Below are 288,358 nucleotides of genomic sequence, written 5' to 3'. Positions count from 1 at the left end.
GAATACCAGAATTGGCAAAAACTTAAATTACAAAAATTAAAGCCCACCTAAGCAATTCCTCCATCTCCTAACGAAGTCCCTCCACCAGCTTACTCATACTTACTCACTTGCCTTATGCGGACAGTGCTCTTCGCTCCGGAGGAGGCAGCAGGCTTCAAAACACTAGAGGCGTCACCTAGTACGACTGCCCCCCCAGGTCCCTGCCCCGGCTTTTAGATGGTTTGACATCTAAGGGTTCCGGGTCTCAATGTGTCTTCCATGAGCAAAGAGGAGCGACAACAAAAGAGCGCATGACTGAGTACATTCGGTTGTTACAAGAAAAACAGGACCCACCTCAGAGACCCTGTCATTCTCCCCAAGTCCACGTGCACCTGCACCCAGAAAATACACACTCAGTAGCTCAAACAAATGTGGCTGATGGCTAAGGAGGCTCCTGCAAATATTACTAGTGATATTCCATTGCTATCATTTAAATCACACGCATGAAGCTGTTGGCATTTACCATGTTAATTCTGGCCTTTCACAAGGATTATCTCATTTATTCTTCACCTTCACTCCATGAAGTCGCTATCACTGGCCCTGTCTTGGAAACAAAAACAAGCCACAACAAAACCCTCATTCCTGAGAATGGTGCTGCTGGGCATGGGGGCTACTGACAGCTCCCAGCTGCCCCTCTTCGGGAACTGGCCTCTGAAGAAGGGAGCCGCTTCACCCAAGGCTCCCTTCCTGGGGGCAACCTTTATGTATTAACCAGTACATGGAGGGGAGTACCAAGGTCTGGCCCTCCTGTCTCCAAAAAGGACCCCTCTGACAATCCCAGGGATTGGCTGAAGTCTCTCCCACAATTGTGTGGCAGTCCAACGTCTCCTTCTGCTCCATCCTGCTTCCCTCATTCCTTAAAGGTGATGTTCCCTTTCCCAGGGAGCCCAATCTAAGACAACAGTTTTCATAAAAAAATAATTTGATGCTTGGATTCTTCCTCTTCTGTCTAGAGTGCAGCAAGGTTCTACATGCAAGGAGATTTAGATTTACAATGCTGTGGTATGTGGAACCATTCCCTGCTTGATGACTCACCTAAGAGGCCAACATCAATCCTGGGATAGATCCTGGGTGGAAGTTCAAGCTTCCAGATCCCCACATTCATTCCAAGCCACTCTGAAAGCAGTCCTGACTTGATCTTGCAAACATGTAATGGGAAGACTTGGCATCAAAGTCAGTGAAAGCTCCTAACCACATTTCCTGATCTTGTTGTAACATGATCATTTTATTACACCTTAAAACCCTCAATTTGATTAAGTATCAGTAGAAAATCTACAGCCTAATTTGAAGCCCTTATCCTGATGGTAAAGGGAAAGACCACACAATCTTTCAAGTTTTTATTTTGTTTTTGCCAATTAGGAATGTTACCTCTCTTCTCATCCAAAAGGAATAAAATGTGTGAGCAGTTTAACGAGAAAAATCTAAGTGAAATTCCAATGACCCACCAATACTCTCCTTCTCGCTGGTAAAGCAGAAATAAGCAAGAGATGAATGGTCAGTGAAGGAGGATACATTTACTTACACGACACTGAATCACTAAAAAGTACTCATCAGTCCCCCCCACACACCCCCAATAACCCGATGTGCCTGGAGGGGCAACTGCCAAGACAAGATCTAAGACAACTCGTTGTGTATCAAACTCATCTCTTCTCCCTAAAACCTGTGAAGGATTCTTTAAATGTGTTTTTATCATGGATGTTTTCCTTACTTTTTTCTTTCCTTACTCCTTCTTTTTATCTTCCTTTCATTCTTTTAAAAAGAATATTCTCTCAGGAAGGAAAGCAAACTCTCATTTTTCTGCTGACTGGCTTGTGCACAACTGGAAATTGTAAAAGAAATTGCTGTATCATTGATGTAGTAAGAAAACAGGAAGACAATTTTCATCCCAAAATGAGCCCTCTCAGCTGAAGCTCCCTTTGTAGTTGATGACCACACACTTTCCATCTCGGCATGAGGCCAGTTTTATTAAAATCCTATAGCAACAGCTTATTTTTCAAACAACACTCAAAAAAGGCACTTTATGATGAATTTCCCCTAAAACTGCTCATGGTCATGTGTTTGGCACCTTCAAGGACTCCAATGGGAAAGGGATCTTACTTCATACGGGCAAAGTCTGAATGTTATTCTTTGATGAAAAGCATTTGTTGGGTCCTCAGGTAATGCTCAAGCAAAGAGGCAGATGGGCACAAAAGCACAGAAAAACTAGGGATCCAGCTCTTCGTACATCACTTCACTAAACAAAAAGGGTAAACTCTGAGACCTAAAGAGCCTGCCAGAAAACTGAGCTATTATGCTGGAGAATGATGGGAAAACCTAAAAGATGCCTATTTTTGAGAAACTGGATCAGAGACTCCTATTGATGAGTTAAAGGAAAAAAGGAGAGGAGAGAAGAGGGTAGCAAAGGAGAAATACTGTACTGCAAAAAGAAGATGAAGGCCAAAGAAAAAGGAAAGGTAGAGTGAAGAGAGGAGAGAGATGGACCCTGATCTCTTATTTACTCTGTAATTTGGAGATCAGTTCCATTAATCCCAAGAGACAGCCTTGATCTAGAAAACCACCAGGAATAGAAGAACCAATGAAGAAGAACCAACAAATAAGATGGTCTTAAACAACTTGACTGCTTTAGCACCAAGTAACTAGAGAACTTTAGGGCACAAATGATCAAAATTAACCTGCCTCCATCCACCCACTGACTTATCTACTTATTAATCTGTGACCGAATGCCCCCCTCACACACATACACGCTGAAAAAGAGTACAAGATAAAATCTGCAATTGAGAACAAAAAAGTAGTGACAGCTTTGGAAAATAAATGATGGAGTTATTTTATAAAAAGTAATAATAATAATAAATAATAAAGTGATTAAACTTCCCCAAACATATTTAAGGAGCACAGAAGTCAAACACAAATTTTGGAGTAGAAATTCCACATACTGCAGTAGCAACAGTCCTGTCCCACAGATGTTTCCTAGTGTCTGAGCTGTTAGCACTGGAAGGCACCTTAGCAGTCAGCTTCTGCAACACTGTTCAATCCAGACTAGATTCTTTCCACCTCTGTCACATCCTTGACAAATAGGTACTCAGCAACATTTCCAAGTATACTGGGTTTTTTTCTGTATCGTGGCTTTACCCATAGGAAGTTCACTTAATTCTTCTGCTCTAAGAACACAAACATACAAACATGCTACTAGTTGATCAACCCTCTGTACCAGCTAAAACAATCTCACAAGGGCTGGATGGCTGGTGAGGTTAATAAACTAGGTTACAATAGCCTGTGGCAATCTGCACGCGAGGCTCCAACAGTGTTAGCAGGTACAAGGAAGCAGAGCAAGACCCCCAGTCCAATATTACAAGAGGTTTCTGTAGTCCCCAAACCTTTGCTTAAATTCCCCTTTAGTAACTCTGGTTCGACAGCAGTCCGGATAGAATTCCTATAGAGACCTGCATATTAAATATTGGAAACATATATAGTTGACACAAAATACAGGGTCAAGTCATAAAATCTGCCCTCCCAGGTTGAACCCCGGCTAAAAATTGAATGGAATTCCCAGGCCTCTCTTTGTGAGAGTGGTAAATCTTAAGATATCCTTGGGTTTACTGGAGAACTAGTACCAAACAGGACAGTCAATCCCTCTCCAAACCTCTGCAGGCCTTTGGTCTCTCTCTGAAGTGAATTATGAAACTCTAGATGAAACTGAGGACCACGGTATTTTTAGTTAACATAACCTCTAAAAGGGTAAACCTCAGGTGGGGTATTCGGCCATTTTTAAGTGTGAAATTCCATTAATGGGAGCTTGGTTACATTGCTTAAGTAAATGACGGTACTTTCAGGCAAAAGAATTGTGTGCTTCCAATTGAAATGATGGTATAAAAGGTGCTCACAATACATAATCAAGTGAATAAAATCAGGTTAAAAACTAATAACCATAATACAACCTCACTCATTTCTGTTTGAAAAATGTCTGTATATGCACAGAAAAATAACGGAAAGTTCCAAATATTCCAAAATGCTAATAGTTTAACAGTGATTATTCCCTAAAAATGAGATCATGCTTTTCTTTTTTATTTTCTTTACATTTTCTATCACACTTTATATTTTATATCTTTATGTTGTCATCATGTATTGCTTCCAAAATATGAAAACTATAATGTTTTGGGATGAAAAGAAGTGAGATGTTCTTAACTTGCAAAAAAGGTCCCTGTCCTTCCAAGATGATTTCTTTATAAAAGAGAAATTTCCCCTCTTTGTTAGACTGTTTCTGTGCAGGTCCTTCTCAGACACTACCATCAAACAGTAGTTCTGGTTTCCAAAGGCAGGCTGCGGAGTGCCGTGCACGGGGCAGGGGAGGCAGTTAAAAGAGAGATGGTTTAAGCATGTACAGAAGCCCATAATCACATGTAATGAAAACCTGTGTGGTCTCTCATCACCCTGACTTGTTCACGTGGAGGGACAAAAGCTGAGATGCCAAAAACAGCATCGAAGGTAGACAACTAACCCACCCGCAGTGCTGAGTCCTGCTCCAGCTCACCCCACTCCAACTGCCAAAGTATTTCTTTTCCAGAATACAGGGGGAAAATCACTCCATGCTTCTTTTTTTGAATAATTAAAATGCCACCACCGCGTATTCATTTGAGTTATCAAAATCTTCATCTAGTATGCCACCCCCAACCCCCTCCACCAGGGTCAAGGAGCTAGAAAGTGCTGGGTGCTCCCACATTGACACATTAGAGTCTATTACAATCTCACAGTAAGTCAGTTTAATCAAATTTCTTTGTTTCAAACTCAGAAGCTTTCAGGTTTCATTCAAAAGCATAGGAGAGAAAACTAGCAGGCAGGAGAGGTCCTAGGAGAGTCTGATCTTGGGTCTAAGAGTCCTGGGCACCCCAAAGACAAGAAAAAATAGGCCAAAAGGGCACCTGAGAACATAGAAAGGGTGATGAGTGCAGTTAAAGATAAACTTCACAATTTCCAGAGGCTCTGTCCTATCTTTATGTGGTATTTAGCCAACCAAAGAAAATCAGACCACTTGAATCTTTTAGATGCATTACTCTGATCATATACCCAGCCCAAGTCATTATCTTCCAATAATTTAAAATAGAAAAAAGAAATACTGAATTTCTCCTACTGGTTGCCCAAACCTGAATACTCTCAAGTGAATCCAATGCAACAAGTCGAAAAGTGAGAAAAACTTACAACCTTTTCTTGGGATGGGAGGGAAAGGGGTCTATACCATGCCAAATAATTGGTTTGACTAGATTTTTCCTGCCTGAGATGACCCATAGTTTGGGTGTCATGAAGACACAGCCCCTCTGTTTCTTTCCTGTACTCGGAGAAGGAACGTTCCATTCCACGCAATTCATGAATTTTAAAAACCATGAACCTTCCTTCACATTCCGGAGGAACACAAACGTTTTCCTGTCAGAGAGCTGTTTTGAGCATAAATGCTCAAGTGATTGCGATGGTGACAGGGAGAGGCCTTTTCAGACTAAGTCTTTGTTCTGAGCTGGCTGGAAGCTCCAGCAGTAGGACTGCCAGTAGGGTTTGGACATATGGTTGAGCACAGAGAGCAGGGACTGAATTTACCAACCACCAACTGCCATAACGGCCCTGTGTCTGGAAAATGGCCAACTGTTGAACCAACTGCCAGGGCTACCATGTTGTCATTAGACAGTGAGCCAACAGAAAATTACACGACCATGGAAGACCACTAGCTCCCTCTTGTGGTAGAGCACAATGGCTAAGTCCCGCCACTTCTCCAGTAGAAGGACATCCCTGAATTCCATGAACAAAGGATGAAGGCAGTTTCTGGAGCAACCTTATCAGCCCATTTGAACAGTGGCCTTTATGTACACCTTTCCAAAAAGCTAATACCTACAGCCTTCTAATTTTGATGACAAAAATCATATCACTCCAAATTCAAAACTCTCCAATGATTCTCCTTTGCCCTTAAAATTAACTTCCAAAATCATGACCATGGCTTGTAAACCCCTGAAGATCTCCTGCCCACATCTCAACTGTCACTCTCCACCTCACTTTGCATTTCTTGAACTCTCCCCCTTCAGTATTTTCACCCTTGATCGCTGCTCCTATTAGAAATAACTGTGACTTCCCTCTCCACCTTCATTCCATCTCATCTAGCTCAATCTAATACATCTGTTCAGATTCAACTTAAATACCACCTCCTCCTGGAGGCCTTTCTTTATCCCCTAGACTAGATCTCTCTGTTCAGTCTGAACTGAGCACCCTGAATGTCCTTCCCTAAGCACTCATCACACTCAATCATAACTACTATCTTCCCCACTAAAAGATGTTCTCTACGAGGGCAGATACTGTGCCTACTTTTCACCCCTTTACCCTCCACACCCAACAAAGAGACTATAGACATTCAACGGAGAGAATATGTTTGAAGTAGTAAATTCTAAAATGGAAGAAAGAAGTCACATATTAATACACCAAGGAAAATACTATTATCTTAAGTTTACAGTGAGGAAAGTGAAGCTCAGAGAGGTCTGTGTGGCGTGGCCATTGCTACAAAGGAGAATGTGTCAAACCCAGAAATTACACCCCAGTGTAATTCCAAAGCCAATGAACTTTCTACTGCCTGATGCTTCCTCTTAGGGAGCTCAAGTCAACCACAGTCAATTCTTGTTTATTCATGTCGTTGAAAGCATCACATGGCATGATTACTCTCAAATAGTGAATAATCCTAAAATCATTTCTATCCGGCTTTAGGTGGTATTTCTTTTAGGTCGTGCTTTTTTTCTTCCATTTTAAAAGGGATTTCTTTTGATGGTCTCAATATCTCCAAAGAAAATATCTAAGTCATCCTGAGAAGCCCGAACTAGTGAGAGTTCCCAACCAGGAGGCAACAGAGCATCACGAGTCAGAGAACAGAAAGAACATTAGGTTAGGTGTCCACAAGACCCCAATTCTAAGGCAAGCGCTGGTCCAAGCCTGAAGGATGATCTGGACTAAGCTACTTCGTGTTTCTGAAATGTGGCTCCTCATCTTTAGAAAGAAAAAGATGGAAGCATGTACTAGAACAGGTTTTTAGGGACTCCTCTGTTCTCAAATTCTACTCTAATTTAAAGTGGAGGTGATCTCTACAAACTTGCTGATTTATACTTGCATAAGGCAGTTAATTTTGTTTGGTGTTAAGAGACCTCCTCAAACACTTCAGTTAAAAATATCAGAATCTGGGCGCCTGGGTGGCTCAGTCAGTTAAGCGACTGCCTTCGACTCAGGTCATGATCCTGGAGTCCCAGGATCGAGTCCCGCATCGGGCTCTCTGCTTGGCAGGGAGTCTGCTTCTCCCTCTGACCCTCCCCCTCTCATGCTCTCTCTTTCTCATTCTCTCTCTCAAATAAATAAATAAAAAATCTTTGGGAAAAAAAAAATCAGAATCTTGTTTATGTTAACAAAGTCTTAATTAAACAGAGCAAACAATGCCCAAAAGAATATTATCTTTTTTTCCTGAAAATTCTCTCCAACCTCTCTATTTCTAAATGTAAAGGACTAGACTTGGAATTCTAATCAGATCCCAAATGGTGCTTACCTCCTTGCCATGCATCTCTTTGTAAATTGGTTTCAACTTTGAATTTTTGTACATTTCTCTAGTACCATGAAGCAGACCTTGAGGTCCTCCCACTTCAACAATTCCTGATGGGTTGTTCAGCTACTCTTCTAGGTCTTCTAAAGAAGTATTCCCAAAGGTGTTTTAAGAATCTCAGGAAGAAAAGACATCTATCAAACTTAACTGTTCTCTGCAGTAAGTGATACACAGAGCCCAGTTTACTCTCTGATCTTAAGTAAAAATAACCTTCCTGGGCCTCTCCTCCATAAAATGAGAGCAACAATACCAACTCTAGGGTTACTAGACGAACTGTTTGCAATCTCCTTGTGTAAGCATTACTCAAAGGGCAAATCTCTGTTACATTTTGTCTAGGGCTTCTAACCCTACATTCTACCATAAATTCAAAATTGTCTTGAGAGGGTATGGTGCCATGAAAAAAAACACTGGCCTCAGAATCAGAAGACCCAGATGTAGTCCAGGCTCTGATACACCCTAGCTATAAGGTCTTGGGCAAGTAGTTATCCCTCTTAAGGCTCTTATTTCTCATCCTTACATAGAGGATTATAATATAATGGTATGCTGATCAAGTGTGCATATACCTGGAAGAGTTGGCTTAGATGCTCAATGAACAAATCAGAATCCCAAAAGATTGGGATTGACAAATTGGAAACATGAACCAGATCTAAAGAGAGTTTATCTAATAAAGACCTATGTTCATGGCCAAAAAGCAAACAACTGAAAAGGAAGCATGTAGTTATAGGAGAAGATGAAGGGAGAGAGAGTGAAAAGAATTGGAGACAGGAAGTAAAATACAAATCAACAAACCACATTGTAGTTATCCTAAAGTTAGTATCTTCATGGGCTTCTATCAGAGAAAAGCCTCCTTTTTTCCACAAGCCTTCAGACAAGTAAGCAGCATCACCCCCTCACACTCTTCCATGATGAACACCCTGTTCTTCCAACCATTCCCCTTAAGCCGTGGTTTGCCATTTCATCACCACTCCAGAGTCATGTGCTTCTTCTGTGGTTCTTGTTAGATTTTGACTTTATCTCTCTTGGATAAATATCTCTTTAGATTTGATTCATGAAGTTCATTATCCCAGACTGTCAAAATCTTTGGGGATTCTGAATTGCTCATAGTCTCTTCTGTCTGGATGGTGAGAGGATCTCAAACTGTGGCTCATATAGAAGGACTGAAGGAGTGAGTGGGGGCTGCATAATGTCAGGTTTTCCAGACATAAAATATACTATATATTTTTTTTTTTTAAAGATTTTTATTTATTTATTTATTTGACAGAGAGAGACACAGCGAGAGAGTGAACACAAGCAGGGGGAGTGGGAGAGGGAGAAGCAGGCTCCCCGCAGAGCAGGGAGCCCGATGCGGGACTCGATCCCAGGACCCTGGGATCATGACCTGAGCTGAAGGCAGTTGCTTAACCAACTGAGCCACCCAGGCGCCCTAAAATATACTATATTTAATGTGTATTCTGTATGTAATAAACACATATGGAATTATTTTATAGAACATAAATATATAAACAGAAATATTTTATATTTAACTTATTTAATTATGCTATCTTTCTTTAAACTAAGGAATAGAGATCAACCATACTCCATGCACATTTCCTGAGGTAATTAGTCCTCAAGTCAACAAGCCTTATTATTTCACCAAGACGCTGGAGAAGGAATCAGAATGCTGTGGGGAATTGAAAAATAAACAGTAGACCTGGTCCTGCTTCCAGAAAGGGGGACTTGAAATAAATATATATGAATATTTAGGAATCACAAGTAAGTGAAACTCCAGGGGCCCCTGGGTGGCTCAGTCGTTAAGCGTCTGCCTTCGGCTCAGGTCATGATCCCAGGGTCCTGGGATCAAGCCCCACGTCGGGCTCCCTGCTCCACAGGAAGCCTGCTTCTCCCTCTCCCACTCCCCCTGCTTGTGTTCCCTCTCGCTGTGTCTCTCTCTGTCAAATAAATAAAATCTTTAAAAAAAAAAAAAAAGTGAAACTCCAACAGGTAAAACATACAACTCCTCCCAACTAGATGCAGCATAAAAGACACGCATTTTTGTAAATTAAGGGAAGAAACTGCAAAGACGAATTACCGAAGGGACATATCCCCAAATGTTAACAGTGACCCAGGACAGGTGAAATTATACTTTGCATCGACTTTTCATTTCATTTGTCCATATTGTTGAAAATTCTGATTTTTGTGATAAGAAAAAATGTAATTTTTTGGTTCTTAGAAAGATTTATATATAAACTGTGGTTGGGCCTGGTTCCCAGGCTTGGCATCTCCTCTGTTCCTTATGAGAGGAAACACAGTATTTCCACCTGGTGACTCAGTGCATGCCCAAGTCCTGATGGATTGGGATAAAAGGCATTTAAGTAGCCCCAGCATACTGTCTGGAACTGCTGAGTGACTCCTTCTCATGGGCTGTCCTCCCAGTCACACCCCACACTTCTACTGAACACCACTTTAGTCTGAAGCCCCAGGCTCTCCTCCCTATATCAGTTAATTCTTTCCTTCGGGGTTCTGCCTGTGGCCTGCGTTTCTCCAGGCACCCCCCGACCCAAAGGATAGTGTCCTGCCCACAAAGTCCCAACCCAGGGAAAGCGGTTCTGGTGTTTTTCCCTGCCTACACTTGCTCTTAGGACACCCCACCCCCACCCCAGTATGTGGCCCTCCCTGCTGACCTCTCATCAGGATCTACTCAGTATTGGACTATTGTTACAGCTTTCCAAATGGCCCCACCCTTGCCTTGTCTCTGCCACACCCACTAATGCCCTGTGGCCAAAGTCATCTTTACAAAAATAGAAAGCACCCCATGTTACCTCTATTAATGCTTTTCAGTGGTTCCCCATTCCCAAAACGAAGTTCAAATCTGTTCCCTGGTCCAAGTCCCCCTGAAGACCTGACCCTCTGCTTTGAAGGGAGAGGCTACCTTTCAGTCCTTCTGTATCTTGCACAATAAATGTGGATGGAACTGACCTGTGCTTTTTTTGGATGCTCAACTATGCCTGTCTGCACCTTTTTAAAAACCATATCTGCACGTGGTCTGTTTCAGTCCCAATTTCGCCCAGCACCCATGGGTAGTTCTGGTGCTGGGTCCTGTCCCACACCCGCTCCTGTAGGATCCCTGCTATTCTGAACACGTAGTTACATAACTTCCATTCAGCCTACTCTGCTTATGCCATGAAGGGTGGCTGGAGTATCAGCCAACACAAAAGGAACTTGTCTACAAGGAATTCATTAAGCTCAAGCTTCGTGGGTATACTGCATGTGCAGTTTCACAAGGCCTCTGCTTCACGGGGCCCTGTGCTTGGTTTAATGCTCTGCTGCTGCCACCTTCAAACTGTGTAAAGTTTCTTTTTTTGTTACTGAAGTGCAGTTGACACACAATATTACATCAGCTTCGGGTGTACAGCTTGGTGATTTGACAACTATGCTCACCACGAGTGTAGCTACCATCCACCACCATGCAACGCTATTCTAATGCCACTGACTACACTCCCTATGCTGTACCTTCCATCTCCGTGATTTATTCCTTCCATAACTGGAAGCCTAACTTCCACCCTACCTCAGCCATTTTGCCCATCTCCTCCTCTCCTCCCGTCAGGCAAACACCAGTTTATTCTCTGTATTTATGGGTCTGATTCTGCTTTTTTTGCTTGTTTTGCTTTTTAGATTGCACATAAAGTGAAATCATATGGTATTTGTCTTTCTCTGACTTATTTCACTTAGCATAATATCCTCTAGGTCCATCCACGTTGTCACAAATGACAAAATGTCATTCTTTTCTATGTTTGAGTAATACTCCAGTGTGTGTGTGTGTCTGTGTGTGTGGACACACACATCCATTCATCTGTTGATACTTGAGCCGCTTTCATAGTTGGGCTACTGTAAATAATGTGGCAATAAACATAGGGTGCATGTATCTTCCTGAATCAGTGTTTTCATTTTCTTTGGGTAAATACCCAGTAGTAGAATTCCTAGATTATACAGTACGTCTTTAATTTTTTGAGGCACCTCTATACTGTTTTCCACAGTAGCTGTACCAATTTACATTCTCACCAACAGAGCACAAGGATTCCTTTTTCTCCAAATCCCTGTCAGCACTTACTACTTCTTGCTTTTTTAATGCTAGCCATTCTAACAAGTGTAAGGTGATACCTCCACTGTGGTTTTGATATCCATCTCCCTAATGATTAGTGAAGTTGAGCATTGTTTCATGTGTGTTTGTTGGCCATCTGTATGTCTCCTTTGGAAAAATATCTATTCAGATCCTCTGCCCATTTTTTTAGTTGTTTCTTTGGTGTTGAGTTATATAAGTTCTTTATATATTTTAGATATTAATACTAATCCCTTACTGGATATATCATTTGCAAATATCTTATCTCATTCATAGTTTGTCTCTTCCTTTTGTTGATGGTTTCCTTCATTGTACAAAAGCTCTTATTTTGGTGAAGTGTAAATAGTTTATCTTAGTTTTTGTTTCCCTTGCCCAAGGAGACAGATCTATAAATATGCCTGTAAGACCAATGTCAAAGAGACTTCTGCCTCTGTTTTCTTCTAGAAGTTTCATGCTTTAGGTCTCACATTTAGTTCTTTGGTTCATAATAATTTTATCTTTGAACTTCAGTTATGTAAGTGAAATCTGGTGGACCAATGGCGCGAAAGCATGAGTGGAGGATACACATGCAACACGCACGTCTCCTGCTGTTTCCTGCTGCTGTGTTTGCATATAGCATTTGTGATGCCCTGTGAGCACAGAATTCTGGTAAATCTATATGCATGGAAGTTCAGGAAGACTCGAAGTGAGTACAAAGTGAGCATGTTACATCTCCTGACACCTCTTAGAGAAGCCACTCTTTCCACTTGAACCAGAATTTGCTTTGAATGTAGAAAGAAGACAGAAATACAAATGACGCAAGGACCCTGTCGTATTCTTTCTTAATCATATTACTTCCCAGGATTAGCCAACCACTTATGCTGAAAATGATGTCATAGAAGGAAAGGGAAAAGTAGGGCAACCCTTGGCTCCCTTTCCTTTAAGTTCTTCCTTACTGATCAGGAGACAATGTTGGTAGAATGTACACATATCAGGAAGTGAGATTAGGGGCACCTGGGTGGCTCAGTCGGTTAAGCATCAGCCTTCGGCTCAGGTCATGATCCCAGGGTCCTGGGATCGAGCCCCACATCAGGCTCCTGGGATCGAGCCCCACATCAGGCTCCCTGCTCAGCGGGAAGCCTGCTTCTCCCTCTCCCACTCCCCCTGCTTGTGTTCCTGATCTCGCTCTCTCTCTGTCAAATAAATAAATAAAATCTTAAAAAAAAAAAAAAAGAAGTGAAATTAAAAAGCTGCATTAGCTTTATGAAGTGATTCCACTATTCTAGTAATAACAAACTACATGTGCATGTATGAGCTATGAAATACAAATTGTATATAACTACATTGATTCTGCATACAAGTTTTACATTTACATTTAAAACTGGCATTATACAATGGAATAATAAATGGTAAAATTCATGCTAATAATTTAGGGTTTTAATTTTTCATTGCTTAGAATGTCATTAAATAGCAAATTTAAATTTAAAACACCAAACCCAGAGAAACTACAGAAGAAGGAAAAGAGTGTTATACTTTAGTAACTTTCATGGCACTTTTTTCCTGCTTTTTAAACCAAGCGGCCCTATTCTTTTATTTTGCACTGAGCCTGCAAATTATGTAGCTGACACTTCATAGGCAAAAAGGAACCAGTTACTATCCTGATTACCACTAAACCTCAAATTACACTTACAAAGAAGTGAAGGCTTATTAAGTGCCTACTATAAGTTGTGTTTTGGTCTGACTGAAGACTAAATTGTCATTTCCAGTGGTGGAATTCAGAATAAGATCTTTCCTCTCCAATCCAGGGCCTCTCACACAAGGAACAGAGCCTTGACAGAAATGAACCAACACCACCCAGAGAGAGGGACATGTCCCAGCCCAGGAGAAATAAGGGCTGCAGACTTCATCACTCCAGGCAGTGCATGCTGATGAAGGTGGGGAGGATAAGCACATTTTGGGGGATGGGTCCAGCCATCTGTAGTTAGGAAAGAGGCAGCAAGTCTACCAGTGGCTTTTAGCAGGTGTACCACCAACCACAAGAGCCACTGGATACATCCTGCTGTTGTAGGCTGACTCAGAGAGAGGATGAGAGATTGTAGTCAGGATACAATGGAATATAGCTGGGCATTCATGGACTAGGCCACCCACGTACAGTCATCTTCCCATTAAAAAAAAATCACACAGCATTTGCACTTATTACTAGACTTTAGGAAGTTGCTTCGAGGAAGCCTCCTAGTTTTAACTAATTTAGCAGACTGTCTGATAATTGAAAGGAGAAAATCTTTTTACAAGCAGTATTTGCTTGGAGGGGCCTACACCTGCTAAAATAATGATTTTCCTAGAGAACCTTAAAAATGGAGTCAAGAATTGGGGAAGGTGCTAAAATTAAGACAGCTCATCTAACGCCTGAAGGAGTCCTGTGTTATTATTCCACTCATATTCTTCTCACCCCCCACACCATGGCAGATGTCACTCCATGTAGTACAGGACTTCACCATCCTTCCCCAGGCTCTGATGGGCAGTGGATTCTCAGGGCCACCTGAGAATTTCTATCTCCCTCAGTGCTTCACACAGAGACACATACTAGTAGGACTGCATAAATGCTTGCAGAAGGCAAAAAAATGTGTCATCAAGAAAAACGCAAGTTGGATTATTAAATGCCACATCTCAGGACTAGGCGCCACCCCCAGGACAGTGGTTTTTATGTTCCCTAAATTCCAAGCATTTGAACACATGGAGTCCTGTGATTTACAAGTTTTTAAAAGCTACTTAGTTCCATGAAACTGGACTTGCTGGCACCACGACGGTGCATGGGGAGGGCAGGACACGGTTCTCAGACATCACAGACTACCCGCTGCATTAAGCACGGAAGAGGAGCAGTTAGCAGCTCCCTTGCCCTCTTGGTCTGGGTCATCCCAACCTCAGAGTTACCGCCAAGATTGGGGTTCTTGGGGTCCACTGAAGACCTCCTGAGCCAGAATGTGGAAGTGGCCTGGGGGAGAGGGGATGGTTAAAACTCTTCCATGTGATTCTGACAGAGTTGATCCACAAACTAGCTTTGGGAACCCCTGCTCTAGGATGACAAACTGTTGAAGCTGCATGTTCCTGAGGCCCATCTCAATTCAGAAGAAGACTCGATCTGAACCATGTAAGTGTTACATACAAGCCCAGGACAAATTCTCTTTCTGCGGTCTATAAAAAACTTCCTAACACTCAGTGTGAAATCAATGACTTTTCCTTATCTGGGGGAATACATGGATTTCCAAACAGTAACTACGGAACAATTTACACTACATGTGTACACCTTTCTGACAGACACATTTCACATCTTGCGATGAATGAACAGGTAGCGGGGATGCTTTCAGGTAATATACGAAATCTCGGTCTAAATACATACCTCTGTTATTTAATCTTCTACTGATGTCCAGAGAAGGACCTGCCAGTCACAACTGCTTCAGTGGTACTGCTTTCCGATTAGATGCTGCAACTGCCAAGTATTTCTGCCCAAGAGCAGTTACACAATGAGCTAGAACTCCCCTCCTCCGAAGCAATAGCTGTTATGGGCAAAATCCTCCATAACCCACTTTCTACTCCACCCACCCCTCCACAGGAAAAAGAGAGAAGGTGCTTGTAGTCAACTTGGCTATCCTGAAACTTCCACCTCCTAGCATATTTTAAAAGAACCAACACTGGGGCCAGCACAGACAGGCCTTCCAACCAATTAGTGACCATTGCCTAAAAAAAAAATCTCATACAGGCCCAGCCTGAGGCCCTCAAGACAGCTAGGCCTGTTCAAGCTAAGCTGACACACGGCATCCCTTTCTTGGGGAATGACCCCCCTCCCTCCTTCTGATGAGGCCGTCAATCCAGGCATCACATCTACCCCACATGAGGATAGAAATGAGAGCTCTGTTGGCAGCAGAGCCTTCCCATCTCCTAGATGAGTGATCGCATACACAAAGCAGGCTTATTATAGAAAGTGTAGAGATCACTCAAAGGTCAAAAAAAAATAAGTTAGCTACATTTTTCAGAGAACCACTGTTATTTATTGTGCAACTATGCATCCTTCTTGACACACACATACATACACATGCATACACAACTGAATACACTGTTTTGAAATCCAGTTTTCAACTGAATCCATCCTGAACATTCTCCCATGGGTTGGAACATTCTTCTGCTACTTGCTGTTTATCACGTGCAACTGATGCCTCTAGATGGTTGTTCCATCCCACTCCTACGCTGGACATGTGCATTGCTCTAACTCTTCATTATTGTAAGTAATGCTCTGATTGCTCTCTCTGCTTGATCTTCAAGGCAAATCCCATCTTCTCCCGACAAGAAACACTATTCTTAGTCATTTACCATTTTGCAAAAGTGAATTTCAAATCCCTTCGACCCCTTCAGTCAGCACTCTCCAAAGGAGAAGGAATGCTCCCAGGTTTGAAGGGAACGGGGGTTTCAATCAAGCCTACTCGATTCCCACATTTCTCCTTCAGTAGAAGTGAAGGAGGTCCAAATATTCTTGTAGAACAAACAGAACCTTGGCTTTTTTTTTTTAGGGTGAGAGCATGGGTATAAAGAAAAGGGGTATATCAAATTATAGGATATACAAATTTCCTTTTTACCTGTAATGAAGAAAAACAACTTTGATCTATTTTAGAACACAGAACATAAAGGCAAGACTTGTGTGCTCGTGCTACAATTTAACCTACGATGAATCTCCTTTCTACTGGATTCTCTGAATTCTCCCACGTCTGACCCATGCTCTCTCTAGGCTGTGCAAGGGTACCATCTTGTGGCTGACACAAAAGATAATAAGACACTTAGCTTTCTAGTAGAGGGTATGAGAAATACCAACTAAGTACAACTGCAAGCCCCCCTTTAAGAAAAGGTATGCTTCTACCGTAACAGAAAATACACATCATTGTTTATTGGCTTTTTTAAAAACGTGTGCACATAAAGCAAATGCTCAGAGAGCTTCCAGTCCCCAACTGATAACATTCTGATATGAGTGGAACATTTCAGAACCTTCTAAATACTAATACTTGTGAGGAAAATGACATTGTGAGTATTTAGCTTGCTTGTTTTAACAATAAGTTGTTTATAAAAACAAACAAAACAACTTTGGAGTAGTGAAAAGATCACAAGAGCTGGTGTTACAATAACCAGGTTGCCATCTGAGCTACATGAGTTTCAGTGTGACCTTGGGTCACTTAACTCCTTAGACCCTGATCCTTCATCTGGAAAAGGGAGAGTGTACCTGAGCTGTGGGCCTCACAGAGATGCTGAGGTCACATATGGGAGAAGTGCTGAAGTCTGCTAAAACACCATACACAATATAAAGCCTTATTACTGTCATTCAGAAAAGCTGGATTAGCAATCTGGATTTTTTTAAAGAAATAATTTAGCCTTGCTCCTTAAATATTCTCAGACATGATCCTACTGGAGAGACTGTCCCTGAAGGAGGGGCAAAGGGTCCTCTTAGGGGAAGTCAGGAGGGAAAAGCGTCAGCAGGGAAAGGTTCAGAAAGAAAAACTGACCATCTTTTAGGTGTCAAGCATCTCGAGTGTTAGGAGAATCTGAGGAGAACTTTCAGAGGCTGAAGACTGTTTTTCTAAATAAAGCCTTTGAAAAAGCAGTGGCTTACAATGTCCAGTTTAAAATGCTGGACCTATAAGCTCTCTAACCACAAGAGCAACAGAAGTCACAGAAAACAAGACTGACAGTTAAACTTCATAAGCCGAAGATCCAAACACAAAACTGAAAGACAAGCCAATTTGATTTTTTAAGTCATTTGCAACAAATGACAACAGGACTCATGCAATTGTTTTAGCACTAATATGCCAAAGGGTATGGATATAAATATATACCTTATAAGAGAAAAAATAGAATTTATTAAACCATATGAGAAAAAAGCTCAACCTTTTGTAGTCAAATAAATACAATTTAAAAACAATTAGATACTATTTCATGCCTATCAGATATGAAAAAAAGTTTTAATGAGAATACTCAATGCTGAAAAAGCTGTGTTGAGACATTCATGAATTCCTGGTAGAAAAGTATACAGGGTGCAATCTTTCTGGAAAGTATTTTAGCAATGTGCATCAAGATGCTTACAAATGTGCATGCTCAGGGCCCCTGGATGGCTCAGTCATTAAGCGACTGCCTTCGGCTCAGGTCATGATCCCAGGGTCCTGGGATCGAGTCCCGCATCGGGCTCCCTGCTCGGTGGGAAGCCTGCTTCTCCCTCTCCAACTCCCCCTGTTTGTGTTCCCTCTCTCGCTGTGTCTCTCTCTGTCAACTAAATAAATAAAATCTTAAAAAAACAAAAAACAAATGTGCATGGTCTTAGAGTCACTGATTCCACTGCTGGAGGCTGAACAGTGCAATGGACAAGAATGCAGGTCATCTGATACTGTCTCCCAGCTCCACTGCTTACTAGCCAAACAACCGGGTGAGAAAACGCCTGACTTCTTTGTGCCTCAATTCTCACCCATAAAGTGGGGTAATAATGTTACCTATTTCACCAAGTAGTAGGAAGATTATACCAGTAAATTTAAGCCACCTAGAATATGGCAGGTGCATCATAAGATGGTATTAATATTATTGCTATTTTCATCATTGGAAGAATCTAGCAATAATCTGGAAGTTGCATTTGTTGAGGAAATATGTACTGAGCAGTATTTTTGGTTGTGAGATGGAGAACACAACAGTTTTGGTCTCTGACCTAAAAAGCTCATAACCACACAGTTGGGGGGAAAAAAAAAGTTACACTCTTAGATGTTCATTTCAATAATATTTATAGTAGCAGTGACCGGAAATGGCACCAATATTCAAAACTATATGTCTATGAAGCAAAAGACTAAACAGCATACTGTGGATTAGTCTACAGTCAGTAAAACTTAATGTTTATGAGGCTTAATTTCTTCATCTGGTAAATGGACATACCACAGAGTCATTAAGAGGATCAGAATAGTCATGAATACAAAGCAGCTTTGGAAATAGTAAAGTAATATGCAAAATCTATTATTATTTGTTAGGGCCTGCAGAAGCTCAATTAATGAAAATAATTTTAATGTATCTTTACTGAACATTTACTATGTGCCAGATATTATACACATATTATCTCATAAAATTCCTAATCCAAATAGCTGCCAGGTTTAGAAAATAAAAGTACACAATGCCAATTAAATTAGAATTTCAGATAAATATTGAATTATTTTTTAGTATAAACATGTCTGAAATGCAATTATTCAGTGATTATCTGAACTATCTGGAGCATACTTGTGCTAAAACTATTCATTATTGGGACACCTGGGTGGCTCAGTCAGCTGAGCGTCTGCCTTCGGCTCAGGTCATGATCCCACAGTCCTGGGATGGAGTCCCACATTGGGCTCCTTGCTCAGCGGGGAGCCTGCTTCTCCCTCTGCCTCTCCCCCTGCTTGTGCTCTCTCTCACACAAATAAATAAAATCTAAAAAAAAAAAAAAAAACTTATTATTTATCTGAAACATATGAAATGTACTTACACTAAAACTTTATGTTGTTTATCTGAAATTAAATGTACTTATACTAAAACTTTATGTTGTTTATCTGAAATTAAAATTTACCTGGGCATCTTGAATTTTATCTAGCAACCCCACAACAATCCTATGAAATAAATACAATAATTATATATGTGAGAGAGAGTCAGAAACAAAAACAGAGATTCAATTTTAGTTGGTGCAATGACAGATCACCCACCACTCCTACTATGGACCAGAAAGAGGAAGAAGCGTTAAATCAAAAGGCAGGATGAGAAAGCCAGAAATTATTTCCTGGTTCTCACTGCTGTGTTCTCGTTATTTAAAATGTTATAATTTCTCAGAATACATTAAGCCCAAATTCAAATACTAAACATAAAAACATGCTGCAAAGCCAAATCTAAATGACTTTGGAATTATCAGGCATGTTGTAAGATTGATAACATCAGTCCCTTCTTTTAGGGCAAATTATCTAGAGATGGGACAATAAACACATAAATGCTTATAAGCTGTTCTGAGTTGATGAGATTTCAGGTTCTGGGAGCTAAACCTCGGGTTGTTTCATTTCTACTGGATGGTAGCAGCTGACTTGTTTTCTGCTATTTCAGTGGACCTTGCAATTATCATAACTGTTTCACATCAGTGTGTGTCATCCCTCCCCATTTGCAATCAGCACCACTAGGGGATAAACTGTGTTAATTCACAGTGGCCTTGATGATGACAGAGGCATTTTTAAGCATCTTTTTGCTCTTGGAGAAAAGATGTCACCTTACTTTTGCAAAAGGTAGGCACGAAAAAGGGGCCAATATTCACTATATGTCACAGTACGCTGCAAAGGGTGAATGCAAGTGTGTGTGTGTGTGTGACTTATAGCACTAATACCAATAAAAAAAAAAAGAGAGAGAGAGATGTGAATTGAGGGAAGATACAGTTAAAAGGTCCCAGGAGGCCTGGGTTCCAATCTCAGCCCTAGAATTAACTAGCTGTGTGACCTTTAACTAGTCCCTGACTCTTTCTGAGCCCCACTTCCACCATCCATAACCTGACATCAGTATATGCTCTACTCCACAGGAGTATTTTGGGACAAGACTGCAAATCTAGAAAGCATTTTGGCTGCATGCTGCTGAACCTATAACTGGTTCAAAGCAAAATGATTTCAGGAATAAGGGGGCAAACTTCAAATTACTACTGCCCATCTCTGAAGTCTGATAAGACGGTATTCTGTTAAAGATAACAATATTTTCAAAAGCAGCAAAGGAGGTGAGAAGAAAAATGTCAGGGCCGAAGGCAACTGTCTCTATCAGTGCATCTTTTTTTTTTTAAAGATTTTATTTATTTATTTGACAGAGAGAGAGCGTGCACACACGACCAGGGGTGGGGGGATGGCAGGAGGGGGAGAGGGACAAGCAGATCCCCGCTGACCAGGGATCCCAATGCAGGACTCCATCCCAGGACCCCAGATCATGACCTGAGCCAAAGGCAGACGCTTAACCGACTGAACAACCCAGGCACTCCCAGTGCATCTCTCTTTAATGTGACACAGTTTTCCAGGGAATTTGTTAAACATGTGTATTTCTGGGCCACACACCAGAGACTACAAATCAGTAGGACTGGAGCTGGCCAAAGAGTCTGCATATTTAATAAGTTCCCTAGGTGATTCAGAACCAAGTGGTCCATTTAAAACACTTTGAGAAACACTGATCATTATTACTCAAATACAAGTATATAGTTAAGATTTTTTTAAAAGACAATGATGTAAAATGAAACTCGTAAAAGCATAAAGTAGACTTGATTCAATATAAAGTTCTGGGACAGGAAAGCAAGACCTTCCCAAGAGTAGGGCAGGAGAGAAGGACTCACAGCAATGTCTGATCTCTCAAAATATCTCAGGTTGATCGACAAGAGCCAGTTGGTGAAGATGATGGAAGAAAATAGACAAACCCAAAAGTGAAAGAGACCACACAAATTGGAAGAAAAACATGGAAAGATAGAAATTGCCACAGGATAAACAGTCTTTGGAATGGTAGCACTGTTGAGTCCTACAAATATGGGAGAGATTCAGGATAGTCACTGGTCAGAGAAGAAAACCAGTTCAGGGGCGCCTGGGTGGCTCAGCTGGTTAAGCGACTGCCTTCGGCTCAGGTCATGATCCTGGAGTCCCAGGATCAAGTCCCACATCGGGCTCCCTGCTCAACGGGGAGTCTGCTTCTCCCTCTGACCCTCCTCCCTCTCATGCTCTCTGTCTCTCATTCTCTCTCTCTCAAATAAATAAATAAATAAATCTTTTAAAAAAAAAAAAAGAAAAGAAAACCAGTTCATCAGAAAGGAACTTAACAGTAAATATGTCAGTGTCCTTATAAGAAAATGATATACAATGTTCATGGAAAGTTTGTAGGTGGGAAATACATAAAAATATGTTGAACATGAAATTTTTTTAAAATACCCTATGAGAATTTTAGGAGATGAAAAACTACTTTGAAAAACATAAAGAATTAAAGATATGGTTATTATTTATAGTATTTTTGTGACTATCAAATTCATTCACTTCCTGTCAGGCTTGGAAACTAGTTAAGGAGGGCTGTATGGCTTTATTTTTGGATCCCCAATGCCTACCACGGTATCTAGCATATAATAGGTGCTAACCAGATGGATTGATGAGTAGATGGGTGGATGGATGGATGGGTGGGTGAATCAGGTTAACACAAGAAAAGCCAAGGGAAGAGTTGCAAGTTCATATAGTATTCACCAAACCTCACAAGCTTCCTTCTCTATTTAGACTGAGCTGCCATGTGATTGTCACAAGACTTAGGCATATTTTAGTACTAATACCTGCTGGCAATCATGCATGAACCTCTGACTGAGGCATGTTTATCTGTCTTCCTGATTCATTTAACTTGGTATGCCAGTTATTTAACTGTTGCTCCTCAGCTGCACCCCTACCTTCCTTCCATCGATTCTGTATTGCCAGGAGTTGGTATCTACAAACTACATTCCCCAGACTCCACTGGTTGCTGGTTTTCTGTTCAATTCTGGCAAAAGAAAGAAACATTCTTTCCTTCTCATATTCTTTTGCTTCTGCTGGTGTTTCTGGAAACAGCTGCAGACTGTCAGTGATCGAAGCTTCTGCTGTAACTGCCCTTCTCTGGTGGTCCCTGCACTGGCCAGGGAGACCATTTTCTGCAGTCCTAGCAATTGCTAGATGGAAGCCCTAGAAACCCACTCTTGGGTTTTTATAACAACCCGTTTCCTTTTATTCCCCCAGTCCCTAGAATTGATAGCTGCTTCCTACAGATACACACTTATCTCTAGATATTCCCAAGAGTAGGGCAGGAGAGAGGGACTCACAGCAATGTCTGATCTCTCAAAATGTCTCATGTTGATCGACAAGAGCCAGCTGGTGAAGATGATGGAAGAAAACAAACCTTTTTGCTTCTCAAGCCCCCTTGCTTTTTCTCTTTAGTTCTTCCATCCCTTCAAACACCCATAAAACTAATATTGGTATTAAATTCCTTATTTGAGACTTCTATTTGAAACAGAACTGGTTTCTGTTTTTCTGACCATACTCTGATAACACTTGGTAAAATCAGGGAAAATACGATGACACTATTTATTGAAAGCACAGGTTAGAGAACATTTCATTTGTTCCCTAAGAATCCAGAATAGAAACTGAAATTCAATTGTAGAATTAGATTATTAAACAGCCTATATAGGGGATAAAATGCCTTTCCTCTCTCCTGGAATATCTCCTTGCTTTTATTACCTTATTATTGTTGTTATTTTTTAACCTCTCTGCTCTTCTACACACACCTACAATAATCTCCTCTTCATGGAAGTCTGATTACCCCAGTTAACCCTGACTCACTTGATCTGAATTCTTCCAGTCTTTTGGTTCTCTCATTTCTCAAGTACTTCTCCAGGTATGTTATCAGTAGTCTTGCCCTGATTCACTCCCACACCCAAGTGATAATCGCAATTCTCAGAAAAAAGTATGTACAGATGCCAGGACACCACTCCCACCCCTAACCTCTAAAATCAGAATTTCTGGAGGGAGGGGCAGAGGAGGTAGGGGTAGAGTGAGTGAGTGAGTGAGTGAGTGAGTGTGTGTGTGTGTGTTTTATATTCCTCAGATAATAAACCCCTCAAGATCAGGGCCCTTCCATTTCTTATGTGGTGGTTACCGTGCCTGACACAGTTTAAGCACATGCAATAAAAATGTGTCCGTTTTTCCAATGAATTGATTGAGTGAAAATTCCCAGGAAGACCAGGTGGTGTCACTACCGCCTAATTAATATTTCTGCCCCAATGAAAAGCACCTGACGTAGCAAAAATCTGACCTTCCCTGGACTCCTTGATTCTGTACTTTCCATCAGTTATCTTTCCTAAGAGAGCACTGTATAAACCTCACCAAGAAAACAGGCAGCAACACCTAGATGCAGACAACTTGGGTCCTCTGAAAAGAAGTGGTGGCATGTTCTGAGAATGCCGGACTTCCTGTGAGGAAGCAAGCCTCTCCCTGCCCCCCAGGCCTCAGATCTCATTGCATTAAAATCCTGGCATTAGCATTCTGAAGAGCAAGCTTAAGAAACAAATGCTTAACGAACATGCAAGAAACACTCAACACCAAACAGATTGCATTTTTATTCACCTCTTGCAACCCCATTAGTTTTTAATGACATTTGGAGCTGTTACTTGAAATTTAATTTTCATTTTATGTCTTCTACTTTCATGTTATTGACTTAAATTATTCTTCATTCCTAGGTGAGCAAACCAACCTAGGTTTACCATGAGCCATTTATTATGTGACTTCTAAGGCAATACAGAACCCTCACCTATGACAGAAGCTGTTTAGTAATTACTTCTAATTACTAACAGGCTGAGAATAGCATGTTTTCCAAAAGCAGTTTCCATAAAGCTCAGACCTGGCTATATTTTAACATTTCTGAATTCTAATACTCCGATTGTATTAAAAATCCATTAAGATGGTTGAAAGGAAATGAATCTAGATTTACGGGTCCAAAGGGGGCCTTGAAATGTCCCCTAGAACCCTTCTTAGGTTACACCCTGATCTTCCCCATTTGAGCATCTACCTCCAGAAAAATAGATTTCCTGGATAATCAGCCCTTTCTTCACATTATTTGTTCAGAGGCTTAAATTTCTTTTTTTTTTTTTTAAGATTTTATTTATTTATTTGACAGAGAGAGAGAGACAGCAAGAGAGGGAACACAAGCAGGGGGAGTGGGAGAGGGAGAAGCAGGCTTCCCGCCAAGCAGGGAGACTGATGCAGGGCTCGATCCCAGAACCCTGGGATCATGACCTGAGCCGAAGGCAGATGCTTAACAACTGAGCCACCCAGGCGCCCCTGGAGGCTTAAATATCAATGAAAAGAGAGGTATTGAATGGTAAAGAGATCTCCAGTAGTAGAAATGGGCCCCCCTTTATGAGTCAGGAAAGAATTAAGGTATAGGCAGGGAGAGACAGGAGGCCGCTGACTCCCCTGACTAGGCTCATGCAAAGGGCTACCTGACCGGGCTCACAGAAATACCAAATGTGGAGAAATGCGGTGGTGTACAAAACCAGAGACAAGGGAACAAACCAGACCACCTGTCCCTGGATGTTAGGGAGTATATTTTTTTGGCAGCTACATTGTAATCACAGAAAATGACCAGACCTCAAAGAAGCTATTAAGGATGTTATCAATAGTCCTTTCTCAAACCAAGACAACGCCAGAATCGCAAGGCCACAAGCTTCCTGGTCAGTTCTCAATGAAAGACTGCCAGTAAAAGCCCACGGTGGCAACCCATTCGGGACCCCTCTCACTCTAGTGAGCTTCTTTCCTTTCTATTCTCACCTTCACTTAATAAACTTTCACTTCACTTCACCCTTTTGTGTCCATGAGATCCATTCTTCGACTCAGTGAGACAAGAACCCTGCTATCCTGTAACACTTATACTCTTCATTAGCTGGGTGGTCCTTGAATCCCTAATCATCTAGATCCCTAATCACCCCAGATCCCCCTCCTTCAAGATTTGCCCCCTAAATATCCCCTAAACTGCCTCCATTTTCCGTGAACAACCAGCTTCTATTAACATTTTACAATAATCTGCTGGAGGAATGTGCGTGTCCTTGGCTGCCAATCAATCATTTCACCTCAGGGTATCAAGCTTGTCCCCTCTGTTCCCCACTTAGTACTGAAGAAGTTGTGCACCTTTGAGTTAACCAGTTATTGCCCAGCACTCTGTTCAGAGACTATCAGTGACGTTTAGATGTTTTCCTCCCACTTTGTGGAACCCATACGTGTGGTGAACCCAGGTTGCTGGACCTTGATGACTTTTGGGTTTCAGTAACTCTTAGAAGCAACAGCAATGCTGCCAGGGAACAAAAATGAAGGAGCTTTTGAGACAATACTCTTCATTTAGCCAGGACGCAACATCACAGGAAAAGAACCTTCTAGAGACTCCATATGATGATAAAAGTTAATTTTCTAAATTGTCAATATTAGCTTTGTGTTCTTTAACAAGGACTATTGCCCATGGTCAAGTGTTTGCCAATAGCATTGTAATTCATTCCTCTTTCCCCACCATCCTATTTGTTTCCTTTCCTTCCTTCCTTCCTTCCCTCCTTCCTTCCTTCCTCCTTCCTTCTTTTCCAGGTCTTATAAACTTCTTTCCTAGTCTTTATAAACTTCCTTTGGAGAAGTTTACAACACCAGCTGGCTAATATTTACAAACTCACTCACACCCACTCAACCTCTACCCACCGACACAACCCTGGTGTCCAAAACATTTTATATAAAAGCCTTTCTATTCCTTGATATCCACACTGGGACACTGAGCCTCAGTGGAAATGCTGTTTCACAACACTGGGTTATAATGGTCATCATCACAATTTCAAGTCACCTGTCAACATTCAGCTGCTCCAATTTCATGGTATCACTCTGCAGAGAGTCAGAAACCAAGGGGAAATGCCTCCACCTTTTAGGAAACACCTGAGGAACTGACTCCTTCCTTACATGTTTTATCATTATTGATCTCTTTATTATAATAATACATAGCCACAGAGGAAAGTTTAGAGAGGAAAAAAGAGACAGAATAAAAATAAAACCTAAATTTTATTACCCATTTATATATATATATCTGTAATTTGATTATCCATAATCACCACAGTAAGAAGGAACTTTGGTTATCAGTCGTTGAGTATTATCCCAATATAATAATAAAAATTACGTGTATAAATATATATATAATGAACATTTTTATGGCTAAATTTTTATGAGCAGCCATGAATATTTTTAAAAGAAATTCTTAGAAACTGATCGAAATTTTAAACTAACAATAGTAACCACAACAATACCATTAACGTTAATGACAAGTATTCCTGCAGAAGAATGTATGTCAGGTACTCTGTCTAGTACTTTATACTCACGATGATCTTAGCAGGTTAATATGGTAGCACCCTTATTTTAAAAATGAAGAAACGGAGGCTTGGGATTTACCTCAGTTCTCTCAGAAAGTGTGCTAGAAAATGACAGATCAGGGATTCAAACCCAGGTGTATTTCTATAAGCCATGCTCTTTCCCTTACACACAGAAAGGGGGATTCCCTCACCATACCACAATGAATAAATGACTAGGGTTTTCACTAAAACAACGGGAGCTCAGTGAATCAAAGAATGCCATATTGAGAGGAGCCACAAAAGTTCTAAAACTCAGTCCTCATCTGATACTGGAGTCATCCCTTCAACATTTCCTAGAAGGATCATTTAACTTTTATTTAGTTACCTTTAAAGATAATAAACTCCCTCTTCCTAGACATTTTACCTTTAGACTACTCTAACAATAAAAAAAAATAATTTTTTATTCTGAACTGAAAATTGTGTCCTTGAAGTCACCAACCACCAATGCCACATTTAACCCCCAAGGCCACAAAGACATTAGCCCCCTCCCTATCATGTGACAGCCCCTGCTATGTGTCAGCTACTCCCCTTGCCCTACTGAGGTCTTTTTCAAGCCCAGGGTTCCTTTAACTATTCTTCCTACCCTAGACCACTGAGTGTCCTCACCACTGGGGAGACTTCTGCTGACCAGACTCCAAGCTGTGTATCTTTCAACAAAGCAGGGCCCCAGCTGCGACACCAGAAGGGCCATGCCTTGAGACTAAGGAACATGATCCAGAGCAACGCTTATTCTAGACCTACCCTAACAGTGCCCAAAATCAAGTTCTGGCAAGATCCTCAGAGGACACAGAGTTTAAAAGTTGAGTCCTATGGGATTAAAAAGCAGAGCATAAAGAATACAATCAATGAAATTGCTGTGTAATGGGACAGATGGTAGCTACACGTGTGGTGAACACAGCGCAACATAAACTTGTCAAGTCACTGAGTGGTACACCTGAAACTAATATAACACTATGTGTCAGCTATACTCAAAAAAAAAAAAAAAAAATTTTTTAAGTTGAGTCCTGCCCCTGAAGCCATGAAAGTACTAGAAGAAAACAGGAGCTATAATCTCCTTCACATAGGTCTTGGCAACAATTTTTTAAATCTGACTCCAAAAGCAAAGACAATAAAAGCAAAAATAAACAAGTGAGACAAGATCAATCTAAAAAGCTGCTGCATGCCAAAGAAAACCATCAACAAAATGAAAAGGCAACCTGGTGAATGGGAGAAAATATTTACAAATCATACATCTGATAAGCAGCTAATACCCAAACTACACCAAAAAATCATACAACTTTATAGCAAAAAAACAAACAAACCAATTAAAAATGGGCAGAGGACCTAAATAGACATTTTTCCAAAGAAGACATACAGATGGCAAACAGACACGTGAAAAGATGCTCAGTATCACTAATCATCTGGGAAATGCAAATCAAAACTACATGAGATATCACTTTACACCAGTCGGAATGGCTAGTATCAAAGACAAGAAATGACAAGTGCTGGAGAGGATGTGGATAAAAGGGAACCCCGTGCACTGTTAGTGGAATGTAAATAAGTACAAGCAGCATGGAAAACAGTATGCAGATTCCTCAAAAAATTAAAAATAGAACTACCATGTGATCCAGCAATTCTACTTCTGGGTATTTATCCCAAGAAAACAAAAAAAAACGAATTCCGAAAGATACATCTGCACCCCCATGTTCACTGCAGCATTACTGACTATAGCCAAGATGCAGAAGCAACCTAAGTGTCTACTGGTGAATGAACGGATCAAGAAATTGTTGTATATACATATATACACAATGGAATATTATTCAGCCATAAAAAAAAGAATGGAATCTGCTATTTACGACAATATGGATGGATCTTAAGGGCGTTATGCTAAGTGAAGTAAGTCAGAAGACAAATACTGTATGATTTCACTTATATGTGGAATCTAAAAAAACAACAACAAAACAACAACAACAAAAAAAACCAAGCTGATAGATACAGAGCACAGATTGGTGATTATCAGAGGGGTGGGAGTGAGGGGGTGGGTGAAATGGGTGATGGGGGTCAAAAGGTACAAATTTCCAGTTATAAAATAAGTAAGTCATGGGGATGTAATATACAGCATGGTGACTACTGTTAATAACAATGTATTGTAAAAAATAATAACATATTGTATATTTGAAAGTTGCAAAGAAAGTAAATCTTAAAAGCACTCATCACATGAAAAAAAATTTTTTAAGTATGAATGGTGACAGATAATAACTAGACTTATTTTGCAATGTATACAAATATTGAATCGTTATGTTGTACAACATCGTTATGTTGTACAATCGTTATGTTGTAATGTAATGTTATATGTCAATTATACCTGAGTAAAAAAGAAATTTAAAAAAAGAAATTGAGCCTTGCCAAGGTAAAGGCACTTGGGAAACACCCCCGGCTTTCCACCAATCTTCTCTAACGAGGCATAAGGACAACAAATAAAAAACTCACTGGAAGGACTTAAGGGCAGATTGAAGATGGCAAAAGAATCAGCTGGAGATAAAGATCAATAAAACTTATCTTAAGATCTGAGAGAAAAAAAAAAAAGATTAACCAATGACTCCAAAATCTATTCTCCTAATGACTGTGCTATCCTCCCTCTGGGTTAACTATTCCTCCCTCTGGGTTGCTCGCTGGCGATCCCTCTTCCCTTTCAAGGAAGCCGCAGATGCCCCGTCACCTACAAAACTGTGGGCGGCATGGCCCGTATTCCAGAATCCGCAGGCCGTGGGGGTTAGAGGACTTACCGTGTCTGGAGATCCCACGGTGCACAGGGCCAGTTCAGGGCTTTCCTAAGGCTGCTGAACCTCATGTGAAATGTGGGCCTTTAGAGTCCGTATTCCCAAAGGCTCTTTGGATCTTGAACTAATGAAAAAATGTAGAGTTCAAGACAAGGATCTGAAGGAAAAATAACCAGCTGCGTATACTCCTTGGTCCTGGACACTGACGGTATGCTGACTTCCACGCAGGTGAATCACATCATGCGAAGCCACAAAACCACACCACGAAGACGCCTGCACTTGAGAACTGTGTACAGACTTGCACTGACGCCCAAGTGCGGTGGATACGCAGATGCCCCAGAGCGAACAAAGGTTCAGAGCAATTCAAATTTGTCGAGCACCTACTCCATGTCAGGCACTGTTCTACTGATCCTGCGAGGACAGACATCAATAGCGCCAGCCATCAAAAATCTGTCTAGGCTCACAAAGAGCCCACCAAGAACGTGCCTTTGCGGAAACTCCGTGGCCTGGTGGGCATGGACCAGTCCCGGTGAAAACAGGCACCATCTCCACCTTCGAGCGCCTTCAAGCATGCCGGTGAGGAAGTTCAGCGTTAAGTCCCGTCATCGGGGTCGCCGTGGAGGCCAAGAAGTGGGCCACCCCGCCCAAGCTGGAGGGGCTGAAGCGGCTGGCCCCACCCCGCACCCCGTGCAGAACATCATCAAGGAGTCAGGGGTGCCCACCGTGGCGGGAGCGGATGAGCCGCACCTGGATAACCCCGGAAGAAGCCCACATCTGCATCCCTATCAAGAAATCCAACCGGGTCGTCTCGTGCCTCGAGATGGTCAGCAAGGCACCAAGCGCGCAGTGCCTGCCCCGGTCAGTCGCACAACGAGCAAGCGACTGCACGGGAAGGCCCAGCCCACCCCCCACTGGGGTCGAGGACACCAAGCTTGAGGTGTCCGCCCGCGAGGAGCTCAAGCAGCGGGCCGCTACGGACCGCTACGGGCACTGGCTGAGGCCTGCAAGACGGGACACTCGGCCCCGGCCACCGCTCCGGCTTCAGCAGGCGCACGCCCCACCTCCCCCGGGTCGCAGGCAGCGCGCTGGCTGCCCCCAGTGGGCCTGCGCAGAGGGGACGTGCGCTTCGACGTCGGCGAGGGGACGCTGCACGCAGACGTCGTCCTCCGGGCCAGCCTCACGCCGCGCTGCCTCTACGCCAGCGTGCTGATGGCGCCGCCCCTTCCGGGGGAGCTGGGCTGCCTCGTGGAGGCCACGCGTGCGAAACCAGCAGGTGGCGGCGTGTGTGGCACACCAAGCAGGGAGCCAAGTGCCCGGAGGCCGGCACCTCCCCGCTCGCCGACCGGTCCTTCGGCTTCACCGCCGACCTGAGGTCCCAGATGGCGGCCGGGCCTTCCCCGCTGCGGGTTCGATCATTGGCAGATCCCGCCCGGACACACCGCCCGCGGCCCAGAGCCGCCCCAGCCCTTGGTGGCGGAACGCGCAGGTGCACAGGCCTGGCGGAAGGCGTCCTAGCCCCGGGGCCGTGGGCGGGACGCAGCGCGGCACCGGCCTGCCAGTCACCCGCAGCAGCAGCCCCACCACGCCTGCCGAGACTGTCCGGTCGCAGGGACGCCCCGCCCGACAGTTTTCTGGGGCGCACTCCGTGCCATCACTCAACACGAACGCTTGATGTCATTTCCTTGACTATTTCAAGATTTCAAAGGCAGCAGAAATGCCCTCGCCGGTGGGCGTAGGGGAAGGGAGGCGACACCCAACAATTTTTTTTTTTTTTTCATTTCTTCAGAGGGAAACTCAAATGTCAAATACATATATACCTACATACATTAACAGGTTTATTTGGGTAAATGGCCCCTAATGGATTTTTCCCCCAGGAAGAGAGAAGGAACAAGCAGATAGGTATTTCTCTTTGAACAGAAACTAGAAGGCCGGAGATCTTGTGCAGTGTCCCCATGAGCACCTCCAGCTGTGTTGGTGCTGTTGGAATAATCAGTTTGATATGCGGTGACCAAACACTCTGTCTAGGGCGCCTGGGTGGCTCAGTCGGTTAAGCGACTGCCTTCGGCTCAGGTCATGATCCTGGAGTCCCGGGATCGAGTCCCGCATCGGGCTCCCTGCTCGGCGGGGAGTCTGCTTCTCCCTCTGACCCTCTTCCCTCTCGTGCTCTCTGTCTCTCATTCTCTCTCTCAAATAAATAAATAAAATCTTTAAAAAAAAAAAAAAAACAATCTGTCTAGGGCAGTGAGATAGGTAAACAGGCAACAACACAGAGTGTAAGTGAAACAAATGACAGAAGGTTCTAAGTTAGCACAGAGAAAGGAGTGATTAACTCAGTGCTGGGACACAGTATCTCATTCATTCTGTAAGCCTTTCCTGGACACATAGGAGCTGCAATGGACCAAAACCTGGAGAAACACATTTTGCAACAGAGAGGAAAAGAGACATTTCAAGCAGAGGAAACCACATACATGCATAGATGTCTGAAAGATTTGGTGTCTGAAGAACTGTAAGACATTCCAAATCGTGGAGAATAAAATCTGAAGGAGAAGAGCAGCAGATGTGGCTGAAGTATACAATAACTCATACTATGTATTGAATGCAATAATTCGTAATATGTATAGGGTTTGATCATTCATAGTATGTGCAGGAGACAACATAAGTAAGCTTTGTGGAGGCTCAAACCCCAGACAGTGTTTGTATATATTAGGTGTTTGATTAAAGTCTTAATCTTCTAGTAGAGTTTATGTGCTTTACCATGAGAATACTTAACATTTCTGGCCTCAGCCTGCAACCTTCTTGCAGGTCAGGGTTTGGGGAAGGTGTGAAGGGGCGTCAGGGAATCACCTTACTCTCCCTCAGGCTGGAAGACCCTCAGTGGGTGGTGGCTCTTCCCCACCCAGAAGTCCACCAAGGGGCAGGACCAGTGCCATCAGATAACAGAGCATGGCTACTTCTCCTTATACTAACTTTCCCACCTTCTCTGAACTCCACTGGGAGACTTATTCTTTTCCTGAAAGATTCATGTGTGACCCAAAGCAGTAGGGAGTTGGGGACAGAAACAGAAATTATGCCTTTCAGAAGGAGAACAAGTTCATGTTTGGGGCTTCTAGAAAGTATCTCCATGAAGGCTCATTCCCTTCCTAACTTTTCCTCTGTCTCCTTATCTTCCTGTCTTCCCCTCTATTTGGGCCCCCCTCCTCCCTGTCTACCTCCCCTTCCCTTTCTCTCACTCCCTACTATTCCTGCCAGGATGTAGATAGAGCCCTGTTTCCAGCCATTTCTTAAGTCTGGAATATTCTGCAACCTCAGGTTTCAGCTGGATGCCAGTAGAAACTTTTTCTGACCACCCCCTTCCCATAAACCCTCTTCTGGTAGGGTGCATTCTCTTCTGGAAGAGACATGCCAGGATGGTGCTTCACCTCCAATGGGCCTGACTCCAGTTTGCCTTCTGATGTTCCTTAAAGTCAAACTTTGTGAGAGAAGTAGTTTCTTCCAAAGGTTACCCTGTCTAACCTATATAAGTGTGTTCTCTTATTAATATAGCTTTAACCTTGCTCCTTTGTGAATTAGTAACACTAGATCTCTTTCCTCGCCTGGTTTTCATTAAGGCTTTCCAGATTAACTGAAAAAGCACACTGCCTGGATCACCTGAGACAATGGGACCCTACTCCAATAGTGTCTTCCTCATCACCAGGTTTCTTCCTGATAAATGTGTAAGAGAGTTTGTGTGTGTGTGTGTGTTGGGATAGGTAGGGTGTGACATTCAGTTTGTTGCACCAGATATGTAAATATTTACTTGAAATTTGTAAAACAATCCCATTTCTCCATCTCCATTGAAAACAGGAAAACCAGAGAGAGGCTTGCATAGTCAAAACGGGTTTCAGTAAACCACTTAGCACAAGAAAAGACACATCCAAATACCGAGAGACTAATCATTCTTACAAAAGGTGCATCCCCAGGGGGCCTTAGGATGGTCAGGTCTGAGTAGAACCTACCTCTTCCCTGGCTTAGCTGGGGTTTTGTGGCCCCTCTTGGGGAACGGGGGCTAAAGTCAGTTCCCTCTCAGTACAGCCTCTAGCTGATTCTAATAGAAAACACAGTTGCAGCTTTTTTTTCCCTATCTGCTCCAAGATTTAAATTTATGTTTTCTTCTCCCACGCAGATTACCACACAAATGCAACATCCTCTGGGAATACTGAAGCAAAGGCAGGAAGGACACACTGTTTATGATTTCCTTTTGTTTCTGGCTGAATTAATCATTTATTTCTGCTGTCATTGGTGGGAGCACCTCAAAGCAGCCCCATTCTCTGAGTCAGTACTCCTGATGCTTAAAGTGATAAATGGAAATGCACCAGAATACACAGAGATGTCATTTGCCAGAGTGAAATAACTGGAATAACTGGAAAAAAAACAGAACTATTTTAGGTCACTCTTCTTCCTGAATTACTGCTTCTGATGTATTCCCTACAGAGCTTGATTTGTTTTTTTAAGGTGAGTTTTTCCTAATCCAGCAATCACACTTTGGGGAATTTGATAGCAATAAAATCACCTTAACATTATGGAGCATGTGAAAATTGTTTAATGCAGCATTATTTATAGGATCAAAGAGTAAATTCTTCTTTCTTTTATATTACTGTGCTGCTTGCTAGATTTCGAAAGGAAAGGTAACAGAGAACATGGTTTGTTTTAATAATGAGACTAGCAGGGATGACAAGGAAAAAAAAAAAAAGCTTCAAGATGACATTATGACTCAGTGGACTAGTTATCATTTATTGTCTAACTTGGCCGTTCAACAAGAGGCTAATATATACCAGAACTGACATCAGGAAATACCTGAAACGATGCAAGTCTTTGTTTTCCTTTGGACGAGGAAGAAGTCTTTAGTCAATAATTCAGAACCTGAGAAAAGCAATCTCAAAACCAAACTGTCATGCTACCAGCTCCCAGTGTATTTATGCTCCCAAGCATATTCAGTTCAGGTGGCAGAAATTTGTTAAGCAACTATTATGTGTCAGGCAGGGTGCTAGGTAAGATGAGTAAGAGATGGCTCAGCTCTCAAGATAGTCTAGTTGGGGGGAGATGGGGTTGGTGGCAGACATACATGAAGAGGAGGATGTTGATGATGTGCAAATGTACTTTTATGGAGAAAAGAGCATCACTGGTCACTGGACTTTCAGGAATAAAGGCGGGGGGATGTATGGGTGAGCCTGTGGACATATGGTATTATTAGGGTAAGAAGTGCAAGATAAGGAGGGGTAGTAGATGCAACTGGGAAGACTAGTCTTTGCCAGACCATAGAAGATCATGCATGGTATTCTATGGGATTTGGGGGTTTTTTCTTGTAGGCAATGAGGAGCCCAAAAGATTTTCCAAAGGAGAATGATATAGTCAGATCTGCATTTCAAATAGATCACTCAAGACTCAGATAGGCACATGACCAAAGGCAGGCCCAGGTAGGTAACAAAGGAAGAGTCTCATTGAGAAATGGTGAGGCCTGCTTATGGGCAGTGGAAACAGGGATGGAGAGGAAGGATGGCTGCCAGAGAGATTTAGACTTAAATAGATAGGATGATGTGATTGATTGGATATAGAGATGAAAGAGTTCCTAAGATGACTCACAGGGTTTTGGTTTGGTTGTCTAGGTGGATAAAGGTAAGTAATAGAGCAAGACAGGTGCATTAATTAAGGGCCAGGCCCCGCACTTGACTCTGGATATATAGTGATGCACAAGATATTCATGGCTCCTGTCCTCATAGAGTTAACCATCTAGAGGGGGGGACAGACATTAACCAAAAAAGTCACATAAAAAATGTCATTGCGAATTGTGCTTGTGCCAGGGACTATAATGGAAAAGTGAAGCTATTCCAAGACAGAATAAGAGGAGTACCTGGTGTGCAACAGGGAGTCATGGACGTTCTCTCTAAGGAAATAATACATAGGGGGTAAAGTCAGGACCCAAGAAAAGCAGTAGGCCAGACATGAAACCCTAGGTAACACCAAATGGGAAAGGAGGACTGAAAAGGCAGTAAAAGGCAGAAAGGTAGGTGGGAAAAAAATAGAAGGAAATTTGTCATGGAAGACAAGTAGAAAATTTCAAGGGATAATATTCCAACGTTAAATTTAGCACAGAGGAAAAGCAACATAAGGGCTAAAAAAGACCCATTGCTTTTAAGTATGGAGGTGACTGGTAATCCTGGCAAGGAGTTCATGTAGAATGAGAAGCCAGATCTTAGTGAGTCGAAGAGTGAATGAGAGGTGAGAAACTGTTGAAGGGAAAAAAGACCTAACACAGTAGTTAGAGGGGCTTTGAAGCAAAGGAGGGGTTGATTTTAGGATCAGAAAAACTTACCAGGTGGAAATTACAGGGAGGAAGAACAAGGAAAATTGTTCCCTATTTTTAAAAAATCTCTTCCATAATCTGCATTTATTTTTATCTGCACTAACTTCTGAATTTATTGTGACTGCCCTTGGCTGCTGACCCTGAACACTCAGGATTCTTCTCAGGGAATGCATAAAACATGAGGTTTGCAACTTTCCTATCTTTTGGGAAAGCTCAATTCAATTACATTTTTTTATCATTATCATTATTTCAGAGCCCCTAACTCAGACTAAATGAGCAATCTGGGGCTGTTCTGAGGCTTCGGCTCAGAAAACACGGAGTCAGGCTTTGGTATCTATGCTTCAAATACAGAAGAAGTCTTTACGGTTATAGTGCTTGAACAATAAGCAAAGGAAAACCATAACCTTCAAGCTTTAATTTGATGGCATTGTGTGTATCATTGAGTGGGTGGAAGGAAGAAGACTTACCTTTAATTCAGATGAAATACATCTGAGAAATAATTCCTATCCACTCAAAAGGTCAGCTTTGTAACTCATACCAAAGTTTTTCAGAAAAAGTAGCCCACTGAATTCGTCTGATTTTCCCGAAGAGAACCTGATTTTGCACATCTGACTCTACATTTGTTTTTAGAGAGTACAGACTAATGCAAGCACACTTTTCATTCCATTCACCATTAATGAGAAAAGATTATAACTCTAATAACTCTTCCTATCTTACAGCAATAGCAAAACACTACCAAATATAGCCATGTCTAACTATTATGAATATCTTTAAGCTTGGGGACCATAGCCACAATAGCTAGCATTATAATTAGCTGCTTCGGGGCGCCTGGGTGCCTCAGTCGTTGGGCATCTGCCTTCAGCTCGGGTCATGAGCCCAAGGTCCTGGGATCGAGCCCCGCATCAGGCTCTTTGCTCAGCGGGAAGCCTGCTTCTCCCTCTCCCACTCCCCCTGCTTGTGTTCCCTCTCTCGCTGTGTCTCTCTCTGTCAAATAAATAAATAAAATCTAAAAAAAAAATAAAAATAAAAATAAAAAATAATTAGCTGCTTCATCAGCCTGGCTTGGGAAAACACATTGTGAGTCGTATTCTTGCACTGCATATCCAGTAGATGACTAATTGCTGATTTAAAAATTCAGACCCACGACTCTGGAGAATGTCTGTAACAGTGTAAAAACGCTTTCTAATTATTCATTAAGAATAAAATGGGCATCTATTGCATGCCTCCAACCTACTAAAGGTTAATGTTGAGGGTTTTATGCAGGCCGTGTTCATAAATTTACAAATTGTGCCCATGAATTTAAATCCTAGTAATTCAGCTTATTAAACTCCAGTCACATCTTCTCCCTTAAAAGGCAGAATTTTACAAGTAGAATATAAATGTATTCATTGACTTGTCATTACTTATATGACTTCCAAAACAAGGTGAATTGCACGTGTAGTCTATTTTGTTAGGTTCTGACATGATTTTCTACTTCCCCTTTCTCACTCACTACAATATTTCAATGTGAACACATGACTGTTACAAAGATTCTAATCTGCATTCCTTCTTATGCATCTGAAAGGCAGCCTGAGATACATTGTCCTTGTGGTGGTGTCCCCTACCCAAGCCTAGCTCAGATGCTCTAGCCAAAATGAAAGGATCCCACACAACCCATGAGTCACTTTGGGACCTGTGCCTGGGAAGGTGATACTTCCCTTTCCAAAAGGGGCTGAGCCCACTCCAAACTGGTTCTTGGACAGGCTTATATGGAGGATATCTTCATAGAGATTGCTGTGAGTTTCCACCAGCCAGGCTAAATCCCACACCAGGCGATTGCCGTCCTATCTAAATTTCCCTATAATTTCAGTTTCATAAAATATGATTATCCTTCCTACAGAGAAAGACATTTGACCCTAGAGGCAGTTGAATTCTTGGCAGGTCATTTGTAGTAGGAAGATCCACAGAGGTTTTTATTCATTCTGCAAACACTTACTAAGTGCTTACCTGCACACCAAGAGCTGGGAGGGCATGAAACTGAAAAAGAGCTAGCTTCATCTCCACAGACTGCACCATCACCTCTGCAGAAAACAATGGTGCTTTGCCAGGTAGGGATGAAGTTCTTAATCATTGAAAACTTCACAGAAAGACATTTCACAGTCCCTAAGTTACCTGTTTCGATTATTTGTACTTTTCATAGCTAGGATATTTTCATTTATTCCACCTCCTGGTTTCTCAACCTCAGCCCTTTTAACATTTTGGACTGGATAAAATTCTTCATTGTGGGGGGCTGTTCTGTGCATTGCAGGATATTTAGCAGCTTCTACCCACCAGATGCCAGCAGCACCCCACCCCTGCCAGTGGAGACAATCAAAAATAGCTCCACGCATTGCCAAATATTCCCCGGGGGACAAACCTTGGGATCGAACTTGAATTTGGTCTTCTACAAGTCACTGTCATGTTTTTGTTGTTGTTTTTGTTTATTATGGAGACAGAGAATAACTGGCCACCATTCCCTACGGAATAATATCAAGGGAAGCCATTTTTACTTTTCTAAACAAATACAAAAGTTTCATCATCCTCGGACTGGATTTCACTGTTTTTAAGTGAATGACAGTGCAACACTGAACCGACTGTTGCGATTTCTTATTGACAACATTCCTAGTTTTCCTTCTTTCCTCATTTTTTATTATTTTCATAGGCAGGCGTATCAAAGAGAGATTTCTAGCTGGCTTTCATTTGAAGTCAGTGATTCTTTTTTTTTTTAAAGATTTTATTTATTTATTTGACAGAGAAAGACACAGTGAGAGAGGGAACACAAGCAGGGGGAGTAAGAGAGGGAGAAGCAGACTCCCTGCCGAGCAGGAAGCCCGATGCGGGACTCGATCCAGGGACTCCAGGATCATGACCTGAGCCGAAGGCAGCCGCCCAACCAACTGAGCCACCCAGGCGCCCTGAAGTCAGTGATTCTTAACCATTTTTATATGACCCTTCGATATTCAATTCCATGAAAGCTAGGTGGCCACTCCTTAGAAAGATAGGCATGTGCACACACATATAATTTTTGCACATAATTTTAGCAGATTCAAGGCTACCACCTCTCCAAGCCCTTACCTGGACCCTAGGTTAAAATTCTGTTTTAAAAGTAGTGCCAGTTCTTTGAGTTATGATACTGTGAGGTTATGAAATAAAGCAAGTCGGAAAATGGCTGATAAAGTTTGATCATCACAAAGGCTTTGCTCTTTTCTAGGTAAACCTTCTAAGTGCTGTTAGCCTTTTCCAAAGCATCTAAGCATCCTATTTCTTATCAGCCCTGTCATTGTTCCTTCTGTGTTTGCCAAGTCATCATTGCTCTTTGCTTTAATTACTGATTTTGAGAGCAGAGAGCCGTATCACCCAACAACAGAAGGTGGGATGTGTCCCACCCTCGCTCCTGCCTACCCGCCACCCAGTAGCTGCTGAGGAGAATCTAGCGGGGCCGTGGAGGCCTGTGTGACCCTTCTATGAATGGTCTCCTCATCCACTTCTTCAAGCCCACTCCCCTGCAAAGAAAGAAAGAAATCACATGCATAAAAGCCTTGGCAAGCAATCCAAATGATCTCTTGAAAGGGATGAAAGAAAATGAGTATTGTCAAGCAAATAACTCCTAAATACCTATATAGACATTTCTCCAGTGTGGCTCCCTATTTCTCCAATTCTCCGATTCAGCCTCTGTCCTCCCCCTGGCTCCCCTCTCATTCTATGCAGAGCAATTACACCCTGCCCTCAAACCCACGTACCACTCCATCCTGGCACAGAGACAAAAAGGCCTTGAGGTTAATGAGAACCCCTTCCGGAGAAGACAGTTTAAGATCATCAATTATTACTTCAACATGTGCTTTGGTGAGTCACCACCCCCCAACCCCAAACCCCAGTGATTTATCAGAGTATTTCTTCCAGACACACAGAGTATTCTTCCCCAAAGGAATTCTCATGCCACCTGCTAAGAAGCTAATAGTTTTTCCATGTCATTACACCAGTACGAGCTAGCGTAGTGATTATTTTCTACATCCTTGCTACTCTAAGCAAGCTCCCAGGGAGGAGTAACATTAGCATTACCTGGCAGTTTGTTAGAAATGAAGAATCTCGGGCTCCTCTCCAAAACTACTGCATCTGAATCTGCATTTTAACAACATCCCCAGGCGATCTGTGTGCACACCCAAGTGCCCTCCATCACCATGTTTACACGCCTATGCTGGAGTTGCTTTGGGGTCCCGGGCGTTGCACTGGGGAGAGTGCTAGCTCCTTCCTCCTACACCCTGAGCCCAGACTGCAGAGTGGCTCCACCTAAGGGACATGTCTGTAGATTTCCCTCTAGAAGAAGTGGCTCCTCACCCACGCCTTTGCCCCACCCCACTACCATCCTCCGGACTTTGAAATGTTTGTTCAAGCTCTGATTCCTTTGACTGTTTTCTATCCCCTCATCCATGTATCTCATCCTTTGTAGGAAAGGAGAGATCAGGACATTTTACAACAGCAACCCCCTGTTCTAAGTAGTCTAACATGTACCAGGCATTGTGCTAAGCTCTCTTATGTGCATCATTTCACTGAACTTCTTACAACCCCCCTGAAACTGGATAATCTTATCCCCATTTACAAATAAAGAAACTAAGGCTCAGGAAGATCAAATAACTCGTCCAAGTTCTCATAGCTGGTCAGGAGGCAGAGGCAGGGTCAAGCTCTTGTCTGTCCTTTCCCCAGGACCATGATACCAGGTGTAATTAGTTACTTGGTACTCAGGACCCATAAAGATGTCTAATATATAAATATATTTACATATATATCATCTCTTTCCTCAAGCAACCCACATTTGGAAGCTGTCACTGATGAGTAAATTGGTAATACAGTGTGATATGTGGTATCATGGTGCTAAGTGTAGGGTGTTATGAGCCCCCACAGGAGGAGCATCTAACTCAGCATTGGGTATGAAGTTCAGTTTACTGTGAGGCATGACACTCTAGCCAAAACCTGAAGGAAAAGATGGGAAGAAGAATATTTGGGCAGAGGAAACAAAGAGAGCGAAGGTAAGAAGCAAGAGATGGTGTGGCCAGTTCAACGAATGAACGGAAAGAAATACAGTATGGCTGGAGCAGAATGGGGGAAGCTGGAGTCAGGTAGGGAGGAGGGAGGATGGGCAATGGGATGAGAAAAGGCCCAGAAGCAAGCAGGAATCCTATCATGAACAACCTTGGGAGCCACATAAGGAGTTTGCTCCAAATCCTGAGAACAAGGAGCGTCACTGAAGTTTTTAAGTACAGGGAGGAACGTGACCACATTTGTTTTAGAAAGATTGCTCTTCCGAGGGGTGATGGATTGAAGGGAGAACCTGAGAAGATGATGGAGAAGAGTGAGATGAGAAGGCAGTTGAAATGATATGGATGACAGATGATGGTGGCCTGAACTCAGGTAAAAGCAGGAAGAATCAGAGAAGCAAAGGGTAGAGCTACTTAGGACCCCAGTAGGACCTGATGGATCCGATATGAAAGTGACAGGGATAGGGACAACGGGATAATGTCCTCCATGTTTTGGTTAGGCAGGGTGTGGCTATTAATACCATGTATTTGGATATGTTATCAAAAATATCCCTACAAGGGCACCTGGGTGGCTCAGTCGGTTGGGCATCTGGCTCTTGATCTTGGCTCAGGTCTTGGTCTCGGAGTTGTGGGTTCAGGCCCCACATTGAACTCCATGCCCAGCGTGGAGCCTACTTAAAAAATAATCCCTACAAATCATCTCTAAATTAAGATATGAATACCACTTTATCTACTAATATACTTACAGCTAAATGTCCCCTTGTGGTTAGGAGAAACCCTCTCAATCATTTATTATCAGATGAACATACTTACGGGTATAACCAGTCATTATGGGACATACACAGTGAAGATTATTGTCACAGCATGATTTTCTAAACAAAGATCATTGGATGGGGGAAACATTGAAGATTCTAGTAATTTCCAGTAAGTTATGCATATCACTGCAAATAGTCATTTGGTTGGAGGATTATCAAAGACAGGTTAAAACTAAAGAGGAAGAAATAATAAGCCACACACTATAGAAAAAAGGGGATCAGTCATAAAACATAAAGATTGTCAAGGAAAAAAAATATTGGCCACAAACCTAGAAGCCTACATAAGAAACAGGCTTATTACTGACTAGTTCTATTTTTCTGTTTATTTCAAGCTTTTATTTAAATTCTAGTTAGTTAACATACAGTGTAATATTGTTTACTGGAGTAGAATTTAGTGATTCATCACTTCCATACAATACCCACTGCTCATCATAACAAGTGCCCTCCTTAATGCCCATCACCCATCTAGCACATCCTCCACCCTCTTCCCTCCATCAACTTTCAGTTTGTTTGCCATAGTTAAAAGTCTCTTAATGGTTTGCCTCCCTTTTTTTTTCCTTCCTTCCCCTATGTTCATCTGTTTTGTTTCTTAAATCCCACATATGAGTGAAATCATATGATAGGTGTCTTTCTCTAACTGACTTATTTCACTTAGCATAATACACTCTAGCTCTAGCCATGTCACACAAATGGCAAGATTTCATTCTTTTTTATGACTAATATTCCTCTGTGTGTGTGTGTGTGAGAGAGAGAGAGAGAGAGAGAGAGATGCCACATCTTCTTTATCCATTCATCAGTCAATGGACATTTGGGCTCTCTCCATGATTTGGCTATTGTGGACATTGCTGCTATAAACATCAGGGTGCATGTGCCCTTCTGAATCAGTATTTTTGTATCCTTTGGGTAAATATCCAGCAGTGCCACTGCTGGGTCATAGGGTAGCTCTATTTTTAACTTTTTGAGGAACCCCCATAGTATTTTCCAGAGTGGCTGCACCAGCTTGCATTCCCACCAACAGTGGAGGAGGGTTCCCCTTTCTCCGCATCCTTGCCAACACCTGTTGTTTCGTGTGTTGTTAATTTGAGCCATTCTGACAGGTGTGAGGTGGCATCTCATCTTGGTTTTGAATTGTATTTTTTGATGATGAGTGACGTTGAGCATCTTTTCATGGGTCTGTTAGCCGCTCGTGTGTCTTCTTTGGAAAAACATTACTGACTAGTTCTAATTTCAGACATGACTACTAAAAGTTTCTCCATCCCCAGATGCCTATAAATGATTTTCAGTATCTCTCTTGACAGCACGCATATTAAAAATAGGAATAATTTCTTGAAAACCCTACGTATTTTAAATCTGAAGGACTAGATTCTGTGCAAGTTTTTTTCCAGATACTAAGAGGAAGGTAGGATGCCAGAGAAGCAATTGCTTTTTCTCTTTAGTACAGAGACAGGTAGAAAAGGCAACCTTATTTTTTTAGTTACAGTTGTAGGCCAAAAGGCAAAAATGAATGATGAAGATAATATTAGGATTTCCTATTTGTGTAAGGAATGTATGCATATATTGAAACTAGGATTGAGAAACATTCATAAGGATTGCACATATAACACTTGTATACTTGCTTTGGCCCATCACGGATGCCTTTTAATCGGCATGTATCCTCCCTTGTCTTGCATCAAAGGATGCTACGGAAGTGTCAGTGGTAAACATCCCACTGCTAAGTATCACTTTTAGAGGTACCCCCAGTGAAAATCTGCGCATGTTCAACTGTCAGCAAAACTTCATCCCTTGAGCAAATGCAGTCATTTCTTAAGATGAATCTTTTGCTGATCAAGTTTCTTTTTCTTTTCATTTTAGCTAACACCAGGAAGATCAGAATGCAGAATTTGGAACCCAACTTTAGTCTTTATATGGGACATAATCCTCACAAACCCATGGGTTTTTCCTTTAATTGTGGATGAGACTAAAAAGAGTTCTAAATTCTTAATATTTATAGCCCTTCCACAATTGTAAGAACCAAAACAAGTATACAAAATTTAATGTAAACAAAACAGTAAAACTACAGTTCATTTCACTGGCATTAGTAAACATGACAGGTGAAGCTATGTTGTCAAAACTGATCATCGTTCACAGGGTTCTCCTGAACCCCGTCTATGTAGTCCCGTGTGTGGCATGCTGACTCAATGCTCTCACTCCATTTCTCTGTTAAAATTATTGTGAAACTGTCAATTGCATGATGTGTTGTAGTGAGATTCGGGCTTTGGTGCAAACAGATCGTTTAGATTTTAGGTCTATCTTTGTGCTTTTCTCATTAGTCCCCATGACCATCCAACTATAGACATAAACTCAGTCCCAAAGATGAGGTACTGAGTGCTCATACAGACAGCCTAGAGTGTTCTTATATTATTTTCTAAATTACCATAAAAATAAAAAAGCAAAAGCATTAAGTGCGCCTAGAAAACTGACATTCCCTGAGAATATATCTGGTATATTCCTGCTGAGAACCACTGATTTAGGGGTTAGTGGCCTATCAGTTTCCCCTCTGGTAACATCTTTCTGTTCTGCTTTTATTTTCTACTTGACCTCATTTTCAGAAAATCCATATTTTTGATATATGGTGCTGTATGCTCTTTTGTAAACTGTCTAAACTTTTCTGAGGCAGAACAGAATAAAAACCCACAGCTAATGCTGCCAAAGAAATCACTGGTAGGCAATTGGGTAAAACACCATCAGCCACAGTTTATGCTGAAATTTTTGCTTTTTTTATCTACAATCCTTCTCTCCTATCAGCTTTTTTTTTTTTTAAGATTTTATTTATTTATTTGACAGAGAGAGAGCGAGAGCAGGAACACAAGCAGGGGGCGTGGGAGAGGGAGAAGCAGGCTTCCCGCGGAGCAGGGAGCCCGATGCGGGGCTCGATCCCAGGACCCTGGGACCATGACCTGAGCCGAAGGCAGACGCGTAACGACTGAGCCACCCAGGCGCCCCTCTCCTATCGCTTTTGATGTGCATTCTCAAAGCCATAGAAAGCTAGTGAAATAATTTCTAAAATTGTTTTCTGTTTAAAAAAAAATGCCACTTAATATCGTGGCTCATTGTGGTCCTAACTAGTGTAGATGAAATAAGTTGGCCTCTATGAGCTTTAAACAGAAAAAATAATTATTTTAAGAGGTGGCCCAAAATCTTAATATGGGTAGCGAGAAAGATTGTCAAATCCTCTAACAAAATTGCCTCAGTCTCTAAACAGCACCCCTGTCCTCAGTGACTTTCTGAGACTATCCTGCTCCTCCTACCACCCACACAGCCTGGTGGCTGGCCTAAAGGTTAGGTGGCACTCTTCCAAGAGACACACCTTCAGGCCTGGAGAGGTAGAATGTTTATCCTGCAGACAGCTTGATAACATGAGTGGGGATTGTGGGCAGTGAACAGTGTGGCTTTTGTGTTGGGAGAGCCTACAGATGGGTTCCTTTAATCGAAGATTTTTAAGAGGGGAAAACCTGCACTAGACAGGAACCTCAGTTCAGATCCTGCAGCAGACATTTCTAGGAACTCAAAAGGAGCTACATCAGTCATTCTGAACTTGAGCATATTCCCACATTCACAAATGCAACCTCAGAGCCAAATGGTGATGATTTAAAAGACTGAATCCACATTCCCAAGTGCACACCAAGAGTGATCATTCTTATAATCTTGTAAGATTCAGTCTTATTCACTTTTAAATCCTCAGAATCTGGCACAGTATTTGGCACTTAGTAGGTGACAACATTTCTTTATTATACTTAAATTCTGGTAACTACAGGAAAACACAACTGTAGCAGATACAGGCTGGCTATTCACCAAGTATTTTTTTCCTTTCCTCCAGTGCCTAAAATTAGTGTACATTTCCAGCAGACTCCCCTGGAGGTAAAGGTAGCCACACAACTGAACTTAATCAGTAAATTAGGGACAAAAATGGATGTGCCATTTCCAGGTCTGGCCACTCATCATCTGATCTCCCGCTACCTCTCTTTCCCCATTTGCCTCTGAATGCCACCAGAGTGACCTCCAGAGTGACCCTGGAAGCCAGGGTCAGAGATGACAGTCTATGTCAGCTTGGATCCCTGAATGATTGTGCACAGCACAGCCTCCTTTGCTGGTCCCTTGCTGCCAAATAGACTTAACGTGAGTATGAAATAAAATTTTGTGTTGGCAAGGCACTGAGATTTAGAGCTTGTCTGTTTCAGCAGCTAGAACCATACTAACTAATATAACACATCAAAGAGAAGACGCTTTATTGGCATTTTTAAAGGCAAGGTATCATGATGTTAAGCATGCTATTTGGAGTCCGATCTGGGCTTGAGTTCTGGATTTGACGCCCACTCACTCAGAAGCCTTGGGAACACATTTAACACCCCAACCCCAGAGCAAGGTTGCTGCGAGGACTGAATGAGATCTAGTATGGTTATCCCTAGCATAGCTCCTGGCTCATTGGACCACACCATTGGTGTGACTGCATGGCTATGGGAAATGTAATCCTGTCTGTTGGACTCCTTCTTGATCTCTTCCAATATCATGGTCTCATTCTTAATCCCTTTTCTAATCAGGAAATTCAAAGGAACTTCCACTAGACTTGGACTTGCCTTTTGAGCCTGCACATTTTATGCTCTGGTGATTTTTCAGGTATGTATTACCTCCAAGGCTATGCAAGTTCCAGTTTCTGCCCCTAAAGAATCACCCTTTTCGACATGTTCTGCTTGTGAATACTTGATAGATTGTCAAACTCTTCAATGATCTGACAAGCAAAGTTCCATAAAGGGGCCAGATATGATGCTCTTATTTAGGAAGGAACACCAATAGCATCCTGGGCATTGCCCCCAGACCTAGCATGACCTTAAGTAAAGGAGGAGGCTCCGTGTTCCCTGAGTCTTCTAACAGATAGGGAATGTTTTCCACTGCCCACTTTAGTCACTACTTCAGTACCCCAAAAGAATACAATTTCGTTTTTCCAATGATTAATTGAGACTCTGTAAGTTTAATCCAACTGAAAACTTGGATTTTGCTAAATGAAGTTCTGGCTTTCAAGTGCTCAGCATTACTTGGCATCAAGGAAATACAAATCAATACTTCAATGAGCTTGAGGTGACCTCACACCAGTCAGAATGGCTAAAATTAACAAGTCAGGAAACGACAGATGTTGGCGAGGATGTGGAGAAAGGGGAACCCTCCTACACTGTTGGTGGGAATGCAAGCTGGTGCAGCCACTCTGGAAAACAGTACGGAGATTCCTCAAAAAGTCGAAAATAGAGCCTACAACCCTACAATCCAGCAATTGCACTACTGGGTATTTACTCCAAAGATACAAATCTAGTGATCCAAAGGGGCACCTGCACCCCAATGTTTATAGCAGCAATGTCCACAATAGCCAAACTATGGAAAAGAGCCCAGATGTCCATCAACAGATAAATGGATAAAGAAGATGTGGTATACATATACAGTGGAATACTATGCAGCCATCAAAAAATGAAAACTGGGGGCACCTGGGTGACTCAGTCATTAAGCATCTGCCTTCAGCTCAGGTCATAATCCCAGGGTCTTGGGATCGAGCACTGCATTGGGCTCCCTGCTCAGCAGGAAGGCTGCTTCTCCCTCTCCCACTCCCCCTGCTTGTGTTCCTGCTCTCGCTAACTCTCTCTCTGTCAAATAAATAAATAAAATCCTTAAAAAAAAAAAGAAATCTTGCCATTTGCAATGACATGGATGCAACTAGAGGGTATTATGCTAAGCGAAATAAGTCAATCAGAGAAAGACAATTATCATATGATCTCACTGATATGAGGAATTTGAGAAACAAGACAGAGGATCATAGAGGAAGGGAGGGAAAAATGAAACAAGACAAAACCAGAGAGGGAGACAAACCATAAGAGACTCTTAATCTCAGGAAACAAACTGAGGGTTGCTGGAGTGGAGGGGGGTGGGAGGGATGGGGTGGCTGGGTGATGGACACTGGGGAGGGTATGTGCTATGGTGAGCACTGTGAATCGTGTAAGACTGTTGAATCACAGACCTGTACCCCTGAAACAAATAATATCTTATATGTTAATAGAAAGAAAGGAAGAAAGGAAGGAAGGAAGGAAGGAGGGAAGGAAGGAAGGAAGAAAGAAAGAAAGAAAGAAAGAAAGAAAGAAAGAAAGAAAGAAAGAAAGAAAGAAAGAAAGAAAGAAAGAAAGAAAGAAAGAAAGGAAGGAAGGAAGGAAGGAAGGAAGGAAGGAAGGAAGGAAGGAAGGAAGGAAGGAAGAAAGAAAGAAAGGAAGGAAGGAAGGAAGGAAGGAAGGAAGGAAGGAAGGAAGGAAGGAAGGAAGGAAGGAAGGGGTTCTGGCTTTCCAAACAGGGCTCCATATTGTCAGGTTACAGAATTCCACTCTGGCACGAGCCAAGCTACTCATGCTGTTTGACAAAGTCCAAGTATGAAGACGATCCTGAAAACAGGAGACTCCACAGCTGGCTCCTGCTACTCTCTTTCATTTTGTTTATGGCAATCTTTATAATTGTGGGAATATTTCTGGGCTGACTCCTGCTATTCTTTCATTTTGTTTATGGCAATCTTTATAATTGTGGGAATATTTCTGGGGTTTCATGATAAAGTGACTACTCATCTTAGTTACGCCTATCTAAGCAATCATAATGAAACTAATTCCACGAAGAATTAGTTTCCATAGAACAAAATAACAAGACGGTCTCGCTCTGTCTAGCACCTTTCTCTTTGCGTACTGTTTTTTAGCTTTAGCGAAAGCCAATAAGCAGAAATCAATAAAGGTCATGTTAATCATTACAAAGGAAAAATGAAAGGCGGCTATGGCTGTAATCCAGAAAATGATCTAAGATTTGGAAAAACAAAAATACCCTAACATATAAATAAAGTTCCTCCGAGCCTGTCAGGAGGAGATGCTTGCAACCTGATCCTGTGTCTGTGTCTCCTCATTCGCCGACGCCGTCCTTTCCTACGAGAGACCCACCCGGCTGGAGCTGGACTCCGGCACCACTCTGCCCCACTTGCCATCACTTTATAGACCTGTGGCCAGACGTGTCTTATTTGTAGACATAGAAGCCCTTGCCAAGTCAGAAAGAGCCAGAACCATACCATCCTTTAAGGGGAAACGCTAATGCTCACGTACATTTCCTCTGAACCGGTTGGAACGTGAAGTTGGCAAAAGCAAGATGATCTCCAGCCAACAAGGCCATATGTGAGAAATTCAACAGGGTAAAAAGCAATGTCAAAAAACTTAAATGCCCAGAATAATGATCACCAGGTCTGTAGGGTTCAGAGCAATAGAATAGGGCTGGGCAGATTTGAGATTAGATAATCTGGGGTTAGCAAGATTTCTGGTAAAAGGAAGATGCAACAAAACATGTACAGCCTGCGGGTATTTCCAAGTAATTGGGAATGCGTAGTTCAGTGGGTATGTACACAGCTTCGGGAATTAGACTTCAACTCCTAGTCTACCACTGACCCCCACATGGTAATGGGAAAGGTGTTTAATCCCCTCGAACCCGGTTGAACCTCAGTGTTCTCATGAGGGATACCGGGGTGGTAAAAGCAATCATAGGATGGTTTTAATGGTTAAATGAGATAATGCACATGAGATGCTGATTGATGGCTTATATCCTGTGTACTTCAGGATTGTCTGGTCATTCCTGCCCACTCCCTAGACCTCCAAGAGCCTTTTCTTTCTTTCTTTTTTTTTAAATTTAAATTCAATTTAATTAACACATACTGTATTATTAGTTTCAGAGGAAGAATTCAGTGAATCATCAGTTTTATATAACACCCAGTTCTCATTACATCAAGTGCCCTCCTTAACGCCCATCACCCAGTTACCCCATACCCCCACCCCTCTCCCCTCCAGCAACCCTCAGTTTATTCCCTAGAGTTAAGAGTCTCTTACAGTTTGCCTCCCTCTCTGTTTTCCTCTTATTTTATTTTTCTTTCCCTTCCTCTATGTTCATCTGTTTTGTTTCTTAAATCTCACATATGAGTGTAATCATATGGTATTTGTCTTTTTCTGACTGACTTACTTTGCTTAACATAATACCCTCTAGTTCCATCCATGTCGTTGCAAATGGCAAGATTTCACCCAAGAGCCTTTTCTGAGCATAAGCTTACATCTTCTGATGGACCTCCCCATCCATCCAGGAGGCCTCAGGGAATGCAACAGAAGATGGAAATCTATTGTTTAAGTGGATTTAGGGAATCTGTCAGGATCCTTCCACCCAGTGGACTCCCTCAAACCAAATCCTGGGGGCCCATCTTACATCAGGGGGCAAGTCCTCAGCCCACTCATGGTGGGACTCTTCCTTCTCTGAGTACCTAGTTCCTGACAAGCTAAATCACCTCAACATTATTTCTGCAAGCACTCCTTGCCATGTATTTGGCATTTTGTTTGCTAGCCAGTAGACTTTCAAGGTTGCGCACAAGGTCACACTTTGCTGCCTTCTAAACAGATGCGTGTTCAGTCACCAGACACGGCAGAAGCCTTTTGTTTAGGGCATCTGTCTGCAAACTGCACTTGAACATCACCATCAGCTGGACTCATTTCCAGGCCAATTCTCCCCACAGACAAATGAAATCAATAACTCACATCATATTCATGTCTGAAGAAACTGCATATTTTGCAATCTTTCTGCTTGGGACCAGGGTGCCTTTAGCAATGGATTTAAACCTTTTTGATGTCATGAATTCTTTTGAAATTCCACATGAAAGCTTTGGATTATCTCCCTAGCAAGGGGAAAAAACCAAAAGCACAAATCATATACATAAAACATTTTTAATGTCTTATCAAATTATCTTTGTCTTTATATTTATTTTTAGTAATTAGGTTTTATATCAAAAAGCAATACATTCTTGGGGCGCCTGGGTGGCTTAGATGGTTAAGCGTCTGCCATCGGCTCAGGTCATGATCCCAGGGTCCTGGGATCGAGTCCCACATCAGGCTCCCTGCTAGGTGGGGAGCCTGCTTCTCCCTCTGCCTCTGCCTCTGCCTCTGCCTCCTCTCTCTCTCTCTGACTCTCATGAATAAATAAATAAAACATTAAAAAAAAAAGTAATACATTCTTAAGGAAAAATAGCCAACCAGTTCAGAAGGGTAGAAAATGAAAATAAAATTTCCCTTTGCTACCAATCTCCCTCAGCCCCACTCCTCAAAAGTAACAACCATTAACAATTCTTTGTGTATATACTTCTATTTAAAAATACATATATACAGGTGGTCTTTGATTTGCACAGTAGTCTTGGACCATAAAAATAACTGTGCAAACTGAAACCATGCCAAGTGGTATTAGTAATAATGAGGAAAATTCCAACTGTTTCATTATCCTTGAAGCTTTTTGTCAAAACATTAAAAATTCTCTGTTGATTATAAATGTAGAAGAAAAACAAAAAGTAGTAAAACTACTATTTATTTAGAGTACCATCAGAAGCACTGAGGATTAAAGTATTGTACTTCTTCGTAAAATATTTGGCAATAATGTTTGCCTTCTTTTTGTTATATAACTTGATGATATAGAGGGCATCTTCTCTGTGCCTTATCAAATTGTCACACCCCTTTCCAAATCTGGGTCAGTTTCTAACATTCATCCTTTGCAATTTCAACGTCATGAAATAATTCCAACAATTCCTTTAATGTGAAATGTTTCGCCGGTGTCACTGCCCCCAAGACACCTTCATGTTTCTTCCCACAACGTCTTCCGCTGTTTACACTGCTGAGTGTGGGCCTTCTTCCCGAAGTTTCCCTGCTGCCAATCCCGAGTCTCTCAAGTGGCGGCAGTGTTAACATTCCCATGGTCAGCTATTTCTCCTACACTCCCATTTCATGAGATTCGAATTTATCTTCCAATGTTATCACTAGTCTTTGTTGCACCCAATTCCCTCATTTGATCATTTGCTGTTGCTAAACGTCATGTGGGTCTATAACTTGCTTTGCCGTGGGTTTGTGGACCGAGTAACAAATGTGCAGAGCCTATTCACAGACATGGAATGAAGTCTTGGTGAATATTCACTGAGTGTGGTGTGTATCTATTATTTACGTAGTGATCTGTGGGCTGAAGAGTTAGCAGCAAAATTTGTACTTTATCCAATGACTCACAGGTGATACATCTGGTAACTGAAATTGGAACCAAGTTGTTGTGGGACTGGTGTTATTTAACCAACCCATGGCAACTGAAATCTGTTCGTATGAGAACCATGCAAAAAGGGCTGCCTGTGTGTATATGTACGTATATATGTACATTTATACACTCTAAAGAAAAATGGATCTTTTCACACATACCATGCTTCACTTTTTTCTATTCAATGTATCCTGGCTCTCATCCCCTTGGTCACATACCATCATATGGATGTACCAGTGTTTATCTAACCATTCTCCAATTGATGGGCATATCTCACTCTTTTTGTGATGGCAACCAACATTGTAATGAATGTTCCTGGTCATGCAAATTTGCTTCTTTGTGTAAAAAAATCACAGGATAAATTTCTGGCAGTGAAATTGCTAGGTCAAAAGGAATATGCATTTTAAATATTGATAAGGATTGTCTTCCTCAAAAGGTTGTGTCTGGGGCACCTGGGTGACTCAGTCGGTTAAGAGTCTGACTCTTGATTTCCGCTCAGGTCTTGATCTCAGGGCTGTGACATAGGGCTCTTTGCTCAGCATGGAGTCTCATTGTCCCTCTCCCTTTGCTCTTCCTCCACTCATGCACTCTCTCTCAAATAAATGAACAAATATTTTTTTTAAAAAAAGTTGCATCATGGGGATGCCTGGGTGGCTCAGTCAGTTAAGCGTCTGCCTTCAGCTCAGGTCACGATCCCAGGGTCCTGGGATCGAGTCCCGCATCGGGCTCCTTGCTCAGCAGGGAGCCTGCTTCTCCCTCTGCCTGCCACTCCCCCTGCTTGTGTGCTTTCTCTCTCTCTCTCTCTGACAAATAAATAAATAAAATCTTAAAAAAAAAAAGGTTGCATCATGTAACATTCTCACCTATATAATGTGAAAATTCCTGTTTCACCAGCCAGGTATTATCCAATTTTGTCATCTCTGTATCTGTTAACATGCCCAGGACATTTTGTACGTGATTTCACAGTGAGTTTTAGGAGCTTCTCTCTTTTCTCCAAACCAAGTTGTTTTTTTTTTTGGTTTTCTGTTTAAGTCTTTTGTGATGTAGATTGGTTAGCATTTGCCAGGATGGGTGTGGGAGGTGGGGAACAATTGGTATTTTGTAGGGGTTTTCCTACACATTGCAAAGCATCTGGCATTCCCTGCTAGTGCCCACTAAATGCCCAGTAACACCTCTAGTCTTTGTGATACCCACATATCTCCAAAGCCCTCTTATGAGTGGGCTGCCTAGCTGAAAACCATTGGCTTACGTATCTCAGTCTTTTCACCAAGACTTCCTCATGAGCCATCCTGAACAAATGGACTGGATACAGCCAGACGTCCTTTGAATAAGCCACTCTGAACCTTAGACTGGGCTAGAGCACACCGGGGCAATTTTTTTATTCCACAAATAGTTATCATAAGAAAGGAAGTGGGTTGTTTTGGGTTTTTTTTAAGATTTTATTTATTTATCTGACAGAGAGAGAGATAGCGAGATCAGGAACACAAGCAGGGAGAATGGGAGAGGGAGAAGCAGGCTTCCTGCCAAGCAGGGAGCCCAATGCGGGGCTCGATCCCAGGACCCTGGGATCATGACCTGAGCTCAAGGCAGATGCCTAATCATCTGAGCCACCCAGGTGCACCAAGGAACTGGGTCTTAACTATTGAGTTCATCCTACTCACGTGGGAGAATTAGACATGTAGACAGTAACCTTGTGAAAGTCACAACACTGCCCAAATGAGAGAGTTAAAATGAGGATGTTACAGGGTTTGCTCTATCTGCAAAATCTTCCAAACTAATTATTGGAAAGGACTATATAAGAATTTGGAAAAGACTAAAATAGAAACACAAAGTGGTATAAAAACAAAATGGCAAAATGTGCTGATTCAGACATTAGAGAGAGAAAGGACTTCATGGGTAATATTTGAGTTGGACCTTGAAGGATGAGTAGGATTTACTTGAGTTTGACCTTGAAGGGTGAGTAGGATTTACTTGAGGTGGGTATTCATTTATTTTTTTTAAATTTATTTATTCATTTGAGACACAGAGATACAGAGAGAGAGAGAGAGCACAAGCAGGGGGAGAGGCAGAGAGGGAGAGGGAGAGGGAGAAGCAGACTCCCCGCTGAGCCAGGAGCCGGACGTGGGGCTTCATCCCAGGACCCTGGGATCATGACCCGAGCCGAAGGCAGACGCTTAACCATCTGAGCCACCCAGGCCCCCCTTGAGTTGGATCTTTAAAGATGAGTTGGATTTCAAATGGTGGAGAGGAGAAAGACCCTACAAGTAGGAGGAGAAATGTGAGCCAGGACAAGGGGTGGAAACATTCAGGACTTCTTCAGGGAACAGGTCGCTGCCCCATATGGTTGAAGTCAGGGTGCAGAGTACAATCAACTCAAGACAAAGCTAGGGAGGGAGGTGAAGAACAAATGGCTGAAATTTTTTGGGAATACAACATAGGCCGTGCAATCCGTAATTAAGCAATTTGGCTATAATCCAGTAAATTGCAAAACATCCTCGCCATTGCTGAGGGGTAGGATTTTTAAATTTCTTAGAAAGAATTACTTCATGAGTATTGCTTTCTGGCCTCAAGTATGGGAGACTTATGCTCACCGTCTCTCCCAAAACTTTCATCTTTCTGATGTAATCAGAAAGACTCCGGTGCTCATCTGGTTTGAACAGCTGCTAATCTCTTTTGAACAAGGAGAGTGGGCTGAGAACCATCTATGGGATCTGAACAGAGGTCACCCAGGGTAGTTGGTGGGGATTTAGAGTAGTGGTCCCAAACCCTGGCTGCTCAATACAATCACCTGGGGAGGTTTTATAAATTCCCAGAGTGAGGCCCAGGCATGTGTGGTTAAAATAAATAAATAAATAAATAAATAAAACCACTCCAAGGATTCTAATGGGCAACCAAGATAGAAAACCACAGATTTAGGGAAATCATTGAACAGGAGGCCACTGACCCCCACATGGAAGGGAAGAAGCAATGTGAGAATCCTGTATCCACAAGTCCACTGAATACCACATCTGTAGAATAGACCAGGAATGTTATGGAGTTCAAGAAAAGGAGACATCATTTTCTTCCATTGCTTGATCCATATTCTATTACTGTGACTACCTTATCTGATAAAGCACAGAGCCCACAAACCTCAAGAGAGGAAAGATTATTAGATGATTATATAGTTGGACAAGCATCTCTAGCCCCAAACTATTGCTTGTAAGGTGTTGTGACCAGAAAGGTGTGATTAGTCAGTCACCACTTAGTATCATGTGAAACAAGTCAATCAGCTTGGGGAGTAAGGTGGGTGGGGACCAGTGGAGCGTGTTTACTATTTGATCTGCATGATAACACACAAAGATGGATTCCACCGTGCAATTACAATAATGCAAGTCCATGAAGAATATCTAGTTTTTACAGCCACAAAATTGCTGTTTATTTCCCCAAGCTCTTTGTCTTTCCCCTATTAAGAAATAGATTTTTCATTTTTATCGCACTTTCATGAATATTCATTTATCCTTAACTGTCTTAGAAAGCATTCCAAAATTTTTAAGAAGTGCCTGCTACCAAGAGATGCATGTTGGCATCTGCACTGCTGATATATTAGGAATTTTTCTGAAGCACTGAATAATGAATTCAATTTTGCCTCTGCCAGCCCTGAGTTTTCATGTAAGTCCTGCCGGTAACTGCTGACTTGTAAGGCACCATGAGAGCAAAAAATTCACATAGTGCTGATCCTTCCAGTTGATATTCATGAGAGACTGAAATAATCTGTCAGATGATAGAGCCAAATTCCTAGGGAGCCTGCTGTCCCACGGGCCTTCTCTTCCCACTGAGCAGGAAAAGAGATTCATCACCAAGGGCAGGTGTGATGATGGGGCTGGTTGGAACTGAGAGGTGCCGTCATGGTAAAAGGCAGGGCCCCACAAATGCTGTGTTCTTGAGAGTCCAAAAGAGCCCAAGGAGTCAGCTGATTGGTCTGATAGAAGTCTCAAAGCACTGATCCATTTTACCTGATAAATTACAGTGTAGGGTTGTCTCTTTCAGCCCAAGAGGCATCCCATCACCCAAGTTCATGTTTTGTGTCAGCTATGGGTGAGGCACTCAGTGGGTTTCAATAGTACACAAAGGACCTCACGTAAGATGCAATCATTATTGGAACTGGTGGAGGAAGACGGTACTCTCATTCATTAATGAGTAGCTCACCACCTTGCTTGCAGGATTCATTCATTCATTCATTCATTCATTCATTCAGCAATCTTGTTCTGAGAACAGTGTTAGACCCAAAGAAGAATGTTTTTTCCTTCCTTCCTTCCCTTCTTCTTTCCCTCCCTCTCTCTCTCTTCCTTCCTTCCTTTTTTCCTTTGTTCCTTTGTTCTTTCCACAAATAAGTAAAATTACTGTCTTGGGTGCTAGGATGAAAATGGTGAACCAAACTTAAGTGATATATTCTAGCTCAGGAATTCTTAACCTGGGGTCCATGGACTGCCCTAGAATCTGTAGATAGGCTTGAGGGAGTCAGGGAACTCGGATGGGAAAAAAAAATTACATCTTTATTTTCACTAATCTCTAACTGAAATTGAGTGTTTGACTCCATCATGCATGCATCCAACAAACCACAGCAGTATTAAAAGTATCCATGCTTCTGTCATCAACATGAATGAGACGTTTTTTACCTCACATTACATTTTTTGCAGACATCTCAAAAAACCAATTATGCTCATCACTACTTAGAAAATTATGGTAGGTTTTGTTATTTAATGTGTTAATGAAGACATGCATGTAACTATATCACAAATGTACATTTGGACCCTTTGATGATTCTACTTCAATATAGTCAGTTTCCTTTATAATCCTATGTAGTTTACTTTATGCATTCAAACACATTATTCTGAGACGGGGTCCAAAGTCTTCACCAGGCACCAAAGCAAACCTTGGCACAAAGGCCCAAAAAGGCCACGAATCCTTGTCCTACTAAGAGAGATAGGCCTGAAGGAAATAATCCCACCAATATGCCATTACCAAGTGTTAAGAGCTCTCAAGAAAAAGTCCAGATGTGGGGCGCCTGGGTGGCTCAGTTGGTTAAGCGACTGCCTTCGGCTCAGGTCATGATCCTGGAGTCCCTGGATCAAGTCCCGCATCGGGCTCCCTGCTCAGCAGGGAGTCTGCCTCTCCCTCTGACCCTCCCCCCTCTCATGTGCTCTCTCTCATTCTCTCTCTCTCAAATAAATAAATAAATAATAAAATCTTTAAAAAAAAAAGAAAGAAAAAGTCCAGATGTGTAAGATTCCAAAAAGAAGAAGACATGATGCCCCAGTATCTAGTCTAATTCGATCTTCCAAGACTCTGCTCCCATATGTCCTGTGCCAGGCCTTGGTGAGCACTGGGGACCCCGTGGCTATGCCTGCCAGTCCAGTGGGAGAAGTCAGAGCCAACACACGTAAGGAAATACATAACCAAGATGACTTCAGTTAGAGATCAGAGCCTGAGAAAGATAACCCAGGGTAATGAGCTAAAGGATGAATGCCAGAAGGTGCTATGGGACATTTAGGGGGATGGGAGGCTCTCTCTGAGGTGGTGACATTCATGCCGAGACCTGGAGGAAGAGTCTGACAACAGATAGGACAAAGGCCCCGAGACAGAGACAGGCAAAACCCTCAGTTCCTTGAATCCAAAGACCCAGCCCTCAATTAGAGGAATTGTTCCCCCACCATGCCCTACTTTTGAGATTTGAAACAAATCATGGGAGTCAGGAGAGGAAATTGGAGGCCGTCTAAGGGTCAGATGGTCATAAGTGGCCAGAGGCAGCAGGGGGGATGTGGGACCCTCGTATCTGCCATGTACAGACCCTCCACATGGGCTGCATCCTGAAATAGGCAATACCTCTGGGCAACCCTGAGCGTTTCCTAGACCAGCTCACCGCTGTCTGCCTTTCAGACAATAAGCGGCTATTATCAGAGGTCCCTCCTCGTTCCTGGAGAGGATCCATAAATATTTAACACCTGATATCACAGACCACAGACCCCTGATCTTGGAGGTGGACAGCTGTGAAATGACCTCTCCACCAGAGGGATGAAGGAATGGTAGCTACTGGCCTCGCAGCTGCATCTCATTCTTACCTTCCATGGCCCTGTCATGAGCATACAAGTCCTAGTCAACCCACCTTTTCCCAGCTGGACCCAAGACCCCCACACCGTCGACCCTCAAGGGAATCACACTTTCCTAACAAAAAATGACACCAAAGCTCTGATCTGACAGCAGCCTCTAAGACATCACTTAATAGCTTCTTAAAATCTACAAAAATTCTACGCAGTGGCTATTAAACAAGCTTGTATGAAGGATTTACTTTTAAAAACCAATCATTTCTACAGCATATCACAAATCACTGAACATCCAGCGCCATGCCCTATAATGCTCATTGGCTGAATTATTGCATTCATGCCATAAAGGGCACATGGAACCATTTTTATGGAAAAGTGGACCAATTGCTTCTATCAGACTATCTTTGCTGATACCTCTGAACTTTCAGTTGCCGTATTCTTGTTCATAGCATTATCCTACCACACATACTAAAAATGTCAGAAGGAGATCAGTGAAGGTTTAACATCTCTTATAAAATGTTACTAATCTCGGGGCGCCTGGGTGGCTCAGTTGGTTAAGCGACAGCCTTCGGCTCAGGTCATGATCCTGGAGTCCCTGGATCGAGTCCCACATCGGGCTCCCTGCTCAGCGGGGAGTCTGCTTCTCCCTCTGACCCTCCACCCTCTCATGCTCTCTCTATCTCATTCTCTCTCTTAAATAAATAAATAAATAAATAAATAAATAAATAAATAAATAAATAAATATTTTACTAATCTCTTTCCTGTTCAGTCTATACCCATCTACACTTAGTCCATGGTCAGACGTGAGACAGGGGCTAATGGTCAGACAACAGACTTCAGCCACTTCAAAATGATGCATAATTAAGGAAAAATTAAATTCTGTCTATTGCACTCCACTTGAATGAAGACAGGTAAGTGGATTAGCAAATGTTGGAAATAATTTCCAAAATCAATAGTTGAGGCAAAAAGGCTTTGGCAGAATGTTCAGTAATAAGAAAATCCCCAATATCCTTGGATTTCTAGTGAATCATCCATAGAGTAGTTTTTCCTTCTAAAGTGATATTTAAAATGAAGCCTGGGGTAGCAAAGCCTTGAACTTGGAATCAGTTGGCGAAGGCTCCAGAACCAGCTCTACCACTGGCTGTCTATGTGATTTTGAACAGGTGATACTGTGTACTATTTTATCTTTCTGGGACTCTATTTCCATATTCCTGGGTTAGAAAAGATATTTTTAAGACCTCTTGCAGCTCTAAAACTCTGTGAATCTCTGCCTTTCTAACTAGAGTAGGTCCACGTGCACTAGGCAGTCGATTCCTAACAGGCAGGTGATCCTAGCAAATATCTTCAAACTTCCAACAGGGCCTACTAGGGGAGGCACCATAATGGTGGCAATCGAATAGGATATTTAGGCAGTTGGTGGATTTTTTTTTTTAATTAGAGATTTACTGATGAAAAGAATAGGTCAGGCATTATATTTTTGTATCTTTTCCATGCCACTTGACTTTAGCCTCTTTGGGGTGATTTGTCCTGATGGAACATCTCTTAAGAATGGAGTCCCTCCTGACCCTGAGGAAAAGAAGAGAAAGAGAGGAGCAACACTTCCCACCTGTATTCTAGGCAGGCTCATCCTTAGAGAGCTCCATTGTTCTTCACTAATTCCTTTTTAAAGGATTTCCAGGTCAAAGGAATTTGGGCAGTGCTCCATATTTTTTCTGCACATGAAGATTTACAATGTATACTAGCATATTAAAGAGTCTGAGAAGTCCTGTGGTAGAAAATTCCCGCCTAGCTTTGTTCAACTCAGAGTTTCCCAAACTCATTTACCTGCAACCCTCTTTTCCATAACACAGATAAGTGTTATGTGGACACACTGGGAAGGCTGGAGTACAGGGACCCAGGAAGAAAGAGCTCAATCAGAAGACATTCTCATGGGGGTATCCACGTGTATGGCCTGAGTGGTGGCCTCCCAAAGATGTGTCCACCCAAACCCTAGACTGTGATCTTATTTGGAAGAAGGGTCTTTGCAGATGAATTAAGTTTAGGATCTTGAGATGAAATCATCCTGGATTCGTGTGGGCTCTAAATCCCCTGAAGACTGTCCTTATAAGAGACAAAAAAAGGACACGCAGAGACACAGGGGAGAAGGCCATGTGAACACAGGCAGTGATCGGAGCCATGCTGTCATAGCCAAGGGAGCCTAGAGCCTCCAGGAGCTCGGAAGGGTGGCAAGAATGTTCCCTAGAGCCTTGGTTCTGTTGACACCTCAATTCAGACTTCCTGCCTCCAGGATGATTCGAATATAAGTTTCTGGGACACCTGGGTGGTTCAGTTGGTTAGGCATCTGCCTTCAGCTCAGGTCATGATCTCAAGGTCCTGGGATCAAACCCCACATTGGGCTCCCTGCTCAGTGAGCCTGCTTCTCCCTCTCCCTCTCCCTCTGTTCCTCCCCCCACTCACGTTATCTCTTTCTCAAATAAATAAATAAAATATTTTTTTTAAAAAAGAATATAAGTTTCTGTTGCTTTAACCCACCTAGTTTGTGGTGATTTGTTACAGTCCTAGAAAAATAATACATCACCTTACCTTCCTTTGTCACAACCTCCTAGCTGAGTCATTTGGCACAAATCGATACCTCTGATCAACGTTTTCTTCATCTAAGTGAGGAAAGAATACTTACTCTGTACTCTAGGGTATTTTTAAGTCTTGAAAGAAAAAATGGACACAAAGATGCCATTTAACTAAATAGTTCAAGGATGTGAACCCAGCTGCTAGCGTTAGGACCTCAAGGAGAGATAGGACGTGAAATCAGAGAACACTCATGGTCATTCCTTCTAATGTTCATTCAATATATACTGATCCAGGCCCTGTCATAGGCACTAAGGTTGCAGAAGTGAACAAGATAGAGCAAATCCCTGCCCTTGTAGAACTCACATAGTCATTGAAGGAGTTAGACAATGAACACACAGGTTAACCCCGTTTACTATGTCAGAGGGTGACGGGAGGCGTCTTGGGTTCCGACGCAGCCTATAGCCCTTAATTCCAGGCCACCACTGATTTCGTGCACCTGATAGTTTCCACCACAAAGACGGCAAGGGATAACAGGCTGGATAGCAGCAATGTGGTGCTGGAATCAGCACCTTCCACACACATTTTCCACCTGGAGAAGATCCTAAAAATGAATAATTTAATGGCATGGGAGGCATTTATCTTTGATAACAAAATAAGCAGGTATCCAAAGCCAGGGTGACCCAGACTGCCAGGAATATACCTAGAGATATGAAAACACAGGTCCCTGCAGAACTGAAAAGAGGTCTTCAAACAAAACTCACACACAGGGCGCCTGGGTGGCTCAGTCAGTTAAGCAGCTGCCTTTGGCTCAGGTCATGATCCCAGGGTCCTGGGATTGAGTCCCGCGTCAGGCTCCTTGCTCAGCAGGGAGCCTGCTTCTCCCTCTCCCTCTGCCTGCCCCTCCCCCTGCTTGTGCATGCTCGCTCTCTCTCTGTCAAATAAATAAATAAAATCTTAAAAAAAAAAAACCCTTACACACAGATGTTCAGAGGAGTATTATTCACAATAGCCAAAAGGGGAAGTGACCCAAGTATCCATTGACAGATGAATGGATAAACAAAATGTGGTTAGCTTTATGATGGAATATTATTCATCCCTGAAAAGGATTTGAAGTATTAATACATTCTACAATTTGGATGAACCTTGAAAACCTTACACTAAGTCAAAAAAGCCAAACACAAGGCCATATATCATATTAATTTATATGAAATGTCCAGAATAAGTAAATCCATAGAGACAGAAAGCAAATGGCGGTTGTCAGGGCCGGAGAGAAAGGGCAAATGGGGAGTGACTACTTGATGGGAACAGCTTCTCCTTTGGGGTGAAGAAAATGTTTTGGAACTAGGTAGAGCTTACACAACATTACAAATTACTGAATGCCATTAAATGATATACTTTAAAATGGTTAATTTTATGTAGTGTGAATTTCAACTAAAAAAAGCAAAAAAGCCAGTGTGGCCCTTTTAAGTTGCTGTCTAGAAGGCACGGGAGGGCCCAGAACATCCCAGGGCTTGCATCACAAGTATGGAATCCAGTGTTGCTCAAGTTCAAAGCCAGAGCCCTGCCAACAGGGAAATAGGAGACATCCTCTTACTTAAAGGTCACTGACTGTAGGATTAGGCAGGCTCACAGCTTGCAGTAATGGGGCCTGGGCAGGGGTGGGCCATGAAGTATCCAAGACACAAAACAAAGATGGGAAGTCTGGCCAGGAGCTGAGGAGCATCCATGGAGGGGGTGGGGTCACCTCCCTGGTGAAGCCCCAGGTCTTGAGGGGCTTTCCTTGTGCAGTGCAGGGAGAGCTCCCGTTAGCCAGTGACTCCACCTGTCTTGTCCTGGCACCGTGGTTCCTTTCTGAGATCTTCCCTCCCACGTCCGTAGAGAGCTTCCCATGCACATTACAACACAGCATGTTGGGGATAGGGTGGGATCTGACTTCAAATTACCACAACTTAATGATAAACAATATAAATTTATTACTTACAGTTCTGTAGGAGAGAAATCTGACGTGGGTCTCGCTGGGCTGGAACCAAGGCTTTGGCAGGGCTGTGCTCCCTGTAAAGGCTCTAGGAGGGAGTCCATTTTTTGCCTTTTCCAGCTCTAGAGGCCTCCTGCACCCCTTGGCTTATGGTCTTCTTTGTCTTCCAAGCCAGCAATCACAGCACTCCAGCACCTGTCTGTCATCTTATCTCCTTCTCTGATTCTCTGTCTCCCTCTCCCATCTTTAAAGACCCTCGTGATTACATTGGGCCCACGATAACCCATGATTATCTCCCCATCTAGAGGTCCTTAACCTAATCACATCTGCAGAATTCCTTTTGCCATGTAACGTAGCATCTTGACAGTCTCCGGGGATTAGGACAGGGACATCTTCAGACGCCATTATTCTACCTGCCACCCAAGTGGTGGGGAAGGAGGGACACCTGGGTGGCTCAGTCGTTAAGCGTCTGCCTTCAGCTCAGGTCATGATTCCAGGGTCCTGGGATCGAGCCCCGTGTCAGGCTCCTTGCTCAGCGGGGAGTCTTCTTCTCCCTCTCCCTCTGCCTGCCGCTCCCCCTGCTTGTGCTCTCTGACAAATAAATAAAACCGTTATTAAAAAAAAGTGGTGGGGAAGGAGACATCTGCTATACAGAATCACCGATGACCATGAGCAGAGAGTCCCACAACCTGAGAGGGCACAAGAGAAGAACTAAGTGAATAAGCCAAAACTTACTGATTGTTCCCTAAATTAGCAAAAGCTACCCTACTGAACAGAAAAGGAGGAACCCAACAGTATGTGATTATAAGAATAAGAAGTAACGTGTTTCAAGCATTTACTAGGTGCCATCACACACACACATATCCTACGTGGTATATAAGTGAAGTTAAGCCACATTTTATAAATGAGGAAAGAGAGGTTATTATCAGAGATCAAGAGAAATGACCTGCAATCTCACTCTCAGAACTAGTAAGTACTGCACAACGTCACATTCTAATGTGGATATTTGGTGGGCAGCTTTCCCTGGGGTGATTCTAGAGCCCAAGATCCCTCCACGTGGGTCTCGGCCGTCTGATAGGCCTCGGGGTCTCCAGAAAATAGGGGTTGGAGACTGCATGTCTGTTTTTCAAGCACCCCCCTCCCAGAAGGGACGCGTCTCCTCTCTTCACATCCCACTGGCAGAAGCTGGTCAGATGGGCCCACCTCGAGGCTGGAGGCTGAGGCACCTCGCCTCTGGCAGGACAGCCACTTCCCAGAAATAACTCTACACTTTGAACAGGAAGCATAAACGCGGTGGACAGCCGACCCTCTCCGATGTGACAGTGCTGACAGCTGAGTGAATGAATGAGTAAATGAAGACATCTTGCTTCTCACACTCCTACTAACAAAGATTAAGGACACTCTCCCTATAAAGGTGCTCTCCATTGGCAGGTTGAGGAATGACTAAATCACCTAAATGAATCAAGGCGGCTCCAGGTTTGCTAAGGTCTCTGGAGTTACCAAAACGACCTCAAAACAGTCCATCTTTGGGCGCCTGGGTGGCTCAGTTGGTTAAGCGACAGCCTTCGGCTCAGGTCATGATCCTGGAGTCCCTGGATCGAGTCCCGCATCGGGCTCCCTGCTCGGCAGGGAGTCTGCTTCTCCCTCTGACCCTCCTCCCTTTCATGCTGTCTCTCATTCTCTCTGTCTCAAATAAATAAATAAAATCTTTAAAAAAAAAAAAACAGTCCATCTTTTCTGAGGACACAGTGCAGAGAGACATCCAGTGGTCCACATGTCGGTGGAACAGGACCCCTGCTGTTGCCCAACCAGTCCTGGATTGTCGACTCCAGATTGGCTCTACACGCGAGAGAGAATTTTCTATCATCTGTAAGCCACAGTTGTCGGCACTATCATGTGCAAACAGTCCCAGTGCTGACTAAGATGCCCAGGACTCCGTCTCTCTTTATCAAAGAGTACCATTATGCAAAACACGCCACGACTGACCACACCAGCCTCCACCACAGCTATTTCTGTGGATCAAAGGATCCATCTGGAAACCTCGCTTTCGTCACTGGCATTTCTGCCTTCCCACGCTAGTCACCTCAGCCGGCGTCCGTGATGGCAGGGCCTGCTGGGCGAGACTCGACAAACAGGAGGAAATGAAGGGTTTTCTCACAGGCCTTGCCCACAGGTTGCCTTGCTGTCAAGCCTGTTTTACGCTGAGTGACTCTGGTAGGTTGGGTTAAAAGTGCAGTGGTAGAAATCCTTCCAGACAGCTGTCATCTTCCTGGAAACTGTAGCTTCCTGTTACCCTTGTAAACCTCTAGGGACAGGAACTCAAGAGTGATCCACTTCCTTCTGACACTTTTTTTTTTTTAAAGATTTTATTTATTTATTTGACAGAGAGAGAGAGAGAGAGAGGAATCACAAGCAGGCAGAGTGGCAGGGAGTGGCAGAGGGAGAAGCAGAGGGAGAAGCAGGCTCCCCGCTGAGCAAGGAGCCCGATGTGGGACTCGATCCCAGGACCCTGGGATCATGACCTGAGCCGAAGGCAGTCGCTTAACGACTGAGCCACCCAGGTGCCCCTTCCTTCTGACACTTTTACAGTGAGATGTGCCTTCCTTAACCCCTCCCCATTGGGCCTGCTAACCCAGATCACCTGCAGTCCGGGGCAGAGGCTGACCGAGGTAGGCCTCTGTGGACGCGCGGGGCTGATATTTCTGTGGAAAGCTCTGCTTGTCAGTGCGGAACTCAAACTCTCAGTTTTGAATCCCAAAGCTTCAGGACGCACAGTGGGGCATTGCTTCCAGTCTCTGGCTCCAAGGAAGGCCCCACTGAGATTGTTGCTGGATTTTCCTCCTTGGCGCTGTGGTTTGCAGTATTTCTTCGACCATGAACGCTCAGAGCAAGGGATGAATCTTTTTTGTTTGTTTGTTTTTAGATTTTATTTATTTATTTATTTATTTATTAGAGAGCGAGCGAGAGAGAAACAGCATGAGAGAGGAGAGGGTCAGAGGGAGAAGCAGGCTCCCTGCTGAGCAGGGAGCCCGATGTGGGACTCCATCCCGGGACTCCAGGATCATGACCCGAGCCGAAGGCAGTCGCTTAACGACTGAGCCACCCAGGCGCCCAGCAAGAGATGAAACTTGAGAACCACCTCCTCCTAGACAAGAAGTACACATGTTCATGCAACGCACAACTTTGCCCGTAATTCCCTAAGGCTCTAGGATCCCTGACACCTATCCCTGAGTCTAGAACCCCCAGGTTAAGAAGTCTTGCCTTCGAACTCCAGGACAGATTTAGAAATCTGGGAAGTCATCTAGTTTCCTCTTTGAGGTAGAGTCCTCACTACCACTCCAAAACAGAGTTGTCTAAATTGATTCTAGAGACTTCAATTGCTTACATGCTTTACTGTAACTTATGACCAACAGTGAGAAAAATGCAGCACACTCCCTCCCCACTTCCTGCTCCAAGGTCCTTTATCTGAAATTTAAGTCCCAACTAACTCTCCTTTACTGATTTATACAAATAACCCACCCCCGGCCACATTGGACTGTCTATGTGCAGTTTCCCAAACACACTGAGGTGCCTTCTTCTCAACTCTGCCTTTGCTCAGTTTCCTACCCCTAGATACCTCTTTGTCCATCACTATCTGTCAGAATGCCACGACTTTGCCATAAAGCTTTTCTTGAACCCTTTCTTTGTGCTGTCCAGCCTGAGCTTGAATATCTCTTATGGGACATATCAGCTTCCATAGTGGATTATCTGGGCCTCTGTAAGGCAGAATATTTGAATTCTTGAGGTCTGGGATCTGAATGATTGGGTTTCAATTCTGGCTCTGGTTCTTTCTTGGCTGTGTGACCTGCATACATTTCTTAACCTCTCTGTGCTTCAGTTCCCTCTTCCCTCATTGACAAAATGGACACAATAATAGTTCCCACTTCATAGGTTTAAACGAACTAACCCATGTAAAATTCGTAGCACAGTGCCTGGCACATGGAAAGCATTTGATAAAGAGTATTTTTATTTTAGTTGATTGTATACTTTTGTCCCCATACCCTATCATTAAGCTGTTAAGTAGTTGAAGGGAGAGCCTGGGTCTCAGTCATCACTTTATACCTCCTAGAACCCTAGCAAGAAAGACTTTGGACATAGTAAATAATCAATAGATGATATTTGAATGAAAATGAATCATCCACAAAGATGTTATCTAAGGACTTCAAACAGCATTGTTGTCATCTATATTTCATGAATAAATGAGAGGTGGGGAACAGTACAATGGATGCTAATTTGAGACTACACCTCATTCTGGGTCTTGAAAAAACATCCTGACTGCAACTATCTGTCCTAACCCCAGAATTTTTATTCCATCATGAAGGAATGCCAACAGTTCCCATATTCTCTAGGTATGACTTTTTTTTCAACTCTCATTTAATTAATTAATAGCAACTATTAGGTGCCAGGCCCTGTGGTGAGGGCTGGAGATCAAAGAGGTCCTTCTTGGGCTCCTGAGAACCAGCTGCCCCAGCGCTGGAACTCAAGCCCAGGACCCAGGTCACATGCACATTTTTATATTCCGTGAGCTTGAAGCCTAATAGCAAGGTCAGATGGCAACTGGCCTGCAGGATTTACCTGTCTTATGACAAGAGGTGTGTTTTTATGTCAAATGACAGAACAATACATCATAGGTCATTATAATTCTAGTAATTCTGTAATCATCCTAATAATATGTATAGAAAATTTACTACATCACTTCTGACCACCCAGCCCACTGAGCTGACCCAAAGAGGCCCCTCGCCACACAGAAATACTAGACACAATGTAACAAATTTATATTCCATATAGCCAAGTTTGATAAGAAAAAAATGAATCCTCAGGTGCCAAGAATGGCATGAAATCAAGTCAGAGGAATAAATATGAGCTCATGCCAGGAGGAGGCCACAGGAGCCTCAGATGAAGTTATAGGCCCCTAGGGCAAGGGAGATAGATTTCTAATGCCTACCAAAAAAAAAAAAAAAATGTGGGTTTAGGCCTAAAGGAGAAAAAGAAACTGAATTCCTTCCATAAACATACCATCTGCCTAGGGTTCTTTTTTTTTTTTTTTTAAGATTTTATTTATTTATTTGACAGAGAGAGACACAGCGAGAGAGGGAACACAAGCAGGGGGAGTGGGAGAGGGAGAAGCAGGCTCCCCCCAGAGCAGGGAGCCCGATGCGGGACTCGATCCCAGGACCCCGGGATCATGACCTGAGCCGAAGGCAGTCGCTTAACCAACTGAGCCACCCAGGCGCTCATCTGCCTAGGGTTCTGAGAGGAGTATGAAAAGTCACCTATGAAAATCAAAACTCTGAGTCTACACCACACATAGGTTTGGGTCTTAACTTATAAAGTTTCCATGATGTGGAACCTCTAGCTGGTACTTTAACATAGTCTAGGGTTACTCGGTGTCCCCTGGAATTCAGCGAAAGCCAAGGCAAGATATATCTGTAGAGACACTTTCAAAGATGATCTCCTCTTGGTTGTTGCAAAAGCACTTCGAACCCTAGGTGGAATCATCCCTCCTCACCAAGCCTGGCCACGTGCCAATCCACCCTACTCAAGCATGACACCACTTCCTATGAAGGTACATGAGTCCAGGAATTGTCCTTGACACCCTACACCAATCCATCACCAAGGCTCATCGATTTTACCTTGTAAATATCTATCAGACCTGTCCCCTTCTCTCCATTTCCAATACCCCATCCTAGTCCAAACCACTGCCATCTCTCCCCAGTCCCCTAACTGGTTTACCCTGCATCCACTCTATCAGGTGGAACCATAGGAAATGGCCATCTTCTAGGACAAAAAGAAGCTAGACATGAAACTTCCATAGGATTCAACCTGATATTTGTTCCCATCTGATTTCCACATTACAGAGTGAGTTACCTTTCCATAAAGCTCCCTGCTGAAACCTTCCATGGCTTTACTACTGCTTTTGAGCTAAAGATAAAACTTCTAAGCATGGCCTACAAAGCCGTGTGACCTTACCTTTCTCTCCAGCCACACCTCCCCACTCTTCCTCATTCCCTCTGCACCTGACCCACTGGACTTCTTCAAGCGCCGCACCCTCTCCGCATTTCCTGTTCCAAAGAACTTTTACACATGCTGTTTTCATGGCCTAGAATATTCTTCAAACCCCTCTTCAATCATACAACTCCTTATCCTGCAGATCTTGAGAGCCTTATCTGACCTTTCTGCCTTCACCAAAGGCCCCATCACGTGGTCTCTTAATGCAAAGGTCATCTCCTTCATGGCACTTGTCCCAGTGACAATTTTACATTAGAACTGCAAGTCTCATGATAATAGGGGCTGGGTCTGTTCTCACTGACCCCTGAATCTCCAACCCAATACCAGGCATAGGGTAGGTGCTAGTGTTTTGGGGGTAAATACAACATTTTAAAACTATGGAATGGAGGAGTGAAAAGACTGGATGCAAGGTGACCAAGGTGGAAACAGATGTAAGGGTCCTGCAAGGGAAGGTGAAGACCTAAAACTAAGACCTATTCTTCATGCATTACCTTGGCTAGTCTTCAGAACAGCCCATGTTTTGCTTTAGGCATTTTATAAACAAGGAACCTAGAGATATCAAATGACTTGTCCCGCGTTCACATAATGGTAGACCTAAGATGACTATCTAGGTTATCCCCATCCAGTCTTCTCATTTCAAAAAAAAAAAAAATTGACGGGGCACCTGGGTGGCTCAGTCGGTTAAGCGTCTGCCTTCAACTCAGCTCATGATCCCGGGGTCCTAGAATTGAGTCCCGCATCGGGCTGCCTACTCAGCAGGGAGCCTGCTTCTCCCTCTCCCACTCCCCCCCTGCTTGTGTTCCCTCTCTCGCTGTGTCTCTCTCTGTCAAATAAAAAAATAAAATCTTTAAAAAAAAATTGAGATAAGCAGAGGAGATAGCAAGGAGCTCTGGAGTGAGAGCCGGGAACTCCAACACCTATAGGAGCCAGGCAGGTAATGTAAAGACTGAGGTACACCAGAGCTAAGAGAGTGTTGGGAACTGCATCCAGCTGGAAGGTGCATGCCCATTTAATTCCAGGTCTGAACTCTTGTTGGTGGACGGGAATGCGGGCCCAGTATTTTTAGGCTGCCCTAATTTTAAGAGCAATTTAAACCTGGACGTTTGTATGAAATCACTCTGATTTTAAGACGCTATGCAGATCAAACAGAACTTGTCTGTAGGAGGAACGTGGGCTGCTGATGCCAGTTTGCAATCCTCAGTCTAGCTGGATGGGGGAGCAGGAGGAAAGATGCAGTGCACAGACTGAGCTTGCACCTTGCATAGAAAACATTTGGGTAGGGCCCTCATAAATAATCTTAGCAATAGCTATCCAACTTGGACTTTGATGGTTCCATGAAACTGAGACGTCAGGCTCAGTTAATCTGTAACTGGCTTTATTGTTCCCGGATTACTGTGTTCTGCTAAAGCAAAGAAACAAAACCTGTGGGAGGATAAACATCTTCATTCTCCCCGAGGAAGGCAATGAGGCAAGGAACCCAAATGGCCACTGGGGGGGAATGTATAGATCACTGACTAGGTTGTTCCCCGTCCAAACAAAATACAGTCCAAAGAAAAGCTGCGAATGGCCCTCAGCTTAATTCAAATTCCCACTGAGACACTGAAGTCACTTTCAGTATCCCAGAGATCCTGGGAAGGTTTATCTTGATCTCATTCTGAGTTCCTTTTTCCCTAGCGTTTTTCACTGAAGGAATAAAAGGATGTCACACACTGCTCTTCCAAGAAAGAAGCTGTGATCGAATCAGTGCTTCATTCAGTTCCTCTAGCTCTGGAGGGGCCGGGCACATAGAAGAGCTTCCCAGATTTTCCCAGTTTGACCTCCCCCGCCTGACCACCAACTAAGTACATGCCTCAGCAATCACTGGGATCTTTTTTCCTATGCTGTTCATTTACTCAGTTAAATCACTAGCTACTCAGCCGCCATCATGAGCGTTATCTTCTGGAGCATGTTGCTGACTTGAGATCCTAGAATGTCTCTCATACTTACCAGTAATTTTTAAAAGGCATCAGAAGCCAGTAAGAGAGCTCAGCAACAACATTCCCGCATTCCTGGGTCATGGGAAGAGAAACCATTTGATTGTTGTCCGGGATAGTCAGCGTGTTTATGTCGCTCTTGCATTAGTGAGACTAGGACAACTACTGGGACAAATAACCCAGAAGTTTTGATGCATTAAGAGAATAAAAATTTGTTTCTGACTTCCATTACAGGTCAGTTCACATTGGCAGGGCTGAACAGTTCTGCTCCATGTAGTCAATCGGGGACTCAGGGTCCTTCCGTCATGTGGTCCCACCATCCTCTTAGCCCAGGGGATGGCAATATTTTTTTGCAAAGGGCCATAGAGCAAATATTTTAGGCTTGGTTGGCCATATGGTCTCTGTTGCAAGGATTCAACTCTACCGTTGTAGCACAAAGCAGCCATGGACAATACGTAAATGAATGGGCACAGCTATGTCACCGTAAAACTCCACCGTAAAAACTGAGGTACAAAGCAGGGAGTGGACTGCAGTTTGCTAGTGTTACTCTAGGACCTCATCTCTCTCTCTCTCTCTCTCTCTCTCTGCATTCAGACAATGGGCAGAGAAAGAGCAAGCTCCAGGAAAGAAGCACATGTAAAATTAATGTCTATCTCCATGTAACTGTCATGAGGATTACATTACACAGTGCGTACAAAATGCATAGCGTAAAGGCTACTATTTAGGAGTTGCTTGATAAATGTCATCATTTTTAAAATCCAGAATAAACTACCTCTGATATTTACAGGAGTAAGTGGTCATATTTAATTGAGGGAACGCAGGGAAGGTTACAGTTGAATCTCAAAGGTAGGGTGGGATTTTAACAAACAGAAGTGGGGAAGCAACTTGAGCAAAGGTGAAACCATTGGAAAGCAATGGGGGGTTAGTAAGTGCATTTGGCTCAGCTGGCTGGAATGCAGGGTCATGAGGAGGAATGGTAAGACATAAATCTGGAGAGGTAAATAGGCTTTGAATACCAGGTTTAAAGATCAAATGTTCAGTGGCAATAGGGAGCCATTGAAAGTTGTTAGGAAGTATACACCTAAGTCTTGTGTCTTAATATCTGTTTGTAAATTTGTTATTTGAAACAGACTATGTTTTCTAACATAGCAAAAGCAATGTCCCTTTGCCTTCTCTGGGTCTCCTGACTCTTGTCACAAGAACCTCAAAAAGCATCCTCTTAAAGTCCTTTTTTTTTTTTTAAGATTTTATTTGAGAGTGTGTGTGTGCACAAGCAGGGTGGGGGTAGGGAGGCAGAAGGAGAGGGAGAAGCAGAGTCCCCGCTGAGCAGGAAGCCTGATATGGGTCGATCCCAGGACCCCAGGATCATGACCTGAGCCAAAGGCAGACGCTTGCTCAACTGAATGATCCACCCAGGCACCCCTAAAAAAGTCCTTTGATATTAGTTTTATATGACCCTGCATCTACCTAGTATTTAAAGACAGATTTGCATGACACTGAAAAGGTTCTTTTTTTTTAAATCTCAGCAAAGAAGGCTGACACAATAGCCTGTAACAAAAATCTCCCCCCAGATTCTCTGTGGATTGTAGCTATCTTAAGGATATTCAGTGCAAATGTGAATGCTTGCAAAAAAAAAAAAAAAGGCCATTTGTGACTCACAACACTAGTGCTGAATTTTTTTTTACTACAGAAAAAGCTTTAGGTATCCTCATATATGCTTTTTTTTTTTTTAAAGATTTTATTTATTTATTCATGAGAGACAGAGAGAGAGAGGCAGAGGGAGAAGCAGGCTCCCAAGGAGCAGAGAGCCCGATGCGGGACTCGATCCCAGGACCCTGGGATCATGACCTGAGCCGAAGGCAGACGCCCAACCATGTGAGCCACCCAGGCGCCCTATCCTCATATATTCTTGAACTCAACAATGGTCCTTCTAGGAATTAAGGTATAAACATACATACAGCTATGAGGAGGCTCATCAAAGCTTTGTTTATAGTAACAAAAACTTAGAAATGTTTAATCTATATTACGGAAAACTATGCAAGGAAAATGGTGTTATAAGAAAATACTAAAGATAAGGGAAATATTTGTAATATATTAAGTTTAGAATTTGGTTTCAAATTAATATAAACAGTATGATGTCATGTTAATTGGAAATATGATAAAAATTGTACCAGCATAATATTCACATTCTTCCTCCCTACACCTCCAGGGCAAATTCAGTCTTTGCTGCCCGGGTTCCCAGCACCACCACTGCCCAAGATACCTTTACGGTCCCCATCAATGACATCTTACCTTAAGCAAACGGTTCTGTTTTTCTCAGATAAATTCTTTGAGTTTCGTGATATGTAATCAGAATAATGAAGAGAGATGAGCTATTATTGCAGAAGCAGTAATAAAGAATTTGAGTTCTGTGAATGCTGATTTTGCTTGCTGGAGACCCAAAACTGCAGGAGGGACTTGAATTTATTAGGATTATATTTATATGCATATCCACAGGGAAAAAGACCGCAGGTATACCTACGAAGATATTACTGTGATTTGGATGAGGCTGTTTTATTCTTCCTATATATGTGTATCTCCCAAGTCTTCTAGCTCTGGGTGTCTGTGTATAATCTTTTTATGTGTATAAATCTCTGTGTATAATCTTTTCATGTGTATAAATCTGTGTATAATCCTCAAGTACCTCTATGAACTAGGTTCCATGACGACACCTAGTTTACAGGTGAGGAAGCTGGGGCACAGAGAGAGATGAACATGCACGCTGCTAATATTTGAGGTGTGAGGGACGGACCCAAGCAATCTGACTCCAGAACCAGTGCCCCAAACACTGACAGTAACTACACAGCTTCTTATTCTTGTTTATTTTATAAATTTATTTTCAAATGAAGTATTTTCATCCTATAATGCAGTATAATAATGAAACTAAAATAACAGATGCTCAGGTACCCAGCACGCCACCCTAATAAATCTTAATGTTTCGCCATATTTTCTTTAGATAATGTTTAAAGAGAAAAATTATAGATATAACTAGTATGCCTCTTTTTTTTTTAGGATTTATTTATTTAAGAGAGAGAGAGGACACACATAGGGGTGGGCTGGGAGGGGCAGAGCAAGAGGGAGAATCTCAAGCAGACTCACCGCTGAGCACAGAGCCCATGCTGGGGTCGAACTCATGACCCTGAGATCATGACCTGAGCCAAAACCAAGAGTCAGACGCTCAACCGACTAAGCCACCCAGCTGCCCCCAGTATGCTCCTTTAGTAATGAAGATTATATTACTAAAAGCAACGAAAGGCTGAATAACAGACTGTAGTTGTCCATGTCCCAGAGAAGTCCCCCTCCCCATAATCAACAAGAGGAAGCTCTGAGAATATGAAGACTGATGCTCATTTTCCTAAGGAGGGAGCAATGAGCCAAAGAGATTGTGAGATGGTGGTAATGTGAAGCACTTTTTACCCTGACCCTGGTCCTATTTCCGAAGCAACAGCTTATCTGAAATTTGGTGTTTATCATTTCAAATTTTATATAATCCTGTATATGTAGGTTTTCATTAAATATGTAGCATTGTCTGGTCTGCTTTTAAGAATTATATACATGGGGTCATAACACGCCATCAAAATGTACACAATGGTCAAAGCCGGTCCCTGTCAAGTTCAATCTATCATCCCTTCCATACGCTTTGATTTTTTTATCCTTTGTCTCTCTGTGTTGCATTGCGAGTGAATTCTTCAGTACTGCCTTCCAATTCCTTAATTCTCCCTACAAGTATGAAATGTTATATTGCAAAGACTTTCATTGTTTCTGTTTCCAGGATTTCTATCTAATGCATCGTTTTACATTTCAGATTTTCTTACTTGTGTTCTGTAATTTCCTTTTTCTTTTTTTTTAAATTTTTTAATTAACATATAATGTATTATTTGTTTCAGGGGTATAGGTCTGTGATTCATCAGTCTTACACAATTCACAGCACTCACCATAGTAGATACCCTCCCCAGTGCCCATCACCAGCCACCCCATCCCTCCCACCCCCCTCCACTCCAGCAACCCTCAGTTTGTTTCCTGAGATTAAGAGTCTCTTATGGTTTGTCTCCCTCTCTGGTTTCGTCTTGTTTCATTTTTCCCTCCCTTCCCCTATGATCCTCTGTCTTGTTTCTCAAATTCCTCATATCAGTGAGATCATATGTAATTTATTTTTTCAATGAATTTTATGCCTTCCTTTTTCTCCTTGAATACCTTAAACGTGCATAGTTCATAGTCTTTGTCAAATAAATTAATATATTAAATAAATTAGTTTCATCCCTAGTGAATTTATGTCTTTCTTACTATTAGATTCCTTCACATGTTTGTAGTCATTAATTTACAGGTTTGTTTTAAGATTTTATTTTTAAATAATCTCTACACCCAACATGGGGCTTGAGCCCACAACCCTGAGATCTAGAGTCATATGCTCTACCGACTGAGCCAGCCAGGCACCCCTGTAGGTTTGTTTTAAATTGAAAAGAGGGTGTTTTCATTTTCCTTTTATCTTTCTCTGCTGTCTGTCCCTCATTCCAGGAGCTTTGAAGCTGCTCCACCTGGTGCCCCAGATCCCAATCCAGAGCACAGCCTCTTAAGGACAGGTTAGAGAAGCCCTGGGGATGACAACTGGGATGTCACCAATCAAGCCGTTGAGTCAGCAGGCAGTTTGGCTCAGTTGCTGCTCAAACCGTAGAGCCTGTGTCCTCCTTCCTCCCAAATCACGTGTGTGCCAGGATGCACGGGGTCCAAGCATTCGTTGGTAGTAGTGTTTCCCCAATCTTCTTTTATGAGACATTGAGTCCCATTCCAAGACCTGGCTTCAAGTAACAGTCCTGTGTCCAGTCCTCCAACTCTCGTGACACATTTTCAAGTCCCTGTTACCCAACAGAGCCAAGCTCCTGATGCTACTGCTGCTTCCAGATCAAGCAAACCTATAACTCCAGTCCCACTCACCACTTACATTGTTTGTCCATTTCCGATACACGGGGATATTTCTCTTGTGTTTTCAGTCCATGTATATTTTAAGATGAACCACATAAAAGTTCTAAAATCGGATGATTTTACTCTATAAGAACTGTAATCCCAGAAGGTTCAATTTAATATTTTTTATTTCTTTTTTCATACCTTAGCTGTTTTGTCAGCATTTTGGAGCAGAGGAGGTATGTCAAAATATGAATTTACTCTTCTGATTTGACCAGAAGTCTCTTCTCTCCCTTAAAAGGAATTTCCCATTCCTGAGTTAGAAATTGACTGCCAGGAAAAAAACAATGAAGGTGCAGGGTTCTTAAGGTCAGAGCAAGGAATCAGAAAAAACAAAAAAAGAAGTGTCAGGGCACCTGGCTGGCTCAGTCAGTAGAGCATGTGATTTTTTTTTTTTTTAAGATTTTATTTATTTATTTGAGAGAGAGAAAGAACATGAATTGGGGGGAGGGGCAGAGAGAGAGGGAAAAGCAGATGCTTAACTGACTGAGCCACCCAGGTGCCCTGAGCATGTGACTCTTGATCTCAGGGTCATGAGCTGGAGCCCCACATTGGGCATGGAGCCTACTTAAAAATATATATATATATAAAAATTAAAAAAAAAAGTGCTACCCAATTAAGGACACTAAAATTAGGGGAGTCAATGATGGAGAAGAAAATAACCAGGGTTGAAAAGGGGGCTAAGATGGGATTAGAGGAATTAAGAGGACACTCTTAGAGAAAACACTTGTGAAACATCTTTCTGAAGGCCCATTCAGGAAGTGAATGTGAGGTCCAGGAAAAGGAATTATATGCTTATATGCCAAGTGATTGCAGAGAAAGCAGATTTGACCTAAACTCTGGATTGCCCTGGGAACTCCATCAGAAACTGGTCCCTGTTTTTCCCAGGGAAAGGGAAATAGCTTAGCGGGGCTGGGTTCAAAGAGGTAGACTCAATGAAAACAAAATCATGTCACTCCATCTGAGATAGATGTTACAATTCCACTGTGTGTGCCCCTGTCTAGTGTCTGGCTGCAAAGCGTTCTATACCAAACTTCTCCACAAGACAATCAAGGAGACTTGACTCCCTACAGCCATGTGAGGCACTAGTGATTCACCACAGAGGAGGAGCCCTGGGAAGGATTAAGGGAAAGGACTGTGGCTGAAAGAAGAGAAATCTTTGATCTGGTGGTTGATCACTGGAGCAATGAACAGGAGAAGTGATGGGAGCTGATTGTTTGAGATGCAATCTTGGGTTCTTTCGTTCAGCTCAGGATGCCCCCTTCCCCAATCAGCATCTCAAGCCTACAAAGGTTTTTCTGCAAAATAATACACACCACCTAATTCACAAGAGCATTATAATTACTATGCTTCACATACACAATAATAAAGACACCTAAGCAATGTTCTTCCATCAGAAGCGATATGGGATCACATGCTAAGTTTTCCCCTAGCCTTTCCATCTGGGTTAGCATTGTGATCTTAATTGTCTTCCAGTTCATACACTTTTCTTGAATGCATAGGAATAATGAGCTCTGGGCTCTGGTCTGTCTGTCACATGTGAATCATTAAGCCAGATTCCTAGACATTCCACTGTACAGCAGTCTTGTTTCCAGCAACTTCACATTCACCTGTATGAAGTAAAACATCTGGTTGCTGGACATGACTTCACAAGTGTGGTATTCCCATTACCTTGCAGGTTATCATGAAGACAGCAAGTCATTGCATCACAAGAAGTCCAGCTTCCTCTCCAGAGGACCACGTAAAAAGAGCCAAAGCCCCTGGCATATATGGAACCAGTGACATCTGCATTCCTGCAGATATACCCTTTTACTCTAACTAGTCCCGGCTTTACTGCCTCCAAGGATTGTAAACTGTTTTCAGACTTGATTACAAAATTTCTTCAAAGATTTTGTGCTTGAATAAATTGTCTCAAAAGAAGTGAGTAAAAATCTTCTCATGAGCTCAGTTTTAGCTCCTTCTTCCCCGGGATGCCAAAACATCTTATAAGAAACATGGAAGTCTAAAAAAAAAAGGCTACTCTTTTTTGTTTATTATATGGAAACTGCCCCATTGTCTTGGAATTACACCTCATATATTTTATCTCATACCTGCTAGTTGGTCGCATTCCATTATTTTATTCACGATGCACCAACTTTGGGGAATATCAGAAAAGAGAAATCCAAGCACAGCACTGCTGTATAGCAAAGGGAGAAGGGGCACAGGATTTGTTTCTTGGCCTCTCTGGACCTTAGTTTGCTCATCTCTTTAATTAAGAACACAGTACTTATCTCATAGGGGCCATTAAAAAAAAGCATATGAAATCTTTGAAAACTATACAGTATTGGAGGATTTTTATCACTGTTTTAATGATAAAAGAATCATAGCATGATGAAGCAGGAAGGGGCCTTGGAAATTAACTAGTCTGGACTTAGAAAATGAAGAAACTGAGCACCAGAAAGACTAAATGATCTACTACTAATGGGCGTACACCATGCTGGGGGCAACTTAAACTCTGGATGCAGGTAACTGAATCCTTTTGCAGATACTCTCTTCAATACAAGGGCCACACAGATAAAAAGAGAGAGAGGAATGGTGAGCGCTGTGAATTGTGTAAGACTGATGAATCACAGACCTGTACCCCTGAAACAAATAATACATTATATGTTAATAAAAAATAAAAATAAAAATAAAATGAATGGAGGGGCGCCTGGGTGGCTCAGTCGTTAAGCATCTGCCTTCAGCTCGGGTCATGATCCCAGGGTCCTGGGATAGAGCCCTACATCGGCCTCCCTGCTCAGCAGGAAGCCTGCTTCTCCCTCTCCCACTCCCCCTGCTTGTGTGCCCTCTCTCGCTGTGTGTGTCTCTCTCTCTGTCAAATACATAAATAAAATCTTTAAGAAAATAAAAAATAAAATAAATAAAATAAATGGGAAAAAAATAAATAAATAAATAATTTAAAAAAAGAGAGAGAGAGAGAGGAGCCAGGTGCCAGCTGAGGAATCGGTGGAGAGCACTGGGGATTGTAATGAGCTGGAAATGCATATCCAGCTCATCCAGGAAGAACATCTATTATTTATCTCCAGGTAATTTTCACCATATCAGAGCATAGGCCCAGGATTGCTAGATCTTCTCATTTTTTCTAGAGAGACCAGAAATCTAGATTTTTGATACATGAAGACTCCCAATTTTTAAATCTGCAAGCAGCAAAATGAAAAATAAACAAGTATGACTACATCAAACTCAAATGCTTCTGCACAGCAAAGGAAACCATCAACAAAGTGAAAATCTTAAAAATTTTAAATATTTCCATTTTTAAAATATTATATAGGCCAAATACGTCAAACAACACACCTGAGGGTAAAAATTAGCCTATGGTTTACCAGTGTGTTACTCCGATCTACAGAGAAATGTCCAGTTTCTTTCTCATGGTAGCAAAGGCCCTGTATGATCTGTCCCCTGCTTCTATCTCCAGCTCACTCTCCTACCTGTCCTTGCCTTGTACTTAGGTTCCAGCTGCAGTAAACACCTTATTTACTACAACAAACACAACTACTGACTCTCGCAAATGTGCCCACTGATTGTCACTCTACTGCCCCTTGCCCTTGCCCCTTGTGCCTTATGCCTGCAATTCACCTCTGTCCCCTAACTCGTATATTTCTTTTATGATGGTTCAGCTCTTATTTCCACCAGGAAATTATCCTTGGGCAGTCTCCCCCCAATACCACCACCACTCAACATGTTCATCCATTATGTTCTTATAATATCTTGCACATCTGATTGCATTTACCTCATAGTACTGTAAGTACTTGTTTTATGTCTATTGTTCCAACCAGAATCTCAACAAATGTTTAATTGAAATTAGACTCTTCATTCTTACTCAAACGTGACCATTGATCTCCCTTCCTGAACCTTACTCTGCTTCTATCCTGGTGTTTGACTCTAAGTACTACTGATCTGCTGGAAGAGATGAGGAAATTTTCTCAACAACGGATGACCTCATGGAGGACACCCTCCTCAGGAACTCAGATGACTCTACCTCTTCTTTGGATGGGAGGTTGTGGGATGCAGTCAATCTCCCGAACACAGCCCTCTCTTCAGCACCCGAGACAAGACTATCCCATGTCTTGGTCCTTCTTTATTTGTCTCCCCCTTGTGTTATTTTCCACTGTTTGTTTCTGTCCTATTCATGCTCCAAAAGGAGCTAAACTTTCCCTGACTGGTACTGGCCACTAAGCCACTAAATCTCCTTAGAGCTCCCACCTGATTCAGCCCCACTTGGGATCTTGTATATAACTACAATTCCTCACTGTGACAAAGTGGGCTAACTGGACGTGGGGGGTGAAGTTGGCTCTACCTGAATTGTATGGACTGACAGCAGAAGACTGACTGACCAAAGGAAAATCATGGTGCTCTTAATTAAAGAAGAATAAATGAACGCCAGAGAGACAAAAGCATAGATGAGCATTGTACTACATCTCTTAATTCCCAGTCCAGGACTTCTTCCACCACCCCCTTCCACCCCAATCTGGGTGGCTACTTGAGTCCACACCATCAGAATTTGATGTTTAACCAGAATAAACTCTAATTGGGGTTATTTATCATAATAAAACCTTGAAGTACAGTTACAAAGATTTCACTTTAACTTTGCAGAACCGTGGACAGCGCCCTAGCTTGGGTCATAAATTCTTAACCATGTGAAGCAGGAAGAAATCTTTGCAACAACACATTAAAGCTCTCTAATTTTACAGATGAGAAAACCAAGGCCCCGAAAGGTTATATAATGACTTGTCTAACGTTATACAGAGATGAAGGTCAAATTCAAGTCCTAGAATCCAAGTCCAGATCTCTTTGCCCTAAACCTTGCTGTTTCCCCAAACATTATGACAATGTGGGGGAAATGGCAAAGGGACAGATCCAGGGAACTTTAGCGGAGACCTCTTATTTCTCATTTTCAGCATAAATTTCTTCTTACTTCTGTTTTGGGGAACTACAACTCCCCTATTGCAGGAAATATATCCTGCTCTCCTCTGGCCAGTGGGTGTGATGTGTTCCAGACTGGGGCAATTTACGTTCTCTCTCCCATGATTTCAATACGAGTAGGGTTACTTAAAAAAAGGACATATAGTTGAAGGTGATGTATTCCCTTGCTGGCATACTGAAGGGAATCTTTCAAATTTGAAGAAACTTGATTTCATATAACCTAGAACCATGAATGTATAAAGATATATATATTTTTTAATTCTCCCAAATATTTGCTCTAGCTCTTCCTTATTCTTACATCACTCACCTCTCTAAAACTATCAAGAATTAAAAACCATTTAGTATTTTTCCACTTCATTATGTAATTTATACCTTTTTCCAGCCTGTTGGACAGATTGTACAAGGTAGAATTTAGCTCTGAGATAATAATCAATTTTTCACTCTAAAATAGAAATATAAAAAAGTCTACTCATGATGACCCTTAAACTTGCCTTTGGGACATATTCTAAAGTTATTATTCTTTCACATGGGTGAGTCCATAAATTGCTGAGTTTGGATTGATTCATATTTCATTCACAGATTGTGTGAGATTGCCTTCCATCTTATAGTCTTTGGTTTTACCCTGAGTTCATTTAAAATGTGTCACCACACTCTCTGGAGACACCTAGATAGCATGATCCACAGTTTACTGATGGAGAGATTATTAATAGAGTTTACACAGCTGTATATAAACTCAGAGAACAGGGTGGGAGTGAAAGGACAAGGGGAAAAGAAAAAATTAGGCATCTTGTGTAGTAAAAAGAGCCTGAGTTGAGGGGCGCCTGGGTGGCTCGGTCGGTTAAGTGTCTGCCTTCGGCTCAGGTCATGATCCCAGGGCCCAGGGATCAAGCCCCACATCGGGCTCCCTGCTCTGCAGGAAGCCTGCTTCTCCCTCTCCCACTCCCCCTGCTTGTGTTCCCTCTCTCGCTATCTCTCTCTGTCAAATAAATAAATCTTTTTTTAAAAAAAAGAGCCTGAGTTGAAAGTGAAACAGCCTTGGGATTTTGGGGTTCTAGATCTAGCTTTGTCACTAACCAAGTTATCTTGAGTCTATCATATCACTTCTCAAGATGGATGAAGTCACCTCTAACATTCCTCCCAATGTAACACTGTAAGATTTCTCCAGTCATTTGTGCAATTCATAGTTCTATTCTTAATATCACCATGAATTGATCGATAATGGGACACTCCACGATGATGTGTTGTTTTTTTCCAGATCCTGAAAATATATGTTTATATAAGAAATTGATTGCACCCTCCGGCAGGGGGCAAACAGATATTCAGCAAGTTTAGCAGGATCTCATCATTTTTGACACCCTCTAGGGCCCTGTTTTAAGTGGATTTGGGCACAAATATCTTTGGATCCTATAATTACATAAGGGCTTTAAACTGCAGAAACACCTGGTATGATGCTAGATTGAAAATCCAAGACCTGAGTTCTGGCCCTGCTTATAGCTCCTTCTGTATATATGACTTCGGTGCATTCATTAGGACCCTGGTAGGTGCAGAAACCCAACTCAAGACCACTTAAACGCAAAGAACCATGGACTCTATGGAAGGATTGAACCACCAAGCTGCAGGGGATCAGAAATGCATCTGAGCATCTGGAACAATCAGGAAATCAAGCTCAAGCAGGACTCACCCTTCACCTGGTCTCTGCTCCTCCCAGCAGGCTGGCTTTGTTCTCCTTATTTTACACTGGCTTTCTCTACTTGCTGGGAAATGCAGTCTCCCACAGCTCTAGACTTACTTATTTATTCACTCAATCAGCTATTGCTTTAGAGCCTGACTGCATGACAGGCACTATTCTGGCACAAGGGGCATGGTAATGACAAGGAAAGTGTCTGCCCTCAGGGATCTTATATTCTAGTGGAATAGAGAAAGTTGCACACTAAACAAATGTACAAATGATATACCAGGTAGTCGTAACTGCTGTGGAGAAAAATAACCAGCATAAGGGCTTAGAGAGTGCCAAGTGGTGGTGGTGATGGAGGTGCCATGTTATTTTATAAACATGGCCAGGGAAAGTCTCCTAATGTTTGGTATTATTTGAACAAAAAAGGAGTGAGGGAGAAAGTAATAAGAATATTTGGTGGAACAGTAAACACAAAGACTCTGAAGTGAGAACATGCTCTTGACATGTTCAAAGATAAACAAGGGGGCCAGTGTGCTAGAGCAGATGGTGGGGAAAGGAAAAGTGCTGAGATAAAAGATCAGGAAGATAGCAATGGCCAGACCACATAGATCCAAGATAACTGTAAGGTTTTGGGCTTTTACTCTGGGATGGAAAGTCACTGGAAAATACTGAGCTGAGAAGTGACAGGATCTGATTCATGTTTTAGTAGAACCACCCTGGCTATGGTGTGGAGATTAAAGGGTAGGAGGGCAAAGTAGAGGAGGGGAGACTATTTCAAAAAGCTAGGTCAGAGAATATGTGGCTGGGTAAGAAATTATGTGGTAGAGTTTGTGAGAAATAATCATATACTAAATATATTTTGAAGGCAGTCAGCATGAGATGCTGAGATATTGGATTTGGAGGTAAAAAAGAAGAGAAGCCAAGATAGCTCAAGGTAGAGAATAAAAGAGATCTGAAGATTGAGCCCCAGAGCTCTCCAACCTTTAAAGATTGGGAGCTGGGAACAAACCCGCAAAGAAGACTGAGAAGGAATAGCCAGCAAGGTAGGAGGAGAAGCAAGAGAGTGGTATCCAGATGCCACCTGTAGAAACTGCAGGAGAGAAAAGGGATCAGAACGCTCACATGTTGTGAATAATGGAGAAAAATGAGGGCTGAGAATTGGCCAATGGTTATGACCATAGAAGGTTCACAGGTGACCTTGACAAGAGCTGTTTTTAGTAGAATGGCAGAGACAAACGTTCTAAAACCTTGTGTCATTGAAAAGGTGCTGAAGCCTCAGTTCCAGTGTTTAAAATCCTAGAGATACTCCATGATTAACCTGTTCAAGTAAAGTACCCATCTTTAGATGAATAAACTATGATCATAGGGAAAGGTAATTTCATGGATCAGTGGTGGACCAGTCAACAGTGGGGGATCTCAGGCTGTCATGTAAAAACATGGGCACTCTGAGATGTATGTGTGGATTGAGAAAGGGGGCAGGAAGGAGGAGGAGGACAAGATCACCATGAATCTCCCAAACACCAGGTCTGCCATTTAATCCTCAATTACAAAGTGGCATTGGAAGTTCCAGTTTCACAGAACTGGTTTTAAAATTGGATCAAATAAGAGAATGTGGTGACTGAACTCTGCATATACTGTAACTTCTTTTTTTTTTTTTTTAAAGATTTTATTTATTTATTTGAGAGAGAGAGAGTGAGAGAGAGCGCAAGAGGGGGTAGGGTTAGAGGGAGAAGCAGACTCCCTGCCGAGCAGGGAGCCCGTTGTGGGACTCGATCCCGGGACTCTGGGATCATGACCTGAGCCGAAGGCAGTCGCTTAACCAACTGAGCCACCCAGGCGCCCCTGTAACTTCTTTATAAACTTGATGGATGGTCATCATTTTGCCAAAGTGAAAGTGCACAATTACATGGCATTTCTCCAGGCCACACTGCCTGGCCACACTAGCCCCATGAAGAAGATGCAGGAATATATATTTAAAATAAGTGGATATTCTGGCTACAACAACACAATTCTTTTTCCCAAGTTTAAAAATTGGGAGCTCTGGGCGCCTGGGTGGCTCAGTCGTTAGGCGTCTGCCTTCGGCTCGGGTCATGATCCCAGGGTCCTGGGATCGAGTCCCACATCCGGCTCCCTGCTCAGTGGGAAGCCTGCTTCTCCCTCTCCCACTCCCCCTGCTTGTGTTCCTGCTCTCACTCTCTCTCTGTCAAATAAATAAATAAAATCTTTAAAAAAAATAAAAATAAAAAATAAAAATAAATTAAAAAAAAATTGGGAGCTCTTAGGAAAATGTACTCTTAATATCTCTCAAAACAGAAAGTAGAAAAAAACCACCCCAAGAGGAGCTTAAAGGGGTAGCATAATAAAAATAAGAAATTGGGCACCTGGGTGGCTCAGTCATTAGGTGTCTGCCTTCGGCTCAGGTCATGATCCCAGGGTACTGGGGTTGAGTCCCGTGTCCAGCTCCCCGCTCCGCAGGCAGTCTGCTTCTCCTTCTGCCCCTCCTTCCACTCGTTTTCTCAATCTCTCTCTCTCAAATAAATAAATAAAATCTTTTTAAAAAAATAAGAAATAAATAGCAAGAAGGAAAGAAGCAAATAAAGAAGTTTTCTTTTTTTCTCCCTCCCCCTCTCTCTCTCTACTTATCTGCATGCAGTGGGGATTTGTCCTTGTTCTTTCTTCTAATTCTGACAAGGCATTTCAAATCTGAAGTGTTTTAAAAATAAAAGAGATCTTGAAGAGCCCTAACCCCAGATGAGCCTAATTACTCCATGGCTCTATGTTAGGGGCTTAAGGAGCCTTGTTAATTCTTTGATATGGAAAGAGCCCTATTTGAAGAAAGATTTGAGGAAGTTTTTTTCCTATCCTCAGAGAATTAAGAATTTTTAAGAAGTGCTAAGACCTGTCAGACTTCTTCTCTGGGAATTGTAGATGTCCTAACTTATTTTATCAAATCAGAAATTTTCTCACAAGGCTCAGTACACGAATATGTGACTCTTTTTCTGTGATATGCTCATCTTCTAAAACGAACCACAAAAATCAAGATAAAAGACAATGAAGTTCTGAAACCTCAGAAATTAGTTGAGTGAGTTTCCTATTGCATTTCATCTTCCTTTGTGTTTACTTTATAATCATGCTTACGTATATGTCATCCATATATACTCCAGAGAGATGCATAAATTCCCATGATATTTCCCTTTTTAATATAAAATATCTATAATTCTTACATAGGGGATGAATTTTCCACTTGTAACACTTAAAGAACTAATCTCACAGAGCCTTTAAGACAGAGTAGAATGAAGAATTAATATTGTTAAAATGTCCATTTTACCCAAAGCCATCTATAGATTCAATGCATTCCTATCAAGATTCCAACGGCAAATTTTTTACAGAACTAAAAAAATGATCCTAAAATTGATGTGAAACCACAAAAGACTCTGAAGAGTCAAAACAATCATGAGAAGAATGAAGCTGGAGGCATGACACTTCCTGGTTTAAAACTATATTACAAAATCAGAGTAATCAAAACTATATGGCACTGGCAGAAAACACACACAGAGATCAGTGAAACAGAACTGAGAGACCAAAAATGAACCCACATATATATAGCTATCTAATATTTTATAAAATAGCCAAGAATATTGAATGGAAAAAGACAGTTTCTTCAATAAATGGTGTTGAGAAAACTGCATATTTACATGCAAAAGAATGGAAGTGGAGCCTTATCTTATGCCACTCACAGAAATTAATTTGAAATGTATTAAAGACTTCAATGTAAGACCTGAAACCGTAGAATTCCTACAAGATGTTTAAACATAGGGGGGAAATTCCGACATTGGTCTTGGCAATGATTTTATGGATGTGACAAGCACAAAAGCAAAAATAAGCTTAACATAGACTGCTATATGCATAAGATGTTATATATAAATCTAATGGTAACCACAAATCAAAAACTGGTAATAGATACACAAAAAATCGAGAAAGGAATCCACATATATCAACAAAGAAAACCAGCAAACTATGAGAGAACAAGAGAAGGAACAGAGAAGAACTACAAAAACACCCATAAAACAAGTAACAAAATGGCAATAAGTACATACTTATCAATAATTACTTCAAATGTAAATGGACTAAACACTCCAATCAAAAGACAGGGCAACAGAATGGATAAAAAAATAAGACCCATCTTTACACTGCCCAGAAGAGACTCATTTCAGACCTAGACACATGCAGATTGAAAGTGAAGGGATGAGAGTCACCTGGGTGGCTCAGTCATTAAGCATCTGCCTTCGGCTCAGGCCATGATCCCAGGGTCCTGGGATCAAGCCCCACATCGGGCTCCCTGCTCGGCGGGAAGTCTGCTTCTCCCTCTCCCACTCCCCCTGCTGTGTTCCCTCTCTCGCTATGTCTCTCTCTGTCAAATAAATAAAAATCTTAAAAAAAAAAGAAAGTGAAGGGATGAAAAGGAATTTATCGTGCAAATAGAAGTGAAAAGAAAGCCTGGGTAGCAATACTTATACTGGACAAAATAGACTTTAAAAACAGACTGTAACAAGAGACAAAGAAGCACACTACATAAAAGGGATAATCCAACAAGAAGATATAACAACTGTAAATATTTATGCACCCAACATGCGAGCACCCAAATACATAAAGCAGCCAATAATAAATACAAAGGAAGAAATCAATAGTAATACAGTAAGAGTAGGGGACTTTAACATCCCACCTATAACAATGGATAGCTCATCCAAACAGAAAATCAACATGTGAATGACACATTGGGCCAGATAGATCCAACAGATATATTCAGAACATTCCATTCTAAAACAACAGAATGTTGGGGCGCCTGGGTGGCTCAGTCAGTTAAGCGGCTGCCTTCGGCTCAGGTCATGATCCCAGGGTCCTGGGATCGAGCTCCGCGTCGGGCTCCCTGCTCCACGGGAAGCCTGCTTCTCCCTCTCCCACTCCTCCTGCTTGTGTTCCCTCTCTCGCTGTATCTCTCTCTGTCAAATAGATAAATAAAATATTTAAAAAGAAAAAAAGTACCTGCCCATAAAATATTTTAAAAAATAAATAAATAAATAAAACAACAGAATGCACATTCTTGTCAAGTGCAAATAGAACATTCTCCAGAATAGATCACATAAATCACATATTATGTCACAAAACAAGTCCCCAAAAATTCAAAAATTCTTTTCCAACGATGAAACTAGAAGTCAACCACAAGAAAAAATCTGGAAAGAGCACAAATACATGGCGGTTAAATAACATGCTACTAAACAATGAATGGGTCAACCAGGAAATAAAAGAAGAAATCAAAAGACACATGGAGACAAATGAAAATGAAATGAAAATCCCAAAATCTTTGGGATACAGAAAAGCTGTTCTAAGAGGGAAGATTATAGCAATACAGGCCTACCTCAAGAAGCAAGAAAAATCTCAAATAAACAACCTGACCTACATCTAAAGGAGTTAGAAAAAGAAGCCTAAACAAAACCTAAAACCAGTAGAAGGAAGGAAATAATAAAGATTAGAGCTAAATAAAAATGGGGAAAAAAAAGAGAAACTCATACAACTCAATAAAACAACAACAAACCCATAAGTAATCCAGTTTAAAATGGGCCAAGACCCTGAAAAGACATTTTTCCAAAGAAGATACTCAAATGGCCAACAGGTACATGAAAAAGTACAAAATATCATGAATCATCAGTGAAATAAAAATCAAAAGCACAGAGAGAAATCACCTCACCCCTGTTAAATGATTATTATCTAAAAGACAAGAGGTAACAAACACTGGTGAGGATGTGGAGGAATGGGAACCCTTGTGTACTCTTACTGGGAATGTAAACTGATGCAGCCACCCTGGAAAACCATATGGAGTTTCCTCAAAAAAAGTAATTGAACTACCCTATGATCCAGCAATTCCACTTCTGGGTATAGATGTGAAGAAAAAGAAATCACTAACAGAAAGAGATAATGGGTACCCCCATGTTCATTGCCGCCTTATTCACAATAGCCCAAACATGGAAACAACCCATGTGTCCACTGACAGATGAACAAATAAAGAAAAGGAGATATATATATATATATATAAAATGGAATATTACTCAGCCATGAGGAAGAAGGAAATGCTGCCATTTGCAACAACATGGATGAAACTTAAGGGCATTATGCTAAGTAACATAAGTCAGACAGAGAAAGACAAATACTATATTATCTCATTTACATGTGGAATAAAAAAAACAAAACAAAACTGAACTCATAGAAAGAGAGCGCAGAAGCAGATAGGTGGTTGCCAGGTGTGGTGGGGTGAGGGATGTGGGGGGGAAGGTAGTCAAAGGGTACAGACTTCCGATTTTAACATGAACAAGTTCTGGGGATGTAATGTACAGCATGGTGATGGTGATTAACAATATGATATTGTATATTTGAAAGTTGTTCAGAGAGTAGATCCTAAAAGTATTCACCACACACACAAAAACTGTAAATATGTAATGTAATAGAGATATAAACTAATCTTATTGTGGTAATCATTTTGCAATATATACATATACCAAATCATTATGTTATATACCTTAAATTTTTACAATGTGATATGTCAACCACATCTCAAATAAAGCCAGGGGAAAAAAGACAGTAAAATGTTTTCAAATTGGTATTGAAATCAGTACAAATAGTTTTATCTTTTTCATTTATGGAATAGATCCCTCACACTTTGAAATGCCTCTCCACTCTTTCCCCACCTCTCACTCAAATCTTAACAGTGAGTGTGGTAGGAATTACTAGTGTTTGAATTCTTTGCTGCTCCTTCTTCCAGGCCCCTCCTTCTGGGAGGTTATCCATCCCTGACTCACTGAAGTCAGGTTTGGTCACATGACTTAATTAAGCCATTGATATATCAGCGAAAGTAATGTGTCCATCTTTGAGTAGAGCTTTAGGAACCATCACATGGCTCCATATTCACTTATCCTGACAAGATCAGCAGTGTCACGATTAAGGGCTACTCTCTCAGCATGGGTCCTAAAATTAATAAGCTAGAGCCAAGCTGAACCTGCTCATGATGGACAGATAGCAAGAACAAGAAATAAATGTCCACTGGTATAAAGTTCTGAGATTCCAGAGATCATTTCTTACTGCAGCATAACTTAAACTGACAGAAAGTACTTTAGAAATTATTTTATATATTATGTTTATATTATATAAATATAATAATTGTTTAAGAATTATATAATATGATCTCCAAATTTTCTGGGCCCCTAATTTTCTGGTAGAGTTCAAAAGAAAATAGCAATAAGAGTATTCCAAGAGAGTAGGAAAATTTACGTTACAAACCAGTAATTCTCAGATTATTTTTGTCTGTGAACCACACTGTCAGATTGCACTTATTTTAGATCAATAAAAGGACTCCCCAGAACTAGAAGGGTCTTGTCATTTCATAAAAGGAACTCTCAGAGAATACCTATTGGACCAGTCGACTCAAAGTAGAGTCTGTGAACTTTTTCTCACCAGTCTTCAATGAGATAAGCCGATATTAGGAATAAATATTTAGAAGCTCTTATAGCAACTTGACATTGCGAGAATATCCAAGCTCAAGGCTGGTCGAATTGCCTTGCTGAGAGAGGTAACAGGCCAGTGTGTGTCTTGTCAGACTAGTGTGGTGAGTCACATGTGGCATGAGCTGCATACTAGGATTAGTCTGCCACAGATCAGAGATAGAGAGATAGAGAGATAGAGAGATAGAGAGATAGAGAGATAGATAGATAGATAGATAGATAGATAGATAGAGGAAAGAAGGAAGGAAGGAAGACCCATCCTGGTCCTTCACCACAGATAGTTTGAAAAGCACTGACCTAGAACCTGCTTGAAAATCATCACTTTAAAGTGATGGGACACCTAATAGAGGACCTGAAAAGCACAGTAATGTTATATGTAAAATTGAACTGTTCTCTTGGGAAAATCCATGTCCACACTAACAGTCTTCCTAATATTTTCTGTCCCACTGGAGATTTACAAAGGCAGAAGGAAGTAATAACATTTCTTAATTACCTATTGTGTGTGGAGCCCTATATGTACAGTCCTCAGGTTACCAAATATATGTCACCAAACACAGAAGACATCTTCCCTTAGGAACAATTTTACTCATGGTGGGGAAATCTTACTTAGTCTTTAAAGGTTGACTTAATCTAAGAAGTAGCTGAACTGTACAATATTCTATACTAATCTGATTTCTGGGTCTCTAAAACAGAAACTAAGGTGACAGAGTAAGGAGAGGAATGAGAGAAAAATGTTAAACTATGCTAAACTTTTCTTTGAGACGCTCTGGTCTTCCTTTCCTTCCCTTCTCCCTCTGCATGCCTTCCCAGGCAACCCTCTTTCCTTTTATGCTCCCCTAGTCTCCCCAAATAAACTACTCATCAAAACTATTTCATTCCCTCCCCTTCATTATCGGTAACCTCAGGTATTAAGGAAATAAACTGATTGGATTAATTTATACTCAGGTGTGGATGACTAATGACCTCTTAATCCTCCTGGAGGCATCTGTCTTTTTAACTTATTTTAACTCAGATAAATATACTTATTTTCCTTATTTTTAAATCAAATAAACTTCAGAGGGGAAGTGCAAGAAAATGAAAAGAAAATACTTGGAAAAATAGGTAAAATTACGCTAGGTCAAGGAGGCAAGATGACTTCGGTCTGAGTCACCTTCTCCCATAAACTTCCTGATTTTCACCTTTTTTGATTTTTTTTTTTTACATAAAAATTTTCAAGTTTTTTCATAGTGACCCTCAACACTAAGAACAGGGGTAGTCATTGGCAGAAAGGAATCATTTGTACATGAGGTATAAGTTAGGGAGAGTTTCCATGAATGAGAACTGAAGGAAGAAATATACAAATATTTGGAAGAGAAAATATTTGAAACATCATAGATATTGAAAGTGGAAAGACACCTTGCAGATGATCTAACCCAGTGTATTCCTAAGTGTGGGACATAAAATGTCTTTAGGTGGTAGGCTTGCAAATCATTAAAATGAAATGGAATCACATAGTAAATAAATCACTGATTTTTCAATTATTTTTCAGGTCTTGTATTATAACAAGGATAACAATTCAGCTGGGGTAGCCCTTAACAGTCCTCTCACTGTTGGTTATTTTAATAAGAAGAGGAGGCCTAGGGCTAAGAGTCTTCAATAGGCAATGGTATCTTTGTAGCATTCAATAAAATTGTTTTGTTTTCATTATTTTTTATTTTTATCAAGATCTTGGAAAAGTGGTATTGATTTTCAATTTGTAATAATGATACTAAGTTTCTTTTAAAATACATTCATTTAGGAAAAATAAAATGAGCTCAAAGAAAATCTTAGGTAAATAGTGTAAGTGGTACGTAAATATGGAAAAGAATTATGAAGGCGGTATATAGAACATTAAGCCAGGAAAACACTAATCTAACCTAATGAACTTCGTACTTGAATTTAAAACTGATGAGAGAGATATGCATACAAGTGGGGGGAGAAAACCCCACCAGAAATAGTGTTAAGGTAAAACACAAACCTGTCGCTTGTAGGTAGTTAATTCCTCTGAATACACCCATTTGCACAAACTGTAAAGAGATGCGGCCACAAGGTTAGAGCTTACAAGCTTCAGTGACACATGTCTTAGGAACCTCTGTGTATATCTGCACACTCAACCTACAGCATTACCAGAATCAGGATTTTTTCACCTCTTCCTCCTATGAGACAATCCTTGGGGATTTCCTACCATTTATAGATCTTTCAGCACATCTTTTTGTTTGTGACCAGAAAGAGGATAATCCTATAAAAATAATACATGAAATTTACATATAGCATTGTATTTATTTTTAGACTAAATAATGATAATAAACAACAATTCAGCATGATCTGGATTAATTCAGATGTCGTCAATAACTATGGCACACAGTATGCATTTCCTCTGAGTCAGTATGTGAGAATTTTAACTATTAAGGTGAAATAGCTTTGGTTGAGCTCAACAAATGTTTATTAAACACCAAAATATATTCCAGGAACTGTGCTATGTGTTGAGGAATCATGATCAAAAAGAGATTCCAGTCCCTGCCTTCAAGGCATCCACAGTTGTACAAATTAAATATGAGCCATACTATATTTATGAAATTTGTCATAGTTAATATAAACAGTTTTACCTGGAATTACTTTACTTAATGCAGAAACATTTTGATGTAAGACATTATTGCTATCTCCATTTTATAGACAAGGAAACTTATGCTTAGTCAAGTTGACTTGCCCAAGGTCATTATTAGCAATATTAGTAAGCAACAGAGAAAAGTCTTCAACCCGGGAATCCTGCCTCCAAATCAGTGCTTTTCCTGCAATACCAGCATTCAAAATTATTCCTCTTACATTTCTGCTTCTGGCTGTAATGAAGTAACATGTGGTCTTGCTGAGAACAACTTGAAAAGCCCGAAAAAATACAAAAATTAAATCTATTTGAAGGCATTTAGTCTATTTGACATCATTAGAAAATTGCCTTAGCAACCACGATTTTAGAGTACAAGATGACAGAGGTGAGGGAACCTCAAAAATGAGGCCTACCAAACAGAAAAACAATGCAGAAAATAAATGAACCCAAAAACTGGTTCTGTGGGAGTGGAGGATGTTAAAATTCACAAGCTCCAACTCAGGCTGATCCAGAAAAATATGAAGAGAAGACAAATTACAAGTATCAGGAATGAAAGAGAGGACATCACTACAGGCCCCAAATATATTAAGGCTATAAGGGTATATTATGAACAACTTTATGCCAATTAATTTGACAACTGAGATGAGATGGACACATTCACTGAAAGACACAAATTATAAAATTGACACAAGAAGAAATAGAAAACTTGAATAACCCAGTATCAATCAAAGTAACTTAATTCACAGTTAACAACTTCCAAAAAGAAACTCCAGGCCCAGAACATTTCATTTGTGAATTCTATCTGACATCTAAGGAAGAAAATTACCAAACCTACACATACTTTTTCAGAAAATAGACAAGGGAGAAACACCAAATCATTTTATAAGGTCAGTATTATTCTGATTCCAAAACCAGACAAAGACATTAAAACTAAACAGAATTATAGAACATTATCTCTCACGACATAGATGTAAAACTTAACAAAATATTGGCAAGTTTAATCCAATAATATATATCTGGCATATTGGATAACATATATTCAATAAGCATAATGCATCATGATCAATGGGGTTTTTCCTGGGGATGCAGATTGGCATAGCATTCAAGTCCCAATCAGTAGAGAGAAATCACACAGTAACTAAAACAGCGAAAGTTTGATATGAAGAACTACTGATTCCACGGGTGCCTGGGTGGCTCAGTTGGTTAAGCGTCCAACACTTGGTTATGACTCAGGTCATGATCCCAGGGTCCATGAGATTGAGCCCTGCATCTGCATGAGATCTCATGCACGTGCATGAGATCGAGCCCTCCACACTCAACATGGAGTCTGCTTGAGATTCCCTGACTCTCCCTCTGCCCCTCTCCCCGCTCACACACACTCATGTATGCTCTCTCTCACTAAAATTGGAAATGTCTTTGTCTCACTTACAGTTTTATTTACTAAAATTAGTAAATAAATAAAATAAATAAAATCTTAAAAAAAAAAGAACTACTGATTCCAACAGAGGAGTAAATCTAAAGACATAAAGACAATGCTACAGAATACACTAGCCCTGAGGAAAGTATCCAAGGATGAACAAACGTAGAAGAGGGCCCTCATCCCAAAGCTGGGATGCATACCTAGTTGGAAAGATGTGGTTATAGCCCATTGGATGGTGAAAAGGTCCTCTGGCTTGCCCAAGTAATCACTTGTCCATAGTTACCAGACAAGAGAGAAACGCCCTTCCAAGGTTTGGGTGGGCCAAAGCTGGTGTGTGGGCATGAAGAAAAAGTCAGGCACCAGGAGCCCAGTCAGAAGCAGAGCAGCGCAAGGCCTGGGGCGTGAAGTGTCTGCACTGGGCCAGAGTAGGGCCTGAGATAAGCACAAATGCATTCTTCAAAATTGTAAGTGAGAAAAAGACATTTCCAGACAAAGAAAAAGATAACTGATTGCCATAAGACCAACATTACAAGAACTACTAAAGGGAATTCTTCAGGAAAAAGAAAAATGATCCCAAACAGAAATACAGAATTTAGGAAGGAATTAAGAGCACCAGAAAAGGTAAATATATAAGTAAACCTAACTGAATGTTGACTGTATGAAGAAAACGCTAATATTACCACTACTAATTCTGTCTTGTAGAGTTTTATACTTGTGTAAAATTAAAATGCATGATGGGGGTGCCTGGGTGGCTCAGTCGTTAAGCGTCTGCCTTCGGCTCAGGTCATGATCCCAGGGTCCTGGGAGCGAGCCCTGCATAGGGCTCCCTGCTCAGCAGGAAGCCTGCTTTTCCCTCTCCCACTCCCCCTGTTTGTGTTCCCTCTCTTGCTGTGTCTCTCTCTGTCAAATAAATAAATAAAATATTTTTTAAAAATAATAAAATAAATAAAATGCATGACGAAATAAACATCAAAGGTAGAGTTCATCTGTTCCAAGGTCCTGTCATCATGTGGAAGTACCAATTTATATTAGACACTAATAATTCAAGAATGAATGTAGTAATAATCTCCAGAAATAAAGAATGTATAACAAACAAGTTGATTGGAATGATGAAAAAAATATTTAAGTCAAAAAGAAGCAAGTAATAAAAGAAAAAAAGGAGCATAAAGCAGGTGCAACAAATACTAAGTTGATAGAATTCAAAATATATTAGTAACTGAATTAAGCACAAATGAATACTCAACGTAAGAACTAAGGTTTTCAGACTGAAAATAAAATCAAACCCAAATGTTTCCTACTTTCAAAAGACACACTTTAAATAATAAGGACATAGAAGTTTTAAAAATTAGGAAAATTATATATCATGAAGACACTTAGAAAAGGAGACCAGTATTAGCAAGACTTTTAGATATAAACCATTACTAAAGATTAAGCGTAATATTTCATAAAAGAAAAGTGTTCTCTTCACCTTTCTGTAATAGTCTGTAAGGCTGAGCATATTTAAGGACTCTCTAGCCTGGCATCCTCTAAAAATTTCTCAATCCCTGCATACTCCTTTTAACAATGCTAAACTTGTCAACTATCCAGAATTATTCCTAAATCTGTACAGCCAGTTTTTCTGTGAGCTGCTTTAAAATCATGTCTTACATAAAGTTGACTTCCAACAGATTGAACAAGTCTGGATATACATAAGAAACTCACCAATATCAGATGACAGGTGGACACACCACTGTCTCCCACTGGAGGCTGTGGGAAGTAAGTTGCAGACTCAGGTCACTGAGCAACAGCACCACTCCCCCCTCACCCAGCTTCCCAGGGATCAGCCCAGAGCCAAGCTCTATAGAGGATCATAGGAGCCCCTCCACAGTACTGATCTGCCCAGTGACCATGGATCTATCAGCTATCACAAACCCTGGGGAATACCTCAATATTCCACATGGAACCCCACTAGCAATGGGCAGTCTGGATTGGTCAGTGACATCAGTTATGGTGGAAGGGATTTGTACATAAAATGTGTTTCCTTACAAAAAAAAAGTATCATAAAAAGAGTAATTAAAATAAAGGTGGCATAACTATACTAGTATTAGAAAAGAAGACGACTTTCAGATAGTAAGCATTACTAAGGGTTAAGAGTGATACTTCATAAAAATAAGTGTCAATACATCAAAAAATGATCTATTCTAAAGCTGTATGTATCTAATAATACAACTCTCATATAGAGAGAGCAAACACTGACAGCACTAAAGAATAGACAAATCTAATTACAACAGACTTTAACTTATATCTCTTTAACTACATAAAGAATAAGGAAGAGGGGCGCCTGGGTGGCTCAGTCGTTAAGCGTCTGCCTGCGGCTCGGGTCATGGTCCCAGGGTCCTGGGATCGAGCCCCGCACTGGGCCCCCTGCTCAGCGGGGAGCCTGCTTCTCCCTCTCCCACTCCTCCTGCTTGTGTTCCCTCTCTCGCTGTGTCTCTCTCTGTCAAATAAATAAATAAAATCTTTAAAAAAAAAAAAAAGAATAAGGAAGAAAAAATCTGTAAATATATAGAAGATCTAGATAATCTGATTAAGAAACTCAATATAATTAACATATATAAAACACAGAACCAAACAATGGCAGAATACTTATGATTTTCAAGGCATAAGGAACATTTACTAAAATTAAGTACACGGTAGGCCATAAAGTATGTATCAACAAATTTCAAATATTAGAATCATTCAGAATGCTTTATGAATTCAGTGGAATTGAGCTAGAAAATAACAAAACAGATTAGCTAGTGAATTCCTCCAAACTTTTAAAGGGGGAAAAAAAAAAGAACAAATATTACATAAATTCCTATAGAGAAAGAAAAAGAATGCATAATTTTTAGCTAAATCCTGAAGCCTACAAAACCTTTATACCCTTTATACCCTATATAAATCTGACAAGGGCTTTGTAAGAGAGTGAAGTATTATGCTAGTATATGGCTCATGGAACTAGAAGCAAAATTTATTTTTAAAATTAGCAGGGGTGCCTGGATGGCTCAGTGGGTTAAGCACTGACTCCTGGTTTAGGCTCAGGTCCTGATCTCAGGGCTGAGAAATGGAGACCTTCATAGGCTCCACACTCATCGCAGAGACTGCTTGAGATTCTGTCCCCTCCTCCCTCTCCCTCCTCCTCTGTTTCTCCCCCTCTCCTGCTCTGCTCATGCTCTCTCTCTAAAATAAATAAATAAATAAAATCTTAAAAATATAAAATAAAATTAGCAAATTTAATCCAGAAAGAAAACATAAAAAGGATAATACATCATGATCAAGTTGGGCTTATTCCAGGAATGCAAATATTTAACATTCAATTATAATTACCATAATTCACCACGTTGACAGAAAAAGAGGGGAAAATCATATAATTATCTCTATAGACACAAAAAAAGCATAGTTGATATAATTCAACACCTGTTTATTAAGAAAACTCTTAGCTAACTAGAAGGAACTCTCATAACCTGACAAGGAATAGGGCACATTTTATTTAAGGTGAATTACTGAAAGCTTTCCTCCTAAGACTGGGAAGAAGACACGATGTCTATTATCACCACATCTATTCAATGTTCTAACCAGGACAAGAAAAGGAAGGGAACAGAAGGGATAAAAAGGGAAGGATTAAAATTGTCATTGTTTACAAATAACATATTTGTATATCTAAAAAATCAAAAATAATATATAGACACTTACTAGAATTGAAAAATGAATTTAGCAAGATTGCTGGAAAGAAAATTAATATAACAAAAATCAATTGTGGGGGCACCTGAGTGGCTCAGTCGATTAAGCATCTGCCTTCGGCTCAGGTCATGACCCCAGGGTCCTAGGATTGAGTCCCGCATTGGGCTCCCTGCTGAGCAGGAAGCCTGCTTCTCCCTCTGCCGCTCCCCCTGCTTGTGCTCTCTCTCTCTCTCTCTCAAATAAATAAATTTAAAAATCTTTTAAAAATCAATTGTGGGGGCACCTGGGTGGCTCAGTCGCTAAGCGTCTGCCTTCGGCTCAGGTCATGATCCCAGGGTCCTAGGATCGAGCCCCGCATCGGGCTCCCTGCTCGGCGGGAAGCCTGCTTCTCCCTCCTCCCCTCCCCCTGCTTGTGTTCCCTCTCTTGCTGTCTCTCTCTCTGTCAAATAAATAAACAAAATCTTTAAAAAAAATAAAAAATAAAAATAAAAATCACTTGTGTTTTCTAGATATCATTAATAAACAATTGGAAAATAAAAAATTTTAAAGATATCACTTACAATCATAAAAACCTAGATGTTTTTGTGAAACATCTTGTGAAAGATGCACAAGACTGCTACACATAAAATTATAACATTTTAAAAAAAAACTAAGGAAGACCTAAATAATGAAGGCATATGCCAGGTTCATGTATTAAAAGACTCAAAATCCATAAACCTGGTATATCATAAAGATGTCAACTCTCCCCAAAACTGATCTACAAACAAGACCCCAGAAAATTTTTCATGTACATTCACAAACTATCTAAACTTTGAAAATCCAAAGGATCATGAATAGGCAAGATCATTCTCTTTTTTTTCCTTAAAGAGAAAAAGAGGCTGTATATCAAGTATCCAAGCTAATTATAAAGCTACAGTAATTTAGATGGAGTGGGGATTGGTGGAAAGATAGACAAATAGACAAATGGAACAAAATAGAGAATCCAGAAACAGATCCACACATACACACATACAAAAGGGACAGTGCTGTGAACTGGAGAAAGGATGAGAGTTTCAATCAATTGTGCAGGATTACCTGGATATCCATACAGAGAAAAGCGGATCTTGACCTCTACCTCACACCATTCAAAGTAATGCATTCCAGGAAGACTTTAGATCAAATGAGAGAAGTAAAACCATAAAGCTTTAAGAACAGAACATATAATATCTTCATGCTCTTGGGGTGCACACGTATTTCCTCAACAAAATTGGTATTCACCAAACTTAACAGAAAATTTTGCTAAACCGGATTACGTTAAAATTTTAGAATTCAGGAAATCAGAAGAAATCATTAAGGGAGGAAAAAAGCAAGCCATAGTGAGAAAAGATACTTGAAATATATCTATCCAGCAAAGGATTCATATCAAGCAAAGAATACAATGCATAACCTGATAGAAGAGTGAGCGAAGACTTGAACAGACACTTCACGAAAGAGGAGATATTCAAATTCCCATGAAATATATGGAAAGGTGCTCCTTCTTGTTAGCCATTGCAGAAATGGATAGTAAAGCCACAATCACATGCCCACCAGAATGGCCAAAACTAAAATTTTAAAAAGTCTAACAATACCATCACAGATCACTGTCCCAGGGAAACATAATCCGGCACTTCCAAATTTGTACACAAAGAGGTTTACTGGGCAATGCTCTTGAAAACATCTATAAGGTGTGAAGGAAGTAGGACTGGGCAGAGGGAGAAATCCTGTAATACAGGCCTCAATTAGTCTTGCAAGAAACCCTCAAGTTGGGATGGCCCTTGGAAATTGTCTCCACTCCACCAGCACCACCAAGCACTATCACCACCCCACAGACCATTATATGGTCTACTCCCAGCCGAAGGCACATGACTTTGGATGTGGAATCACTCTTTGCCTGAGGGAAATTCACAGAAGCGGCCTCAGTAGAGGGCTCTCAACCACCAACACTACCAGCAGTGAAGTGAATGAGCACTTTGGTCCCAAAGAAGAGTCCAGGTGGAATATTCCTTATATCAAGTATTGGTAAAGATGAGGAACAAATGAACTCTCACACAGGGCTGATGGGAGGATAGTTTGGTGCAGTCCCTTTGGAAACGATCTGGAAACATCTAATAAAGCTGAACAAATGCATACCCCATGAGGCAGCACTTCCATAATGAGCTATATGCCCAACACATACATATTGTACCAAAAGACAGGCACAAAAATGTTCACAGCAGCATTATTTATAATAGTCAAAAACCGGACATAACCCAATGTCTGTCAACAACATAATGGATAAATAATTGTGACACAGTCATGCAAAGAAACCGACTGCTGTAACAAGACAGCATGGATGAATTTCACAAATGTCATGTGGATTGAAAGAAGCCCGACCCAATAAAGCTTGAGGTGTGATTTTATAATTACAAAGTTCAAAGACAGGGAAAATGAATATATGTTAATAGTAAGTAGGATGATAGCTGTGTACTTAAAGAGTCATTCTCGTGATATGCCCAGAACAGAGGAAACTGGACCCAACTTAAGTGGATGTCTCCAATTCCAGGTCCTGAAAGCTACCAGTAATTTGTACGTGGCATTCCCCCAGCCGAGATAAAATATTTACATTCCATCTTCCCTAGGCTTCCCTTTATATTTAACCAGAGGAAAGAAGGAATAATAGAAAAGAGGGAGGAAGAGAAGGAGAGAGGGAGGGACATGTATATAACACTGTATGTTTTAGTCTTTCACATGTATTGTTTCTTTGTTTCTTCCAATAAAACTGCAGATATCAGTAACTTCATTTTACACCTTAAAAATATTTTTTAAGCTGTAAGAGAAAAAAAAGAAATGCGAAATACAGACTTTGCCCATATGAATTTATAATTGCATATAATCATTAGTGGATTAGGAACTGGGAGGCTGACATACACATAAAACACCAAAACAATGATACCAGAAGCTATGTGTATCTAAAATGAGCACTGGAGTTCAGAGAAGAGAGGGAGATAAGACATAGTCAAAAGCAGCTTTTTGAAGGGGCTGAGCTTAAAAGATTTCATTAGATAGAGGGGGTGCAGACTGCTAGTTGCCTAGCCAATATTTTCCATTTCTTACTTAGTAAATTAAAAGAGAAAAAAACTGATTTTATTGGAGGCAGCAATCTGCACAATTGTCCCCATTTTCCAGCTTTTCTCACAACTAGATATGACCAGGTAGCCAAGTGTGTACAGCAAATTGTAAGCAGAGGGCTAGATGGGGCCTTTCCGCACTTCCTTCCTCCTGCTGTCTGGCATATGGACATGATACCCAGCACTCCATCAGCCACTTCGTACCATGGGGCTAAGAGAGCAGAGCAGAGAGGAAGGAGCATGGGACACCAACGACCATGGAGCTCCAACATAAGCTCCAGGCTGCCTATCTTTGAACTTGTCTTCCTCAGAGAAAAACAGATGATCTCTAGCTTAGGCATAGAGAACTTTCTATTCAGGTATTAAAATGAGGTGTGGATTTAATGGTGTGATGGTTCATACTGGCTCACAAGAGCCGATTGTTTAACTTTCAGGAATATCTGTGAGCTGGCTGTTAAACATTTCCATTTATTTTAAAGATTTATTTATTTTATTTTATTTATTTATTTACTTATTTGAGAGAGAGAGAGCATGAGGTGGGGGGGTGCAGAGGGAGAGGGAGAAGGAGAAGCAGACTCCCTGCTGAGCCCAAAGCCCAATGTGGGTCTCAATCCCAGGACCCTGGGATCATAACCTGACCTGAAGGCAGACACTTAACCAACTGAGCCAGCCAGGTGCCCCTAAACACTTCCATTTTTTAAAAATAAAATTAGGGGCACCTGGCTGGCTCAGTCAGAGTGTCCAACTCTTGGTTTTGGCTCAGGTCATGAGTCGTGAGATCCAGCCCCAACCAGGGCTCTGCACTCAGCATGGAGTCTGCTTAAGACTCTCTCTCCCCCTCTCCCTCTGCCCCTCCCCCCCCACTCGCGCTCTCTCCCTCTCTCTCTCTCTCTCTCAAAACTAAATAAAATGAAATTTTACAGATGTAAAGCTAAAGAAATTATATCAAAAACAAAGGTAATAAATACTCAAAAACTCACTATTTCATAATTATTTTTATGGCCTTTTACTATTTTTTTTTTTTTTTTAGATTTTATTTATTTATTTGACAGAGAGAGATATAGCGAGAGCAGGAACACAAGCAGGGGGAGCGGGACAGGGAGAAGCAGGCTTCCCGCAGAGCAGGGAGCCCGATGTGGGACTCGATCCCAGGACCCTGGGATCATGACCTGAGCCGAAGGCAGACGCTTAACGACTGAGCCACCCAGGCGCCCTGGCCTTTTACTATTAACTATGCCCTTGAGGTTATTTACATCTGTTCCATCTGTATGGTAGAAGTATTTCATAATACTGTTACTATACATCTCTTCCTAACTCTACATTCCATGATTTCATGTTGGTAGCTGGAAATTGGCCAGGATGGAAGTCCTTCACCATGGAATTCAGCAAATGTTAAAAATCAATGCTTCGGGCGCCTGGGTGGCTCAGTTGGTTAAGCGACTGCCTTCGGCTCAGGTCATGATCCTGGAGTCCCGGGATCGAGTCCCGCATCAGGCTCCCTGCTCAGCAGGGGGTCTGCTTCTCCCTCTGCCCTCTTCCCTCTCGTGCTCTCTGTCTCTCATTCTCTCTCTCTCAAATAAATAAATAAATAATAATAAAAAAAATCAATGCTTCTTCTTTTTTCTTTTTCTTTTCTTTTTTTTTCCTGAAGAGCTTGCTGGTAAACACTTGCCAGCATACTGCTGAGTGAGGTCAATGCTATCCCTTGTGATATTAATTGTAATAGCAAAATACTGGAACCAAACCAAATGTCTATTAGTAGGAAGCTTATTAAAAAAAACTATGGGTCTATCCACACAATATAGTATTCTGTAGCAGTTCAAAGAAATGAGGAAGACTTCTTCGTACTCATAGCTACACAAAGGAATATTGAACAGAAAAAGGAATGAGCAAGAGCTCTGTATCAGAGTATTGAGTGAGCACCAGGATAAATGAAAAAAGTGAGGCATAGAACAGGGCTTGGAAAATGTTACCTTTGTGTTATAAAGGGCGGGAGAATAGAAATGTAAATATTCTATTTATGTTTTCTAAAAAGAACCAACTGAAGGACAAACCGCACAATAGATAGCTATGAAGTATTACATATGGTGAGAGGGAGAGGAAATGAAGAGTAGTGAGAATTCTCCGTGCTGTTTTAGTTTTGACTGAACTATGTAAATGTTTTACATGCTTTAAATCAAATTGATAGCATAACCACACAGGGAAAATAATTACTTCAAGTGACCACTGAACACAGTAATTTGAATGTATATGCCTTGAGGGATATATTCTGGGGCCAAAAGAACCACAAAGAAATCTTAAGCTGTATTCAGTGGTCTTACAATTAGACGTAATTTTTATATATGTATATATATAAATATATATATATATTTTTTAAGATTTTATTTATTTATCTATGTGACAAAGAGACAGCGAGAGAGAGAATACAAGCAGGGGGAGTGGGAGAGGGAGAAGCAGGCTTCCCGCTGAGCAGGGAGCCCAATGTGGGGTTTGATCCCAGGACCCTGGGATCATGACCTGAGCCGAAGGCAGACGCTTAACAACTGAGACACCCAGGCACCCCTATATTTTTTTTTTTTTTGAGAGAGGTGGGTGGGGAGAGAGAATCTCAAGCAGGCTCCATGCTCAGCACAGAGCCCCATGTGGGGTTCCGTCTCACAACCCTGAGATCATGACTTGAGCTGAAATCAAGAGTTGGACGTTTAACCAACTGAGCCACCCAGGCACCCCTGTTGATATATTACTATTACGTGTATATTATAGAACCAAGATTTTCAAAGTAAAGAAAAAAGTGATGAGTAAAATCAAAGAAATTTAATCAAAACTCTGCAGTGTTAAATTTGAATTGACTCACACATATTGGGATGGCTACTATTAAAGAGAAAAGAACCAGTGTTGGTGAGGATGTGGAGAAACTGGAACCCTCATGCTTTGCTGGTGGGAATGTAAAATGGTGCAGCCACTGTGGAAAACAGTATGGCAGTTCCTCAAAGTATTACACATAGATGGACGCCTGGGTGCCTCAGTCGGTTAAGCATCTGCCTTCAGCTCAGGTCATGTTCCCAGGGTCCTGGATCAAGCTCCAGGTAGGGCTCCCTACTCAGTAGGGAGCCTGCTTCTCCCTCTGCCTGCCACTCTTCCTGCTTGTGCTTTCTCTCTCTGTCTCTCTGACAAATAAATAAATAAAATCTTTAAAAAATATTACACAGAGAATTACCACATAGAATTCCACTTCGGTATATACACAAAAGAATTGAAAGCAGGGACTCAAACAGATACTGATACACCCATTTTCACAGCCTCATTATTCACAACCCAGGTGTTCATCAGTGGATGAATGGATAAACAAATGGATATTATTCAGCTGTGAAAAAGAAGGAATTCTGACTCATGTCAACACAGATGACCCGTGAGGACGTTATGCTAAGTGAAACAAACGAGTCACAAAAGCACAAATATCCACAGATACAGAACATAGAAAGGGGGTTGTTGGGAGCTGGAGGTAAAAGGGAGTGGGTGGGAAGTTAGCATTCAATGGGTAGAGTTTCAGTTTAGGAAGATGAAAAAGCCCTGGGGATGGATGGTGGTAATGGTTGCAGAACATTGTAAATGCACTTAATGCCACAAAACTATACATTTAAAAATGGTTAAAACTGGTAAAATGTATTATGGATATTTTACCATAAGAAAATTTGAATAGGAAACATTAGTATGAACTCATTATTTGTCCCTTTCTATGAACTATGTATTTCTGAGTGCTGTCCACTAAAATGCCTAGAAATATTGACAACCTGGTAGTGATGAGCATCCCCATCACCAAGACTATAGTTTCTAAATACTATTCTCCACGATAAGGAACCCAGAGCCTTTGGAGAAATGGCTGATTCCAGGGCAAGAAATGTGTAAGAGGGTCCTGGGACATCTTGTTGACCCAGAAAATAAGAACACTATTTGAAGACAAACGGTTTGGCCAAAAGACACGGGAGCCAAAATGAAGGGACTCCCGTTAGCTAACGATGGGACAATTTGAGCAAGGGAAAGAATCATGATTGTAACTGATGTGCACATTGATTTATATGTTTTGGATGGATTTATGTGTTTCAAAACAACACTAATGAAAGTATTCATAATAACACTAGTGAACATAATAACACTAATACAGTGTCCATCAGTGTTCAACAGTAGTATTCATAATAATACTAATAAAAAACCAAGGAAACGAATCATCAGTCACCATTGGAGGTTGCTCGTGCACCAGTTCATGATTGAGAAAACCAATAAAGGGAAAAAGTTGATCGTGGATCCTGCCTTTTTTGTACAAATTCTATTTCAGGGTAACCAAATAGCTGATGAGGTAAAAATTCTTTTTATAGAAGAATCCCAGCAAATATATTCAGAGGAATGATAGAATTAGAACAAATTAAATAAAATGATCTTAAGCAACCATCACTAACAGATGCCAAAACCATATTCAAAAAGTTGATGGTGAATTTATCCCAGATGAATCAGGCTGACATCAGAATCCACTGTTCGTTCAATCTTGGCTAACTATCAAACCTCTAGATCTAACCACCAGCTTAGAGGAAACAGTGGGGGAGGGAAACAAATTAATTACCACCATGAAAAAGCAATCAGCCAAATCCAGTATGTGGGGAATCTTGTAGGACAAATGACCCAGTCCCTTCAAAAAACAAATGAGATTGGGGGGGGGGGGGGTGTCTGTTGTAGAATAAAAGAGACTTTAAAACATAAACAACCCAATGTAATGTGTGGACTCGTTTGGATCCTAGTGTCCAGAACATTGTCCCTGGTTGCAACTTGCCTTGCGGGCCTTCATGGTTAAAACCTGCAGTTGAGAAGATATATTCTGCTTTTTCTCTTGGCTTCATTAGAGCTGAGGACATCTAGAATAGCCTCAGTCTGACCTCAGCTACTGATAGTAATAAACAACTGAGTCTCTGCATCAGGCCAGTTCACATGGAACCCCCTGCCCCCAAAACTCTGAGAGTCGCCTTGTCCTGCAAAGCCCATCCCGTGGCTCTCCGTTCAGCATTCCTGCCACGAGGAGCCATGGGCGGCTGGGAAGTGAAATCTCAGATCCTCTCACTGCCTGACGACACTTCTGCCACATTTGTGTTGATGTGGTTGCACCTCAGGTTGGTAAGGGACAGCCTGGGAGGCAGCCCCCTAATGGGTGGTCAGAGACAGAGCTGTCACCCTCTTTTCTCTAACATATACCGCCTTCCTGGACAAAGCCTGGAGAGAGACAACAGGACCAGCCTCTCTTTTACTCTCCCTTTGGTCTTCCCACCAACCCTTGACCAGAAAGTGCTAAGTCCTTCATCGGATTCCCTGTGTCTTCACCTCCTACTGCAAGAGTGATGCCTATAGGTAATGGGGTGGCTTTCCTCCACTACAGAGAATTCTATGAGATGGATTTTTCCTGCTGGGATTTTGATATTCTAATGAGGAGGTGAAGGAATATGAAACATTCTTTCTCAGGATAATAGCCTTTCCTGCTACATAATCCTACACTTCATGTAGAAGTGGAATGTTAGTACATTTTGTTCTTTAAATTCCTTCTGTAACAAACCCTAATCTTCCAAGCATATGAACACCTTGGCCTAACAGAGCAAAGAACACGAGCTCACACATTAATAACATTCAGATTACCGGGCGCCTGGGTGGCTCAGTCGGTTAAGCATCCGCCTTCAGCTCAGGTCATGAGCCCAACGTCCTGGGATAGAGCCCTGTATTGGGCTCCCTGCTCAGCGGGGGTCTGCTTCTCCCTCTGCTGTTCCCCCTTGCTTGTGCTCTTTCTCTGTGTCAAATAAATAAGTCTTAAAAAAAAAAAAGAAATAAAGAAACATTCAGATTACCACCCTCACACACACACACACACACACACACACACTTCATTGTAATTACAATATGCATATTTTAAGTTTTATATTTTCAGGTATACAAATAATAAATGACTACAGCCTCATAAAAAGAACAACTCACCCACTGTTTTGTAACTTACTTTTGCCATTTCAAAACATAGTTGTGTGTCCTTACCATTTTCCCATGTAATTCAACATTCTGCTGAAATACGCTTTTCAATACCTGAACAGTGTTCCATTGTCCAGTGTATCTTTACACATTTAACCAATCTTTAGCCAATCCACTTTATTAGATAGTGAAATTGTTTCCAACTGAACTGGAATGGACAGCCCTCCCCCCACCACCGGTTTGTTTGTTTGTTTGTTTGTTTGGAATAAAGTTGTAGAGGTAGAATGATTGAGCTAAAGAATACAAAAACTTTTGATGAAAGATGTTACAAATTGCCTAACTAGCCTCAGAGAAGTCATAGCATTTTTTAGGTCTACTAGGAGTTTGTGACGCTGCCCATTTCCACATACTTTCTCTAAGTTTACCAATTTATAATGTTAAAATTACACATTTTAAAATACTTTATCTTAAAATATCTTTGTTTAACTGGTAAACAAATACTGGTTTAAGTTTTCATTTCCTTGAGTCCCTGTGAGATTGAAAATGTGTTCATGTTAAAAAAAAAAAGGGGGGGGGGCACCTGAGTGGCTCAGTCGGTTAAGCGGCTGCCTTCAGCTCGGGTCATGATCCCAGGGTCCTGGGATCGAGCCCCGCATTGGGCTCCCTGCTCGGCGGAGAGCCTGCTTCTCCTTCTCCCTCTGTCTGCCGCTCTGCCTACTTGTGCTCTCTCTCTATCTCTGTTAAATAAATAAATAAAAATCTTTAAAAAAAAAAAAAAGAAAATGTGTTCATGTTTCAAATACATATCGGCCATTTGTATTTATTACTTCACATGGTATCTTCAGATGAGGAAATGAGGTTCAGAGAGGTCAAATGATTCTCTCAAGGACAAGCTTCTATGAAGCAGATAACTATATATATATAGTATATATATACACACTATATATATATTCTAAGATGAAATAGAATTGTTCTTCAGTTTGTCAAAGCAAGCAATAAAGCCTGTGGGCAAAGTTCTGTTGAATTCAGAGTTCAAGGACATCTAAATAATATATAAGTCTCTTCTGGCCAAATCATCTTTATAAAATATTGCTTGGAAAATTATTGTGAAGATTTAATGAATTATAGTTCTTTTACCTTTTAAATTATAATTGCGAGATGAATTAAATAAGGAAGAGATTGCTAAAAAGAGTGAATATGCTGACAGCATCCTTCTTACCATCCATCGGTCATGGATGACTGCACAGCCGTAGATGCTGAAGGAGACTCTGGTACCCCATGACCTCCTTCTCCCCATTACCACAGCATGAGGACAAAGCAACCAACTGCATATGTTTTATGATGGTAGAATGCAACCAGCATACTGTTTCTGGAGGTGATCAGAAGCTGATGCCTTACTTTTTGTCTCTGAATGCCTTTCATTTCTGTCCCAAGTAATATATAAGCCCACGCTGTCACCTGATGATGTAACCTTGTATGGCAAAGTCAAAGTCTCTTTTCTTTAATAACAAGAGTGTCCATGAGTCAATAATTGAGGACAAAGAAAAGAAAGAAACAATAACAGTAAAAGAAATACCAGAGTTGCTTAAATGTTAAAAAAAAAAAAAAAGCACACTGGCAAAATGTAATATATTAAGAAATGGCCGAAGATATCAGCAGGGTGAAGGAGTTTGAGGGGTCTGGAAAAAAGGAGATGTTAACACCTATTGGAGGGGGAAAACCCTAACAATTCTTTCTACTTGGCTTTAAGGTCTTACTCTGGGAGAGTGAAGTTTTTGTTCCAAGACCTAGTGGTCAAGTTCCCCTCGGGGAGAGCTTACAAGGGAAATGCCTCTTAACTTTTGTTCAATTTGAGATCATTTGCATCCATGACTATCACAGGCAATGAAAATTAAAAAAATAAAACTGAAATCCTAGGTCTTCCATCTCCCCCCGCAAAGTGATGCTTCCTGTACCCATAAGTAATGCTTATCTCAGGCAAAGAAATCATAGAATGTAGGCAGCTTCCACGTGAGCACAGCACTTCAAGACACCCTAATGTCCCCTGGATTCGGACAGATGGACTCCTGAAGATCTTACATAAAGTAACTCAAGTAATTTCCCCGTAACAATTCTGTATTTGTTCCTCACAGAAGAGGCGCTGGTTTCATGCACAGAGTTGGTGCATTCACCTTGAGCCAGACCACCTAGCTCACCTTGATGGTCCTCTTACCAACAGAGGGAACTGAAGGAAGTTACTTACCTTCTGTGTGCCCCAGATTCTTCAGCTGTAAGAGGAAGATGATGATGACACACAATATCTCATCTGATTCTTCCAACAGTCCCATGAGGTATAACAACAGTCCCTACCGCATTCAGTTGTTGGGAGGATCAAAGGAGGTAATGTGTGCAAAGTGGTTAGAAAGCTTCCTGGCACATGGCAGGTGCATTATGTCTGCTTATTAATTATTTTTTATTGCCAGCTAAAGTGGAACTGCCATGGAGCAATCGCATAAATGAAGTTTATAATTCCCTTGGCCCACCTGCTTTGAACTTTTGAGATTCTTGACTCATATAATTTAGGAGATTTTTATTATTTCAAAATTAGTGTATACATGCTGGCTTTATTCATCTTTTTATATTGCACTATTTTAAAATTGCATGATTTAAATAAGCTTAAAGCAAGTATGTACTCTATGAGCGTTAGTTGTGAAAATACGGTAGATTTAGATAATGGCACTTTAAAGGGTAATTACTCTCGATAAATATGCAAGGGTTCCTGTGGGTCTGACGTAGTTCAGGGGACATTCCTGACAGGCAGGCCACAGGAGAGAGGGAGTAAAAGATGCTTGCTCACGTTAATTCCAAGTAAAACTAGCCAGAGTGCTTGCTGTGTGCCAGGCACTGTCTTTTAAAAACACTGTATTCAATTCTTACAATACCCCCGTGAGATAAACAATATTAACGCCTCCATTTTACAGATTTGGAAACTGAGACACACACACACAAAAAACTTAAGTAACTTGCCCAAAGTTACCCAGCGGGTAAGTGGTGGTACTGGGATTTAAACCTAAATATCCTACCCACAAAACCCAGGCGTAGTTGTTCTATTATACCCCAAAAAGTTGTGATGTACAAAGTTCTCCTTAGTTCTTCCACTTTTTTCTCTCTTTAGGGCCTGTTTCTCGCTTAAATACAGCCCTACCCACAACTGTAATGGGCATGAGGATGCTTACGGGAAACACTTGGGAAAATACAGAAAGAAAGCAGAAAGATTCGAACATGCTATATCACCCAAAGACGACCGTGGTTAAAAATTTGGCGTATTTCCTTCCAGACTTTTTTTCTAAGTATATGATTTTGTTTTCTATGTTTGCTTTACACAGTTGTGACCAAATTATATACACAATTTAATCTTCCTTTTTTCCCCTCATAATATAACATATGCTATCTCATGCAATTAAAATTTTTATAAACTTCCTTTCTATAAGCTGCATAATGCACTACTGCGTGACAGTTTCATAATATATTTGCCTTCCTTTTATGTTGGACACCTGAGTATTTCCAGCTTTTTGTGTGTGTGTGTGTGGGATGGCTATCTCTATCTCCTCTTTCTCGGTAGTTTCCCTTCTGACATTTCCTCAGATCCTGCTCAGGTACAGAGTGACATTGATACCCCTCTATCCTTCCTTCTCTCAAAATTTAGTTTCTGGAAAGGAGCTGACAAAGTCATTCATACTAAAGTGTACGTGGTTCATAAAGCTGAATTACAATCTTTTCAAGAAGGTTTGCATCAATTTCAGCCAAAGGAATGAAGCTCTAATTGTGGGGTTTTAGTCATCAGATAATCCAGTTGGGGAGTTCCCCCACCCTCCCCATTCACAGAGTAGCCTCCACAATAGCAAAAAGAGGTGCAGAGCTTACTTAATGTTAGGAAAGCTGACATCAAGGCCGCCTAGAGCTGGGGAGGTGGTGATGTGGGAAAGGAAAGGAAAGAGTTTGTCTAAGTGACGGTGAAATAACGGGGTAGAAGAATGGACGAGAACTCGAAAGGTCACTTAGACTCGCGGAATACATTTGGCACCACTTACCTAGTTTCTCCAACTCCTCTGTTTGCCTTTCCAGTGCATTTGGCCTTAGGGATGGGCCCGCCCACCATCACCCAACCCTGCTGCGCCGGGCGCTCAGACCTCATTACTCGGCCAAGTCTCCCAGTTTGGGGGCCTTTGGCGGCCACAGAGCCAGTCAGTTCCTAAGAGGGCCCATTGCAAGCCCTGTGTCCACAGACCATCCTAGTGGTGCCTCACCTCCCGCTACTCCGAGAGAGGAGTTAATAATACGGGCGGGGATTAGAGGTGAGCGCTCACAAAGTCCTGTTCTGCTCCCCCCACCCCAGCACTCTCTCTTCCCCTCCCGCTAGGGGCTTCAGGTTTTCTAGACGGCTGGCAAAGCCGAGGCTACGGCGGGGAGCAAAGGGCCCCCACGACGAGCTGTTTCCCTCACCCCTCCCCACTGGCAAGGGCTTCGCGGTGCCCAGGGGCTGGCGTGGAGAAAGCGGAGGGAGGGGGTGTGCAGGGAGAGGTCCCAACCATAGTGGCTCCGCCCCCCTGGGCCCGCCGAGGAAAACCTAAATCCGAAAAGCTGGGCAGCAGGACGGAGGGGGAAAAAGAGCAGGGAGTCCCGGTGACGGCTGGGCTGGCGCGGGGCTGCGGGCTCCCCGGCACCCCGCGCGCACCGCGCACGCCCCCACCCGCCCGCGCGGCCGTCCGCCCCTCCCTCCTTCCTTGCTGGTTGGCCCGCGCGCCGCAGAGCGCGGCGGCGGCGGCGGCAGGAGGAGCCGGGCGCGCCCAGCGCGCGCTGCTGGCGAGGTGGCCCGGGCGGCCGGCGCGGCGCGCGGTCTCAGGTGGCGGCGGCGGCGGCTGTGACAGCGGCGGCGACAGCGACAGCGGCGGCCGCAGCCGCCGGCACGCACCCTCTCCCCCGCGCGCCCGCCTGCCGCCCCCGCTGCGCCGCGGAGCCTCCGCCGGTCCCCGCGCGCACGGCCGAGCGCCGCGCACAATAGCGGCGGCCGCGGCGGCCGCGGCGCCCGGCGCCCGCCATGGGGAAGCCGGCGAGGAAGGGATGCGACTGCAAGCGCTTCCTGAAGAACAACTGGCTGCTGCTGTCCACCGTGGCCGCGGTGGTGCTAGGTGAGCGGCGTGGCGGGTGGGCGAGGCGCGCGCCCTCACGCGCTCCCGGCGCCCAGGCCGCGTGCGGGGCTGGCGGGGGGAGGGTGGGCGAGGCGCCGCGGCTGCACCTCGGCGCCCCCTCGGCCTCGGAGCCGCGCGGGGGCTTCTCCGCGAGGGTGCCGGTGTCTGCGTGCGAAGAACAGAGCTCCTCGGGGGCTCCCATTTGGGTGCTCCACGAGCTGCGGGCTCCTGCTTCACTCAGAATGATCAAAGGGGCTTGGGAGGGGAAAGGGAAGCTCTCGGTCCTTCCCGTTGGGAAGCAAACATGGCTTATTACTAGGTTTTCAATCCTATGTGCGCCCCCCTTTTTTTCCGGAACCGTGCTGCCGGGACGGGGATCGAGTGCGGATTACGGTCCTCGGTCCTCCGTCGGACTGGAAGAGGCACCTTAGCCTCAGGGATGGCCGGGGCCCCCAGGGAAGGGAGATAGAGGGTGTTGCCACTCACCCTGGGCCAAATTCTTGCCCAAACTCAGGGGTGTGCAGTTTTGGCCTGCAGGAGGTCACTGGGGGAAAGAGAGCTAAGAGAACTCACGTTTCTTCCTTTCCCACCCTGGTAATCTGCCAAAATAGCCTCCTTGAGCTTCGTTGCTCTCCACATTGTTTTTCTGAAAATAATTTTTAAGTCCTATTTGCGTGTTTTTAAACAAGGGTGTATTTAAATGATTCACTCCTGACAGATTACTGTTCTAAGCAGATGTCTGAGCCATTGCTCAGAGGTATGGAGTTGTTCCTATTTAGATTATGAATTTCTGCCAATTTGTCTGTCTTAAAAGTTAGGCTCTGGGATGCACCCCTTTGGGGTTGGAGTCTCTCTCCTTTCCTCTGTGAGCTCACACAGGTGGGGATACCCAGCAGGTGAGATTCCTTTCAAGTCCCCACCTTCGCTTTGGAAACGGGATCTGGGTTTGTTGAAAAGGGGATGGGGTGGCAGCCTCCAGACCTCATGCACCTTCTCCAGGGATGCTTCTGACTCTCAGAATATTTGGCATTGCCTACTCCCACGCTTGATGCCCTACCCCCCAAAAACCTGTGGGAGTTAATGGAATCCTCAGAGTCAGATTTGCTTCTCCAGAACCTTGTGCAAAATAAAGTCAGGTTTCTAGTAAAGAAATAACATCTTGGAATTGCTTTTGCAGAGGCCGTTTGTGGGAGGAAAGAAGTAGAGAAGCAAGTCTTTCTTATCTGCTTAATTCCATTTCCCCCAAGGGCCAAGTGGCTTAGGGGTCTTTAGGGAAGGTTTATCCTGCCCCCACTACATTTAAATAATATACCACAGAGAGAGTGATTTGATTTCCCTGCATCCAAACAGATGAGATGGCCTTGTTTGTTTTCCCTAGTGGTAAGAGTCCAGAATTGTTAGACCCTTTTTAAGGATGGTTACTGGGTAACTCAGGGCCAGCATTTCCCTCCCAATTCCTGGTGAAAGTGAAATAATGCTGCATTTTTAGCTTTAGAGTTCTCCTATTAACCAAGTGTTGCATACCACACTTCAGTGTACCCATTCACTGGAGGCTGGTTTGGGAAGCATTTTGAGCAGTTGTTCCCTGGCCTTTGGAACCTGTTGAAAAATACAGCTTCAGGGTCAAGAGGAATTACATGCCCATTTTGCAGATCTGGCCTTTGGCAGCAGGGCACTTTCCAACAGTTTTTAATCTGGGTGAAGCACAGGAGCTTGATTCAGACACTCTTCTCAAGAAAGAGAAACCACCATATAAAAATGTCAAGTGCCCCCACTGAAGTCTTTCTGGACATTTGCTCCTCCAGGAGCAACACAGGGCTATCCTGAGGGTTTCCGCTCCTGGTCCGAAAAGTGTCAAGCCTGAGCCATCCCCAGTGTGCTCATCACAGGCACAGGTGCACAGATATCTGGGGAGCATCCTGGCTTGTTTGAGAAAGAACAAGGGGTGCAGGGAGTGGGGGGAGGCAGGAGGCCAGGAGGGGACAGAGCAGTGGGAGAGTGTGGGCTCCTCTAAGGACTTTGACTTTTACTGGGAGATGGGAAACCACTGGAAGGTTCTGAGCAGAGCAGCGTGGTCTGGTTGTATTTTAATCAGCTCCCCTGGCTGCTGTTTTGACCACAGACTGGGGGAGGCAGGGGGTGGAAGCAGAGCCAGGTTGAGGAGGCTGTGGTGCGCTTAACCTGTGATGCATTTGACTTCTTAAACTGTAATCTCATTTCCATCGTGCCTAGTGAAATATCAGGAAATGCTTATGAAAAAAGGCAATGAAAATGTTTCGCAGCTATGTAGTAGGCGTTGCCTATATATGTATATATAAATGCCCACCTAGGGATGAGGGAACTGAGACTCCATGTCATGGTCACTCAGATGAAAACTGGTCCTCCTGTTCCTTTCCTTCCCCTCCTTTGGGCGGCTTCTCTCTGTCTTGCTCCCCAGCTCCCTGTCATACCTGGTCCTCGCCGACCCTCTTGGGAATCACAGTGCCGTACTGGGGTGGCGTACTTTGGTCTGTATTGTTCTTTTCTCCCCTGAGACTGGAAAGGGGCAGAAACATGCCTCCAGGACTCTGCGAATCCCCGTGTGGGCCTTTGGAGGAATCCTGCTCCAGTGAGACTTGGCAGATTCATCGGCCAGGCTGGCCTCCACTCTGGGCTCAGACCCACTCTTATGCCTCTGTTCATGAGGCTGCCCAGCTCTTCCTTCCACCTTCAAAGTCTGCCTTTCCTACCTTCTAACAGAGGGGCTGGGCATGACTGCGGCGGAGGGTATGATTGAGGGACATGGAAAAACCAAATGAGCAAGGCTGCTGAAGAGGCAGAGGCAGCTCCCGGAGGGCCTGGAATGCCATGCTGATGAGTTCGGACAAGGTCTGAGGGTTAGGTTGGCAAGGACACTGTCAGAGCTGTGCTTGGAAAAGATCACTGAAGCAGGTGCATGTGGCAAATGGATCCTGGGAGGGTGGTCTTGCAGGTAGGCAGACAGGGAGAGCTAGGGGCCTCGGCTGCACAGCTGCAGGGGAAGTGGAAAAGAAGTGACAGTTAACTCGAGGGGCTCAGCAGGTTAAACTGATGGGGTATGGCCGGATTTGGTCCTCTAGGGGAAGGAAGTAGCCATCTCTAACAGGAGAGGGCGTCTGGAAGTGGCACAGACTTGGAAAAGAACTATTGTGCACTCCCACTCTGCAGAAGCAATATCTACTTGTATGCATTACTCTGCAGTTAGAATATATTCTCTTTTTTTTGCCTCCCCCACCAATCCATGAGCCTCCCTGAACCCACAGCATCTGTCACAATGCATGGTGGGCTCAATACATTTGTTGATTTGTTGGTGAGACATTTATGACCCAGAAAGTAAGACATTTTCCTTGTTTATTGAGTGAATAAATGAGCCCTAACCTTAGCTTGAACTCCATTTCCTCCATAAATTCTCTTCTGCCTACTTCAGCATTCTCCAATCTGCAATGATAACCCAGATTAACACTTAGTCTACATATATATATCAAGCACAGTCATCTTTTCTTCCTTAGAACTAGATTACAGACCCCTTGAGGGCCAAAGCACCCTAATACTCCTGGCAGATCCTGGAAAATGAAATGAGACCTTAGAGTAATGAGACTGACTCTTCAGAGCTCTTTAAGAGAGTGTATCTGATATTTAAACTCTCTGGGCCTTTGTTTTCTTATCAGAAAGAAGAGGAATTTGGATGAGCTGGAAGAGAAAGGATTTCATTCACGTGCCACCTCCCCTTTATAGATAGTGGACTGTTTGGTGGAATATGTTTGTTGAGAAAGAATTGGAAACGGAAGTTCTGGAATTGATTACTGATGTCTGCCAAGGGCTTAGGAGCAGAGAGTATGGGCATGTGTCCTCCATACTTGTTGACCCTGGGTTAGAAAGTCTCTGTAGTTCCTTCTAGCTTTAATCCTTTTGCTCAGTGATTGTATCATCATCGTTCCTCAGTTTATTGCTGGAAGCTCTTCCATAGGACAGTAAGCAAGTGATAAAGGTCATTATGGGAGGATGAAATGATCTTGATGTTGAGTCACTTGTAAACCCTCTGTGACTTGAGTTTAATAATGTAAATTGGAAAAATAAGTAAATAAATAAGTAACGTAATTTGTGTATGGAACTATTACCAGGGCAGTGTTCCATGTCAACATTAGATTATTCAGGAATATGAGGTCTAATAAACTTATGTTGTTCCTGTATATGTATACATATGTTGCATGTATCTGCTTAATTAAGTACTTTAGAGAAGAGGTCCTTTAACTGGCTTGGCCCAAGTTCTACGTATTAAAGAATTAGGAAAAGAATTTTGGGCTTTGAATGTCCATGCCTGATGCTTTCATTTTTGAAACCAAATCAGAACCAAGCAGACTTGCGGACTCACTAAAGAGATTCTGATTTTTGGTTGCCTCTGCATGGTATATATACCTCAAGTCTATCAAACCAAAACCCCACACAAAGCTATATGAACAGGAAATTGTAAAATGAATCATTCAAAAATTATCACAGGTGTTGGCCTCTGCTCCATACCTTATGTTGTATACACATTCTTAATGCCATCTATTGGGAGGACTTTGAAGGTCAATCGCTAAAGTACAGAGAAGGGCAAAAGAAGGTGTGTGTGTGTGTGTGTGTGTATGAGTCTGTGTCTGTCTTTCAGTTTAATAGTCAGAAAAGAGAAGATTAGGGGCACCTGGGTGGCGCAGTTAGTTAAGCATCTGACTCTCGATTTCAGCTCAGGTCATGATCTCAGGGTCCTGGGATCGAGCCCCACATAGGACCTGCGTTGGGCTTCACACTCAGCAGAGAGTCTGCTTGAGATTCTCTCTCTCCCTCTCCCTCTCCCCACTTGGTGCACGTACTCACACTCTCTCTCTCTCTCTCTCTCAAATAAATAAATCTTATAAAAAAAGAGGGACAAGATTGTTCATAGATAGTCAATATCTTGTTAGATGTCGCTTAATGTGAGACATTGGTTTTTTTAGTGCAAAGAAAAAAAAAACCCAAATCCTGTAGAATCAAAGTTACCCACCTGTCAAAAATGTGAGCAGCAAGCATAAGCAATAAAGGAAACTTCAAATGAAGACACTCGATGTAGAAAATTACCATGTGCCAGATCAGGATATGGTAGAGCTCACAAAGTAGCTCAGATGGCTAAAACCCTGGCTAGGTCAGACAAGGGGTACAAACCTGGGATGAGGAATTCGCTCTTGGAGAGCATATGCCTGCTCGTGTGAGCGCTTGCTTGTTAAGAGAGAAAGCTTTCCACATTAATTACTTGTGAGAAATTGTGATTACCTGTAACAGAGCTGAGCCTCCAAGTAACTGTCCTGTGGGGAGTCAGCGACACCCTGGCCTGGTGCCAGGGAAGCCCGGTTCGCCGGAAGAGCTGCAGATCTCCCCCGAGTCAGTGCTGGAGACCGGGAGTCACGTATGCTGTGAGGACTGGAGCACTCTCGAAGAAAATGAATTCATTTTTGATGACATCAAACACCCCTGCAGCATTGTTTAAGGTAGCAAGTGTTTTCAGTGGCCTTTCCTATTTAGAATGTTAAACATGCATCTAATAGCAGAGAATATTGGAGACAGTGACTATTAAGCCAATAATTCACTTTGGAGCTATAGTTTGGCTCAGTGGATAGATTTAGAAGGAGCTAATTCATTATACTTGCTGAGGAAACAGCCCAAATTGCAACAAAGAGCGCTCTGTTGTAATTAGTACACTCCACAGTAACACCTCTGTTGATGGAAAGAAAGTGGTCCAGTGGCTCACTCGTTGCCAGAAATGTTACTACCCTGCGTTCGAAAAATATCTGCCAACTGCCTGTTCCATTACCAGAGATAGAATATTTCCTTTCCAGCAAATACTCCTGCACTTTCCGGGATGGGAGGACCTTGTCCCAGCCCACAGACGCTTCACACTGTGTGTTCTGGGCTGTTCCTTCCCCGGCCCCGGTCGTGCGAGTTCTGGGCAGCAGCTCCCCCTCAGCCAGGACGAGGAGGACGCTGTGCCTCGTTCTCCAGCACAAGACCCAGAGCCAGCACTGAGGAGATGAGACCCTCCCACCGGTTCCTCACGTGCAGCCTGAGGTCTTTGTTACCCAGGCCCTTCTTGGTCTCGAGGTCCCTAACTGTGTCCACAGATGGGACAACTGTCACAGCATATTTTCATGTGTCCAGGAAGGGTCCTGACATGAGCATCATGTGACTCTGTGAGGTCTGCATGTTGATGCAAAGGGGTGGCCTTTGGGGCCGGAACTTCCATTCAGAAATGACCAGAGAGGGTCCACTCTGTGTGTTTATTCTTATAACTGCCCTGAGACAATTACTTGGGTTCAGTGCCCTTGGGTTTTTAAAGCTACATTTACTTACTCAACTAAGAAGGAAACCCTTCGGGAAGAGAGCTCAAGTGAGATTATATAATCAAATTATCTTTCTACCACTGTTCTGTTGCTCGAGAGTTATCTGGTTACTTATAATTCAGTAAAGAATTAAGTCTACAACAACAAAAAATGCATCGTCACCAGAAATACCTAACCACAGAAAGCCTAATCTCCAAGCCTCTTCCCACTTCTGGACGATAAACTGATTTTGCTCAGTTTCTGTGGGCATTTCATATACTTCATTGTCTTCTGATTCCATTAACCACTTTACAGGTTTCATACAAGATTCCCCAGATTATGGGACAATGAGGAAGACACATTTTCTACTTTGAAAAGTTATTTCTCTTGTAGTTCACCAAGCCTAGGATTTGCTAACATTTGTTGAGGGAGGGCTCCTGCGTGGCTCAGTTGGTTAAGCGACTGCCTTCGGCTCAGGTCATGATCCTGGAGTCCCGGGATCGAGTCCCGCATTGGGCTCCCTGCTCAGCGGGGAGTCTCCTTCTCCCTCTGACCCTCCCCCCTCTCATGTGCTCTCTCTCTCAAATAAATAAATAAAATCTTTAAAAAAAAAAAAAAAAAAAACATTTGTTGAGGGCTTACTGTGAGTTTTATGCACGTTTATTTCCCATTTGACCCTGAGTACAATGAGGTAGGAAGTTTGCCCTTCTGCGCAGATGAGGAGAAGGAAACATAAAAGGCTGAAGTCCTGTGGCTGAGGTCCCAGTCAAAGCTGGGATTTGTACCCAGGACTGTCTGACCCCAAAACTGAGGTTCTTAACCATTAAGCAAGTCTCCTTCCTTCCTAACAGACCTTGATACACCTAAAGCATAGTTCAAATGATTCTTATAGACTCAGTCTTGTACAGTGACTAAATAAAGCCTATTCTCCACCTTCTCACTCCATCCCTTGCCTGTCTCTTGGTGCCATTTTATCCTATCCTTAACGTGGGGAGGTCCCCAGTGGTTAGCCTTCCCCCATGCTCCCCCTTGTAAGCCCTCTATTTGAATGGGTATTCTGGTCGAGCTTGTCTAGTGGTTGCTTTCCTGGAGTATGTTGTACTTTGCTGCCCTAATGCTTTTGCTCATTGTTTCACCCACTGTTATCCTACTCATCCTTGAAGATGGATCACCTAATTCCCACTCTTGCTGTATAGACTTCTCTGGCTGGTCAGATGATCTGCCTTCTCTGTGCTCTCGTCACCGTCCACTTACATCTGCACGTTACACTGCATTTGCACCACCTCCCCAAACCCTGCCCTGTGGCAGACATCACTAATCGATGACTGCAGTCTTAACCACGGAGCTCAGTTATGGCCTCAAAATCCCCAAAACTATCCTCCAGGCAACCACTGTCAATCAAAGGGAATTGGCGTGTAAGAGGAAAGGTGTTGTCTCTCTGATTGGGAAGATCTGTTCATTTAGCAATAAGTTAAGAGCTCGGCTCAAAAGGAGCAAATATTAATGTTCCTGGCAGAAGACGCAGGGTGAAAGTCCGTGTTTCTTCCCAGTGTGTTAGAGCTGGTGCACGGGTAGATACCACTAAAAATAGCCCAAGTGTGGTAAATGCCGCAAGAAAGCTGCATCTTGCCTTGGGCCTTCAAAGAAGACAGTTGAGAAAGAGTTCCTGGAGAAGGCCAGGAATGGCCTTGAGCAGGTGTGGTAGGATTCCTGAGCTGGATGATTGGAAATATTACAAGAGCCCAGGTTGAGGTAACGATAGGAGGACAAAGGCCCATATTCTGTCTTACGTCCCGTTTTGGTATCATGTGCAGCTACTATGCAGTCTGTGCGTTGCCGTGTTTTCACAACCTCTCTGTCTCACCTCAGTTTCCTGAGGATAGAAAAAAATGCTGTCTGATTTGGGTCTGTCATACTCACGGCATCTAGCACTGCAGCTGCTTTGTAGAAGATGCCCCCAAAATCTTTTTTCACCGGTTACAAAACTTTTCTCGTTAAAGAAGAGGTAAACCATTGGTGAACCTCTCCCATTAGTCCCCGGGCTAACCACTTAGTTGTATCGTTTTGTTTTGTTTTTTTTTAAAAGATTTTATTTATTTATTTGACAGAGAGAGAGAGAGCACAAGTAGGCAGAGTGGCAGGCAGAGGGGGAGGGAGAAGCAGGCTCTCCGCTGAGCAGGGAGCCCCACGTGGGGCTTGATGCCAGGACCCCAGGATCATGACCTGAGAAGCTGCTTAACTGACTGAGCCACCCAGGCGCCCCACGTTTTGTTTCTTTTTTTTCTTTTTAAGATTTTATTTATCTATTTGAGAGAGAGAGCACAGAGGGAGAGGGAAAAACACTCCCCACTGAGCAGGGAGCCTGATGTGGGACCCGATCCAGGACCCTGAGATCACGACCTGAGCCGAAGGCAGACGCTTAGCCCACTGAACACCCACGTTCTCCTGTTGTATGGGTTTTTGAGTGAAGACCCTGGGGAACTCTTATCAAGCTGGAGTCATCCCAAATGTACTTTACTTCTACTTTGGGGATCCCGGAAGAAGAGCAAGCCTGGCCAACAACAGTTCTGAAGCCATTTTAGTGTGAGCTCCACATGGCCTCAAAGCTCCCAGACTGGAGGGCATCTCCCCACTCCAAGGAAGGCGTGACCTTCTCAGGAAACCAGCACCAGAACCACACTGATCTCCAGAGAATTCTATGGACTGATTAGAGAAGATCCATCTGGTCTCCCGAATTTGGGCCATGGCATAAAGCTGAATCAGCCTTGAATGATAGAGCTTTTTTGAATGTGGTAATTAGCAATTCCTATGTCTGTTTGTGAATTTATTTCTAGGTTTCTGCCCACCCCCCCCAACACACACACATCTTTTTACATCCTTGTCCAAATTCTGCCCATTTCTTTCCCTGTCTGGAGATTATTTCTCTGATAAAGAATTAATTAGGCTGTCTGTGCTGCCTGTTCCAGGAGACCTTGAGCTTGAACTGCTTGGATAAACACTAGATTTGGTCATTAAAGAGTCTGAAGATGGGTTTTTACTTTTTTTATTGGCAAAAGTTAATTGTCAACCAGGAGACGTAACAGGTCGACTCCGTTTCTGCTTCCTCTTCATCAATTCCTTTCTTACATCTGGAGAATTTGCTGTGGTTGCATCACCTGGAGGAGCTTCTGAGTTCCCTGGAGGGATGGAGATGGAGATGTTGCCAAATCAGAAGCCACAGACCCTGAGAAACAAAGTTTACATCTACTACTGCTTAAATGGGAACGACTGAATAAAGTTTGGTTGCTTTTTTAACCTCACAGGTAACCGTAGAAGACAGGACTTACGGAATCTAAGATCTAGAACTCTAAATTTCCCTGGACTTTGGGGCTCATCCCAGAGCTTCCATAGGCTTTGTGAATCCTGCTCGGTGCTCTGGGCTCGGAAAGGGTTAGTGGATCACAGCAGGTGGGTTTGCAGCTGTGGCTTTTTACTTAGATTTTCTCTTTCTCCCCCTTTACAGCCTTCTGCCACTCCCCAGGCAACATCTGTTGTCCGTGTGGGCAACACCGAGAAGGGGAGCTGAAGAGCCTCGCAAACATTAAACATTCCAAGGTTCCAAAAGTAAACAAAACCCTTAAGTATTAATGTGAAAAGATTACACTCACCATGTTTGATTTTGGAGGGATCTCTGGTGGTCATCTTAAATGCATTTATGGTTATTTCTAGAACTTCTGTTTAATACATTGTTCTCAAACAAGCTAATCCATGGACAGGGACTTTATAAACCTGGGAAGTGTCTTATAAACGTTTCTTATTGTTGGGGGGAGGTGCAAATGGGGAAATTTGGATCCTGGGTACAATGGTATGCACTGTATACGTCATTTTTGTGTGTTTTTCTGGGGCCCTCCTCTCATCCTGTATGAAAAGGCATCTGGGCTCCTTTTAGTGGCTCTCTGGTAAATTTAACATTCTAAACAGGACTGTTCTTTCACAAATAATAATCAAACAAGTTGGCTCTCTCTTTGCCTTTTTTCTTCCGGTGAGGATTAAGAGAAGTATCCAGGGTATTTACAGACAGATTCTTGACCCAACCTTTCAACCCTGGAGACCACTTTCATTTTAATTTTTAAAAATACCATAAAATTCTTCAAATACATCTTAACTCACTTGAAGATAAGAGTAAATATTTCTGTGGTCCTTGTGGGGGTGGTGAAGGTTAGTTCAGAGTTACAGCTCCGCAGAAGTTGAGGCAGGTACATAAACAGTCAGTAGCCAGGTGGCATAGTTGGGAATCATTAGAGACCCCCTTAGCCTTCTGGGTGCAAGTTTCCTCAGACTGGGAATTCCAGGCTTGGGACAGGTCTAGAAAATCGAATGTAGCTGGCTGCCTTCTTTTTGCCAGAGGCCCATCTCTTTCTCTGCTCTCAAATTTCTCCTGACTAAAACCAGCTTGGGGGGAGATGGTCGGATTTTGTTTACTCATAGGGAGAAGGCTTCCTGAGATTGTGTAATGAACCCAGAAGGAGTTTATGACAGTCGTTAAACTGGTTATGATAGGTAGTGTTTCCAGACATCTAGTGTTAAAGCTGAGGAAAAGGTGTGTCCTCCAACCAGAGGATCCCAGGGCCTCTCCAAACCGTACGCAAGTGTGGGTGAGGGGACTTATACAGTTCCTTCAGTGACTTGGAGGCCAAATATTTGCCCAGGTACCAAGGAGGGGGGAGAATAGAGTGAAACCACAAGGTAGATGAAGGTCTTTCAGAGGCATGCATAGAACAAGCTGAGAGGTGGCATCGTCCATGAGATTATCAGATACGGTAGGAAATGGGAGATTTTAGAACCCACAAGTCAAGTCATAGATACATATCTCAGAAATAGCCCAACCACACAAGTGTGGGACTGACACACCTTTGAGAGAGAGAGAGTCTGCTTGCTCCTGGATTGAAAGGTTCACTCACAACTGGCCTCTAAGCCAGTCAATGCTTTCTGTCGAGATTAGAGTCCTATGGGGTAGTCCTACAACCGAGCTCATCCTCATGTGACCCCAAGGGGCTCTTTGGACTCCAGAGGCCCCAGAAGCCTGGGAGAAGTCCAGAGGCTTAAGAACCAGGCTCCCAACTTCTCATGGATACATTACCATAGCCATTGTCAAAGGGAGACAATCCCACGAGTCAGGAGACACTGGAGAGGCCGTATTTATGATGCCCCTCTGGGTTGGATGGCCCTGGAACAATGTGGCAGAATTCACGCCCACATTCCTGTGGCCCAGTTTTCACGCTCAGCCAGTGACATCCTCTCTCCGCGGTTTTCCTCTTGCCTTTTGTAATTAGGTGTGTTGAGTAAAGAGTAGAAAATGCAGTGACCTCCTGGGCCCACACAATGCATGGCAATTATGCATCCCGGGTTCAGTTCGGTGCAGCAGATAGCAATCAAGTAGCTGTGGAGGGTCAGGCTTGGTTCCCCGGGGCAGGGGGAGTGCAGACATGAGCATGCAGCGGTTGTGCATCAGGAGCTCGAGATGAGGGGATGGGCCGAGACAGAGGTCTGAGAGGGGGTAACAGATGCAGATGAAGCTCAGCAGGGCCAAAGAATAGACTCATCCGCCTGGGGAGAGAGCCCAGGAAATGCTTTTTGGAGGACGTGACATTTTAGCTAGGTTTTTAGGGGTGAGTAGGAGTTCACTAGGCAAAGAGAGTGACAAAAGGGTTTTTTGGTTTTTTTTTTAGAAGGGGATCTATACAAAAAAGGGCACAAAAGCAAGGAGCATCTTTAAGAAATAGCAAGGAGTTTGTTGAGACTGTATATGATGAGACAGGGTGGCGAGGACATGCAGTCCTGTATCAGTTAGGGACCTGTCCAAAAACACAGGGCCCACTCACTCAAAAGTGTTTAACTGGGGCGCCTGGGTGGCTCAGTTAAGCGTCTGCCTTCAGCTCAGGTCTTGATCTCAAGGTCCTGAGATCGAGCCCCTCATAGTGCTCCTTGCTCAGCGGGGAGCCTGCTTCTCCCTCTGCTTGCCGCTCCCCCTGCTTGTGCGTGCACGTGCTCTCTCTCTCTGACAAATAAGTAAATAAAATCTTTTTTTAAAAAATCTTAAAGAAAAAAGACACCCCGGGCTAATAACTGTGGCAGCTCTTAGCTCCCCTATACCTAGACGGGCAGGGGGAGAGGGCGGCGTCAGCATAGTCCAGGGAGGGTTGGGGCCCCGTGACGGGACCTGCGTGGCCACAGGAACACAGCTCCTCTGAGAACCATGGCAAGGCAGGGAGGGAGTACAGGTGATAAGTACCCCAAGCTCGCGCGCTCTCTCTGTCTCTCTGTTTCTCTCTCTCTCTCTCTCTTTGAGATCTACAGCTGGTGCCTCTCCTTCGCTAAACTCAGCCGAAGCCAGAGGACAAGGAACCCTTGGTTACACACTTCATAGAGATCGACCTCCTGGGACATAGAGCAGGGCAAGAAAGGACAAGTTCAGTCTGAAAGGCAAGTAGAGAAGAACCAGCATAGAGCCATATGGCATTGAGTGCTAGGTGGTTTTCCGAGGACACTATTATACAGAACAAGTGTTGAAAAGATAACCAAGTCCATGAATGATGCAGAGAAGTAGGTTGATGACATCTGGCGATACGGTGCTGCTTATGGGCATTATAGGAAGGGAGCCTCTATAACTGTTACCAGCATGACCATTCGCCGGCCTTGCCTTGCCCATCCCCTTGGCCTCCACATCAACCAGCCTTTTCTCCATGCAAAGAGGGCAAATGCGGTTGATGGTGGAAGCAGCCAGAATACCAGGGACCTTCTCTCCCCACCTATAATTTAGGACTCTTCAATTTGGAAGTGACAGAAAATCCAGGTCAAACAGGCTTAGGCAGGGGGGCGGGGGTAAGGCGTAGAATTTATGGCCCAGATAATTTAAGAGCTCCGAAATAGTAATGGCTTCAGGTACAGCTGGATGCAGGGGTTCAAACAACACCACCCCAGCCCCTTCTGTGTTTACGTACAGTTTCTGCACGCCTGGGTCGTTGTTTTCACCCTCGGGCAAGACTCCCATTGGTGGTGAGATAGCGGCCAGCACCGCTGCGGGTTTCTGTGTCCCTGTTGCACACCCAGCAGGAGAGAGAAAGTTTCTCATCCTGTAGTTCCAACAAGACTCATGTGCCGGCCGGAGCCTCAGGCAGCCCTAATTGGGTCATATGGGCCCATTCCTCAATCAGTCCTGGGACGAAGGGAATGTGGTTGTCTGGTTGCCGGGGCCGGAGTCACTCCCTCATCCCACACCGCTTCCCCGGCTCTGAGCTGGGCAGAGGTGCCGCTGCCCTGGGCGGATGGGGAGCTGGGAGGTGTGCTGGCAACAGCAGGGACAGTGGGTCTCTATCAGGTGGCAGTTACAACAAATGCCCTGCCTTTTACCTTTTGTGTTCTACACTCTTTCCTGAGTGCAATTAGTACCTGATCATAGGCCAAGTTTTATTGAATTCATAGTGTTACAGAAACGTTTGAAGTTGTTTAGATATTCACCATCTGCCTTGAAATGGATTAATTTTAGACAGAAACCACCTTAAGATCTGAGAGAGGGAAAGAACAATTAAGCAAGAATGACAATTGAATGTTTGCTTTAAACTCTTAAGAATTCTATTTTTGAAGAGTTTACAGCTAATATCGTATTTAATGATGAAAGTCTGAGTGCTTTCCCCCTAACATCAGGAAGAAGGCAAGGAAGTTCATTCTTACCACTTGTATTCAGTATCTCACCGGGCGCTGAACCAGTCCCATGGAGCAAGAAAAAAAAATAAAAGGCACAGATTGAGAAGAAAGAAAACTGCCCCTAGTCACAGATGACATGATTTTCTACCTACGAAATCCCAAGGAATCTGCAAAATAACTCCTAAAACTGATAAGTGATTTAGCACATTTGCAAGATACAAAGTTAACACACAAAAATCGTTTTTTTCTGTGTACTAATAATGTATAGCTGGAAATAGAAATTTTAAAACTATTATTTGTAATAGCTCCAAAATTACAAGATTAAGTGTGTATCTGACAAAATATATGTAGAATCTGTAGGCTGGAAATTATAAAACACTGACAAGAATTTATAGACCTAAGTAAATGGAGAGACACACCTGTTCATGGATTAGGAGATTCATCACAATAATCATGTGCATTCCCCCCAAGCTGATTTATAAATTTAATGTAATTTTTTTTTAAGATTTTATTTATTTAGAGAGAGAGTGAGCCTGAGCAGGGGGGAGAGGGAGTGGGAGAAGCAGACTCCCCTGCTGAGCAGGGAGCCCGACTCGGGGCTCCATCCCAGGACCCCAGGATCATGACCTGAGCTGAAGGCAGATGCTTAACCGACTGAGCCACTCAGGCACTCCAGATTTAATGTAATTCTGATCAAAATCCCAGCAGTATTTTTGTAGATCCATCAGAGAAGATAATTCTAAGCTCTATGTGGAAAAGCTAAAGGAACTAGGAACTCCTAAAACAATTTTAAAAAGAAGAAGGAAATAAATAAAAATAAAAAATAAAAAGAAGAAGGCAGTTGCAAAAATCACATTATCACATTTTAAGACAGTGATCAAGGCCCTGTAGTATTGGTGAAGGGACAGACACATAGATCAATGAAACAGAATAGAGATCCTGGAAATAGACCCATGCAGAAATGCCCGATGGATTTTTGACAGAAGTGCAAACACCATTTGAAGAAGAAATGATAGTCTTTTCAACAAGTGGAGCAACTGGGCAGCCATATGCCAAAATTAAAAATGAACATCCATCTAAACATCACATTTTTTGAAGGTTTATTTATTAGAGAGAGAGAGTGCATGAGTGGTGGTGAGGGAAGCAGGGGGAGAAGGGGCAGAGGGAAAGGAAGAAGCAGAGTCCCCGCTGAGCAGGGAGCCCCATGTGGGGCTCCATCCCAGGACCCCGAGATCAGGACCTGAGCTGCTCCACCAAATGAGCCACCCAGGTGCCCCTAAACATCACATTTTATACAAAGATGAACTCAGAGTCTATCATAGATTTAAAAGAAAAGGGGACAAATATAAAACTTTTAGAAAAAAAAGAAAAATCTCGGTGACCTAGAGTTAGATAAGACTTCTCAGATATCCAAAGCACAGGTCATAAAAGAAAAAAAAAATTGATAAAGTTGGACTTTATAAAAAATAAAAGCTTTTGTTTTATGGAAGATAACCTTTTTTTTTTTTTTAAAGGATTTTATTTATTTATTTGAGAGAGAGAGAATGAGAGACAGAGAGCACGAGAGGGAAGAGGGTCAGAGGGAGAAGCAGACTCCCCGCCAAGCAGGGAGCCCGATGCGGGACTCGATCCCGGGACTCCAGGATCATGACCCGAGCCAAAGGCAGTCGTTTAACCAGCTGAGCCACCCAGGCGCCCTGTTTTATGGAAGATAACCTTTAAGAAAATGAACACGTATCAAATCATCAAGTCGTATATCTTAAGTTATATGCAATTTTTAATTGTCAGTTATACCTCAACAAAGCTGGAAAATAAGTATTGAACAGTCTACAGACTAGGAGGAAATGGTTGCACATCACCTATCCAACAGATCTGAACTTGCATCCAGGATATATAAAGAATTTTCAAAACTCAAAATAGTAAGAAAGCAACTCAACTTTAAAAATGGGCAAAAGAGCACTGGGTGTTATATGCAAACAATGACTCATGGAACAGTACATCAAAAACTAATGATGTACTACTGTATGGTGACTAACATAACATAATAAAAAAAATAAAAAATAAAAATAAATGGGCAAAAGCTTTGAGCAGAACTTCACCAGAGAGGGTACATGGATGGCAAATAAACACACCAAGATCCGTTCAGCACTATTAGCCTTTGGGGAAATGCAAATTAAAACCATGATGAGATGCCACTCCATACATATTACAACGGCTAAAATGCAAAATACAACATCCAGTGCTGCTGAGTGAACGAAGCCGCTGGTACTCATACATTGCTGGTGGGACTGGGAAAAACCATTTGGTGGTCTCTTAATAAAAGTTAAACACACTCTTACCATGTGACCCAGCAATCCCTCTTCTGGGTAGAAACCTAGAAGAAAAACTTACATTCACGCAAAGACTGGTACATAAATGTTTATAGCAGCTCTAATCATAGTCACCCCAAACGGGAAACAACCCACATATTCTTTGGGGAGGGAATGGATAAACACACTAGTGTGATCTATTGGGCAAGAAAAAGGAACATACTATTGATATGCACAAAACTGGGATGAATCTCGAAGGCCTTATGCTCAGTGAAAGAAGCCAGTCTCAGAAGGCTACCTCAAGTATGATTCTATTTATATGACCCTCTCAAAAAGACAAAACCATAGTGTGTAGAACAAATTAGTGGCGGCCAGATATTGCGGGGGGTGGCTGTCTTTAAAGGTATCGCTTGAGGGAGTTCTTTGGGGTGATGGAACTGTTCTATGATCCACAGCCTAATCTTGATTATGGTTGTAAGAATTTTCGCACAGGGGCGTCTGGGTGGCTCAGTTGTTGAGCGTCTGCCTTCGGCTCAGATCATGATCCTGGGGTCCTAGGATCGAGCCCCGCATCGGGCTCCCTGCTCGGCGGGAAGCCTGCTTCTCCCTCTCCCACTCCCCCTGCTTGTGTTCCCTCTCTCACTGTCTCTCTCTCTGTCAAATAAATAAATAAAATCTTTAAAAAAAAAAAAAAAGAATTTTCGCACATGTTCAAAATCATAGGACTAAACACTAAAAAAGTCAGTGTTACCATATGATAAATACACTTACGTACACACACAGACCTCAAGACTTAGGTTGGTGCAGACAAGTCCAGTGTTTGCAAAAGGAGGTCTGTGTTTAATGGTGAGGAATTTCTGCTTTCTGGTGTGTGATTCCTGTGAAGAGCAAAGCCTCCCGTGGCCTGATGCTGCCCTCGTTCCCACCAGGGCTATCTGATCTCATTGTTCTGAGTGCTATAGGGCATGGACAGAAAGGGAACTTCTTAACTCTGTATCTTCAGGGCAAGCCAGGGCCAGCTGCTCATTTGGCCCGGGGACACACATGTCACATGGATCGCAGAGGAGGTTGGGAAGGCTTGGCAAACACCCTTGAGCTATGTTTTGAAATTTCCAATGTGGGGGCACCTGGGGGACTCAGTTAAGCGTCTGCCTTGGGCTCAGGTCATGATCCCAGGGTCGTGGGATGGAGCCCTGTGTCGGGCTCCCTGCTCAGCGGGGAGTCAGCTTCTCTCTCTCCCTCCACCCCTTCCCCAACTCATGCTCTCTCGCGCTCTTCTCTCAAATAAATAAATAAAATCTTTTAAAAAATAAATAAATGAAATTTCCAAAATGGCAAACAGGTGAAGTGAGAAAGCAGAGGCAGGAAGGAGACAAGTCTTGGAGACTGGGCCACAGGGCAGAACTGAAATGCTGGGTCTGGGGCTGGGCTCTCCCCCATCCACCGTGGGAGAGTGATCCTCTTCATGAAGAAGAGGGTAGAAGACAAACTCCTCGGGAAACACCAACACCAGTGTGAAAGGGGGTGTCCAGAGGTGGGGGAGATGGAGGCCCACTCATCCTGGCTGGATTCCTCCACACATCCATCTGGTTTTGCCCTAGGACGGTGTAGTCTGAGAATTCTTTCTTGGCACCCCAGCATCCTCTTGGCAGAGTTTCCTTCCCAGCCAGACTGGACCCTTGTTTGGCCACATCAAGCATCCCCTCCAGCCAGATTGCTGATTGTCACAATCCCCTATCCTCCCCCATGAGGCCGGGCAGTCATGCAGGGAGCGTGGGGTTCTGATTGCTTCTGTCCTCTCTGTTTCCAGCGTGGCACAAGGAATCAGACCCTCCGCACTCCTCCCAGTCACGTGTCTTCCCTCAAGTAAAACAGTACTTGGCAAGTCATTAGGGAAGGTCCTTCCCTCCGTCCACCTCAGAGTCTCCTTCTGAATTCCAGCCACGTCCCTGTAATTGGCCTTCAGCTCCAGACCCGTTTAGAGAACCACACTGGCCCAAGGGCCAGCCCGGCTCCTCTCCTGTGCGTTGCCACCAGGAAAGAGGAAGTGACCTGCAGCTCCATGAAAGGACCAGGCTCCAGATCAGGTCTGTGTGACTTCAGAGCCGAGCGCTTCACGCCCCACATGCCTTCCGAAGATGCAGGCGTGACTCTTCCCTCAACGGCCCGGACGTGTAGACCGTTGAATACAGTACACTCCAGCTGATTCCCCCCAGATGAGCCCGAGGCTGGTGGGTTGAGTTTGCGTGAGCAGGTTAAAATAAGAGGAGGCTCACAGCGAGGACATGGCAGAGTCAGGTGGCTTCCCTTGACCTCTTCTCCATGGGAAACAAATGAATTAACGATGTGATTCACACTCCCCCTCAACCCACGCTCTGAAGTGAACCACCCTTCCCATCTTGCCAAATCTTCCCCTGCCCAAACCGTGGATGTGGGATTCTCACTCTCCTCCTGTCTTTGCTGTCTTTTTCCCTGACCCCTTGGTTTTGGGGTGTTTCTCCCACCGTCCTTCTTCCTCAGAGGCAACCCCTGCCTGTTGAATTCCTATTCTCAAAGATGCATCTGAACTTCTGCCTTTCTTAATCCAGCCTCATCCTTATCTCAAGGTAGCCTTGCACTCCAACAGCTTTGGGGCGGCTCCCCTGCAGAGTAGCAAGGTCTCTTGTCTATGATCGCTGGGCACGTCGCACCTGCCTGCTGGGAGGTGCGTTCTCAGGGGCAGGGGCGGCACCCCCTTGTTGGCCTCACCCCGCTGCACTGCCCATGGTGCCCACAGACGTCACTCAGCACTTGCAGGACTCGCTCAGGGCTGCACGAGGTCCTGGTGATCATTTCCCAGTCGCCGTGGTATTTGCTGTCCTGTGAGCATGGTGGCTGTCCTCCATCGGATCTGTCCTGCTCCCAGACCATCTTCCGTGGGAACACTGGGAGGAGAGTCCTCATCAGTCTCAATGCACAACTTAATATCTAACTTATGGCATCTCAAGAAGACATTGGCTTGTGGAGGTATTTGGTGTGACCTCAAGTTTAACAATTGTCTTTAAGCTTCACATTTAAAAATGAAGTGGTTTCACACCAAGACTCAGATTCTTAGTTTCTCTTTTAAAAATGCCGGAGATGAGGCCACCATAGACCCTCATCTCCATGTGACAGCGCTTGGCTGGAGTTGTGGGGGCCACCACAGACCCCGGGGCGTGCTTCTCACTACCGCTCTGACCCCCTGGCCTTGGACGGTTGCAATCCTTGGTGTAAACTGAAAAATCATTAGCATCTATTTAAACGCCCTGTTTAAGAATGGTTCCTCGTTTTCAGTTTAGGACAGGTGACCAAGTTGCTGTTATTTCCCCAAGGGGTAGAAAGGTTCTTCTGTTTTATGTGTATTTTCAACGTCTGTGCCCTCTGTCTGCAGACATCTTTCAGTTGTCTGGAATCTGTGGCCCCAGCCCAGCTCCAGTGCCAACCGCTTGTCCATGCAGCCACTGCAGCTTCTTAGACATGTTGGAGGAGCTCTTAGCCCCGTTTTGTCTGTCCATCAGGGAGGAGGGACAGGTCAGATCACTGCTTCCACAGTCACCTTTCCACAGTCGTCCCTACCCTCCCCAAGGGGAAAGGTCGATGTGACAGGGAAGGCCCACCTTCCCTGAAGGGAGAAGAAAGAAGAGGAAGAGAATTTTCTTCATTTTACACTTCATCGCATTGAATCCCTCCCCTAAGACCCTGAGTCAGGTATCATTCCTTCTAGACTGATGCTAGAACTAAGGCACCGAGAGGCTGTTGTTGACCCTCTGTCCCAAGGCAAGGACATAAATAGTGAGCAGAGCTTGGGCGACTTCGTATCTAACTTATGGCGTGTCCCCCGTGTCCGTCTGCCTTAGGGTCTTCAACCCCGTCCCACCAGGTTTCCAAGACTGGTGTTTGTGGAAGTGTTTACTAGTTGGAAGACACTTAAGAGCGAAGCTAAAATCAACAAAACTTGAGCGTCTGCCAACTCTAAATAGAAGCTTCTGTTCAGCTCTGCCCCGGGATTGGGTGGCTAGGCCTCCCCCCTCAATATCTCTGTACGTGGATGGTCTTGGAGGAAATAGGACCAAGTCAGATAAGATAAATGCATTGTAAACTAAGAATACATGTCCTTGGTTTTAGATCAACGTGCTTCCTGCATACATTTTCTCACTTGGTTCTCACAACATTTCTCAGGTACCTTCTTTGAAGTTTTTAGGTGAAGCAACCCCCCAAAAAAGTCACGACAGCTACATATGTGGTAGAAATGGCAAGTCCAGATTCCTGACTCTTCGTTCTGTTACGTGCTCCTGCTTGGTTTTTCCTTTATTTCTACAGGGTAGAAGTTAATTCTGAAAGCTCTGTTCTGGATACTTTTTGCTGTTGCTGTTATCACCTGTTGTTCATCCTTGCTCACACTTCCCGAGCCTTCTGCCAGGGGCGGGGCTGAGTTCTCCGCATTCCTTAGCCCTCCCCACCCTCACCACAGTGCTGGGAAATGCCAACTGTCCATTCTTCCTCTTCGATAAGGATACTGCATTGTCATAAGGGGTTTATGTAGGTGGCTTCCTCGGGTCCCACAGCTAGCAACTCTTAGAGCCAACTCAACTCCAGACCTGGTGACATAGACACATTTCTGATGTGACCCGTAACTTCACCTAGACTCAAAAACGCATGAGGATCAGGCCCCTGAGTGTGTGGTCCACAGAGCTTAGCGAAGTGGTTGGATGCAGCCGGGTTGCAAGTCATTAATTAATGACAGCTGATTTGTTTTTTTTTTTTAGGCTGTTAGTTTGATTTTTCTTTTCCCAAAGGGATTTTCAGGTCATCCTGTTCTCAGAATAATCCTGGTTTTCTGTTGGTTGTTTTGATTGATTTTTTCTACCCTGTAATTGAAAATTAAGCTCCCAAACATCTCCTTTGTGGGCTATGAACTGCAATATGTAATCACAACTTTTCTTTAAATTGATCATCTTCTTTTGAGCTGTTAATAAACATGTATGGCTTCATTGGAGTTTTCAAATTGTTATTTCCAGATGGTGAGGCCTTCAGATTTGATAAGTTCATGCATATCCTACTAAGTGGAAGTTTGAACAAAATGCCACATTTTTGGCAGTCTTTGTGCTATTAATATGGTAATTAAAAGAAGTTTCCCTATATTTTTGTCTTCTGTCCCACCCTATGAAAAAGCCCATCAACTTGTCAACTGATCAAAATGGAAATGAATCACATTTAATATTATTACTTGCCTTTCTCTTTTTCCGTTTTTTTTAATCAATTTAGCTTTCTGAATGTGTGTATATGTTTCTTTTTAATTGAGATGTAATCCACATAACCTAAAATTTAAAAACGATTCCATGGTTTTTAGTATATTCACTGTGTTGTGCAACTATCACCACAAACTAATTTCAGGGCATTTCCTTTTTTAATTTTTATTTATTTATTTTTAAAGATTTTATTTATTTGAGAGAGAGTGAGCGAGAGAGAGCACATGAGCGGGGGCAGAGGGAGAGGGAGAAGCAGGCTGGGATCATGACCTAAGCCTAAGGCAGACGTTTAACTGACTGAGCCACCCAGGAGCCCCAATTTCTGATCACACACCCCCAAAAGGAACCCCATACCTCTCCTTCACCCCATCCTGTGGCAACCACTAATCTGCTTCCTGTCTCTATGGATTTACCTATTCTGGACATTTCATATAAATGGGATCCTATAACTATAGGTACGTAACAGAACGAAGAGTCAGGAATCTGGACTTGCCGTTTCTACCATATAGTTATCAATGAGCATAAAATTTTCAAGACGTATCCACGCTCTGCCGCGTGTCCGTGCTTCGTTCCTTTCCATGGCTGAATAGTGTTCCATCATATGGATATACCACAGTTTCTCTACCCAGTAATAAGTGGATAGACATTTATTATTTTCACTTTATGGCTATTATAAATAATGTTGCTATGAACATTTGGGTACAAGCTTTCATGTGAAGGCATGTTTTAAATTTCCTTGAGTATATGGTTCAGAGCAGGATTGTTGGGTCATAGGCTGTGTTTAACTTCTTGAAGAACTATAGTTTTCCAAGGGATTATACTGTTTGAACATGCCCACCAACAACGTAGGAGTGTTCCAGTGTTTCTCCACCTCTTCACCGACCTGTCATTTTTTGTTTTGTTTGTTCTTTGAAGAGCCACCCTAATGAGTGTGAGTGATATCTCATTGTGACTTAAACTTTACATTTGTGTGATGACTAATGATACTGAACTTCTTCCGTGTGATTATCAGCCATTTATGTATCTTCTTTGGAGAAAGGTCTATTCAGATCCTTTGCCCGTTTGTTAATTGTTGAGTTGTAAGAGTTGTGTATATATTCTGGGTACTAGACCCTTATCAGATATATGATTTGTATATCTACCTTTCCTGAGTCGATTGCAAAGCAAAACTTTCATAAGATTTGTATTTTGCTGCTATATTGTGGCCTTTACCAGGCCCTACCTCATATTTAATTATTAGTGTCTGGAAAGTCACCAGAATTTACATTCAAAAGTGGGGTTTGGGGTTAAAGGGAAGCATTCTGTGGGCCCAGGGTTTTGATAGTGAGGTCATGTATGAGTCTCCCTGCCACCTTGAGAAAGTCATGGTCCCCATCTCCTTCAGTGGTAGAAGTCATGAAGCTTGAGGGTTTATGGCATTTTTATCCATGGTGGGATGGAAACTGTGTTTTTGCTTCAAAGTTAGATTTTTATCTTTTGCTCTCAGAGAAAAATTCTAGGGCAGATGAGCTGCCCCCGCCCTCAGTCACCCATCATTCCAGCGCATTCCTTCTGGTGAGGATGAGTTTGCATGTTCGAGGCGGCTTGGTTGGAAGCTTCCTGGTGGCTGGGGGAAGGCCCGTTCTTTCTCATCCGGGCTCCACTATGACTTGATCACTGCACACCTTATAGAAGCCATTGCTCCCCAGAACTGAGGCAGAATGGGGAGGGGAGAAGTGCAGCTGAAGAAGGTGGCTCTAAGTGATAGACTACGAGTCAGTGAGGACAGTTGTGTGTTCGGGAGTCTCTGCGAAGGGAGCAGCTCCACTTGCTCGCACGTTGACTGTCCCCATTCCTCACTGTGCTGGGACTTCGGGCTGGCCGCAGCTCTTTCTGCTGAGTCGAGGTGGGTTCACCATGACTGGCAAGGTCTTGGGGTGCCCTTGCCAGGCTCATTTATCCCTTCACTACTCAAAACACGATTCCACTGACTGAATCTACCTTTTAACAAAATCCCCAGTGGGGCATCTGGGTGGCTCCATCAGTTAAGGAGTCCAGCTCTTGATCTCAGCTCAGGTCTTGATCTTAGGATTGTGAGTTCAAGCCCCACATTGGGCTCCACGCTGGGTGTGGAGCCTACTTTAAAAAATAATAATAATAATAACAACAACCAAAAAAAAAACAACAACAAAACCCCCAAAAATCCCCAGGTGATTGATATGCACATCAAAGTTTGGGAAGCCTGTGTTCACGTCAGTCTCCCTGTTGCTGCACGCCTCACATGGTCATTCAATCTGTGTCTGAACAGTCTTCCTCTTTCTTCTCTTGGCTTCCATGGGCTTAGCCTGATGTGATGTTGGTGCCATCTGAGTCCTGGCTGCAGGACTCGGCATATTTTATTATGTCTGTGGTTACAGTGAGAAAATGGAGGCATAGACAGCAAGATAAATGTTTTTTTTTTTTTTAAAGATTTTATTTATTTGAGAGAGAGAATGAGAGAGAGCATGAGAGGGAAGAGGGTCAGAGGGTCAGAGGGAGAAGCAGACTCCCCGCTGAGCAGGGAGCCCGATGTGGGACTCGATCCCGGGACTCCAGGATCATGACCTGAGCCGAAGGCAGTCGCTTAACCAACTGAGCCACCCAGGCGCCCAGCAAGATAAATGTTTTGCCCGAGAGTACACAGCTAATAAAATGGTGAGGCCAGTGTTTAAACACAGATCATCTGACTACAGAGCCTGTCTCCTAAAGAGTTGGTGCTGAATTCGTTTCTTCCCTCAAGATGTCCCACGTGATTTAATATGCCTCATTTCATCATGTAGATTAAAGGTCCCTTGATTATGCATTACTCTCATCTCTATTTCCCTATTGGGCAATGTGTTGCAGGAATTAGGTGGCCTGTAAATGATTGTTGGCTTAATTGATCCCACGAGGGTACATGGGACTACTTGGAACAGCAATGGATGTTTTAATATAGCAAGATCTTTCCTATGTACTGTGGAACTCTCAACTTTAATCTTCATGGGCTCCCTTATCCATCTTAAAGAGGACATATTGGAAAGAAAAGAAATAATTGGAGATGTTGTAACAGCTAGTGGTATGATGGTTGAGCTCATGTGGATTGGTCCCTACCATCTCAGACACAGAAATATAACACCCATCTCCAAATAGCCAAACCCAGACTCAAAAGAAATAAAGGAAAATCCTGGGGCATCTGGCTGGCTCAGTTGGTTACACATGTGACTCTTTTTTTTTTTTTTTTTAAGATTTTACTTATTTGGGGAGGGAGAAGCAGGCCTCCCGCCGAGCAGGGACCCCAATGCGGGGCTCGATCCCAGGACCCTGGGATCATGACCTGAGCCGAAGGCAGACGCTTAACAACTGAGCCACCCAGGCATCCCACACATGCAGTTCTTGATATTGGGGTTTTGAGTTCAAGCCCCATATTGGGTGTAGAAATTACTTAAAAATATATATATCTAAAAAAGAAGAGAGGGAGGGAGGGAGGGAAGGAAAGAAGGAAGGAAGGAAGATAGGAAGATAGGTCCTCATGTGCCAGAAATAAAAAAGGAACTCAAAACTGGAAGTGTAAAAAAAAAAAAAGGTGATGCTAAGGTCTAGACCCAATTATAGGCCTTACAGAGGTTTTAATATCCATTCGGGGAAGAGATGTGAGTTTGGACTATGTGAGTGAAGGAGCTAGAATCAGACCTCTGCATAAAGCCTGGACTCTCAAAATTTGGCCCTATTCTTGAAAAGAATACCAGAAAAATTCTAACCCAATGACTCAGGAAAACCTCAAGAAAGCTTGCCATCTGCCCATCGCTACAAGTAACAGGGAAGAGGGCCACCTATGAAAAATTAAAAAGAGGACTTAACTGGGTATATGATCTAAATTTACACCACCACAGAATGCTGGCCTCCACTATACAGAACAAGCTGAGGATTGCTGGAGGGGAGGGGGTGGGGGGATAGGCTAGGTTGGGGATGGGCATTAAGAGGGCATCCGCTGTGATGAGCACTGGGTGTTGTATGTAAGTGATGAATCACTAAATTCTATTCCTGAAACTGCTACTACACTGTATGTTAACTAACTTGAATTTAAATAAAAACTTAGGGGGGTGGGTAGAATGCTGACTTCCTACACTGAAAAACTAATAGGAAGACAGTCCTGGTGACCTTGAAACTCCTAAATCCCAAAGAGAAATGGGTTTCCTACTCTGAGAAAGCCACCCCCGTCCCCAAAAGAGAAATCTACAGCCAAAAATTACAAAGCACACAAGGAAATGACACAAGTTAATATATACACTATAAGCAAGAGAATGTATATTCCAAAAACTGGAGATGATACAGCAATCAGAAAGAATACAAAGTATGTTTAAAATGATTAGAGAGAGGCGCCTGGGTGGTGCAGTCGGTTAAGCGTCGGACTCTTGGTTTCAGCGCAGGTCATGATCTCAGGGTCGTGAGATTGAGCCCCATGTCTGTGCTCAGTGTGGAGTCTGCTTGAGATTCTCTCCCTCTCCCCTGACCCCCCCCCCACACACACACATGGGCACTCTGTCTCTAAAATAAATAAGTAAATCTTTAAGAAAAATGACTAAAGAGAAACAGATGAATAGAAACTAGGAAATAGAAGAAGGATACTCTGAAAAGGATACAGTAACTTCCAGAGATGAATCTTAGAGATACTGGAATAAAAAACTCAGTGAATGAATGAAATACCCAATAGGTGCAACTGAAGGAAAGATGGATAAACTGAAGTGGAGACTAAAAAATCCATAAGAATGCATCACAGAGATAAAGAGAAGGAATATTAAAAGCCCCCAAATCCTCATGTATCTAGATACTTATAAGCATATTTTTAGAGAGTTTACAGTTTGAAGAAATCACAATAGCAATAGGAAGACATTTAGAACTAAACAACAATGAAAATACTATGTAATAACTTAGGGAACACAAACACATAATTTAGAAGGAAATGTATACCCTTACATGCCTATATTGAAACAAACAAGCTAATGTGCTAAGCCGTCAACTCCAAAATTAGAGAAAGAAGAACAATCGATCATTCGATAAGAGAAGAATTTAGTAATACAGAAAACAAAACAAAATAAGGAGTGTGGTATGGAATACTGAACATACTTAGAGTGGATCTTCCTGTATTAATATGAATAAGTCTCAAACACATAGTGAAAAAAATTTCAAAGGGAAAAGGCAGGCAACAAAATACTGTATCCAGACTGATATTGTGGAAGTCAAGTTTTCAAACACATACAAACGACATGATACATTTTTCATGGCTTGAGACATATACATTCTAGATCCTCATCAAAACAACTTTCTTCCTGAGCCAGACTGAATTCTTAATTGTAGGAGAGAGTGATTGTTAAGTGTCAACAGTCAACAGTATAGACAAAGCAGTGCGGACCATATTTCCTGTTGACAGGGGACAGATCCATCCATGAAGGAAAATGTTTATTATTGCAGTAATAACAAAATTGTATTCTTTTTTCAACTCCTCCCCCTCAGATCCTCCAGCATTCAATACAAGACTTGGCATATAGTTGGATTTTAATAAATGTGCACTTGTTTTTGCTTTTTCTTGAATTTAGATACTACAAAGAATGCATTTAAGGTACTTTCTTCCCTTGAGCCTGAAAATGCACAATAAACTCAAGCCTTTGTATCATATTTAAAGCTTGTCTCCTTTGATCATTAGGAAAAGTCCGTGACGTTCAACAAAATTGTCAAGAATTGAAATGTTTAACAGTGGGGTGGTGGTCAAGAAACTTGTCCATCCAAAGTAGTAGTATCCAGCACTTAAAAAAGATGAAGATGCGTAACATGAGGAAATGCTTATAATATAACGTTAAATGAGAAATACCAAAAACAAAACAAAACCCTTACAATATTCACAGATGAACTTTGGAAACATACTAAGTGAAAGAATCCAGACACACAAGGCACAGTATCAGTCAGGATTCTCCTGAGAAAGAGAATCTCCTGTGTAAATCTACATGAGATTTATTTTAAGGAATTGGCTCACACAGTTGTGGGTTCTGTTTAAGTCCAAAATCCATAGGGCAGGTGGACAACTCAGGCAGGGAGTTGGAGCTGCTGTCTTGAGGCAGAATTCCTTCTTCTGCGTGCAACCTTGGTTTTTGCTCCTCAGACCTTCAACTGATGGGATGGGCCCACCGAGATTATCAAGGGTGGTCTTTAAAGTGAACTAATTGTAGATGTTAGTCACATTTACAGAATACCTTCACCCACACCTGGATCCGCGTTTTATTGAATAACTGGTACCATAGCCTAGGCAAGCTGTCACGTAAGACCAACTAATCATGACAGGCTCGTGTTGTATGACTCTGTTTATATGAAATGTCCAGATTCAACAGATCAAAAGAAAGCAGATTAGTAGTTGCCAGGGGGCTGGGGCAAGGGAGGGTTGGGGAGTGGCTGCTAATGGGTGTGGGTTTCTTTATCGGTGATGAGAATATTCTGGAATTAGATAGTGGTGATGGTTGCACAACATTGTGAATATACTAAAAACCCCTGAGTTGTACATTTTAAAAATGATAAATTTGATGTAAATTTTATCTCAGTGAAAAACTGCCCCCAAACCCTATAATTATACAGCCATTAAAAATGACAAGAGATAACTCTGGACTCCGAGAAACGAACTGAGGGTTGTGGAAAGGGAGGTGGGTGGGGGGATGGGGTAACTGGGTGATGGGCATTAAGGAGGGCACGTGATGTGATAAGCACTGGGTGTTATATGCAACTAATGAATCATTGAACATTATATCAAAAACTAATGTCCTGTACGTTGGCTAATTGAATTTAAATTAAAAATTACAAGAGATAATATATAAGAGAGAATCCATTTGAAGGGCTTAGCATACTCTGATCTAAAGTATGTACCCGGTAATTTTTAACCATTATATTACTTTTTTTTCAATTTTTCATTTAAATCACGTTATGATTAACCACAATTGTATGTGAAAAAAATGAAAACAGTTTCTCTTTGCATATATTTGAGTTGGTGAGGTTGGGATTGGATTTTTGAACTTGTTATTTCCAGTAGAACTCTGATAATATTGCTTGTGCCGTAAATACATTTTTTAAGGGTTTAAAAATAAAGCTTTACAGGGGCATCTGTTTGGAGCCAAAATGCATGCAAAGAGCTCTCACTTGTAGAAGAAAACAAGAGAGGGGAACAGATCTATTTCGGTGGAAGGACAGGTTAGAGTCTATGCAGCGTATGCATGCAGTCATTTGTTAATAACTATTCATTCTACACTTTTTATTTTCTGGTTATCAATGTTCATCTTCGATGAGCTCCCAAAGGGCAAGAAGTCATATTGCTAATTCTCCTAATATGGTGCCCAGCAAGATGGCATGATTAGGTAACTAGTCCAGGGATAATTAAAAAATATTTCTTCCTTTGCCAGTAGTTCTTATTCAATCAAGCCAAAATCAGTCTGTGTACCAGAGAACCATTCTGGGGCTTTGATTAAAAAAAACCACAGAAGATTTTAATCTCTTTTCTGAAAATACCCTAAAAGGAACAATGCTGTTTTCATAAATCTGCTTTCTCAAATGCAGTTCAGCTACTATCCCCGGATTAATTTCTATAACTATAAAAAAAACACATGTACATAAGAACAAAGGCTGGATAGAACCTGAAAAGTGGGGGAGAGGGGGAGGATAGGTCAGTATAAATTATTTTACGTGACTTTTTCTTTTATTTTGATTTCTAAAATTATTTCTTTTATTTTTAAGTAATTTCTACACCCATTGTGACTCCACTGACTGAGCCAGCTGGGCGCCCCTCCAGAATTATTTCTTGAACAACAATTTTTTATGAGTTTAGAGTGAAAAAAAATCACCCCATTTCTTCCAAGATAGGGCTACTGGACTGGCAATTGTTTGAGACAACATGAACTTGAAGAAGAAATCTCCAGCTGAGGTCTTCATTGTTTTCCTTGAGGTCTTAATTGTTTTCCTCCTGAGTTTCTTCCTTCCCTATTTTATTTTATTTTTTTCTTTTATTTTTTTTCTTTCCTTCCCTATTTTACTGATACACTTAGCATGAACAGTGGGGAAGGCCCAGCCAGCTCTCTAGGAGCCAATGAACCCATTTTATTTTATTTTATTTTATTTTTAAGATTTTGTTTATTTATTTGACAGGGAGAGAGTGAGCACAAGCAAGGGGAATGGCAGAGGGAGAGGGAGAAGCAGGCCCCCCACTGAGCAGGGAGCCTGACATGGGGCTCGATCTCAGGACCCCGGGATCATGACCTGAGGGGAAGGCAGATGCTTAACTGACTGAGCCACCCACATGCCCCCTATGAGCCCATTTTAAAGCTGAGGACACCAACGCTCAGAGATTATCACAGCATCTTGGGCCTTAGAATGGACCTTGAGGGCATCTCATCCAAGCCTTTTGCCCCATACCTTCAATCCCATCACTCAGTGATGGAAGAGGTTAAAATTATGGCCCAAGTTACAAACCTTGTAAATGGCAGAGCCAGAACTTGAGCCAGTGGTGCTAACATGGAGCTCTTCCCAAGGTGCCTTCATACCTGCTTGGGATCTTCTTGCCTGAGTGAGAGAAAGCCGCCCGAGAATGAGTTCCTGGTAGTTTCTGCGGCTACAGAGGTCTGCATAGCAATTCTGCCTTTGGGCTTCCTTGTTGGCCCTGCCCAAGGCCTCCGGAGAGCTATACCATTCAGAGGCATCTGTTTGGAGGCATCTTTACCTTCCCTAGTTCTAGGAGTGGTCTTGCCAGGTGGGTCTGACCTGTGTACCTTCAGGCAGGTTCGTATTCCCAGCAGCCTTTGACTCTGGACACCGCTCTATGTTCTTAACTCTAGTCCAACGTTCTGGCCCTGGAAGAGGGTAGAGAGGCACTGTGCCCAGTGAAATCCTGACTTCATCTTGGGACCTGGAAAATCTTCCATTGATTTTTCTTATCAGGCATCCAATTTCTCCAAACTGCTTTGAGACCAAGATAAAACACATGCATTTACAAGGTGTAACTCCTGGCTGAAGTTCTTTACCAGGTACTTCTTAACACTTGAGGGTTCTGGGATGACATTTCTGGCCCAGGGTAAATCTTTCAGCTGTTTTTCCAGGTCTTGGTTGGTATTTATATTTTCAGAAAAAAAAGGAAGGGAGGGAGGGAGAAATTACAACTTGTGATATTCAACTTCAAGAACACGCTTGATGGAAAGTTTTCGTACTAAATAGAGTAACCTATTCGTGGTGATTGTCCCTCTGATAGCTTTGAAATGGCTCTTTGTGGTGACTCTTTTATGTCTCCCATAAAAACCCATTATCTGGATAAAGGCTGAAAAATAGCAAGTACACTTCTTTCTAATTTCCCTGCATTTATTTGGGGTGGAGATGATTAGAGACACAGTTAAACGCTAGTAATATAAACCCTAACATTGGAGCACCTGGGGTTCTTTTGCTACTCAACAGAGTGCTTTTGTGGTGGGTTTTTGAGCACAGACACATCTCTTTTCTTTTTACACAGAGCTTGCTTTGACATACAAGCCAAAAATTTACTTGAGGCAACCTAAAGAGTATGAGAGAGAATGTCTGTCTGTTTGTTTTTTTTAAACACTGAACACTACAGAATATCCTTACAGCATAAAGTAGGTATGTTCCATATAGGACAGCTGAACACATTTATTAAGTAGGAAGTGAGCACAATGTGCTTTTTAAATTCACTGAAAATATTTTGAATCCTTGCCGTTCTGAACCGTTCAGGAATCTTTAACCCTAGGTTTTGAAATATGAATCAAGCAGGATTGATATTGAGCTTTTTTTTTTTTTTTTTTTGGTCTTGGCTACAATTTGAGAAATGTTTTTGTATGTGTTTGTTCCAAAAATAATTAAAAATGGCTGATCAGAAATACATATAGAAATGCATGCCCAAAATAAAGAGATCAGGACAACGGTGGAACAGGTAGGAAAATAAAATTAAACCAATGATAAGGTCACTACACAGAGGTATCTTGTGGGGTTCCTTTATTTGGCCCTACTAACGGACATGGGAAGTATACCTGGATTTAAATGAAAAGTCTAGTATTGATTATAATTCACATCTCTCTTTGTTGCCCTAGAGTTCTTAACTGAGCCCCAGCAACTGTAAATTTTCACAGACTAATTATTTGAGTTTGTAAAGGAGCAGATTCAGTGAGGTCCTCCTTGAGTCTTTCTGCTGTTTAGCTATTTTATCTCCCATTAGCATATCATCCTCAGAGGTTGATGAAGGAAAAAGATGTGCAAGTCATCCCGGCCCATCTTGTGTCTTGGTTTAAAAAACGTGGGTGGTGGGGGGGTGCCTGGGTGGCTCAGTTGGTTAAGCGACTGCCTTCGGCTCAGGTCATGGTCCTGGAGTCCTGGGATCGAGTCCCGCATCGGGCTCCCGGCTCGGCGGGGAGCCTGCTTCTCCCTCTGACCCTCTCCCCTCTCATGCTGTTTCTCTCTCTCTCGCTCTCAAATAAATAAATAAATAAAATCTTTTAAAAAAAAACGTGGGGGGTGTGATGGGGTGCCTGGCTGGCTCATTTGGAAGAGCATGTGACTCTTGATCTTGGGGTTGTGAGTTTGAGCCCCTGGTAGGAGGGAAAGATTGCTTAAAAGAAATAAATGAATTTAAAAAACAAAAGAGAATTATATAAAAGGGGGTACCTGGTTAGCTCTATTGTTAAGCGTCTGCCTTCAGCTCAGGTCATGATCCCAGGGTCCTGGGATGGAGCCTCACATCCGGCTCCCTGCTCAGCGGGGAGCCTGCTTCTCCCTCTCACACTCCCCCTGCTTGTGTTCCCTCTCTTGCTGTGTCTCTCTCTGTCAAATAAATAAATAAAATCTTTAAAAATATAAAAGGGGGTGTTGCAAAGGGGCAGTGTGTGGGGGTCAGAAGTAAGGCAGTTAGACGTTGGGACCATTCGGAAGAGGATAAGTAAGAAATCCTTAAAGTTTGTGGTTTGTAGTTACCAAAACCAGCACAAGAAAGAATTCATGTAGACGTCTTGTGAAGGCAAGCTTTCAGAGCTTGAACAACTCGGGTTTAACCTATGCAAGTCCCTGTACACACAGATTTTTTTCTCAATAAATGCAGTCCAGCACTGTAAATGTCTTTTCCTTATGACTTTCTTAATAACATTTTCTTTTCTCTAGCTGAGTTTATTGTAAGAATCCAGTTGACAGTACATATAACATACAAAATACACGTTAATTGTTTATGTTCTGGGTAAGGCTCTCAGTTAACAACAGGCTGTTAGTAATTATGGTTTTTGTGGAGACAGAAGTTATACGTGGATTTTCAACTGTGTGGGGATTGGTGCCCTGAACGCCAGCATTGTTCAGGGCTCCACTGTGTAACATTTCTTGATTTTGAACATTTCCCTACACTCACAGAAATATAAGCTTCAATGTCCAAGGTACTCAGGTTCAGTAGCTTCATAAAAAGCCTCTTGATCAGACCAGTTTGGACACATCATCATCTAGAAATAGCCAACACAGAATAGAGAGCATTAGACAGCATAGTTGTTCAACAACATGTAAATATATCAAACCAAGAGAACCTTATTTTGCTATTAAAATCACAAAAGTTACATAAACAGAGAGTGTCGTAAAAACTATCATGAAAAGAGTATTTATGAGAAAAATGAACACTGATATGTAAACTATAAAATGTAAAACACCTGGCTGGCTGAGCTGGAAGAGCATGTGAGTCTTGATCTCAGGGTGGTGAGTTCGAGCCCTATGTTGGGTAGAGATTACTTAAAATAAAATAAAAATAAAATGTAAAATACTTAAGGTAGATAAAGACTAAGGGGAGTGTGTAAAAACAAAAGTAATTATTTTGGGTTGACAAAGATGATGAATTTCTTTTCCTTCTCACAGTTTTTTTTTTTTTTTGATGTTTTGTCATAATAAATATAATTGGAGGAGAAAAATGAAAACAAAAATTTTCACGTGAAGAATATTTTTTTATAAACTCACTGAATAATGTGTACTTTGTGTTCATTCAAATGTGATTTGTTTTTTAAGTCTAAAATTTACAGAATCGTGGAAGACCATCTAAACTGTTTTTCTTGCCAATAAAATGTGGGGGGTGGCGTGGGGGGAAATGTAGACAGAAGAACTCAATGCTGGTTTTCTTTTCTTCTTTCCAATCTTTCTTAGGGATCACCATAGGAGTCTTGGTTCGAGAATACAGCAAGCTCTCTAGTCTGGAGAAATTCTACTTTGCTTTTCCTGGGGAAATCCTAATGAGGATGCTGAAACTCATCATTTTGCCATTAATTATATCCAGCATGATTACAGGTACCTTGAGAAAACTGATGGTTCTCTGTGATTATTTAAGGAGCTGTCTTTTAAGTTCTTTTCTAATTATGGAAAAAATTGAAATGCATTGGATGCATCTCACACACACACACACACACACACACTCCTTACTTGGAAAGTGTATATTTACTTGAGTGGAATATTTCATTATTCACAAAGTGACATGGCTCTGCCTAAGGCCTTGTCCACCACTGCTTGAATCTTCATCTGGCCAGCCATGTGATATCTTGGGAGGAAGATGCCATTTTCAAACATATTATAAATAAAACTCTATCCAGGGCACAGGACGTAAAAAAAAAAAAGTCCACATATTTGATCACTGAAATGTCAGCCAGTGTCCCCGGGGGAAATGTGGGTGTCAGTTTTGATGTTGTTTTGAGTAGCTCACTCATCTGTTTCCCAACTGCCGCCATGCTGCCCCCCCCCCCCCCCAAATGAGGCTGTCCTCCAAGTCTCTCTGCCTTCTTCACTCCGCTTCCACGCCTCCACATACCTGCCCTGAAAACTCACAGCCACATGCTGTGGGGAACGTTTAAGGATGGGTTTGCACCACATTTTAAAAGCCTAGTATTTTAAAATCCGAACTTGTGACACAGTTGGATTTGGAAATGCTTTTTCCCTTCTTGGTCACTCTATTGCAGGATCCCTTTAAAGAGCAAGCTCGCCTCTGGGGGTAGAGATTAATTTGGCTTACAAAAATGTCATTTGTCTGGGTGTGGTAAGCTGCTCAGTGCATTCCATAGTTTCTTGTACTTACCTTAATTCTGGCATTAAGTAAAATGTGGACTGACAGTCGCTAGTGTTGTCAACTTGAAAAAATCAAGGTTTTCTATAATCATACAAGTAGGATTCTTGACATGTCCTCTTCTAGAATGTTTTTCCCTGTTGCCACTTCAAAGACCTGGGGCTGATCTATGTAGAGTACTGGGTGTTGGCTCAGGGGAGGGAGGGTGGGTATCAGGATCTGCTGCACTTAGCAGCTGCATTGCTGGAAGAACTATAGATTTGGCTATTGAACTTTCCAAGTGCCAAACTCCAGTCAGGCTAGAATCCCCCGGGAGCCTTGTCCTTAAATGGTCTTTATGTTCTTGGCTTATTACAAGCCTGAAAAGAGCATTTAATTATTTTTATGTATGTATTTAATTATGTTTTGGAAATGCCTGGCTTCTTTTAGGCCCTGCAACCTGGGGGCCAAATCAGTAGGCCAGTGGTTTATACCACATATGAGTTGTTTATCTGTTCAACTTTAAATTATCAGAAGCATTTAAAATTTGGAAGATTTCGTGTAACCGCCCAGGTTTCTGGGTTCCTCTGAAAAGAATTAAGATCAGGAAACACTGGACCGATGTCCCCCCACAGACCAACAGTGATCTGGAGCTGAGAGACGACTCTTCTGTTTAGTTGAAGCAAATACATTTGAGGATAACACGGCCCCTACCTCTCCCTATCATCTGATACCTCGTCCACTGCACTCATTTACATTACCTGCTGGCCCCATTGGTGTTGCCTTTATAACCCCTGAGCATTTTCTCCAAATCAAGATTCTAAACCTTTTCTTAGGCTCCTTTGAGAACATGATGAAAGCTTTGGACTCTCTCCCAAGAAAAATGTTCATGGTTGTACATACAATAATACTATATTTTGTATGCAACTGTATAAGGTACATAAATCACTTGATGATCAATACCATTTAAAACTTGGGTCTATGGAGGGGGGCACCTGGGTGGCTCAGACAGTTGAGCGTCCAACTCTTGATTTTGGCTCAGGTTATGATCTCGGTGTCGTGCGACTGAGCCCCACATCGGGCTCCGTGCTGCTGAACATGGAGCCTGCTTGGGATGCTCTCTCTGCCCCTCCCCTGCTCTCTCACACACTCTCTCTCTCTTAAAGATAGATAGATAGATAGATAGATAGATAGATAGATAGATAGATAGATAAAATAAATAAATAAAACTTGGGTCTATGGAGGAATGTATGGAAAGTTGATCCAAATTAGGCAGCGAATCCAAAACTCGTGCATTAAACTGGGTTTTAGAACAAAAGGTAAAAATACATGTATGAATATGCTCGTATAATATCAGATGTTGAAATATGTACCACTCTTGGCAGTCAATGACTGGTGGTATTTTTGCAGTCTGGCTGTTTTGTGTGCTAGCTCAGCCTTGCAGATAATCTAGGAGAATAATTTGCAACCCTCAGCACTCTGCTCACATAGCCCAGCTGGTTTCTAGAACGGGAGCACAGATCTGGACATTTCTACATTCTACATTTTTCCTAAAGGAAAACCCCCAGGAGTGAAACAGGAGTAAGAGAGAGACCAGAACTGCTACCCAAAGGGACGTGAATAAAGCAGTCTGGGAACAGTGATGCCATGTACGTGATTTAAATTGTCAGATTAAAAGGGGGAACATAATATTACTAGTGTTGGCAAGGTTGTGGGAAAACGGGCTCCTTCATACATTTTTGATTATTGTATTAATTGGAACAAACTTTTGGGGGGTGCAGCTTGGAACATGTCCCGATCTCTCTCCACTTTGTAATTCTACTTCTCAGAATTTCTCGTAAATAATTAGAGATCTGTTCAAAGATTTAGGTACAAGAATGTTCATGGTAGCATTTTTTTTTATAATGGTGGTGAATTATAAGCAATCTAAATGTAAATTATACCCCTAAGTTATGATTCTCTGCAATTGTTGAAAACCTTGTTTTGGAAACATTTAATGGCATGTGGATATGTTCCTCACATGGCATAAAATAGGAAGATAAAAACAAATTGCACAACAGGATGTTGTATACAATCTGAAATTTATTAAAATTTATGTGCATTTTTAAATGTTGGGAAGCAAACCAGTTAATGATGGTTAGATCAAGGTAGTAAGAAAACATGACTCATTGCGCTTTCTTTACATTTTCAAGGCGAACACATGTTTGTTATTTTTGTTTGGTTTTGTATTTTCTTTCTCTCTTCCTCCCTCTCTCTCTTTTTCCCCCCTCTCTCTCTTTCTCTCTTTCTTTTTTAAGGAAAAAAAGGCGGGGCGCCTGGGAGACTCAGTCGGTTAAGAATCTGCTTTCGGCTCAGGTCATGGTCCCAGGGTCCTGGGATCAAGTCCCGCATCAGAATCCCTGTTCAGTGGGGAGCCTGCTTCTCCCTCTCCCTCTGCCTGTCTCCCCACTCATGCTCTCTCTTTCTCTCTCTCTCACTCGCTCCCTTTCTCTCTCAAATAAAAAAAAAAGGAAGAAAGAAAAAAGAGAGAGTGGGATGGGTTCTACTTTGTGCTCCTCGGGCTCAGCCTCTGGCAGGTTCCCCGCTCCCCTCCTCCCCAGCCGTGCTCCCAGCCCCCCACAGCTCTGCACCACCTTTTCCCTGGTGCTCCATCCTCCCCCAAACCCTGCAGGGGTCCTCAGCGCCCCCGCCCAGCAGGGGAGAGTAGCAGGACAGCTGTAGAAATACACTAGAGCAGCCTTCATAAACCCAGCAGATCAATAACACATCTTATACACTTATTAGGACAAAGGAAGATGGATGTTGGAAGCTGGGGAGAGTGAGATGAAAGCCCTCAGGATACACAAATTAGAGGTAGAAATAAAAATTGAGACCTACGACTAGTAACCTGTGCTTCTGCATAAAGGAAACTCTCTTGATGAATTAACAAGTAGGAAAAAAAAAAACCCTCTGCCATCAAAGCCTGTGCTGACATAAAAATACTTACTTTATAGCCTTTTTTTTTTTTTTTTTTTTTAAACAGAAGGAGCCTTCTTCATGGGACGAGCAGGGTAAGATGTCACATCAGTCGGGGAAATTTGAATATAGGCTGGCTGTTAGATGGTATCAAACATTGATAATTTTCTTAGCGGGGATAATGGCATTTAGTTATGTAAGAAAATGTCCTTTTTAATGCATATGGAATGATGTAGGGGTAAGATGACAGAATGTCTAGAATTTAGTTAAAACGGAAAAAAAAAGAAGGCAGAGTTGACAAAATCTCAGGGCGTTTTCAGACACAGGCACTGTAGGCACCAGCAGAATCCTTCCCATAGTTTACAGCCCGAGGGACAGACTCGGGAGGTGCCGACTATCTGTTTGGGCCCCGTTAACATTTAGGTTTCTAAGCTGTATTTGTAACCAGACCACCAGGGGAATAGCAGGGGAAGTGGCTTATGCACATGCCTGAGAACTGTGGCTCTGGAAAATCCTGGTCCAGGTTTCCCCAGCCAGTGAGTTTCAATTCAGAGCACGTTTTCCTTAATACACAAATGATGATGACTTGAGCCTCCTAGGACCAGCACGGAAAGGGAATGGCCCCTCAACGGCCGCTCCCCGAGGTTCTTTGAGCGGCTTTCCAAGATGGTGCCCCAGCTGTGCTCAGGAAGAGGTCCCCAACTCTTCCACTCCAGCCTCTCTGCCCCCACCACCTGGGCCAGAAGTGCTCTGCCAGGCACAGCTGCACCTCTCCCCCGACTGTCTCCTGTGCCTGCCGCCACCCTCTGACCCCGAGGAGCTCCCCCTTTGCTCCTCTATCCTAAGATAGGAATGAGAACGTAATTCTTCAAAGCATAGCTGAGCCCAGGCTGTGCCCTGGGACAAAGCTTTATGAAAGGTTGGGGAGTGAAAGTAGGGGAAGCACCCACAGTGACATCCACCTGCTCCCTGATGGGGGTCTTCTGAGAGTCCCGGGGCATCTTAAGAGGGCTGCCCCTTCGTTTAGCTGTCAGCCTATTCCTTCCTCCACATGAAGATGTTCCAGGCATTGCCACACCCCTGGCCCCACCACCTACACTAGGTTTTGAAAAGGAAGAATTTCACTGTCACACAGGTCTTCCTGTCCTGACCCAGAGGCGACCTCTTCCTGGGAGGACCAACATCAAGGAATATCCATTTTGGGGGAACCCTCCTCCGAGCTGCAAAGGGATGGTTTGCCTTGGGGGCCCCATCAGGAGACTCACACTAGAATGGGTACCACTGGTGCCTGCCAGGTTGAGGCCTAGGCACCTAACCTGCAGGACATGGGAGTCTGTCCAGGTTGGGCTGTGCTGAGTCCATGCCACCTCCTGTGCATAGTTGCTCCTGGGAGCTAGGTGCTTATTCCTACCCCTTCCCATGGCCCTCCGCTCTGGATTTCCTACACGTGTCGGCCCCTCAGGAAGCCACAGCGGTGTGCCCCGCAGTACATTCCAAATTCATTCCATTCCAAGCCAAGGAAACGCCCTCCTTTCCCTGCGCCCCAAGCCACTGAGTCCCTGGATCCTAGTACTGATTTCACCTCCTGAACAAATCACGTACCAAACATAAGACTTTGGTAGAAAACACTTGCATTCTGTTTATTGATGACCTTCCTATTTTGACAAGAGCACTAGTTGGGTTGGATTTACATCTTCAAGGATAAATGTAAGATTCCACCCTTCAATGGTTTAAAAAAAACTTGTTTCAAACTTTAAATGGTTGTCACTTCGGCCTCTACATCAGGATTTTCAGATTTGGGGGGCTTGATCTCAACTCTAAGGCCAGAGGTTTTCCACTACATTTTAACCAAGAAAAAAAAATTAAGTCTTATAGAGGCTTAGACAGAAACAATATTTATGAAACAACAGCCAGATGTAGAATACCTACGGAAGTTGGTTTCCTAGCAAGCAGGGGTCTGCAAACTTTTTTTTGTAAAGGACCAGATAGTGAATGTTTTAAGCTTTTCAAGCCAGATGTGCCTTCCCAACTGGCTGTCACCAGAAAGCCGCCATGAGCAATATGTAAGTGATGGGCATAGCTGTGTGCCAATAAAGCATTTATTTGCAATAACAGGAGGCCAGCCAGCAGCTGGTCAAGATGAAGGACAAGACTAGATTCAAACTCTCAAGATACAGGTTCGTTAAGGTGGAATCATGTGGCAAAATAAATGAACACAACAAGCAACGATGACTCATATCAAGCAATGAGTGTAAATGTCCCTAAGAGGCACTGAGGAATGGAGAAGTCAGTCAAGGTTTTTGGAGATGCCTATTTTTTCAATTCAGGGTTTGCAAGCGATGACACACTTGGATCGTGTGGGCTGGGGAAGGCATTTTTTTTTTCAGCTGTGTATTCATTTACTCATAAACAGCTGTGTACCTGGGTACTATCCGTCATCCTCCAGTGGAAAGAACTGTCCCCTGTGCCCCCCTGAAACAGGGTTCGGTGGAACTCAACATTTGTTAACCCCAACGGTATGACAGCAGATGAAGAGAAAATCGCCTGTGGGAGGGTGGGGTGCCTGCCACTCACCTGTTCATGGACCCCAGGACTTGTGCTAGTCGGGTCCACGAGTTCCCTCATGGGTAAGAAAGTAGGAGGGAAGACACACGTATCATTTGGTTGTACCTCTCCCTGTAGGGAGCTAAGAATATTCATATACAAAGTAATTTTTTGTGCATTTTTGATCAAGAAGTTAAAAATATACAATGCAGTGAAACTCAAGTACATATACAAAGTGATTTTTTGTGCATTTTTGATCAAGAAGTTAAAAATATACAATGCAGTGGAACTCAAGTACATGTACAAAGTGATTTTTTGTGCATTTTTGATCAAGAAGTTAAAAATACACAGTGCAGTGAAACTCAAATACATATACAAAGTGATTTTTTTGTGCATTTTTGATCAAGAAGTTAAAATATATAATGCAGTGAAACTGGAGCTAAGAGTGTGCAATGTCAACTTCAGCTGGTAGGGGAGGGGGTGGAGTATGCGTGCTTTTTTGGAAACATTGGTTTTTTGTGGTTTCATCTCTAGAAAACTGCCATTCCCAGGTGGCCTGTAAACCTAAAACTCCATGCTGGGGAAGGCAGGGTTGTAGCCAAAAACCATACAGACCAAGAAGGAACTTCTTGCCTCAATTGCAACATCTGTAACCACTGGACTTTGCCTTTTTTTGTGCTTTTTTTTAACTTTTAAGCCTTAATGGGGAACCGAGAAAATAAGATGAACTAAACAGCTTTGCACACATGAGTTAAACATTTTCCTAAGATCATCCGGAAGTTCATGTTGAATTAGAACACAGCTATTGAAGCCAGAGGACTTATTCTATTAATTGGATGTCTACGATGCCTTTTCTGCAAAGCAGAAAGGAGCACCTAATGTATAAAGAGTAGAGCTCCCACAGTGAACATGCCACTTGCCACAGTAATCAAATGAAAAGTGGCAAGAGATAAATATGCCCTGCTTCAGTCTCATTCTGAGATAGTGAAGCCCCAAGAATCAACCATGGATGAGCTTTAACTTGTGCTTATACTCAGGACACTGGCTCACAGCTCTGCTCGACTGTAAGTTAACCTGATTTTGTTTCTTTAAAAAAAGGAGTGATAAACCATGCAGGGACTCTAAGAAACCTCCTCTGTGTTGACTGCATGGACCTGGGATACCACTCATTCATTCATTCACTCACTCACTCATTCATTGCATCTTCAATGTCCCAGGCTCTGTGCTAGGCATACATGACATAAAGATAAGTCCTGGTCCAGCAAGAAAGATGAACTGTGATAAGTGTTTTGTGGGAATGAGGACGGTGGAGGGGACGCTGGGGTGGAGTTTTCAAGAAAAGATCAGGATCAGATGAAGAGGGCAGGGACTCCGGGCAGAAGAAAACAGCAGATGGCTTGGCACCTCTCGAGGAGGACAGTGAGACTTCGAGCAGAAAGAACGCTGGAGACACGGGGAAGAGGAGTGGGGATGGAAGGGTGAGCATGTGCCTTCATCAGGGGTCTGTCTAGGCATGGGAAAGCAAGTGACAGAGGTGACTGCCGCCTGCACCGTTCTCTGCAAAGGAACACGGCGAATGAGCTGCAGGTGGGGAAGTACTGTTTTGTTTTGTTTTATTAATTTTTAAATTTTAATTCAATTAACATATAAAGTATTACTGGTTTCAGAGGTACAGGTCTGTGATTCATCAGTCTTATATAACACCCAGTGCTCGTTACATCACATGCCCTCCCCAGTGCCCATCACCCAGTTACCCCATCCCCCCAGCCGCCTCCCCTCCAGCAACCCTCAGTTTGTTTCCTATGATTAAGAGTCTCTTCTGGTTTGTCTCCCTCTCTGGTTTTGTCTTGTTTTATTTTTTTCCTCTCTTCCCCTATGTTCCTCTGTTTTGTTTCTTAAATTCCACATATCAGTGAGATCATAGGTGGGGAAGTATTGTTAAAGACAAAAAAAATTCAGTGACACTTGTTAAAGTCGGTAAGGCAGACTTTATCCCAGACCATCATGATAGGTGTGGGGACCACTGCAGTGGGATTTTACAGTGGGGGGTGGCGGCGATGGGGCTCTACTCTGAATACAGCATCAGCAAGTGAGAATTGATCTCCAAGGAGCAGGGGAGGGGGGATCAGTAGGTGGAAAATCACTAAGAGAAACCATCAGGGGAAAGGGGGATTCTGGCTAAACCAACCTAGTAGGATTCTTGCTGAAGGCAGGCCAGGGTGGCCAGATATCACCTGGGAGATGGTGGAGGATGGGGAGCCTAATTAGGTATGCAGAGTGATCAGATACTGGGTTCTGGTTAAACCAACTTAGCAAAGTTCTTAGGAAAACTAGATTTTGCATGAAAATACACAGATGGGTTTAGGAGGAGGTCCAGGAGCCTGACAAGGTGTGGTTAAACAAAAACCTTTGTTGGTATCAATCACAGAGGGACAGGAGAGTCTAGTGGTGAAGCATGCGGACCAAGGGGCCAGACTGCCCAGGTTTGAATCCCGGCTCTGCCATTTGCTAGCTGTGAAACCCTGACAAGTTACTTAACTTGTCCTCAGCTGTGAAATAGGGAAACAGTAATGCTGTGTTGTGGTATGTCTGATACTGTCAGAAGTTTCTAGAAAGTCCCTGCATTGGCATCAGAAGCTACAGAGCCAATATTCGAATTGAGCCATACAGGTGCAAGTACACTCAATGCATGCATTCTGGAAAGGAAAACGTTACAAAAGGACTTACTCTTTGTAAGACACTAGGTTGTAAAATTCACCAGCATACAAGTGGCTTCTACCCAGAATCCTGAGCTACTGATTTTATAGGATAAGGAGAAGCAAAAAGAGAGAAAAGAGAGCTCAATAATAATTAGGTTGTGGTAAAGAGAAAAAAAGAGAAGTTTCACTGAGCTGTTGGCTGTCCTGATGTCAAAGCATTCGTATGGACTTTGAAGAGAACGGCTGAGTCCCTCAGATCGTCTGAGGTGTGTTTAATACTCCTACTGAATCATAAGCTTCCTATAAAAGCTCATGGGGTCTTCTGAAAAGTTGGTCCCAACTACAAATACCGCCAAGGTCCGTAGTATTAAAAAAAAAAAAAAAAAAAAAAAAGTTGCAAACAGCTCCCTGAATGGCTGAAGACCAGGAGACCAGCCGGCTCCTTCTTGACACACGTTTTGAACATCAAATGTAGAGGCTGCAAAGTGACCTTTAGTTGGTTCTGCCTAAGGACCGGTTTATTTTGTTAACTTCACAGAATAGTCTAAGGTGGTGATATAACCTATTTTCAGGGAGTTCTTTGTATTGATGCCTCTAAGAAAAGTAGATGTCATGGGCAAGCATGCACAGAAATATATTTTGCATGCTCCTGTCTGCCTCCTCTCTCCCCTGTCACACCCAGGGGTATTAATCAGGCAGCGGAGATGTCCCCGTGTTCTGGAATAGCAAGGTGAGGTCATAGCCAGCCTTGTTTTCCCTGGGGAATGAACTTGTTCATTTAACCCTCATAGCAACCCAAGGAAGTTGTAAGGTAGGGGGGACCCTATCTCCATCATCAGAGATGAGGACAGTTCCAAGGACTGTTCAAGATCACACAGATCATAAGAGCAGCACCTGGGACTAGTGCAGAGTCTCGAGTTCTGTTCTGGAACATTCCACCGTCCAGGGACCAAAGACCAAGGGAGGGGGCTGCAGCAGGCAACCATATATAACTAAGTGACTCATTCAACCACCACACGTTAATCAAGCTCTTCCTACGTGTTGGGCACTAGGTGTTCATTGATGACCATGCAGGCATCTGGGTCTCCAGGGACTTCGTGCTGCTCACTACAGTCTAGTGCTAAAGACAGACGATAAATAATGAGCCCATTGATACAACTTGTGAAATGTGATATGAGCAGGGTGCCAGGTGAAGAAAACAGAGGAGCCTGGTTTAACCTGGTGCCTCAGGAAAGGAGCCACAGGAAAAGACGTGAACGTAGACAAATGAAGAGTAGGGAGAAGGCCGTTCGTTGGACAGAGAAAGGAGTCCCTGCAAAGTGAGAGGGAGCTGGGTCTGTCCGGGTGAAGGCTGGGGGGATGCCCAAGCTGGAAGGTGGCGCAGGCTGGGTTGGGGCGGCAGGCAGGCCCCCTTCCCTCGGGGTCTCTTCAGCCGGGGTGAGGATTCTCTAGCTTATCATCCATGCCATTGAAGGTCATACCAGAGTGTGAAACGGCCTTACCGATGTTCTTAAAGGATCTCTTTGGTGCCCATGTGATGAAGGAATACAGAAGGATTCTGGAGAAAGAGTGAGGGAATGAATGAGCTAATAGTTGCTGAGTGGCTTCCATTCGATTATTTCATTCAGTAATGATGGAGGCTATTTACCGCACAGTTAAGTCCTAGGCACTGTATATACTAGGTGTGTTATAGATACTGTTTCTAATCTCTGCAGCAGCTGTGCAAGATGAGGTTACTCGCTTTGCTCCTCACAGTTACCGTGGAGGAGGTAGAGGCATTGAAAACCTGCATTTTTACAGATGGGGAAACTGAGTCTGGAGGCAAAGGCTGGGATTTGAGTCCATGCTTGTTTTCCTCCATGACGGTGATAGAGGGACCGGAGTCCTCTGGGTGGGACGGTTTGAACTCCTTGCAACAAGGAGTTTCTTGGGTCTTGTGTCCATTCCCAATTGTGAAGCACCATCAAATACCAGACCAAAAAAAAACCAAAAAACAAAACCTTCCAGTAATGGAGTTAATTTTGACACCTTAATGACAAGGTGGAGGGAGACCGTCACGAAAATTTTGTTCTCCAGTGGGTGGTAGCTTAATCAGAGAGCTCTCAGGGGAGTCTTTTGCCCTCAGGTGTTTATTTTTAAAACATGCTGTTGTTTATCCCATAGCAACTGCTTCCTTTGTAGTGTTTTTATAAAAAGTTCTAATAGATTATCACTGCTCTGGCCAGGGGCCAGCACCCCAGCTCATCAGAGCTTCCTCCCAAGGTAAAAAAGCAAGTGTGCTGTCTTAAAATAAAGAGCTAGCAGGTGCCTCTGACTTCCAAGGACAACCTTGGATGGTATCCCTGTTTCTAGGCCACAGCCCAGCCTCGAAACTCTCCCTGGTTTTAGAGGATAATCCTGGGCTCACTGGAAACTGGACTTGTTAAGGAAATGAAAATTCAGTGACACTTGTTGAAGGTGGTAAGGCAGACTTTATTCTGGACCATCACAATAGGCGTGGGGATCGCTGTGGTGGGATTTCGCAGTTGGGGGAAAGAGATTGGGCTCAACTCTGAATACAGCATCGCATGTGGGAATTGCTCTCCAAGGAGCAGGGTGGGGGTCAGTGGGTGGAGAAGCACTAAGAGCTGGGGGTCCTGGGGGATTCCGGCCACTCTGAGCTAACAGGGTTCTTTCTGGAGACAGGCAAGGGTGGCCAGACATCACCCCGGGGGATGGTGGAGGACAGAGAACCAGACCAGATATCAAGGGTGGGGGTTCTAGTCGAACTAACTTAGCAGAGTTCTTGCTAAACCTGGATTTTGCAGGAAGTAGACAGATGGGCCTAGGAGAAGGTTCAGGAGCCTATGGGCAAGCAAAGAATCTTTGTCAGAATCCTGCTCATCCTTTTCTGCCCAGTTCAGATGCTGTCTGCCACATTACCTCAGACTGGCGACATCTCTGGCCCCTCCAAAAGCCCACAGGACCCACCCTCTGTGCCAGGGCTTTGCGAAGCATCCAGTTTTTTAGATGGATGGGAGAGATCCAGGTTTTTTTTGTTTGTTTGTTTTTTCATTTCCAGTCTGTCACAGATCGGTAATCTTTGTAAACTAGGATAAAAATGAATTATGAGGTAAAGATCTAAAAAAAGCAAAGACATACAAAGTGCTAGCCCTACTTTTTGTGTTTCTATTGAACAAACATAAAATCCTTGTCCAATCGCTATAAACTGTTTTAAACCCTGACCTCTGGTTTCTGGGCTTGTAATGTGCCCTGCCTTGTAATGTGTTAGTGTGCAGTCTCCTCTCATCTGTCCGTTCCCAGAGGGCAGGTGGCCGCTCCCAGAGGAAGTGGGTTCTGGGAATGGACTGCAAAGAGGGGTGACCAGGCTTCACCAGGCGTGAGGCATGGCCTGAAATCCAGGTGGCTGTGGACAGTAAAACCCCAGGATAAAGCACAGTGATGTCCCACCTGTTTGGCATAAAGGTGAGCGTGCTGTTTAGCCTTTCCCCCCAGTAAGAGATGGGGGTCATATTCTTAACCACTATGTCATGTTGGTTCTATCCATGCACCACCAAATTCTAGACCAGCGCTGCCTTATGGGACTTCGGTGGTGGTGGAAACAGTCTCTATTTGTGCTGATGTTGTAGCCACGAGCTACACGTGGCTGGGTGTGACTGAGGAAGTGATGGAGAGGTGCTTTCTCCAGGGTGGATTAAGGTACCACTCGCATGACACCCACTGAGCCAGACCACACGTTCTCAACAGGAGCGATATCACCTCCAAGGCAGCAGAGACTGATTCCGTAGGGTTAGGGGAACAAAGGTACTCTTTATGTAAAAAGCACATGTATACATCTAGTACATGCACAGATGTACAGTTTTCTGTAGTATTAAGATTTCATGGGGAAAAGTGTCTAAAAGGGTGGGAGGAGGGCAGGGAGAGCACACGATGATGGGGGGGAAAAGTAGGTAGAGAAACACTAAGATACGGAATATGTTCTCACATGAAGGTCTAGCGTGTATGAAGGGTGTTTTGGTTGTTCACTCTGGGAACTGAACGAAACTGCCTTGCCTGAGTGGTTTCTCAGGAACCTACCCACCAAGTTCCTAACTGCTGACACATGAGTGGATCTTTGAAATGGGCTCATGTTATAAGAAGGGGACTACCTGTAAAAAAAAAAAAAAAAAAGCAGCTTTTTTCTGTCACAGGGAAAGGATCAAGTACAAAATTCATAAAGCACTTTATTTAATGCCCTGGGGATGCAGAGAAGAATAAGCCTCAGGCCTTGTGGTCAGTGTCTTGATGGAAATGCATCCCAGGAAATGATGGTTCATCATCGGGTCCCCCCTGGCCCCGTGCTGGCAAGGTCAAGAGGTTGTACTGAATTCTGTAACAGAGTTAAGCTTGAGTTTGTTCGTTCAGTATTACTGAGCACCCACTAAATGCTGGACACTCTGGAAAGGTCTCAAGATTGTGCTGTCCAGCATGGCGGCCGTTACCCCACGCGCGAGATTCATGACAATTAAGCAAGATGAAAATTCCCAGTCCCACTAGCCCATTTCCGGTGATCGTTAGCTACACGTAGCTTGTGGCTACGTCAGACGGTACAAATAGCATTTCCACCATCCCAGAAGTTGCACGAGGCAGCGCTGGTCTAGAATTTGGTAGCGCATGGATAGAGCCAGCCGGACGTAGTGGTTAAGAATTTGGCCTTTGGGGTCGAATCTGGGTTTGGGATTCGGGGATGAACCTGAATATTGAGCATAAAAGAAGGCGATGCACTTAACCTGCACTCGTCACCCGCTACACGGTGTGTATGCCGTCATCATTTTTATTATAATTATCATCAGCATCGTCGCTGTGATTGGCAGGTGGGATGAGTAGGACATCCAGACAGGCATTTTATCTTCAAATCAGGTTCAGGCATGTTCCTGTTACTTATGGAGGTTTTCAAAGATGAGGCTGTTTTCCTGCTTAGGTTCCCAATCTCTGCGGTGGTCCCCACCTCTATGCTCAGCACCACGTTGTAAATCCAAGAGCCTGGACTTGGGGGCCAGCTCTGCCCCCAATCGGTGATGACTGGAGAGGTAGAAGGGGAACTCTAGAGGTAAAATGTAGAGAAGGACGATGGTTGGTTCGAATACGTTTCTGATCTATCCAGGAGAATTGTAGGACTGAAGTAGATTTGAGGAATAAAGCCCTTTCCGAAAGTCACTACAAGACAGGTGCTGTACTCCAGCAGAGAGGAGCTGGCTGGCTGCTCTGGGGGATGTATTTGCTTAAGATATTTCCACCAAGAATCTCATTATTATGAAGCCTTTTATTACCAGCTGGGTCCTGGAATAGAAGCAGAGGCACCAGCCCCATGGCCAGATCATTAAGACAAATTAAGACATATTAACATATGCTGGAAACAATTACCTACATAGATGTAATTTGTTTCCCTGCTGGAGGAAAACTCCAAGAGGGCACAAAACACGTACCTGAGAACAGTTCTGCGGCTACCCTGTGAGCCTGTCACTTGTCAGCCCCTTAGGGGCTGGGAGCCGCTGAAATTAGACATCTACCCAAGGACAGTACGTCTGAAAATACATCCTCTCTTGGACCAGGATTATGTGTGCTGATACAGGTTACCTGGAGTTTTGTTGAATTGGTGATTTTCTTTTTCCTTTTAATCACCTTATTGATATAAATAATTATTTTGATTGTTTATGAAAATAATGCCCAGAGCTCTGAAATAGAATATTAGAGCACATTTTATATTCATACAATATACTTAGCAAACTTAAATATTTGCATTATTGTTTGCTCTTTTTTTTTAAGATTTTATTTATCTGAGAGAGGGGGAGAGAGTGAGTGGGAGGGCACAGGCGGGGGGGCGGGGGGCAGAGGGAGAAGCAGGCTCCCTGCTGAGCAAGGAGCCCGATGTGGGGCTCGATCCCATGTCCCTGAGATCATGACCTGAGCCGAAGGCAGATGCTTAACCGACTGAGCCACCCAGGCGCCCGTTTGCTCTTTGTTTAAGAGACCAAAGTGAAATAGGAGATCATTCATTTCTGAGAGATGATTTGTCTTGTCATCATGATGACAGCTTCCCTTACAGATTTGTCCCATTCATTGAATATGTACAATTATGTGTGAGAAGCGTAGTCCCCCATTCACTTTAAAAAGAAATAGATGGGCCTTTTATAGTGTCAGGAGTGAATATACAAACCACCTGTGCGTGCTGCTAGCCTATAGGTTTATGGCCTTTCCTTGGGGCCGCCCTGCACTTCAGGCTTTGCTCACGGTTATGGGACAACTCACGCAGGCCAGGGATTCAAGCAGTGATTTTCTGTGATGATCGTTTGGCTCAACATGAGGTTCTCATTTTGGAAATCGGGCAGGATAGGGTCTGAAACCTTCACATAACAGTTTGCTGAAAGGTGGTTTGCTTGCTTCTCCACGTGCCGTCTTCCAACATAGACGCTATCCAGATAGCTGCATCACTTGGCTCACTTTAGAGAAGCATCTTTACTGGAGGGCAAGGGTTTCTAGCAAGAAGGGATGTGTGTCTCCCACCTCTACAGCTCTTCCCGACACTCTAGACAACCCTTCCAGTTCCAGGCGACGTTCAGTCATTTTAGAGGCCACCAAAGACCATTTGAGCCTACAGCGAACAGTGTGGCCATAAATCTCTTAAACTGGAAATTTACAAGTTGGAAATCTCTATTTATATCCTACCTCTTGAAGATGGGTATTTTAAGTTGTCTCACCGAGCCAGCCACGATAAGGTTGTTAACGTAGAAGCGATTTGAAAATCATAAAAAGAAGAAAATGTGCTAGCCAGGATAAATAATGAAATTGCTGTGATTTATTATGAAAGTTGGCTCTGAGACTCTCCAAAACTCCGGCAATAAGTGGATGATTAAATACATTACGGTACGGTCGCATGACAAGATTATGTAGCTATTAAAATTACCCTCAGGGGGAATTTGTAACAAGAAAATTCTTATAATACAGTATGAATAAGAGAGGATTAAAAACTGTAGAATTAGCTATGTATGTTTACCAAAAAAATCAAGAAAAAATATTGACAGGAAATTCACTACGGCTGATGAGATGGAGTGATTTTTATTTTCCTCCTTTCAGATTATTATCACGAACACATATTACTTTCATAATCACACACCAAAGTTTTCTTTTTGGTTGACTCCGAGCTTCCTGACAGAAAAAGGCAGAAGGGGAAACAATCATGAGTTTTACAACGTTCATTATGTGAGGGAAGAACCATCTCTGTCCTTCCAAGATCAACTTTTTCTGGATCCTGAATTCCAGAAGGGGTTTATCCGAAAGGCTGTGGGGTGATGTGACGTACAAATCTTGACGAAGTTCTTAAAGCAGCTGCTGACCAGGCAGCTGACCAGGCAGCGGGGTGAGCGGGGGAGGCGAGCCTGCCCCTCGCCCGTCTTCCATCTCCATTCCCTGTCCGCAGTTTTGAAGAGCTTCTTTTGCCCGTTGCATCTTAGCCAGACAAAATGTGTGAGATAGGCCTAGCAGGTGCGGAGGACAGCTCTCGGCGCTTTCTTTCACACCTTGAGAATTGAATGGCCTCCAGTCCTAGAAATGGCTTCTTTTAAAAACTAATGGGGGTGCCTGGGTGGCTCAGTTGTTAAGCGGCTGCCTTCGGCTCAGGTCATGATCCCAGGGTCCTGGGATCGAGCCCTGCGTCGGGCTCCCTGCTCTGCGGGAAGCCTGCTTCTCCCTCTCCTGCTTCTCCCTCTCCCACTCCCCCTGCTTGTGTTCCCTCTCTCGCTGTCTCTCTCTCTGTCAAATAAATAAAATCTTAAAAAATAAAAAAAATTAAAATAAAAAATAAAATTTAACTGGTGCCCTGGGGCACCTGGGTGGCTCAGTCGTTAAGCGGCTGCCTTCGGCTCAGGTCATGATCCCAGGGTCCTGGGATCCAGCCCCACATTGGGCTCCCTGCTCCGCGGGAAGCCTGCTTCTCCCTCTCCTGCTTCTCCCTCTCCCATTCCCCCTGCTTGTGTTCCCTCTCTCACTGTGTCTCTCTCTGTCAAATAAATAAATAAAAATCTTAAAAAAAAAAAAAAAAAAACGGGCGCCTGGGTGGCTCAGTTGGTTGGGCGACTGCCTTCGGCTCAGGTCATGATCCTGGAGTCCCTGGATCGAGTCCCGCATCGGGCTCCCTGCTCGGCAGGGAGTCTGCTTTGCCCTCTGACCCTATCCCCTCTCATGTGTTCTCTCTCATTCTCTCTCTCTCAAAATAAATAAATAAAATCTTAAAAAAAAAAGACAAAAAACAAAAAACAACTAATGTAACTTGACTCTCCCCTCTCCCCCCCACCCCCCCGCAGGTGTAGCTGCGCTGGATTCCAGTGTATCCGGGAAAATTGGTCTGCGTGCCGTCATATATTATTTCTGTACTACTGTCATCGCTGTAATTCTAGGTAAATTCTATTTCTGATTCCTTATTCCTCTGTATAGTGGTGACTTTTCCTTTAAAAGTAGCTGGGCTTTTTTTAAGGCACCTTTTTTTTTTTAATTCAAAAAGTAGTTTTGTCAAACCACCGTGAAGCCTTTGGGCTTAAAGTCTACCCAGCACCTTTTCCAAGAAGAAAATACAATACTGACTGAAGTTCAGCCGTGATGCTGCTTATTCATGTCCCTAGTAAGAAACAGAAAGAGGGTGAGAGTTCTGTGCTTTACCAGGTTCACTGGGTAGAAGGAGGTGAAGCCAAGAGCTTATATAATCTGTAAACTGAGTAATTAGTCTATAATAGTGGAGTTGAGTGTAATTGTGAAATATTTCCAAAATGATGGCATTTGGGTGCATTTCAGATTTCACATGGTACCGAGAGCTCGCAGTGTCTTGCCAAGTATAAATTCCGCTTGAAAAACGGAGAAGGTTCTAATACGGGACTATCGCTGATCTTGTACCTTTGGCATTCTTTTGTGAAGAAAATGCAGTCCGTCCTCTGTGACCTAATGTTTCAAGAAGGGTGCCCCGAGTGGGAAGAGAGGCTGGGATGTAGTCAGATGTTGCAGCCAGCGTGACCCCGCTGCTGTTTTAATGGATTGTTAGGATGTGGTGAGGTTGGAGTGGTGTAAGGCAGGGCACCTAGGAGGGCCTGAACCCTGCCTTAAACCAAAGCCACCTCTCCTCATGAGGTTCCTGAGGGAGGGAGACATGAAGGGAAAAGCCAATGTATGTCTCTCTCCAGCAACCCTGAGAGGGAAGAGGGAACCACACCCACCATGGTCCTTGCATCGCCCACTGACTCTTCTCACTTGGCAAAACTGACCTGCTCAGCATCCTGACGTCCTGCCCCTGTGGATTGGCATCCCCCCCACCCCCAGTCAGGCAGTCTCTGATGCCTTGATCTGTTCTCCAGCCTCCCACCTCTGCTTGGACACCTCAAAGGACAGGAACCCATTACCTCCAGGGCCAAAGTGGCGCTCTCAGATCTGATACTCCCTGTTTAGACAGTTCCTTTTGGCAAGAACTCTCTCTCCCTGTAATGCCTATTTGTCCTCATTCCATCCCCTCAGAGTCACAGGGAATACTACTTTTCCTAACCCTGACCCTTTTTTGGATTAGACAACAGCTTTCCAGATTTTTTAAGGCTTGGGGTATGGAAGGAAGAGAAGGCTTGTTCTGTAGGAGCCTCAGGAAAATAACCAGCATCTGTGGGTAAAAGTTACATAAAGACATTGAATGGGTGCCCTGAGCTGGAAAAGGAATCACCCTCACCCCAACCCCTGCCTAGGCTGACCTCATAAGCTAAAGCAAAGAAAATAGATAATTCTCATCAGCAGGTGTTTCCAGAAGCAATTCTGGAATGCAACCTCTTCATTTAAAAAAAAAAAAAGGGAAAGTTCCTTCTGCTTCATTTAAATGGAAAAGTCATTAAGGCCACCGCTGAGGTCCCAGCTGAGGCTCAGCATCTTGGCTGGACCTGAGAGTCCTCATTCCAGTATTGTCTGGTGCCACCGTGCCTACTGGTTCTAAGAAGGATGCCGGCGGGGGGTGCGTGGGGGGGGGGGCTCAGGTGTTCCGGAAGGTTCTTAATGCTCTGTGGTACTCTCCTTGGCCATAGGCATCGTGCTGGTGGTGAGCATCAAGCCTGGTGTGTCCCAGAAAGTGGATGAGATTGACAGAACAGGCAGCAACCCAGAAGTCAGTACGGTGGACGCCATGTTAGATCTGATCAGGTGAGTGTCTTGCCAGCCGGGCAGCATCGTGGGCTCGTGATGCTACGATCACCCGGGCCCCGTGCTTGCTCCGAGGCTCTGCTCTCGCTGGTTTGAAACTTCTGATAGTTTTTGAATCATTGCGCGTGTTCGGTGAGCCCTGTGCCCCGAAATTACATAGCCAGGCCTGCTTGCCAGAGTGTGATTCCAAGAGGGGATGGAGGAACGGGCTCTTCTGTCTGGATTCCTGTCCGGATTCAGGATGGACAGAGAGGCAGAAAGTATATACTTGTTGCATTAAGATGCTGGACTGGGTGGGGGGTCAGTTCTAAAGCACACTTAAAGAAATACACTTTTTAATTGTACAGGAGAAACCCTTTTATCAGAAGCAATCAGGGCTGGAAATTGGTCAGTTAATTTTAAGGGAGCCGTTAAAGCAGAGAATGGTAAAAAAAAAAAATGACACAGATATGCATGACATATTTTGTTGACACTTTAAATGGCATTTATTTGCCGATTTCTGACGTAGGGCCAAGGTCTTCCCTTCGAGTGTGTCAGTTGATTATAATTTGGTATCACTTCTCTTGCACCCACTGCCCTTACAAAGGCATCATGTGCAGTTTCCAGGTTCAGTTTCCATGAAGGAGAGCAACAAAACCCTCAGAAACTGCAAAGAAAGCTGAGTGCCAGTTTTTCTTTCCATTTTAGTGGCCCTCCCAAACCTAATTGAACCACAGAAATTTTAGTCACTTGCTTTGGTTGAGTTTCCAGGCGTTGAGTTTAGCGTTTACAAAAACCACACCTTCCGTTTCATAGTCCTGTTCCATCGCTTCACATCATTTGTAATTCAGTAATTATGCTGATATTCGCAATTGGCATAAAGACCTTGGGAACAATTGCCGTGACTCTCGGTGAGCATACATTCTCATCGATGAACACAGAAGGGGAGAGAAGATTAAAGACGTCCCTTGACTGTGAGCGTCCCCCTGCCCACGCGGTGTGACACCAAGGACGACGAGCCTGTTGGTTACTCAGTGAATCAGCTAAGTGACGGTTGTTTAAGAGCACTTTCTAGACTTGGTTGAAGCTCAGCATGGGGGGAAAATATCTTAATCCAAGGAAATATTTGCAAAGGAGAAGCCACAAGAGAAACCAGAGGACTGATTCTGTGTGCTCCTCATGTTCACCAATGTATTGGGTATGACAGAAACCAAAACCAAAACACTTTTGCCTTAATGTGACACTGCTTTTCATGTCTCCAACAGGAATATGTTCCCTGAGAATCTTGTCCAAGCCTGTTTTCAGCAGGTAATCATAATGACTTTTGCCTCCAGGTTCCTCCCCTCTTCGCTTTACCCATTCAGATTTTTATGTCCTGCTATGACTGAGGAACTGGAATGAGCCTGTCCCAGATGGCAGGAAATGTACCTATGAATACGCACACGGAGCCATCGTAGGTGACTTCTCTGCTTCATACCTCTGGTCTCTCGGGCCCTGGAAAGTCCCTGTTGGAACTGACCCAGGCTCCCTTTCCCGGTTTTTGGAGAACCCCGTGGTATTTGCAAAGAATCTTAGATTGTGTGCAGAGAAGCACCCTGCAAAAACAACCCCATCTCCTCTCTCCTTTCTCCCTCATGTTGGGAGAGCAGTATCTAACCCACATGGGGGCTTCGTGTTCCTGGCGTTTGGTCTTTTCCTTAATCCTCGCGTGCCCATTGCCAGCATGCCCCCCGCCCCCCTGGCCATGTAACAAAGCCCTGATTTTTTTCTCTAGGAGAGCTTCACGGTCTCTTCACTCCGTTTCCCTGCTGCTCTTCTCTCTATTTATGTGTGCACTTGAAGACAGCGGAGTCTATCCCAAACTGCTGAATTCATTTACATAAATTACACGAACAGAGCCCTCTGTGTATACCAACAGAAATGGCCATGAGCTTGCTCCCTGCCGACCTCCAGGAGGCACAGAACTACCTGTATTTCAAGGTTCAGCCTCAGTGGTCATTTGTAAGGTTCTCCAGGTTGGCAGAGCCTCGGAGAAGTGACGTTGATGCCTGGTGTAATAGTGTACGAGCCCTTTCTTCAACCTCTCTGCTGAAGCTCAGAGGAACCCAGCAGAGCTGAAGGAAGGAAATTCAACAGAAATCTCACTCATGGACTGGCCCTAAAGGGGCTGTTGATTTTGGAACAACCATATAGTTCTTGACATGTACTAAAGTCGTGACTGCATTTATCAAAGCAATGAGGTGTTTTGCCCAGATTAAAAATAATAAATGAATAAACAAATAGAAACAAAATGATTGGCAGGATCCCTGTAGCATCTGTTAAAGCTCTTCCAGATAAAACCTATACTTTCTTTCCCGTTATCGCTCTGCTAATTTGTCCCTTATTATGAAAGAGAACATTCTGACATCATTGAACGGTGGCTGTGGGAATCAGGGTTTGGATTTCACGGTCTCGCTTTTTGCTTCCAAAGCCTCGCGGGAGCCAAGAGAGGCGACAGAGGCAGAAGCCTTCCGTGGTACTCATTTAGCCAAAGTAACATATTCCTGTGGTTTAGGCTCAGATGCTTGAAAAACTCTTACTTTGTTTGTTTGGTCTTCTTTTTCCCTTTTTCCCTCCAACATGCAGTACAAAACCAAGCGTGAAGAAGTGAATACTCCCAGTGAGCCAGGGACGAACATGACAGATGCACCTGTCACAGCCATCATGACAACTGCCGTTTCCAAGGTACCTTGTCGCCCATGCCCCTTCCCCAGTAGGCAGGGGCTGAGTTGTGAGGAGCAAGCAGGAGACGGAAAGAGTCAGTCCTCACTACTTGTGAATTCGTCTACCCACTAAAATGTATTTGTAACCCCCAAAATCGACACGATGCTCCCACGTCATTTGCAGGCAGACAAGGAGTGGTGAGAAGTTTAAGTCACCCAACACACTCATTCCCAGCTGAGGATGTACAAGCCGAGCTCTGCCTTTTTTTTAAGTAGGCTCCATGCCCAATGGGGGGCTTGAACTCATGACCCTGAGATCAGGAGTCGCATGCTCTACCAACTGAGCCAGCCAGGCGCCCCAGGCTCTGCCTTCTTGTTTCAGCTCTCTTGTAAACAATTGTTCTTTTTTCACATTTTTGTGCTTTTTCATGATGATTTCACTGTTTAAAACATCCCCCAAGCATAGTGCTGTAGCGCTGTGTGTGGTTCTCAGGGCAAGAAGGCTATGATGTGCCAGATAGAAAATACATGTGCCTTAGATCAGCCTCACTCAGGCGTGACAGTGTTGGCTGAGTTCAGTGTCCATAACTGCACAATATATATTAAACATTTATGTGTTCTTTAACAGAAACACACGTAAAGGAAGGTTATAGACCAATTATTGGATGAAAATGTTGTGAACATTGGTCCCCAGGCACCTGACCTTGTTGTATGTCCCCTGGGAACGAGGATTCAGCATTTGCTAACTCAGTGTTGGTGGGTGACCACTTTGTAGAATGAGACCACCAAACATTACGAGAAGCAAGTGAACTGCACAGAGAAAAGAATGCGGCTTTTTGTCTCTGCTACCCCGTCACTCCTTTGAGTTGAGTTGGGCACCTCCAGGAACTGTGTTAGATTTGCAAGACCATGTAACTACGGAACACGGGGCCACATCCCTTATCTGAAACTCTGCCCAGATGTGATTCAGAGTCCAGAGTTTCCTTTTTTTTTTTTTAAGATTTTATTTATTTATTTGACAGAGAGAGACACAGCGAGAGAGGGAACACAAGCAGGGGGAGTGGGAGAGGGAGAAGCAGGCTTCCTGCTGGGCAGAGAGCCCGATGCAGGACTCGATCCCAGGACCCTGGGGTCATAACCCGAGCCAAATGCAGACACTTAACAACTGAGCCCCCCAGGCGCCCCCAGAGTCCGGAGTTTCTCACTCTTAATGGGCCATGTGGTGTAGGCACTGTAGGTCATGCAACGTGCTGAAACAGGAAATAGGATCAAGGACATCAGTAGTTCTGCAGCAGACTCTCGAATATCCTGCCAGATAAGAGAAATAAACCATAAGTAGCCTCAGCTCAGCTCAGGGTAGGTTCTGCCACCAAGAGTTGGCTGTCCTCCTGTCAATAAAATCCCTGGGTTTTGAGAGCTGTTGGAGTTTCAGCATTAGAGCCGAGACCGTATGGGCCTGAGCTAGTACCTCTGTAGTCCTATGGTAGATTTCTGCTAAAGTTCTCTGGCACCACACAGAAAGAGAAGATTTAAGGAACAAATGTTTGGGAGACTTAGGAATTCAAACTAGAGAGCCTGCGGTTGGCTCCTACTTCCTACTGCAGAAGCCTTAAGTCCTCCTGCTGGCTCAGGGTCCCTCCACGTCTGGACGCCTCCCTGGTTTCCCAGCTCCCCTCCCGGTGGCCCTCTCTATCCCATCCAGACCCACCTCCTCCGTTTCTCCTTATTCCCACCTTTGCATGTGATTCCACAAAGATTTTTGCTAGCGCCTTGCCATGAGCTAGGCCCTGCTGGGCATTGGGATGCCAACGGAGCAGGTAGGGGTGGCCTCTGCCCTCATGTGACGGGCATGACAATAGGGAAGGACAGGGTACTCGGGGGCGTTCAACAACAGAGGCTTAAATTAGTTTGGGGGCCATAAAGGAGGAGTAGGAGCTCTTCAGGCAGGGTAGGGCAGCCCAGTGCATGATGACTTTTGCCTCTGCTATGCCATTTTTCTGGAATCTGGTTCCATCTCCTGGCCGTCTGCCACTCAGGCTGAGCTCTCCCCAACCCCACGGCCTCCATTCGGTCTCCGCCTGATGCCAGCAACCTGTGGCTTGGCCGTGCAGTTAGTTACGCATCGTCTTGCTGTCACAGGCTTGTTTTTCTTACCCTTAATCTTATCTAGCTGTATTTTAAGACTTACCCTGTAGTCAATGTTGTTAGCACACTCACGATGCTCGATAAGTAAGTGAGCATATCACATTATAAGTAAAAAAATGACGGGCACGCCAGGAGCTTCAACCATTTATAATACTTTGTAAAGCTGGCTTGTACGACTCCGGTTCCATTATCTCCTATGATACCTACCAAAGCCCTTGATCAGCTTACACCCAACTGGCATTTATCTGTCCCTATGAAATCTCTCAGTAAATCTCGCGCTGCCCCCCTCAGATGAAGTTTTTTTCAGCATCACTCATGCTGTTCTTACCCAGGATAAGGTGAAGAAATGGTTCACGGTAGCAGCTATTTGGTTAATATTTACATCTCTAAAGTCTTTTTGGTCATCCAAGGTTAGGCAGTAAGGAATGTTTCTGTGCTTCACTATCAGGATAAAACAGATAGATAACATAAAAATGTTCACTGTGGTAAATATTTTGCGCTTCCTGCATTATCTAATGCCTGTCTTTTTCACGCAGACTCCAAACGTAGCTAGTAGTTAAAATCACCCCAAAAAGTGCCTTGATTCTAAAGTTATTAAAAATGTAAGACATCCCAGAATAAGAACTCTTCAAAAGAAACCTTCAAGTTTGGGTTTTTTGAGAAAGAGAAAAAAAAAAAATCACTTTAAACTTCCATGGCAGGGGGCAGGGGCGGGGGGGGGGGGGGAGTACAAATTTGATACATGTGTAGGTGGTTTGTTGTTGTTGTTGTTGTTTTTCTCCCCAAGTACTGTTGACTCCGACTGGTAGATTTACTAGCTTATTATGTTTGGCTATTGTATCTTCTCATTTCGGGGCCTCTGCCTTCCAACAAAATTATAATCATGCATCAATATATTCTCTTGGTTTTGATCCGCAGAACAAAACAAAGGAATACAAAATCGTAGGCATGTATTCGGACGGCATAAATGTCCTGGGCTTGATTGTCTTCTGCCTCGTCTTTGGACTTGTCATTGGAAAAATGGGAGAAAAAGGACAGATTCTGGTGGATTTCTTCAATGCTCTGAGTGATGCAACCATGAAAATTGTTCAGATCATTATGTGGTGAGCAGATGCCAGTGAATGCCATCTTGTCCCCTCAAAATTAGAATAAAGGGACCTGTTTCTCCACTGACCTCACCCTAGGAAGGATGAACACGGAATGTTGAGACACTAGAGTGTTCAGTAATTCTACATATTCTACATATTCCTTAGGAGTTAGTTCACAAACAAGAATCTGAGTATCAGCCGTTGTCTGTTCTACCAAAGCCCTTAATCAGCTTGCACCCAACTGGCATTTATCTAAGAAATAACTCTGAAAATAGTGACTTGAAGGGGTTCCTGGCACATCAAAACTAAGTGCTTTCCTTGTTAGGCCCAGTGCAGAAGTGATATTCAAAATGCTTGCAACTGTATTTCGTTTCCATCCAAATGAAAGCTGCCGTTTGGATGAGAACACAGCAGAAGCACCACCTGAGTCTCTGCCCTGTCCCTGGAGGTGCCAACAAGTCCGCCTTTTCGAGGTGATCTCTGCCCCCACTTACCTCATATTGAGTTGACTCGACATTTTTTACTCCGAAGTGTAGACATTGACAGTGGTTTCGGCCACTTACTCCCGCTGAACCTCAGCTTCATCATGTGTAAAAAAAGGATAATAAAATCTACCCCTCGAGTTGGGAAAAGTACATTAAGGGAAATGATGCATGTCAAATACTTAACCCGATACAAGGCAGGCAATAAGAGCTCCACAAAAAGAGCTGTTATGACCACTTCCATGACTAATTGTATTGCTCTGTGGCTGATATTACTACCTGGGAGACAAGACGACCCAGGCTAGAAGGAGCGTAGTGGCCGTATAGGGAGGGTCAGACAAAAATGAGATCTGCACATGGGACCATCGGCAGGACGTACGTGCCTCGGGAGCATGGCATGGGATAGGCCCCTGTTTAACCACACGTTCTTGCCAAGCTCGCTCACCCAAGGTAGCTTAGGTGGGTAGAACTGAACGTGCATGCACAGGCACTAAATCCTGGCTCCACTGTGGTCCACCAGGGCCTGAGGCTGAAACCTTCGCCTCATTGTGGACCAGGTGCTCCTCCCAGCTGAGTGCATGTGCCACAAGCCGAAGTGCACGCCCTGGCTTGTTTCCTCCCCAGCAATCCCACCTCGAGGAGACACCTGATGACGGAACTGTCTTTGCTGTGCTTACATCCTAGTTACATGCCACTCGGCATTTTGTTCCTGATTGCCGGGAAGATCATAGAAGTCGAAGACTGGGAAATATTCCGCAAGCTGGGCCTTTACATGGCCACCGTCCTGAGTGGGTATGGCAGACTTGAGAGAGGAAGCAGGAACTGCGTTTGAGCCACTGGATCGCTGCTGAGAAGCTGTGTTTCAGTTATAATTGGCTTCTCCCACGTGCCGAGGAAGATGGGGTTCAGAAATAAGAGAGCGGGTTGGGGGGGCTGCCCTTTAACAGCTGTACTGGGGGAGGATCACACTGTGCTAATTGCCAGATCTTGGCAGAACAGCCTGGACCATGGTTTATTGCTGCCTTTATTAGTTGTGTTAAGATCCTTTATTGAAATGAGCAAAACCCACTGGAACCCTCTCTTGGCATTCACTTCTTCAAGGATGGAAACTCACCAAACTTGTAAGAATAGCCCACAAGGACCACAGCCCCAAGAAAGAAATCAGGCAGGGCCTGAATGAAATGAGACTCAAGCAAGTAGGAGCGGGTGGCTGGTTGGTTCCAACCCCGTTGGTGGGGCTGGGCAGTGCTACCAAGCCCAGCACCATCGAGTGTCAGAGAGGATGCTGGTAAAATCTTCAGGCTGGGACGAATTGGGTAAAGCAGGGAGGCAGCAGGGGACAGGTCATTTGCATATTTATTGCAGCCCAGTTATTGGTTCCTTGAGGGGAGGTAGGGTGAGATAAGTTAGGAATGGTGCCCCTGGATACCTAGCAGGGGCAGGATACATCACATGTGCTAAGAAATATGGACCAAGGGAATGAATAAACATCATCAACACTCCCACAGGTCAGTGCCTCCAAACACCCACCTTGAGCAGTGAGCTCACCTGTTGGAACTTGAGTTCCGTGGGGAGTCCATCTGTGTTTACCTAACGCATGGCCCTTCCAGCCAACGAGAAGAAGCCTGGGTGTCCACAATGGGAGGGCCAGCGTCCGATCCCAGGGCCCTAGCCGTATGGGAAGCAGGGCTGTCTACCCTTCTACAGGCCATGGCCTGTGTCCAGGGAGTGATTTGGCTGAGGTTTATTATGCTGAGCCATTTTAAAACACATTTCTGCTGGTTTCTGTTCAGTTGTCCTACCTGGGTTTCTAACAGAAAACTAAATTTCTCCTAGTTCTTAGCCACATGCCTGCTATCTAGAAGACCCTCACGATGGACCTTCAGGATCTGTATTTTCAATGGCCATTTCTTATTTCAGCTTTAAATAACTGATCTGTAAACTCTTACATGGCACCTGCTGGATCGATCTCATTTTTTAAGCCCCCTGTTTTGCGTAACCTATATATTCCTACATGAAACAAGGAGTCGTTTCGGAAGGCAGGAATAACAAAGAGGGTCAATCCTGAAGTATGACTGTAGGAGAGCAGGGACTCGCTCCTTCCTGCAACCTGCCTGCCCTCTTGGAGGGTGGACACCATCCAGCAGGACAGCAGTGCGGTCCAGGGAACCGGGGGGCTGGGTGTAGGATGAGGGTTTCTGGTAGCACTGTGTGTGGAGCCACAGAGCTGCCGAGAAGGAAAGGTCCACTCGACCTAGGGAGGTGAGGGAAGGCTTCCTGGAGGAGGGGGACCTTTTGCTGAGTCTTAGAAGAGGGGTAAGAACTCAGCAGCAGAAGGAAGTGAAAGTACGTTAGCACTTCCTGCAGGAATAGCACACAGGGCTTGTGACATACGTGTTCTGTGAGCTCTGAAATGTGGATTCAGCTACTGCCTGCATCACTTGGACAAGACACTTCGTTTGCTCAGTGAGTCTCCTCATCCTCATTGGTGGAATGGAGACATATATCCCTGCCCCACTTCTCATTTTCTTTTGGGTCATTATGGAAATCAAGTGATCTATCATGAATTTCTTAAAAAGCTGTTTGGAAAAAAGGATTAATATGAAGAGGTGTGCCCTCCATGCACCCGCTCCTCTCTCTTGTTTTCAGACTCGCGATCCACTCCATCGTCATCCTCCCACTGATCTACTTCATAGTCGTACGGAAGAACCCTTTCCAGTTCGCCATGGGAATGGCTCAGGCTCTCCTGACGGCTCTCATGATCTCTTCCAGGTGAACAGGGAGGGGTGTCTGGAGTCGTCTCTGGGCCACACCTTGTCAGCTCTCACCAGCCGCACTTGAGAGCTGTCCCGGCCACATGTGAAGCTGACGACTTAGTAGCTGCCTTTAACTCAAGGAATGACCTCTATATTCTCTGCCCATGTCCTTGAACATTTTTGCCCCCCGCTGGGCATTTCCTGCCCTCATGGCACGGCCTGCAGCCCAAGAATGGGTTACACCGTAACTTGGAGCAATAGCAGACCCAGCACATTCTCATTCCTGGACCTGCCGAAAGTCCCGGCATGCCTTGGGCTCTGGGTTTGGTTTCTGGCATAGAAGTGTCTCTTCAGACAGGGATTGAGCTCCAGCGTTAGACCATAGGTTCCTTTCTCTTTCTGTCCCACAGTTCAGCCACACTGCCGGTCACTTTCCGCTGTGCTGAAGAAAAGAACCAGGTGGACAAGAGGATCACCAGGTTCGTGCTGCCCGTGGGAGCTACGATCAACATGGACGGGACAGCTCTCTACGAGGCAGTGGCAGCCGTGTTCATTGCACAGTTGAACGGCCTGGACTTGGGCATCGGGCAGATCATCACGATCAGGTAGGGCACGAGGTTGCACTTGTGCTCATTTCTGTTACTGGAATTGTCTCAAGGAAAAATCGCCTGTGGGGGAAAGAAAATAAATCGCCTGTGAAGGGAGATCAGGAATGGTCCACTGGTGGATTGATTTTCTTGGTCTACAAAGCCCCTTCCCAAGATTACACACAACTTTATTTTTACAGGAAGTGGAGTTGTGGTCTGTAGGATTTCTGCTTCAGGGTCTGGAGAGCCAAAGGCATCACTGTTCTCGGTTCAGCATACCCACTGGGTGCTAGGCACACAGCGGATACCACGGATTCAAGATAGAATAAGGGCCTGCTTTCAGGGGGTCCCCAGTATGTAGGGGGATCCGGATATCTAAATAAATGGTGGGGGGTGTGATAAGAGCTATCATGGAGGTTTGAGGGGGCACGGAGGGCACCAAAGAAGGAAGGGAAGGTGAGGAGAGGCTTCCTGGAGAAGGGGAAGGTTTAGTTAAGGTTCAGAAGAAGAATAAGAATTTAGTAAGAAAAGAAGGAACCTAAGAGCATCTGGGATAAAAGGACTAGCTTGTACACGGGATCGTGATATAACCACGGCCTCGTTACAGTGGACAGATTATTGGATGTGGCTGCATAGAGTACAATGTGGAGAACATAGAGAAGAGGGCAAGGATCATCTCATGAAACCTTCATGGGATGTGCTCATGGAAGGGGCTCAGACAGTCATAACATGGAAGATTCAAATCAAAACAGATTTGAATTTTTAAAGGATAACTTGGCAATACGGTGGATGGACTGGATGGGAACAGGAACATAAGCTGGAAGACTAGTTAGGAGATTACTGCAGAAGTCCAAGTAAGGAATTAAAAGGCCTACATCAGGGGTGCCTGAGTGGCTCAGTCGGTTAAGCGTCTGCCTTTGGCTCAGGTCATGATCCCAGGGTCCTGGGATCAAGTCCCTCATCAGGCTCCCTGCTCAGCGGGGAGTCGCTTCTCTCTCTGTTCCTCTGCCCCTCCACCCCACTGGTGCTTGCTCTCTCAAATAAATAAAATCTTTAAAAAAAAAAAAAAAGCCTACATCAAGGCACTGTCACTGAGGATGGAGAAGAGCTAACGAATTCAAGAGGCATCAGTTGGATTCAGAGTGAGGGATGGGAAGGGGGGCGGTTAGGATGACCTCCAGGATTGGCAGATGGTTCTGGACTGGTGAATGGTGGTTACCAGAACGAGACTAGTGGAAGAGAAGCAAGCACAGGTGGGAAAATAAAGAGCTTATGCTTTTTGCCACATTGAATTTGAAATGCTTTCAGGACATCAGGTGGGAACTCTGCAGTGAGAAATGTGCAGATATGGATGTCAGAGGCATCAGGGGGAGGGCGGTCATCAAGCACGTGATTACGAGTCAGTCGTCCATGTTTGAGTCTTAGCTTCACCATGATTAACAGTGACCTTGGCCAAGGTACTTGAATTCTATAACCTTCTGTTTTCTCACCTGTAAAATATGGATAATAATAGTACCTACATTCTATGCAAGTAGTGATAGTTAAGTCCGTGCACGTAAAATGCTTCAAACAGTGTGTACATAGCACTCAGGGGATGCTGAGAATGTTGGGATGACGTTACATAGAGAGGGTTTGTGCCAAATAGAAGAGGACTAAGAACTGAGCCCTAGAAAATCCTAGTATTAGAGGCAGGCAGAGGAGGGGAGAACCAAGAGGAAGACCAAGAAGGAACAGAAAGGTAGGAGGAGAGCCATCACATCATGGAAGCCCAGAGAAGAGAGATCTCCAAGGATGAAACACTCAACAGAGCCCGATACTGCAGAGAATTCTACTCAAATGAAGACTGAAATTGTCTACTCAAGTAGATGCTGAAAATGTCATTAATGAATTTTGCCAGCATTGTTGCTCTAAAACAGTCCTGTTCAAGATGGTAGCCACCAGTCACACAGGTTGGACAGAGCAGACACAGGAGGTTCCATCATTGTAGAATTAGGTTCTGTCATGGAAAATTCTACTGGACAGCGCTGCTTTGCAGGGATGGGTTGGGTTTAGAGCTAATCCGGAGACTTTCATTCAGTTTAGAGCGGAAGTTTACAAGTAAACTTGGTCCCTTGGCCTACACAAGGCTGGATCTGGCCTTTCCGAGTTAACTCACTCTTGCATTCCTGGTCCTTGGGACAGGCATAAACTGCAGGCGTAAAGTAAGTTCTAACAGTATTCTAATACAGTATATTTTTAAGTCTTCCCCAACCCTAAATCATGAAGTAAGTACTTAGTGCCGTTGGCTTGAAGCTAACTGAAGACAAATGCCAACTAGACCATTGGCACATCAGCTGGGAAACTGTCTCTGTACTTCGTGGTCTATAAAGTGTCCGTGGCTTAAGAGCTGAAAGAGCTTGAGGAAAGTCCTGTAGTTTGAACAGCAGTGTGTTAAAATCGAAACCTTGCATCGTGCCTGAGAAAGCTCCGCAACCACCTGGGGTCCAGTGCTTGTCACTTTGGTCCTTCCAAGTGCCCTTGGCCACCTCCCTCACCATGGCTGTGGGAGCCAGTCTGCCCTGGACTGATTTCCGAGAGGTGCCCGTTGGTTTGGGTATTTGCCACTTTGTGGTGAAGCCCCTCCCCCTCCCTCAGTCATGAGTTCCCTAGATCTTTCTAACCTTGTTTTTTTGTTAACCTGACTGCTAGACAAATAAACTTTGGGCAGAGAGGCTAAATAATTCACATCAAAACCTGTCCCACTTACCCCCCTCCCCCCTCCCCCCGCTCTGGTGTATTTTTTTTTTTAAGATTTTATTTTTAATTAATCTCGACACCCAACATGGGACTCAAACTCATGACCCCGAAGATCAAGAGTCACACGCTCTCCCGACTGTGCCCGCCAGGCACCCCTGTATCCTTAAATCAGACTTGCTGATAAATAACCACTGGCCCAGAGCCAACAACCACAACTGTGAGACCCAGAGTAATCACTGACCTAAAATTTAAAATCCTCTCTGGCTCTGCCTGGGACAGAATGAAGTAATAAACATGGTTTTTCCCTTCACAAGTTACAGTTGCGGCTCATGCGGCTGATGGTTAGAGACCCATAGTTCTCCTTCTGTGGCCCGTTTGGCCCGACATCAAAGAAACGTAGGCGCCATCCACCCAAGACAAACCCTTTTGTGGTTTTATCATAATATTCAGTAATCAAAGGTTATGACTGATTGAAAATAGGATAAATATGCTTAAAATGAAAGATGATGACTGGATTTGAGGCCTGGAGGAGGAAAGGAGCAAGTTGTGGGGTTTTGTAGCAATGAAGGGTGATCCCAGGGGCAGCACGGGTGGGACCAGCGGCTGCTGACGTAGCAGAAGTGGCCTCAGTGTGGAAGGATCTGATGCGGCCAGGTGCTGTCCTGGATGGATGCCCTCCACATCCTACCTCAGTTCATCTTCATGACGCCCCGCAACATGGTCTCCCCATCCCCCAGGCAAGAACGGAGATCCAGAGGGAACTTGCCTAAGGATGTGCTGCTACTGAAAACAGGTCTTTCTGACGCTCAAACCTCTGCAGGCTTCAGTTCACACCCCAGGCCCAGCCTGGATGGGACCTGAGCTAAGTGTCCTGTCCGAAAACTAGATCTCAACGCCAGGAAAGAACTTTCTACCGGTGACTATTGTGTGTTCGTCTGTGAAAACCCTCTGAAGACAAAGTCGAATATATTCAAGCCGAAGGAATAGGTTTTTATATTTTTCCCCGTTCTGAAGATTTATAGTTCCCAGTCTCAGACCAAAGCCAGTCAAATGGCTGAAGTTTAGGAAGCAAGGTCAAGGCTCCAGGGCAGAGTTTTCTTTGACGAAATGGGTTTTGAGTTTTGAGCCCAGCCACAGGCCAGAGGGACGTGGTTAACCATGATGTGTTGGGACTTCCAAAAGGGATCCGTGGTCACGGGCACAAATCACTTCTGGCAGAGAAAACCCCCTGTTGCATTCAGTTTAAATTTTTTGTTCAACCAGCATTGAAATAAACTTAGGTTTTCCAAAGAGTACTTAAGTCAGAACAGATCTAAAGGATTCTGTAGGCCTGAAACGTTTCGAGGAATTGGGACAGCCCAGAAATCTTTAATTTACTGTAAATTGGTGGCCGCAGCAGCTGAAGGAAAACACACTTGTCGAAGAATGCTGGCCTGTGTTTGACCGTACCCTCCAACACCATCTGTAGCACACGGAGAGGCAGATGAATGAGTCATGGAATCAGCTTCGTTCGAACTCTGAGGCTTTTGAGCCCACAAGAATATAGATTTGTGGACAGAATCAGGGATTCTTCCAGTTTAAATGGACAGTTTCTACATCTTCACCTTTCAACCCAGTGGCCTCTTTGGACTAAGGATGAGAATAGGTGTCCAAAACGTAGAGTGGGTGTCCTTTCAAGTTCATTCAAAATTCAGGGGCTTCTCCGGGCATGGTGAGCCCTTGTTTCCTCCAAAATGACCAGATCTATTTTTTTCCTTTTTTTAATTTAAATTAATTAGCATATAATGTATTATTAGTTTTTGAGGCAGAGTTCAGGGATTCATCAGTTGCATACAACACCCAGTTCTCATCACATCACATGCCGTCCTTAATGCCCATCCCCCAGTTACCCCCCCTCCCAACCCACCTCCCCTCCAGCAACCCTGTTTGTTTCCCTGGAGTTAAGAGTCTCTTATGGTTTGTCTCCCTCTCTGATTTTGTCCTATTTGATTTTTCCTCTCTTCTCCTATGATCCTCTGTTTTGTTTCTTAAATTCCACATATCAGTGAGATCATATGATACATGTCTTTCTCTGATTGACTTATTTCGCTTAGCATAATACTCTCTAGTTCCATCCACATCGTTGCAAATGGTAAGATTTCCCTTTTTGATGGCTGCATAATATTTCATTGTATATATATACCACATCTTCTTTATCCATTCATCTGTCGATGGACATCTTGGCTCTTTCCACAGTTTGGCTATTGTGGACATTGCTGCTATAAACATTGGGGTGCACATACCCCTTCAAATCACTACATCTGTATCTTTGGGGTAAATACCTAGTAGTGCAGTTGCTGGGTCGTAGGGTAGCTCTATTTTCAACTTTTTGAGGAACCTCCATACTGTTTTCCAGAGTGGCTGCACCAGCTTGCATTCCCACCAACAGTATGAGAGGGTTCCCCTTTCTCTGCATCCTCGCCAACATCTGCAAAATTACCAGATTTAAATAAGGATGATATTTTCGATGAAAACCAGCACATTCCAAAGACAAGAATCCCTAGCGCCACATTTTATCTGCCCAGGAGGGATCTTTTTAAATACACAGTAATGAGGTTCATCTGACTGCCTCTCTCGGTTCCAGACCTCACTTCCATTTGCAGAAAGTGCATCCACTGGCAGAATGGAGCAGTCAGGAACAAACGCTTGTACCTCGAGCAGGAGGCATGGCTGCCCCTCAGTTCAGGGCCGTGGAGGGCAGCTCCCAGAGGCCAGGAGTCTTGTGATGTCAGGAAAGTGCATAAAACCTGCTTGATCGCTGCCCCTTCCTTCGCCTTCACCTGAAATACACTGCCCATCTACATGTACACCCTCCCTCTGACAGGCCTTCAAGGCAACATCAACTCCGGGCACATATGAGATGCCGATGAGTGATTGGCCTGGTGAGTAGGTGGACGCAAGGAGAAGGGAATCAGGGAGAGAGGTCACTGGCACTGAAGATGACGGATGCCTGCAGGGGTCCCTAATGCCTTTTGCGCACACCCCGGTTGGTGGACTCCTGCCTTCCTCTTGAATATCCCTCTTGCCCATTCTTTGCCCCTCGGGCAGTTCTTCCCTTCCTGGCGTTAGACAGATTTGCCGTATCTCCCCCCACTGGAAGGAGATCGACACCCCCCCCCCCCCGGTCCCCCACAGCTCTCCAGGGAGGCCGAGCTGATGCTCAGCAGAGGATAGATTCTACCCGGCCCATCTGGGGACACAGCGGTAACAGCCTGCGGGACTAACGGTTTCGGGAGACGGGGTCTAACTCCTTCTGCACCGCTGTGTTTTGGCTGCAGCATAACAGCCACGGCCGCCAGCATCGGAGCTGCCGGGGTGCCCCAGGCCGGCTTGGTGACCATGGTGATCGTGCTGAGTGCCGTGGGGCTGCCCGCAGAGGATGTGACCCTAATCATCGCCGTCGACTGGCTCCTGTGAGTTTGGGGTAGACGCAGTGCCTCGGCCGGCTGGGGAGGCGGACCCCCCGCCCTGCGGGATCTGCAGTCTGTCACCATCCTGTCCTCACTTGGCCTAATGAGCCATCTGTTGATGCTTTAATGTCCCTCTGACCAGGCCATCTGATAACGTGCTTAAAAATTAACTCCTCGTCAACTCTGGTGGTGACTTTAAAGGGCCGGTGCTCTCCATTAGAGCATTCATACCTGCTAATGCTCAAGGATAGGAGGTGGGTGTGGGGGGGACACGCATACAATACTAGGGTGAGGAAGCTGGACAAGGTCCCAGACTGTCCAGACCCCAGAGGCTCCCCTCGCCTCTCCGGGCCCTGGGTCAGCCTCACTGGTTTAGAACTGCCTGCTTCGAAGGCAGCCCATCTCCCGGAGACCTTCAGCATCGTCAGGGGCGGGGGCATGAGCAAAGGCTTTGGGGTGAGACGGGCTTGAGTGTGAATCCCTGTTCCGTGTCTCAGGGGCTGTTTGGCCTGGAGCAAGTTCCCTAGCTTCTCCGAGGCCCAGTTGCCTCATCTGTGAGATGGGAAAGATTCTGCGTATTTCATTAGGTGGGTGCAAGGACTGAGCTAATGTGAGCAGAGTGTCTAGAACAGTGTCTGGCGGCTAATATGTGCTCACTAAATGGCAGGTTTTATTGTTACGATTAGAATGGACAGTTCACGTCTCAATCGACAGTTCTCTCTCACACACACACACACAGAGGGCTGAGGAACATAGCGGAACATCTGGGCAGGAATATGCCTTGTGTGACCCCCCCCCAAGGTTCAAGTTAGAATGAACTTGGGGTCCCCAGCTTTATCCTTAATACCCACTCTGTGCACTGGTCTTCCCGCAGCTCAGTCTGGCTCTGTCCCCCGGCCATCGGGGGCACACATGGCTCCATGTGGAGCCTTTACTCAGAACCAGCCCGGGGTTCCCGGGGAGTATGGTGCTGGGTGGTTTGCAAGTAGTAGTTGACGTGATGAAGATACAGTCACCCCCCAGAAGGCAAAAGCTCCGGAAGGCAGGCCGTGTAAGGCCCCCCAGCAGCTGGCTGGTTCTGCAGGCCCCCAGCTGAGGTGGCCCCTTTCTTGCCAAGACACCCTATCACTGAGGCAAGTGCTTTGAGTTTTCTTTCTAGTGATGAGGGTGGGTTTGCACTCGTCTCCTTTCCCTGATTCTTCCTGGAACCGGTGACCTTCAGTTCCAAGATACCGAGAGAAGTCAAAGGTCCGGTCTGGTCCGTGGGATGAAAAGGCACTGGTTGGTTCATACCAGGGTCTAGTTCAGTCCATGGCCTCGTTCTAGATCACAGCAGGGCATCCAGAATGGGGCTAGATAAACACTGTTGGCCTCTTCTGTCCTGCAGAGGTCGTTCTCACGAGAAAGTGTTCATGTTCATGTTCCCGGCAGTGCCCCACGGTCCTCTCACCAGGATGCCTTCCTGCCTTAGCATCTCCTCCAAGCCATGTGGGGCTCAGGCTGGCCCAGGGTGCCACAAGGAGGAAGCCGCTCCTCAGCTGGTCCGAGCTTTCTGGGCCTGTGCTCTGTGGTGTCCCTGCTGGCTTGCTTGTAGAGTGATGCAGTGTGGCAGAGAAATGACTGTACCAGGGACACTCAAACACACAGGGACACTCGGCTGCACCCCCAGACACACACTCCCCCTCGGCATGTACACCACCCACAGGATCCCCTCTACTTAGCCGAGAGCGAGCCTGGAAATGCCCCAAGGCAGAGGGTAGGCGTTGAAAGGCTTGTTCAATTCTGACCCTTCCTCAGCTCCCCCAAAATAGCTGCGAAGACTTCACATTTGTTTGGGAGGGGAGGATGGAATTTTGGGAGACTGGTGCTGGATGTAGGAGGGTCATTGTGACTTCCTGAGGGCACACACCCGGGGAGCCCATTTGCTCATTCTCTACTTGTGTGAGCCCCCTTCTGCCCCAGGCCTGTGACGAGAGCAGCCTCTGATCCAGCCACGAGGACGGCACTTTCTCCGTTTGCTTAATTCATACCTGAATGCTTCAGATCCTTTTCTCTCTCCAGTGGCAACTGGAACTGAACTGCAGGCCTCCTGTCTCTCTGTTCCCCAGGGACCGGTTCAGGACCATGGTGAACGTCCTCGGTGACGCGTTTGGGACAGGCATTGTGGAGAAGCTGTCTAAGAAGGAGTTAGAGCAGATGGATGTTTCATCGGAAGTCAACATCGTGAACCCCTTTGCCTTGGAATCCACAATCCTGGATAACGAAGACTCAGATACCAAGAAGTCCTACATCAACGGAGGCTTCGCCGTAGACAAGTCTGACACCATCTCGTTCACCCAGACCTCACAGTTCTAGGATCCCTGGCTTCACAGGACCAGGAATGATGAAGGACAGCTCCATGAGAGTCATCTCTTAGCAAATTCAAACATTAAATAAGAGAAGAACACTAATGGCCAACTGTACATTTGACTTGATATATAGACTTCCAGATTATTTTCTATATTTGGATTCACAGCTTTCACTCTCCGGGTTCTGGGATTTGGGGGTGGGGTAACATGAAAGAAAATAGATTAAAAGGAAAGCTGGATCCATGTCTGGATTGTAAAAATTCTATGAGAGACGAAGTTTGGAAGTAGATGGAGTAGTAACTGTTGGATTAGGACATGGATATGAAAGAAAAATTGCTTTCTCATACACAGTCCAGTGTTTTAGGTTTTTTTAAAAAAAATACTCTTATTGATTACAAATTTTTACTCAAGCTTTCTATTGGCATGGATTTCCTTTGACCTCTCACATTTTTCTAGATTATAATGCATATAAACACCTCTCCCCCATCAACGTGCCAAATTGTCCATTTTTAACTCATCTCCAGCCAATTTCAAAGTAACTGCTTTGAAAGAAAACAGACCAGCACAGTTCTGCAATCAGAGTTTTAAGATGGGTGTGGGGTTTTGTGGGAAGGGTTCTTTTTTCAATGTACTGTATTGGGACACTGGTAACTAGTAACCCAGTGTTCAGTATAGACCTAGATAGATAGATATATGTGTATATATTATTTTCATATAAGTTGCCAGACAGAGATCAGAATTGAACTGTCAATGTGAAATAAAGAGCTCTCCTTGTACTTGAATAATAACTACGATCTCAATCCAGATCTGCTTTGGGGCTTATCCATACTCCTGCCTCATGAGCACGAGAATGAAAAATCATGTTGTCTGATTGTTCCGCGTCTGTGTGTCAGCCTCAAAGCAGACATGTCTTATACTCCAAGGTGGCTTTGCCATTCATCTCCAACTCCCAGGCTCTACTGCTGGGAGGGAATCCATATCAGCTCTGTGTAAGATGGTATACAAAGGTGTCACGCACATAAGGCTGGATATGTTTTTATCCAACTGGAAGGCTTCATTCTTCCAAGGTCAATTATACCCACTTAAAAATGACAGGACTTCGCCCTTTTGTACCTCTCAGGGCCCAAACCACAGTGGCAAGCTACCAGCTAAGTTGTATTTGAACATGGGTTTGATGGATTGAACAAGTCACATTGGCCAGAAGAAGCACGGTCCCTACCCTGGATTCTTGCAGAGTTAAGTCCCACAATATGAGACATTGGTTATCAGTGGTTCAGGGAAATTCTTCCATTGTACGAAACTCGTCTCCTCAAGGGGGGATTGTTCCAACTAGTAGTCTAGTCATCTCGGCCCTGCTCCTTACCATCCATTTCCTGTCATTCTTCTGCTAATTTATGAAGGTAGTTTATTAAAAATCTGTGCTTCAGCTCTCTTGTAAATAACACAACATAAAAACTTGTATTTACACCGAGATCCAAAATAGTCCCGTTTCTGCAGTATTGAGTAGCCAATTTCAGCCTGTGCTTTAATATTTAAGAAACCAGACACTGTGCCAAAGATCATGCGGAAGTAAATAAATGTTCACTATTGACCACCCATACCTGAAATCTAGAAGAGAATGGTACTGGATTGTCGTGCAAACACCATAAATATGGACCAGTGATTGAATGTGAGTTTTAAAATGCAGATATCGATGGTGTGCATTGGAAGTCCATCTAAATGTCGACGCAGTTGAATCCATCATTTGTCATGGGCTGAAATGTCTTACCCCCTTGGCCTTGGCTCAGATCTGAGGCACGAGAGTTGGCAGAGCTGTCCGTGAGCTGCAGGTCATCCTTCTTTTGGAGCGAGTTTGTAACCAGCATCTTAACACACTGTGCTGTTAACTCATAAAAGAGAAGTGTTCCATTTCAGTCTCAATAAATACTTCCAGCCTTCCTCCTTGCCAGCCTTGTTCTTCCTTTATCTATTCTTTCATCTCATTTACTCAGAAGGGGTGTGGGAAGGTGGAGACGTGGTCAGTTGACTCAGATGGGAAACGGATTATTGTTTTCAAAACTGTTTACACTCAAGGATAATAAAGCAGGGCTTGAGGAAAAGTAATCTGATTTTCCACGTGAATCCATGGGGATGATAAGACTGAAATACAGTGCCCTAAATGATGAACAGTTCGTCCATATTTTATCACTGAGAGGAAAGGGAAGGTATAATTTGGCTAGAAATTCCTATACTGGGAGGGAGTCCTAACTCCATATGATGGTGCCCTGGTTTCCTGGGAGGACAAGTCCTGCCCTCCGAGATGTGCCTGCGAACGACCAGTCCTGTATTAAGGGATGCCACAGTCCTGCCCGGAACCTGAGTCATGAGGGGGGTCCTGCTGGTGGACTCACTTGTCTATGACGGACAACAAACAAATGGACAACTCCCTACCCTACTGAGAGAGGAGAGTGTCACGGAAATGCTTATCACTACCTGGCCAGACTAATTCAGGATAGCTACCTCTTCAGGTGGCACGGGATAAAACACCCAGCACCACAGCTACTCAGAGACTTGTTTGGAAGAGTTAATACCCCTGAGCAGGGCCCCCCTATGACTTTGATCTTGCCCAGAGTATACTCATGTACAGAGGAACAGTGATATCGGCTCTAATAAATGACTATTCCTCGACAAATCTTTGTGAGCCCACTGGGTACAAGGCCCTTTATTAAAAACACACCCCGTTGTTTGGAGAGCTTGAGAAAACTGTGCTTGGCTTGTAGTCAGGCAGTGAGCCAGCAACGTGTTGGCTTTGCAGGTGGTAAGAATCTTCCCTCCTGGAACAGAAAGAGGAAACGGTCCTGCAGAGCTCTGGTAGAATGCCAAGACGACTCTATGCAACAGGATCGATACTCTGTATTCTCTAACTGCCCAGCAGGGCAGCAAAGAAACCAGTGAGTGGGCACACAGCCCTGATACCTAATCAGCCCTGGGACTCTTGCCAATGATCTAAGCCTTGGTTCTTACCCTGCGAAATGAGGATAACAAATCTCGTCTCGTGAGACTAAGTATTCGATGAGAAAATGGATGTGATGCATTTAGCGCATAATATGTTCAGTAAATGCTAGTACCTCTTGCCCCAAAAAACCACCATACACCCTCACCCCCCATTTGCATGGGTAATCCACAGACATGCAGCTTCACGAGTTCAGGTAAGTTTTAGGGCCCTTGCCACTGACATGGCTGAGGACTATAGCTCACACCGCTTGGCCTTATTACCTGGGTTATTAGAGCAAACAATAAATCCAACCTAGTGAGACTTAGTAAGCAACCCCCATTCAATAAAGGGGAAAGCCCTTTCTGAAAATGGGACATTTTCAACTAAACAGTCTAAGACCTAGAATGTTTCCTCCTGTAGAAGATCATGTGGGGATTAAGCAAAGGTAAGTGTTCACAATCCTTTTTTTTTTTTTAAGATTTTTATTTATTTGAGAGAGAGAGCACATGAGAGGGGGGAGGGTCGGGAGGGTCAGAGGGAGAAGCAGACCCCCTGCCGAGCAGGGAGCCCAATGCGGGACTCGATCCTGGGACTCCAGGATCATGACCTGAGCCGAAGGCAGTTGCTTAACCAACTGAGCCACCCAGGCGCCCTCACAATCCTTTTTCACACGGAGGGATTTGAGGTGCTCGGGCTGCATGCGTGAGGCTGAGATGCCCATTCATGGAGCAGCTGAAATCACAGTAGGACATGAAGTTCACCTTTGTCATCTTGGTCCCTAAATCTCACATAACCATCCCCACCTGCTGGAAGCAGCAGACTTTGTTCTGGGCCCCACACGGGGCTCCGTAATACCCCCTACGCCGGGAAACGTGCCTCCCTCCCCTGCAATCTTAGACTTTTTAAGTGAAAGCAATATAATATAAACAACCAGAAGTAGGCCTTGTTAAATTAGCTTTGGGAACAACATATTGATCTGTATATATTGAATTAGGTGACTGCACCTCACACTATGAGGTTACTGACCATGGATGGGAGACCGCTGGGGACATTTCTCAGTGGCCTAGGCTAAATAGGGCCACAAAACTCCTAAGCAAGCTGTAAGATCTAACCACACAATTGATGTCTCATTTCCTCCTCACTAGGAAAATCCAGTGCCGTTCATGATTTGGAGGAGGTCTCTGTGGGATTGCGGAGACGTTTCTGGTTTCATCTACAAATCTCCACTTTGCCCAACTGTAAGGTATCACAAGGTTCAGTACAGTTATTGGTAAACCCCCAAAGCCTAGATAAAGTCAATAGCCCTTTTGTTGTTCTTGTTGGAGGAAAGGAGAAAAAAAAGCAGTAGCCTCATTTAGAGATGGTTCACTGATCTCTGGAGGGCCTCGCTCACCTGGAGCTGGGAAGCTTTGGCCTCAGGAAAGCAAAATCAGGATATTACCTAGAAAGAAGCTGCCCCACAAGAATACGGTTTATCAAAAGATGGAGGCAAAGAAATCCAGAAACTAATATACAGAATCAACCAAACTCCTGAGTGGTAGCATTTGGAACCCAACCCCAAGCCCATTCCCACCCATCCCCATTTTCCCTCCCAGAAGATGCCTTTCCTGACCGACTGGAGGCTTCTGTAGCTGCCCTTCCTCCATGACTCAGGAAAGCTATTCCCTAGGTTATGTGAGGACATCACATCCTCTTTCGTCACTTCAGGGCATTTGAGGGAATGCAAAGCAAGGTTGCATCAACTGGGCATTTCAGAGTAAAAGGTCTGGCTGCTAGGGGAAAAAAATGAGGAGTTTGAAGATCCGCTAGTAGTCTGCTTTATCTTGTCTGGGCCCTGTAGGAAAATGTAGGTTTCCCAAGGTGAAGATAAGAGCAGTTGAAATTAATTGAGTGAGGGGCACCTGGGTGGCTCAGTCGTTAAGCATCTGCCTTTGGCTCAGGTCATGATCCCGGGGTCCTGGGAGGGTCCTGGGATCGAGCCCCGCATCGGGCTCCCTGCTCAGCGGGAAGCCTGCTTCTCCCTCTCCCGCTCCCCCTGCTTGTGTTCCCGCTCTCGCTGTCTCTCTCTCTGTCAAATAAATAAATAAAATCTTAAAAAAAAAAAAAAAAAGAAAGAAATGAATTGAGTGGTTGGTCCCAGGAGGGCAGTTGCAGGAGAAAAAGCACCACTCCATCACTGCAAGGGTGCTTCATCTTCTGGACATGCCTCCAGAAAGTGCTGAAGGCATGCACATTTTAAAGATGACTTTGATCTTCCTCTAAGCATTCAAATGTAATTTTCATTTAAGAAGTCCTTGTGTTTCCAAGGCCCTCCGCTTAACTTGGCAAGAATTAGAGGCCGGCAGAAAGATCTGTCTGAGCTGAGGACTTTGCTGGGGGTTGGAGAGGGGGCGAGGGGAGTTTTTCCAGAATCTGTGGATAACGAAATATCCTGGTCTTTAGGAAACTGCGTGGGCTCCACAAGGGTCAGAGAAGTGCTACTGTGTAACTCATACTTATGTTATTTATTAAAAACAAAACAACAACAACAAAAACACCAGCAGTTATCAAGGGGAACCCTGGCTGATCCTTCCCCAACACTTGGTTTTGTCTCCCCAGCACCCCAAACTGGCTTTAATGCCCAGGGCTGATACACTAAGCCTCTGTTTTCTAATTTAGCCAGAAAGGGTAAGACAGACAACAATGGGTCAACTTTCCATTAAGCACACACACACTCAAAGCTCTTTGTTGGGTCAGGCGGGGCCAGTTAGGAAAACATGCTCCCTGTAGTTGATGAGAAATCGGAAGAGCAAACAAGGCAGCCTCAGGTTGCAAGGCTACCAAGCCTGCCTTTCTGGCACAAAGGAAAAGTTTGCTCCAATACCTTCCAGGCAGACAGCCACCTACCCCATTCTTGGGCAACATCACCTTTCTTAAAGATGACACTCTAGGGCGCCTGGGTGGCTCAGTTGGTTAAGCATCGGCCTTCAGCTCAGGTCATGATCTCCAGGTCCTGGGATCGAGCCCCACATCGGCCTTCCTGCTCAGCGGGGAATCTGCTTCTCCTTCTGCCCCTCCCCCTCCCCTGTTCGTGTGTATTTGTGCTCTCTCTTTCTCTCGCTCTCTCTCTCTCAAGTAAATAAATAAAATCTTTAAAAAAATAGAAGCAGAGGTAACACTTTCAAATTCATTTTCCAAGGCCAGAATTACCCTGACATCAGAGGCAGACAAGGACATTACAAGGAAAGAAGACTATAGGCCAATATCCCTGATGAACATAGAGGCAAAAATCCTCAACAAAATATTAGCAAACCAAATTCAACAGCACATTTATTAAAAGGATCATACACCAAGATCAAGTGGGATTTATTCCTGAAATACAAGGATGAGTCAACATCCACAAATCAGTAAGTGTGATACACCACGGTAATGACAAGAAGCATAAAAATCACATGGCCATTTCAGTAGATGCAGAAAAAACATTCAACAAAGTTCAGCATCCTTTCATGATAAACTCTCATCATATAGAAGGAACATACCACAACATAGTAACAGCCGTATATGACAAGCCCACAGCTGACGTCATACTCAATGGTGAAAAGCTAAAAGCCTTTCCTCTAAGATCAGGAACAAGACAAGGATGTTCTCTCACCACTTTTATTCAACATAGTACAAGAAGTCCTAGTCAGAGCAATTAGGCAAGGAAAAGAAAAGAGGCATCCAAATCAGAAAGGAAGAAGTAAAATTGTCTATTTGCAGATGACATGATATTATATATAGAAATCCCAAAAGATACCACCAAAAAACTGTTAGAATAAACAAATTCAGTAAAGTGACAGGACATAAAATCAATACACAAAAATCAGTTGAGTTTCTACACACTAACAACAAATTATTAGAAAAAGAAATTAAGAAAACAATTCTATTTACATTAGCATCAAAAAGAATAAAATACTTAGGAACAAATTTAACCAAAAAGGTGTAAGATCTGTACTCTGAAAACTAAAACATTGATGAAAAAAATTACCCTGGCTGCTAGGGGAAAAAATGAGGAGTTTGAAGATCCGCTAGTAGTCTGCTTTATCTTGTCTGGGCCCTGTAGGAAAATGTAGGTTTTCCAAGGTGAAGATAAGAGCAGTTGAAATTAATTGAGTGAGGGGCACCTGGGTGGCTCAGTCGTTAAGCGTCTGCCTTTGGCTCAGGTCATGATCCCGGGGTCCTGGGAGGGTCCTGAGATCGAGCCCCTCATCGGGCTCCCTGCTAAGCAGGAAGCCTGCTTCTCCCTCTCCCTCTCCCCCTGCTTGTGTTCCCTCTCTCGCTGTCTCTCTCTTTGTCAAATAAATAAATAAAATCTTAAAAAAAAAAAAAAAAGAAATGAATTGAGTGGTTGAGTGGTTGAGTGGTCAGAGGGAGAAGAAGACTCCCCGCCGAGCAGGGAGCCCGATGCGGGACTCGATCCCGGGACTCCAGGATCACGACCTGAGCCGAAGGCAGTCGCTTAACCAACTGAGCCACCCAGGCGCCCTCCAATGGTATTTTTTAGAAATAGAAATAACAATCTTCGCTTTCTGTATGGAACCACAAAAGACCCCCAAACAGTCAAAGCAATCTTGAAAAAGAAAAACAAAGATGGAGTCATCATGCTTCCTGATTTCAAACAATATTACAAAGCTATAGTAATCAAAACAGTATGGTATTGGCAAAAACAGACACAGAGATCAATGAAACCAAATAGGGAGACCAGAAATAAACCCATGTATATATATTCAATTAATTTTTGACAAAGGAACAAAGAATTTACAGTGAGGAAAAAATAGTCTCCTCAATAAGTAGTGTTGGAAAAATGGGATGTCCACACACTAAAGAATGAAACTGGACCCCTATGTTACACCACACACAAAAATCAACTCAAGATGGGTTAGAGACCTGAAGTAAGACCTGCAACTGTCAAACTTCTAGAAGTAAACATAGGGAAAAAGCCCCCGGACATCCATCCTCACAATTATTTTTTTGGATTTGACACCAAAAGCAAAGGCTAAAGCAAAAATAAATAAGTGGGGGGGCACCTGGGTGGCACAGTCAGTTAAGCATCTGACTCTTGGTTTCAGCTTAGGTCAGATCTCAGGGTCCTGAGATCAAGCCCCATGTCAGACTGCACACTCCGTGGGGGGGGTTCTGCTCGAGTTTCTCTCTCTCTTCCTCTGCCCCTCCCCACTGCCCTCTCTAAAATAAATAAATAAATCTTTTTAAAAAATAACAAGTGGGACTACGTCAAACTAAAAATCTTCACAGCAAAAGAAATCAACAAAATGAAAAGGCAAACTATGGAATGGGAGAAAATATTTACAAACCATCCATCTGTAATCATAATCACAATACACAGGAACTCATACAACTCAATAGCAGAAAGCAACCCAGTTTAAAAATGGGCAAAGGAGGGGCACCTGGGTGGCTCAGGTCACAATCCCGGGATCCTGGGATCGAGCCCCACATCGGGCTCCCTGCTCGGTGGGAAGCCTGCTTCTCCCTCTCCCACTCCCCCTGCTTGTGTTCCCTCTCTTCCTGTGTCTATGTCAAATAAATAAATAAAAATCTTTTTTAAAAAAATGGGCAAAGGATCTGAACAGACATTTTTCCAAAGAAGCTATCCAAATGGTCAGTAGATACATGAAAAGGTACTTGACATCACTAATCATCAAGGAAACGAAAATCAAAACCACACAGAGAAACCATCTCACAACTGTTAGTATGTCTATTATCAGAAAAGGTAAGAGAGAACAATTACGTGAGGATGTGGACAGAAGGAAACCTTCATGCACTGTTGGTGGGAATGCAAACTGGTGCAGCCACTGTGGAGAACAGCGTGGAGGTTCCGCAGTGATCCAGCAATCCCACTTCAGGGTACATATCCAAAGGAAATGAAATCACCACCTCAAAAAGATACCTGCACTCCCGTGTTCACTGCAGCACTATCCACGACAGCCAAGATGTGAAAACAACCTAAATGTCCGTGGATGGATGAACAGGTAAAATGAAGGCGATATATACACACAGTGGAATAGTATTCAATCTTAAAAACAAAAAGAAGGAAATCCTGCCATTTGCAACCACACAGATGAACCTGGAGGGCATTATGCTGTGAAATAAGACAGAGAAAGAAAAATAAATGTACTGCATGGTATCACTTATATGTGGAATCTGAAAAATAGCAACAGTCCACTTCATAGAAACAGAGTAGCATGGTGGTTTGTCAGGGGCTGGGGGGTGGGGGAAACAGGGAAGGGTTGGTAAACGGGTACAAACTTGCATCTAATGTACAACGTGATGACTCCACTTGATAGCCCTGTACTGCCTAATTCACATTTACTAAGAGAGAACTTACGAATTCTCACCGAGAAAAAAAAAGTGAATACGTGCGGTGATGGATGTGTTAACTCGGTGATGCAAATCCGTTCCTGATGTATATACATCTATCAAATGATCACACTGTACACTTTAAATACATTACAATTTTGTCAATTACATCTCAATAAAGCTGAAAAAAGTGCCTACAAAGTAAAAAGGGAGAGCATGAAAGCATCCACGTCACCTCTTGAAAAGTTATTCATTTTCTTTAAAGCATCTGTCATTTCATTCGTTGGGATCATTTTTACTCAAACTGCCCGCTCCTCGTTCTCCCTTTCTAGCAAAGATCTGAGTGCATCTGTAGCATCTCCTACATGCCCTGCTCACCCCGCCTGACCTCCCTTAGAGTCGAGACAGTGTTATCAGACCCGTGCTTCAGATCGCTTTCGAATCTTTCATTCAAAACCGATTCCTGCCAAGGGTTCCTCTCTGTCCTGAAACCAGAGGTGGGAAGGCAGCCAAATAAAACCAGGCCCGCTATTTCTCCTTCCCTTTCTTGCTGACCTTCGGGGGCTGCACAGCAGTCCTCGGGCTTGGCCTCCTCTTCCTCCCACTCACCAGCACCTTAATCCCCCCTGCAGTCTGGCTTCACCCCCACAGCTCTCCTGAAACTCCAAGGTAAACCCAACGGGCATTTTCTCAGTGGCCAACTTTTACTCTTTTGCATTACTTATCACTGTTCATTGGCTTGTTTTCCACTAAGCTCTCTTCCCTTGACTACTAAGATGTTACGAGTGCGCTCCGATGCTCTCCCATCATCTTCAATCACCTCTGCAACCTTCTCTGGCTTCTCCCTTCCTGTGGGCCTCACCTCTGCCCACTGCCAAATACACAGGGGCCCCTCAAATATTTGTGGTTTGAATGAACAAACTCCATTTCCTCCTGGTCTCTCTCTCTCCACGTTCTCCACCAGAAATTCATTCATTATTAGGACTTCAAGTACCACAGCTATGCAGATAATTACCAAAATGTGGATCCACAAAATCTATGGCCATTCTTGGCGGCTTCCCTGACCTCCGGCCAAATTTTAGATTTGCATCCCCAACTTCTCCTGGGCATTTTCCTTTGACCTCTCCAGCATCTTTTTTAAACTGAGGTTGTCCAAAAACAACCTTGTAAATTTCTTTTGTAGTCTCTCTTTTCACAATTGGCGACCGTGTTTTCAAAATCCCCTTTATTTCCAAGGAAGCCTGGCATCATAAAATGTCTTCCCTCTTTGACCTCAAAAGGTTTGAAGCTGCATGTTCATGCGTGTATTTAAATCTCTCCACTTTGGCGAGAGCAGCAGGTGGGAGCCCCTGAGCGACAGGGCTGTCTCTATGTGGAGTGGCCCAAGACTTAGCGTCTGTTCCGACATGATAACGCGGCGTGGTGCATCCCTGCGTCTTCCCTTCCCATGGACTTCTTGAAGAAGCAACACGTATCTTGATAAGTCTCTAAATTCTACTGACAACAATGAGACCTTCACAGGAAGAAGAATTCTTCACAACAATAAGAACCCCCGCCTAAATCCAAGAGAAGGCCCCCACTGCCTCTGAGCACCTCACCCCTCAGTAATCCTGAATGTTCCCTGCTCTGGCCCTATTGTCAAAATTCACCATGAAAAAAAAAATCCCTCCCCGAAAGTTTTGACTCAGCCGCCTCTTTTATTCTCAGTCCTGAGTTCCTCTCACTCAGGTCACGGAGAACGCAAATCTGTAAAATAAAGGACACTGTGTCCTGATGTTGACAGAGTAATTATTCTCTCAATCAATACTTCATTCCTGATGATTAAATAATTCACCTTCACTTTGCAACTCAGCCCCGGCCAGCTGACTTAAAGGCGCCAGTCTCCCCCTCCCTGCACCCCATGCACCATCAGAGCACCGTTAAAATAAGTTGCCTGAGGGGTGCCTGGGTGGCTCGATGGTTAAGCGTCTGCCTTCCGCTCAGGTCATGATCCTGGGGTCCTGGGATTGAGCCCTGCATCAGGCTCCCTACTCTGCGGGGAGTCTGCTTCTCCCCCTGCTCATGCTTTCTCTCTCTCTCTCTCTCTCTCTGTCTCAAATGAATAAATGAAAAAATCTTTAAAAAAAAAAAGTTGCCTGATCATTTCTTCCCGCCCCTGAGGTTTAATGGCCCCTTTCTTCTCTGTGATGCTCTGACCCAGTCCAGACTCGATTGTCCTCATTTCCAAACTTCTTGAAGGACTTTGTCCTAGCCTCCCTGCCACCGGCCTCTCCCAAACCACCCTGAATAAGGATCATCAGATGAATAGCCTGCCTTCCCATCCCAACCTCTAATGGCTTTTTTTTTTTAAAGATTTTATTTATTTATTTGACAGAGAGATAGAGCCAGAGAGCACAAGTGGAGAGAATGGCAGAGGGAGAGGGAGAAGCAGGCTCCCCACTTGAGCAGGGAGCCCGATGCGGGGCTCGATCCCAGGACCCTGGGATCATGACCTGAGCCAAAGGCAGACGCTCAACCATCTGAGCCACCCAGGCGCCCCCCTCTAATGGCTTCTTACTGTCTACAGCACAAAGTCTAAAATCCCGGGCCTAATATTTAAGCCACTTCAGAAGATATCCCTAGAGGGTATTTCCTCCTCCATACACAGACTTTCATTAGATTCCAGGTTCCTCACTTTTCCCAAACCTCTTCTCCACCTGGTCTTCCTATTCATTAGTGTCAAAAATTCTTGGCCGTCAGCCCCAAGATCTCATCATTTCTAACCCATTATTTCTTACCTCGTGGAACCCACAGAAGTAATGGTATCTTGGTCCATAATCAGATACTGCCTTATTAATTTGAGACTTGATTATAATAAAATTGAGTTCCACAAACTACTGATAATAATTCAGTATCATTATTTGATATTCTTTTTTTAAGATTTTATTTATTTAGAGAGAGCGAGCAAGGGGAGGGGCAGAGAGAGAGAATCCCAAGCAGACTCCACATTGAGCACACACCCCGACATGGGGCTCCATCTCACAACCCCAAGATCATCACCACCTGAGCGGAAACCAAGAGTCGGAATGCTTAACCGACTAAGCCACTCAGGTGCCCCTTGTTATTCGATATCCTTAAATACGAGTCAAAACACGTGGCTGTGAACAAGCTTCAGCTTCAGACCAGCTTTATGTTACCATAGAGGCTTTTGTTGTTTTAGATTTGAACTTGAATAATTTGAACACCTTGCGGGAGTTGGAGGGGGGTGGACTTGGACTCTCCCTTTCACCCAGTCCCCGTTACTCACGGCTTCTGGCAGTCACGCATCCTGCCTGGTCCTGAAGACATCGGAGTTCGCAACAGCTTCTGAGAGTCCCATCTCAGTGGCCTAGCGAGTCCAGGGACTCCAGGAAGGCACAGGCTGTATCTTCCACTCCTTACAGAGCTCATCCGCTACCCCCACCCCCCAGGGCACGATAGAGTACTGAGCACATAGTAGGAGCTTAATAAATACAAATCGAGTGATTCCATACGAGACTGTGGAATCAATCTGGTGAACTGTCAGGGCTGGGAGACCTCAGGACTCAACACGGGATGGTATCCTTCACCCATGTTGAACTCCCCTTATGCAAGGATGCGTGAACTTTCACGATGGCGCGTTTTCTCACCGTGAACCCAGCACTTCCAGCAATGACACCTATTACACGGTCTGTCCCTGCAAGTCATCCCACTGAAACAGGTGTGATATTTATCTCAGTTCAAGATACCAATTTAAGTAAGTGTCAGTTCCCAGAGGACAAAGAAGAGGGATTTCTAATTGGGGGCAGGGGAAGGGAGCTGGCTTCCTAAACACGCTATTTACAAACATAATATCCCAGTGACAGGAAATCAGGGCAGAAAGCATCTCTTGCCCAAACAAGAAGCGGTTAGCCTCGTTCCAGCTCCTGTCAGGAGACCTTAGTTGCCCTGTCACTGTACTGGAATGTTCTGAGTTCATTTTTTGCAAACCCCTTAGGTTGAATTATCCAGTATGCACAAGCCTCGGGGATAATCAGGTGACAAGCAAGGGGGTGGCAGAAAGTGGTAGAAAGAATGAGGTTGAGAGACAAAACAGACCAGGGTTTGGAAATTGAATCTGACACTCATTAGCTTTTCTGAGCCTCGGTGTCCTTAGCAAAAAAAAGAAAAAGTGGGCAGGAGGCCAAATGCCTTCCTCAAATAATGAAATGAGATGCAGATAATAACAGCCGGTACTCACCGAGACTTCCTTTGTGCCAGGCACTGACATAAAGTGCTTGCAATGTGCTAACTTCCCTCCGCTCAGGACAGTAACGTTACAAAGCAGATACTGTTCTGCCTCCGATACACAGACGGACAGACACACAAAGGGGCTCTAAGTCGTTTTGTCCCAGTCACTCACCCACTAGATGGCAGAACCAGGATTCAAATCCAGGTGTTCTCACTCCAGAGCCCTCACTATGGTGCCCTGGGAGGCACCTGATGCAGTGCTGGCAAACTGAGCACTCAACAAAGGAATGAAAAAATGAGGGAGCCCAGGCAGCAAGGAGGAAAAAATGCTTTATTCCACTTCTCTACTGGGATCCCAAGTCTCCTAAAGTTAGATGGTAAGGTCTTTACAAGGCTGTAGCTCTCCCTCAATGTTGCCCTTGTCCTGGCCTCCTCTGTGGAAGAACCTAGAATAAATCACCCGCCACACCCGCTCACGCTAAGCAGGACCGGCAGAAACACAGCCCCGCTGGTTCAGAAGCTTCCCAACCAATCACAACCCAACACGTGTCCTTCAACTCTTAACCTTAGCGCAAACACTCTACCTTGCCGGAGGTCTCTCGTCTCCCTCTTCCCTTTAAAGTCCTAATTCTGGCGGCGTCTGGGTGGTGCAGTGGGTTAAGCGTCCAACTCTTGGTTTCGGCTCAGGTCGTGATATCAGGGTTGTGAGATCGAGCCCTGCGTCAGGCTCCACGCTGAGCACTGAGTCCACTTGAGATTCTCTCTCTCCCTCTCTCTGCCCCTCCCACTCATGCTCTTTCTCTCTCAAATAAATCTTTTAAAAAATAATAAGTCCTAATTCTGGTAACTCGGCAGTCTGGCAGCCCCCAAGTCCCCTTCGCCCTGGTGGCCTTGAGCGCTCTCACCCTGGAGCTCCTGGTGTTGAAATGAAGGTTCCCTGACCCCCCGGCTCACGTGGCCCTCCCACACAGACAAAGCAAATCCAGCCCATACATTATGTTTATTGCCTATCTCATGAGAGGCAAAGCTGTGGTCCCCCCAGAGCCACAGAGAGCAGCAAACAAACCCCAGCAGGTGGTGCTTACAGGTAGATGAGGAGGACTGATAGTAAACCATGGGCAACAGGGCACTTTTAAAGTAAAGCTAAGAAAAATACATACTTAGGGGAGTGCTGGAGGATCACTCTAAAAGATACAGAATCCCCAGGGGGAAATTTCAGACTGGGACCTCCTTACTCTGCTCAAGAAGCTTGGACAACCCACCCACCCTGAGAGTGACCCATCTGCACCAAGGAAAAGCTCTAGTCCTAGGCATGACGCTGTTTATGCCAAGTTTCCTAGCTCTGAAGGTGAAACTTAGCATAGGCTCTTCGCTCTAACGAACAAATCAGCTCCAGCTGCCCTGGACCCCGCGTGCAGGGGCCGGCGGGAGCAGACCCAAGCAGCCGCGGGGCGACGCACTTCTCCTTGCCCACCAGGTTCCCAGTACCTGGGAGCTCCAAACCTGCACTGTCCCTACTCAGAGGACAGCCGCACCAGCGGGACCACTGGCCACCCATGGACAGGAAGGCGTGCCCTTTCCTCAGGCTGCCCCCCGAACAGGCCAGAGGGCTGGAACTGATGGAGTAGTCGTGGCCATTATTAAGAGCAGCCGGGCACTCGGGAGCTGGGCTGAGCTTGCACACGTAACTCGTCAATCCTCTCAGTTACGCATTTAAAATCAACCACCTGCTTTTATGTTAAAAGTATTGTGTGCACTCTCATTTTTTAAATCTAATTTAGAATCCGGGGTCTGTAGGTTTCAGCAAACTTTGGGTCAGTCAAGCGACTTCAGGAAAACGGCCTTTTTGTACAGTGGCTTTTGCGTGGAGGGCCCAGGAGATTTTCCCAGAGCCTCTGCAAACCCAGACCCCTATCACACCTGCTTGGAAAATATGCTCCAGGCTTTGACAGATCTGCAACTGTGCAAGTCAAAAAAGGATAATAAACCAAAGCCAGACAGGTGGGAATATTTTATCATGTTTAAAGACACAGATCTTCCCAAAGAAATCCCAATCCATCACAAAATTATTCACATTCTTATATACCCCCAAAGCAAAATACCTCAACTGCAATCCTGGCCCCAAGGTGATTCCTCAAAATGGAAATAATTCCTTGAGACATAAAAAGGTAAAATAAGAATAAACAATAGCATTAGCGGATCAGAAAGTGAAAAAAAGACTGATTTGCAAAACAGAAACAAAAAAACAGAAAAGACTTTAAATAAGAATGGGCATTTAAGATCTTACACCTCAACTGAATCAAGGAGTTATGTTCAAACCATTTCAGAAAAACTGAACAGCGACTGTCCCGGCGTATATTTGAGCGGGAACTGACATGACATGAGATACCAATCCACTAGAACGGGATTCCTCGAGCGGCTTACATCCTTTGTAAGTGGTTCTTTTCTGAGCCTTGTGTCACAGCCTTCATGTAACACAGGATTTTTTATTTTTAATGAGTACTCAACATCAAAATAACTGGCTATAGTCTCAGACACACCGGAAAGAGATAAGCAGGTGTAATCAAACATTTGTCTGTTTTCCGAATTGGATGAAATGCTTGTTGTAACATGCACACCTTTACTTGGCTGAAAGTCTGAGAAGAGAATAAATGAACTTTGTTTTATTGTTTTTGTAAGGTTTTTCTTCTCCTTTATTAATGTTGTTTTCCTAATTTACCTCACCAATTCCTGGGGTCATAATGAGAGAAGGAAATTTAACTCTCACTGAATCCTTTAAACACTAAAAGGGATTTAGGGCATGGTAGTGGAAGATGCCAACTGAAGGAAAGACCAAGGCTCTCGTTTTCAGGCCCCTTGCTCTGGGCCTGTCCCCGCGAAGACAAATGCGCTTCCAGCCCCACATCATCCAGGCCCATCCTCCCCCTCCTCCTGCTCCCTCAGTCTGTGCAAGCATTTCACCAGGGTGCCCTTCTAACTCATTTTAAATCTGGTTTTGGCAGTCATATTTGCAGAGTGTATTTACTTAAAGTAGCTCTTTCAGAGAAATATTTGAGGAAGGTTTTGTTCCTCGTATAAATTTATTAAGCACTGCTGGAAAAAAGGTGGGGGGCGGGTAGGTGACAGAGGAGTGGTTTTAAACTGTAGTCCAAAGAAACTAATCTCCTCTTACAAATGTATCCTAGAAAGTAAGCCTTTGGAGCAAGATCTGAATTCTCCAGACGTAAGGCTCCCTCTTCCTAAGTTTCCAGTGGACTTCGTGTAAATCAAGCCTAACACTAAAAAACAAACAACAAAAAACAGATTTACCAAAAAAAATCAGGTTGACAGTCTTTTTCTGGAGGATTTATCAGGTTATTCCTCTAAATAGCAGCTTCCTCTAGTTCCTGTAAAATCTCAGTTGAGGAAGGAAGGATGGAAGGAGGGAGGGAGGGAGGAGTGGGGCGAGGGAGGGCAGGAGGAGGGGGAAAGGAGAGAAGGCAGGGGACAGGGGGAGGGAAAGAGGGCAGGGGAAGGGGGGAGGGAGAGGAGGATGGAAGGAAAAATTTTAAAACTTTTCAAGAACACACCCAGTGGGGCGCCTGGGTGGCTCAGTTGGTTATGCGTTTGCCTTCAGCTCAGGTCATGATCTCGGGGTCCTGGGATCGAGCCCCGCATCGGGTTCCCTGCTCAGCGGAGATTCTGCTTCTCCCTCTGCCCCTCCACCCACTTGTGCTTCCTCTCTATCTCTCAAATAAAGTAAAATCCTAAAAAAAAAAATCACCCAGTGTCACAAATGGGGAAGCACCTGAAAAGGCGTCCTGACACTTTCATTAGAATTCTAAAAAGTGCTTTCTAAATGAAAAAGCACCTGCCACCCAACTATGGTTATTTTCTAGTTGGAGCTCAAAACAAACACATCAACCAACTATAACACAAATTCTCCGACTTGACAAGAAAATATGAGCCCCACACAGGAAACACTTTAATCAACGACTCTTACCTGGGCACAAAAGACTGAGTACAGGGTTTGATTTGACAAAACAACAAAAACTGTTGTTCATTTCTCTAAGGACATGTCAGTTGGCTCCATGAGTGAGTTCTCCATGACGTTCCTCCAGCTTTCCTTCAGTTCCCCTTGTGAAATTGGAAATTTCACACACTACACGTGGTACAAAGAAAAAGGCAAGCCATCAGCACCCAGGAGAAGGTGATGTCACTCTAGCTACTTGGCACGTAGCCCTACCTGGGGTCTCCCGGGGTCTGAGCCCGCTCTACAGCCCCAGGGCAGGAGGAGGCGACCTTGGGGAGCAGGACAGAGCAGCTCTGTGACCTTGGGCAAGTTACCAGCCTCTTTGCATCATATCAGGATGAGGATAAGCCAAGTATCTACCTCTTAGTGTCCTGAGGACTTCACACAGTCCTCGGGTCGGGTCGTAGTGAATGCACAGAAACTGCGCTGAGCTGTTAAGCATGCCCCCATCCTATTCTATGGAACAGGAACATATTTTTGAGCACAGAGAGAGTCAGTATAGGATTGGGGGGCTGTTCCAAGTCCCCCATCTCAAGGTGCTTGCAGCCGTCTGCAAGATTCTCAATCCTAAATGTGTATCGGAATCTTCCGAAGAACATCTATAAAAATACCCTTTCCAGGCACCACCCAAAGAGATTCCAATTAAATTGGTCCAGAGTGAGGCCCAGGATGAGAATTTTGCAGAGCCCCCCAGGTGATTCTAATATTCACTGAGGCCCGCTGACCCCGGAATGTGCCTCGTGTCTGGGTGCACGGCCACCACCTGTGTGGTCTGTCGGCCTGGCGAGACCAGAGGTCCTGGGATGAAGGGAGGTGTGTCATTATCCACTGTATCCATCCCCCTAAGCCACCAAATAACAGGCCCCTCAGAAGCTGTGACTGAATCAGAGAGCCAGGGTCCCTGAGGTCGGAGCTGGGCATCTGTAGGCTGGTTTGCTTTTTGCTTTGGTTGTAACACAGATGAAGGGACCCCTGGGAGACGGGGTACCATGGCTCTTGCCTGCCCACTGGGGACAAGTGAGGGTGGAAGCCATACCAGCCACTGTCTTAGGACCTGGAGGCCTTAATGAACTGTGACAGAGCAGAAACCAACATTCTAATTAATTTTTATCCTTTTCTGGTTTCTTTCTTGGTTTATTTCCATTTTGCTCCTCGTTGATTTGAGAGAGGTTTCTGTGCTACAATTCTTGTCTGCGTCTGAGGACATGAGGCCTGACTGAGTTCCTTGGCCACCCTCCAGCTGGGGACATGCCCAGGGGAGCGGCTCCTGCTGCAGGCCAGCCACGGTGGTGGGACACTCAGTGGGTCAGAGCTGGGGCCATCTGGTCAGTCTCTGTCCCCTTCTTGGGAGGGTTATCATAAGGAAAACCAACTACAATACAATGCTGGAGGAATAAGGTGCTAAGTGGAGGCAGGTTTGGGAGCAGAGGCCAGAAGGCCTGGGTCTGCCTGAGGGACCAGGAGGTGTCACAGAGGGGGGCCCTGTAAGCCCGTCCTTGAAAGCAGAGTCTCAGTGAGCTCATGCCAGACATGGGCAGTCAGCCCCCACCCTTGGTAAGGACCGTGACACAGAGACAATCCTTCCTTCCTTCCAGAACTAGGAATAATTCCGGTGGGGGGGGGGGGGCAGGTAGGAAGTGGTTTATGGGATTTTTTTTTTTTTGGTGGCAAAATTCACCTAACACAAAATTTTGTTTATGTTTATAAAATTTTAACCATTTTAAAGTATACAAGGGATCATCTATTTTATACCAAAAGTACCAAGTCCCAAATCATCCAGAATAAAGAGAAATAGATGTATTCCAAAGCCCCCTCCCCCCATTCTTCACCCATTCCCTTGTGAGACAATTAGATTCACTGTTTTGGGCTCAAGAATCACTGGCCCTTCTGGGGTAAGAATCTACTGTTTCATTTCCCCCAGTCTTGAGATCACTAGGAATCCAGGAGAGGGATGCCTGCTCAACAGCAAAAGAGCAGAAGTGGAAAAGGCAAGAGATAAGAACTAGAGCTGCAAGCAGGAGGGAGTCTTTGAGAAAAGCAGGGCCGGGGACAAGTAGTGGGAGCCCACTGGGTCTTCTGCAGATGCTCCTCTCCAGGGCTGTCTTCCTGACCTGTGGGGGGACTCTAGCCGTCCCATTTTGGCAGCCTGATCTTGCTTGTTTGGATCCTCCCTGGATTCACTAAGATACTCAGCATCCTTCTAATAAATGCCCTGTTTGCTTAAGATGAACCAAAGTCACCTGTGTTTCTTTTTATTTTATTTTTTTTAAGATTTTATTTATTTGACAGAGAGAGACACAGCGAGAGAGGGAACACAAGCAGGGGGAGTGGGAGAGGGAGAAGCAGGCTCTCCGCTGAGCAGGGAGCCCGACATGGGGCTCCATCCCAGGACCCTGGGATCATGCCCTGAGGCTGAAGGCAGACACTTAACGACTGAGCCACCCAGGCGCACCCCACCTGTGTTTCTTTACAACCACCAACACTTCCACTAACACGGCCCTCTAGCACCCCTGCCTCACCATGAATGCATGACCCAAAATGTGAGGGGGGTGGGGGTGGTATGGAGAGCTTCCAGAGAAGGCCTACGAGCACATTCCAAACCACCGGGTGGGAACTAGTGTCATGAAGGAAACCCATTTTCTTTTTTTGCTTTGTTTTTTTTAAGTAAACTCCACCCCCAACATGGGGCTTGAACTCATGACTCTGAGATCAAGAGTTGCACGCTCCACTGACTGAGCCTATCAGGAGCCCCAAGGAAACCCACTTTCTTTTTTTTTTTTTTAATTTTTTCTTTCTTTCTTTTTTTTTTATTCTTATGTTAATCCCCATACATGGAAACCCACTTTCTAAGACAGAAGTTACTCATTTTTTTCCTTCCCTTCTCTCTGTCCCCTCCCATCAGCATCCACGTATCAGCTGGTTTAATGTAACTTGATGTCCCCCATGCTGAAAGTCAACACAATTTGGCATTTGGTCATTATGTTGGCCATGTTCCCATTGTGGTCATTATGTGGGCTATGTTCCGTAAAACCGCCTAATAAATACCTAGATTACTGTTTTGGCAACTGGAGATTAAGTGGCCCAGAATCCATCCTTTCATCAACCAAGCAGAACGTTCTGAGGTAGAAGCCTACAGAATGGGCTGTTACGGAGCTGTCCTCCACATTCCTCGGTGCTGATGGTGGGGAGTCCTGGCCAGCCTGGGGGCAAGGCGGCTTGTGCCCTGAGGCATGAACAGCCCTTGAGCCAGACTTTCAGGAGCCTGACTGCATGAACACCTAGCATATCATCCCACACTCCTTCATGGCTTAAAAAGATTCGTGATGGTTGTGATGTTGCTAGGATGATGTTGCTGCATATACAACAGCATGGGATCCTCACGGGAGATGATCAAGGTCCACAGACCCTGCTCGGATCCAAAGGGCTCTGCTCTTTCTCCCCAGGGCTCCCCTATCACACCCTCTAGGTTTGGGGAGGCAACGGGATGTAATCGTTTAATAGCATGGTTGCTGGGGCGCCTGGGTGGCTCAGCCAGTTAAGCGGCTGCCTTCGGCTCAGGCCATGATCCCAGGGTCCTGGGATCGAATCCTGCATCGGGGCTCCATGCTCAGCGGGGAGCCTGCTTCTCCCTCTCCCTCTGCCTTTTCCCCCTGCTTGTGCTCTTGCTTGCGCATGCGCTCTCTCTCTCTCTCTCAAATAAATATAAATAAATATAAATCCTTAAAAAAATTTTTTAAGGGGCGCCTGGGTGGCTCCGTTGGTTAAGCAACTGCCTTCGGCTCAGGTCATGATCCTGGAGTCCCGGGATCGAGTCCCGCATCGGGCTCCCTGCTTGGCAGGGAGTCTGCTTCTCCCTCTGACCCTCCTCCCTCTCATGCTCTCTGTCTCTCATTCTCTCTGTCTCAAATAAATAAATAAAAATCTTTAAAAAAAAATTTTTTTTTAATAAACAAAAAATAAAAGCATGGTTGCTGAAGCCAGACCACCCAGATTCATATTCCTAGACATGCCATTCACTGGCCATGTGACCTTGAGCAAGGCACCTAAACCTCCCCATGCCTCAGTTTCCCTATCTGTGAAACGGAACTAATGATAGAACCTACTTCATAGGGGTGTTGTGAGAATTAGATATGAACTCATCTAATGCATGTGAAGTGTTTGCACCAGTTCCTGGCGCTCCGGAAGCACTTCATAAGGAAGAGCTATCATAATTCCAGGCCTGGGTAGAAAGGGACAAGAAGAGAACACCTCAGGAGTGACGTCACCCCACAGTATGGCCGACTGCTGACAACAGACCCGAATTCTACAGCTGCCTCGTCACCCCATTCCACACTCACTCACGAAAAAATATTCACTCGGCGCCAACCACAGTGGCAGGTCACGTGCTACAAGGGTGGTTGCAGGGTGGCAGGAGGGGGAGTTCGGTTCTCGCTCAGGGCACACTCCTGGCATATGGAGTTGACTTCATCTACGTTAAATGGGATTCCACTGCTGGGTGCCAAAGCTGGCTATAAACTAGTGAGCACGAGAGAGTCCCTGACCTTGAGAAGGTTTCATTAGTAGAAGGGGCAATCAACCCCTTATAAAATCATCAACCCTGGGTGGGAGGATGGGTTGGCCTGGTGGTGGGTATTGAGGAGGGCACATTCTGCATGGAGCACTAGGTGTTATGCACAAACAATGAATCATGGAACACTTCATCTAAAACTAATGATGTAATGTATGGGGATTAACATAAGAATAAAAAAAAAAACCATCAACCCATATACAAATATAAAAACAAATGGTGTCGGGCGCCTGGGTGGCTCAGTTGGTTAAGTGACTGCCTTCGGCTCAGATCATGATCCTGGACTCCCCGGATCGAATCCTGCATCGGGCTCCCTGCTCAGCGGGGAGTCTGCTTCTCCCTCTGACCCTCCCCCCTCTCATGTGCTCTCTCTCATTCTCTCTCTCTCAAATAAATAAATAAAATCTTAAAAAAAAAAAATGGTGTCAGCTTTAGGAAAGAAAAGGGCAGGGCGCTAAAAAGGTATACCATGGAGGGGAAGGAAGTGTCCTGCAAAGTCATGAGACCAGAGGATAAAGAGAAGTGATCCAAGTAGGACCAGGAAGCAGTATTCCAGATAGAGAGCGTAACAGGTGCAAAGGCCTTGTGGCAGGAAAAAGCCTGTGTTCCAGGAGCTAGAAGAGGTATCATGAAAGAAGAGGGGAGGCAAAGAGGGGAGAGACAGAGAGACAGAGACTGGCCTGGCAGACCACAGACACATGTGCTATCGTTCTCCTGTGTGGTTTTTGGGGTCTCCGCCCCATCTCCTGTCCACCACATTTTCTAGTTACTTCATCCTGACAGCAGGAAATTATTTAAGCAAATCAACATAAGAAGCAGCACTTAAGCTGCTTACTTACATAAGACAGCAGCTTAAAAATATCTCTGTTCATGCACTGGGTATTCCTTCAGCAGGTAGCTTGGTCTTTCAGTGATATACTTTGCTTCAGAGACAGAATATTCCTATAACAAAAGCCAAGCCAGCAACTGTGTTACTCATAGTGTCACATAAATCAATGCTACTCAGATGAGTGGTTTTGCATTTAAAAGGCCCATGGACCCCATGCGTGCCGTACACGGGGTGTTTACTATACGCGTGTGCATGCAGATACTTTCTTCTTTCTTGTTCTTCTCCCTCCCTCCCTTCTTTTCCTTCTTTTTACATTTTAAAGGGATTCCCTTACTTGAAAAGATTGGAAATTAACAAAGCAAAGCCAAGACTTTGCCAAGAGGAAGCAGAGTAATTTACAACCCCGCCCTGTGAAAATCAATATTCATTCATAAGTGTCATCCTATAAATCTGGGCTGTGCCTGTGTTTAAATAAGTCAAGACCAAGACGACCCCTTTGACCATGACACAGTATCCTTAAACCCAACCTAACCTTTGTTAACCTTTCATGGAATTCTTTTGAAATGATGACCAGTCCCTTGGCTAATGGCTACACATCCACAGTAGACAAAGTACTGGGTGTATCTGTCTATGGGTTAGAAACCACACCCCACACGTCAAACAGCCAAAACACCTTATCCACTTTTAACATTTTCTTCCACATTGTAGCCTCACACAGACGACAACTTCCAGGGACCGGGATTCCTGTGCACAGTGCAAGGGGTTGGGCTTCGGGCCAGGGAGACTGTCTTCTCTCCTTGAAAGGATGGAGCTCCCTCTTGCTGCAGGACCTCTGCCTAAACTCGCTAGGACTCATCGCTCAGACGGAAGCTCCCTTGTATCTTCCTCAGGGAAGCTTGCCCTGATCCCCCACCAAGTCAAATACCCCCTTCTCAGACACTCTCAGGACACCAGGCACCCTCCTTGGGAAGTGTCACAATTTTACATTTATCTCTGTGGTTACTTGATTAATGTCTGTCTCCTCACCCCACCCCCCAGCCCCAGACCGGACGTCCCAGTTCCCCTATGATTTTGTCAGCAGAGATTCCGTCATCTCAGAAGCCCTACCTTGTGTAGGTGTTGCTGAGCTCTGTGGGGTGTCAGGAGACTGCACACCCTTTCGTGGGTCTTCCTCCACGAGGACTGAGAGCAAGGGTGGAACCTGCCCAACACAGGAAACCAGGGTGGAGTATTATGCAGCTGCTAAAAAGGATCCTTCAAGTACACTGTGGGTTGATATTTATAACTTAATAGCAAGAAGCAGCAGTAACATGCAAAATAGGATACATAGTGCACTGTCAGGGTCTTCATTAACCCTACGCATAAGATACACACTGACAATAAAAGCAACCACAATGTGAAGAATGGCTTGTGTTTGCCTGTGTGGCTGTGAGTGATTCTTCTTTGTACTTTACTGAGCATTTCAGATACTTCTCTCAAGAATCAATCCTGCTTTTATGCTTAGAAATTTAATCCACAAATGTTTAACACAAAACGTAACCCTGACTGTTTTCCACTGCAAGCATTGTATGTTTCATCTCATTTACTTCAGGCTGCTCAGACCCAAACTTAACCACAGATCATACCAGTGCCCTCTGGTTCCTCAGACGGGAGGCATCTACTCCCTTCCACAGCTCCCCCTGCCTGGAATGCTGCCACCCCAACCCCGACTCCCCACTCGTGTGAACCCCTACCCACCTTCAGAGCTCAGTCCAATCACTGACTGCTCACCAAAGTCCTTCCCAAGCCCCCTCCGGAAGAGGAAGTTGGCTACCCTGCTACCTGCACTTGGAGTCCATTTCCCCCTCGTTCACGGCACTTCACCAGTGACCCCTGGTCAGTATTTGCTTAATGTCTGTGGATGCCCCTAGACTGAAGCTGGCATGGGGAATCCTAGGTGAACGGCTCATCCCAGGGCCTCGTAGGTACTGAATACCACTGTAGGTATTTAATATTTCTTGAGTGACTGGATTCATCCCTTCATTCATTCATCTTTGGGAGGGGAGTGGGTACCAAGGCCTAAACTTTGAGACAGAATTGGCCATTTGATTATGAAAAACACAAATACCATTTTCCAAAGATTCCTAAAGAATTTTAGCAATGTGGATACAATCATTCTCTTTAGTTAATGTGCGATAAACACTGGACAGTCCTGGGCAAGCCAGATGGCCTTTCTGTGACTGTGTTTTCCCTTGTCACAGTTGATCATGGCCTTATTTACAAATTCATGGTCAAATTAGTTCCAAAGCTCTCCATTTAGAGTGACTTTGGGCACGCAGAATTTGCTGATTCATCAGAGGTAGAGGATACAAATCTGCTCTGCAGCCAGAGTTACCATCCTCCAGTCAAATGTGCTAACTCCTGAGAATGAACTTGCAAAAGCTCCCCACTGCCTTCCAACAAAACCCAAACTCCTTAGCTTGGCTTCCACAGTCCCTCAGACCCTCAGCCTTGGCACTCACTATTCCCCAAGCTGGTCTAACTTCTAGAAGCTGCCAGTGCCCCGTGCCTTCTCACTTCCCATCCCTCCCCTCCATTAACTCTATCAAAATCCAATCCACATCCCTCAGGGCCCACATGGAAATACCATCTCCTCCACGATGCATTCCAGAAGTGCCTTCCTTCCTCCTCCTTTCTACTCTGATAACATTTGGTCCATACTATTCTCAAAGTTCCGCCTGGTAGAAAGCTCTCTATGCACATGTTTTTACATCCTCTGCTAAGTTGCAAGTTCCCAGAGATCAGGAGAAATGCCTTCAATGTTAGGGTTTCCATTCCAGGCTAGCGGCCTGGCTATCAATCCTGTTCTCCTCCGAGGCACTCTTCTACCCACAGAGATGCTACACGCCCACCACACACCCAGTTCCAACCCCAGGGATTCTGACTAAGTGGAGAGCAGGCGAGTCCTTAGTGGGCCACAGCTGAGAATCACTGGCCGGCTGCATAAAGACACTCAAGAAAGGCTGGCCGAAGGAATGCGTAAGCCGTCGCAGAAACTTATTTTAGAAAAAAAAATGAGGCCTTCTTTGATCTCCCTCTTGAGGAAGGGCCCCACCTCCTGCTCTGTCTCTCACCCACTTTTGGACCGTACTCCTGTGACCTGCATCTCACCAGCTGCCTCACATTCAGTGGCATGAGGGTGTGCCAGCCTCCTGGTCTAGTGCGCGAACCTCTGGCAAGCTGGGATGCGTCATGACCATGCACATTCCACCTAATAGGTGCTCAAGAGATGCAGCCCCAATTCAGTCCCTCAGAAATGCTCGCTAGGCTGATTATAAGGAGGAGTTTGGGTGATGTATAAAAACAAGGCACGTGGACAAAAGCCACGAGCTACCTCTGCTTCTGGCAGCAGAGAACCATTTTGTACCTGTAAGAGAATGGCTATTTGATCATCACACCCATTTTACAGATGGGGAGACTAAGGTCTACAAGGCTGAGTATTTCTGTGAGATCACAGAGTAGTTAGAGACAGATGAGCACTAGAGCCCAAGTCCCCTGACTACCACCAGCTGAAGGTCCTTTCCCGTCTCTGTTTAAAATCTTTACATCCAGAGGATAAGCCAGGAGGAGATGAAGACCAGGTAGAGAGAGGGATGTAAATGTCTTTAACCTCCCGACTTAGAGTGACAGGGCTGATTTTTAAAAATCTATTTCATGTTATTTTCCTCTAAAAAAGTAACTAATCAGGAATTCTCCATTCTTTAATAGATTTTACTAAAATATTTGATTTGGTTTCCTCAAGTCCATGATACAACATTTTAATATAAAGGTATTCTATCATTTCTACAAAACACTAAGAATTCACTGCCACTTTCTTAGTCTTAGTCAAACTTAATATAATTTGTATTAAAACTGCAGGGCTTTCATTGCATTCTGACTTTCATTCTGGGATATTTACTACCTAGTCCCTTTGTGAGCAATCACGTCACTCTGACACGGGGCTTTCTCTTATTCTCATCACTAAGTGCAGAGAAGAGCAGACTGGCATATCCTTCATTCAGAACAACTGTCTTAAGGAAGACAAAAACCGTATGATCTCACTTATATGTGGAACCTAAGGAAGAACACAAACGAACAAGCTCACAGATACAGAGACCAGACTGGTGGTTGCCGGACTCAGGGGGTGAGGGGAGTCAAAGTGTACAAGCTTCCTATTATAAAAGAAATAACGGGGACATAATGGGCAGCATGGAGACTACGGTTAACACCATAATGCACATTTAAAAGCTGCTGAGAGAATAAATCTTAAGAGTTCTCATCACAAGAAAAAAATTTCTGTAGCTATGCATGGTGACCCGATGTAAACTGGATTTACTGTGATGATCATTTTGCAATATACACAAATATTGAATCATTATGTTGTATGCCTGAAACTAGTATGTCAACTATCCATTTTTAACAACTGTCTTAAAAATATTATCTTCAGTGCCATTCTCCTGGAGTTAAGGCGACCAAGAAACCAAGAAAACATGTCTAGAAAAAGAGAAAATACACCTACATGTTAATAATCTTTGGCTTTGGGTGGCAGGACTATGGGTGATTTCTTTTTCACTCCATTTGTTTTTTATGAAAGACAAAATGGATAGATAAATAGCATCTATGCCAAGTGAGCTGACTGTCCCACTTTCAACAAACATTCTGAGATACGCTTTCCACAGGCAAGAGAAAAGGCTCAACTCTTCCTTCCAGGAAGATTTAAAAACGAATAGTGATTTTTCATATCCCCAGCTGAATATCCCTAAGGAAGCAAAGGGATGAAGTGACCAGGATTTCCTCCTGCTAGACCACATCACACTCTTCAAGCAAATAAATGGGGGCTTGCCGCTGACCTTTCGTCGCAGAGAAGGGGCTGATCCAGAAGAGGGCTGGGAGATCTGGAATGCTGGGAGGCAGCATACGAAGCTTCCCCATGGAAATCGGCATCCCCTCGGTTACTGTAAATGGGCGAGGGTTTTCCGAACTTACTGGAATCTAAAGGTGATGATGATTCTTTCCTTAAAACAATCCGTTCATCTGGCTCTTTGATGACCTAAGTGACAATGTGCATTATTCTTTAGTTGTGATTTTGTTTTCTTATGCTGAATTTAGAGCGTAGGGGGTGGGTGGGATGAGGAAGGGGACAAGCTGATAGAAAGCCTGCCCCCCAGGGAAGCTCCCGCTTTTGTCCTGCTGAGAAAATGCTCAGAAGCTCAAGGTCAAGGAAAGATAAGCAAAATTCTGCACATTTGGCATATATTAACAAGCCAAAATAAACTCACACTCTGAGCTTTGATTTGTGAGCATAAGGGATTATCCGGTTTGGCAAAGATATAATTTTTTAAAATAAACTATTTAAATGCCACAGCATAAAAAGCACCGTATACTCCATTTCTTTGCCTATATCTATTTTCATGTTGTAACAGAAGTTTGAGCCTTCACCTTGACAAACCAATCAAACTTCAAGAGCAAGTGGTTTACCACCTCTATGTATTATGGAAGTATTCGTTTAGGAAAAAAAGCAATAAGAATACCTACTCATAAAGTAGGTGTTGGGGCCATATACATGGGGGATTCATTCTACAGATAGAGAGAGCTTACGTGAGGGGAAACAAACCAACTAATGCAAAGCATTCAGCGGAGCCTGGGCATCTCTCAAACTCTGGTGAACCTACAGCAACTCCATTTCCATAAGCAGCACTTGCTAGAAATAGACTTTCCACCACCCGTTGGGGAATGCACAATAACCGGCGTTAGAAGCTGAAAATAAATCATTTTACAAATGCTACTTCTACAATTACCTTTACGTTAGCGGCAAGGCTGTCAAGAGAAGAAGCTAGAAGAAAGAGGAAGAGGTGTTTCAGTGACTCATTACTACAAATTACCCCTAAAACCACTGTTGCATTTGTTCCACAGAGCACAGAAATATTACGCAGGGATGAATTATTAAAGAACTTAAATGCTCCCTCGTAAGTTACACTGTCAACTCTTACAAGTCCCTTGAGTCACAGCGATCCTATCTAGGAGTGTTTCTGTCCTCTTGAGGCCCAGTGAAGTTACATTATTAATGACAGCACACAGGGACGTGGGAAGGGCAAAGGAGAGTTTAAGGGAAGCCATAAATTCGGTAATCCTCACACAGCCTGGAAAACAAAACTCATACTGGCCCAGGTGCCCAGAGCCTGAAAGAAAACCGCATGGCTCTCATAGAAACAAAATTCACCCACTCTGCCTCTTCTGCCATTCCCTTTCTATCTGCTTTACATGGATTCCTATTTAGGCAGGAAATCTCGAGCCTACTTGTCCAAGATAGAGACACATGTTAGGTGGAGACCATGAACGGACAAGAGCTGGGGAGAGCATAATGCAGGAAAAGTGCACATCATGATGAGTACCCTAAACAATCATAAGTAAGTAGACCTAAAGCCAGAGAGTGGTAAGAATGATTAGGAAGTGAAGCGATAAACACACACAGGCAAAATCAAGATTAAATTGGGTTTTTCCAAATTCGGAAAAAAAATAATGCTTCTGGAATGAGTTTTTGCAAGGTTATGCGGAGGCCACCGTGCCTGCCCCCTCTATGCTTGGGCTTAGGCAGTGACAAGGGGCTTTTCGTGGATTGCTGATTGCCCCATGCCACTGGCAGTAAGAAGGAAGATACGGAAAGGGCTTTTTTAAAGCCTGGCAGTCATCGCATCCTCCAGGCATGCACGTGTGTGTGTGTGCGTGTGTGTCTGTGTCTTGTCCCAGAAGCTGTCTTCTTCCCAACGCCCAGCTGAGCAGGGCGCTGGCAATGCTAAGGCCCTCTTCAGCTATAACCACAAACCTGCCCGTTGCCTAGAAACCCCCTCGCCACCGTACGCAGCACTCCCTTTCACGGGGGGCTAGCCCTTGTTCTCTTGCTTCTCAAAGTGCAGTCCATGGACCAGCCACATCATCACCTGGAAGCTTGTCAGAAAAGAGGGTTCCCAGGCCCCACCCCAGCCCTGCTGAATCCGAATCTACAGCGAACAAGATCCCCAGGTGATTCAAATGCACATTCAAGTTTGAGAATCACTGTTTTATTCTACCTTAGGCCTGGATGAATGAACTGACAGGTGACCTAAGCAAAGGTCTGGCTTGGAAGCTACGGGGACTCCAGGGATCTGAGAAACCAGAGGTCTGAATGTCTTCTCTAAATGTAGGTATGCCAAAAACTGGGAGTGTGACCAGTGCACACTCTGTAAGCTCTCTGGAGCCTCACTTCTCCACCTGCCCGGATTAAGAAAAGACAAAGAGGCTGAGACCAATGTGATGCATGAGAGTCTCATCGTAACCGAGCCAGCATTAAGCCCGATGTGTCATCCCCGGAAAGGACATTTGCCATTGCTTGATTTCACCGTAATAGGGAAGGCAGTACTTTTATAGGCTACGTGGGTGATTTTTAACCCAAAGGACTTAAATTAAATGTCAGAGGTGATAAAGCACTTTCTGCTTCAAACCTGCACTCCATCCTTAGTTGGCTACTAACAGTCACCATAACCAAGAGCACTGGTCTGAGTTACCAAAAGAGACCGTGCAGCCCCTTAAAAGTACAAGACTTTAAGCCTAACATAGGGAACCTGCTGTCAGGGATGGTCTAGGTCCAGTTCCACCAGGAGGCAAGAAAACGGGCCAGCATTTTGATCAAGTTCAGGAATGGATGAACTTCACTGCCATGACCTTCAGAGCTGACATGGTGCAGGGGGTTCAATCATAAGGTCAATGCCACCAAGGGATGCATTAACTCAGTGACTCTCAACATATGGTGCGCCCAGGGATCTCCCCAGGGTCACCAAGAACTTTCAGGAGATCTGCAAGGTGAAGACTCTTCTAATAACACTAAGACATGAATTCTCTTTTTCTCATTATCTCACAACCATACAATGGAATTTTCCAAAAGCTACATGATGTGTCATGACATCACCACTCGGAATGGCTAACAGAATGTGTGCTTGTGTACTCCTGTATTTTACAAATTTCTCAGCTTCCATTTCTAATATGCTAAATATTAATAGATCTCATCCACATAAACAAAAGTGCTCTGGGGTCCTCAATAATATTTAAGAACGCAAAAGGGTCCTGACACCTCCACGGTTGGGATTCCCTGCCTTAGCCACACTGAATTTCCCTTCAGGGAGCGTTGGCTCCTCTCCTCCCTGACCCGGAATCTTGTAAAGCAAATGTTACACCTCCTGATCTCCACCAAGCTCCCACTCTTTCCCGTCTAGAGAAATGGCAAGCCTCATCTGTGAGCTCTCAGTGTTCCCTGAGGGCGTTCACACCAGGACAAGCTGCCCCCTGCGTGTCCAGCCCAGCCAGGGCGCACCTGCAGCAGAGCACATGGGTGGTAGCATTACTCAGAGCACGCTCCTTCAATGGTTAGGGAAACTGGGCAAGGGACAGCTTCTCATCTGGCTCTGCTCCAGGGGAGCTCCCACCCTGCAAACTCCACAGCTGGACGCTACTTGAGAATTAGGCCTCTGGTTTCCAGAGAAACTCAGGATGCCCCAGAATGAAAGAAGATTTAGAAGGATGCATTCGTTCCCACTGGGGAATGTACAGGGGGTAACGAGAAACTCGAGTACCTCTTCTCCCCGGAAAAGGCAAGTTTGAAAACTTAAGTTTTCTTCTCGACTTCCAGGACTGATACTCTGAAATATTCTCACCAAAAGGCTTTGCACTGTCCACCTGAAAGAAAGGGAAGAAATAAGATTTGAACCCACCATCGCTTGCGTTACCCTCTCCTCATTACCTGTAATGCCTTTTTCCCCCTCAACTGTGGGCCATGCAGGTAAGAAGAGGCTAGGAACAAATTAAATCACAGTCTCCATGCACGTTAAATGTTATCCCAACAAGGGAAGCTGTTTGTCCCTATTTCACTGAGGCTTAAACACGTAGGTATGGGCTGTTAGCATAAAGTCGGACACAAATTATATTCTAACCACGGGTTCAGGGTCGAGCTCAGAAAAGAGCAAGTGAAGTTTAGTTCAAAATACTTCAAAACAGGACAGAGGTTTCATGTTCCTAAACAGTGAGCAGTGCCGGCCTAAGTGGGGTCCTCCCTGAAGACAAGTGATTATCACCAGCTGACATTTCAGCCATCCACACTCCCTTCTAATCTGAGTGTCTAGAACCTTGAAAAAAAAGAATAGTGGCAACTGCATTATTTTAATGAATGTGACCTTATTTTCCTGAATCGGATAACATGATCTGTAAGCAGGTCCAAACACTTGAAATAGGGACTCCTCCAGAATATTTATGACATAGAGTTGCTGGATTTTTTTTTTAACTTGTTTCTTTTCTTTTTTTTTTTTAAATTTCAAGAAGGCAAGTGATAATGTTATCCTTCATCCTACTTTCAGAAACATATTGATTAGAATGTCTAGTCTTCACGACATTAGGCCCTCTAAATTTTAATGCTTCTACTTAAAGAAACATCACATACGATCAGGAAATCTGGCTAAATAAAAGAGTTAATATGTATAAAGAATTTAGAGAAGAGCATGGTACATAGTAGAGGTTGTACAAGAATTTGTTAAATAAAATAAATATCAAGCCAGTTTTATTCCCTACAAAGTCTACCAAGATTTTAAGATTATTTAGCCCAAGGGGCCTCGACTACAGTGTACTTCACAAAAATCTATTTCAAATGGAATGAAGCAGACTGTCCAACAAATTCAATTCAACAATATTCTTATAAAGCCATGTTTAAAGACTGGTTGCTAGACTTTTGCCATTTTTACCCAGGTGACCACAAGGAAAACAGCTGTTCTATGGTTTCTAGCCAAGTAACATCTGTTGTACCTACAAACCAGCTCTGCATACCGTCGTCCCAATCAACAGCACCCTCACTTCGGGGCTGACCATGCTTCATATCTTATGTCCAATGCATAAACATCACCACCGGTGACTTTCAGCCAAGTTATCAACTTGGCAAGAATATCCACAGTTAACTACTGGAGTTATAAGAACTCTTAGAGAATAAGTCATTAACCACAATGTGCTATAGGAAATGCTTTTAATGTAATAGTAACCATATACATATTGAGAAACTAATCTGTATATCCAGCATAATTACAACTTTGTGGGGTAAAAAAACTTATGAAATTGTAAAAAGTGAAAGGAAATGCACTAAACGAAATAAAATTTTTATTCATATTATGCTGGTAAGCCAATAGGTAATTTTTTAAAATTTTTCTCTATTTTCCATTACTTTCACAGGCAACACAATGTCAGGAGGCTAGTGTGATTACATATACCCGCTACTTCCTGGGGGCTAAATCTAAGATAGCTTTAAGGAAGGGCTTTGAGTAGGCACACCATTGCTTCTTCCTGCAGACACATTTGTCCTGACAATGAACAACAACCTCATTTTAAAAACTCAAGCAGTTTTCTTTAAAACGGAGGAAGCTGTCATTTTCTATTGCTACAGAGCACATGCCGGCCTTTGTTATGTGTGTCTTCTACCCGTCAGTTCGCTGATCCTTCTGGATAAAAAAACGGCAGGTTGTCACAATCAGGCATCACACTCTATTAATAATTTGCAAAAATTAAAAATAGGGAGGACTGACATTTACTGAGCAAGTCCTCTGCACGAGACATCTTTGTATGACTTTCCTGACAATGACTCTAGGCAGCGAACTTCATCTAATCATAGTTATTATTCAATTTGAATTCCCTCTTTAGGGGCACCTGGGTGGCTCAGTCGGTTAAGCGTTTGCCTTTGGCTCATGATCTCAGGGTCCTGGGACCGAGCCCCGCATTGGGCTCCCTGCTCAGCGGGGAGTCTGCTTCTCCCTCTGCCTCTGCCCCTCCTCCATGCTTGTGCTCTCTCTCTCCCTCTGATAAATAAATAAATAAATAAATAAATCTTTTAAAAAAATGAACAGGCGAGGGGCGCCTGGGTGGCTCAGTCGTTAAGCGTCTGCCTTCGGCTCAGGTCATGATCTCAGGGTCCTGGGATCGAGCCCCGCATCGGGCTCCCTGCTCTGCGGGGAGCCTGCTTCTCCCTCTCCCACTCCCCCTGCTTGTGTTCCCTCTCTCACTGTGCCTCTCTCTGTCAAATAAAATCTTTAAAAAAAAAAAATGAACAGACGAATGGATAAAGAAGATGTGGTTCATATATACAACGGACTGTTACTCAGCCATCAGAAAGGATGAATACCCACCATCTGCATCAACATGGATGGAGCTAGAGGGGATTATGCTACGTAAAATAAGTCAGGCAGAGAAAGACCATTATCATATGGTTTTACTCATATGCGGAACATAAGGAATAATACAGAGGACCCCAGGGGAAGGGAGGGAAAACTGAATGGGAAGAAATCAGAGAGGGAGACAAACCATGAGAGACTCTGGACTCCGGGAAACAAACTGAGGGTTTCAGAGGGGAGGGGCGGTGGGGGGACAGGGTAACTGGGTAACTGGGTGATGGGTATTGAGGAGGGCACGTGTGGTGATGAGCACTGGGTGTTGTTATAAGCGACTAAGGAATCGTTGAACACTACATCCAAAACTAATGATGTACTCTATGTTGGCTAATTGAACATAATACAAAAATACATAAAAAAATAATAGATAAAAAAAATGTTTCTAGTTCAAAAAAAAAATGAATTCCCTCTTTATTTAATATCACCCATTTGTTTTTATGGCCCAAACTTCTTGGATTTTATCCTCATTCGCACCTTCACCCTTCCAGACTCTGAAAAAAATTTTAGGCTTACGTGTCTAACTACAAATGGAGGTTTGCTTCCCCTGGAGATTCTGATGTTATTTCCAAGGTTCAGCTGAGCTGGCTGGTCGTGAAAGCAGCGCCCGGGGGAAACGGGAGAGGGAGCACGGGACTGCATGCTTTGGGGCAGTCTGTTGAGATTACTCTCCTTTGGCGTCATCTTCATATTATTTATGGGGAGCTTGGGTCCATCTGTTGCAGATAAAGGCCTTCTTGACTTATTATATCTTTCTTCCTGAAACCAAAACAAGAAACAGTGTTTTTAAAAATGGGAAATGGAGAAAAAAGAAAAATTCAATCAGAATATAACTATATTGAACTGAACTTTATTTAACTAAGGAAGAAGACTGAACATCTCAGATTTGCCAAACATGAACTTAAAAAAGGGTATTCTCTCCTTAGTTTTTCTTCAGCTCAGCTTAACATCACTAGTAGTTATAACTCACTGGCGTAATATATTTCAACCAGAAACAGTGAAAATTATTTGCAGTAGGAGAAAGTTGGAAGGTATCAGACACTCCTCCCTCATCATGATGATTGATGGGGGGGCGAATCTGGCCCACATCCGGGTCCAGCAATTTTTCAAGGAATTTATTATAAGGAAATAATTATGTATGTGTATAGCTACATTCTTTTTCTTTTTAAAAAAAGATTTTATTTTATTTATTTGAGAGAGAGAACACTAGCAGGGGCAGAGGGAGAGGGAGAAGCAGGCTTCCCGCTGAGCAGGGAGCCCGATGCGGGACTGGATCCCAGGACCCTGAGATCATGACCTGAGCCAAAGGCAGATGCTTAACCAACTGAGCCACCCAGGCGCCCCAGCTACAGACATTCTTATAACCATTCAAAAAATGAGAAATCAGCTATACTGGTGAGTAAGCAGTTCCCACTCCGCTCCAAACCCACTTTGCTCTAATATTCAGCTTTAGGGTACTGGGGCAATCCCTTCTGCTCTTTTCAGCTGTTCAGTAGAGGCTCCACCACTAGGAGGCGCTAGAAGGAGGCTGCAAGCCGGGAGGAGGAAGCCAGGACTCCCACTCCCAGTTCTGCCTTCTATTCCCGACAGCGTCACCCCAGCAACCAGGCTTCACCTTGAGAGAGGCACACGGTGCCAGTGTATAGTTTTCCCCCCATAACCCAGACCGAGCCTCACCGTGCCCCCCTCAGACCTCCCAGCACCAGCCAGCCAGAGTACCCCCGCCCCAGAGCTTTGAGTCCTGCCCCACAAGACCCGCCCTCCAAGCTCCAGAGGCACCAGCAGTGAGTACTGTCCCTCACAGAGGTCTGAGTCCCATTCATCAGAGCCCTGCCTCTGAACCCCCAAGGAAGCGCGCAGGCAAGCAGCCCCTCCCCACAGGTCTGGTCCCACCTGTGTGGGGTCTCTTCCTCAGGCTCCTACATCCATGATGTCCCCACCTCTTCCCCTGGTTCGCCAGCCCTAGGGATGGAAGCTGCTTCCTCTAGTTACTATGTCTGTCACTTCAGTGACCCTTTTACCCTTCAGTCCTTCAACCCCTGTTTGGCCTTTTTTTAAAAAAACATTTAATTAATTAAATCTTTTTACTAAAAGAACAGGTGTGGTTTGTTTCCCTGACTGGACTCTGACTACTGTCTCAGTGAAGTGCCCAACAACAGGAAAACCACTGACCAAATCATGGTACGTCCATACAACAGCTAGCTATGAAGCCGTGAAAAACTGCCTGGCGTAAGAATACTTAAGGATGTGAGAAACGGGGCGCCCGGGTGTCTCAGTCGGTTAAGCATCCGACTCTTGATTTTGGCTCAGGTCATGATTTCAGGGCTGTGAGATGGAGCCCCGCATCAGGCTCCACCCACAGTGTGGAGTCTGCTTGAGATTCTCTCTCTCCATCTCCTACTGCCCCTCCCCCTGCTCGTGCTCTCTTTCTCTCTCTAAAATAAATAAATAACTCTTAAAAAAGGATGTGAGAAACATGTCCATAGCATATTAAATGAAAAGGAAAGATACAAAATTATACGCAGTATTGCATGATCCTAGTCTTTTAAAATTAAAATAATATGTGTGTGTGTGTGTGTGTACTGAAGAATATACTCAAAAAAATGAGTCATGCCCATCCCTACATAATAAGAATGACAGGCAATTTTATTTTTATCTTGTCCTATTTGCTTATCTGTATTTTCTAGTTTTCTAAATTAAATACTTTTGTTATAAGAAAAAAAAATGGTAAGAGCTATTACTTTAAAAAGTTAACACTTAATGGAAGACCTATATTAAGAGGCCAAAACAAGATTAAAATGGCAGAGTGGAAGAGAGAGACAGACTGAAAGATCACTGTGCACCCATATCAGACTGGAGAAAATAGTGGGTAAATAGGGAAAAACTAAAAAGCAAACGGTGCAGGGGCGCCTGGGTGGCTCAGTCAGTTAGCAACCAGCTCTTGATTTCAGCTCAGGTTGTGATCTCAGGGTCATGAGACCAAGCCCCATGTCCGGCTCTGTGCTCAGTGTAGAGTCTGCTTGGGATTCTCTCTCCATTTCCCTCTGCCCCTCCTGCTCATGCTCTCTCTCTCTCTCTCTCTAAGATAAATAAATCAATTTTTAAAATGTTTAAAAAAATAAAAAGCAGCCAATGCCTTCCTTAAAATTAATCATTTGCCTCCTATTATGAGTTATGATGCCCAGAGGATTGATGGCTTTGCACAGATTAGTGACCCTTTGCATTCAGTACCCCTAACCCACAGCCTACACTTCCAAGGATTTTCCAAGATACCAAGCAAGATTTGGGATGACAAGCAAAGTACCTGAAGAAGCTTTACAAATTACATTCATTCATTTTCCATATTGTTCTATAAAGGATTTTAAATCATTAAAAATTATGTACAACAAGGTAAAAAGAAAGGCCAAAAGCAATCAGAGTGACAGGGAAATTAGGGCTGAACATGACAGTGAAATGGAGGGGGTGCTCAAGGATGCCCCAAGGCCTAGAGGACCCACAAATACAACTCTGAGCTGTGGCCTCAGCAAAAGAAAGAAGGAACACTGTTACTCAAAAGATCAAGAGTAAAAGTCGTGAAACAATAACAAGAAAGCTGTCTTGACAGTAGTCAGAGTCCAGTCAGGGAAACAAGCCTACTTATGTCAAACTTGTGATTTTAGCTTTTATATCCCCTGTTCCACCAACTATACCATGATGAATACATGTCAAACACACTCACTCTAATGTGATAGGCTGAACAAATAGTCTGAATATAGAAATTCAAACCTAGTGATAAATCTCCAGGTTTCTATTCATCCAGTTGCCATCTAAACTTGGTAACCAAGTTTGCGCTGAAATTCTTTAAATCTGTGGAGAAAATTCATGACAGTCCTATCACTGGCTTCTTGGTTATACTTACAGAAAATCTGTTTCTTTGCAGAAACACTCGTTCTCTGATGGCTGTCCTTGTAGAAAACTCTATTTTGGGAGCAATGCCCTAAAAATAAAACAGCATAAAAGCAGCAAATAAAATTACTGGAAATAGATTCTTAGCCCACCCCATCTAACTTGAAAGCATGTAAGAACCTAATTACTTTTTTGTGCAGTTGGCATAATCCACACATATTACCTAAAATATATACGTAACAAATATATATATGATGGAATACTATTCAGCCTTTAAAAAGAAGGAATTCTGCCTTTTATGACAACATAAAAGAATCTAGAGGACATTATACTAAGTGAAATAAGCCAGACACAGAGGCCTTACTTATGTGTGGGATCTGAAACAGCCAAATTCATAGGAGCAGAGAGTGCTGTTTGCCAGGGGCTGGAGGATGGGGGAAATGGGGAGATGGTGGTCAAGGGCACAAATTATGCAAGATGACTAAGTTCTAGAGGTCTATCTGATGTACAGCAATGTGACTATAGTTAATAATACTATAGTGTAAATTTGAAATTTTCTATAAGGGTAGATCTTAAGGAAAGAAAGAAAAGAAAGAAAGGAAAGAAAGAAAGAAAGAAAGAAAGAAAGAAAGAAAGAAAGAAAGAAAGAAAGAAAGAAAGAAAGAAAGAAAGAAAGAAAGAAAGAAAGAGAGAAAGAAAGAGAGAGAGAGAAAGAGAGAGAGAGAAAGAAAGAAAGAAAGAAAGAAAGAAAGAAAGAGAAAGAGAGAGAAAGAGAGGGAGGGAGGGAGGGAAGGAGGGAAGAAGGAAGGAAGGAAAGAAGGAAGGAAGGAAGAGGGAAGGAGGGAGGGAAGGAAGGAAGAGAAAAAATAAAAAGGAAAAGGCTAAACGAGTAATAATAAGTGATGGATAAGTTAATTAGCTTGATTGTGGCAATTCTTTCACATTGTATATCAAAACATCAAGTTGTACACCTTAAATGTATACAATATTTGTTGATTATACATCAGTAAAGCTGAAAAATAAAACATATACACACAGCCTGGGTAGCACACAATTATGTCCCCATTTTTTGTCTTCTGGTGTCACATAGCTGGGGATCGGGAGAGCCAGGAGTTAGCTTGTTTCCTGACTATTTATTCCTTCCTCTGCACGTTCATTCCTGTGCATTCATCTGGTCTGCAGAACAAGTTCTTACAGGCACAGCCTAGATCCTCAGCGCCTTTTTTTTTTTCTTGGCCTCTAGAATGCAGTATGCCCATACACGTGGTAGGCCTGGACTGGGTGACTCAAGATTTCTGGGCTTGCAAACACATGAGCCCTGTTGCTGCAGAGCCCGATGATGCAGGGGGGCATATGTCAAACAATGTACAAGACATATGGCCAGAGCAGCTTGACCTCCAGTTAGGAGACTGTCCACACGAAGAGGAGGGCGGAGGAGCTCCACGGTCCACAGCGCGACCGGTGCAATCACGAGACCTCTTGCGTGGACCAAACCTGGGGTCCCCCGCGGCCCAGCTGTCCGAGCCTGAACAAGTCACCACGTGAGGCACAGACTGGTGCTGCTGTCTCATCGCCTCGCGGGGAGGCCATGTTAAGCCCTGAATGACAGTACGACAAACTGTAACCGTTCACATCGTGTGCTTGACTATATGCCAGATAGCGTGCTAAACACGACACATAGATTTCACCCTCATGTGATGGGGGAAGTACTATTGTCAGTGCATTTTACAGCTGAGGAAACTGAGGTACACAGAGACTAAGTAATTGACCCAAAGTCACAGTCACTGAGTGACCCAAGTGGGACGGAACCCAGACAGTCGGGGCCCATACTTAACCTCTGCACATGTGGCTGCCTAGCCAGCCTTCAAACCCCTGCTCCAGTTTGCCTGGGGAGGAAGAGGAGGAGGAGGGTGCTCTACCTGCAAGGAATCCACACCCTGTAACACATTCTGGTTCGCCTCCCATAACCTCCACTCCTGACAATGACTTCAGACCATAAGGGGGGACGTACTTCCTTTTTCACAGCAGTACTGATTTCAGTATAATAGATGAGAGCTGAAATTTACAGGCTCTCTCTTGCCCAGTTTCCTTAGCAACAGGAGGAGGGTGATGATGGTTAGGCCAACAAATGGATTTAACAGTACAATTTTTCTAGAATCACAGCACTAAAGGAAAAATGAAATTATTAACTAAAAGTTAATAATTAAGAAATAATAATATTCTTTCTGCTTACTTTATAGAGTCAGTCTTGACCTAACAGGAGAACAAATTACATTAAAAAGAAAATTATTGGGGGCGCTTGGGTGGCTCAGTTGGTTAAGCGACTGCCTTCAGCTCAGGTCGTGATCCCAGGGTCCTGGGATCGAGTCCCATCAGGCTCCCTGCTCTGCGGGGAGCCTGCTTCTCCCTCTCCCACTTCCCCTGCTTGTGTTCCCTCTCTCGCTGTGTCTCTCTCTGTCAAATAAATAAATAAAATCTTTAAAAAAAAAAAAAAAGAAAGAAAATTCTTGGGGCGCCTGGCTGGCTCAGTCGGTAGAGCGTGCGACTCTTGATCTTGGGGTCGTGAGTTCGAGCCCCACGTTCGGCATAAAGCTCAGTTTAAAAAAAAATTTTTTTTTAATTAAGCAAAAAGCCCAAACAGAACAAAACAAAACAAAACAAAATTCTTGACCTTGCCAAGAAAAGGAGGGAGAAAAAGCTGTCAAGGTATCAAGTGAAATAAAATGAAATATGGAAATACCAAGAAAAAGTCACATTCTTGTGGAGGAAATAAATCTAATTCTTTTTTTTTTAAATATATATATATATTTTTAAAGATTTTATTTATTTATTTGAGACAGAATGAGAGAGAGAGAGAGTACACATGAGACGGGGAGGTTAGAGGGAGAAGCAGACTCCCCGCCGAGCAGGGAGCCCGATGCGGGACTCGATCCAGGGACTCCAGGATCATGACCTGAGCTGAAGGTAGTCACTTAACCGACTGAGCCACCCAGGCGCCCCGGAAATAAATCTAATTCTTAATGAATTAATAACTTAAGAGAAAATAATGAAGTGAATGATCTGCCTCACCGGCACCTGTAATCCATGAGAGTCAGCCTCTTGCAGTGACCAAGCCCGACAAGAAAGCATGAGAACCCTGCTCCATCACTCACCAGCCCTGTGGCTTCGAGCACATTTCTTAAACTCCCTCTGCCAGCTTCCCCAACCATAAGACAGGAAAAGAATAGCAGCCACCTTGCAGGGTTAAGGAGGATGGAACAAGATAAGTCACGTATCAAACTCAGCATGATACCTGGCATCTAGGGAGAACGCAGCGAATGTCAGCCGTCATTAAAACTGTGGCGACTGGGGCGCCTGGGTGGCTCAGTCGTTAAGCGTCTGCCTTCAGCTCAGGTCATGATCCTGGAGTCCCGGGATCGAGTCCCGGGATCGAGTCCCGCATCGGGCTCCCTGCTCGGCGGGGAGCCTGGTTCTCCCTCTGACCCTCCCCCCTCTCATGTGCTCTCTGTCTCTCTCATTCTCTCTGTCTCAAATAAATAAATAAAATCTTAAAAAAAAAAACAAAAAACTGTGGCGACTGGTTTTGTTTTACCTTCTAGAACATTTGAGAGAAATTGAGTTCCGCTTTCTTTTTACAAATGGTTTAAAACATAGTTTTCATAACTTCACTGATACTTTACCTCTAATGTGTGAGGATCTTTCCCTGCGGTTTAAAGCCCTTTCTCTGATGACTACCTTCGTTTATGAATAACTATAAACACAACTTCCTATACGTTCTTCTTCCTACTTATGCTCATGAAGTTTGTAAACAGAGACAACATTTGGGAGAAGACAAGAACGTGTGTTTCTCCTCGTCGTGATACCCAGCTGCATACCAGCCCCGTGTTTGCAGATGGCTTTGACTACACAGAAAACTCAGGCAAACCAAAGTTAATATAAAGAGTATCCCCTACTTGATTCTCACCAGTTTTTGTCCTTTTAGCGTCTGAAGAGCAATATACCAATAACTCAAAATAATAAAGGCAAGCCTTCTCACGAGTACCACGGATATAAGTGACAGACAAAGAGTATCTCTGAGGGGAAAAAATGGTGTCAGCGATCTTCACCAAACCGTCAAAGATTATGAAGGGTTTAAAGTTATGCTCATTAGCAATTCTGATGAGGCCAACTTTGGATGCATGTTTGCTGCTTGAAATATTAGAACTAGAAGTTCTGTCATCATAAACATCACAGAAACAAGGGTCCTCATGTTACATATTCTGCACTTACTCTCAACAAAACGGGAAGTGATAACATTTTACGAAATTATAACAATAATGATTCATGGGGGAGTAAGAGAAAAGGTGAGTATTAAATAGGCTTTTTAAATTCATAAAGCTGTGGGGGCATCTGGGTGGCTTAGTCATTAAGCGTCTGCCTTCGGCTCAGGTCATGATCCCAGGGTCCTGGGATCGAGCCCCGCATCGGGCTCCCTGCTCCATGGGAAGCCTGCTTCTCCCTCTCCCACTCCCCCTGCTTGTGTTCCCTCTCTCGCTGTGTCTCTCTCTGTCAAATAAATAAATAAAATCTTAAAAAAAAAAAAAAGGAAAACCCGAAGGCTCAAAATAAATGAGAGGCGGCATTATTACTCTCACGATTCTATTTGCTTTCATTATTACTACTAAAAAATCGCTTCTCGGCCTTTTGGCTAAGATCAAGTGCATTATTACTACTAAAACAATAGCTACAATTAAATAAACTGGTATTAAATCTTTCCATTAGTCTGCATTAAGAGGAGATGGAAAAGCATCCTTGTAAGTATGTGACAGTGTGAATAAGGCAATGATTTGGCCTGATTAGGTTAAGACCCCTCCCCCACCACCACCTCTCAGATCAGCAGCGGGGGGAATCAGTATAATTTGGTTTTTGAATGGGGCATCTAAACAGGGCTGCTACACAGGGGTACTAACCAAGATGAAGTGATCAGCCCAAGAACAAGCCCTGTCAGAAATAAAATGTCCAAGTCCCAAGAATCTCTCCCCACAGAAGTCCAGGCTGGGCACGAACCACTTACTGGAAACCCTGCAATCGTCTTCATGAGCACCTCCCTGCACATCCCAGGGAGCGAAGGTGTCAGCTTGGGTTCAGGGAAAAGAAAATCCCGTGTGTTTTCTTCATAGCAGGCCAACTCCTCCCACACTAGAAAGAAAGGAGAAAAGCCATAAGTAGATTTACATTCTCAAAATGATCTACATTCCTGAGTTTAACAAAATAAAAGCTTAGACAGGTGACAGCTGAGATGGCATTCAGATAAAAATAGACATTTTGATCAAAGCACCTGTTATTCAAGAGGTGGAGTAGAAGAGATTTCTACTACTTCTTATCGCATGGATCATTTTTAAAAGCCTTCCCAAGTCATAACAGAGAAGAAGAAAAAAAACTAAAGGATTGCTCCACAAAACAGAACAAAGAGAAAAATCTCTTTTCATCCCTCCGTCTGTCCATCCATCGATGCATCCACCCATCCTTTCCTTCAACCATGTTTTCTAAGGACACACCTTGGGCCAAGTCCTAGGGATAGAACAGGAACAAGGCAGACAATGCCCCGTTCACACAAAGGTTACAGCACAGACTGGGAGATGGGGGGGTCAACGTGTCCTCTGATGCAGGGATATCAGCATCCCCATGGCCCACAGAACAGCCAAAGCTGTGGTTCTTAGCAGGACTGGTACCAGCCACAGGGACATTCCCAAAAATTTGGGGGGACATTTCATGGGCAGGAACCAGAGGTGCTAAGATGTCTCGCAATGCTCAAGACACTCCCGCACAACATTCTAATGTCATAACAACATTCTTTCAAGTGAGAAGCTGTTTTATAATTGGCTGAGCCTGGAACCTCACTGTTACATACAAACACGGAGCATTTTCTTTGCATGATCTTAAAATACACTGAATTTTCAGGAATGCAGCTACCATGTAAATTAAGGAACAAATGTGTTCAGATCTTTACTGAGACCCTACTGGCTATTTTGAAAATCATGCCACATCTAAATACTTCCTTATGCTCAACGTTTGTGTACTGATACGCGTATTTTGTTTTAAACCATTTTCCTTTTATTTCTCCTTTGTTACAGCTGAAATATTACATTGTTTGCAGCGATTTGTGTAAGCTGGTTATAGTAACCATGAATATTATTTCAGTATGGCAAAAGGGATGCTACAAAACACTCATTACCAAAAGAAGATCTCGGGTCTAAGAGGACTGAGAAGCTACCAGCAGGGCCCTCCTTGTCTACACAGCAGGTGCTACACCAGAGATTCCGACCGAGAGTGGACCCTGTACAGAGCACCGCCAAAGAAGAAACCATAGTCAATGAGGTAGCTTTACCATTTGGTGACCGCCATTTGATTTTGAGAAGAACTCTGATAGGTGTATTTCTGGCACATCAGTGGGACAAAACACCTGACATTATCAAATGTGACAGGTTAATATCGTCCTACTTATCCCACTCAACACAAATGCTTGGGTTCTCATAAGGATCGAAGTGCAAAAAGAACACATTCTCTCTTTTTCATCACGATATCATGTCTTTCCACTCCTCTCCTCTCATCTCCGACATGCACCAGCCACACAGACTGATGATCTATCTTCCCCTCCTCCGCTACATACGGACTTCCTCAGCCCACACTGTTCCTTCCAAAACGTCCTTTCTTCCTTCCCATTCCAGGTGAAATCCCGTTCGTCTTTCAAGTCTCACTTTAAACGTCTCCTCATGTCTCCGAGATAACAGGTCCAAAACAGAACTCTTGAATTTTTCCCACAAGTAAGCTCTCCCTTAGCCTCCCATCAGAAGAACCAATACCACATGCTTGAGCCAAAAATCTAGGATTTATCCTTGATTCCACTCTTTCGCTCCTCACATAAACCCATTAGCTAAGTCCTGTTGACTCCATCTCCAAAATAAATCTAAAATCTGTGTCCTCTCTCCACCCTTACAGCCACCAGGCTGGTCCCAGCCCCACCACCTGTCTCCCCGACCACTGCCACGAGCTGGTCTCCCTGCTTCCACTGTCCTGCACTCAAACCTGTCCTCCACACACTGCCATGTTATAAATACATCACATTGTACCTTTCCATCTCCTTAAAACCTTCCAACGGGCTCCCCATCCTGCTAGAATAAAACCTAAGCATCTTATCCTGGCCTTCAAGACTCCGTGTAATCAGCCTCGCCTAACCCCTCCTCCATCATCTGTTACCACTCTCCTCCTTGCTCATGCCACGTCCGCCCTGCTGCCCTTCCTGCTGTCCCTCAAACACACCAAGCTCGCCTCTACCTTAGATGCTTGCCCTGCGTTCTCCCTGCCGTCTTCCTTCCCCGGATCTCTGCATGGCTGGCTCCCTCCTATCCAATTAGGGGCCTCGGCTGAAATGTCATCTCATCAGAAGGAGGTACCCCAACCTAAAGGAGCCTGGTGCTCCCCACCACATTACCCTATTCCACTTTCTACCCAAAACATACCGCGAACCAAGACTGGCGTCACACATGCGTTTGTGACCTGCTCGCATCAGTGCTGGGAGTGTTACGTTTACTACTCCATCCCTGGCAGGGACCTCCCTAGAGGGTGTGAGTGCGGGGCAGTTACCAGCACAGGCCCCAGCCAAGACCGCCTCACCTGGAAGGGGGCCATTCTGCCAGTGTCTCTCACAGGCCCCTGGAGAGATCATTAAGGATGGACATTTTAAAGATTTTTTTTTAAAGATTTTATTTATTTATTTGAGAGAGAGAGTGAGAGAGAGAAAGAACACAAGAGGGGGGAGCGGGAGAGGGAGAAGCAGACTCCCTGCTGAGCAGGGAGCCCGATGCGGGACTCGATCCCACAACTCCAGGATCATGATCTGAGCCGAAGGCAGTCGCTTAACCAACTGAGCCACCCAGGCGCCCCATTTTAAAGATTTTTTAAAATTTGTTTATTTAGAGAGAGAGAGAGTGGTGTGGGGAGGGGCAGAGGGAGAGGGAAAGAAGCCGACTCAGTGGGGTGGGGCTCAAATGCGGGGCTCGATCCCAGGACTTCAAGACCACGACCGGAGCTGAAACCAAGAGTCAGACACTCAACCGACTGAGCCACCCAGGCGCCCTTTTACAACCGCATTTCAGAGGCGGTCAGAAAAGAGAGGTGTCGTGCAGCCTCCTGGAGCTGCCTCCGAGCAGATGATGTGAGAGAACTTAAGGCTCTGCTTACATCAGGTGCTCAGTTAGCATTCGTTACCCTCTTTGAGACTCAGTTTCCACCACCGTGAGAGAAGGAGACAGACGAAAAGTCCTCTAAAGTCTTTCCAACTCCTACCCTTCATTCATTTCTCAATCACTTCTTTTCCATCTTTTCAATCTCTTTTCATTCATACGTTCAAGAAATATGCACTGAGGACCTACCGTGTGCCGGCAATTCTAGATCCTGGGTGTTTAACAGGAAATACCATGGGTATAATTCCTGCCTTCCTGGAGCTTACAGTCCACAAGTGAGGAACAATTACACAAATGAATATACAATGTACATTGATGATAAAGAGGAAGGCAGGGAGGCAGTGGGAAGGTGGGGGGAGTTCTAAGATGGATCTTCTGCTTCATCCCAGCCTCCTTTTCATCAGTGCTCCTTTGACAGGCTCCCTCTGTAATGGGCATGACATCCCAACTCTGCTGGCCAGGGACTTCCTCCACTCAGAGACCTCACAAGTGCAACCTGAAAACGGGCGGTGATGTGACAATCTCCTCACCCATCACTAGCAACGAAACACAGTTTTCAACTGAGGCATGTGGTTCAGTGGTTAAGAACTGTTTCTAGGTTGAGACACAGCTGGTTCAAACCCCTGCTCCACCATTTACCAGCTCTGCGACCAGGAGCAAATGACATAATCTCCTAGTTTCAGCTTCCTCTTCAGGAAAACATAAAAGTCCTAATAGTACCTGCCCCCTGGGGCTACTGTGAGGGCACATGACATATATAAAGTGCCGAGCACACTGCCTAACATCACCTGCCATCATCGGACCGCTCCACGACACCAACCCAGCAGAGGTCCCAGCACCACACTGGTCTCTGGACATCATGTGTTTTCGATCATATGCTCCTACTCCAGTAAACCCCTACATGCACGGTGTGATGTTCTCCGCGCTGGGCTTCTCCTTTCTCCTTCCATAGGTTTTTGGCCAGCTCTTCTCACTGCGTCCAACATGACAGCTACCAAATCACGATGCGTGTATTTAGCAAGAATTAAAATAAAAATAAAGAGGCCAGAGAATCGGAGGCAGGCTCATCTCCTATCTTTGGAATCACAGGAATAAAGAGACTGAAATTGGAGAAGAGAGATAAAAGGCTGATGTGTCTCATTTCTCTCTCTCTCTCTCTCTCTCTCTCTCTCTGCTTTGGTCGTGTTCTGGAGTCCAACCTGCCACCCAGTGTGAAAATGTCTGCACAGCAAGGGGACGCTACAGGAGCCTCGGTTATAAATAATGAGCATATACACAGGCTGAGCGATTCTCAGAGGCCAAGGGAAACGTCTGAAAGAAATCACATTCTTACAGGCTCAGACTGGGAATCATCAATGCCGTCAGTGAAAAACTTTTCCCCCGAAAAAAGGAAAACAAATGAGCCTTCGAGAAAAACAGTCATTTTTGTAACAATGTTGTTTTGAAAAAGCTACCATTTACGGAGCATACCAGAACTGACAGCTTGCCCCGTGACGGAGTCTCATGTGGCGCCTTCTGTACAGAGAAGGAAACCGGCTCTGCGGGCAGGACGCATGTAGGATGCCACGCAGCAAAGCGGGATTTCAAACCCCTGTTATCTGGGGCAGGAGTTCTTCCACTCTCGATGCCTCATGAACACCACTACGAAGCATCAAACGAAGTCTGACTGAGGGAATGGTGCCCACTGAGTTAGCAGTTTACAGCTGGACGGAACCCACGAGTCTCCCAGGCGAGAGGCTTTCATCTAAGAGATGGGTAGGAAGAAAGCTAAGCGCCCGCGCAGACAGGATCAGCTGCTGCCCCCCTGTGTCCGTTCGCTTGTTCCCAGCTTTTGTAAACAGGAACCAGAGGAGTCTTCATGGCTTCTGAGCCGAATCCTTGGACATCGCTAGCGGTAAAGCCATAGGCACATCGAAGGGACTCATGCCATTAACACAACGGTCATAACATGTCTTTTGACTATAGGTGTGTTGGAAAGCGATGTGAATAAACATCAAACAATAAAATAGTATCTGCAGCAAAATGAAAAGTGAAGGATTTCAGCCACGTGAAGGACGGGTCCCTGCGAACCTAAATGTAGCCCCTGTGACCCCACGGTGCTGCCTACATGAGACAAATCATTTTTGCTTAATTATCAAGCATCGAGAACCAGCACAGCAAGAGGGCTCACCACCACCGTCCTGCCTGGGGCCAAGGGCGTGATACCAACAGCACAGTGTGGGGCATGTTCTGAGCACACCCTCAATACGCAGACGTTGGACCCATTAGCGGACCGACCTGTAATGCATCTGAAGCCGAGCGAAATTATTTTGAGCAATTCTAATCTAATGTTACTAAAAATGACAATCCGCAATACAAGGACTGAAGACAAGAGGAAAATAAGTATCATACAGCCTCCATTTCATATCTGAGTAGCTTCTGAGTTATAACCTGTAGGCATGCACCCAGCCTCAAAATTCTCCAATCATCGTGGCCTTGAACTACTCTCGCAACCTTCTCACAGGTGGATTTCTGGTCACATGAAAAACATATGGTAATCTAAGATATATCAAATATTAAAAAGCAAGTTGCAGACTATGTATATTCAACCAATGTGTATACTAAACACATATATTAAATACTAGATATATAAAGTACATTCATGTATACATACGTGTGTACATATAAATGTATTTTAGATTTCATTGAATACACCAAATGTATTATATATACATATATCTGAAAATACCTAAAAAGAAACACAAATTATTAGTAGTAATTATTGTCAGAGATTGTTGACGAATGTGGTTTTTAACTTTTTATTTTATATAACTTTGTGGTAAATTTTTACAGTAGGAGTATTTAGGTATTGGGTTATTTTTTTTTAAGATTTTATTTTTTTATTTGTCAGAAAGAGCACAAGCAGGGGGAGGGGCAGAGGGAGACGGAGAAGCAAGCTCCCCACTGAGCAGGGAGCCCGATGCAGGGCTCGATCCCAGGACCCTGAGATCATCACCTGAGCCGAAGGCAGACACTTAACCGACTGAGCCACCCAGGCGCCCCAGGTATTGGGTCATTTTTTAAAACTCCATGTAGAACTAAATAAGATCAAAATGGGCCTGCTTCTACTTCATTAACACCGAAATATAACTTGTCAATTTGCATTGATATATGTTTGAACATAAAATAAGGCCAAATAAGAAAAAAAAAAAACTATGGAAAAAAATTCAATACCTTGATTTTAGCCTATCACTTTTAGGCTGAAAAATATTCAGTAAGAATTTCTGAAAAGCAGGTAGGAAGCATCTCTGATCTTCCCTCTGTTCTACCTAAGACAGCCCTGATATATACAAGAGTTCCTATCCTTAGATCCACAGAATGTGGGGTTCTTCTCTGTTTTCAGGGTCTGCTTCTGCCAGTAGGCCGAGAGGCAGAAGAAAGAGCTACAGAATTCTGGGTCCCCTCAACTCCTCGGGGCCCATGTCTTGTTCTAGGTACAGCCCCAGCTGGCAAAACTATGATCCTCATAAAAGCCTCCACGGCCACCTCTGCTTTAGCTCAGGAAGCTGCCAGACTCACTTTCCTTCTCCCATGTTCTTAAGAAAATGAAAGATTCAAACAATAAAATATCAAAAGAATACAACAAAACAGGAGACATACATATGCATTAAGCATAACTTATTAAAAACTTTGGTAAAAACATCAGGAATATATACCAAAGGGCAATGTTAACATCCAGACATCACTCTGCAAGTAATTAAAGGACACTGAAAATCACGTTATACAGAAAAAAAGAAAGAAAACAAATTATGGGAAAATGGAAATTTTTAAGAAGTAAATTTTATATTTTAGGTTGTCACAAATCATATCTAAAAAGGGGCCAACACATATAGTAAAATATATTTTAAAGAAATTATATACGGTGCGCCTGGGTGGCTCAGTTGTTAAGCGTCTGCCTTCGGCTCAGGTCATGATCCCAGGGTCCTGGGATCGAGCCCCATGTCAGGCTCCCTGCTCCGCAGGAAGCCTGCTTCTCCCTCTCCCACTCCCCCTGCTTGTGTTCCCTCTCTCTCTATGTATCTCTGTCAAATAAATAAATAAAATCTTAAAAAAAAATAAAGAAAGAAATTATATACTTTGCAAACACAATAAATTCAAATGATAATATCTGGCATTAGCTAGGCTATGGGCAAGGGGCATGCCATACACTATTGAATACAGTAATAATGGAAACTTGCTGGCGATCAGTTTACTCCCAGGTGACAAGATATGGATGTTCAGTCTGGTACAGTTGTCCCCCCTTAACCACAGTTCCGAGACCCCCAGTGGATGCCTGAAACTGCAGATAGCACTGAATCCTATAGACACTACCTTTTTTTCCTACACATACCTACCTACGGTAAAGTTTAACTTATAAATTAGGCTTAGTAAAAGATTAACAACAATAACTAATAATAAAATAATTATAACAATATACTGTAATAACAGTCACGTGAATGTGATCTCTTGCAAAATATCTTATTGCATGTACTCACCCTTCTTGTGATGATGTGATTTGATAAAATGCCTACGTGATGAGAAGAAGTGAGGTGAGTGACTCAGTTTTTAGGCTACTACTGACCTCCTGACAATGTCAGAAGGAGGATCATCTGCTTCTGGACCATGGTTGTTGCCATGGGTAACTGAAACCAATAGGAAGCAGAACCACAGATACGGGGGGACTCCTGTAATTCTATTCTTTACAAATATACCAAGAGAAAAAAATAATTTTTATAAATATGTGAAAGACAAAGCCTAAATGTTTAACAATATCAATTTAAGGATAATTATAATACTACAGAAAAACACATAGCTATTGAGAATGACAAACTACAGATAACAATGTACAGTGAAAAAGCAAAACCCCAAATGTTATGTCCCTACTCTTCATGGACTTATAAAAACACATAAGTAAATTGATGAAATTCTTTACTGCCAATAAAAGATAATGACGTACAGGGTGCGTGGGTGGCTCAGTTGGTTTGGCGACTGCCTTCGGCTCGGGTCATGATCCTGGAGTCCCTGGATCGAGTCCTGCATCGGGCTCCCTGCTCGGCAGGGAGTCTGCTTCTCCCTTTGACCCTCCCCCCTCTCATGTGCTCTCTCTCATTCTCTCTCTCTCAAATAAATAAATGAGAATCTTTAAAAATAATAATAATAATGATGTACATCTATGCTTTTAGAAATGAAAATCCAACAGTGATCTATCACGGGGGAAGCCAAAAAGAGAAGAAAATGTATATGACACTATTATGTAAAAATTTTGTATCTAGGTGTTTTTCTGTCTGCAGAGATATATCAAGAAACATGTTCACCAAATTATAAAGGTTTTCTCATCATTTGGGGATGCTTTTTGCAACAAATAAAAACTGTAAAGCTATTTTCATTTTAAGGAAGAAAAAAGGCAAAAACCTGTAACAGCAAAGATCAAAAAAGAATTAGAAATGTTTGAGTCTTAAATATTCTCTCTCTCGGGGCGCCTGGGTGGCTCAGTTGGTTAAGCGACTGCCTTCAGCTCAGGTCATGATTCTGGAGTCCCGGGATCGAGTCCCGCATCGGGCTCCCTGCTCGGCAGGGAGTCTGCTTCTCCCTCTGACCCTCCTCCCTCTCATGCTCTCTGTCTCTCATTCTCTCTGTCTCAAATAAATAAATAAAATCTTTAAAAATATATATATATATTCTCTCTCTTTCTCTCTCTCTCTCTCTCTCTCTCTCACACACACACACACACACACACACTAAAATCACCAGGTAGGGACACCTGGGTGGCTCAGTTGTTTAAGCATCCGCCTTATGCTCAGGTCATGATCCCAGGGTCCTGGGATGGAGCCCCCCATCAGGCTCCCTGCTCAGCGGGGAGTCTGCTTCTCCCTCTCCTTCTGCCCCTCCTCCATGCTTGTGTTCTCTCAAGTAAATAAATCCTGAAGAAAAAAAAGACATATGAAGCAAAGGTACCACAGAAAAGTTTCCTCCTACAGTCCCACAATTCTAGCAAGCACTTTTTCTGTAAAGGGCAAGACAGTAAATACTTTAGGCTTTGCAGACCACATGGTCATAACTACTCAACTCCAGCATAAACAAAAGCAGCCACAGACAATATTTAAACGAATGAGCATGGTTGTGTTCCAATAAAACTTTATGGACAATGAAGTCTGAATTTTATACAATTTTCACATCATGAAATACTTAAAAAAATTTTTCCAGCCATTCAAAAAAATGTAAGAACTGAAGACAGTTTGGCAGTTCCTTAAAAAGTTAAACATGGAGGGGTGCCTGGGGTGGTCAGTCAGTGAAGCATTTGACTCCTGATTTTGGCTCAGGTCATGATCTCAGGGTTCGTGGGATCGAGCCCTGCGTCAGGCTCTGCACTCGGCATGGAGTCTGCTTGTCCCTCTCCCTGCCCCTGCTTGCATGTACGTGTGTGTGCACTCTCTCTCTCTCAAATAAATAAAATCTTAAAAAAAAAAAAGTTAAACACGGAGGTACCATATGACACAAAAATTCTACTCCTAGGTATATACCCAAGAGAACTGAAAACATGTACCCACACAACAACTTGTACATGAATGTTGACAGCACTGTTACTCATAATATGCAAAAAGTGGAAACAACCCAAATGTCCCTCAACCAGCAAATAGATAAACAAACTTTGGTACATCCACATAAAAGCACATTATGCAGCCCTAAAAAGGAATGAAGTAATGATACATGCCACAACGTGGATGCACCTTGAAAACATGCAAAGTGAAAGGGGCCAGACACAAAAGGCCACATATTGTCTGAGTCCATTGACATTAAATGTCCAGAATAGGCCAATCAACAGAGAAAGTAGATTAGTTGTGGCCAGGGCTATGGGAAGAGGGAATGAAGAGGGACTCCTAATGACTACGCGTTTCTTTTTGGGATAATAAAAATGTTCTGGAATAAGATAGGGGTGACGGTTGCACAACTCTGTAAAGATACTAAAGCAACTGAATTGTACACTTGACAACAGTGAAATTTGTAGTATATGAATTAAACATAGAGTATATGAATCTCAACTTTTAAAAACGTAGAAATTTAGCTCACAAGTCATACAAAACAAACTGGATTTGGCCTGGGGCCTATAGTTTGCCAACCCTGTTCTAGCATCTAACACAGAAGACAGTTTTGGGTATTACACACACACACATGCCCCATAAATTAGAACAAAGTCAAAGGCAACAACTGGAAAGAAACTGAGCCATGATTTTATTATTTGACGATAATTAGATAAAGTTATGAAAAAATAGAAAGTCAAATGCCTGCTTATGCTTACTGCCACCAAACCCATAAAGTTACTTTTCCAGGAATGGACAGAATTCAAAAGACCGGTGGGGGAAAAAAGGGAGTGTTCTAGAAAGCACAACTTGTAAATACCAATCCCATTCTGTCATGCCAAAATCCTTTCCAAACAAAATAAGCTATTTTAGAAATGCATTTACTGGCACATTACCTGGAGGTACTAGTTGTATTAATTCAAACCTGGTTAGGAAGCCTAAAAGGGAAAAAATGAGATTTTAATACTGAAGAAAATTGCTGGAGTTGTTCATTAATTGCTAAGTTTAACACTGCCATAACATCCCATTTATTTTAATAATAATAATAATAATAATAATAATAATAGGTGCTGTACCAACAATGATTTAGGTATTTTGAGACCCAGTAATTCAAAGGCATGGAATGAGAGTAATTGGTATTTTATGCCCTGAAAAGTGTTGATGAAATGAATGCAATATTTTCTCTCTTAAAAGTGTATTCATAAGGGACGTGGCTCAGTGAGTTAAGCATCTGCCTTTGGCTCAGGTCATGATCCCAGGGTCCTGGGATCAAGTTCCACATCAGGGTCCCTGCTCAGAGGGGAGCCTGCTTCTCCCTCTCCCTCTGCTGCTCCCCCTGCTTGTGCTCTCTCTCTCTGACAAAGTCTTTAAAAAAATTTTTTAACATATTCGTAAGTCACAGACATAATAAACGACTTATCATTTTTAAAAATTCACAATACAACTGTTGTCAATTAACCTATATAAGTTTATCTTGCTTAAAACAGTATGCTCTCTGGGGCGCCTGAGTGGCTCAGTCGTTAAGCGTCTGCCTTCAGTTCAGGTCATGATCCCAGGGTCCTGGGATCAAGCCCCGCATCGGCCTCCCTGCTCAGCAGGAAGCCTTCTTCTCCCTCTCCTGCTCCCCCTGCTTGTGTTCCCTCTCTCACTGTGTCTCTCTCTGTCAAATAAATAAATAAAATCTTAAAAAAAAAAAAACACTATGCTCTCTGACTATATAAATGAGACATAAAATATCACATTTTTTATACTTCCTGAGTCCAAAATGTATTTACAAATAGTGAGCCCATGTACAAAATCTATAAGGACAAGAATAAAATTCAAATCTTAATTTAAACATAAATGGTATAACAATTAAAAATCAATAAAGATAATTCCCACAAAATATGAGAAGTGAAAACATTTTAAAATAGGCAATAATGGTGACAATTATAGTTACTAATACTGTATGATATATTTGAAAGCTGCTAAGAGAGTAGGTCTTAAATGTTCTCACAACAAAAAAGAAATGGTATTATGTGATGTGATGAGTTTCTTAGCTAATGCTGTGGTGGTTATCATTTCACAATATAAAAGTGTATCGAAACCACATATTGTATACCTTAAATTTACACAGTGTTATACATCAATTATGTCTCAAAGAAGCTGGAAATATATGAAAAAAAAGTAAAATTGTCCCTTTGTAGACTTATGAAAAAGATATGAGTGTATGAGGACAGAATTTTAAATGCCAAGAAACTTAACAGCTAAGACAGCTTGTAATTTTAGGTTTTCCAAGTAGGAAAAAAGAATATATCTTTGCCAACCATCACTCCAATGGTAATGTTTAGCACTTCATTTGTCTCAGGCTCCAAATTCCTTACATTCAATTAATTCTCACCACATCCCATGTTCATGGATTGGAAGACTTAATATTGTTCAGATGGAAATATTCCCTAAGTGGATCCACAGATTCAGTGCAATGCCTTTCAACATCCTAGCTGGCTTCTTTGCGGAACTGACATGCTAAAATTCATATGGAAAGGAAAGGAAATCCAAATAGCAAAAACTGCCTTGGAAAGAACTAAGGTAGGGGACTCACATTTCCTGACTTCAAAACTTACTTACAAAGCTACAGTAATCAAAATTGTGTGGAATTGGCATAATGATAGATATATGGATCAACAGAATAGAGAGTCAAAAAAAAAAAAAAAAAAAAAGCCCTGGGGTGCCTGGGTGGCTCAGTTGTTAAGTGTCTGCCTTCGGCTCAGGTCATGATCCCAGGGTCCTGGGATCGAGCCCCGCATCGGGCTCCCTGCTCAGAGGAGAGCCTGCTTCTCTCTCTCCCACTCCCCTTGCTTGTGTTCCCTCTCTTGCTGTCTCTCTCTCTCTGTCAAATAAATAAATAAAATCTTTAAAAAAAAAAAACCTTCATTTTTACACTCAGTTGACTTTGAACAAACATGCCAATACTATTCAATGGGGGTAAAATACTCTTATCAACAAATGGTACCAGGATGACTGGATATCCAGATGCAAGTTGGACCCCTACTTCATGCTATTTACAAAAATCAACGTAATATGCGTCATAGACTTAAATGTAAAAGTTAAAACTATAAAACGCTTAGAAGAAAACATAGAAAAAAAAAAGAAGAAGAAAACATAGACATAAATCTTTGTGACTTGAATTAGGTAATACTTTCTTAGTTATGACATCAAAAGTGCAAATAACAAAAGAAAAACAGATAAAACTGAATTCATCAAAATTTAAAATTTTTGTGTTTCAAAGAACACCATCAAGAAAATGAAAAGATAATCCAAAGAATGGAAGAAAACATTTATCTATCATACATCTGATATGGGACTTGTCTCTACAATATACAAAGAACTCCATACATTACAAGTCCATTATATATTACAACTCAATAATGAAAAACCAAACAACCCAACTAAAATATAAGCAAAAGCTCTGAATACACATTTCTCCAAAAAAGATATACAGTCAATAAACACATGAAAAAATGCTCAACATCATCAAACCACAATGAGATTTCACTTCATACCCACAAGGATGGCTAGCAATCAAAAGGACAGGTAATAACAAGTGTTGGCCAGGATGTGGAGAAATGGAACCCTCACATATTGCTGGTGCAATGTGAAATAATTCAGCTGCTTTGGTAAAGTTTCTCCAAAGATTAAAAAGAATTACCATATGACCCCACACTTCTATTCCTAGGTATATACCCAAGAGAAATGAAAATATATGCCGACAAAAAAACTTGTACACAAATATTCATAGCAACATTATTCATCACAGCCCAAACGTGAAACCAACCCACATATCCATCAACCAATGAATGAATAAATAAAATGTAGTATCTCCATACAATGGAACACTATTTGGCCACAAAAGCACATGAAGTACTAACACATGCTGTAGCAAAGATGAATCCTGAAAACATTATGCTCAGTGAAAGAAGCCAGTCACAAAGGACCACGTATTGTATAATTCCATTTACATGAAATATGCAGAATAAGCAAATCTACAGAGACAGAAAGATTGGTTAGTAGTTACCTAGGGCTGGGAGTGATAAGGAAGAATGGGTTTAAGGCTTCATTCTGTGATAAAAATGTTTTAAAATTAATATGGTGATGGTTACACAACTGTGTGAAGATACAAAAACCATTTAATTGTAAATAAATTAATGAACAAACAGAAGTGTACCATCCAGTAAGTCCCATCTCTATCCAGAAAAGAGTCTGCAAGAGAATGAAAAACATGATTCAAATTTGACATAGCCTCTCCTGAATATAAATATGGATCAAACATGGAAATATTACAACATAGAATATAGTAGAGTTTTATATCTGTACACACAATTACATACACAGCAGTTGTTTTGTTTTGTTTTGAGAGCACCTACTTTCTAAAATGTCTGCTACAGCTCCAGGATCTATGGCATTTTCAAATACCTGCAGGGAAAAAAAAGGTGAAAATAAATTTTCAAACATTTATTAATATACACTTATAGCGGGGCGCCTGGGTGGCTCAGTTGGTTGAGCGACTGCCTTCCGCTCAGGTCATGATCCTGGAGTCCCTGGATCGAGTCCCACATCGGGCTCCCTGCTCGGCAGGGAGTCTGCTTCTCCCTCTGACCCTCCTCCCTCTCATGCTCTCTGTCTCTCATTCTCTCTGTCTCAAATAAATAAATAAAATCTTAAAAAAAAAATATATATATATATATATATATACGCTTATGGCAAATGTAGATTATATTCTTCCAAATAATTAACACATGCCAATTCCAGCCATATAATATTTTAAAATTCAACAGGAGTATCTTTGACAGGTATGTGGTTAAAAGCTCAACGAATGACTGTAGAATGAGAACACAGTACCAAGCACAAGGAAAATCTGAGTTAGCTGAATCTACCACATGCTCCAAATGTCATCAACTTGACCTAGCCCTACAGTTTGCTGCTAAAAGCACATCTCAAAGCACAAACCTCAGAGTCTTGCTTGAGTACCTAGAAATACATTCTGCATACCACAGACACTCACTAAATGAGGTTAACTGAATAAATGACCTTAGCAATTGGTTGTGCTAAAAAGGAACGTAAGTAAAAATTCTATCTATGTGTAACACAAAAGAAAACTAGGCACTATAACCCATACTCCTACCGAACCCAAAACAACCAGAGCGAGGGAGAGCCTCATAAGTTTAAAGTATATCGTGAAGCACAAGACAAATGGGATATCTGTCCAGCCAATGCCAAATCTGCTTATTTTGTCCTTGAGCTGAAGGGTCTGGGAGAGGACTGAGATTTTTTTTTTTTTTTTTTAAGATTTTGTTCATTTATTTGATAGAGAGATACAGCGAGAGAGGGAACACAAGCAGGGGGAGTGGGAGAGGGAGAAGCAGGCTTCCCGCCAAGCAGGGAGCCCGATGCGGGGCTTGATCCCAGAACCCTGGGATCATGACCTGAGCAGAAGGCAGACGCGTAACGACTGAGCCACCCAGGCGCCCCAGGACTGAGATTAAAAGCGGAACACGCCCTTCTCCCTGAACTCTGGAAGCCGCTAAGAAATGAAAGTTTTCATCAGAGTTTGATTCAGGCATTTAAGTTCTGATTTAAATAGTGTTTAAATTTAAGCATGGTTAACATCTGCTCTCGATCCAAAGCCAGCTCACCTTTAAGTACAAAAGTGGAGGCTATCCCCTGTAATCTATTTTTGTCTTACTGACTTAGATTTATCAAGCAAATGCAGGTGAGGGGTTTTTTTCCCCTGAATTATTTCAACTTGCATCCCTTCACTTCATCCATGTCTACGGATTTTCTCAACTGTGATCCTGGGGAGTAACTGCCCAAACACAATGTGTCACACATTCTTGATGAGCAATTTCTTATTTATCCAAATGTTTTAGAACATTAATTCTGGGTTACACAGCAGGTCCAAGGAGGAGAAAATGTCTTTGATATTTGCTGCAAGTATTTGCAGCTAGAGAATGGAACAAATACAAGAAAATTGGATGGAGCCGGGTGGGAGAAAGTTGGAATAGGAACCCGAACAGCTCACACACGGGGCAATATTTCAAAATTTTTAAATAACTGCATTTTATAAAAGGAAAAATGCTCCGTGATACATGTTTGACTAGCAATCTTCAAATGCACAGCTTTGCAACAGAGCAGTGGTATCTGGAGTCTAATGTCTCCGAAGTTGATCCCCCCTTTTCTACAAGTCAAGGATGTTGGACTAGATGACCTCCAAGGTCATTTACGGAATTATCATTCTGTGCTTCTGTGATTTTTGTATCCTTGTGCTTCTCTTAAAAGGGAAGTCTTTTTAAAGTCTTGTATAGAAGGAAACCTGATAAACTAATAAGGATATTCCTAGGGGGAAAAATAGACTGGACTTTCACCACCCACTTCCTACCACCACCAGTATCTAAATAGTAGAAATGGGTTCCTCTGGATTCTGACTATATGTCCCAAGGTAATACCCATTTATTCCTCTCCTCTCTTATCCAACCAGTTTGGTAGACTCTATTTAAATTTCTGCTGTGATTTCCAAAAACATTACATACAGTCCTAGCCTTTTAGAAAATCAATCCTCATCTCCTCTCCCAGTCTCAGTTGGAAACAGGTCATTTTCTGGGCAACACCATCCAGACGTTTAAAAATGATGGGCTCTACCTTATCTAGCCTTCCCATACTCATCCCCTCCTCCAAAGAGCAGCTCAGCGATATTGTTTGGGGGAAAATCATTAGACTTATCAAGGTTAAAACTGATTCCGCCTCCAAATTCCAAAACGAAAACTTCAAAGAACTGTGCATGATTCATAATAATGAAACTAATATTCTAAATTAAACTGGTTGTAATGTTCTATTAATATCATGTTCATATTCACTGGACTAGAACCTAGCCTTTATCACTGTAGCTAAATAAACCAGGGACGACCCAAGAAAATTCAATAAATCTGAAGAGGCTTGTTTTGTTACAGGATTTCAGATACAGGAATCTTACTAATTTGAATATAGTTTTTTTCATTATTTTTCTGAGTCTACAAAAGTTTGTTTCTAAGGTCCACTAATTTACTGATAATCCCTGTCATAAATGTAATGCAGCTGCCTCTGACACCTCCAAGAACATTCGGAAAATGCTCTCTCTGCTCCAGTTAGAAAATGCCATGGGAATTCCAAGAATAGAAAGCATCCACCAGGGCATTTAGCGCTAGGTTGACAGAACTTGGCTCAGACTCCAATGCAAAAGCAAGTCCTCCAACTCTGGTTCTGTACTGCTCTGAGGTGCCTTCAAGTCATTTTTTCTTTTTCTTTTTTTTTTTTTTTTTTTTAAGATTTTATTTATTTATTTGAGAGAGAGAATGAGAGACAGAGAGCACGAGAGGGAAGAGGGTCAGAGGGAGAAGCAGACTCCCTGCCGAGCAGGGAGCCCGATGTGGGACTCGATCCCGGGACTCCAGGATCATGACCTGAGCCGAAGGCAGTCGCTTAACCAACTGAGCCACCCAGGTGCCCCAAGTCATTTTTTCTTTTAAGAAAATGTACAAAATAACTTTATAAGACCCATTAGATGATCACCAGACAACAACATTTAAACTTCTGTATTTGGCAATGAGAAAGTCGAGATCACCTTTTCAAACCTCATGCTCTGCTGAATCGTAATAGGGAACACAGGGGGAAAGCAGTCGGTCTCCAGGTATTGATTTAGGAGGTACACCCCAAGGTACACATCTTGCTTGTCAGGAAGGAACACCCCTGGACAAGAAATCTTAAAAACAAAGAAAAAACAGAGAAGAGGGCTTGTGTGGTGTCGTTTTTTAAACGCAGCTCTGTTTCTCCTGAACTCCCACCCCCGCACCCCTTCCCCTGGACCTCCCACACCCCCATCTCCCCCTGTCCTCGCCCTCCTCAAGGGCCAGTTCCAGTCTCCTCCCACGTCTCCGCCAGGTGTCACAATCGTCCTCTCGCCGGCTCCTGTCCCCGCCCCTCCGGGATGGCAGTGCGCAAGCGGAAGAGGCTGCAGGGCCGCGCGCCTCTCGCTAGGCCGGCCGGCTCCCGGGGTCCGGGCCCCCGCCGCGATGCCGAGCCCCCGGAGGAACGCGGACGGACGCCCGCTGGCCGCGTCCGCCTCGAGCACCAGCAGCCCCGGCAGCCCGGCCCGCGGCGGCGGCGGCGGCGGCGGCGGCGGCAGGGTCGAGTTCCAGGCCCTGCTCGGCAGCCGCGGGCCCGGCGCCGACCCCACCTGCGCCCGGCTGCGCGCGTCCGAGAGCCCGCTGCACCGCCGCGGCTCCTTCCCCCTGGCCGGGCCGGGCCCCTCGCAGGCAGCCCCCGCCCCGCCGCCGGAGGAAGGCCGCATGGACCTGAACCCGTCCTTCCTGGGCATCGCCCTGCGCTCCCTGCTGGCCATCGACCTGTGGCTGTCCAAGAAGCTGGGCGTGTGCGCCGGAGAGAGCTCGTCCTGGGGGAGCATGCGGCCCCTCATGAAGCTGCTGGAGATCTCGGGACACGGCGTCCCCTGGCTCCTGGGGGCCCTCTACTGCCTGTCCAGGAGCGACAGCTGGGCGGGGCGCGAGGTGCTCATGAACCTGGTCTTCGCCCTGCTCTTGGACCTGCTGCTGGTGGCCCTGATCAAGGGGCTGGTGCGCAGGCGCCGCCCGGCCCACAACCAGATGGACATGTTTGTCACCCTCTCGGTGGACAAGTACTCCTTCCCCTCGGGCCATGCCACCAGGGCCGCCCTGGTGTCGCGGTTCATCCTGAACCACTTGGTGCTGGCCATTCCGCTGAGGGTGCTTGTGGTCCTATGGGCCTTCATCGTGGGCTTCTCCAGGGTCATGCTGGGGCGGCACAATGTCACTGACGTGGCTTTTGGCTTTTTTCTGGGCTACACGCAGTACAGCATCGTGGACTATTGCTGGCTTTCGCCGCACAATGCCCCGGTCCTCTTCGTACTGTGGAACCAACAATGACACCATTTCATTCATTTATGGCACCGGGAGATCTGAAGGTTTCCACATGCGACGAAGCCAGCGTAAACCAGCAGCAATCCTGCTTGTCCCTCTAAGGACATTTCAGGCTTCTTTTGGGATTTCAGGTGTCATTCCGTCTTGATGGGTTGCTACTCTGGAGAACATGCTGGCCATTATGACCACAGCCATATTACAGAAAGCAAAAAAAAAAAGCCCTCTATTATATATTTATTCAACAACTTTATATCTCCAGGACAACTGCAAAGAAAACAAGCTGGGGTGATTATAATCCTGCTGTTCTTAAGAAGTTGACAAAAGTAAATTTGGGGTTTTGTAGTAATCCTGTAAGTCAACATATCATTTGTAAAGTGAACTTTGAAAAAAAAACAACAACAACTATGATTCTGTCAATATACATGCAGATGAGCCACCTACTAATCCTAGTTCTTTTCCTGAGGTAGATTTTAAACAGTATTTTAAAAGTCTAGGACAGGTTTTTCTCATTTATTCCCTGAAAATCTGTTGCCACAGTGTCTTCTTAATCCTGATTTTCTTGATAAGCTTTCTTAGTATATTGTCTCTTCCATCTTTGTGGATTGGGTAGTGAGAAGAGAGATTATAGTACATATCTTGCTTTCCTTTCCCTCTACCTCCTCAAAAACTCTTTAAATATTTATTTCCCATTACTCTCTAATATTATCTTTTTGCATTTAGAGAACAAGCCAAGAACTTACTTGAAGAAGAAACACTTAAAGGTGGGCATATCTACAGTGCCCACGGAAATGGAAGGATGGGACTATGACCGAATGCTTAATTCTGTTGATGACAAATAGCATGGCATGACAGAGGACAGAAAAGCTGAGGATGTCAGGAACTAAGAGGCTGGGGGTGGGCTTACCACATACTATGTCAGTGGGCCAGTATGGTGGGAGATGGGGCTCTGCTGCCCGTCATCTCTACTGAATAAAGAATAACGCTCCTCTACTTAGGTAATAGGAAAATAACTTGGTTCTTGGCAGTGCAAGGCCATAAACTTTCTTATATGTATCACAAGGATGACCCTGTATATTAAAGTTTTTCATATGGAATTCCATTTCCCCGTATACAGCACACTTTAGGTAACAGTATTTAACTTGAAATTCATCAGGGGAGCCCACTGCTATAGCAGGCACAAGGCATAACTAACTCCTAAATTTCCCTTTACTTTGACCTTCACATTTAAAGCAGTTTATCCACAGTGCCTCCCCAAATCACAAGACCAAAGACCACCAAATGCAGGATGGACTCTGCTCATTATTCTTTGAGCAGGGAAGACCAAAAAGGGGATGTGCTTTAAATGCTGTTCTACCTGAAAAATAAGAACTTTTGAATTATCTCTGGCACTGGTGTTTTCAGATAATGACGGATTATTTTGACATTTATAGAAAGAGGATTATGGCCTTTCATCTGTCACATAGAGGGGCACACTGGAATCTGGAGAATGGTGTGACAAGTGGGCTCTGATTGGGTAGAAGTGTGAGCTTTCTGAGTGTGAGAGGCACCTGGAGGAACTCCTCAAAGGAAAATAAAATCACTTGTATTCCCACAACATCCTGAACACAAGACTACCTCTTCTCTTGCTGAATCAGCCAAACTATAAAGCTCTAAGTGATTTGCTTTATTGTTTAATCTTAGATCTTTTGTTTTAATCCAGCAATATTCAGGCCAGATCTTTTTGAAAGCAATGATATTTCCTTTAGCGGTGTTCACAAGTCTGAATATTGGGAGCTCACAGTTTTATCTTCTGGTTCCTGGTTTTACTTCTGGAATTCCCTGTCTTAGTCGTTGGGGACCTGAGTTTGCAGGCTTTTAAAGCACAGATCAATTCAACTGATGTCTCTGAAATACTTTAGAGTAGAAAATGATTTTACTGTAAATTAATTGTACACTGAGGAATACCTTTTAAAACTGAAAATAAAAGTAACCAATAATGTTGAATGAAGTGAGATGAAAACTTGTTCCATTTTTGCCTTGATGGAAGACTGCTTTATCACTCAGCTTCTCAAGAATTCCTTACCCCTACTGCAAAATTTTGAGGGTCGGCAGCACTCGATGTAGCACAATTTGATAGAGTCTAGTCCTATTTGCTCTCAGCGAAATGGGAGAAATCCAGGACATTTTTGTCTTTCAGAACTGCATGTATCATGAAACCACAGCACTTGTCACTGTATGGAGGCTCACCAGATTTTCCGTGGCCATAACTTACCGACAATGTGCTTGTAATCACGACCAGTAGAGAAGCCCCTATAGCTGGGAGGTAAAGCCGCATGACAGTCTGTCACGGACTATGGATGGAAGGATTGGAACACAGAAGCTGAATTCGGGGTAGTGACTGATCCCAAACAGGAACAATGAAGTCACTCTGCCACAGCACCTCACTTAGGCCGGATTCAGTGGATAATTATAAAACAGAAGTGTTGACTGATTGACCCCTTTTGGAATTAGCAAGCCAGAGCCATCTCTAGGGGAAATACTTAGAAAATATTCAATTAGGGGATGCCTGGGTGGTTCAGTCAGTTAAGTGCCTGCCTTTGGCTCAGGTCATGATCCCAGGGTCCTGGGATGGAGCCCCAGATGGGGCTCCTTGCTCAGTAGGGAGCCTGCTTCTCCCTTTGACGGCCGCTCCCCCTGCTTGTGCTTTCTCGCTCTCTCTGACAAATAAATAAAATCTTTAAAAAATACATATTCCATTGGTTCACAGAGGTGGCAAGTTATCAGGAAGTGATTGGGCTTTCTGAAATTGAATTCTTCCCTTGTTATTTAAAGGCGGGTTGTTTGTTTGTTTGTTTGCTTGTTTGTTTGTTTTGTTATTATTTCACAAATCTTTATCCTGGGGAAAGATAAGATAAAATTCTTCTTGGACTTAATGCAGGATTATTCTAAAATAACAGACAATTTTAGGATCAAGCTAACAAGTCCTTTAGGGGGCAAAAATGTTGAAAGAGGTTGGGCTGAATTAAAGGTTAAGAAATCAGGGAAGACCAATGTAGAGCTCTTAGGGACACAGGTACGATCTGCCCCAAAAGATAATGATGATGTGTGTGCGGTGAGGCGGGGAGGAGGTGGTGTAGGAGATGGCGACCATTTAGGAGCCCGGGGGAAAGAGTCTGATTTGGAGCGAGGAGTGGAGGTTCGCCGACTTCTCTTACCGCCCGGATCTGTAGTTCTACCACCACTTCCAGAGGCATCGTTCCCTGCGTGGGCGAAAGGACTGGAATGAAAAGATCCTTGTGTGCTGAGCCTTGGACCGATTTTTCCCGGCGTAGCTCACTCCCTGGGGCAGACGTTCCCAGCGGCTGCCCCTGCCCCCAGCCCCCTCGTCCCCCCACCCGTCCCCACCCCGGACTCAGCCCCGGTCCCCCCACCCGGACGGGTCTCACAGTGCGGGAGCTGGAGCCAAGGCTTCCAGAAGGCGGACGCGTGGCGTTGCCATGAACGCCCGAACGCGCCACCTTCCACCTGGGACGCGAGCGAGGCTCGGCGCACGCGCAGTGCCGAACGGGCTTCCCGGGCTGCGCGCGGGCCGCGCCAGGACCCGGTGCCGCGCTGGTGGCTGGGTCGCAGGAGGCTGGGGGAGCTCCTCTCTTTATGGCCCCCGTCACTGTGTTAAGATGTCTACAGGGTCCGTTCTGGAAGGGGAATATGATCATTAGCTCCGGTATCATTTAAGTGCTTCCCATGTTCAGTAGCTATGGGACCGCTGAGCCCTGGAATTTCTTTAACAATTCCGATTAATAGGGCGCCTGGGTGGCTCCGTTGGTTAAGCGACTGCCTTCGGCTCAGGTCATGATCCTGGAGTCCCGGGATCGAGTCCCGCATCGGGCTCCCTGCTCGGCGGGGAGTCTGCTTCTCCCTCTGACCCTCCCCTCCCTCATGTGCTCTCTCTCTCAAATAAATAAATAAAATCTTTAAAAAAAGGGGTGCCTGGGTGGCTCAGTTGGTTGAGCGACTGCCTTCGGCTCAGGTCATGATCCTGGAGTCCCCGGATCGAGTCCCGCATCGGGCTTCCTGCTCGGCGGGGAGTCTGCTTCTCCCTCTGACCCTCCCCTCCCTCATGTGCTCTCTCTCTCAAATAAATAAATAAAATCTTTAAAAAAAGGGGTGCCTGGGTGGCTCAGTTGGTTGAGCGACTGCCTTCGGCTCAGGTCATGATCCTGGAGTCCCCGGATCGAGTCCCGCATCGGGCTCCCTGCTCGGCGGGGAGTCTGCTTCTCCCCCTGACCCTCCTCCCTCTCATGCTCTCTCTCTCTCATTCTCTCTCTCAAATAAAATCTTAAAAAAGAAAGAAAGAAAGAAATCCCTAGACCGGAAATAACAGTCACTCTATTGCGAATACTCTGTATGTTCACATGTATGCACCCCCAAGCCCCAGGGGACATACGTCAATTGTTCTCAAAAGTTCCTACCCCATTCTAGAGGGGAGGGGGGTGGGAGGATGGGTTAGCCTGGTGGTGGGTATTGAGGAGGGCACGTTCTGCATGGAGCACTGGGTGTTGTGCACAAACAATGAATCATGGAACACTTCATCTAAAACTAATGTTGTAATGTATGGGGATTAACATAAGAATAAAAAAAATGGAAAAAAAAAAAGTTCCTACCCCAGGGCGCCTGGGTGGCTCAGTTGGTTGGGCGACTGCCTTCGGCTCAGGTCATGATCCTGGAGTCCCTGGATCGAGTCCCGCATCGGGCTCCCTGCTCAGCGGGGAGTCTGCTTCTCCCTCTGACCCTCCCCCCTCTCATGTGCTTGCTCTCTCTCATTCTCTCTCTCTCAAATAAATAAATAAAATCTTTAAAAAAAAAAAAATTCCAATTAATAGAGTAGCCTGTCCCTGAAAGTACTCTCCTGCTTGAGAAATGTTATGTCCTTGTGTTTGGTTTGGAAAACATGGCCCCCGTCAATAATAAGAAACCAGCCGTTTCAATCTCAGACTTATCCTTGTATTTCTATTTGGCAATGGAAATATTTGTCCGTTTCTCTTTTCTGACGTTTCATTAACCTAAGGCAAGCAGGGAATTACGTTATCCCCCAGTGGTTAATAGTTAACAGTGGTTGCCAAAGGCAGGGCCACACTAAAAACCATCGGAGGTGGCAGGCAGAGGAAAAGCTCTTAACCAGTAGGGGAAACTGCATTTTTGTCCATTCACTGTATTTGATAGACCAAAATGAAGGAAAGGAGGAGGGAGTGGCTGCTTCTAGCCCATCTGAAAAATCTGGGAGGGTCAATGCTGTCTCTGGAAAGAAATCTGAAATTGTGATGAGTCATTTATTACTAAACTATTGGAGGTTTCTGCATTTGCAGGAGTGCAAGTGCACAAACATGTCCTGAGACAAGAATTAGGCATTCACTTTGGTAATTGGAGTTCCTTTCCCTGGAATGGAAAAGCTCAGTATGATGAAGGAGGGTATATTATGTCCTCACACAATCCCTGTTGCTCTGTCTGTCTGCATACCAAGAGGCACATAGGTGTATGCTTGGCTCCCTCCCATATCCAGAGAACTGATTTGTTGGCTCACAACAGCTTGCTGGTACCCAGGCAAGTGCAGGGATTACGGGAACAGGACCGGTGTTGACCCTCACAGGTAAGTCACCAAAACCAATGCTAAATCATCAAGGAGTAACAGCTAAAACAGATGAATAAATGAGTGGACAGAGACATAATGAAAGGGAGGAACCAATCTTTATTGAGAAGCTGCAAAGTGCTAGACCCCTTGCATATGCTAATTCATCTCCACAATAACTCTTGGAGGAAGGTATCATCTCTATTTTACAGATGCAAGATCTGAGGCCAGACAGCCTTTTCCCCAAGGCCACACAGCTAAAGGGGAACAGGACCACACTTGAATCCAGGTGTGCCCTACCACCTCACAGCCCCTGCGGCATAGAAATCCTGTTGAATCATACAGACACACCGTCCCATCCTGTGCTCTTACTAGTCTTAACTGCACTCTCCTTGCTTGGCTCCTCAGGTTGGATACAAGCCCTTTTCTGGTTTCCCTTCAACTCTCTGGCTGTTCTTTGTCTCTGTTCATCCTCCTCTACCTGGCTATGCAATGTTTCTAGGTCCTTTACTTACTCTATGCCCTTTACCTATGGTGGCATACAAACATATGTACACAGATCTACATATTTCACCCAGGCCTTTCTTCGGCTCTCCCTGACAAGGAAGAATCTCCTGACTACAAATCCATGTGTCTCTTCTTTGTAGCAACTGCCACAATAGCATTTTCACACTTGTTCCTGTGATTGTTGATTATTTGTCTTCATAAACTGTTAGTTCTGCATGGCTAAGAGTTCATATTCTAAATACCTAGCATAGCAGATGCTCAATAAATATCTTTGAAGAGATGTTAAATACAGAGATGGTCAAGCCAGTCTGTAGGGTTCAACGTATGGGGGTTAGGGGGCTCCCTCATGTTGGAGGAGGTCATCAAGAAGACAATGACCACGGGTTGACCCACAAGGTGGACCAGGGCAATTGGAAGCTCCTCACCCCCCTCCACTGTCCTTGAGTGTACATTCTACCCACCATTTTCACAACAGGAGTCGTTTGAAGAACACAGGCCTTGAGACAGCAAAATGCTGTTGAGACCATCTGGATGGTATATGTGACTGAACCCAGTTAAGTCCTCCAAATAAACTTCTAGGTTTCTGGTGGGTGGGTGCAGAGCTCTAGTCATCTTGTGGCTGCCTAAGACAAGCCTCCTGTGTAATTTCCCTTGCTTATTAAAACTGTCACCTACTGGGGCACCTGGGTGGCTCAGTCGTTAAGCGTCTGCCTTCGGTTCAGGTCATGATCCCAGGGTCCTGGGATTGAGCCCCGTATCGGGCTCCCTGCTCGGTGGGAAGCCTGCCTCTCCCTCTCCCACTCCCCCTGCTTGGTGTTCCTGTTCTCGCTATCTCTCTGTCAAATAAACAAATAAAATCTTAAAAAAAAAAAAAACTTTCACCTACTAATCTTGAGTGGCCTGCCTCTTTCTTCAATCTCTCACTGTCCTCTAGATCTAGGAGCCAGTTTCAGATTTCACCCAGGGAAGCTCCTGAGTTTAGGAACCAACACCATTTCAGGGCAGACTAAACATGCACAATGAGAAAAGACCGGGTACAACTACTACTGCTAGTCTGCCCTGGAGGTATTAAATGAGTTGATGAGGAATATTTACGTTCTGTTAATTTCACTCACCATGGTCACTTGAGCTACCATGGAGATGTAAACGTTTCTGCATACACAGTGCCTCTGGCCCGTCTTGCAAAGTAGTGACTCATTGAGGCTGCCATCTTGGTGGCAGAAAACAAATCCCACTGACCAACTTCTATTCCCACAGCGTTTCTGCAGTGCAGGCTGGTCAGCGGTGATATCAGCCCTGCCGAAATGACACCTCGGCACTTCCTGCTCACATCCTAGCCACTGCCAAAAAAAAATGGCCCAATCCCACATGGGAATTTTCCAAAGAGTTAATTAGCAAAGAACAAAAGTGTAACAGTCAGATAATTACAGTTGCAAATTTTCCATTGAACCAAAAACATGAATGATAAGACACGAAATTGTAAACATTCCTCAAATAATGTAGAAAGGAGTGCTCATATGAAGAAGGAAACTATTTAAAAAGAGAGAAAGGGGGCACCTGGGTGGCTCAGTTGGTTAAGCAACTGCCTTCAGCTCAGGTCATGATCCTGGAGTCCCGGGATCGAGTCCCACATCGGGCTCCCTGCTCAGCGGGGGGTCTGCTGCTCCCTCTGACCCTCCTCCCTCTCATGTGCTCTCTGTCTCTCATTATCTCTCTCGCAAATAAATAAAATCTTAAAAAAAAAAAAGTAGTAAGTCAAGGGGCGCCTGGGTGGCTCAGTTGGTTAAGCGACTGCCTTCGGCTCAGGTCATGATCCTGGAGTCCCGGGATCGAGTCCCACATCGGGCTCCAGGCTCAGCAGGGAGTCTGCTTCTCCCTCTGATCCTCGCCCCCTCTCAGGCTCTCTCTCTCTCAAATAAATAAAATCTTTAAAATAAAAAATAAAAAAATAAAAATAAAAAGAGAGAAGGCTCTAATGGATAAAAACAAGACAAATTTATCATTTATTATTTTTCGTTTTGTGGGTCAGAAATCCAACACAGATCTCGCTGGGCTAAAAGCAAAGCTAGAAGCAGGGCTGCATTCCTTGCCTTGTTCCTTTCTTTGTTTTTCCAACTTCTAGGGGTCACCTGCATTCCTTGGCTCCTAGCTCCCTTCCTCCAACTTCAAAGCCAGCAAATTTGAGCCAAGTCCTTATCACACTGCCATGTCTTTGGTTCTCTCTTTAGGGATCTTTGTGATTACAACTGGCCCATCCAGATAACCCAGGATCATTTCCCTATCTTAAGGTCAGCTGATTAGCAACTTTAATTCCATCTATAATGTCAATTCCTCTTTGCCACAGAAGATAACATATTCAAAGGTTCCAGGAATTAGGACATGGATAGCTTTGGGGGCTCTTATTCTGCCTACCACATGTAAACCTCTCTAGAGAGCAACTTGTTAATGTCTATCAAAATTTTTCATTTGACTCAGCAGTTCCACTGCTAGGAATGGGTGTGTATGAATATACTTTCACACATACACAAAAATACATGCTGCAGCATTATTTGTAGTTAAAAAAGATACTGGGGCAGGGGGGTGTGGGTGCCTGGGTGGTATAGTGGGTAAAGTGACCACCTCTTGGTTTCAGCTCAGGTCGTGATCTCAGGGTCCTGAGATTGAGCCCCGCATCGGGCTCCCTGCTTAGCATGGAGTCTGCTTCAGACGGTCTCTCCTTTTCCCTCTGTCCCTCCCCCCCCAAAATTAATAAATAAGTCTAAAAAAAAAAAAAAAGATACTGGGGACACCTGGCTGGCCCAGTCACTGGAACATGCAACTCTTGTTCTCGGGGTTGTAAGTTCAAGCCCCACACTGGGTGTAGAGTTTACTTTAAAAAATAAATAAATAATATTTTTTAAAAAATTAAAAAAGATACTGGAAACCACCTAAATGTTCATTAAGTAGGGGCAGATTCAATCAATTATGCTTAAGCCTTAAGATGGAACACTATGCGGGGCGTCTGGGTGGCTCAGTCGTTAAGCGTCTGCCTTCGGCTCAGGTCATGATTCCAGGTCCTGGGATCGAGTCCCGCATCGGGCTCCCTGCTCAGCAGGAAGCCTGCTTCTCCCTCTCCCACTCCCCCTGCTTGTGTCCCCTCTCTTGCTGTCTCTCTCTGTCAAATAAATAAATCTTAAAAAAAAAAAAAAAGATGGAACACTAGGCAGCATGGAAAATGAATAAAGCAGAGCTGTACATCATAGCAACAAACACTCTCTAAAATATAGGACTAATGGGGGCAAAAAGCCTGGAACAAAGAAATGTGTGAAGTATGCTGCCGTTTGGAAGAGACAGGGGATACGATATGGGCATACATGCTTAGAATATTCCTGAGAGGATACACTAGAAACTGCTAATAGTGGATTCTTCGGAGGAGGGGCCCTAGAGTAGAGAGAGAGAAGAAACTTCCTTTTCACTGAATATCCTTAGGTACTTTTCGAATATTTTTGCCAAATATTTGCATTATCGAGTCCAAATAGGAAAACAAATCAAAACAAGTAGAAAACGTAAAACAATAAAAAGGCTAAATCTGGGTAACTAGGGATTCTTGAGCTTTTGGGGTCAGCATCCTATATACTGCACGCCTTGAAAATACCCTTGCAAGTGTGGTTGCTCTTCTGCTCCCAGTGCAGTGTGTCTTATCCCATGACCCCTGGCCATCTCAGGGGTTCTAAAGCCCCTGAAATAATAGGCAACGTTTTCTGCATGTGTATATGGGCATTTTTCTGGGAAGAGAGGCTGTCGTTTTCACCAGAGTCTGGAAGAGATAGAGTTAGTCTAACCAAGTTTTAGAACCACTGTCCTGCCCTCTATCCTGACATCAGTTCCTTTCTACAGTACAAAGAAGGGCTTCCTGGGTGATCTGACAAAGCAGAAGGTAAGGAAAGAGGAGCTATTCTCTGCAGCACTTTCATGCCCACTTACTAGAGCAAATTGTCTCTCCAAGGGAAGCTGTATTCAATAGTAAGTGAAAAAGACCTCAAGGTCCTGTTCTGGGCCATGAGTTTATGTCTGGACTCAGACTCATTTTTAGGCCTACAATCTTTTGAGACAGTGAATTATTCATTAGCAAATGTGAACAACACCAGCAGATTGAGTTTCCGAAGTGAGCTGTTCATTAGCATTTGTGAGATGCCTGAAAAGAAAAAAAAAAAAAGATCCAAGTACAGGAAACAATCTGGATTATTCCAGCAATGATGCATTTTCAGATCACTGATTTTTCTTAAAGATTTTTATTTATTTATTTGAGAAAGAGAGCGAATGAGCAGGAGCAAGGGGAGGCGCGGAGGGCGAAGCAGACTACCCACTGAGGAGGAGCCCAAAGTGGGGCTCCATCCCAGGACCCTGGGATCATGACCTGAGCTGAAGGCAGATACCCAACTGACTGAGCCACCCAGGCGCCCTGATTTTTTTTTTTTTTTTTTAAAGCACAGACCCAGAGGCGCCTGGGTGAGTTGCCCAACTCAGTTTCAGCTCAGATTGTGATCTGGGGGTCATGGGATCAAGCCCCACATGGAGGCCTCTGTTGGGCTCCACGCTGGGCATGCAGTCTGCTTGTCCCTTTTCCTCTACTCTGCCCTTCAATCACTCTCTCTCTCAAATAATTTTTTTTTTAAAAAGCACAGGTCTAGCCTTGAGACCCAAGAAATAATTGTTTTATATCTGCCTTCTCCAAAATCTTTCTCTGAAATGTTAACAGTTTAGTTTTCCCACAGTTTGATATCCAGAAAAGTTTGCCTTTCTAACTTTTACTATGAAGGTATAAAAAAGCTCAATGAACAATGCTGGACTCTTTCCTTGATTCTCATAAACTGCATAAAGATGAAGTTTATATTTTTTAAAAAGTTAATGAACCCACTGATTAATCTTAACATCACTAAAGGTGGCATCCTCTCTCCCTATGTGATTCACAAAAAGGACCTAAGAAACACTTATGCCAAAAAGGTAAGGTTGAATCTAATCAAGCTGCTTGAGCTGCACTGTCTAATAAGATAGCTGCATATAGCTACTTAAATTTAAATTAACTAAAAGTAAATAAAATAAAAAATTCAGTTCCTCATTCACACCAGTCACATTTAAAGTGTTGAATACCCACATGCGGCTAGTGGCTACAGTAATGGGTAGGGCAAGTAGAATATTTCCATCGTCATAGAAACTTCTATCGAACAGTGTTGCTCTAGAGCTAACTTCACTTAAAGGAAATATGGAGGATGGAGAAACATGTCGGTGAGACCACAAGGAAGCGAACAGATGTACTGGAATGTGCGACATTCTGTAGAACAACTGACCGCTTAGTCTGCAACAAGTCAATGACGTTAAGGGGGAAAAAAAAAAGGGAAAGGGTCAGGGAAAATGCTCTATATTAAACAATACTTCAGAAATCTAACAATGAAATGTAATATGTAATATGTAGCCATCATTGGGACAGGACCTTGATTCAAACAAACAGGACCTTGATTCAAACAAACCAACTTAAAGAGAATATTTGAGAGTATTGGGGAAATTTGATTGTGATATGGGCATTAGATAATACCAAGCAATTAATTTTGATAGGTATGATAATGTTGATAATGTCCTTGTGTTTATGTAAGGCAAATATCAACAGTGTTTAGATATATGTATACATATTAAAATATGTAGTAGTAAAATGATCTGATGTCTAAGATTTTGTTTTCAAATGCTACAACAAATGAATAAAAAGAATGGATAAGGCAAATGCAGCAAAATCTTCATAACTTGATCTGGGTGATGGATATATGGTGTTTATTATAATTCTATACTTTCATGTATAAACATATTCATAATAACAACTTAAAAATATTTAACATATACTTAAATAAGAAAAACAATCATGGCCTTATGTGAACCTCCTTCTGTCCTAAAATAGCCCATCAAGAGGACTCTTAGTGGTATCACTATGAAATGCCCTTCAGTAGAATTCTTATAGACACTTAAAGAGAAAACATGGTGGATTTATTTACCTCAAATGCAGATTAAGAAAATTATTGAGATACATAATACTTTCCAAGTGATTCAGAGGGAAACCAACTTAAGGAAAAAAGAAGCACTGTATTATAAGAATAGTGGCCTCTGGGCGCCTGGGTGGCTCAGTTGGCTGGGCGACTGCCTTCGGCTCAGGTCGTGATCCTGGAGTCCCTGGATCGAGTCCCATATCAGGCTCCCTGCTCGGCAGGGAGTCTGCTTCTCCCTCTGACCCTCCCCCCTCTCATGTGCTCTTTCTCATTCTCTCTCTCTCAAATAAATAAATAAAATCTTAAAAAAAAAAAAGAATAGTGGCCTCTGCATGAATATCCAAAACAGGAGCTGTCAATCTGAGTATTTCTTTAAGTGCACATACTTCTTCAGAATTTTCCCCAAGTATCAGGAAAGCATCCAAGGAAGGAATTAAATTGCAGTTGAACAGCTTTTAACAATCTTGAAGTCATTTGGGATCTGGACTCACACATGGGATCTATTTCACAAACTTTATTAGAGCTTATGAGTCAGACTCATATGTTACTCTTTGGCTTCTACTTTGATTCACTGGCTTTTGGAGGCTCAATCTTACTTAATACCACACAAACCCTTCCATAAGGACTGCCCTTGGGTGTTCTGGACTACATAGTCCATATCCTTTCATTTTAAAGTAATTTCTGCTCAGGAAAACTAATTTGCTCCTTTGAGTGTCAGCTGACTAATTCTATGTCCATGGGAGCAGTAGGCTAATTATGACCCAAAGCAGTTTCCTAGGAATTATATTTATGATCCAATGTAAGAAAATAGAAAAGAGTCTGATTTAGTTCCAAGACTTGTAAAAAGTATCCACTGAACTCAAGTGAAGGATTTAGGCCCCAAAGTCAGCAATGGCTAAGATGATGTCATTATATCCACCCTTTATTCTCCTACAAAAATATATCTCTTTGCATTCCTTTTTCACCCTTTTTTTTTAAGGTTGTTGTCCAAGGTTTATTGAAGATATTACAGCACAGCAGAAATATTCAAACGGCTCCACGTGGTGTTTTGAAATTCATCCCAAGTGCAGGCTGAGTGACCTACAGTTTGGACAGACTGCCAAAGTCCAAGAGTTTCAACATTTCCTTAGTGTCAGGATCTCCTGATCCAGGGCTGAGATCTCGGGCATAAAATTATCCCTCCTTTCTCTCTCCTCCGGCAGCTTGGTGGAGATTACTCTCCCTGGGCCCCTCTGAATCTGCTTCATCAAGTGTATGACAGAGCCTGTGATCTTGCTTCGGAGCTTTTTGCTGGGGATGATGGCAATCTCTTCACACACATGCTTGTTGGTATGGAAGTCATTGCCCAGGTGTGTGTAGTACTTCTCAATGATGACTCAGGCCACCTTCTTCACGGTTTTGGTGAGAATACGACCCATGTTGGGGGGGAGAGTCCATCTCTTCTGTCTTTATTTAATCCCACACCTTTCCTTTTATCCTTGTTTCCATTCATTCATTCATTCTTTATTCATCCATTCAACACATATTTATTGAATACCTACCGTGTGCTAGGTACTATTCTAGACAATGGAGGTACAATGGTGAACAAGAAACAGTCTATGCCTTTGTGGGCTTTACATCCTGGGTGGGGGGAAGATGATAAGTGAACATGAGATAATAACCGTATGACAAATACTAGGAAGGAATCTGGGTGTTGGGGGTGAGAGAGAAGTTTATAGGTTGGAGAGGGCATAAGAACCTAATTTAGACCCAGTGGACAGATAAGCTTCTCTAAGAGGATGACATTTGATCTAAGATCTAAAAAGAAAAGCATGACCGATAGCAGGACTTTTAAAGTACTAGAGAAAAGATATCCGGTGAAGGGAGCAACAAAATGTGAAGAGTCAGGGAGGGAACTGATATGTTTGAGAAACGGAAGGAGGCCAGTGAGCATACTAAGAGAGACCTGGGCAGGGGACAGAGGAGGTTAAGAGATGACACTGAAGAGTTGGCTGGCATTAGATAGCATAGGAACTCAAAGTTAGAGCAGACAATGTGATTGCTTACCTAATAGCCATAAGCTCTTCTTCCTTGCTAATGGAGCTCCAGTTTTGCTTGGGTGGCAATGCGTCTCACTTTAGGGAGTGAATCATAATTTATTTAAGCCAATTCTGAACAATGAGATATAAGGGGAAGTCACTGGAAGCTTCTGAGAAACATTTTTATTTCTGATAGTAGAGCCACAAGTAAATAAAGCTTTTTGCCTCTTCTCTTCCTGTTTGGCTGTTGTCCTGTTTTGATGCAATGTCCAGAGCTATGGCGGCCATCCTGCAACCATGACAAGCCTGAAGATGAAAGTCAACAGACTTAGGAGGGTGGAAAGGATAGAAAGAACTTGAGTCCTTGATCAACAAACTGCTAAACCAATCCTGAGAACACTGATCTTCACCCTTTTTACTAAATAGAAAATAATTTTCCTTATGGTTTAAGTTTCTATTAGCTGGGGTTTCTGTTATTTGTGCTGGAAGCACTTAATGGATACAGCAGGGGTGTGTGGCATGATCTGATTTATATACATATATTTTTAAGTCTCTTTGGTAACTGTGAAGAGATTTGTAATGAGCAAAAATGGAACAGAGACATTGAAGACTACTGCAGTAGGCCCGAGAAGGATCATGGTATCCTGGGCTAGGGAGGAAGCATTACAACTGGAGAGAAGTAGACAGATTCAAGATGTATTTGAGAGTAAAAATAACAAAATTTGCGGGTGCCTGGGTGGCTCAAATGGTTGAGCGTCTGCCTTTGGCTCAGGTCATGATTCCAGCGTCCTGGGATGGAGCCCCGCATCGGGCTTCCTGCTTGGTGGGGAGCCTGCTTCTCCCTCTCCCTCTGCCTGCCACTCCCCTACTTGTGCTCTCTTGTTCTGTCAGATGAATAAATAAAATCTTTAAAACAACAATAACAAAATTTACTTTGGTTCAGACATGGGAGAGGAAGGAGGGGGATAAATTAAGGCTGGCCTCTTTTGGGATTGGCGGTGGTGCCATTTATTGATATGGAGAAAATAGGAAGAAGTTTAGGGAAGGAGTGGGATCAAGAGGGTTTTTTGGTAAATGTTAAATTTAAAATATGCATTCAAAGAGAGATGTCGGGGGTGCAGCACATTGGGCTCCACATTGGGTGTAGAGCCTACTTTAAAAAAGAGAGAGATGTCAAGTCAGCAGGTAGACAAATGAGTCTGAAGTACTTTAGGTCAGGGCTTGGATTTCAATTAGGAAGCTGTCAATACACAGATGTTATTTAAAGCCACAAGAACAGATAAGGTCCTCCCCACTGGCCAAAATTTGAGGAATTTCAAAATTAGAGGTCGGTTAGAAGGGGAGGAGCCTGCCAAAGAGCCTGAGGGGAAGTAGTGAGACAGGTAGGAGGAAAACCAATAAAACAATACTTAACATTCATATAGAGCTTACTTCAAGCCAGGCACGGCTCAAAGCACTTTGTGCCTTCATGGAAACAAAGAGAAAAAAGTGTTTTACTTTTCTTCCTCCCTTTCTGTTTTAACCCCTGTAGCTTTCCCTAACCCCACAGTGCTTCTCAACTGTAATTTGTAATTAAGTATTAAGGGATAACATATTCATTGAAAAACATTCAAACCGTATAGTACAGGAAAACTAAAAACGGAAAGCAAAGAAACTCAGAAACTTTCCTCCCAGCCTGACCCACCATCATTAAGAATTCTTGCTCTCTCTCCAGGAATTTTCTATACACACGCACGTATTTTTACACAGATTGGATCATTCGCTCTTGATAGCTAGATAGCTATAGATATGTAAACACCAAATATATCTAATTCTGCAAATTTTTTTTAAAACTCAACACATTCTGGAGATTTTTCTGTATCAGCACATACATATCTATTCTTCTTTTTAAAGACTGATATCGTATTGTATTAATATACCATAATTTATTTAAGTTCCTCTACTAATGGGCAATTAGTTTCCTGGTTTTTCCTGCAAACTGCTGCAATAAACATCTTTGTAGATAAATCACTGGACATTGGTACAAAAATAACCGTTGGATAACTTCCTGGTAGTGAAATTGCTGAATCAAAGCCCTTAAGCCACCGGTATTGTCAAATCACCCCTCCAGAAAGGTTACACAAAGCACAATCTCTTTAAGAGCATTTCGTCACATCTTGTCAACCCTCGGTATTGACAAACCGCAAAGTTGGTCAGGCTGTGAGACCGAAAAAATGGCGTCTCGTTTGTTTTTGTTTTTTTTTTAAGATTTTATTTATTTATTTGAGACAGAGAATGAGATAGAGCGAGCATGAGAGGGGGGAGGGTCAGAGGGAGAAGCAGACTCCCCGCCGAGCAGGGAGCCCGATGCGGGACTCGATCCCGGGACTCCAGGATCATGACCTGAGCCGAAGGCAGTCGCCTAACCGACTGAGCCACCCAGGCGCCCCTGGCGTCTCGTTTTTATTCGGTCTCTAATTATGAGCAGGGCAGCAGCGTGCTACTGTCGAAGTTAGACCCCCGGGCTGATCACACGTGTTCTCCCTACACGTGTGCCCTCGGGCACGTTGGGTGTGTTTCTTCTCCTCAACAAAGGGCACGAGAGCGCAGGCCTGCACGACTGCAGGCGACGCGTGGGACACGGGCTGCCCCGGCTTGGCCCGCGATCACCCGCCCTCGTCCGCATTTCCGAGCCGCGCTTGCTCGGGTCCTTCATCTTCGGCGCCCGCCTCCCAGCCGACTTACGCAGAACTCCCGGAGCTTGGAACTCGAAACGAGAGAAAACTTTGCCCTGCTTCCCAAAATTCTGCCCTATTTTCCGCCCACCCCGGCCTCAGAACCCCTGATCTACGGATGAACGGAAAGGAGTCGCAGTTTGTAAACAGCTTGCAAAGTAGACACCGCATCTCTCGACGTCCGAGACCCAAGGCGCACAGCGCAGGGAACACTGGGCAACAACAACCGGACCCTACGTGACCCGCAGGGCCCTGAGGGGTGAATTGGCCGCGCTCAAAGGCTTCCGGGAAGGGAATTTCAAACGCGAGCCCCAGGCCCACCCCCTTCCCGCAGGCCCCGGGACCAGCCTCCCCGACCCCGCCCCCAAACAGGAAGTGACGTCGCCAAGCGAGTCCGTCTTCTTCCGCCGTCTGCGGCCCAGGCCAGCGCGGGGTGTGCGTCGGCGTCGCGGCCCGCGGAGGGATTCTGGGTAACGGCCCCGGCCGGCTGGGGCGGCTGGCTCCGCGCAGCAGGTTCCGTCCACGCCGAGTCCGTTGGCAGTGGAGGTTCTAGGGCTGGGGGCCGCGGGACATGGAGCAGCCGTGGCCACCGCCAGGACCTTGGAGCCTCCGGCGGGCCGAGGGTGAGGCTGAGGAAGAGAGTGACCTGGACGTGTCCCCCGGTTCGCCCCGCTGCCCGCAGCTGCCGGGCGGCGGCGCGCAGGTGAGAGGGGTCCCGCGTTTGGCGAGGGGGATGGGGAGGTGCCGTCGCCAGGCCCCCAGGGTCCCCTGGCTCTGCGCCCCTCCTTGTGCCCTGTTCTGCGCCCCCATTTCACTCCCGGGGGTCCGGAGCTTGATGCTCATCCCACGGCTATTGTAGCGTCTTCTGAGGGCTTCTGAGAGGGGCTGGCCACATATTGCCAACCTCCACCTGCACGTACACCTTTTCACCTTGCTAATTCCTTCCCATCCTTGGAAGACGTTCCTCCCCCTCCCCCACCCCACCCCGCTTCTGACAGCACCCAGATTTGGGGCGGCTAACGTTATAACGTTGACCCTTTGTCCGCTTGTGCGTGTCTTTCTCCGAGCGCGTTATTCTGCTGAAGGCTCTGATACTTGCGCACGGTTAACAGTTTGGAACGGTGAGTGGTTGGTTGTATTTCAGTAATTTACGGAGCTCCTGACTTTATGCAGATTTAGGATCCAATTTCACTGACTTCTGACATGTGAATAAATTCTGTAAAGCTCGCTTTTGATGCTGGTGTAAATCTGTCTCGTGAACGTGACCATTTTTCCCGTCCGGTTACGTTTTAAGTTTTGCTTCTTACCATTTTCCAGTGACCACATACAGGCACACGTTTGCCTTTTCCTTCAGACTTCTCCCTCGGATTCTTGGTGCTACTTGTGGTTTTCGATCCAGCCTTCTTTGATCTGAAACTTACCCAAACGACACACCATTTAGGATTTTTCTGGGTCCTGTCCTAGGGAGTGCTTACATACTCTTACCACCTTGTCCTGGTTTTTCTCCTAATCTGAGTGTGTTTGGAAGTACATTTCAGGAACACAGACTAAACACTAACATGTTAAGTGAAACGGGTTATAGGTGTCTCTCTGCCTTCTAGGCTTCTTGCAAAACGGGGTACCTAACAGCTTAACTGAATTAACAGTTTTTCTCCAGGCTCATCTTGCTAGCTGTTGGTGAAGGTGAGTTATTTAAATCGTTTGCCAATAAGTGTAAGGCCATCGGTCCTATGCCCAGCTCATTGGGTTAGTTGGCTTCGCGGAGAAAAATGCTGTTTCATAACCATAGACTGTACGTCGGCCAGCCAGTCTCTGGGAGAGTGCAAGACATTTTTTAGGAGGCCAGAATGAGAGTTGACAGGTCAGTAGTCACCCCCTAATTATGGATCGCTAGTGTCATCTTTATATACAAAATGTGTTATATGAGCATATAATGAATGTGTTATGGAGGGAAAAAATATGAACAGCAGCTGCTGTTGTCAGTTTTGAAGGCGTATGGAGAGAATAAGAGGTCTCCAGAATTTCCATGCATTGTGGTTGAATCACAAAAGTAACCTAAAAGAAACACTGAACTTAGAAAATATCTAAGCTGGATAATACCCAGCTGGCTAAGTCGGAGGAGCATGCCACTCTTGATCTCCGCGGCCTGGGTTCGAGCCCCATGTTGGGTGTAGAGATTACTAAAATAAATAAATAAACAAACTTTTAAAGATCTGTATATTTTTTACTTGTGCACTTGGAATTGTAAGCTTATTTAGCTGAAAGTGATTTTATGAGCAAATAGGCTTATCTTCTTCATTAAAAATGATTTCTCAGAGATCCTATAGCTAGTTAGTGGCAGAATTAAAACTAGAACCCACTTCTGTCTCCTAGTACAGTGTTTTTTCCTACCTGCTGCACTTCACTTCCCATCCTGTGATGTAATGTAAAACCATCTGGCTGACACTACCTTTGGTGTTAAAATTTGCAAAGTGATTACTAATCCTAAATTAGTTCATGTGTTTATAACCCACTACTTGTCTTGCTGACTTTAGGACTTAAGTTTTTGGATTGGAATATTTGGAAAGAATAAAATGCTTCATTAAATGATAAACATTTTATAATTTTTTCAAAAACAGCTCTGGTTTAATTTTACCAGACATGGGGAATCTAGACATCTTAGTGTCGTATGTGATGTATAGTTCTGATACCCAGTTAAAGTAAAAGGCAACTCAGAATTTAGAGATCATGTTCGAGCATTTTTAATGTAAAGTTACACTAGTAAACCTAATGCCAGCAGTTCCTTTTTGAATTCATGTTCATTAAAATATTATTATGTTTAGAGGCGCCTGGGTGGCTTAGTCGTTAAGCGTCTGCCTTTGGCTCAGGTCGTGATCCCAGGGTCCTGGGATCGAGCCCCGCATCAGGCTCCCTGCTCCGCGGGAAGCCTGCTTCTCCCTCTCCCACTCCCCCTGCTTGTGTTCCCTTCTCTCACTGTGTCTCTCTCTGTCAAATAAATAAGTACAATCTTTTAAAAAGATAAATAAAATGAAATATGATTATGTTTAATGTTCCTCTGAAACCTCAGTGTGTTCATAGGTAAAATGTGATCTTTTTTTTTTTTTTTCTTAATCATCTCAGTATATGTTGGATAGTTTCCTCAAATGGCCAGATGTTGTCTGTGTAGTCTGTGGAGAAGAATTTAACATGAATCATTTTTAGAATTTAGAAATAAGATTTCTGTGTTTGATTTGAGACATGAATATTTCTTCCCACATAATTTTGAAAATGCAAGGTATTTTCATTTGTCCATATTGCCTTTCTTAGTATAGCTTTGTCTTACAGTAAACAAATTTTATAGCTTTATTATTCCTCTTTTCCCGGCCCCTTCTTAAGTGTAGCTAGGCTACAGTTACTCTTGATGCTATCTAAGCTAGCAAAAAATAAAAATAAATATTTTACTTGGTTGGTTAGGGCCTTGTGGTACCTGGGCTCCAAACCTGCTAAGTGAATAAATCACCTGAATAGCAAGTGTCCACATTTGCCACAATAGAAATCTAAACTCAGCTGAAAAGTAGAGGCTTTTCATGCTACTTGCCTCAGAATTCTTTGCCACCACTAGTCTGTTCCAAGAAGTGGAGAATCATTTATGCATCTGAGATTTATGGAATTCTGGCCCCTCGAGAAGCTGCTGGTTGAGTAAACAAATAAGCAAAATATTGTGTGAAAACACCGCTAAGAAGTATGCAAACCTTGAGTGGGAAGGGAAGGGATTAGAGAAAACTTAAGGAAGTGATGCCAGAGGCTGGAATGGGGATAAGAGTTGGGGGATAGGGGTTGCCACATTGAAAGGAGTGGGGGTTGGAAAGAATAAGCGAACAAGTAGGAGAGTAACTAGAACTGAGTCTAGAGAGAGAATAGGAAGTGAGATCATGAAGGACCATGCCACAGAATTTGTGCTTTACCCCAAGACTCTAAGAATGTGTAAAATTATCAGATTTGTTTTTTGGAGAAATTACTCCCAAGTCTAGTAGAGTGGAGAATGACTTCAGATGAGAAAGACTATATATAATTGAGGTATGAAATTATAAGTGCTTGAGTAGTGACGCAGATTAGGGAACAGACTGAAGTAAAATTGTTCTGAATACTTAGTTTGAAATTGATCTGCATTTTGGCTGAGAAGTCATAAAGAATGTGCCTTCAGCTTTTGTTTTATAGAGCTGAAGAATATAAGGAATTAAACACCCATCACAGTGCTGTAAGTGTAGTGGTTTAGTAAATATTAAAACTAATTACTGGGGCGCCTGGGTGGCTCAGTCGGTTAAGCGTCTGCCTTCGGCTCAGGTCATGATCCCGGGGTCCTGGGATCGAGCCCTGCGTCGGGCTCCCTGCTCAGTGGAGAGCCTGCTTCTCCCTTGCCCTCTGCCTGCCACTTGGCCTACTTGTGCTCTCTCTCTATCTCTCTGTCAAATAAATAAAAACCTTAAAAAAAAAATTTTTTTTTTTAGATAAAACTGATTACTGTTGCTTTTGATTGGAACAGTCAGTCACGAGGATGGACCAGTTTTTGGTGGATTTTTTTTGTTTTTATAATTTTGCCTATTTTGATTAGGATTAAGTTAAAGAATGTCTGTCTGTCTGATCGACTCAGTTATAAACAGAAATTCCCCATATAAGAACTTCTCAGATCACCAGGGATTGGGATAATATAGAAGGAAAATAGAAACCAAGAAGTAATTACTTCTAAATAAAAGGTTCTTTGCAGTGAGGAACTTCCAGAACAAAACTCTAAAGATCTGGTTTTCAGCATGTTGAGTTGTAAGGTGATGAACTAGATTGAAGCTTTTGTTCTCATTATTCTGCTCTTTTAGGACTGTGAAGCTGTAAATCAAATGTTTCTTGAGCACCAGCTATAGGCAGAACATTGTGCTAATTATCGGGCTTTTTGCTGCTGTTAGTTGTCAGAGAGTGGTATAGATTAACAAAGAAGTGTTTAGAGTCTAGTTCATGAAAGAAGACCTATAATATAAAAGTATAACTGCATACACAGAAGGCAGAATGCGTATGTACCAAAACTATTGTACAGCAATCCTTGACTAAAAGAAAATTGAATTGTGCTGCATAAACATACCCCTTGTCTTCTTCATTTCTTACACTGTTGTTTTTTATCCAGATGTATAGCCATGGAATTGAACTGGCTTGTCAAAAGCAGAAAGAGTTTGTGAAGAGCTCTGTGGCGTGCAAATGGAATCTCGCTGAAGCTCAGCAAAAACTTGGTAGCTTAGCCCTGCATAACTCTGAGTCCTTGGATCAGGAACATGCCAAAGCACAAACAGCAGTATCAGAGCTAAGGCAACGTGAAGAAGAATGGCGGCAGAAAGAAGAAGCTCTAGTACAAAGAGAGAGAATGTGTCTGTGGAACATGGATGCCATTAGCAAGGATGTTTTTAACAAGGTACAACTTTTTATTGGATTATAATGAAAGAAGAGAAAATGGAAGTGTTTGTACAAACCAGTTGTGCATATTTGGTAACAAAGCAACAGAACCTATGAACAGTATTCAGTTTTGACAGTTTATGAAAAGTGTTACAGAGGGACGCCTGGGTGGCTCAGTCGGTTAAGCGTCTGCCTTCGCTCGGGTCATGATCTCAGGGTCTTGGGATTGAGTCCCGCATCGGGCTCCCTGCTCACCGGGGAGTCTGTTTCTCTCTCCCCCTCGGTCTCTTCCCCCTGCTCGTGCTCTCTCTCTCAAATAAATAAATAAAATCTTAAAAAAAAAAAAAAGTGTTACAGAAACCTGTATCCCCAGTAGTGTCAAATGTGGGTAGTCGTTCATAGAAATCCGTAGCTGTAGCATAGCACACTGGATGTAAGGGTGGACTCTGGAATCAGACTCCGATCTCAGCTTTGTCACATGCTGCTGGCTTTGTCACCTTGGGCAAGTCACTTGACATCTCTAAGCCTCGGTTTCTTCAACAATATAGGGTGAGTATGAAGACGGAGGTAATTTCTTAAAAGCCCACAGGTTAGGGCCAGGCATGTGGTAAAGCTCATACGTTACAAGAGCTTTCCGATGTTGCTGTCAGCTTGCTGTCAGTTTTGTAACACTAATGTGTAGGTACTGGATTTATTAAATAGAGTCTTTCACTGTTACTTACCGGTATGTATTTGGTAAACCTCAGGTAATAATCCAGATTTAGCATTACCAACATCACCGAATGGACTAGTACAGCACTTCTGCCAAGTTAGTAGTTATTAAGAGTGGTGTTCATTTTCTCACTGGATTATGTAGGCTTTATTCTTTGACTGTTGCATCTGAAGAAGAAATGGGCAGTGAAATTCATTTTTACTAATGTGTAAAGTAACACTTCTTTCTTTTTTTTTTTTTTATAAAGATTTTTATTTATTTATTCATGAGAGACAGAGAGAGAGAGAGGCAGAGGGAGAAGCAGGCTCCCAAGGAGCAGAGAGCCCGATGCGGGACTCGATCCCAGGACCCTGGGATCATGACCTGAGCCGAAGGCAGACACTTTTTTTTTTTTTTTTTTTTAAAGATTTTTTATTTATTTATTTGAGAGAGCGAGAATGAGAGAGAGCACATGAGAGTGGGGAGGGTCAGAGGGAGAAGCAGACTCCCCGCTGAGCAGGGAGCCCGATGCGGGACTCGATCCCGGGACTCCAGGATCATGACCTGAGCCGAAGGCAGTCGCTTAACCAACTGAGCCACCCAGGCGCCCAGTAACACTTCTTTCTGTTTGTACTAAACTCTCGAAGCTTCAGGGATAGACTGCTCTTTCTTGTCTAAGTCCACATTAACTCTATCTTTAACCATCATTACTCTCTAGACTTCTCAGTCCTTAACACTATTTGTTTCTGTCCTAGCATCCACTCTCAACCCATCCTCTTAAGCGCTTTCAGTTTCCTTCCCCTGGACCATCCCTAGTTCTGCTGCAGTAACAAGAAATACACATAGGTTAAATGTACAACAGCGCTAGCTCCATCAGTGCTTTATTAAATTGAGAAAAATTATGAGTACAGCATGCTTACTATAAAAAAAAAAAAACCAAGTATGTAAAATAGAATTGAAAGGCTTCCTTCACTTCCAGTTTCAGTCCCAGAGATAACCACTGTTACAAGTGAGTTGTATCTTTCTAGACTTCCTATGTATTTGTGCCAGAGTGTATTTATTTCCACACACACCCCAAGATCATTCTTTATCTGAATGATTCACTGTATCTGTATATATTGTCCTAAGGAGCGTGTCTTCTCAGCATTTATTTCTGGTTTGCATTTACACACCATAACTACTTAAAATATTTTTTTTTTCTTCCAGAGGGAATGCTCAAAGTGCAGTGTTTCTTTGTTTTATAAGGTTAATGTCTCTTAACACAGTGGTCACAAAGGAAATATTTTTGTTTGTCTCTGCTTTTATTTTGTTTTTTTTTTAACTTAGGTTCTAACATAGCCTACATTTATACCACAAATTAATTAGGATTATCTTTATGTTCCAGTCATTTGCTCAAACTCGTACATTGATTTTGTCTGGGAGCTTGAGACTTGAGAGGACTGGTCTAGATCTGCGCTGTCCAACTCGATAGCCACTAGCCACATGTACTATTGAGCGCTTGAAATGTGGCTAGTCCGAATTGAGATGTGCTGTAAGTGTAAAATACACACCAGATTCCGATAACTTAGCACCAAAAAAAGTAAAATATTTCATTAATAATTTTTTTTGTCTTACATGTTGAAATGATCGTATGTTGGATATGTTGGGTTAAATAGATGTGTTACTGACTTCATCTGTTTCTTTTTGCTTTTTAATGTGGCTAATACAAAACTTTATATTTGTGACTTGGATTATGTTTCTATTGGACAGTGCTGGTCTAGATAGCAGGATTTATAAAGGAAATGTTTTTATTTTGAAATATATAAACTTGTGTGCTTTTGAGTTGTAAACTGGCAGAGAGCTAGTTTGCGCTTTTTGTTTTTGGCAGTGATGATCACAAGGTTTAAATGCGATCACAGAATGTTCTGAGAAACTGTCCTGCCAGTTTTTCTGGCTAGATAAAAACTTCATCTTGGTCTGCTTTATGGCTTATTAACTGAAAATAAGCACCTCCTTAATAGAAATCTGTACTTGATTTCAGAATCAAACAGGCCTCTCCTAAGAAAAGTTTACAACAAAGGTCCATTTTAGGTTTATATCTTTGCAAAGAAGTTATAATAAATATGTTTATACACTTTGAATGTCTAAGTTTATTTCCAGCAAGAACTCCAAAGATTAGGCTAGAGTTGCAAATATTTAATGGAAATGAATAATGCGAAATACATATTATGCAGTAAAGGAGCTTTCTATACTTTGATAGGGAAATTCTATTTAATGCACTTGGATTTTTTGGTATGATTTCTAAAATAATTCTATAATTTTGCACATGTACCATTTTAAAAAATAATGAAACTTTTAATTTTTTTAAGGAGTTTAACAGATAAATTTAATAATATAATATCAGTATAATACTATACCACCTTTTTATAGTGTCTGTAGGAAGCATTGCTAGGCATTCAGTATCTGAGAAAGACTATTCAGTGAATATAAAATCTGATTGTAACTTCAAGAATTTTTTTCTTAGAGTTTTATTAATCAAGATAAAAGAAAAGAAATAGAAGATGAAGATAAATCAAAATCATTTATGCAGAAATACGAACAAAAAATCAGACATTTCGGTAAGTCTACTGCTTAGTTTCCTTCTTTTATGAAGTGTTTGATATTGGGGCGCCTGGGTGGCTCAGTCGGTTGAGAGTCCGACTCTTGATTTCAGCTCATGTCATGATCTCGGGGTTGTAAGATTGAGCCCCGGGCAGGGCTCCGTGCTTAGCAGGGTATCTCCTTGAGATTCTCTCCCCCTCTCCCTCTGCCCTCCTGCTTGCTTGCGCTCTCTCTGTAAAATAAATAAATCTTAAAAAAAAAAATAAAGTGTTTGATATCATAAATATGTGTACAAAAAGTGTATTTATAAAATGGGGACCAAAAAGAAGATAAATGGCAAAACTCCACAGTTTTGTGGCTACTTCTGGCACAGTTGTATAGCTCTTGCTTTAAACTGTTTTTTGGTCATAAATAGACTGACAGTTAACTAAATTGAGAAGAGAAGCAAAATTCAATCTCTTATTATATAATGCTACCCTCTAAGGCGTAGTCTTTGCTTACTCCATAGCCTTTTTCCATTGCCCCAGTAGTCTTTGCTTTTGTCATTTTCCCTCTTTGCTTCCGTGGTATCTGATTATTTTAGGGTTATAAGATTAGCATTCATTATTTTCAGGTTTTGGATATGTTCCTGTATAATTCCTGCAGATCCTTCAACTGCAAATCAGATAAACATAGTAACAGAAATATGTATACAAAGTACTGAAAATTAGTTTTCTCTGTTGGGGAAAGACAGTGAGCTGGGGTTGATGTGGTGAAGACTTCCCACAAGAGAGAATATCTGAGCTAGATTATGGAGAACACCTAGGAGTTCTCCCTCTAGATAAGCGAGCAGCAGCATCGCGTGCAAAGGCAGAGTCAGGAAACAACATTCTGTGTTGGGTAAGCAGTGTGGTGCTGTGGGGGTCAAAATGCCACTGGGAAATGTTAGGGGTTAAGGCTCAAGGCGTATTTTTTTGATCCCAAGTAATATGTTAATTTGGTAAACATAGTTTTTATTTGTAGTATGTTAATAAGCTTATTAAGTGGCATTTTGAAATACATTTCCAGTGGTGTTTTCCACCCCCTAAGTATTTAGAGTTTCATTCATCCTTCAATTTTATTAAGGCAGTGGATAGTACTTCAGATTTTTTCCCCCTTTTTATGTAGTTTATTCATAAAGGATTCATTTTTCTCATATTTCTTGTTTTAAAAGAAGAAAGCAGACTGTATTCAAATTCAAGGATAGAACCTGAAGAAATGAACAAAGTTCACTTTTAAACATTTTGGAAATGAGTCTTAGTTGTGGTAATGGGATTTGCCACTCCCACCTGCAATCCTTGCTTCCTAGACCTGCGTGTTCCACTGCATCTAGTGGAATGGCATCCGTTAAGGTGTTGTCACCCAGTCGGCATTCTGGAAGCTAGTTGCTTTGGAGCTGTGGGAAACCTAGTAGGTGCAAAACAGTTCCCTCATTTTTGCTGTAAACTGAATGCCTCAATAAGAAACCATTTTGTGTGGGGAAAATAACCCAATCTCAACAAGGTGTTGTAACCCACCTGGCAGATAACTATATTTAAGTCTTCAATAAAACATTTAACCATTCCATAAAACCTGCTTCTGGGTAGTGATGTTTATAAGACCAGTGAATTTCATGAGCCTGTTGTCTTCATGTCTTTTGCTGTAAAATGAATTTCTGGGTCAAGAACTAATGTGGTATGGTACTAAATAACTCATTTAGTAAGATCACAGATGCATTACTTGTAGAAGCATGGCAAGAAGGGAGGGCAATACCAGATCTAGAATGGGTTTGTTCAAGTGAGGAACCACTGCTCTCTACAAGATGAAATGGTTCCAAGATAATCAGTCTGTTACTTGATGGTTGACTGGTCCGTCCAACATATTGGTGCCATATTTAGTTTTCAGCACTGGTTTCTGCTACTGGCAAATTAGGCATTCAGAGGCTATACTGGAATATCTTAATGGGGAGATCCCATGCCGTTGAATCTCTGCATAATCTCAAGTCTGCCACCATGGCCCCCGAGCTTATATTTTGTAAGCAGGGAGATGGCTGAGGAAAAGGCTGACTTGACATCCACAGGTGATTACTAAGCAGTGTTTTTGCCATTGCGTGTTGGGGGCTTCCAGTGTCTCATCCTGTAATACTAACCAGAGCCTTACTGTCTTCAAAGCCAACCAGACCTGATAGCTACTCCCAGATTCACATTATACCTATTTCTTAATGGAAATGTACACTGGCTTTTTCCTTTGGAGGAGATACCCTACTTGCCACAGCTCCTTGTATCCCCAGAAATTTTACTAAGGTAGTAGGCTCCCAAATTTTTATGGTTTTTTCCCCCACTTTCTGGCATGTGTGTATCTTACCAGGACATCTGGATACCTGCTACTTCCTGCTCACCAAGTTCCATCAGTATGAAGTGGGCCGGCTGGTGATTGTGCAGGATGATGAGATGATGAAAGTCCCTGTGGACTAAATTGTGGCATAGAGCTGAGACCTTAGGCAAGATAGTGAAAGTTTAATGCTGTTCCTGCTGGGTGGAAGCAGATGTTTCTGGTGTTATATGCTTATTGTGGTAAGGGGCGGGGCGGGGCGGGGGGGAAGCATTTGTCAGAATTATGACTACAGTGATATCCTTCTTTGAAGTAAACACATCTGGAAGAGCCGCTGTAATTAAAGCTTCCGACCGTAGGCGTTTCAAACTTGGGTTCATTCCAGACTCTTGGAAGACATGGGCCTGATACGTAGGGAGCTGTGAAGGGCTCCAGGGGCTCAATAAGGGGACTTCTCTGTGGTTTCAAGCATACTTAACATTAACATTCCGTTACGGTATCTGTTGACTGTCTTATGTTATTTTTGCTCTTATAATTAGGTGGACTTCATCTTTTTTTTTTTAAGATTTTTTTTTTTTTTTAATTTATTTATCTGAGAGAGAGAGAGAGAGAGAGAGCATGAGAGGGGGAGGATCAGAGGGAGAAGCAGACTCCCTGCTGAGCAGGGAGCCCGATGCGGGACTCGATCCCGGGACTCCAGGATCATGACCTGAGCCGAAGGCAGTCGCTTAACCAACTGAGCCACCCAGGCGCCCCTGGACTTTATCATTTAATGATAAATGGTACGATCATACCATGGAGTATTTTGAAGCAATGAAATCTTGATTTTTTTTCCCCCCTTACATTTGTATTTAATTTATTTACTTTGGTTAATTCATGTTTTATAAATATAAAATAGCAATTTAGCAACAAAGTCTGTTTTCTTTTAAATTTCACAAAAGTTGGGACGCCTGGGTGGCTCAGTCAGTTAAGCGGCTGCCTTCAGCTCGGGTCATGATCCCAGGGTCCTGGGATCGAGTCCTGCATCGGGCCCCCTGCTCAGCAGGGAGTCTGCTTCTCCCTCTCCCTCTGCCTGCCGCTGCCCCTGCTTGTGCTCTCTCTCTCTCTCTCTGACAAATAAATAAATAAAATTTTTAAACAAAAAAAATTTCACAAAAGTTTTATTCAGTGTCATATGCATCTTTGACATCACTTTCTTTGTGATCATCAGAGTGGCTTTTTGATGATCTAGCATAGTTTTTCATGCAATCATCGGTTCACTTCCAGCCAAAGTTAGCTATGATTTAACATTTTTGAGTCTGTAGGGTGTTGTCACTGGAAATTTTATCGAAAGCTATAAATGTTTGCATAAATACTATGATGGATCTTCCTCACTTGTATGGAAGGTGGATATTCAGTCTCCTCAGTGCAAGCACATACATATTGCTTTTCAAAAACACATTATAAAGTACTCCTGAGTAGAATGTGGAGTGAAATGAATAGAAAATTAATATGTATGGGCACCTGGGTGGCTCAGTCGTTAAGCGTCTACCTTCGGCTCAGGTCATGATCCCAGGGCCCTGGGATCGAGTCCCACATCGGGCTCCCTGCTCAGCAAGAAGCCTGCTTCTCCCTCTCCCATTCCCCCTGCTTGTGTTACTGCTCTCGCTGTCTCTCTCTCTGTCAAATAAATGAATAAAATCTTCAAAAAGAAAAAAAGAAAAAAGAAAATTAATATGTATGATAGGATTCTAATTTTGTTTAAGTCATTAAAAAATAAGCCCAGAAAGAAATACATTAAAGTGTTAACATTAATTTTCTCTTGAAGGATTGCAGATGATTTTTCTGGATTTTTCAAATTCTTCACAATGAATATACATTATTTTTATAATATGAAAAAAAATATTTTAAAGGGTTTATCCTAAGAATTCAAGGATGGCTTAACATTGGAAAATTTATTGATTTTATTATAAACTGTATTAACAGTTTATAATAGTATAACCACAGTACTTGGTGATCAGTTTGATGTGGGAAGAATGGAAATGTCTAGAGGAATTTCTAGAATTTTTGAGTGGGTGACATGGAGCCTAGGAAGCACCATAGATGGCAGGGAAAGAAAAATGGGTTTAGTTTCAAATAAGATGAGTTTATGTGCAAGCATGTAGGTAGGAATAGTTGTCTGGTGGTAGGTGATTGGAAATACAGGAGCCCTGGGACTACAGAAATACAGAAAAAGAGGTCATTTATCTTTCATTAAGAAATTTACAACCTTGGGGCGCCTGGGTGGCTCAGTCGTTAAGCGTCTGCCTTCGGCTCGGGTCCTGATCCCAGGGTCCTGGGATCGAGCCCCGCATCGGGCTCCCTGCTTGGCGGGAAGCCTGCTTCTCCCTCTCCCACTCCCCCTGCTGTGTTCCCTCTCTCGTCTCTCTCTCTTTCTCTGTCAAATAAATAAATAAAAATCTTTAAAAAAAAGAAAAAGAATAAGAAACTTACAACCTTTTTGGGAGATTTTTTAGCAGGTAGAGACATTAAAATGATTAGTATAATTTAAAGGATTCAAATCTATTACTCTGTAAGTGTAATGCAAAGAAGAAAGGGAAATCAGTAACAATGTGTATTGGAGGACCATTTCGGGAATTAGGTGGAATACTGAGAGCCAATGGATGGATTGGGATTTAGATGTTGAGGAAAATACATAGGTGAAAGCACATAATTAAAAAATTTTAATTTGTCAAAGTCAGGTTTTTCAAGCATTCAGAGATTGGTTGGCTAGTTGAAATGACTAGATTAATCTTAACCAAAGTATTTAATATTTAATGAAAGAATGAATTACTCCCTTTTGTGTTGATACTACCTAATATTTACTCTCGTCAGGCACTGTCCCAAGTGCTTTATGTGTATTAACTCATTTAATTCTCACAGAAACCCTCTGAGTGAGATACTGTTATTAGCCTTATTTTACAGAAGAGGAAAGGGAGGCATAGAGACAGGCAAGGCATATCTCTACGGTAAGCGGTGAGGCCAGTTTTCGGACCTAAGCAGTTGGTTTCCAGAGGTGGCTTGCTTAGTCGCCATGCTGGATTGTGCTACTCTCTACTTGTAAGTTTGTTTACAAATTCCAAAATAACATTAGTAATTTCAGCTATGTTCTGTTCCACTAAAGCCACTGATTATCTTTAAGTATTTTGTTCGTAAGATTCCACACTGTTTTCACATAGGTGTGTATGGACTACTTGTAACCTAACCTCAATTTCATAATTGATAATGCATTTTTGAAATCAAGTGATGACAGGTATTTCTCAGATAAAGAAAAGCTGTGGTCAACTTCAAGTATTAATTTTGTCTTAGGTATTAAATGGATAGTTTAAAAATTGTAACATTTAATGATACCCTTCCTCATGATCCCTGTAAGTGTCACTAACCATTTCATATTATCCTTCCTGTAAAAGAAACCAAAATAGATAGGATTTTGGTGCCTCAGTAAGTCATGATGCTGCCATGGAAAAGTAAACAGAAGCAATGCTCTCTCTGTGGATGGTGGATAGAATTGGAAATACTACCTCTTCGGGAGTATAACAAAGCTAATGCAAAACTGCTTCATAGGATTTATTTTATGGCTTCAGGTATAAGAAAGAAAGATTATGCCTTCTTTAGATCTGACCCCTAGAAGTTATTAGACTTTTTAAGTATACCTTGAGGAGTAGTTTTAAGTAACTTTCAAAATCATTGTTCTCAGAATTTAAAATGCCCTAATCACTGTATCCAAAGTGTTGGGGAAATACTTTATAAAGCTTGTAAAACTCCTTATGTGAAAATGCTAAAATGCTTACTCCCTCCTTTTTTTTTAAATGAGGAAATTAATTTATTTTCAGTTGATTCCCATGTGTTGCTAAATGTGTATTTCTCAGTAAGACATTCGCCCTCAGTTTTGTTCTTATTTGTGTTCTAATATGAAACTTTAATAGAAGTTCAGTTTGTGTCTAGAGGAAAGCTTTACTGCCAAACTGTTGAGACCACCTTATAAAATTTCCGTAATGATTCAGGGACATACAGACTTCTTTGGATGAGTCTTTTTTTTTTTTTACGATTTTATTTATCTATTAGAGAGAGAGAGCACAAGCAGGGGCAGAGGGAGAGGGAGAAGCAGACTCCCCGCTGAGCAGGGAGCCTGATGTGGGGCTCGATCCCAGGACCCCGGGATCATGACCTGAGCCGAAGGCAAACACTTAACCAACTGAACCACCCCGGTGCCCCTGGATGAGTCTTAAGAGTCTAAAGCTAACGTAGTTAATTTGTTCAAGTGTAAGGCTTACTGTACAAAATTAAAAGCTGAGCACTTTGCTGGTTCCATGATGGCATTGACTTTTTCACCAGATTTCTAACTAATTTGGATAAAGATCAAGATAGACCTTTAGTAGTATTTGGATTAGCTTGATATTTTGAAGTAAATGGTATCTGCCTTCAAGTATGCTTAACTGATTTTGTTTTTGTGTTATAAATACTCCTAAATGATTTACATGACTGAAATGGTTAAAGTATATTTACTGTTATAATATTCCTGGATTGGTTTTCCATGCTGTCAGCGTCTGACCATATCATCTTAGATATTTTTAAATAAATTAGAGATAATGTGTTTTTTCTGTTTCATTAAGCGTTTGCTAAATACAGTTTCTTGAGGTTTTGCTTTCTTTGCCATCTTTTTTTTTAAAGATTTTATTTATTAGAGAGAGAGAAGGAGAGACAGTGAGAGAGTACAAGCGGGGAGGAGAGGGAGAAGCAGGGAGCAAGGAGCCCAATGTGGGGCTCAATCCCAGGACCCCGAGATTGTGACCCGAGCTGAAGGCAGATACTCAACCGACTGAGCCACCCAGGCGCCCCCCTTTGCCATCTTTCTAGTAGAAAATTTTGTATTCTGTGAGTAAATAATACTGAGTCTCTTGAAATCATTTGTACTCAGTTCAGCATAGGATGACCAGTCATCTCAATTTGCCTGGAACTTCAGGCGTTTCCCAGATGGAGGGTTTTTTGGCTTTATACCAGTCACCTTACTTTAACCTGACTAATTATCTGAAATAAAACTTTTTGTGAACTTGGGAAGCTATTTCCAGTATATTGGTATTGCTTTAAAAGAGTTTTATCACAGCACCTGGGTGGCTCAGCCATTAAGCGTCTATGACCTTTGGCTCAGGTCATGATCCTGGAGCCCCATGCAGGGAGTCTGCTTCTCCCTCTGCCTCTCACCCCACTTATATGTGCACGCGTGCTCTCTCTCTCAAATAAATAGGTAAAGTCTTTTAAAATAAATAAATAAATAAAAGAGTTTTATCCCTCTCATTTGCTCTTTTACCATTAACAAATTGCTGTGGTACTATGAATTGTCTTTAAAGAAAATCATTAAAAATACCAGTTTCTTTGTTTATAAGAGTATTTGACAAGTGTGGTTTAATTCTTTTTTTTACAGGTATGTTGAGTCGATGGGATGATAGTCAGAGATTTTTATCTGACCATCCATACCTTGTATGTGAAGAGACTGCTAAATATCTTATTTTATGGTGTTTTCATCTAGAAGCTGAGCAGGTATTGTGTGAACCTTGAGTTTCTGGAACCTTAGTGGAATTCTGATTTACTTTTTTGTTTTTTTGTTTTGTCTTTTATGTTACTTTAAATGAAAGCAGGAAGGTTATTAAATGGAATTAATTTTTTTTTGTTTTTAGATCTACTTGAGTTTACTGTGGGAATATTTTTAGTTGTTTTAGTTAGCATATGGAGACTTTTCTCCAGTGTGCTTTCTTTGCCGCCTCATTTCTCTTGTTCCCACATACTATAAACCCTTTTCTTTTTTAACCTATTGGAAAATCATGTTTTAAAATCCAAATAGTAATCACAATATTAAATTTCCAGAGGTATTTCTCATAATTTCAATCTGTCTATTTTCAGAAGGGGGCTCTAATGGAACAAATAGCACATCAGGCTGTTGTAATGCAGTTTATTATGGAAATGGCCAAAAACTGTAATGTGGATCCAAGAGGGTGTTTTCGTTTATTTTTCCAGAAAGCCAAAGTAAGTAACTATTTAATATTTTTAAATGGGAAGATGAAGCTTTAGCTGAGACCTCTTTGGTCCATATACATCAAAGGCAGCCAGTCCAACCAGAAATTCTCCAGAGGTATATATACTAGAGAACAGATTTCTCAACGTGTGGTCCAGGACACCCAACGGTCTTCAAGACTTGGTTTCAGGAGGCCTTGAGTCAAAGCTGTTTTCATAATAACACGAAGATGTTATTTGATACAGAAGCAGATGTGTGAATCCAGCTGTCTTCTGTTAAACCAGACTTGTCACTAAATATTTTTTGTTATAAATGTTAACATGTAATGGGTTTGTTGTTATATTTTAGATAATATTTTTCAAATTCCTGGGTTTTACTTTCTAACACAGTGAACATTGGCAAATAATAGCCCATATAATCAGGAGCTCTTTAGTTTCCTCAGCAGTTTTCAACAGTGTGAAGGGAGTCCTGAGACCCTGAAGTTTGAGAACTGCTGCCCTTGAGAAGCTCTTATACACGTGCAGCACATACCATAATGTTCACAGTAGAATTGTTCATAATTGCAAAAAGCCTGGGAGCAACCCAAGTGTCTGTTGACAGTAGAATGAATGGGATATTCGTTTGGGTAAATATTAACCAGCATTAGTGTGGATGAAAAAACAAGAGTGTGGGAAAAAAACAAGTCACAGAATGATATATCCAGTAGCTTTTAAAACATATTCTATATTCTTTATAAAGTTGCAAAACAAGCAGAACTAAACAATATATAGTTGAAGGGACATAAGTAAGCAGTAAAACTGAAGAGGCAAAGGAGTGACTTTTAAGAAGAAAGTAACCTCAGAGAAGGGAGAAGAAACGCTCTTGGGAACTGATTTTTAAGAAGCTAGTAATGATCCATTTCCTAATTTCTATGGGTACATAGTCGGGTTTTGTCCAGTAAACTACATAGGTATTTTACATGTTTTTTTATATATATGGTTCATTTCAGCATACACAGTTAGACGGTAGAAGGAAATATACCAGAAGTTTAACTTTGATTATTCTTGGGTGGTAGAATTACATATGATTTCCATTTTATTTTATATATACTACAATGAACATATTCCCTTTTATAAAGAGGAAAAAAATGTATTAAGGTAAATGTATTAAATTTTAAAAAATACATCAGGTTGATAGTAGCCTTACCTTAAGTGCTTTAAATCTTCCAAAGTGCAGCCATTTAGGAAATTTTCCCAAAACAGTAAGAGTTTTAATGAGTAAATGATTGAGTTGGTGTTTTAGTTAGGCTTCTAATGACTAGTCTAAATGTTCACTTGACACACAGGCATAATAAAAACCATACTTTGTTCTTCACCTTCCATGATTGTATATGTTTGAACTAGTGCTTATTAATAGGATAATGGAACATAGCCAACCTATGTCTAGTCTTTGAAATTTACTTTGTCAAAATAGAACTGAAAAGTCTTTAATCTTAGCATTTTGTTCTTAATAATTTTTTAAAATTAAGGAATAACTAACTTTCATGGTACTTACTACTTTGTGCCAGGTACTATTCTAAGCACTCTACATGGATTAAGTCATTAAATCCTCATACGATTTTATGAGGGTTATTATTTCTATTTTACAAGTTAGGAAATTAGCATAGAGAATAGGTTACTTAAAGCAAAAATTAGTCAAGTCTCTCTAGATCTCAATCCCCAGGCCTTCGGCATGCAGCAAAGCCAGCAGCTGCACCACTTGGCTCCTTTCATGGTTTGTTGCATAACCATTTGAGAAGGATTACTTCTGGATATGAAGGCTAATATCCTGTATGTCTCTGCAAGTACCATATATTGATTAAAGTGAAATGCTATAATATAATTAAGGAAATGATTGCTAAATTCATAAAAAGGTAGAATGGCAGCACAGAATATTGTCTGTGTGATTTGTATAGATATTGATGTTAATAACTAAATAACTCACAGGTTTTAATTGATTACATAACCTAAACTACATTAAAGAAAAAATAGTTTTCCACACAAATGGGCCCAGTGATATTATGGAATGAGATTTTGACAAAATCTCTTCCATCACCTGAACTTAAAGCCTAAAGTCCTAGCATAGGATAAGTACTGTGTCATTCCCTATCTGCAGAGGAAACCTAAGTGGAGGCTACTGCCAATTGGGTGTTTTACATCAAGAATCTTGATTGTGGGGCCTCTGGGTGGCTCAGTTGGTTAAGCGACTGCCTTCGGCTTAGGTCATGATCGTGGAGTCCCGGGATCGAGTCCCGAGTCGGGCTCCCTGCTCGGCGGGGAACCTGCTTCTCCCTCTACCCTCTCCCTTCTCATGCTCTCTCTCTCTCTGTCATTCTCTCTCTCAAATAAATACATAAAATCTTTAAAAAAAAAAAAAGAATCTTGATTATGTTATACATCATTGGAGGAAGGTCCCCTCCTGCAACATAATACTCATTATACTTTTTTCCCTCCATAATGTTGAAAAGGTATTTGCTTCACTAAAACACTAAGGAACTTCCAGAATGGAATTGAATGTTGAATTTTATTTAGTTTTCATTGTTTTACAAATAGGGAGTATAGAGCTGGAGATTTACAGAAACAGCTAACAGTGCCCTATCATTAACTGATGGAGAATTAGAAGGTTTAAAGAATATCCCTTGGTGGTTGCTTGGCAATGTGAGAGGTTAAATGAGAACTATTTTGGATCCTGTCAAGAAAGAGAAATACGGAGAATTCCTACTTTTGTTATATTTGTGTGTATACATATATATTTGTGTGTGTGTGTGTATGTATGTTTTACTGGTGTAGAGGGAAATGGAGCAAACCAATCATTAATATTCCTGTAAAACAGGTAGTTTCCACAAATCTTATAGGGATCTTGGTGGTGTCTACGTACATTTAAACTATTCATTTTATCTTTACTTCCTCCACTTCAGATCTGATATGTATGTTAGAATTTACTCTGTGGTCTGGAAGTCTTGAAAAGCAGAGTCTTTGTTTTGTGTGTTTTCCAGGTGGAGGAAGAAGGTTATTTTGAAGCATTCAAAAATGAACTTGAAGCTTTCAAGTCAAGAGTCCGACTTTATTCTCAATCACCAAGTTTTCAACCTATGACAGTTCAGAATCATGTTCCCCATTCTAGTGTGGGATCTATAGGTTTGTTAGAATCCTTACCACAGGTAAGTTGGAAAAGTAAATTTTTGTTTTGTTTTGTTTTTAAACATTTATTTATTTGTTAGAGAGAGAAAGCATGCACACAAGGAAGGGGGGAGCGGCAGGCAGAGCAGGGAGAGGGAGAAGCAGACTCCCCGCTGAGCAGGGAGCCTGATGTGGGACTCGATCCCAGGACTCTGGGATCATGACCTGGGCCGAAAGCAGATGCTTAACCAGCTGGGCCACCCAGGCATCCCTAAATATTCTCGCCTCAGAAGATAACTCTTTCATTTCATGCCATGTTTTGGCATTAAATCTCTTCCATCTCTTGGGTATTTAAAGAGACACCAGATTCTACTCCTTTAAATATAGAAGAGATGAGTTGTACCTAAGCACTCTTAAGGGCAAGTGTTACCTATTGATCATCTCAATCATAAACTTTTTAAGATGGCTCCTGAGGAACATCTCATTCTCAGCAAACTGTACTATTAAGAATTTCTTGGGATTGGGCTGCCTGGGTGGGGCAGTCAGATGAGTGCCCAACTCTTGGTTTTGGCTTGGGTCATGATCTTGGGGTCATGGGATCGAGCCCAGTGTCAGTGTGGAGTCTGCTAAAGTTTCTCTCTCCCTCTCTCTCTGCCCCCCGCCCAACCCACTGCACACTCACATGGGCGCTCGCTCTTAAATAAAAAAAATCTTAAGAAAAAAAAAAGAATTTCTTAGGATGAACTAGCTTCAGAGCATACATCCAAGTGGCAACCAAGGTGATTTGTTCCATGAGTTTATTTGGTATTATCTTATGAAATGTTGGTGTTGCCTGCCAGAGGTAACATTTTTAATACATTAATGCACCTTCTGCTAAGCTGCTCTTGCTAGTAATGTTCACTAACCTTTTGAGCCTCTGCTGTGAGATCTAGATAAAGCTGTGTTTCTAGCATGAAAGGATTTCTGTCAGAAGATTTAAGTTACCACTAGAAAGTTGCTGCCCATGTTGATTTTAGTTGCATTTTAATTGAGCCCAGTCATCTCTCATTTCTAGGCCCCAAGATTCTAAGACCAGCTTTAGCCAGTTCAGTCTATTGCCTACACAGTAAAAAGGGCAGACTCATTCAGAAGACAGTGTGAGGAAAGCCCTGTAGTTTTAAATCTCATAAAGTGGTAGGATTGAAATTTTCAATATCTACACCTTATGTCTCTATGATTTCACCATTTCAGTTACGTAAGTCATAGGCCAAAGCTATAGTTAAGGAAAGCAATTGATAATATTCAACTCAGCCAAAAATACTAATTTTCAAGGATAGAAATAATCAAGGTCTTGATTTTTACATAATTAGTAATATTTCCCCTCAGTGTAATATTCCCCCTCCATTTGTCCTACGGAGTATCTCTATTTTTTTTTTCTCTCTCTCTCTCTTTTTTAAGATTTTATTTATTTAATGACAGATAGCGAGAACAGGAGCACAAGCGGGGGAGTGGGAGAGGGAGAGGCAGGCAGGCAGGCTTCCTGCCGAGCAGGCAGGCTTCCTGCCGAGCAGGGAGCCCAATGCGGGGCTCCCATCCCAGGACCCTGGGATCATGACCTGAGCCGAAGGCAGATGCTTAATGACTGAGCCACGCAGGCGCCCCCTACAGAGTATCTCTTAATGCTCTTTAAATATAGTAATGATTTTCTTTTCCATTCTTTGAGAAATAGCCCACAGGGAAGTAAGTGGTCTTTCCAAGGGAATTTTATGACCGTAAGACACTGTCAAGTCTAATATGTAAACCTATAATTAAGATACCACATAATGAAAACAAAGGAAAAAAGAAACCTAGAAGGATGTTATTGGTTCTAAACATAAGAGGGAAAAGATACACATTAAAGTATCCTGAGGGGCCTGTATTACCAACAAGTTGCTTCTAGTTTGAGAGAAGTAAGTTCTTACTGCACGTATCAGATAGCTGCCGAGTCTGCTACTTGGCCTCCCTTGGCGAGATGGGGGGCTGGGGCTATGCGGTTTTGACACTTTAAAGTTGCTGATATTATCAGGATTGTTCAGACTTAGTTCATTTGGGCTCATAACTCATGGTTGGAGAAGTTGAGCATCCTGGTCTAGTCCTCCTGAGGGAGAGAAGGGCTGGATAAAATTTCAGCTAGATGCCCAGAAGGACTGTAGACTGGGTGATGGGAAGCTTTGGGGAGAAAACGTACCGTAATAATTATATCCCATTTTTATATATCAGTTTATAGATTTGAAAACACTTTCATATGTTGTTTCATTTCATCTTCTCAAAAGCCCTGTGATTCATTTTCATTCATTTTTATGGATGAATAAACTGAAGCTCAGGGAGGTTAAGCAGTTTGTCTGATGACATGGCTAATACTCCAGTCCTGGATTTCTATCCTACTTCACTACTCCTTCACCTGCACTAAGATTGTTGTTGAATCATATGCTAGAAACAGGACAGGAGACACAGTCATGTGCTCTTAGAGACTAGTCACTGGGATGAGAAATGTGTTGAGAATGCTACTAGATGAAAATATGGGGTAATCAGTAGAATTTAAGTGTAGATTAGGTTAGGTATGTTGATTGCTTTTTTGTTTTTTTAAGTCTCTCCATGATGAGGTCTTACAGTTCTCAGGGAGATGGATGATGAGTTCTGGAGGACTCCAGTCCAGTCTTGGTAGAGAAATTGTAAGCTCTGTTCTGAAGGCCTTTGGAATTGGGCTTGCATTGTCAGAAAAGGTCTTAGCGCTCTGTTTCTTTGGAGAATGGGATAATGAGAGCTTAATAATTTTTTATAAAACTTAAATTGGCATAACACTTCAGCTTTTATTTATTTTTTCAGTTGACAGTAATCTTGTGAAATAAGCAAATACCATCATCCTTAGTTTTGAGAGAACTAAACCAAGGCCTCTTGGACACAGGTGTTGTAACAGTTACCTTAGGTTTATCCTATAGACCAGCTTTTAATTTTATTAAATTGTGATGAGTAGTTTTCTCTGTAAGGACTGCACTACATTAGGTGGTAGAGGCAGGATTGAACTGAGGTCCAAAATTGCTGTGGTATTCCAGACCTCAGGCAGTTATTGGTGCCACTGCCTTCATCAAGACTTGATAGGGTAATCTGGCTTCTGGCTAGCTTTTTGACTTTTACAGATAATGGAACCACAACGTATTGTACTTTATTAAAAAAGAATCTTGAAAACCATGCCTCCCTACGGGATGGGAAAGTTTAAGACATCTGTCCCGTTTGGACTATTTTCCTCATTGGTGTTCATTAAATAAAATAAACAAAAACAAATGAAACCAGGTGATAACGGTGGTAAAACTCTGAGTAGCTAGCAGATATTCAGAACAACTGAATAGACAAAATTGATTTCTTAGGGAAGAATTTCCTAAGGTCCTGGATCTTAAGGGTTAATGTTCTTAGTCATGGTGCTTTAATAAATAATAGTTTTATTTTTGCATTTATTGAATAAGGTTTTCTTACTAGCTTTAGAAATATACAGATAGGATATTTATGAGTTTAAAAAATAAAATCCGGGGCGCCTTGGTGGCTCAGTCGTTAAGCGTCTGCCCTCGGCCCAGGTCATGATCCCAGAGTCCTGGGATCGAGCCTCACATTAGGCTCTGGGCTCGGCAGGAAGCCTGCTTCTCCCTCTCCCACTCCCCCTGCTTGTGTTCCTCTCTCGCTGTGTCTCTCTCTGTCAAATAAATAAAATCTTTTAAAAAAATGAAATAAAATAAAAAATAAGCAAAATCCAAATTAAAATGTTCTTTTATTCTCAATTTTTAAAATATGGATCTACATACCTCTCAAAAGATTAATAGTTTCTCATTTGAGTTTGTTTTTAACCTTTGAAAAACCAAAATAGACTCTGAAGGTATCTATAATTTTTACTTGGTAAATGCATTTTTTTCCTTATTCAAGTGTTTTGCATTTTTAATATTTACTGTGGTAATTAGTAATCTTTAAAACACATTGCCAACTTAAAGCCATATTTATCTTTTAAAGTGTCAATAGCTTTGTACATAGAATTACATGGAAGATGTACCTTATATGATTAAATAATTTAAATTGCAAGTTTTGTTAAAAGGAAGAAAATGTTAGTGTTTATTACAGTTCTGTTTTTTACATATATCTGTCTTTGTCACATCCTCTTTGGATCAAGTGGTCCAGTCTATTTTCTTTATCCACTTGGGTTTCAACCCAATTTTGAATTCAGAGTCCATTTTCTTTCCCACCTACTTTACTTGTACTACACTGCAGAGAAATAGACTGTGTGAAACTGAGTATGTAGTTGCATTCACTGGCATAAAACTGTTATCATCCATTGTTTCTTCCCTATATTCTTTTTTTTTTCCCCCAGAATCCAGATTATCTTCAGTATTCTGTCAATACAGCTCTTTGCAGTTTAAACTCAGTGGTACATAAAGAAGATGATGAATCCAAAATGATGGACACTGTATGATTTGGTTAAGACTGCTGAGGCCAAGTGCTATTTTGTTACAAGAAAGGAAGAACTTGGCTATTTTCTTGACACTTTTATGGGTGCTGCACTTTATTTTTGTTCGGTTTTGATGGGAGGGGAAAAAAGAGTACTGAAACGTTTTGTAAAATTTTTTTTATGTGCTGCTAGGTTTTTTGTTTTGTTTTTTTTTTTTGTTTTGGAAGAGAGGAGTGGTACCGTATGTTGTAGGAAGTCAAACTGGACTTTTTTTTTTTTTTTGGCTACTAAATTTGCCTTTAATCTTATTGTTCTCAGTTTTGGAATCAGAGTATGAAAATCTGCACAAATGCAATGTTTACAAGAACTGGTTGATTCTAGGAGGCATCTGCTACAGTCTCTTTTTATGTGGATGGATATGTACATGTCCTACTCTACAAAAATGATTAAAGATAAAAATGTACTTGTATCCTACTGCAAATTTTGCTGTCAGGTCTGGTGTTGCATCATAGTAAAAGCAATAAATCAGTAGTTAATAATCTACTAAATAAGCTGGGTGGTAAAAATTAAAACAAAGTCCTTCCCTTTAAAATAATATTACATTTGTATTTTCGACACCATCAGTTAAATCCTTGACTATAATCTCATTTTTATATAGATACTGACTTTATCCCCTATGTATTCTTAAAACTGTATTACTTAGAAGTTAATTTTACCCTGTTGACTTTTCAGTATTAAGGGTTATAGTAATATAAAAAGTGATAAAACTAATATAAATTTTTTTTTAATAAGATCAAGTTCAAGCTCACTCTTAATTTCTTTACTTGACATAGTCTGGGATCTCTCAGGGAGCAAGTTTTAAAAGAATACTAATGGCCTGTAAGAACAAACAGGAAGAACAATCTGATTTTTTAAATCATGGTTGTTTGTTTCATTCTCATGTAGCCCAAGGACTTTTTTAAAAGGCAGGAGGAATCTTGGAAGACCTAACTGCCTCGAGCTGCCAACTCCTTCTAAGAATTCGGTGATCCTTGTTGGTAATGGCTTTTACTACATTTGTCATTTCTGTCCTTAGGTCAGTTACCATAGAATGCTTCTGAGCTTTACTACTTCCTCTAGAATTCATTTCAGATGTGCCAGGGTATTTGAGTATTCACTTGGAATTAGATGACATCGCTTAATTACGCTGTTCTTATTATTGAGGATTCATCTTCTGACTTAGGGGAACATGGGCTTTGGTGTGTATTGGGTATAGTCTCTGGTTCAGTCCCATTGAGGGTGGCAGCACACATTTGGAAGACAGGCTGACTGGGATTGGGAGTACATGTCTCAATTTGAGAAACCAAATAATGCTAAGGGACCCACATGGTGATCAGACCTGTGGCCGTGGCCTCATTTGCACCTTGTGTTAACTGAGGTGATAAGGCACGTGATACCCATAGAAATGGACTGGAATTATTGAATCATACTTCTGTAACATCACAATCTTACTGGTTTTCAGAATAAAACTTTTTGTGCTTTTGATAAAAATATATACTCTATAATAAAATGTTTGACTAATTTATATGGTAGTATTCATCAGCCTGTAATTTTTTTTTAAACTAATGACCTAGTTTTAGAAGGTTGTTTTTGTTTTGTTTTCCTGTTCTAGAGTAAGCTTTTGTTTTTCCCTTCCTGTCAAATAGAGACTGGAAATCCCTGATGTCACAGAAATGTTACTTGAGCCATTACCTCCCATTCCTCAGCTTCACCTTTCCTCAGGATCTGCCAGGAAGCACCCAAATTGTTTTGAATCTCCTTTGCCTTCTTTAAGTTAGAGGTGTTAATGACCAAGTACTGGGAGGAAAGAGATGACCAACAAACTGAGTAAACTACTGAAGGGTGTTTTGGTTGTGTTCTCTGAAACGGGAATTATTGAAGAACTATTTAAGATTGTAGCTATATATATATTTTTTTACTTTCAAAGGGAAGTGTTCTGTGTTTTGTATGTACATACGATTGAGTTTACTCTGGGGGCCCCTAAC

At 43.2% G+C, this 288,358-nt stretch overlaps 3 protein-coding genes and 1 pseudogene across 16 annotated transcripts; 2 read left to right on the top strand and 2 right to left on the bottom strand.

Moving 5' to 3' along the window:
- The first annotated feature begins 111,347 nt into the window (after positions 1-111,347).
- Positions 111,348-184,940, top strand: SLC1A1 (solute carrier family 1 member 1). Its single transcript, XM_045882177.3, has 12 exons — positions 111,348-111,654; positions 145,447-145,587; positions 162,870-162,962; positions 164,613-164,727; positions 165,972-166,014; positions 167,332-167,430; positions 170,472-170,656; positions 171,808-171,915; positions 173,773-173,895; positions 174,290-174,484; positions 180,520-180,654; positions 182,760-184,940. The coding sequence occupies exons 1-12, from the start codon at positions 111,564-111,566 to the stop codon at positions 183,004-183,006; spliced, it is 1,575 nt and encodes a 524-aa protein (XP_045738133.1). The 5' UTR covers positions 111,348-111,563; the 3' UTR covers positions 183,007-184,940.
- SPATA6L (spermatogenesis associated 6 like) lies at positions 174,430-248,379 on the bottom strand. Of its 13 annotated transcripts, XM_064579994.1 has the most exons (15): positions 248,279-248,379; positions 248,048-248,092; positions 243,521-243,658; positions 240,291-240,339; positions 236,784-236,825; positions 226,123-226,247; positions 221,083-221,160; positions 217,701-217,943; positions 214,563-214,665; positions 211,758-211,792; positions 210,810-211,009; positions 207,049-207,142; positions 205,952-206,054; positions 200,516-200,674; positions 194,840-199,919 (listed from the first exon to the last, which is right to left on the bottom strand). In XM_064579994.1, the coding sequence occupies exons 2-13, from the start codon at positions 248,084-248,086 to the stop codon at positions 205,965-205,967; spliced, it is 1,236 nt and encodes a 411-aa protein (XP_064436064.1). In that variant the 5' UTR covers positions 248,087-248,092; positions 248,279-248,379; the 3' UTR covers positions 194,840-199,919; positions 200,516-200,674; positions 205,952-205,964. The 13 variants fall into 13 exon arrangements, with proteins under 13 accessions (XP_064436062.1, XP_064436061.1, XP_064436064.1 ...); XM_064579996.1 differs by lacking the exon at positions 236,784-236,825; XM_064579992.1 differs by lacking the exons at positions 194,840-199,919; positions 248,048-248,092; positions 248,279-248,379 and adding an exon at positions 174,430-174,547 and having other exon boundaries at positions 243,521-244,668.
- A 9,576-nt stretch (positions 248,380-257,955) lies between these two features.
- On the bottom strand, positions 257,956-258,394 carry LOC123849316 (small ribosomal subunit protein eS17-like; annotated as a pseudogene).
- Positions 258,395-262,108: 3,714 nt separating this feature from the next.
- On the top strand, positions 262,109-287,898 carry CDC37L1 (cell division cycle 37 like 1, HSP90 cochaperone). Of its 2 annotated transcripts, none has more exons than XM_045882172.3 (7): positions 262,109-262,411; positions 266,861-267,142; positions 270,318-270,411; positions 278,163-278,278; positions 278,639-278,761; positions 281,764-281,928; positions 286,257-287,898. In XM_045882172.3, exons 1-7 carry the CDS (start codon positions 262,280-262,282, stop codon positions 286,356-286,358), a joined length of 1,014 nt encoding a protein of 337 aa, XP_045738128.1. In that variant the 5' UTR covers positions 262,109-262,279; the 3' UTR covers positions 286,359-287,898. The 2 variants fall into 2 exon arrangements, with proteins under 2 accessions (XP_045738128.1, XP_064435920.1); XM_064579850.1 differs by lacking the exon at positions 262,109-262,411 and adding an exon at positions 262,672-262,829.
- The last annotated feature ends 460 nt before the right edge of the window (positions 287,899-288,358 follow it).

The sequence above is a fragment of the Mirounga angustirostris genome, unplaced genomic scaffold (genome assembly GCF_029215605.1).
Source record: "Mirounga angustirostris isolate CCGP_5_RB_7025 unplaced genomic scaffold, mMirAng1.0.hap1 SCAF_15, whole genome shotgun sequence".
NCBI classification, from domain to species: Eukaryota; Metazoa; Chordata; class Mammalia; order Carnivora; family Phocidae; genus Mirounga; species Mirounga angustirostris.
The sequence above is the reverse complement of the archived record's forward strand: the minus strand, read 5'-3'. Positions and strand labels throughout refer to the sequence as shown.

Excerpts from the sequence above, each read along its gene's own strand:
- SLC1A1 (XM_045882177.3), top strand. The coding sequence starts at position 111,564 with ATGGGGAAGCCGGCGAGGAAGGGATGCGACTGCAAGCGCTTCCTGAAG. Across the intron at positions 164,728-165,971 it reads GCCATGTTAGATCTGATCAG|GAATATGTTCCCTGAGAATC; the intron begins GTGAGTGTCTTG and ends TGTCTCCAACAG. Across the intron at positions 170,657-171,807 it reads ATTGTTCAGATCATTATGTG|TTACATGCCACTCGGCATTT; the intron begins GTGAGCAGATGC and ends CTTACATCCTAG.
- SPATA6L (XM_064579992.1), bottom strand. The coding sequence starts at position 244,372 with ATGAGGGGCCGCATGCTCCCCCAGGACGAGCTCTCTCCGGCGCACACG. Across the intron at positions 214,666-217,700 it reads CTCCATTTGTAGTTAGACAC|GTGGACAGTGCAAAGCCTTT; the intron begins GTAAGCCTAAAA and ends CCTTTCTTTCAG. Across the intron at positions 206,055-207,048 it reads CTCAGCAACACCTACACAAG|GAATATTCTGTCTCTGAAGC; the intron begins GTAGGGCTTCTG and ends CTTTTGTTATAG.
- CDC37L1 (XM_045882172.3), top strand. The coding sequence starts at position 262,280 with ATGGAGCAGCCGTGGCCACCGCCAGGACCTTGGAGCCTCCGGCGGGCC. Across the intron at positions 270,412-278,162 it reads ACAAAAAATCAGACATTTCG|GTATGTTGAGTCGATGGGAT; the intron begins GTAAGTCTACTG and ends TTTTTTTTACAG. Across the intron at positions 278,279-278,638 it reads TTCATCTAGAAGCTGAGCAG|AAGGGGGCTCTAATGGAACA; the intron begins GTATTGTGTGAA and ends GTCTATTTTCAG.